This window comes from Pseudorasbora parva, chromosome 10 (genome assembly GCF_024679245.1).
Source record: "Pseudorasbora parva isolate DD20220531a chromosome 10, ASM2467924v1, whole genome shotgun sequence".
Lineage (NCBI taxonomy): Eukaryota > Metazoa > Chordata > Actinopteri > Cypriniformes > Gobionidae > Pseudorasbora > Pseudorasbora parva.
In genome coordinates, this window is record NC_090181.1 from 27657029 (window position 1) to 27945386 (window position 288358).

Sequence of the window (288358 nt, forward strand, 5' to 3'; positions counted from 1 at the left end):
ATAGATAGATAGATAGATAGATAGATAGATAGATAGAAAGGCAAGCAGACAGACAGACAGACAGACAGACAGATAGACAGATAGATAGATAGATAGATAGATAGATAGATAGATAGATAGATAGATAGATAGATAGATATATAGATATATAGATATATAGATAGATAGATAGATAGATAGATAGATAGATAGATAGTTGGATGGATGGATGGATGGATGGATGGATGGATGGATGGATGGATGGATGGATGGTTGGACGAACGGACGGACGGACGGACGGACGGACGGATAGATAGATAGATAGATAGATAGATAGATAGATAGATAGATAGATAGATAGATAGATAGATAGATAGATAGATAGATAGATAGATAGATAGATAGATAGATAGATAGATAGATAGATAGATAGATAGATAGATAGATAGATAGAAAGGCAAGCAGACAGACAGACAGACAGACAGATAGATAGATAGATAGATAGATAGATAGATAGATAGATAGATAGATAGATAGATAGATAGATAGATAGATAGATAGATAGATAGATAGATAGATAGATAGATAGATAGATAGATAGATAGATAGATAGATAGATAGATAGATAGATAGATAGATAGATAGATAGATAGATAACTTACCAGATGGTTTTAAGGCAATTTGAGACTGGAGTAAAAACTGTGGGCCAGTTGGTGTCTCTCTTACATCATCAGTCTCTGCGTTTGTGGGATTTTGCCTGAATCAGTGCGTTGCACAGCTCAGTGACTACACCCTGTGTCTTCTGCTGAGAGAAAGCCTGTGAACGCCCTTTCTCAACCACAGTTTAGACATAAACAATTCTTTAAATTTACACAACACAATGACACCATTGTAGGCTTAAACATGCTCATATCGTGAAAGGCCTGGAAATAAATAAACATTTAAAAGAATGAATAAAAACACACAATATCATGCTGTCCAAGCAAGATAAGACTGTACTGTTCATTTAGCACACATTTAACAATAGCTGCCACTTTATGTTTCATTTCAAAAGCAAGATTGTAAAAGACATTAACCCCCTGCATGAGAGTGATACATGGGCTATGATATGAAGAGTGAAATATCAGATAAAAAATCTGCGCAGAAGTTCAGTAAAGCCTCAGGGGTAGTCTTACTGGATCATGGACTGGAGTCATTACTCTGAGATAAAACATCTGTGAGATTCAATGAACAGCAGGCAGAGTTATTATCATCATTGACATTGAGAGGGACACACTGCCTCAAATATTCACATTAGTGTTAACAGATATACATCCATGTTATATTATATTGGGGCCCTTGATTCTGAATATGATTGTTACATCCTTGACAACAAGCATTTCAGTGAACAATGCTATATTATATGGGCCTATTTTATCTGTTACGTGGAGCTTAATGGTAAAACATATATAGCTCTGGAAATAGTTCAGACACCGCTTAACATTGATTTCTCAAATTATTTTCAGAGCTGTATATAATTTATATGAATGTTTTAATGTATTTATAAACCACTATCAAATCAAACAGCAATGACATGAAAACCAAGAGAAACAATTGTGCATGGACAAACAAATTAGAAGGCTTTTCAGTCCACAAATCACCAACATTCACCATGGATTTCATGTCACTCCAACTGTAACCATGGTATTGTGGCAAAAACAGTCAGATGTTTTTTTTCTATCACTTCAAAGCCCTAAATATTATCCGATTTAAATCTTTTTTAACGTGATGACCAAAAACTATTTGTTCATCCTTCAAAAATTGTCCCCATTTGTAAAACTATACGTTTTAAGATGTAGGAAAACTAACTTGTGGCACTTTTCCACTGTTTGGTACGACTCAGCTTGCTTTGGCTCAGTTTGCTTTTCCACTGCAGTTAGTACCACTTCAAAGTGGGTGGAATTATAGAATAATTGCTATAATTGCGCCAACTCTACTGCTGTGATATTACTGTAAACTCAAGCACGTGACACAAACAAACGCACAACACAAGAGCAAAGGAGCCTATTGAATCATTCAGGATCACCCCACTCTCTCTCGCTGGATCCGCTCCTTGGCTACCAACGAGAGGAACGTCTTCACTTTGTCTACTGACTATGATTCAACCGTTGCTTTTTTCAAGCAAGTCTTTTAAAAACCACGCAGTGCCATGCAGTGAAAAAGCACCAAAAAGTGAGCCATACCGAGCCGTACCGCTGTGGAAAAGTAGCCTGGCCACAACATTTGAGGTAGGGAAGTTTGTTCAGCACTTGATCCATTGTGGAGCCACTATGGTCGAACCAGAGCTGTTTGGACCAATTAAACCGTCCTTCGGATGAGACGTTAAACCGAGGTCCTGACTCTCTGTGGTCGTTAAAAATCCCAGGATGTTCTTCGATAAAGAGTAGGGGTGTAACCCCGGCATCCTGGCCAAATTTGCCCATTGGCCTCTGTCCATCATGGCCTCCTAATCTTCCCCCTATCCTGATTGGCTTAATCACTCGGTCTCCTCTCCACCAATCAGCTGGTGTGTGGTGAGCGTTCTGGCGCAATATGGCTGCCGTCGCATCATCCAAGTGGATGCTGCACATTGGTGGTGGTTGAGGAGATTCCCCCTTCTATGTAAAGCGCTTTGAGTGCCTAGAAAAGCGCAATATAAATGTAATGAATGATTATAATTATTATTATTGGACCAATTAAATCGTCAGGGCGGGCTTTATACGATAATGGACAGATAACGCAACGTAATCATCCACGTCACCAAAGAGCGCTGGTGTTGAATTCGTTCTAATCTTAAACTGAGAACTTGTTCATGTATGCATTCACCTTTACTATTTATCTAAAAAATGATGGTCGTGTTGGTGAGTACATGTATCCTTAAATTCTTTTTACAACACCAGCAAAGATTGTTTGTTTACACTCATTGTCTTCTTCTACTTCTTCCAGTGTGCATGCAGATCTGTTGTTCTGTTGACAACTATGCGTAGCTCATCACTTGCCTTACTGATTTGTTGTAGGTCTCTCCAAATGAGTGCAGAGGCATTTTCTTTCCTGGTTCGGTTGAAAAACGCCCCATAATCACAGCCCAATGGAGCAGTATCAGACTCCTATTCTGACTAATCTGAGTATGAGGCTAGTGTAAAAGCACCATTGGTGGCAAACAAAAATGTAGACGCACCCTAGCGGCAGAAAAACTCATTTGCAGCAAGTGTCGTCTAGCAACTCTCCATAGACTTGTGAGATGGAAAAAACAAATTCTGGTCAGGCCAATTACATTGTGTAAAGAGTCGGTGGGCGGGCTTAACATAATGAAGGCAGGGTTGCGGAAGTTTTTCCTTCCGCGTGCGACTTGTAAACTAAGAACCTGGTGAACGGCGTTCTTTCAAATCAGCGTTGGGCGCGACTCTGGAAGACTTGTTAAGCTTTTTTTTGAGAAAAGAACAAAGAACGGCACTGAAGTCATTCTTAAAAAGGGAAGATGTGTTCGGAGTTTTGCCAACCGAATACGCAGAAAGTTAAATCATGTTAACTAGCCATGCTTCACGTTACGGTTGCTCTGGTTGGTTGTAGCGGTGCAGAGGGAATCTGAAAAGACAGCAGTTTATCCCACCCCTCGGATTGAGCCCTGTCAATGGTAAGTTCCCAGACCCAACATCCTGATGCGTGTCTAGCTGGTCAGGCTAGCAAACAAACACTTTTATTTATTTTTTATTTATTTTTTACCATTATAGCCAGTAGATGGCAGCAAAAGGAGCACTTATTGGCTTAGGCATTATGAAATCATTATAAAACATCAAACCATCAAGAAATACATTTTTGTCAAAGTTTGGCACTTTGAAGAACTCATGAAAAACAAACTTTTCTTCAAAACTGCGACTGAATTATACCGAAAGCAAGCAAACAGCGCTCCTATTCAAATCACTGAATCTGTTGTCAGTTCAGTACGAGATTATAGAAGAACAATATAATTGTGCACATTACTGTTGTAAATATAAGTAAATTGTATCTCAAACAGTATGGTGGCCCAATATCACACAATAAGATGTTAAATATCTAAATATTTGACTTTATGTTTGTAAAATAATGAATCAAACCTGTTTAAAAAAGAAGAAAGAAAGAAAGAAAGAAAGAAAGAAAGAAAGAAAGAAAGAAAGAAAGAAAGAAAGAAAGAAAGAAAGAAAGAAAGAAAGAAAGAAAGAAAGAAAGAAAACATTTTATAGGAATCATATCCAATGTATATAGAGAATTGTTATATGCTACCCAGAAGCTGTCAAACCAGCATTCTGCAAATCAGTTTTATACAAATGCTCTCTTATGTTCTTATTTTTCAGAATACTATCTTGACTCTTCCCTTCTGGGCAGACTATGATTTTTTTTTTAGCTCCACCAAGAAATCTTTGCCAGAAACATCATACACAAGCCCTTTATCTCCTCTCTCCCTTCTTTTCTACACAAGCCGCTCTGTGTTTAATTAAGAAAAAAGAAACAATAAGGGAAAGAAGTGTAGGAAAGCATTTGCCCCAAGCCTCTAAGAGCTCTAAATGCTCGTGTCTCCCCCCCACTTCATCTTCTTGCTGCATTGACTTTTCACACACTGATCCTGGACTGTGGTTTATATAACGGTTTGGGTAGAATGTCACTCAAGGAGATTGGTGTCAACGCTGATAACGTACCAAAGTGATCGGAGACCGAGATCTCGCCACCTAATTATGGAGCCTCTTGCCCGACGTGCATCTGGAAGGGAGCGATAAGAGAAATGCAGCTGATGGGAATAAAGCGTTTCTGAGGAGGGGGGTTGCAGAGGCAGGCAGGGGTACCACAGCGTTCTGAGCTCCCTCTATATCTCTCTCCGCCTGCTTAGATTCATGTTTGCTACTGGCTCCAAAAGCATTGGAGTTGGAAAGTGAGTGGGAGAGCAAAAAGGAGGGAAGGAGAGAAAGGGAAACCGAGTAAAGGTAGCCATTTTCTTAAGCCACGTCGCAGTGCAGATGAGGAGATCCAAATGGTGTGTGTTTATATGAACAACTTCAGGTTTATCACCTGTCAAACTCATCAAAGCGGCAGTGGTGTACTGGGATGCTGAGGTCGTCCTTCAACATGCTCATCTCATGTCGGGTACATCTGATGCAATAGACAGCTTTCAAGTCACACTCTTATGCCTGCTAGACTGTGCGATTTCAGTAATCCTATAAGACAAATCACACAGTAACACTTTAGAATTCTGTTCTGTCATTAGTGTATAACAACACAGGGGGAAAAAAAATAACACACTATTTACATTCTAGTAACTATTAATTAACACAAAACCATGATTAATGAATTAGTAAATATATAGTGCTCAGTTGAATGAGGTTCACTATAGCTAATCAGAAACTTTTTTTCATACCTCCCAGAGGACTACTAAGAACTATATACAAGTTCGTAATGTGAATACTGCATAATGTATATTTCATTTTAAAGTGAAGATCACGGTAACCCACTAGTAAGGACTCAAGTATTACCAAATTCTTCAAAAGAAATTAATAATTATTTGGACCAGTTTTAGTGAAAAATCTGATCTAGTGTTTACTAAAGGCATTGTAAGCTGCAGTGTGTAGCAGCAAATATAGCAGCAAAGCTTAAATCATTTAAATCAACCATTTAATTAAAATCTCCAATTGGGAGCAATTATTTTATATATATTTTTATTATATATTTTTAGGAACACCATATCAATACTGTGTTTGACCCCCTTTCTTCTTCGGAACTGCCTTAATTCTACGTGGCATTGATTCAACAAGGTGCTGAAAGCATTCTTTAGAAATTTTGGCCCATATTGATAGGATATAATCTTGCATTTGATGGAGATTTGTGGGATGCACATCCAGGGCATGAAGCTCCTGTTCCACCACATCCCAAATATGCTCTATTGGGTTGAGATCTGGTGACTGTGGGGAGCATTTTAGTACAGTGAACTCATTGTCATGTTTAAGAAACCTGTTTGAGATGATTTAACCTTTGTGACATGGTGCATTATCCTGCTGGAAGTAGCCATCAGAGGATGGGTACATGGTGGTCATAAAGGGATGGACATGCTCAGAAACAATGCTCAGGTAAGGCGTGGCATTTAAACAATGCCCAATCGGCATTAAGGGGCCTAAAGTGTGCCAAGAAAACATCCCCCACACCATTACACCACCACCACCAGCCTGCACAGTGGTAACAAGGCATGATGGATCCACGTTCTAATTCGGTTTACGCCAAATTCTGACTCTAAAATCTGAATGTCTCAAAAGACCAGGCAACATTTTTCCAGTCTTCAACTGTCCAATTTTGGTGAGATTGTGCAAATTGTAGCATATTTTTCCTATTTGTAGTGAAGATTAATGGTACCAGGTGGAGTCTTCTGCTGTTGTAGCACATCCGCCTCAAGGTTGTGAGTTGTGGCTTTACAAATACTTTGCTGCATACCTCAGTTGTAACGAATGGTTATTTCAGTCAAAGTTGCTCTTCTATCTTGCTCTTCAGCTTGAATCAGTCGGCCCATTCTCCTCTGACCTCTAGCATCAGCAAGGGATTTTCGCCCACAGGACTGCCGCATACTGGATGTTTTTTCTCTTTTCACATCATTTTTTGTAAACCCTAGAAATGGTTGTGTGTGAGTAAATCCCAGTAACTGAGCAGATTGTGAAATACTCAGAACGGCCCGTCTGGCACCAACAACCATGCCACGCTCAACATTGCTTAAATCACCTTTAATTCCCATTCTAACATTCAGTTTGGAGTTCAGGAGATTGTCTTGACCAGGACCACACCCCTAAATGCATTGAAGCAACTGCCATGTGATTGGTTGATTATATAATTGCATTAATTAGAAATTTACATGGCGATTTTTTATCACTGACATTTTTTTTGTTGGTTTAACATAAAAAAAAGTAAGTAACCTGGTTGCCTTAAAATTTTGAATTTATTGAAATTAAAACTTGGAGTTGATACAATGTAAATTTGTTTAATACATAGAAACTCAAATATTATTGTATCAGAACCACATAAAAAAAAAGATAAATCATGACAATAGCACAATTTGGCATGTTTCACTGCGTCATCAACAATAAAACACACACAATTTACCCAATATGCTTACAAAATCTTTTAATAATATTTTAATAAAGGTTGTTCAATCTCAAAAAATGTTCATTGTATTAAGTCAAATTTTTAATTTCAATGAACTCAAAATTTTAAGGCAACCAGGTGTCACATGTCTATCTGTCTGTTACCACCGCCATCCCTCACTAGTTTAGTTTATCCCTGTTATGTTAATTAGTCATTATCTGTATCACCTGTCCCCCTCATTATCTTCCTCATCAGTGTGTGTATTTAGTTCCTCTGTGTTCACTCTGTCTTTGTCCGTCGTCAGTACACCCGTCTCTGTACCGGTCCTGATTTAAGTCTATGTTACCAGTGGTTAAGTTCCATTAAAGCGTTGTTTACTTAAGTGATCTTTCTCGTCCTTCTTCATCTTCTTCTGCGTGCATTATCATCACCACTGGGGCCTGACAGAACGACGGACCAAAAAAACTCAAGTAAACAAGATCTAGGTTCGTGTTTGTGGGAGTTTATTTTTTGTTTTCGTGTTCAGTGTTTTGTTTTCTGCTTTTTCCCTTCATGCACCATGGACCATCCAGCGGTCAGGCTCATGTGCCTTGAGCAGGGAGAAAGGTCCCTTGAGAAACATTTAGAACTCTTCTTGGATCTCGCCCATCAGACCACCTTCCCGGACTACTGCCTGTGCTCGTTCCTGTTAGTGGGTCTAACCACTGCCACACGGGCACAGTTGTCCGGGAAGGGTCCTCGAGGGAGCTTTTCATCGTATGTGGAGTGGGTGCTGGCATCCTGCAACTCACCGGTCACCATCGTGGATGCCGCCAGCCCCACTCCTGATCAAGGACCCATCCCAGTACCACCTCACGACGAGGAATGGTAGGACGCGCCCACCGCAGACGGAGAGAAGACCTCGGCAGCGAAGCCTGAGGGGAACCCGTCTGACCTGGTGTGCGAGCCGACTGACCCGTCCATCGCCGAGGGAGTCCTCGTGGAGTTCGAGAGAATGGAGTCGAGCCCCGCCCACCCTCCCGCCACTGAGAGTGAGTTCTGGATCAGCTTGGATAGTTTGCTTTCCTGTGGAGAGAACAATTTCCTGTGCCCCCTCATCGCATCGAAACCTTCGTCATCAGTCTTGTTAACCCCACACATCCTCCCTCTCCCACCACCTCTCCAAACTGCCAGCTACTGCCAGAGTCCCGTGACCACCATCTGTTATCTTCAGTCTCCTCCTCAGTCTTCTACCACTCCTACAGTCATCATCTCCTCCCATCAGTCCCTCACCTTCACCTCTGCCTCCTCTCAGTGGTGCGGTCAACCCTCAGATCTGCTGGGTGTCATCGATCCCTGGAAGGTTGAAGCCCGTGGCTCCACCTCCAGCCTCCGGGGGTTCTGCTCCACCTTGACCCGTCATCCTGGCTCCTACGCCCTCACTCCTTCCTCCCTCGGCTCCAGCAAGGACCATCGGCCATTCAGCATCGCAGGGCTCCATCAGTATGTCGGCTCCACCTGGGTCAGACGTCACCATGCCTCCGCCACAGACTTGCGAGCCGGTCGCTGCTCTCAGGCACTCCACCCCTTCAGCCTCGGCAAGCTCCGCCTTCCCTCAGGCTTCACCTCCGCCCTCGGTCGCTCCCGCTCCACCTCTGGCCTCCGGATCCCTTCTTCCACCTCGGGGGGTCGTCGTGGAGACTCCGTCGCGGCTGCCGAGGTCTTCAGTCTCGCTCCAACCCATCGGCCTTCCGTCTAAGCGGTGGGCTTCATCCTCGTCATCGCCCTCGGTCGTCCCCAAGGTGACGTCGGACGTCACGCCACCTTGGCTCCTCCCTCCTGTGACGCCGCCTTGGGGTATCCTCCTAGCTGGGACCTGGATCCTCATCGGGATGTCCCTGCTCGAGGCCATCCCATGGCTCCTCCCACCTCCCACTTCTTCCTGTACTCTGTTTCTTTGTCGTATTCTCTGTCACATGTCTGTCTGTTCACAGGTCCTGTGTCCGTGCCCTCCTCCGGGGCCCCCGCCCTCCCTCCTCAGACGTTCCCGTTATTGGCGCGAGGACGCACTTTTTTGGAAGGGGCGTACTGTCACATGTCTATCTGTCTGTTGCCAGATTATTAGCCCTGTTATGTTAATAAGTCATTATCTGTATCACCTGTCCCCCTCGTTCTCTTCCTCATCAGTGTGTGTATGTAGTTCCTCTGTGTTCACTCTCATCGTCAAAACACCCTTCTCTGTTCCGGTCCTGATTTAAGTCTATGTTACCAGTGGTGAAGTTCCATTAAAGTGTTGTTTACTAAAATTATCTTCCTCATCCTTCTTCATCTTCTTCTGCGTGCATTATCATCAACACTGGGGCCTGACACCAGGTAACTTATTTTCTAAATAATTTTTTACAGTGTAATAATCCTTTAGGTGAATGTATACTAGCACAAGTCCAATCACTTGGAAAAGTAATAGCACACTACTTCTTTAGCTGCACAATTTGAGGTATGATTCATGTATGGCAGCATATTCACCTTAATGCTTTGGATTAGGGGGTTGTTTAAATTCCTAATCTAATATGAGCAATTGTGATTTGGCAAGTGCCACTAATAATTAAGCCTATATAGAGGATGGCTGTTGATTTATGTTGTGTGAAGTTACACATTGCTGTTACATAAATATGCAGATAGGCTGTTCCATGCGATGATGTTGAATGCCAGAAACGTGTCATATGGATGATGAGTATTCAGAACACGTGGAAAACCCCCGTTATCAGCCCCCTCACTGCTTCTCTCTGGGATAACACACATGACACCAGAAAAAAAGCGCTACATTACAAACCACGTTCCGAAACCTATTACACCAAACGGAGAATTCACTGAACTGAATAGGCAGAAATGAAGGATCGTCAACAGTCGAGCTCATCCATTTGGATTCTCCTCTCTCCCAATCTCCAGGTCCTTCTTTTCTTGTAACAGGAAGGAAAAGCTGGAATAGCATTAGCCAGCACAACATTGGAGCTCCTGCTGAACTACTGGAAGTGTTTTGGATTCCCCAATACATACTTTCCAGCTTTCATTTCCTCTGGCTTTCCTGTTTGCTTTAGAACATTTGGAAGGGAACTTCTCTCTTCCTGGCCCCCTTTATCAGATGATGACACACGGGCCTTTGGAAAAACAAATGCAAATGAGCCTCTGGACAGCAACAACAACAAAAAAAATTCAGTTTTTTTTTTGTTAAATTACAAGATTGCAGTATTTTTTAATCAAAATTGCAGACAAGGAAAAAAATACATCATTAAAAAAAATCCTTCAAAGTAACGTGTTTGCGTGAGGTTTATCCTTAAAACAAAGGACAAATAATTTCATAAAATAAGTAAAGAATTTAATGAGCCTTTTCTAGTCGGCTGAATCTTATTTTCAGGACATTTAGAAATATTAGCCTATTATTTATTTAAAAAATTGATTAGATTTTACCCCCCCCCCCCCCCCCCCCCCCAGTTGCATAAATAATGTTTAACCTTTATGAAATGGTGTTTACAGAAAACAATTAACACATATTATGCGGTGGAATATGTTTAGGACTAATTTTGATTGGAAATGCCAACTGCAAAACTGTGTGTAAAATATGTGTAGCAAATCCCAGATCTTGAAAGTATCTCATCTCATTTAAGTTGCAATTCTTTAACAGCGTTCACTGACTTTAAGATTCTGAAGCATATATGTGAAGCCTAAGCATGTTTTGATTAAACTGGTTGTTCTCAGGGAAAGCTCAGACGTCCCAACTCCTTAGATTTTCCTTCAAATGTCCTTTAGGGGTGCTAAAAGACCTCAGCAGAGACAAAAGTGGCAAAATCAGTGCAGTTAGCAAGCATGGCAATGTATATATATATATATATATATATATATATATATATATATATATATATATATATATATATATATATATATATATATATATATATATATATATATATATATATATATATATATATATATATATATATATATGTATATACACACACACACAAAACTATTTCACGCTCAAAATTGCTTAAAACACCTTTCTTTCCCATTCTGACATTCAGATTGGAGTTCAGGAGATCGTCTTGACCAGGACCACAGGTTGATTAGATCATTGCAATAATGAGAAATTGAACAGGTGTTCCATATATATATTGCCATGCTTAGATTTTTTTGCACCCTCAGATTTCAGATTTTCAAATAGTTGTATCTTGTACTATAACAAAATACATCAGGGAAGCTTATTTATGTATAAATCTCAATTTAGCTCAAATTGACCCTTATGACTTGTGGTCCAGGGTCTCTCACGCACGCGCGCGCACGCACGCACGCACGCACACACACACACACACACACACACACACACACATATAATGAAAGGTGTATAATAAGAATAAATGTATTTTGCAAATGCAACCTCAAAACATAAAGAAACGGCAAAAGAGAGGATTTGAGGATTTCACACTTTTTAACTCTTTTTTTCCTCCCACATCATCTACAGTAAAAGTCTTATTAAAACGAATGGAGCAAAAAAACAGTACTGCATAAAATGATCTGTCAAATTTATTCAAGTAACCGTGAAAATGCGTTTCGTATGATAATATCTAAATTATTTGGTTTTATTTAAGTGCAAAATATTATTCAGCATGACTCAACCAAAGAAAACATTTTGTAAGCTAAACATTTTTTTTCTCTTCATAATAGATGCATATTTTTCACACATAACATATAGTTTCTATCACCAGACCTATAGAAACCGTTTCTTCTTTATTTTAGAGCCTTTTATCAAAAGAGCTGTTCCGTGTTATGACCTAAATAATGTGAAAGGTAACATAGTCACATCAAAGCCAACACTGCCATCCACGCTGCATTCAGTGAGCATCTATAATGTTCCTGGCGCACTACATTACTCTCTGCATCTAACCTGGACCCAATTACAGGGGCCCTGGAACAATTTCACAGAGCTTGTGTGGCTACTCAGCAGATAGAGTTGCCATGGGAGCCAGTGTGATTGAAAAAGTAAAAATACAGGCTGCCAAAAGGGAAAGAGAGAGAGACAGAGACAGAAAACATAAAGAGCATTTTGCTCTCAACAACATGTACGATATTAGATAAAATGTAAACAATTGACACAGACATCTGGAATTCATAAGAACTTAAAGTCCCCCTGTAGTCAATCATTTTATCCCTTAAAACTCATCTTTGAGTGCTTCACCCTTACGTCATTGCGCAACGAAACACAAGTCTATAGAATGATAAGCACGTGCAATTCAGTAACCCCGCCCACCAACTCATCGGATCATGCTAGCCAACAGCAATAAACATGTCGAAGAAGATAGCAAGATATTGTGGAAGAACACAGTCATAAGTTTCCTTCGGATCCTAATATTAGGAATGTGTGATACATTTATTTTTAATGAAGTTCCAGCTCACATGGGGAAGACAATGTACGCGTTTTCACTTCATTTCACTGCGGAATCGTTTCTAAACAAGTCTCAGGTGCTGGATTTGCAGACACAATGTTGTGCCTTCTATATTGAATCCAACAGGAATAGTGCAACAAACTTATGTCGTTTTTTATATGCAATAGTTGTCCCGGGGCTATGTGTTTTCCAAATGGGCTACCAAAATGTACGCCCGTCTGCAGGCAAATGAATTTTGAAATATTGTGAAATAATATTTCTTTCTTGATCTGGGTGCAAGCAGGCCAGTTCATGACACCTTTAAAAATAATGGTTCTTGGCATCAATGGTTCCATGAAGAACCTTCAACATCTATAGAATCTTTCCATTGCACAAACGGTTCTTTAAAACTTACATTTTTAAGAGTGTACTTACGCCATAGTACTTTTATGGTACATTTCAAAAAGTCATGGTAGTGTCATGGTACTTTTTTGCAAGTGACATTAATCTATGATACTGAGTGATTATCATATTCTGAAAGAAATATTAGCATGTATTAACATATTTATATTCTGTACTATAGTACTAAAAGATACTGAGGAATATTAAATGAAAATTCGGACTTGAATCTGAGCAAACTTAAATTTTGAGGTTGGTTAAGGTCACTGTGCTTGAACATTGATAGAATGTAGTACATTTGATTAAGGGGAGCTTTGATGTTAATGGATACCTTTACACTGAGAGCAACAGCAGGAAAGTACACACACACACACACACACACACACACACACACACACACACACACACACACACACACACACACACACACACACACACACACACACCTCATGCCTCACCGCTAACCACAACATCGAAATATGTGACCAGTAAACAAACAGCATATAAAACAGCAGCAAGCTGTAAGACCCCAGCCCCTCAAAATCATTGCCCCATCCACATTGCCATGACAACGGGTGCAGGCCGATTAAAAACAATGTCTGCGCAAATAACATAATGGGCCATAATCAACACACCGGGAAGCCAGGGGCTCTGCCTGCTGAAAGCGCACATCACCATAACAACAGCAGCTGGTACTCCTCAGAGTGTCTGAACATTTGCTCACCTAATCTGTGATTTTGTGACAGAAAGAGGAAGAGATATGAAAAGAGAGGGACAGTGCGAGAAAGGCAGTAATTTGACTGCTGACCTGAAAAAGGTCTACTGTAATCACAACCATTGCGGAAATTAGAAAAAAAAAAAAAAAAAAAAAAAAAACCTTCTCTCAGAAAATTGTGAATATGTACACAATGAAAAAATATTAACAAACAAAAACAAAACAAAAAAAACTGCCAGCTGTGGTTGCCAGATATTCACCATAAAAATACTGATACAATGTTTCCAGTTTTACAGGAGGCCTGCGTACAACTAACCATAACCAAATATTTAATTTAAGAGATATAATGTTAATATTCCTGTCAGACACAGACGAGGACACAGATGGATTAGTGCAAGTGCAAAGTTTATTTTCAGAGGTTACGGACACAGGTGATACTTAGGATGGTGGCGACACTCAGACAAAGGACAATGAAGGTGAAGACAATGACGATGGTGATGACGATGACGATGACGATGAAGATGGTTACAGGTGAGGGCTTCGATGAGGGACAAGGCAGGCGAGGTAGGATCGGTGCAAGACCAGACCATGAGTGTGAAGGTGAGGAGTGCTTATGTAGTGGTGACTGGTGATGGTGCCCAGGTGTTCAGAATTCGGTGATGGTGAACGAGTGGGCGTGGCAGTGACTGATGGTTGTGAGGGCGTGACAATTCCTGCTTTAACTACCAAACATTTTGCCTTTTTATACCACCTCAATAATACAGGTGGCACAATAGAAAGCCACATGATGAATCAAAGTTCATCATAAGCAGCCTGTTCATAAAATATGGTCAATACTCGTATACAGATGGCACACAGGGTCATACATACAGATAAAACACCATCATCATAACACATGACACAAAAATAATATATATAAAAAATGTATAACACAAGATTTAACACAAAGCACAACACAAATAATAATACAAAATAATTAAACGATTATGTGTAATGAGGGACTTATTATTAAATATGTGGTAATTCATAGGTTTTACTTGCAAAAACTATGAATGTGACAGAATTTTGCAGTGAATTTACATATAATGTGATGTTAAACCATTTACATTTTTTCACAGTATGTAGTGTACCTTACAGTTGTTACGAGTATTCTGTGTTTGACACGTGTTTCAGTTCAGTGTCCTGTGTTTCAGGTAGTTTCTATGGTTTCTTGTTGATTTTACAATCATGTGCACCTGTTTTTCATTTTGTTGATTGGTTTGTTTGTGTATTTAAGCTCTGTGTTTCGTTCAGTATTTTGTATCAGAGTATTTTATTTTTGAGGTTGTGCTTAGTAAAATAAATGCTGCAATTAGAGCCAGGCCTTAAAAAAAGAAAATCTTACAAGTTGCAACCACTGCTGACAGAATAACAGACCTTATATGACTCTAATCTTCCTCCTCTCGCAGGGGGACCCATCCCTTGAGAGATACACAAAGGAAATGTTAGACATTTTACATCTTGTACACTATAATGAAGATAGCCTCAATAACGAGACGAGAGTGTGCCTGCCTGGAGCCAGGCCTCAATGGAGCTTCTAAGGGTGCGTTCACACTTGTCATGTTCGGTTCAATTAAAACGAACTCTGGTGCAATTGCTGGGTTAGTGCGGTTCATTTGAACATATGTGAATGCTGAGATTGTTTGGTGTATCCAAAATGAGTAATGTTAATGTTAGAGGGCAAACGTGAAGCAACGAGGAGGTAACTGCCTCATCAATATTTGGTCCGACGAGCATGTTTCGAAAATGCTAGAAAAAACGCACAAAAAGCATGCCTGGTTCTTCTCATCAAATGACCTGTGTTGCCCGTTAGTTGGTACAGACGACGGAACTGTCTCTTTTGCAGCAGATCTTTGTTCCTACAACAGTGGAAATCCTGCTGCTGTTTTGAATGTGTTGAACAATTTATGAGCTCTTCATGAGTTTTCAGCTGGTAAAAATAATGCCATATGAACACATAACATGATCGCGTTTAATCCAGCACACAGCATTGTTTTGAATGTTCGTAAGCAAGCTTATATGTCATCTAAGCCGACCAATCAGGTTGTGACCATCTCCCTATGCCTTTGGTTCGGTAACTTTAGGTTTGCTAATAAAAATGCCAGTGTGAACGCTAAGCGGACCAGGACTATATGTTTTGTTTTTGTTTTTTGGTCCGGACCAAACAAACCGAACTACAAGAGTGAACCCCTAAGAGTTTGTGCTGTGTCCTGTTACACTGTGGACCCCCAACCCCTTTAACGGTGAGATGGAGGAGGATCACAACACAACTGTCCATGCCACAAACTTTGTGCTACCTGCCACTACATGGTTAATGCGGAAAAATGCAGATGATCGGCACCTGCTTTTCTCGGGAAGTATGGAATCTACTGCCAGAACGAACTTTGTTCTTGTTCTTGCCACCTCGAGAAAACGAACAAATTTCTTTGCTCTTGCAGAGTATGTTCCAAGCTTAACTCCTCCCTGGGTTCTGCCATTGTCGGCTCCTCCCTGGCTCCTCATGTTGTCTGCTCCACCCTGGCTCCAGTCATCCCTTATGCCTGCTCTGTATCCCCCACTTAAGGCTTCATACGCCCTTCTCTGTTGGAGTATAATTTTTATGTTCATTGTTAATAAGGTACAAGTTAGCACTTGATAGGGGGATCTTTTAAGTGTATTCTGTGTTTATTTCTGTTTTAGGGGGTTAGATTTTTTTTCAGTTCAGTTTCATGTGTCTCAGATTATATGGTTTCTCTTTTACTATTATGTGCACTTGTTATTCATTTCGTCTGTTCTCGTTTGATATTGTTGGTTGTTCTGTTCCTGTTTATATAGTCCAGAGTTTTCTGAGTGTTTGGTTATTTTTGAGTTGGTGTTTATTAAAAAGCATACTGTTAAAAAAACTTTAAAAATCTACAGTAAAAAGATGTATTTGGTTAACTGTTGACAGCAGGGGTTGCAAGAAATATGTGTGTGTGTGTGTGTGTGGGGGGGGGGGGGGGGTGTCAGAATCAAACTAGCACCCTTGTGAGCACAACTACTAAAATGTTGACAGATAAACCATTGCACCACATCAACGCAATATCTTTACAGGGGATAGTTTTACAAAACAACTCTATAAGATACTCTAGTCTAGGCTGTGATTTATGCATTAGCAAACAAAACAGTATTTATGGCCTCTCCTGCCTCAGCACTGAAGAGTTTGGGTATACACTTTGACATTATCAATGTGTTGCTCGGGAAGGCAGGAAATAAAAAAGAAATACACGTCTCCTAGCTACAGCCATCAGCGTCGCTCATGAGAGAACACAAGCGCGGAGCTCACCGAGTTACTCTGGCACGACGGGAGAAGAGTTTGTGTGATGAGACAGAGCCGTACTCATCTGTCATAGCCCTCACAACTAAGGCGAAAGAAAAAACAAGAAAAAACAAAAGAAACAAATTCACAGAATGCACAGGCCATTGAATAGAGTGACCTTTGAAAGGCTTAAATTGCGTTGGAAAGTATAGCACTCAGTGACATTTCAAACACTCGGTTGAGTATGAAGTGTCTGAAAGCTTAAACTACAAAGTAGAGCTATATACTACAGTAGCTGAACAAAGAGAGATAGGCATTTAAAAAAAGGAGAGTTGAGAGAAATAGGTTGGAAAAAGTAAGATACATATGGTCGCACAATGCATTCATCTAAAATAAACGATGAATTATTAAGAAATGAAGAAAAGTGTGATTATACAGTATATTTAATCTCAAAATATATCTAATATATTAAATATTTAAAATGTGTGTGTGTGTGTTTATATATATAAGTGCTGTCAACTAATTAATCTTGATTAATCGCATCCAAAATAAAAGTTTATGTTACCATAATATGTGTGTGTATTGGGTATAAAAATACACATATGCATCTTTATATTTAAAATATTTATATTTATGTATAATTTCCTGTCCTTCGGATGAGACGTTAAACCGAGGTCCTGACTCTCCGTGGTCATTAAAAATCCCAGGATGTCCTTCGGAAAAAGAGTAGGGGTGTAACCCCGGCATTCTGGCCAAATTTGCCCATTGGCCTCTGTCCATCATGGCCTCCTAATAATCCCCATATCCTGATTGGCTTCATCACTCGGTCTCCTCTCCACCAATCAGCTGGCGTGTTGTGGGTGTTCTGGCGCAATATGGCTGCCGTTGCATCATCCAGGTGGGTGCTGCACATTGGTGGTGCTTGAGGAGATTCCCCCCTTCTATGTAAAGCGCTTTGAGTGCCTTGAAAAGCGCTATATAAATCGAACAAATATTATATAACTTTATATTATATATTATATTAGTGTATACATGCAAATATTTCTTAATGTATGTGTGTGTATTCAAATATTCATTATAATTATACACAGTACACACACACACACAGACATTATACGTTATAATATATAAAATGTAATAATAAAAAAATACTATAAAATGCAATATATATATATATATATATATATATATATTGCATTTTATAGTATTTTTTTTATTATTACATTTTATATATTATAATGTAAAAAAGAGGGTGTACAGTCATCGTAATTCAGTCATAATCCTATCCCTAAACTGCAGATAATATAGATCTTACACTGTTGTCTAAAAGTAATTAGAATATGCAAATGCTGCATTATCAATACTAAATGATTTTACAGTTGTGGACTTATAATCGATTAAAACTGTCACTCTTAATATAAAGATGCGTACTTGGAAAATCAGCACACATTTGCACCATATAACTATAGAACATCACACAAATTGACAGAACCATTTCAATTTCATTGCCCTCTTAATTTTGTTAATTTAAGTTTAAATGAATTGTGCATTCAGCATCTAATTATGTTGCTAATGAATAGCTAATAAATACTTAGACTGCACAGCATTTTACTTTGTAAAATGGAACATCTCAAATCCCACTTCCATTTTTGACAGACACTTAGTATTCCGCCGCTGTTGTTCCAGACTATCCACAATGGTGAAATGTTGTCTCTGATCAGCTTATCTCACGGGACTCTAGCAGCTGTTCTGACAAGCTCTGGGTGATCTTTAGACCACAAAGAAAGGGCAAAAGCTAAGCATGGTAATGGTGAGGAAAACCAACACCATCAGACAGTAAAGGTAGACAAGATGACACACTGCAATCAATGAGAAGCTCAGCAACTTCATTCAGATAAAAGCATAAATGAAATCAAGTAAGAAGCACTGGCCTGACTGCTGTGCTCAATGTTTAGGAACAGTGTTGATTTTGGTTAAATGATCATGTTTAGAGGCACTAGGGGGAGTGTTTTGCTAAGGGAATGAGGGTACATGCCTGTTCCCAGAGCCACTGTCCTGCATCTTAATGCGACTGCTGCAGTAATTATTGGTAATGGCAGTGATTATAAAAATGACACAGCAAACGCAATTTTGCCCCAATTTGCAAAGCTAATGTTCTTTAATTAGCTCCCAAAATGAGGGCTTTTGAAGGTAAAACCACATTTTCTCTTTGACTCGAGGATAAATTGTTGTACTCAAGTGCATTTTAGCACCTATAGGTGCACAGATGTGAATGTGATAGTGCCCCCCCCCATCCCCCACCCAATAAAAAGGGCTGTGGTGGTACCAGTGATGCTATCAGACAGTAATAATACCATAGCATTATGGATACAGAACATAACCTTCCATAGAACTGCATGCCGTTTCACTGTAAAATCGAATTAGACTTACTTAAAAAAAAGCATGAAAACCGATTGCCTTAAAAAACATGTAAAGTGAAATAGGAATAGTCATAACAAATGCTTATAGTTCACTTACACAAGAGTTCTGCTAACAGAACTGTAGAGAGAGAGTACTTTATCTTTTACTTAGATTTACTCTTGACTTATATAGCCATTGTTGTGTTTTGCATGCTGTCTGCGTGTAACTCAAGCAAGATATTGTTACACATATAGTGGGATTATATCAACTCAATTAAAAGTTTCACAGGTGTTTATGACGTAAGTGTTAGCACTAAAATTGTAAACGAACATTATACGAAATAAAGGAAATATTAATTTGAAAAGGTGGCCTTAATTTCTGACTAAATAATTAACTTTAGTTAATTATTCAGTCAGAAGTTAGGTCAACTTTTAAAAGCAACCTATTTATTTCTTCTCCTTTGAAACCAAATAACTGATTTCTTTTAGCATCACTGCATCAATAGGAAGAGAGTTATAACAATATGAACGTTCCAAGTGTCCAACCAAAGGAACACTGGTCACCATAATGTTTTTGCTTGACAAAATGCCCCTCAAACCAATCAATTAATCTTAGCTTGGGTTTTCTGAGTAAGCGAGGAATAGTATTTGAAAAGTACAGATTACTAGATTTTTACAATTAAGACATTATAGCTGCACTATGTAACTTTTCCGTCCGCTAGAGGGCGCCTATTCAAAACAAAGGCTTAGTTTGATGACGCCAAGTTTGAGCACAGTGTCTTGGGACATGTGGTCTTCACCCAGCCGGATCTCACGAAAATGAGTATAAATAGTAAGAGTGTGCAATGTCGTGGAATGTAAACGCCAAAACTCATTTTGGCGTGTCTATGCCACACTGTTTTTCGCGTGCATATGATATGCCCTTTATGGCGTATTATACAAACGAACCCCCCACCCCACTACCCTAAACCTACCCAAGAGCGTGTCATATACACGCCATAAAGTGCATATCATATGCACGCGAAAAACAGCTTATCATATGCACGCCAAAATGAGTTTTGGCGTATATATTCCACGACATTGCACACTCGTACTATTTATACGCATTTACATGTGATCGGGTTGCTTCACCTCACAGCCGCTGGAAAAGAATCGGGATAGGACTCAGGCAGAAATCATGTTCATGGATGTGATTATTAAAGTTACTGTAGTATGAAGCAGAGCAGGACAGAGTGTTGAGGGAGCTGAGCAAGGCCGCTGAAGAGATTGTTAATAACATGAAAGCAACACACGCCTTGCGAGCAACGGGACTTTTATTATGCCACAGTTGCCGGCACCATTTCCGCTTTTCTGGTCATGAATATGAGGTAACACAGCTCTGTTTATCATATTAGATACATTTGAGTGTGTTTAAAATTATATTATGACATTATTTTGTGCGTTGCACACTGCAGTAAGAGTAAAGTGTTTCTGCCAAATAAAACTGAGGTGAAGCAACTGACAGGCGACTCCCACACATGTCCCAGTTCATTGGTTAAAATAGCAATTTTCTCACAATTTACAAATAGTTGGAAACATTTGAGATATTGTAAGAACTCAACTGAACCAAATCTATAACACTGGCCTAATGTTTTTTTAATATTTTACTCAATTTTTTTTAACTTAGTGCACTTTTTTTTTTTTTTTTTTACATTTACCATGGTGGTAGTATAGTATTCTTGATTATTCAATATTATTAGCTTCTGAAAACATCACTGTACTCACTGCAAAATAAATTAATTAATGTTTTAAAATGTCTTATTTATCTACATGAAATAATAAATGTACAGATACCAAATCAATTTGTCACAAGTTCAAGTTCTTAAAAGTATTACCCTAACAAAACCTCAAATACCCCCAAGTACAGCAAAGAAAAAAGAAAGAAATCTAACAATTATTCAGAACAGCATACATAAATGAAAAAATGTGTAGCTTAACTGTTTGTAGAGCCTAGTATGCAACTGTTTAAATATGGTGGATTTTTTTTTTGCAGGTATATGTCTGTGCAGTAAATATACTGTATCATAATTATATAAAAGTATTATAATATTATATAACATTTAAATATATTTTTCTACGTTTTATTAAAAACACTTTATTTTATTATATTACAATAATTAGATAAAGTATTGGCTACATTTATATTTTATTTTATTTTTACTGCACATACCTATAAAATAAATCTACCACACTCAAACAATTGCAGGCAATACAGCTAGCCTACTGAATTTACTTGCAGGAATTTACTTCAAGCTTTATATTTCTGTCATAGTTCACCTTGTAAAATAAACACTCCAAGAAAATCTTGATAAAAGGTTTCATGCAAATGGACTACATAGTAATCTAATACGATGCTCCATCTCCCTCGGTGACGGATGTGTGACTGACTTTGCTGTAAATTTTGTTGTGTGGAGTCAATGCACAACTCGATCGTTCTCTCTGCTGATTTAAGACAGAGCCGTAGAGGGCCGAGCAGGTCTCGCACTCTTGCACCTGCCGCCGGTTCCTGCCAGTGACTGGTAATGACAGAGTAATGGGAGGGACGCGGGAAAACGGGAGGGCAACAGGGCAGAAACACGGTGCCAGCAGGAAGAGCAGATAAAGTGGCAGCAATAAAAATTATATGACTACATTCATCATCCTGACAGCATATAATTTTATCTGAGAGGGCAGGGCCTTTCTGCTTGCTTTGAAATGGATGTGGTAGGCCTACCTAGAACCTGTCTGGCGTGCGTGGCGGTGCTAGAAGAGGAGAGCCTGCTCATCTTCACTCGCTGATAGCTCTATACGTGATGCTTCTCCGGGGGCCTGTGGGTGTTTAATAGCATTTTACATAATGCTATGTTGAATGACCTTTCGACTTCTGTAGGAAACTTGAGAATTTCACTTTTTGGGCACTTATAGAACAGGCAGCTAATTCTTTATCGAGCAAATGAATAATTCGGTTTTTAGACAAATGATTTGAAATGCATTCTCATTTGATGTAATTATACAGGAACTTGCGTGAACCCAAAAAATAGGATAATCACCACCATTACGCAATTGGTGGAACCGTCTCAGCGGAATGTTCTTGCGTAAGTGACAATTGCTTTGGTTAATGGAGAGGTGTTTGTGTGGCTTTCTTAAAGGGCCGGCAGAAAGGCCTTTCGCAAAAACCAATTACCTCTTCTTTCTATACAGCCTCCCACAGTCACACAATAAGCAAAAACAGGAGGTAATTAATCCAGCACTGTACTCGCAAGACAGCCTCGGCGTTTCCAGAAGGACAGCTGGATTAATAATAAAGGAATTGTTGCTTTACAAAGCCCTGAAAAGCACATGCAGGGAAATACACCACACTGTAAAAAGCATTTAGGTCTCCAATTGAAAATTTTCAAGTGACTGATCACATCTACATTTGTCAGTTGGCCGAATTGAATTTCTGTGAATTAAATGGCATCAATTGCCCCCCCCCCCTTTTTTTTACAGTGCAGGAATTGTAAACACTGATTAAACCGTTTTTTAGGGATTAAACCGTATTAAACAAGCTATAATGTTTTTACTTGCAAAGTGACCATGGGTCTAAAGTCACAATAGGCCTAATATCGGTTCTCACCAGGGCTTCATTTATTTGATCAAAAATACAGTAAAAACAGTCATATTGCAAAATATTATCAAATCACCTTTTTATATTTTTTAAAATATATTTTCCTGTGATGGAAAAGCAAAATGTTCAGTTGCATTACTCCAGTCCTAAATGTCACATATCCATCCAGTTATCAAGTGTTGAAAACAGCTGTGCTATTTAATATTACTTTTGTGGAAACGTGATACATTCTGGATTTTTTGTTCAACAGAAAGTAAAAGCATTTATTTAAAATTAAAATATTTTGTTTCATTATAAATTACTTCACATCTGATCAATTGAATGTGTCCTTGATGAAGCATTAATTATAATTTTTTAGAGTGAAACTTTGGGAGAATTTTTATTCATATAGTAATTTTTCTATATGGACCAAACTACCATGGAATGTTTTTTTGTTGTTGTTGTCTGGAATATGGACTGTGATGATACCATGGTATTGATTTATTTATTTTACTTTTTGAAGTACCATGTACAAACCCGATTCCAAAAAAGTTGGGACACTGTACAAATTGTAAATAAAAACAGAATGCAATGATGTGGAAATTTCAAATTTCAATATTTTATTCAGAATAAAACATAGATGACATATCAAATGTTTAAACTGAGAACATTTATAATTTTAAGTGAAAAATATGTTGATTTTAAATTTCACTGCATCAACACATCTAAAAAAAAGTTGGGACAAGCCATGTTTACCTCTGTGTGGCATCCTCTCTTCTTTTTATAACAGTCTGCAAACATCTGGGGACTGAGGAGACAAGTTGCTCAAGTTTAGGTATAGCAATGCTGTCCCATTCTTGTAGGCTTTCTAGTTGCTCCACTGTCTTAGGTCTTCTTTGTCGCATATTCCTCTTTGTGATGTGCAAAATGTTTTCTATGGGTGAAAGATCTGGACTGCAGGCTGGCCATTTCAGTACCCGGTTCCTCCTTCTATGCAGCCATGATGTTACAGTATGTGGTCAGACATTGTCATGTCGGAAAATGCAAAGTATTCCCTGAAAGAGACAATATCTGGATGGGAACATATGTTGCTCTAAAACTTGGATATACCTTTCAGCATTGGTGGTGCCTTTCCAGATTTGTAAGCTGCCCATGCCACACACATCATGCAACCCCATACCATCAGAGATGCAGGCTTCTGAACTGAGTGCTGATAACAATTTGAGTTGTCCTTGTCCTCTTTAGTTATGATGACACATGGTGTCCTAGTTTTCCACATTTTCTGTAATGTGAATATACCCGTTAATGGGACGACATTCTTGAACTGCCGTCTCCACAGAGAGCGGACACAGCCGCAGACTTTGAGCAATGGTGCGGAGCGAGCGGGAAAACACAGAACGGATTAGCGGAATTAGTGGATTTTTAGCGGAACCGAGCGCTTTTATGGGAATCCTCTGAGGGTGAGGGAGGGAAAGGGGCAAGAGGAGCACCTTAGCCGATGAGGGCAAAGGGACAGTGGCTCTTGCCACTGGGCCACCCCCCTGTGCACGGCCGGATGATAGAATGCACTGTAGATGATGATAACTTCAAACTCTTTGCAATTTTTCTCTAAACTTCTTTCAGATATTGCTTCAGTATTTTTCGCCGCAGCATTGGGGGAATTGGTGATCCTCTGCCCATCTTGACTTCTGAGAGTCACTGCTACTCTGAGAAGCTTTTTTATACCCAATCATGTTGCCAATTACCTGTCCCAATTTTTATGGAATGTGTAGCTCCCATTAAATCCAAAATGAGCCAACATTTGGAATGACATTTCAAAATGTCTCACTTTCAACATCTGATGTTATCTATTCTATTGTGTGAATAAAATATAAGTTTATGAGATTTGTAAATTATTGCATTCTTTTTTATTCACAATTTGTACAGTGTCCTAATTTTTTTTTTTGAATCGGGTTTGTTAATACTATGGTACATGAATATGAACATTCGGTATGGTAACCAGTATTGTTTTTTTTTGGTTGAAATTATACTGTGGTAAAATCACATTTATTTGGACAAGTAGCAAATACCATATTATTCTTACCATTCTTAAGTGTTCATGCTTTAGGGTACATTTGAGGTAAAGTGCATACCACAGTAGCCTATATCAAAGTACCGCAGTATTACCGTGTTTTTCATTCATATAACCCACCACAGCCTCTGGATGTGGCAAACCAGGTGACATCTCACATCAACTCAAACTACCATGACAACAAAAGACAGACCGGTAAACGCTGTCGAGCATTTATGTTTTTACAGCATGTAAAATACCAGAAACGTTAATCTTACAAATCTCACATGCAGACATGAACTTTTGATAATGTTTCACGAGAGGCAGACGCACTGTCAGAAGTGTTTATTCACCATGGTAACGCAGGACCCCAGAGTTTTCAGTCACAATGGCAATGTCAACCTGGGTCCCTTGGGGAACATGTCATAGGCAATCTCACACTGGCTTTGACATGTCGTGACACCGCTTGACCAGATTAAAAAGATTATACGCCGTCTCCCTGGTTTTCCTCTGAAGGTCAGGTCTGTTTAGTGTTACAGCCCTGGGTGAGCAAACATGGCAATCGGCCTTAAATCAACAGACCTGTGCCTGGCAAATTGTCACGACTCACAACAGACTGGACTGAATGTCACTGCTGTTCTACAGACTGAGAAGCATTGTGTGTGAAGTTGGTCATGACAGGGTAAAATGAAGGACTACGCTTTAAGCCGAGCTGACTTGATGTGGCACATAAGCAGTCGCGTATTTCTAACACCTGCTCTGGAACGAAGAGTCATTATCTTGTAAGAAATCACAATAATGCATGTATTTATTTACAGTCATACGTACAATTTTTAATACCGGGTGCATCTTAAATAAATAAAACATCAATCCATCAACAAAAAAAAAAGACATGTTAAGTGTCAACCTCATAGCCTGATTTGGTTTTCCTCTTCTTATTTTTTTGAGTTTCTTCCTCTGAATCCTCACAGCTTGATGAATGTGACGCCTGTGTACTCGGGAAGTCTTGACCGGAACCGAGTACTTGTCGAACGGTCACATTAACCCGAGACGTCTGCAAGTACCAGGAGCAAACCTCCCAATCCTCCGCTGATACGCTTTGGATGATGTCATCATCCTGCGCCTCTGCTTCTTGTCTCTGGGCCAGGCAGGGTGGCAGCACATTTTCAGCAGGGGCGGGGACAATGCAGGGTACTGCGTGATAGAGTAGGCGGCTGGGTCCTGACATCACCATTATGTCTCCGCTGTGCATGAACATGGCTGTGGGACGGTCTTCTCTTTTAGTCCCGCCCAACAGGAAAACGGAAGTCTGTCCAAAACTAACATCAAAGGACAAGCATGTTAATTAATGCATTTTTATGCTGTTTGGATAGAATGCTACATGCACTTTGTTTTTTCTGAAATACCCAAGTAATATTGGACACCAACAATGTTTACATGTGCACTACTAATAAGATGTTATGATAAGATATACATGACTTGAGCAAACCTATTAGTCCCAATTACATTAAAGTTGTATTCTGATTATTTGCCAAGCATTGTTGTTATTTTTACCTCCATTTTTTGAGTTAATACAATTAACATTTTTTGAGATTCGACAACCTTTATTAAAATATTAATAAAAGATTTTGTAAGCATATTGGGTAATTGTGTGTGTTTTATTTCTGATGACGCAGTAAAACATGCCAAATAATGCTATTTTCATGATTTATCAAATTTCTTATGTGGTTCAGATACAAAAATATTTTGAGTTTCTATTTATTAAACAAATGTACTTCATTGTATCAACTAAAATTTTTAATTTCAATAAACTCAAAATTTTAAGGCAACCAGGTTACTTACTTTTTTAAGATAAACCAACAAAAACCAGCTATTTTTTTTACAGCTCTGGATCTGGGCTTTCTTTGCGTATTTCCTCACACTAGATCTGGTAATCATGTAACAATTGTAAATAATTGTAAATAAATAAATAAATAACTATGCTCAAGTCTCAAGTGAAATTGTTTTAACACATCTGAAATTACTGAATTTGAATAAAGTCTTTGAGACACAATTTTTCAAAGACTCATCAATGTTATTTTATTTTCAAAATATTGCAAATCGCATTCTAATCGCAATACAAATGCCTTACAACAGGAGCAAATGCGATCAGAGCTTCATTTTGTCTGTTCGACCGTCAATCCGAGATGTTTTATTGTTTCTGTGATGCTATTAGGTTTTCCAAATTTTGCAAAAATGTTGGAGTGGCGGTGGACACCAGCTTACATTTACATTTAATCATTTAGCATACGCTTTTATCCAAAGCAACTTACAAAAAAGGGGAGAGCAATAGAAGCAACGAAACAAACAAGGCCAACAACCTGTAAGAGCTGTAAGAAGTCTCAGTTAATTAGCACAGTACATAAACAATTTTTTTTTTTTTTTGACAAACAAACAAAATTTAATGGATAGTTAAGTGCTATTCTTTATTAGTCAGGTGCAATTGGAAAAGATGTGTCTTAAGATGTTTTTTTTAAAATGGCTACAGACTCGGCAGCACGAATTGAGATCGGCAGGTCATTCCACCAGGTGGGAACGGTCCAGGAAAATGTCTGTGAGAGTGATTTCATGCGTCTTTTTTTGATGGAACCACGAGGCGTCGCTCACTCGCAGAACGTAAGCTTCTGGAGGGTGTGTAAGTCTGAACAAGCGAGTTTAGGTATATTGGTGCAGAGCCAGTGGCTGTTTTGTAGGCGAGAACTAGTGCCTTGAATTTGATGCGAGCAGCCATTGCCAACCAGTGCAGTCTGATGAAGAGAGGCGTGACATGCACTCTCTTTGGCTCATTAAAGACCACTCTCGCCGCTGCAATCATATGGCTATTATCATATTTCTTTTACAACAACGACAAATGTCATCAGAGACCATTGCAACACTTTCCTCGAAACACAAACAGAGAATTGCTGTTTGAAATCTCCTTCATCGCTCTGATTGGTTCTAGATCAATCCAATTGCGCCCGGAGGCATTTGAGCGACATCCATTGGTGATGCCCCTTTGGAAATTATTTGTCTATGAAGCTTTGCCAGACCATAACTCAGTTACTACTGAGAATGGTCTGGTTTTAACCAGGCTACCACATATCCCAAGCATAGCACAAACAAACTCACATACATTAGGTGTATTAAATTACTAAAAACATCTTCCATCTGGGGTATTCGACCATGAATATACTGCATTATATTAATCTCACGCAACATGAACTAAATCTTAATCACATAATGACGCTGCTTGTAAACGTAGTCACTGACAACATCTGTATCTCCAATCAAAATCAGAATGATCGTATTTAGCAAATAAACGCACATGAACAAAACCATCATGTCATAATGACCATATTTTCTGGGAATTTCCACACAAACAGTAAACATAAAGGTTACAAATTTTAAGCTGCTCTTCTAGATGTTCACAATATAAACTAGATTTGTTGTTATTTGATTTAAAACTATTAATTTAAATGTATTTGACGACTAATATCAATTTATTTCTGTCATGATTCTTTATTTGGTCAAATTTGTGATTTTGATAAATGTGAATGTGTAATTACTATTTAATTAAAAGGTTAGTTCACCCAAAAATCCATTGCAAGGCCTCTATTGGCATTAACATTTCCACTGACCCACTCACAAGACCCATAAAAGGTACTAAAGACTTTGTTACAAAGTCCATCTCACTACAGTGGCTGTAAAATAATTTTACGAAGTGACGAGAATTGAGTAGTGTGAGTAATTAATGAAATAATTTTCATTTTTGGGTGAACTAACCCTTTAATACCCATTATGAGTCAATAGGCTTCCATGACTAAACTTAATTCCCCACTTAATACATACACTACCATTCAAAAGTTTGGGGTTTGTAAGATTTAGTAATGTTTTTGAAAAAAGTCTCTTATGCTCACTACGGCTGCATTTTCCTAAATCAAAAATACAAGAAAAAACTTAATACTGTGAAATATTTCATATTTAAAATAAAATGTTCTTCTGTTTCTAAGATTTTTAGTTTTAATATTTTTTAAAAGCAATTTATTCTGTGAATTTTCACAGTCTTCAGTGTCAAATGAACCTTTAGAAATTATTCTAATATGCTGATTTGGTGCTTAAGTAACATTTCTTATTATCAATTTTAAAACAGCTGCTTAATATTTGTTTTGGAAACCATGATCCATTTTCTTCAAAATTTTTAGAAAAAGTGAATTAGAACAGCATTTATTTAAACAGAAATCTTTTGTAAGATTATAAATGTCACTTTTGATCAAATTAACGGTGCACTATGTAACATTTTTTCAGTAAAATATCCAAATACCATCAGGCCAATGTTATACATTTTGTTCAGTTGATTTCTTACAATATCCCAAATGTTTCCAACGATTTGTAAATCGTGAGAAAATTTCTATTTTAACCAAGGACCCAGGACGTCTGAGGGAGTCGCCTGTCAGTTGCGTTATATCTGTGTTACCCTCGGTTTCCGGTTTTATTTTGCAGAAATGCTTTACTCTTACTGCAATGTGCAACAAATGTCACAGCAGCAGCTGAGCAAACGCACAGAGTAACATCATAACATCATTTTAAAAATGTATCTAATATGATAAACAGAGCTGCGTTACTTTAGCCTGGATGCCAGCTGAATTTAGCCCCGCCCACAACATTTTTAGGTCAGGAAGCTCGGTCTAGACTTGATCCGTGGAGGAGTTATTATGCCCGAACAGAAACTGTTCGGATCAGTCACATTGTCAGGGCGATGATTGACAAATTATCACCAGAAACAAAATCAGCCACGTCATCAGAGCGTTTGGGTTGAATTAGTTAACAACAATGATGGCTGTTGTTGAAGAACTGAGATGTGTAGATTCCGCCATCGCATCTGTTATAGAAGATATCGACAGCGCATTCATTTTAAAAGAGGAACAGAGGACCGCGATCAAGGCATTTGTCGATGGGAAAGATGACTTTAGCATCTGTAGCTCTGTAGTCTGTTGCTCTGATTGGTTGTAGGTCTATCCAATTGAGGTCTTTCCTGTGTCAGTTGAAATACACCCCCATAATCAAAGCCAAATGGAGCAGTATCAGACTTATATTCTGACTAGAATTGGGTATTACCACGGTCTACGTCAGGCTAGTGTTACCTCATACTCATGCCCGGAAAAGCAGAAATGGCACCGGCAACTGTGGCATAATAAAAGTCCAACTGCTCGCAAGGCGTGTATTGCGTTCAACTTATTAACAATCTCTTCAGCGGCCTTGCTCGGCTCCCTTAACACTCTGTCTTGCTCTGCTTCCTACTACAGTAACTTTAATAATCACATGATCCATAAACATGATTTCTGCCCGAGTCCTATCCCGATTCTTTTCCACCAGCTGTGAGGTGAAGATCACATGTCCCAAGATTTTGAGCTCAAACTTGGCGTCATCAAACTAAGCCTTTTTTTAAATAGGCGCCCTCTAGCGGACGGAAAGATGAGATAAAAATAAAACGTAGGGCAGCATTAATGAGTATATAATTGAGTTAATAAATATTCCTCACCTGTAAGACAATAAAGGTCGGGTATGGTCGAGCTCTGATTCGTCAACATGGATTCCAAGCGACGAATCAGATCGGTAGTAGTTGAGAATGCCCGCCTCTGCGTTGAAACCATGAAAGCCACAGGCTGCTGCCACTTTGTGAGAAAGCGAGTGAAGTTCCTTGGGGAAGGGAGTGTAGTGTTCTGGGGAGTAAGTCTGCGGAATAAAAGTATGTCAATAGTATGGCACCTTACATGCCTCATCATAGTGCAACAGACTAAAATGCCTCTAGTTATAAGAGTTATAAGTCAGCAGGCAGTCATTTAGCAAATGCTTTTATTCAAAGCGACATCTCTTCAATGATGACGTGTATAGCAAACCCCAATTATGTAGCGATCCAATCTATTCTCCATGGACAAAATCAAGTCCCGTCCAACATTTTTTCTTGTTCGAGAAGCCGTAAGCTGCTTCACGCGGATATTTGTCACTATAGGAAGAAAAGTCTATAACAACAACTTTCATGCCGCCATTATCAATGATTGACGTAACTGATAAAAGAGCATTAGCAGTGTTCTTCCTGCTCTGTAACTTTCAGTGGGTCATTGTCAGCAGTTATACATGAAAGTGTAATCAATGGACAATCATATGAGCACAGCCTCTCCAAAGAGCTGAATTAGCTCTGATCCAAGCAGAGTGAACGCCTCAGCCTTCAGTTCTACTTAAAGGGAGGTGGAAAGAGTCTCTGCTTAAAATTCACTGATTACTGTCAGACATTTGGCGGTGTCAAACTACCATCAGAGCTAATGAATCCGGTGTGCACCTCCTGACTGATTTAATAGGACAGAAGACTAAACACTTTTATGTAATTAGCATATATACGAGACAGGCAGACATCAGGTCTGTACAATTAGAGATGAAATGTCCTGAAAGGAGCAAATAATGATAATAAGATCCTGGACAATGTTTTTTCCCTCCCACTCCAGGAAAAAAACTATGCCACAATAGATATTTATTTCTGCTAAAAACACAAAATTATTATATTATAAATATAAATATATTATAAAATCAATCAAATAATAATACATTTCAGTATAAGTACATACTGGTAATGTTTAGACTCTTATATTTAAGACTCTTATGCTCGCCAAGGCAGCATTTATTTGGTAAAAATAAATAAAAAGCACATCAAAAGTACAATAGAGATTGACTGTAGTACCTTGGAGTTCCAATCATAGTGGTAACCAAGAGTCACCCAGCGCAGTTTTTCTAGCAGAGTTTTGGGTTCTCTTTTTCCACTGCCTTTCCTCCTGCAATAATACACAGAGCAATTTAGATAAGGAAGAGCATGAGATGGATCAGGTACGGAGCAGTAGCACAAACCATTTACACAATAAAAGGGGTCTAACAAACCGCAATACCTCAAATCTACCATCTAGTCACAGTAAAATGAACAGCACAGACCTAGCCACAAGGAAAGTGTCTATGGGGATATTTTGCTCAGTATATATATATATATATATATATATATATATATATATATATATATATATATATATATATATATATATATATATATATATATATATATATAAAACAAAATAATATACAATAAAAATAATAATACTAAATTGACTTACTGAATAACACCTATGCTTCTTTCCCAGATGTTTTCAGTCTCCACAGATGACATATGCATATCCAGGTTACACACATTGGGCTTTTGTGGATAGATCTTCAGACATTGCTTTACCCAGTACTGCTGAGAACCGGGCAGGAACGGGTTGGATATAAAGATAAAACCTACATCCCAACAGTGACAATAGTTAATTTAATCTCATTAAAACTGAACAGGAAGAAATGGAAGATTCCCATAACATCAGCATGTTAAGGAGCAAGATTTAATATGTTTTATACAGTGTTCTGTGTTATTAATAAGCTAAAATGTATTAGAATTCTGAAAACATTTATCCATCAAAGTGGCGGTAAAAAAATAAATACAAAAATCTGTATCGTGCAATACATTTTGCAATGCGATTTTGACAATAACGTCTTACATTAAATAATTTTTTTAATATAAGCTTCTGTCAATATATCAAACCAATAAAATCCTTTACATTCTGGAGAGAACACAGTATTTGAAACTGTCTAAACCATACCTGGGTATCCATGCAAACCAAAAGCTTTCCAGTCTTTTACTGGCCGGAGGCCAGCTTTAGAAACATCTTCATCACTTATAGGAGTGGCGTTAAGTTCACATGTAAAAACCTAGCAAATGAGACAATTTTTATTACTAGAAGAACAAAACGAAATAAATAAAATACAATGGCACAGCAATACTATGACAAATAGCTGCATGTTCGGTAAACATGCAATATTATACAAACTAATTGTAGTTGTAGTTTAATAAACAAAGTTAAATTCATAGCCAAGTTAAGTTTAATAAACCATAAATCATACAAATGTTCTTATAAAAGGTTGATAGTAATACAAATTATAATAATAAGCACAATTTAGGAAAGATGTACAATAATAAACAAATACAGCAATGTTCCTGAAGTCTGAAAAGTCTTCTGAATAATCTTTTCAAAATAAGGTTCTGTTTAATAAACATTTTTCATAGTCAGACAAAGTAATAAATATAGTTTATAAATATTCGAATAACTGATTAATAATAATACACCGTCTAGGAAAATCGTATAGGCCTGGTTTCATACTCAGGGTTTAGATGATAATCTTAGTTCAAATAGGAGATTGAAGTGTATTTTTTTAATTTATTTTTTACTCGTGTTAGAAAAAAAAACATTACTGGCTTGCATTTTGAGACAAAAAAAAAAAAACGGCACTGACATATTCAAAAATGTCCGTGCAAGTTGTTTTCAGTTAAAACAGCACAAACATGCACTTTAGCCTGGACTGCTGCATTCACGTGCTCTCTGAATTATGGTACATACGTAAAAAAAATTGCACATGAAAGCCCTCCCATTCCAAAATTTTAGTGGGATGAGCTCGTAATCACGATTTGGAATGATCAAATTTCCGATAGCACGTGAAGGCGGCATATGCTTAAACCTCGTCTGTAAAACCGGGGATTAACGTTTATGTTAATGAATACGCAATATTCATTAAGTCTGAATGTCTCACCTTGTCATTACAAGGTTTGGAAAAATTAATGACCTCACTGAAGTCTGGAGGAGGACTTCTCCTCTTGTAAAACTTGAACAGTTTTCTAAAAGCATCTTCTCCATGCTCCACTATGGAGGCTGCCATCTTTGCCGTCACCATGTGACCTTTCTACGTCTGACGCCAACGATACAAAACTTCGCTTTTATTTTTTATTTTTTTACTACATAATGTAAAAAAAACAAAAAACAATTATGAACATTAAGGTATCGAAATGCGATATTTTACCTGTATAAATTGTATAGTTTAAGGTAATAAGTATTTTTTTCTTCAAGTCACGTGGTCAGGGTCACCGTAGCTCCATTCGGCAAGGACGAAACATGGCAGCGACGGCAGTGACAGCAGCTGGCAAGAAGGTGTTTGAAGTATTTGTTTCAAAAGTGCCATGGACCATCGCAACGAGTGAGTAAAGGAAGATACATCATATTTGTAAATAATACGCGTATGAATGGATGAAATCAGTCATTATCAATAACTCATCATAAGCATCTCTAATAGTATGCAAGTATATATGTAGATAACGTTAACTGTCTAATGTATGTTGCTGTTCTGTTTTCAGAAGAGATTAAAGAATACTTTGGGCAGTTTGGCCAAGTGAAGAAGTGTCTCCTACCATTTGTGAGTAATGTAAATAAGCTTTAGTCTTTCATATTAATGCCCGTCGTGCTGAGATTGAGACACCAGTTTTCTCTTGTTTGCAGGATAAAGAGACAGGTTTTCATCGGGGGTTTTGCTGGATAGGGTTCACTACAGAGGAAGGACTGCAGAATGCATTACAAAAGGATCCTCATTTAATTGAAGGAGCAAAGGTGAGTATCCACACAATGCTACCGATCAGATTGTGCTACCAGCATTATATTCGTGTGGTTTGAGGCTTTATTAACATCAATACCTACTCAATTTAATACCATTAAAATTATGGAAATATTTTAAAAATAAATATATTATTGATGTGCATATGCACAGTAAACCCTGCTAAATGTTGTAGTTTTAACATATGCATCAAGTAAATATATTATTGATGTGCATATGCACAGTAACCCCTGCTAAATGTTGTAGTTTTAATATGCATCAAGTACATTTAAAAATATATATATTATTATTTTAATTTTTTTTATGTAGCTCCAGGTGCAAAAAAACAGAAAGCCATTTTCTGGAAGGAGATTGAACAAAGAAGCAGAGACATCTGAAGAGGTCTGATTTCACATATCAAGACTTGTGTCTTCAGTAAAAGAGAACCCTTTATTTATTGTGGATGTGTCCTCACTTGGCATACTGGTTTTCAAGCCAAACTTTAATGAGTTTTGATCATTGTTGTATTGACTGCTTGTCTATTGTTTTTTTTTTTTCTTATGGAACGTTCAATGAAATTTAAAGAAATGTGAGTCAAATAAAATTGGATATTTTAAAGTCTTTTGCTGTGTTGGCTACAGATTACTATATTATTATTTACTGTGTACTATTTAGTATTGTTTTTATGTGTCTATTAAAATTTTGAATTGGTATATATATATGGAAATCCTTGATTTGGTATTGTTGGAAACAGTTGTGCTGCTTATTATTTTTTTGGACCCCTGTGATACTTTTTAACTTTTTTCAGAACAACTATATATTAGAATTATTTCTGAAGGATCATGTGACTGAAGACTGGAGTGGCTGCTTTAAATTCAGCATTGCATCACAAAAATAAATTATATTAATAAGTATATTAATTAATAAGTATATTAAAATAGAAAACCATTCTTTTATATTGTAATAATATTTCACAATATTACAGTTTTTTTCCTTTTTTTGTGTTTTTTTTTTGTTGTTGTTGCATTTTGATCAAATAAATGCTGCCTTGGTGAGCATAATAGCGTAATAATAGTAATGTTTCCAAACTTTTGACTGGTACTTTATATAACTAGAAAATATATTAAAATTACAGATGCTTGCCCAAAATTGACTTAATGCTTTATTACTTTTACATGTAACAGTTGAGTAATAACTTGAGAGTTTTATGTATAACTTGGGTTATGCAGATGCATGAATCATTTTATCAGTGTGGTTAATTTATTTAGAGGTTAATCAAGGCTGCATCTAAGATGACTCTGCCAATGTTACGGTCACATTATCTGTCCGAGCTCATGTCATGTTAAATCTGGTCACGCTCCATCACTACCTTGTCCTCTTCACCTCAAACAAAAAGTATAACGTGTTTATGGAATACATTTTAAAATAGATCTCTTGACTTGGGTTCTCTGTAAGAGGAATGTGGTTGGAATGATTTTTATTGCTGTGGACATCTGCTCAATCATCGTTTATTAGAGAAAAAAATGATTGTGGTTATTATTACATTTTGTAATGTTGTGGCACTTTTCCGAAAATGTTAAAATTAAGTTTCAATTACGAGAATGTATTTGTGTAAGAAATTAAACTGTTTTGGCTTGCATTAAAATGGCTTAAATGGATCAATAGCTTAAAATATTTATGTTCATTTAATTTTCAAACCAAAAAAGTGGGTCTTTTTCTCTAAACTACAATGACCATGATGCTGTGCGCCATGCACGTCAACGGAGACGCCAGAGTTTAGAGGTCACAAAGCGACACCGGTTAGTAGATGACAGCGTGAGTCAATGAAGGTAAATACATCAGCTGTATTATGATTCTCTAAAAGATCTTATCAAAAGAGTCATTCATCGCAGTTTTTAACATCATGTGATAAAACGCTGTCGGTTATTAAGTTATATTCTCTTTGTGTGTTTGTTATGCAAGCGCTTGTATAACACAAACACTATTTGTGATCAGCTGACCGCGTCTTTCAGTAACGTTACAACGACTGATGTTATGAATGAAACTGGATTACTTATGCTTTAATATGCTTTTGCTTAAACTGTATTGCTGTAGTGTTTCATTTACCTCATTTATAAATCTGATGATGATATATAACGCTATTTGGTTTCTGATGATACATAACGCTATTTGTGTAAACCAGGGCTGCGTTTTCCAAAAGCATCATGATGAGCCCAAGTTGATCTTGAAGAATATATGACGTCACATCGTAAAAGTCACGCCCCCAAAGTTTATTAGAATTGTATTACAAATTACAAGTTGACAAGTTTATTATCAGAATTAAAGTAAACAATCAAACTATGTTTATTATTATGTGTTATTTCTGAAATTATATTAGCATCCCATTGATTATATGTTTGTTTTATTTACAAACTCTATGGGAAGGCACACATGAAACATTGTGATTATGAAATATCAGTTATTCCAATCAGAATCTAATACTGATTTGAGTGTAATTAACTATTTGTTTTTAAATCTACGGATGTTTTGAGTATGCCAGGTTTACCACAGGGACAACTGCTTAATGCTGATAGATAATGTTTCTCTTTTTTGCAGTTCCTCACATGGCTGTTCGGCTACTGAAAGTATCATCTGTTGCCACTGCAGTGTTCGCATCATCAGGATTTTACCTGTACAGCAAAAATGTGGACTTCAATGATCTCAGCATTGTCAGATTTGGGAGGGCAGCTGCAACGGTAAATATTTTTTCATCATTAAATACTTTTAATTGAATAAAGGGTTAGTTCACCCAAAAAGGAAAATTCTGTCATTAATTACTCACCCTCATGCTGTTCCCAACCCGTAAGACCTTCGTTCATCTTCGGAACACAAGTTAAGATATTTTTGATGAAATCCAAAAGCTCTATGACCCCACATAGACTGCAGCATAATCACCACTTTCACCCCCCTCCCCCCCACCATCTCGTCATCCCAAAAAAGAAAAAGACAAATTAAAAAAAGATTCTTCTCTTCTGTTCCAGTTTTTGAATTCTATTCACACTGTAAATACAGTGTAGTGCTTCCAGGTTCAATGTCAGAACCATAGACTAAAAAAATATGGACGTAGTGTCCGTGACGTCACCCATAGGATTCCGATAAGCAGGGCCGGCCCTGACCAATTTGCTGCCCTAGGCAAGATTTTACTTGGTGCCCCTTGTAACAAGGTTTTTATATTTTGGTTGTGTTTATATATATATATATATATATATATATATATATATATATATATATATATATATATATATATATATATATATATATATATATATATATATATATATAGTAAAGGCTGATGATAGCTAAACTATGAAAAAATAGCACCTACACTACAGCCTAAACACAAATAGCAAGAGTAATTGCATCTGAAATGTTTTGATTGTGAAGTTTAACATCAGTTCAGTGGTATATATATATATATATATATATATATATATATATATATATATATATATATATATATATATATATATATATATATATATATATATATATATATATATATACATACATACATACATACATACATACATACAATGTTTTGATTGTGAAGTTTAACATCAGTTCAGTGGTATATATATATATATATATATATATATATATATATATATATATATATATATATATATACATACATACATACATACATACATACAATGTTTTGATTGTGAAGTTTAACATCAGTTCAGTGGTATATATATATATATATATATATATATATATATATATATATATATATATATATATATATATATATATACATACATACATACATACATACATACATACATACATACATACATACATACATACATACATACATACATACATACATACATACATACATACATACATACATACATACATACATACATACATACATACATACATACATATATATATATATATATATATATATATATATATATATATATATATATATATATATACACATATATATATATACATATATATATATATATATGTATATACATATATATATATATACATATATATATATATATATATATGTATATATATATATATATATATATATATATATATATATATATATATATATATATATATATATATATATGTATATATCGTTATTTATTATTGTGCCAAAACTGTAAGCACAGCTAAAAGAAAGACGGAACTGTACAAATCGGTTTATTTCAGGAGCCTTTTACACTTTCACAAATCTTACACACAGAAAAATAGGGTGTCAAAATTGTACCTTTAGGGGTACAACAGCTTGCCGCTGGGGCAGTACCCTTAAAAGAACAACGTTGTACCATTTTTACCACAACAAGGTTCATAGTAGTACCTCGATGGGCAGGGGAGATTGATGCAGCGGTCTGGGAAGAATCGGGGCACTTAGTTGCGTTTTTTTTGGTAATATTTTGAATTAATATTAATAAAAAAGTAGCAGTAATAAAACCGGAAAATTCACTAATTTTGGCCCCCCTATGGATGAGTGGCGCCTCTAGCATTTGCCTATTTTGCCTATGCCGTTCTGAAGCTTAAAGTAGGGTCTAGCTGGGTGTTGCCATCTTGCGAGTGAGTCATCACGTGTCACTCCCGGATAACAGAAAATGGGCAAAAAGGCGGGATATGGGCGGAGCTTAGGTGACACAATGAGTATAGAAGGCGGATAAATGGCTATCCACCTGTCACTCAAAGTAACCACACCCTTAATTATGCAGAACTTTAAGGCTTTATATAACGTAAATGAATGAGTTATAAAAAAATTCACCCCTCTTAAACTTGTCATAAAGGGCAAAATTAGCCATATACTGTAGACCAAAACCACAATTTGTACCCGGCTGTAAACATTTCCCTAGTGGCCAGTTGAGGAATTGCAGTTTACATTACTTCCGTATTGGTTTCAAGAGAGATCGCGGAAGGTTGCCGCTTGGTCAGAACCATAGACCGTAAAAAAATATGGACGATTCGACATCATCCGTTTCTGCTTGCCAGATTTGAAGCTTTCAGGCGGCCTGCACGGCGCTGACATCTTGGGACCGAGTCTGCGCAGTAGCGATTTCGGGACCGGAGTTGCGCAGTAGAGAGCAGGAAGTACAGTCACGATATCAAAAGCCCGCCCACACACTATCGCAGATGCAGAACAATTAATTATGTTGGTGTGAAATAAACAGTTATGGAAATGTACAAATTAAAGCTAAAGCTCTAATCTGCCACCAAAAATTCCAGAAAAGGTCTGTTAGTGCCTCAGTGACAACTTCACTCAGAGAAGACGTCGATCTCAGCTTTCAATCATGACGTCACACTCCCGTTTTCCAGAGGTGGACAAAGTACACAACTCTATTACTTGAGTAAAAGTAAAAGTACTACTGGTCAAATATTACTCCGTTACAAGTGAAAGTTGTAAAAGCAGATTTTTACTCAAGTAAAAGTACAGAAGTATTTGTTTTCAAAAGTACTTATGTATCAAAGTAAATTTCCTTTTTTATGCCAATGAATTATTTTATTATTGTTGTATAAATGCACACTGTCATCATGGTTTAAGCCATTCAGTGATGCTCCGTCTGACGTACTAGCATACGACTAACTTAAACTCATTTAAATACTTGTATATAAGTTACAAAGCTCTTTACAAAGCTGCTGTCACTTTAAGGCCGAATGCACGGATCCAAAACACTGATACATTTCTGATATTCTCCCAACTTTACTCTTCTCTTTCTCCCAGATGTTTATATTTTTAATATTTTATAAGACATGCACCAAGTGTATGCCAGCAAAACTAATCTTGATTTTTTTTAAAACTGAAATATACTTTCAAAGTATGGCTATGGGTGCACACACTTGTGCCTAAGAACCATCTTCTTCCATTTTGCTATGAACTGATCAGTGTTCAAAAAAAGTTGGGAAAATGTATATGACCCTATAAGAGTGATTCCTGACAGACTGTCTGAAACAACAACACCAAAAAACCTTTTAAAGATGGAAAAAATCATCCACCGACTTTCAGAGCTGCTACAGAAAAGACTTTCGACCTAGATAGAAATGTGGTGGAGTAAAAAGTACGATATTTGTCTTTCAAATGTATTGAAGTAAAAGTCAAAAGTTTCCAGAAAAAATAATACTCCAGTAAAGTACATATACTCAAAAAGTGTACTTAAGTACAGTACTCAAGTAAATGTACTTAGTTACTGTCCACCTCTGCCGTTTTTATAGCATCAATAACTAACTAAAACTAAACTTATTTTAAAAACGAACACTTAAAATGAAATCATCGTGATGATAACTGCCTTCAATGACATAAACTAACTTTGGGGAAAAAATATACTGGGACCGGTCACCCGGGGGTGATCGAGGCGCGAAAGCTTCAGTATCTGAGAGGGAGACTGCAGGCTTGGTCAGAACCAAGCGTCTCTCTATCACAGTTTCTCTTGAAGCCAATACGGAAATAATGTAAACTGCAATTCCTCAACTGGCCACTAGGGACAGGCTCCAGAAGGGAGAAGAATCTAAATGAGCCCCATGTTAAAATGCCCATCTTTACAGCAGAAAAAAAACAAAAACAAACATGTTTACAGCCTGGAACAAATTGTGGTTTTGGTCTATATAACAAATTTTGCCATTCATGACAACTGTGGGTTTAATCGAACTTCTTTCAGACAAATAAAATTCAGATTTATATTTAAAAACTTTTCCAAGCTTTATAATGGCAGTGACTTGTTGGTTCATTTTTTAAAGTCTATAAAAGTCCATCTATCCGTCATATAACTGCTCCACACGGCTCCGGAGGATTAATAAAGGCCTTCTGAAGCGAAGCTGTGCGTTTGTGTAAGAAAAATAACCATATTTAAAACTTTATTGACTAAAATAACTATCTCCTGGCTGTCAGCGGTACGCAAGGTGACTTATGATAAATGTCTTTACTTCCTTTCTATGCCTTGAAAGTGTTTATGGCATTGCAGTCTATGTGGGGTCAGAAAGCTCTCGGATTTCATCAAAAATATCTTAATTTGTGTTCAGAAGATGAACGAAGGTTTTGGAAAGTCATACGGGTGAGTAATTAATGACAGACTTTTCATTTTTGGGTGAACTAACCCTGTCAACTTTACAGTACTACAAACCTAAGGATTGTCTCATTTTAAAGAAGACATTATTGCAGAAGTAAAAGCTGCTTCCAAAATGAAAGTGTTAAAAAGGTAGCTTAAGTCATATGTTTAACCAAGTTGTTCAAAAATTGAAGTTGAAATTAAGTCCTTTTTAAAGTTTTGAAAGTAATAACGCAATGTCCAATTTCAAAACTGCCTATCGACCAAAATGCAGGTGTAAACAGGTTTAATTTACAGGTTTAATTAACAGGTTTAATTTACTGTTCAATATTTATTTTATATTAAATACATTTAAGTGAATTACTAAAAATAATGCAAATACAGAATATTTTAAAGTTATTTTTGTGTCTAGTATGCAGGTTTTATTCACAGTTTTCATATTTCTCTTTGAAATTAATGTTTCCAGACAGCTGTCATCAGTTATGACTACCTCACCACTCTCAGAGATGTACAGTATGGGACAGAGGAGTACTGGGTTGTCAAATCAAAGGTAAAACTTTTTGTCTTGGTGGGGATGGGTTATATCCAGCAATATCTGCTATGTGGACATTTTATTTTATTTTGTGCTTAATTTGATAGGAAAGTGACAGTGTAGTTAGGAAAGTTTAGGTCCATATGAATATGTCCATGTCTGAAGAGGACATTTTTCTTGAATATCCTCATTTCAAAAAAGAAATGTTATGGTACTGTAAATTAATCTTTCTAGAAATGAATGGGCATATCACGTTGTGATTCTGCCTTTAAAATTTGAAAATGCACTAGCTAGTGCTAATTCTATGAACTGCATAACATATTACCAAGAGATCCAGAAAAGTCCTGACCAAACCATTGTTTCATTACAATACACTGTTTAAGGAGCCAATGTGTTGTGTGAGTGTGTGTGCTATATATATATATATATATATATATATATATATATATATATATATATATATATATATATATATATATATATATATATATAAAATGTATGATGAAATGAGCAGTGTGCAATATTCCGCCCACCTGTAATTTTTTTTGTCTTTAGGCTCTATGTTTTTTTGTGACGTCTTTACACATACAAAGCAATTTATACTCTTTTATGCCGTTCATGTAATCTTAAATTACATGTAGTATAATAAGCAATCATATTTTATTAAATGTCATTCAAGCCAACACATTACTCAAATCAATATGACAGCATTGAAGTCAATAACCAACATGCAGTCTCATTATTGATGCATTGATCAAACTTTCAAAACACTGAAATTAAAAACATTTCTTAAACACCCTAAACAGTCTGGCTTGCTGTTTGTAGGATCATAGCTGCAAATGCCAGGCAATAATTCTTGTGCCATTTCCACCCCTGTGTATAAAGGCCATTTGAACAGCTCCATCAGGTACAGTTAAACAGCTGGTGCAGGGAAAGGTTGCAGTCTCTCACCTGTGTGTGTGAGTCTGAGCGCTGATGGCAGTCACTGGAGGGAAGCGCTGAACCCTGAAGAGCAGGGTCTGAGCCAGATGAACTCTCTGCCAGGCCTGGGTACAGAGGATAGGGTGCCGTTCTCCTTCCCCCTCGGGGCCCGCAGTCAAGCCTGGCTACACATGCTGATTGGAATTAATGCAGGCCCCTGATTTAATATAGAGGAGAGATCTGGCTTCTAATTATTCTCTCACTAGGCGATTCAGCTCACTGGTCGAGGGTTGTTTCGGATCATTCTTGCTTAGATTTTACTCATTTAATGTTTTTCTGCATTGTGGACAGTTGAACAAATTAACAGGTTTTAAAATCTTTTAAATTATGTGCACCTAAAAAGCATTGGTAATTCTGTTGTTCTGCACATTTACCACAGTATTTTAGATATGCACCATGGTATATTTTGGAGAACTATGCAAATAATATAGTAAGTAAATATGCTAATCATTTAGTATTATAGTATTTATTCAAATTAGATTTTTAACATTGGACATCACTGTAACAGAATGATCACTTTTGAGTATGCATTTTACTAGTCAAAAACAACAAACTTGGAAACAACATTGGAGTTTCAAAATCGTCATCTTTGAATTTAATTCTGCAGGATGCCCGGGAGAAGTGTGTGTCGCGTTCTTTAACAGTCCGTCTGGAAACAAAGGCATGGAAGAAAGCCGTCGAGTTTGTCTGTGATGATAAGCACTTATCAGGATCAGCTGAATCTTGAATATGTGAAGGTCATGGCATAGACTCTTTAAAAGATATCCAAGAGTTTTACACGGCGGTCTGTTATTGTAGGGACATCGACTTTGTATCTTCATGCCCCTAAACGTGATGCTGAACATAAGACAAACTTTGATTGGTTGCTTTACCTACCAGTCCAGACCTTCTGCTGTGGCTACGTGAGACTAGCATTTTACAACATGATGAGGTTTTGTAGTATGTTCGTTTTGAGTGATACAAATTATGAATTGAGTAATTGAAACAAAATAATTTGAAATGATTCAAACATTTCTGACCTTTTTTCCCCGCTCTGCTTTTTATTATATATGACAAAATGCACAATAAACAAATGGTATTTTTTTGTTAGCACACCATTTGATAGCACAATCATGCTGCATGCAACTGAATTATCAGTGTCTCAGTGTTTAGCTGATCAAGGTCCTGGCTAGTGCATTTTCATGATTCAAATTCTGGGCAACTAGAAAGCAGAATGAGATAAACTCACCACATTTGCACATTATCATATTTCAGCTCTAAATTTTGAGAAGGAGGGTTGGCATTGGATGATTTGGAGAAGGACGAGCATGTCTCATTACTCCATGAGAACAGTGCAAGGGATCATGGGGGAGCTCCCAGGTGCTGCGGCTCTGTAATGGGCCACTGCGTGTGACTCATGTAATGAGGGACGTTCCACGCAGTTAACCATGCTCCTGCTCTCCGCAGACCAGACCACCTGCTCTTTGTGCCTCCCATCACAGCAATTAAATGACTACTCACTTTTGTGTGATGTAACGATTATTACTAGACAGTTTTTGTGCTTTTATAATAATCATGTCAACATAAATGCGCCTCTGGAGACAGCACTTTTTTCTTTCTTGGAAATAAATGAATACTTTATTCAGCAAGGATGCATTAAAGGGTTACTTCAGCGATTAGCATATGGGTTTGTATCAGTAGAAACCCTGGAGTATATTCAAATAAATGTGCTTTCCCCCCTCATAGCCCCCTGAGACAAGAGATTTATGCATTTTATTTATGGAAAAATTCCTCCTATGATGCAAATTGACGATATTTGCATCGTAGAAGGAATGTTTGGTCAAAGGCTAAAGACTACAGCCAGCAGAGGGAGCCATTTCTGCATGTTTTGAAGCCGCGCATGGGGGATGGAGATCACACTCAGAGCTCAGCTCGCAGCTACAGGCACTCATTTAAACGGAGCTATGGTGAGCAATGTAAGTCTTTTAACTTCTCAAATTAATTTCTATGAAAGTTAAGCTTGCAAAGGCATGAACTGAAACGCGCCAGACTGAACTCGCGTTGTGGATGTATGCCGCGAGTGTAGTCGCGATTACCTCAGCTCTCATCACGAGAGCTCATTCAGCTCATTTATCTCACTCCTGCAGTTAGTGCTCAGTGCTGTGATACTCGCGCGGTGACTCACTCATTATATTGAACAGACACGTTCAGTTTTTAATTGTAGTGTCTTCTCCAACTCAGTCACAGTAATCAAGTTGGTGGCTTTGTGAATGGCCTCACAGGGCAGCGAAGCATTCTGGGAATTGTAGTCTTTCATCCCCATGAGACAATTTTTTTTTCCACTTTTCCTTCCGTGGAAAAGTGTTGAAAGTGCCTTCTCGGAGTTTAAGATGCGTACATGACGTCTGATGAGCGTAACTGGTAGCAAGCCTTTTGAACTGCAGAGGCATTTTACAAACTTTTTCCATAATTTGAATACGGAAGGCGATCGGCCGAAGCAATACTTTATAAACTTTTAAATATGGATATTTTTCTTACAAAAACACATTAAATCACTTCCAAAGACATTTATTAACCTTCCGGAGCCCTGTGGAGTATGTTATTTGATGGGCAGATGCATTTTTATGGACTTCAAAAACAGAGCAACAATCCCTGACATTATAAAGCTTGGATTAGCCAGGACTTTTTTAATGTAACTGATTTTATTAGTCTGTATGAAGATCATCATATACACCTAGGATGCCTAGGGTGAGTAAATCATGGGCTAATTTACATGGGCCAATTTACTATCCCTTTAAGGTGACATAGTTACATAGTACTTCATTACTTGAGTATTTTTTGAGCATTATTTGAGTATTTTACTCAAATAAGTACTATAGAATGTATAGTAATCTCATGAAACTAATATTAGTAAAAGTACATGTACTTACTGTAGAGTTATGGTTAGTTTTGGATTAGTTATTTGTAATGATGCAAATTTTGTATTTATGTTATTAATAGAGTAAGTATGTAGTAAATATATAACTTTGTCACCGTAAAATAAAGTGCTACCGAATATTTTTCTTTAAAATAAATGTTGTTTATTTGAACTTTCTATTAAAAGTGATAGTTCTCTCAAAAATGAGTCATTTACTCATGCTCAAGTTGTCGCAAACCTGTAAGCATTTCTTTCTTCTGCTGAACATAAAAGAAGATATGTAGAAGAAGATCAAGTACCAACCAGTTGATGGGCCCCATTGACTTCAATAGTATTTTTTCCCCTTCGTACCATGGAAGTCTATTTTTATATTGTAATACTGAGGATGCTACTTGCGTTATATGTTGGGAAAAGTGAGGGGATTGTGAAAAATGGGGTTAAAAATATGGCCTTTGTGGCATCAGTTGAGAATGTACGTCATTTCAGAGATTGAGGAGAATGTTACATTTTGATCAAGTTTGATTCCATGTTGTCCTGTTATATAGTTCATTAAACAGAGTAGATCTTTGAACTGATAAGTTGAACAGATCATTGACGTACATTCAAATATGATACATTTTTTTATACTGTTCTGATTATACCAGGGCTGGCAATTGAAAAGCCTATGACTAGCTGACAACAATCAGTTTGCAGATGTTTTGACCATTGAGTCACATCTTGCTGTTTCCCCCCGTTCTTTTTTCACATCATCAGCTGTTGTCATCTGCACTAAATTTCCCAATTCTTGAAATACAATTTAGATTTATATGCAGTGTGAGATATGGATTTGATGATCCTCTGCTTCTTCAGTCATAGAATCTTCGCAGTTGGATATTGCATGATAATTTTGCATGCATTGCCCCCTGTTTCTCCCACTGCGCCGGCACATAATTAGCAGTCAAAGGTGGCACAATTGACTACTTAGAAAGTATTCCTTGGAAGTGTGAAATCACTAGGTTCACAGTTGGTATTTCTTAAATAGATGCTTTTAGCCCTTTTAACCAACAGCTGATGTCTTCTGATAATGTATTCTATGAATAGCAAGGAAAAAAATTTTTTCCTGCAATGTCAGTGCTGCTCCAATGAAAAGAGCCCAGCAGTGAGAGCCAGATGAGAGAGAGATTACGTCTGTTATCTGCCCCTGGAAAGACCACCTGAGAACATCGGTGACACCCAAACTCAAGACTGCAGTGCCTTGCCTGATGAGTAACAATTTACACACACACACACACACACACACACACACACACACACACACACACACACACACACACACACACACACACACACACACACACACACACACACACACACACACACACACACACACACACACACACACACACACACACACACACACACACACACACACACACACACTCTTAAGCGACAGGAACAGAAAAAGTTTAAGGAGAAAATGCTTTTATTGCAATACTCTTTCTTTATTTTACTTAAAAGACTTGAAAACCCTTACTTAAACTTAAAACTTTACCTAAAAAACCCTTGTACACAGTATATTGTATAATATAAAATAAATATAATAAAGATTTACAGTGGCAGCTCAGAGATAGCATTTAAGTAAATTGAATGAATAAATGTAGACTTAAATTAAAAACTACATAGTCTTCAATATACAACATTTATTAAAAGGTCTTTTTTTTTATTAACATCATTTTAGAGGTGAACTGTCCCTTTAAGGACAAGCGGTTCACTGATGCAAAACCAAAAAAACGCAATTCACAAATTCACCATATATATATATATATATATATATATATATATATATATATATATATATATATATATATATATAATTCGTTGCAGATATTTATATGTCCTTTCTTTTTGAAGCAGAGGAACCTGAGTGGGTACTTGTGAATGGTTCATTAAAGCTTAATTTAAAACTAATTAAAGTTGCATTTGTTCATTAGTTTCAGTTGACAAATGTTTTAAATAATGGACATAAATTTAGTCAGTAAATATTATTATGCATAACTCCATGCTGATAAGAACACAGAGGGGATGCATTATTTCGTAATTTTGCAGATCTCAGAAAAGACAACATTCTATTTCTTAATTTCTAAATTAAATATGTATATAATCCAACAATTACTACTATTTATAGTGATTATTCACAGGTTTTAATTATAATTAGTAAGTGAATTTTAGTTTTTTAATTATTAATATGTAGACTATTAAATTTGTAGTTTTAAACCACTACCAATGGCAGTTAAAGTACCACAAAAAAATAAAGGTGAATCTGGAAACTAGAGCCAGCTCCTCCTCCTCCTCCTCCTCCTCCTCCTCCTCCCCTCCTAGTCTCTCAAAAACTATCATGTAGAAACTGCAGGATATCGCAGCGAGACAAGCTGCTCACTGGCCTGCTTTGATTACGGCACATGGACGCCTGCAGTTTTAGACGACAACACCGGTGGCACGCAGAGCTGTAGCGATGCTGAATAATGCATGCACTCAAAGTTGGAGGGCAGGTGTACCAGGCACTGCTGCTGTCAGGCGGGCATCGGAGCACAAACGGATGTAATCTGTTTTCCCTAGCGCTGAGAGGCACTGCTGTAAAATGCACTTTTTCTACCCACTGCTCAGAAAATAGTCTTGCCGTATGATATCTTACCCTGTGTGGGGTCTTCGTTGAGGAGAGGATCTGTGTCTTATCGTGGTTGACCGATTACCCGATGTGAATCATTGCGTGAATATCACAGAGATAGTGTCGAAAAGTGTCAGAATCAGCACTGTAAATGAATGGTTCTCATCTGGTGGGTCGTGATACGTTTTGGGATAAAACTATAAAATATAACATACAATCATGCGTATCTAATATTTAGACATTAACTTTTAATCAATGTTTCTTTTTTATTTAAATTTTGTTGAATTTTTTATGTAAATGGTGATATGAACAAGGCTTGTTAAAAAAGAGCACCTAAAATTGCATTATTTATTTGCTTTTACTTCTTTCCCCCTTATATTTTAACCAAAATTAAAAATGCATTTTGGGTAGATTCACATGAGGTAACTTTTTAATTCAATACTTTCTGCACTAAAAATGGCTTTATGATGATGATGATGATGATAATAATAATAATACATTTTATGTATTGTATTGTTGTATTATTATTATCAAATGTATTATTATTATTATCAAAAAGCCATTTTTTAGTGTAGAAATTTGGTTGACCTTGATGTTTGAGGCAAGTGGTTACACAACATGTATTTCTTCATTTAAAACATATATATAACAGTTGGTGCACTCCGATTACTTATAAATGGGATTAAGTGAAATGCCCAATTTGGCGAAAAAGCCCTGGCTTCTAAATTAAAGAGCCAATCGTTGATTAGTAAAGTCACGTATCACTGCAGCTGCCATTAGAAGCTCCGGTTGCTATAGAAACAGGCTGTATTCTGAGACATGCGTTTAGGACTGCGTCATTATAGACTAAAAAAATATGGATGTAGTGTCTGTGACATCACTCATAGGATTCTGAAGAGTGGTTCTGAAGTGTAAAGTAGGGTCGAGCTGGCTGTTGTCATTTTAGCAGTGCATCATCGCGGGTCAATCCCGGATAACAGAAAATGGGCAAAGAGGTGGGACGTGGGCGGAGCTTAGGTGACGCGATGACTAACAGATAGCAGACAAACGGCAATCCAACTGTCACTCAAAGTGACCACACCCTTAATTATGCAGAACAAGGCTTTATATAATGTTAACGAATGAGTTATACAAAAATTCACCCCTCTCATTTGAAGGGCAAAATTAGCCGTTTACCAAAACCACAATTTGTACCAGGCTGTAAGCATGTTTTTTTCTGCTGTAAATTTGGGCATTTTAACATGGAGCTCAATGAGATTCTGCTCCCTTCTGGACTGGAGCCTGTCCCTAGCGGCCAGTCGATGAATTGCAGTTTGTCACTCCGTATTGGCTTCAAGAGAGACCGCAGGATGTTGCTGCTTGTACTGCGCATTAGCTTTGTCCAGGCTGAGAAATGTAGTTTTTTTGTCATGATTTGAGCGTTTAGAAAAAACATTTATGAGACTGTAACGCAGTTAGTAGCTGGGAAGGAAGGAGGCGGGAACCGGCGGACGTTCAACATTTATTAATTCAAAAGAAATAAACAAAACGAAAGTAAAACCGCGGACAGCCCCTCACGGACGACTGCCCGCAAACACACACAATAAAACGTGGGCAGCCCCTCATGGACGACTGCCCACAAACACACAAACAAAACATAACCTAAACTCCAGGCCTGGTCCTCTCTCCTCTTCCGCAGCCCTTGCTCCTCCTTATATGCTCCCGTCACATGGCCGCGAGACGAGACCGGTGTGCCACGCAGCTGGCACTCGTGAACATTAATCACCGGCCCGCTCTCGCGGTCCCTCGCCCCGCTGCCTGTCACACCACAGAGACAGTTGTCAGAAATTTATTTGGTGATTTTGAATATGAAATTTTGGATATTAAATCACAAGTTTGGTGAACAGTTTTGGAGACTTTGATGTTTTCCTCATGCACTTGCATACCTGAGATGCGTTTCAAAAATGGTCGCCGAGTAAAATTACTTGTCTTAAAGGGACTTTGGTTGACCTTAAAGGACAACTCTGGTGAAAAAATGAACCTGGGGTAATTAACAGATGGTTACCAAGTAGATTGTTCTCTGGGATGCGTTTTCTTGAAAATCGAATGTAAATAGTTGTATCTCTAAAAACAGTTTAGCTTATAACGCTTGTCTATGGGGCACAGAGTAAGTTAAATTAAATCGCTAGTTAATACCACTAACAAGGCTCAAAATAGCCTCACACTAACCGTGCGTTCACACCGCCGCCGGCGAGAGCATCAAAATTCGCTCTTGCCGCCCTGACAACGACGCTGTAGAAAGCTCCGTGGACGTGCTGTCGCTCTGACGTAGACCGAATGTTTTTTCTTTTTTTAAACTGTATTTAAAGAGGCCGCAAATCAAACAAGCATGTTGATGGATATACTAACCACAAGTAGGGTATAAATTAACTTCATGAAATCGTTTAAATGTGAAAGTAAGAATTAATTGCATACCCGCTGAACAACGAGCGTTCTAGCGCCTGTAAAATAGTGTTGCGCGACTTCTTAACAAATTACACATCACTATGAATGATCTTGTCATAAATGATAGGGAAACCCGCACAGCAATGATCAACCTCTCCTACAATTTGCTTGGAAACTAATGTGGTCGGAACCAAAGTTTACAGGCCTGCGTTATCTGGATTTCTCTCAAGCGGAGCACTTCTACATTCTGACTGGTTGCCGCCTGTTGCCGCCGAACCGCGTCATAGCTCATTACCATAAAGTTGAGCTGATTTCAACTCTCCTCGACGCCCAAATCGTCCAAGACGTGCCGCGCCGCTCTCGCCGGAGCTCGCCGCCCGGCTCCCATTGAAAATGAATGACTTCCGGCCAGCTTGCCGCTCTCGCCGCCGGGGGTGTGAACGCACAGTAACACGGCAGCATAATGAGGGTCCCTACATGCAAACCGAAGCAATGAGAACTTTGTGTACAGACAGTTTAATAAGAAGATACTTCATAAAGACAGTACATTACGCGTATACAGACAGGAGCCATCTTGGAAAACAGTCTTGAGGAGTTGAGCCACAAACGCTGTGCTAAGTGAGCTGGTCGATAGGAATTAGGTTTGTGAAATCTTTTATTTAATTTATTTATTTTCTGTTGCGTTCAATGCTTTTTTTTCTGAAAACAACAGACCATATGAGATTCCAAGTCACAGTTATCACTTAACACAGCGTTCGCGACTCGGCTTGTCGAGACTTTTTTTCCCCAAGATGGCTCCTGTCTGTATACTGTCTGTATACGTCTTTATAAAGTGTCTTCTTATTAAACTGTTTGTACACTTACAAAGTTCTCAATGCTTCAGTTTGCATGTAGGGACCCTCATTATGTTACCGTGTTAGTGTGGGGCTATTTTGAGCCTTTTTAGTGGTATTAACTAGCGATTTAATTTGACTTACTCTATGCCCCCTAGACAAGCGTCTTTTGCTATCTTTTTAGAGATAAAACTCTTTACATTAGATTTTCATGAAAACGCATCCCAGAGAACGATTTACTCGGTAACCATGTGTTAATTACCTATAGGTTCATTTTTCACCGGAGTTGTTTTTTAACAATGGCCACTACGCCACAAAATCCTACCGACAGAGACACCTTTCTGCAGCCACCACACTACAAACACTGTGTGTAGGCAGGGCGATGGATACAGGTAGGCTGGATGAAGCACTACAGTAAGTGGCAGAGCGGAACACACCATCTCTGTGCACTAGTGAATCACAGAAACCTAATTGCTGTTGAAGTCCATTTTTGTAAGTAATATTTATACAAGGAGACAAACCAAAACATACAAACAGCCCCTACAAACATCATGACAGAAACTCTTTTAAATATTCAAAAATTGAACAGTCAACATTTAATTTCAACATTTACTCTCCTGATTGGCCAAATGCAAAGCATGCTGGGAACTAAAAATCCTCCACCCAGTTTCAGTAAAAGCAATGAAAATCATTAATGTAATCCCAAAACAAATGTATTAAGTAAACTTTGATGTGAAATATATTTAAGTGGATTAAGCACAAGTAAATTAAGTTGTATATTAAAATGTATAGCAATTGTTTTGCTTTAGTTCATTTTAAGCAGCTAAAATATTTTTTTTTTACAACGTGCTATCGCCATTGTGCCACTCCAGAGCTTGTGCATACAGATCATTGATATATGTTTGTGGTTTTAATTGAAAAGAAATTACCTAGTTGTTCACTGACCTTCAGCCTGCTTTAATGATACCTGAGGCTATTTTCATATTCAAAATCATATTTTTGCTATTTTTCATTTATTTAAGAAAGACTTTTATATATACTATGTTTGTAGGTTAATTTTACGTTGTTGTTGGAATGTTGCTGTGTTTTTGCATTTTTGGCTTTTACAATTTGTTTATGTGTGTATAAGTGTGATTCTTTGCTGAGGTCTCAAAGTCCTTGACACCCGTCACAGGAATTTGCACAGCAGATTAGACTTTAGCGAGGGCTTATTCCACACGACTTCCTCCAGAGAAGCCTAAACGTCCTCCTCATGACCCTCCTTCTGAAGCAGAGCGCTATCGGGTCTGAGACTGATTAGAGGGTTAGAACAGCTATAGCTCATAGAGGCAGAGAGGACATTGGTGGAGATTTTCTCTTATTGTCATCATGTTATCTTTGCTAAAAACTACATTGATAAGGTCATTGCAACGGTTTGTTTTCAAACCCGATCTCCAGCTGACCCCGGGGGTCCAGTTAGTCACAAAAAGCAGGTGGTCTGCTTTGGGTTGGCGGTCTGACCACAGTAACACCAGATTGATGTAGCGACGCCGTAGCCAAGACTTCCTGATTCTGGTGAGCAGCATGAAAGCGGATTGACAGTAATCTGATTGTGGGAAAAATGGAATTTGGATTTGAGTTTGGCTTGGCTCATACTTTCAAGGCAAAACACTGTTTATGTGAGAAGGCAGTCTTTCCCCACTTCCCTTCTTTTTATTTTCACTCTAGAACCGTTCTCTTCCTCCTTGTCTAAATGATTAATCTGTTCCTCGCACAGGTTGTTGTTCCGAGTAAGTCAGCATCTTGGCTTGTAGCATTGGAGAGAAAATCAAGCCTGAAGTGTTTGTTGGCAGAAACCTTAACAAAATCAGAAACAGCCACTCTAACAGAATGTGGTGGAGGTGCTGTAATAATAATGCTTTTTCTTCTCCTGAAGGAGAGAATTGTTGACTGTGAGTCCATAAATGTTATTCTTTGCACTTCACTCTAACATTTAAAAAAAAATGCAATGTTTGTATAGACCCGCAACCTCATTTATGTGGTCACCTGTAGTGCCACGTTGTAGCCCAAAAGTCTGTCCGCCACCAGCCGCACTGCCATGTTAATTGCGATGATGTAATAGATCACAGGCATTTAGGAAAGCACCTATCATACGGGAGCTGGTAATGAAATGCTGGCTGTATCACTGGATGATTAATGTGCAGGTGCTCGCTGAAGGTCATCTCAGATTTTCGCCTTCGGATTATCATTAGCTCAGGCGTGCTCTTAGACGTCTAATTCATCATCGTTTTTTTTTTTTAGGTTGCACTAATACTGTATTTTCATCGCAGACAGAAAGATGGGCTGCAACGGACATGCAAATGAAGTTAGCATAAAATTGATTTTGTGAACACCGTTGCTCTTGATTTTCTCTATGATTTAGCTTGAAATTGTGGCGTGCAGTTCCATCGACTTGGTTAGTTGTCATTAAAGGACGCTTGAGTACAGGAAGACCCCTTTCGGTGCTTGACGCATTAAAGGCATTTTCTTCCATTTGTTGAAAACAACCTCATCGGGTGGTAATAACAAGGGGTTGTGGGCAGGTAATTATAAACAGTTTCAGAAAGTATCTTGCAAAGTGCAACAGGTGGCATTCATCATCTCTAGATCTGAACTAATGGAATTACTTGTGGGAAATAGAGAGAAAATGAAAGACGCAGAAGTGGATTGCACACATGGAGGAATAATGCTGTGCTCATCAGTTCATAGATTTGCTGCAGCCTGGAAAACTGAACATATGGATGAGCCATATATTAATTTCCCTAGCTCTGAGTGAAAACCCCAGGTTGCTGCTGCCTTTTTAGGAACTTTTGCCCATACAAAAAATTTAGAAGGACTACTAAGTTTGGAAACTGATGATTGGAATAGATGTAAAGCAGTGTTTCTCGTGCATGACACTAGCCGTGTCCCTATCCAAATATTCATTGTGCGCTGGTAAAAACTGGATATTCTTGAGAGAAAATACCGGATTACACATTTAAATGTAAGAATGTAAGTATTGGGTACTCAAATATCTAATGAAAATTATAAAAAAAACTTGAGAGCAGTTCAAACGTTGACTTGTATCTTACTGAGATTATAGATTTTTATAGACTGCAGGTTGTGTGAACCCTGTTTTGTTTTCAGACAGTTGAATATAACTTTCAAAAAAGTCCAGTACAAACTTCACTGCCACTCGTCAATGGCAACTTTCACAGTTGCTATAGGCGACGAGCAATCCTCTGTATGCTAGACCGTCCCATTTAACAACGCTCGGTTCGACCTTCACAGACTTTAAAGGAGTTTTCAGTTTCACTGACCTACGTCTCGTGTTGTCCCGATTCAGTATCTGCCAGAGATGTTCATTCTATTTAGGATCAGTGTATGTTTTTAGCCTGACCTCATCATACTCAATTCTAGTGAGAATATGAGTCTGATACTGCTTGTTTCAACCGAACCAGGAAAGATCTCAATTTGATAGAACTACAACCAATCAGAGCAACGGAGCGGCGCATAACGTTAATTGTCAAATGTCAACAGAACTCAACTGCACTGTGTTGCCAAGTCTGCAGTTTTCAAGCGGGTTGAAGCAACCTCAATAATGTGATATATAGACCCAGGAGTGCGAATTTTAGTGGACAACCATTGCCAAAATAATACCCATTTTACCTCCCAAACGCCATTTCTTTTTTTCCGGAGAACCCACCCTGAAAAGCTATTGGGCTTGTTTTGGGCTAGTAGTTGGCAGGTTTTGTTGTAAAAACTTGGCATCCCTGTCTGCACGCACGCTGGAATAAGTAATATTAGAACAAAAAGATGAGTGTAAACGATCTTTGCCGGTGTTGTAAAAAATAGAATTTAGGGATACACAGAGTACTTACCAACACGAGCATCATTTCTGAGAGAAATAGTGAAGGAGAATGAATTATGAACAAGTTCTCAGTTTAAGATCAGAAATTCAACCCAAGCCCCTTTGATGACATGGAGGATTACTTTACTGTTTATCATCTGTCCATCATCGTCTAAAGTCTGCCCTGACAATTTCATTGGTCTGAACAGTTTCTGTTCGGGCATAATCACTCCTCTATGGATAAAGTCCAGACCGAACTGCCCGAGCTCAAATGCGGGGCTGAGTTCGGCTGGCATCCAGGCTAGTATGTTTTATTAACAGTTAAATATTATAGAAAAATAATTTAGATGTAGATAATTATAGATAGATAGTCAGACAGACAGATAGATAGATAGATAGATAGACAGACAGACAGACAGACAGACAGACAGACAGATAGACAGACAGACAGACAGACAGACAGACAGACAGACAGACAGACAGACAGACAGACAGACAGACAGACAGACAGACAGATAGATAGATAGATAGATAGATAGATAGATAGATAGACAGATAGATAGATAGATAGACTCGATAGAATACATATAGACTAGATAGAATATATAGACAGATACTCTATAGTAATAAAGGTTTTATATTTTATATACATTTTATATTTTACCATTGTTTATCACCACATTATTTGCAGTGCTTTGTTAGACTGTGTATTCTATTATAAAACACATATTGTTTTTTGTGTGTGTGTGTGTGTGTGTGTGTGTGTGTTTTCTATTATACATATAAAAAATAAAATTACTTACTGACCAACTGGATAAAAAAAAAAAAAAAAAAAAAAAAAAAAAAATATATATATATATATATATATATATATATATATATATATATATATATATATATATATATATATATATATATATATATATATATATATATATATATTTTATCTAGTTGGTCAGTAATTTTTTTACCTTGAATTCATATAGAGCAAATTAATGGGGAAACATACTTAAACAGTGTTTCTGCGGTCTTAAAAAAGTCTTTAAAATGTCTTAATTCACTATTGGACAAATAATTATTAATGTCATGACATGATGTTGCATTGATTGCAATTTTTAAAATATTTGTCCTGTTTTCCAATACAAGTATTTAAACATCTTTAAATCAAGATACATTTACTTAAGGTGCAAATGTAAAATGAAATCTTGAAAACTGAACAAAAACAAGAACAAATAGATTAATCTGTCAGTTATGAAAACCTCCCTTTCAGTTAAGTTAATTTTTCTCAGCCTGCTGGCAGATATTTGTTCTTGTTATAATCATGAAATCACTTCATTTTGATCAGTTTCACATAAAACAAAAGACATAAATAAATAAAACATATGTTGTGTCATTTTGCTTCTCCAGTAAATGTATCTTGATTTAAGAATCTCTAGACATTTTTTTCACTGGAAAACAAGACAAAAAGAACATCACACCAATGTGATCAGGAGGTACAGTACAAATGAAGAGGAAAATGAACTAAACTTGTCCCTCTCTTGGCTGTGCAGAGTCTAATGTCAAAGAAAAGGATTGGTTGGAGGAAAGAAAATAATATGTGAAGGAAACCTTTGGTGTGGTGGAATGCTGGCTAGTTCAGAAGATCAAACGTTTTCAAATTGTGTAACAGTGCTAGGCTAGAATCAAAGCCATGTCATTTGAAATGTAAATTAACCTGTGCATTACAAGTTCCCGTTTGCTTTAAAACACAGTGTATTCGGCGAACAGAATGTTTTCCTGAAGCTTAAAACCTATAAGCTAATAAAAGCACTTAGCTCGGCACATATACAGTATGCATGTGTGTTAACACACCTCATGTTTCCAAGAGATAATTGTTCTGCTAACTCTGCTGACTGAGATAGAACAGGACACGGCAGACAGGAAAACATAAAGGCTAATGCGACGCTTATCGTGGTGCGATTATGCAATCCTAAACACTTTCCCAGTCTGAGGGACTGCTGCTAAGGGAATTGAGTCTCCTTAGCTATTAGCATATCATTAAAGGGAATGTGAGCAGCTGATTTGGAAATTAAATGTAGCTTACTTAGCCCTAATGAATAATGCATATCAGATCATCATGGACATGCTGACAAGTGCAGGCGTTATAGGAGGAGACATGGGAGGGGTTGCAATGTCAGAGAGGACGGACTAAAGGAACTGAATGAAAGGCTTGGTTAACTGTTCCATTCCGCTTTTACGACCACATCTTTAGACTGCTGAAACCGGAGAGAAGCTAATCATTTCAACAGCTTTATGATTTGGAAAGTTGATTTTTAAGAGCGTAGCAGTTGGAGGGTGGTGTAGCAGAATGGTAACCAAATGTTTGCTGGTTTGAACCCTACTTGTAATGAGGCCCTACAATTTTTTGTTCTTTGCCAATTGTATTTTTTATTTTTTATAACAATAATAGTACTCTATATGAAATGTTTTATTTCTTTCCAGAAGTGCCATTTTTGAGCTTGTTTTAGATTTAATACAAATGTATTTTCTAAAACGGTGGAAATAAAATAATGCGTAACTTTAACAATGATCTTTTAAAATGTAATCAATTCCTTTTTATTTTTGCTAAACAAAGTGCTGCACAACAGAGGTTTACTTTTTTAAATAAAACTGACAAAACATTGTGATTATATAATGCTTATAGAATGTTTTAAGTTTTAACCCTTGTGCGTCAACTAAAAAAAGTCACTCTGAGGTCCATAGAGGATAAAAATGTCTGTGCCATAAAAATGTTAAGCTTGGGAGCTCAGACTTAACTTTGGTCTATTATAAAGAAGATCCTTGGCAGTAAAAACATGTGCCAAAATGTGCCAAAAAGTTAGCCTAGAAATCTAGACGCACCCTAGCGGCAGCAAATTTAATCTGCCCTCGAGTGTCGTCTAGCAACTCTCAATACCCTTCTGAGCTGTATTTCCCTAACTCTTGCCGGGCCAATCACATCGTGTATAGAGTCAGTGGGCGGGGCCATAATGACGACGGCTGAGTTGCGTTTGCGTGCTTCTAGTAAACACAGAAACTGGCGAACGGCGGTCTTTCGAATCAGCTCTGACCGCGAGAATCTGGAAGACTTGGAGTTAAGCTTTCCTTGAGAAAAGGACAAAGAACGGCACTGAAGTCATTCTTAAAAAGGGAAGATGTGTTCGGAGTTTAGCCGACCGGATACGGTGAATGTTTAATCTATCAACAAGCTCTGTTTCACCTTCGTTGCTCTGGTTGGTGTAGCGCTATCCTATCGTGTGCAGAGGGAGTTTGAAAGACAACCGTTTATCCCGCTCCTCGGATTGAGCCCTGTCTCCAGTGAGTTTCCAGACCAAACATCTTGATGTGGGTCTGGCTTGTCAGGCTACCAAAAAGTATGCATTTGGCATTAACACAGGCAAAATGATTAAAACAAAACAAAACACAACACAAATACAGAAACAGACAGAAATGTCCATAAGATGCACAGGGTTTTATAAACTATTATTGTTGCATTCTGTTGTACAGTAGTCATGAATGTTCTCCCTAAATTTACATTTAATTTTGTGGGTTGTAGTGAAGAAGACCTTTGAGTTTTTTGTGTGTATCTGGCAGTAGTTTTATCAAATGAAATGGTGAAAGTAAACTCTTAAAGCAGTTCCCGTGGAGTATTGCAGTGAGATGGCAGACGCTGAAAACACCACGAGCATCACGCATGCTTGAGGATGTAGTAGACAAAACTGCAGCTCTTATTCACACAGAGACACGCAGAACATATAGAACATATTTCAATAGCATTCTTTTTGCGGTTTAATATTCACAGGAAGGTCATATCTTGATTTCATTACGTTAATACAGCTTTGCTTTTGATTTATTCATTCAACATTTGCCAAATTCCATAGCCTGGATGAACTCAGCCCCGCATTTGAGCTTGGGCAGTTCAGTCTGGACTTGATCCATGGAGGATTGATTATGCCTGAACAGAAACTGTTTGGACCAATGAAATTGTCAGGGCGGGCTTTAGACGATGATGGACAGATGATAAACAGTAAAGTAATCGTCCATGTCATCAAAGGCGCTTGGTTGAATTTGTTCTAAATCTAAACGGAGAACTTGTTCGTATGTACTCACCTTCACTATTTCTGTTAGAAACTCTTTTTTTTACAACACCGGCAAAGATTGTTTACAATCATCTTTTTCTTCATCTCATCTCATCCTCATCTTTTCTGGTTCTCCAGAAAAAATGGCATTTGGGAGGTAAAATGTGTGTTATTTTGGCAATGGTTGTCTACTAAAATTCGCACTCCTGGGTCTATATATCACATAATTGAGGTTGCTTCAACCCGCTGGAAAACCGCAGACTTGGCAACACAGTGCAGTTGCGTTCTGTTGACATTTGACAACTAACGTTATGCGCCGCTCCGTTGCTCTGATTGGTTGTAGGTCTATCCATTTGAGGTCTTTCCTGGTTCGGTTTAAACACGCCCCATAATCACAGCCCAATGGAGCAGTTTCAGACTCATATTCTGACTAGAATTGACTATGACCACATCAGGCTAAAAATTCCATGCTGTTCCATGTTAAACAGTTAATTTAATTTTTATGACTGACTGTGATTCCGGAAATCATAGACCCACCTTAAGCCTTAATCATTGTTTTCTTGAGTAAGGCACTTAATCCTATAGGTTGCAGGAGGAATGTGACTTTGGATAAAGGTGTTTGCTAAATGGCTTCATTACTTGGAGTTTTTCCTAGATATCTTGCACTTGTGAATAGTAAATCTGATATTTCTATATTTTCCCCCCAATGTCACTCAACTCTAAGTGGACCAAATCACACAGCCAACTGAAATGGCTTCATCAAAGATGACAAAGTGGGGGAAAATACAAAACAACAGCCAGAAAGCCAGATGTACGCTGGGAAAAGTAGAATCAGTTGTAATGGGGCACCAAATGTGCTGTCAATAAAAGGGAGTGCACACCAGATGGACACTCATGCGGAAATAGCTGCACTTTAAGTAAGACTGAGTCAAAGTGCTATGAGTTTTATTCATTTTTAAATATTTGCTCTAAATTTTGCATCAGAGCCTCACATATTTTGTCCGTTTATCTCCCCCAGGCTACCACATGACTAAGTAATTAGCAGAACAGTATAACACTTGCAAATGAATGCCTTCTATTTTAATTCTTCCTTTCAAAACATCCCAGTTCCAGTGAAATCAGAACAAATATATTTCACCTTACCCTGTTGTATTCAGCCATGGGCTAAGAGCTCGTTCAGTTTTACGTAGGTCGTGTTTTATCCCAGCAGTCTCCACCTTACCTGTTAGTTGTAAACAACATTATCTAAATCTGTTCTGAGAAGGTTGTGTGAGTTGTGTTTTTGCCACACAGAACTGGTGCTACAACTACAGGACAGAAAGTTTTGTACTCTTTAATCTCTATATATTGGATGTTGAGCATGATGTCTTGTTCTAATGAAAGAATTTGGGTATTCCTCTGGCTGTTTTGCCTGGAGGTTTTCATTTTTATGCACAAAAAAGTTACCTGGTTGCCTTAATTTTCTTAATAGTTCATTGAAATTCAAAATGTGAGTTAATTCAATGAACATTTTTGAGAATATTTATTCAAATATTATTAAACGATTTTGTGGTAATTGTGTGTGTTTTATTTGTGATGACGCAGTGAGACATGCCAAATTGTGCTATTTTCATGATTTATCAAATTTTTTATGTGGTTCAGATACAATAATATTTTGAGTTTCTATTAATTAAACATATTTCCTTCATATATCAACTCCAATTTTTCATTTCAATAAACTCAAAATGTTAAGGCAACCAGATTACTTACTTTAAAAAAAAAAAAAATTAAACCAACAATATTGTTTTACATTGTGGGGTCTATCTCTTGGGTCAGGTCTATTACAGGGGTGTAACTAAAAGTAGCAGTGAAACTTATCGTTATTTCTCAGCATTTCTTAATAATATTTCTCAGCATTTCTTAATAATGCTTACAATATAGTCTAGATGTTTTAAAAAAAAGTTTAGCTTTACCAATCCAGTAATGACATACATTTAGCATTGTGACATTACAAAATGCACTTACACTTAATTTTTTTGCATTCACATTCCACAACTCTATTTCTAGCACTTTCAAAAACCACAATGGGTGCTGTAGATGGAGGCAATCACACACGGAGCCAAATAAATGAACAAAAGAAATGAATGAATTGAAAAGCTTAAGGAAATAAATTGATTTTTAAGGCCCCCTGGAATGTACCTATTGTGGGAGATGTTTTAAAGATAATGGACGGTTGTTCCAAAGTCTAGGAGCTGCAACCAAAAACTCTATCACCTTAACGTTTCAGATGAGAAACAGCTGATCACTTGAGCGAAGTGACCTTGAAGGTTGATGCAAACTATAGATTGTAAAAATAGATGGGCAGCGCATCTCGGCTTCCTTCTTAATTAATCCAAAATATACCAGAACTGGTTGTTAGCCATTTAGAGCCCACTTGAAACCAAAGTCTGCACATTAGTGATCCTGAGGTGGTATAAATGTCTACGTATAACTACCTAAAATGACAAAATGTCTTTGGAATTGAAATTTTTAGGTTTGGCTCACATCCCATTCGAATACATTGAGAGACTTATACTGCTGCCAGACACCAGGGGGCGATCAAAATGCTTTGGTGTCGCTTTTCAGGAAGTGTCTGGCACAATTGATTTGTACTGTTGGAAGTTAGTTCCCATGGTTCATGTAATTAAGCAATTCACTGGTCAAAAGACGATTCGCCAGTTCATTTAAGCTCTCTATAATTTTTTTTTAATAATTAGTTAAAGCTGCACTATGTCATTTTTCAGTCCGCTAGAAGGCGCCTATTAAAAAAAAAAGGAATTAGTTTGATGATGCCAAGTTTGAGCTCAGAATCATGGGACAAGTGGTCTTTACCTCACAGCCGGTGGAAAAGAATCAGTATATGACTCTGGCAGAAATCATGTTCATGGATGCGGTTATTAAAGTTACTGTAGTATGAAGCAGAGCAGGACAGATTTTTGAGGGAGCTGAGCAAGGCCGCCGGAGCGATCGTTGCGCAACACACAGCTCGCGAGCATTGGGACTTTTATTATGACGGGACACAATTGCGGGCGCCATTTCTGCTTTTCTGGTCATGAGTATGACGTAACGCAGCTCTGTTTCTCATATTAGATACATTTAAGTGTGTTTAAAATGATGTTATGATGTTACTCTGTGCGTTCGCTCAGCGGCTGTTGTGACACTTGTTCACACTGCTATGAGTAAAGCGTTTCTGCCAAATATAACCGGAAACTGAGGGTAACACAGATATGACGCAACTGACAGGCGACTCCCTCAGACATGCCGGTTCCTTGGTTAAAATAGCCATTTTCCCACAATTTACAAATAGTCGGAAACATTTGTAATTTGTAAGAACTCAACTGAACAAAATATATAACACTGGCCAAGTGGTTTTTGGATATTTTACTGCAAAAATCCTATACACCTTTAAATGATGCTGTTCAACTAATGCCTTCATGCTATCTCATCTCTTACACTACATAGTATACATCTTGTACTGCTTGCAAATAATAGTCTTAAACATGAGAAAGAATAGTGGAAAGATCATGGATCGTGATCCAGCCTGAATTTTTTTTATCTCCCACTGTAATATTGTTTTGCCATATCACCCACCCCTAAGTCTCATCTGATTATTTGTAAGACATTGTCCTCTTATACAGCATCAGTGTTTTTTTGTTTGTTTATGTAGTGTTTTAAATCTTACTTTTTTCGACACAATGTAATTACATTTTTTAAATTTTATTTACTGTTACCAAACTGCCAGATAAACATACTAACTGCATCATTTAAATAGTGTCATCTGATTTTTATGTTTACATTTCCATTGACCTTTATGCATTTGACTTATGAAAGAAATTTACATTGCATGATATGAGTGTTTATCATTTCGTGTATTCCTTGGGAATCAAACCCATGACCTTGGCATTAGTGCCTTGCTGTACTGTATATATAATTTATATTCGTTCTGAACACATTTTTTCTTTCTTTCTGATTTCACTGAAACTGGGATGTTGAAGAGATTAAAATAGAAGACATTAATTTGCAAGTGTTCAAGTCTTCTCATTACTTAGTCATGATGTAGCCTAGACGAAAACAAGCACAAAATCGGGGCATATAGATGAGTGATACATTTTGCATTTCACTAAAATAAATTTACAGTTCAGTTTAACAAGTCAGTGCTTGCCAAACACAAGGTGCTTCTTTTTTTTCCTTTTTTCCTTTTTTTTACTTTTACACACATAAAAAATGTCTTTATAGCATTGATTGTCAACTCTGTTACTGTCAATCTGTACTGTCAACATTGTTTACTCTACCCTAAAGTTCGACGCGAACAGAATTGACCATTTTAAACTTTTTAGCCAAAAACTCCAATTGCTAGCATAAATGCTAAGACAACGCAGCACTAATGAAATCATGATTAATATACTTTTAAACAACCCACTGTGTGATCAGTGATAACTTCAGTTTTTTTTATATTGCAGTAACAAGTTTGACGTTTTACAAAATAACTTTTTATATTAAAATAGTTTCTCAGAGAGAGCACACATGGTATTTCAGATCTTAACTGTGAGGGAAGGTGACATCATTTCCTGTATCATACATAATTGTGCAAAATAATTTCACCAATTTAAGGTGAAAGTGTGTACGGTAACAGAATTGATGATTTATAGACACATTTTTATAAGAAAAGTTATTTTTAAACAATTTAATGTTGTAAAATTAGGTTTTTATAAATATTACCTATACTAAAAGTAAAATAAAACAATTTTGATTATACAATAGAGGATGGGAAAAAAACTGACTAATTTGGACAACAAGAAATCACTTTTTTACAGAAAATACTACACTGTAAAAAATATTAAACTTAAAAAAGTAAGTAACCTGGTTGCCTTCAAATTTTGAGTTTATTGAAATAAAAAATTTGAGTTGATACAATGAAGGAATTTTGTTTAATAAATAAAACTCAAAACTATTGTATATGAACCACATAAACAATGTGATAAATCTTGAAAATAGCACCATTTGGCATGTTTCACTGCATCTTCAAAAATAAAACACACACAATTACCCAATATGCTTACACAATCTTTTAATAATATTTGAATAAAGGTTGTCAATTCTCAAAAATGTTCATTGTATTATCTCAAATTTTTAATTTTCAATTAACTCAACATTTTAAGGCAATAGAGGTAACTTATTTTTGATTTTTTTTTTTTTTTTAATACAGTGTATATTGCTATGGCCTATAACATCTTGAGACCCATGTCAATGAGTAACAGATTATTGAAATATTAACTATTTTAAAAAAGCTGAAAAAAATGACTAGACACCAAAATGTATGCATGCAGTTATAGAATCACCCCTCTTAGTGTGTTCAATGTTTTTGTTGGTAGCTTGTAGTGTAGATAAATATACATTTAGATGATTAGTTGCTTCAAAGTAGCTTCCCCAACACTGACCATATCAGCTTTGTCTAACCCAAACATTGACTTCAGATGGGTTTTACTGGTCAGGAACTCTCCCTGGGGCGATGGTTTAACTGCGTGGAACGATCTGCCTAGATTACCATTATGGGCACATGGTAACAAATTGGTGTCCTTGTACTTTGTGACAAGCATGAGATTCAGGCAGATGATGTGTTCAATAGCGCTACAAATGATCTAGCCGAGTATCAGATAATATGGGAGCTGATGGCTGCTGCCGGGGGGAGAGCGGTGCATTACATTACGACTGCGCCGCCATCAGATGCTGATTCACTGTCAGGAAATGGTGGAGAGCGTGCCAAAAGTCACACAGATGTTGCATTGTACTCATCTTTTCAAAATGAAGCCAACAAGCAGGCGGCAAGAGAATGTGTCCATGGATTGAGGACAAACAGTGTTGATTTTAGGAGTTTCTCAGCTGTGCTATTAAGGACGAAGGAATTGTAAACATATTTAAGGCGGTATTCATATCGTCTGATACACGCTACATCTGGAATGCGTCGTGCAGATGCGTCCGCTGAAGATACGGGGAACAGTGGGTTCTTAAATGCATACGCCATTCCAAAAAGATTAGCCTACTTTATGTAGTAGCTTTGAAGATGTTTTAATTATTAAACAGATATGCTAGATTGGCTATTAAATTCTAGAATATATTTGGGTCCTTAACATTAATTCAAATTCGATTGATTTTGCAGTATTTTAGAGAGTATGTATATAGCTCTGGAAAAAAACGAGACCACTTAATATTGATTCCTTGTATATATATATATATATATATATATATATATATATATATATATATATATATTTTTTTTTTTTTTTTTTTTTGATCATTTATGTGGTTCAGAAAACAATATTTTGAGCCAAACTCCTTCATTCATTATTTTAAACCAAACTCCTTCATTGTTGTAACTAAAACTTTTAATTTCAGTGAACTCAAAATTTTAAGGCAACCATGGTTATTTACTTTTGTAAGTTAAACCAACATTATTATTATTATTATTATTATTATTATTATTATTATTATTATTATTATTATTATTATTATTATTATTATTATTATTATTATTATTATTTTCGTTTTTTTCCTTTTTCTTTTTTACCATCAGGGCCTGTTTAATTGCAATGATTTTCTTCTCAAATGTATGCATCAGTTTTGGGTTTTTGTTATAAGTCTGAACAATTTGTTGAGAAACTAACCAGTTCTAGCCAGTTCTTAGACCTGCAGCTGAAGAGTCAACCTTGTTTCTCCTTTAAATTATGTAGTGCAAGACTTGTTGTATAATCCTGTATTGCATAACAGCACATTGCTGGATGGCTTTTAGTGTATAATGTTTGCTATTGCATGTTATGAATGCATAGAGAGCAGAATTATGGAGTATGGATGCATTGACATTGAAAGAAAATGATGATTACTGTAGCTAATTATCTTTAGACTACCTTGTTATTTGATTTGTATATTTGATGTGGGTTATAAATAGCTTATCTAGCCTTTGTTTAGAATTAATTACCTTAAGCCTTTTTTGGATATTTAGTCAGGGAGGCTCTTAAAATATATATATTTTTTGTTGTATAATTTGGGTTGTAATTAACTTTGCATGCACTAGATGGCAGCACTGGCTAAAGGCCCTCTGCTGTCTCATTGGCGTGTGAAGTTTGTCTTTGCTATGCAAGTATGTTGAAAGTATGAAAAGAACAAACACTTCTGAGGGGCATGTAAATGTAAATATGGGTATACATAACTTAAGTCCTTCAAGGCTTTCTCACAGTGGCATTCTGGGTTTAAAAAAAAAAAAAAAGTTGGAATCCCTCTGAGAATATGATGGGAGAAATTGAGGCGTTTAACATTTTCATTCAATCACGGCTAGAGTCTGTAGGAATGCTGACAGCCCCAATTCAAGCAGCCCACATAAATACTTAATTTTTCTGTCATGTTCACTATGCTGTCAGTCTAAGCTTGAGGTTTGGCAGCTGCTGTGGAAACACCACTGTTGCAGAAAAACTGGAGTCATCCTATTATAAAAGATAAAAATACTTAAATATCATAATTTAATATCAAATGGTTTTTATTTCCTTCCATATACTGAATAAACAGCAAAAAACAAAAAAACAAAATCATTCATTGATATTTACTCTGGTCATTTCCCCAATTCCTTTCCTGTGTCTTTTTTGCGTTTTACTACGTTTAACTACATTGAGTGTGTCTCAGGACCTTTTATAAGGGGTTGGTGATGTTGACCATATAGTTATAGTTGTTAGAAAGAGTAGGCACCATATTTAATTTAGTGTGAATGAAAATGAGGCTGTGGGATAGAAATATAGTCTGTTCAATGTCAAATTATTGTGGTGATTATTCATCGTCAAAATGAAATGTTCACATATCATTTTGACATATTATTCATGTTATAAGTTGTACACGAAAACATTCTTCTTACACTGTACACTGTTTGGGTATAAATAGTTTTATGAATGATTTATACACATCCTGTTCATTTTTAAGTAAATGGACCTCTATAAATAGATTGTATATTGGTCCAACCTCATTTTTGTTTGTCATTTTTAACAGAAACAGCATTTTTTTCATTTATGGGTGGAATTATGGTGATGTTTAATCAATGTCTGGATAATCACAAAATATATTCCTGATTCTTCGTTTATTAGCTGCTGTAGCACGGAAACCCTTTGAGGTGTACAGGGGAAAATAACAATTTTATAGGTTTTTAACTTTTTACCTTTTTTTTTTTTTAATCTAATTCGAAGTGTTATTTTAGTATTATTTATATACTATTATGTTTTAATTTTTATATTTTCAGTTTACATTTTATTTAAGTGTAATTTTTTCAGTAACTTTAATTTCATTTTCAGTTTTATTTATTTATATTTGGTAAATTTAGTGCTTCAGCTTAAACTTCAATCAATTTCTCTTTTTTGTATAGCTTACGTTTTTCATCTAATATAAATAATGATATTTAATTTCAGGTTTATTTAAAAAAAAACTATTAATTAAAAACATGTTCATTAATTGATAACAACCCAGATTCTGAGTTTGTATTTTGAAGAATGGCCACAATTTCGCCTTCTCACAGATTGCTTACAGTGATGTTTAACATTTTTAATTTTAATAACAGTGATGTTTAAAAACTTTTGTGTTTAAAAGTAACACAAACCCTACCCCTAAAAACCTACCCATCACAGGAAACATTCTGCATTTTGCCATTTTCAAAAAACATCACATAGTATGATTTATAAGTCGCTTTCCTCATGGGGCAAAAAAATGTCCGCACAAAGATGGCAATATCCGAAATCCTTGTCCTTGTGGGGACATTTTTTGGCATTTTGTCTCCATAACAGCCCATGTTGTTTCTCCCACCACACACACACACACACACACACACACACACACACACACACACACACACACACACACACACACACACACACACACACACACACACACACACACACACACACACACACACACACACACACACACACACACACACACACACACACACACATGTTGGTCTATGTGGTTTACAGGGACTCTCCATAGGCGCAATGGTTTTTATACTGTACAAACCGTATTTTCTATCCCCTTACACTGCCCCTGCCCCTAAACCTACCCATCACAGGAAACATTCTGCATTTTTACTTTCTCAAAAAAACATCATTTAGTATGTTTTTAAGGCCGTTTGAATTATGAGGACATTTGATATGTCCTCATAAACCACATTTATAGTGTAATACCAGTGTAATACCTATGTAGTTATACAAATTTGTGTCCTCATAAACCACATAAACAGGCTCACACACACACACACACACACACACACACACACACACACACACACACACACACACACACACACACACACACACACACACACACACACACACACACACACACACACACAACACACAACACACACACACAACACACACACACACACACACACACACACACAATAATTGAATATATTTTTGTGATTATTAGATGGAATTAGACATTTGGAATTATCCCCTAAAGCCTTCTTTTCCTTCTTTTTTGGGGGTTGGTAAAATGGCTTCTACACTGATGTCTGTTTATTGTCTGATGGTCTTTTTTTGCTCCAAACACTCTGGAAGCTGTCATCTGACTGTCGTCTTGTCATTTCAGTGAACAATGTCCAGAATTGTGACTAGCACATTTATACATCATACTATATTCTGATTCCTATAAATGATTCAGTGTGGCATTTCCTTAATGTCATTGTTAACTCTGTGAAATGTTAGCAGGTTTGTGACAAAGATTAGATTGAGGGTTGGTGTGTTTGTGTGTGTAAGGCGTAGAGAAGTGTGGTGTTAAATTTCAAGGTCTGGTGGGTATTCATTTCATAGAGATGACAGACTCCTGGTGAACCCCACAGATGCTCAGTGCCCTGATATCTGCTGCTTCTTGCTTCAGCGGCCCCCCTCAAGATACCCAGCTCTACCCCAAACTCTCTCACTCTTATCACCTGCCACTGTCCTGGGTTTTGGAGATCCTCAAGCCAGTTCATTGCTCTAGAGCGTGAGCTGAAGATCCTGTCCTGTAGGGGTGTGAAGTGTTGGCAGAAGCATTGAACATATGGGTGAATCTCACAAAAGCGTGTCCATGTCAGAATTCACCCCTAAATCAAAAGAAAGAGAGAGAGAGAGAGAAAAACTATGCTACCTTTCTAAAGCTTGTAAGATTTTTTTGTGTTTTTGAAAGAAGTCTTTTGCTCACCAAGGCTGCATTTATCAACAATACAGTAAAAAAGTTATATTGTGAATTTTAAATAATAGTTATTTGATTTTCAAGTGTCATTTATTCCTGTGATGGCAGCTGGAATTTCAGCATTACTCTAGTCTTCAGTGTCATATGATCCTTCAGAATTCATATGCTGATTTGATGCTCAAGAAACATTTTCATCAAATATGTTGAAAACAGAAAGCAAAACTGTTTATATATATTTTCAGTCTCCACGGATGACATATGCATATTCAGGTTACACACATTGGGCTTTTGTGGAAAGATCTTCAGACATTGCTTTACCCAGTACTGCTAATGTTCAGACATATTATTATTTTTTATTAGTTGCACTATGGAACTGAGAAAAATCGATAAGACTTTAAAGTAAGGTCTCATTTGTTAACATTGGTTAATGTATTAACTAACGTGAACTAACCAATGCATTTGTTACAGTATTTATTAATCTTTGTTAATGTTAGTTAATAAATGTAGAATTGTTCATTGTTTGTTCAGGTTAGTTCACAGTGCATTAACTAATGTTAACAAATACAACTCTTGATTTTAATAGTGTATTAGTAAATATTGAAATGAACATTAACAAAGATTAATAAACAATGAAGTTTTGTTCATTATTAGTTCATGTTAACTAATGCAGTTAACTAATGAAACCTTATTGTAAAGTGTTACCGAAAAATCTTAGCAGTCATTTTCATAGGTTACATAGTAGCTTATATCTTTTTGATGACCCTGCAAATATTAATAAATCTAATAATAATACATTTTATTTATAACACACTTTATTTTAAACAAAGTGCTACAGATTTAAAACAATAAAAATCAAAAAATCAAATTAAAGCTGAAACAAAAATCGTTAACAAATCGACCAAAAGCTCTTCTAAAAAGGTGGGTTTTAAGACCACGTTTAAAAGCGTCTACTGTCTGTGTAAAAAAAAAATGTGGTTGGTTTAACTTAAAAAAGTAAGTAACCTGGTTGCCTTAAAAGATTGAGTTTATTGAAATTAAAAATGTGAGTTGATACAATGAAAGAAATTGGTTTTATTAAATAGAAACTCAAAATATTATTGTATCTGAACCACATAAAAAAATTGATAAATCATAAAAAAGCACAATTTGGCATGTCTCACTGTCTTCACAAATAAGGTTAAATAAAGGTTGTCCATTCTAAAAATTGTTCATTGTATTAACTCAAATTATAAATTTCAATGAACTCAAAATTTTAAGGCAAACGTAACTTTTTTTTTTTTTACAGTGTGAGATCCGCAAGTACCCAGTCTAATGTTCACAGAATGTTGATCTTTTTATTATTATTATTATTATTTTTAAATACATAATACAATAAAGTCTTGTCAAATGAAATGCGACATCTACTCTTATTTTTCTTTGAATTGCTTTAGCACTGAATGCCAGTAACCCTTTGAACTGGAAGCTGCTCCCTTACAGCATGTCAGGGAGGAGGAAGAGGTGACGGGCATCTCTGTGTGACTGTGCCTGGGGCCTGTTGTATGGGCTCTTGGCAGGGAGTCCTCACCGCACAGAGGGTGATCTCATTTTCATAATGGGCTTTGTTGCTTGCTTGTCGTTATTAACATTGGCGCTGCTCTCGGGGGGTCTTGGAGAGGCATCCAGTCACAGACCAGCCTCTCCTGCTTTACATTTGACACCCATTATAACTTTGTTTTGATTAGAACTAAGTGGACAATCTGTGTAAAAATCGCAAATCGCTTTGCAGTTGTATTTATGCGGATGTATTCAAAAAAATGCAGTTGGTAAACACATTATGCGCTTGTTTAGCAACAAACCGCACTCAGATCGCAGGTGGTGTGCATTTCTCGTGATTCAACTGTTAACCAATCATTAAAAGTCTGTCATTTTTGTATGATACTATTTTCATAATATTTATCATGTTCATTTGTGATTGCTCTGTTTGCTTGATCACATTGACTAGCAAAAACCAATGGTGCGAGTTTAAGGCGGGACTATTTGCTTGACCAATGGCAGGTGGTTTGAAAACATTGGTTTTGAAATCACTTTTGGTGATGCTAGTCGCGCAGAAATTACACACTTCACCTTTAACTGCCAGTTTAGAGCGATGCGGAGAGTAACTGCTCATGCACACTAATAATTACAGTAGCATAATAATTTTGTTGCCAAAGGTGATTGGTCGAGTCTAAACTACTCTGATATCCTGCATTTTAGTCATTTGGCTCAATGTTGTTTTCTGTTTAGCAGTTTTGACCAATAATTTCCCACTCTATGAAAAAAATCGGACAATTCAAACAACCTCAAATCACCACCAACATGTTTTGAGCTTTTAGCTATATACGAGAGCTTTTTGGGTAACCCGGCTCTTATGGACATCTGATGAATAAAATGTATGCGGCGCCGTTTCAACTATGGGGTATAACACTTCAGTTTGTGTTTGAAAATGAGCCAGATTTTTGTTTTGTTGACACTTTGGCCATTTTAAGAGTAATTTAGCAGTGCCTCTTTGCCTAACATGGTTAGTACCAAATTGCTAAAAGGAAATCAAATTCGTAATAGCATCAAATAGTGGGAAAGTACGACCAAAATCACAAAATAGCAGCCGTTTTGTCATGAATTGCTTCTATGAAAGCAACAGAAGTGTCTCCTGGACAAGAAGTTTTGATGTATAAAACATCCTTTCTGTTAGTGCATTTTGTTCCATTGTGTTCTTGTATATGTCCGGAGTGACAAATAAACTTGAAGCGTGAGAGGTAACGATAAGCCTGCATAGCAATTTAGTTTTCTAGGTGGATAATGATATCGGGTCATTTAGATCTGTATCACAATTTGGATGTCGTACACCATCAATAGTTCTGCCTGAGAATTTTATTGCAGTCCTAATGGACGTTTAGATGCTTTGTCATGTGATCTGGCCCTTCTGGACATGTTTGGAGTGTGTGGCTGAGGATGTTTCACTGCACAAATCTGCTTTAGACTACTGAAGCATGGTGGGGCTGTACATGAAAATTATACGTGGCTGAAAGCTAAATTGCCTTATGCTTTATCCTGCTCTCTCTCTCTGTTCCTCATCTACTCCTTACATTAGACAATCGGTTGCTATATGTGCTCCTCTGTAAATCACATAATATAGGCGATTTTCTTGAAGCTCCATGGTTTACGGTGTAGCATATGTCTGTATGCTGCCAGTCACTGTGAACGATAGAAAAGTCTGGTCTGCACATCCATCTACACTCTTGGAATTTATTATCTCAAAGCTTTTAAAAAAGGCATATAATTAGCTGCAATGGAGGGAGAAAGCACTCATTGTAGTTACTGGCTTTTAGCTTCGCTCTGCATTAATTTATGGCGGTCTCTTGTGATTGTGAAAAAGCAGAAGTCCTTTAAAGGTCCATTACTGTTTCTTGGCGGCAGGCGTTCAGCACTGACCAGTAGAAGCATGGATGGCTAAATGCTTATTTGGAACCGTCTGCATTTTTTGCTTCAATTTGTTGCTTTTGAGCACTTGTGGAAAGATTTTGAGTGTTGCAAGCACACACAAATGTTCATTATACTTGAAATCAGTTTTTATTGTTTAAAGTGTAATACACACCAACTGAATAAGATTACCAACAGTGCTCTGCACTTACATTTTTTTTCAAAAGACGTTAATTAATTGCAAATTAAATGTTTCCCAAATGTACTTACAACCTACTGTTCAACAGTTAATGATCATTAAGATTTTTCTTGGAAGACTTTAATGATTTTACTCAGCACAGCTGCATTATATTGTGGATGCTTGTTTCCGCCACATAATAAAAAAAATAAAAAAAGGTATTTGCAACTTTTTATCTCACAATTCTGACTTTTTTTCCTCTCATAATTGTATTTATATTTATATCTTTATTTTTATGCTAGATTATATAAAGTCATATAAACTTGCATTTGCAAGAAAAAAAGTCCGAATTGTGAGCTTATATCTGAGTTTATATCTGCAATTCTGAATTTATAACTCGCAATTGCGATTAAATCTGTGAGATGTAAACACTATTGTGAGATAAAAAGTTGCAATTATCTTTTAAAATTATTTATTCTGTGGCAGAAACAAACTTCCATATTATATTGATCAACAGTAAAATATTTATTTTGTAAATTTGACAATTTCTTTTTAAATATATGCACATAAAACGTTTTTTTTTTTTTTTTTTTTTTTTTTTTTTAAAGATTTATGCATTTCAATTAATAGTAAAAATGAACTGAATAATCCTTACATATTTTAATTGAATTATTTATTTTGAATTGTTCAGTTAAAATATATTTTTTATTTTTTTGGCTTTCAGGCTTTACTTTTGAACTTTTCTTTCATCAAAATACAATGAATTTTTTTTTTCTTTTTTGCCATATAATATAAAATGCGAGTCAACCATGTGCTACCTAACCTTGCATGCAATCATAACATAAATTAAACTAAATACTACATGGGATGTTTTTTACTCTTTTCAACATAACGATAATAACAAAATATTTGTTGACCACATTATCATATACGTTTATGAAGGATCATTCATGTGGCAATGGAGTAATAATGCAGAAAATTCAGCTTTGTCATCACAGGATAAATTACATAAATATTATAATAAGCGTCTAACATTAATTATTTCTCATATAAATCACACACAGTGCTGGGAGTTGAAAATGACTGCTATTGTATGTTGTTATTTCATTGATAAAACAGTACAACATAAAAAAAATGTTCTTTTAAAAATAAGTTGACGAAGAAGCATCTTGTTTTAGGGGTGTAATTGTTTACACTGTCTAGACTAGTGTGAACTTAAAATCTAATATAAATTATTAGCGAGAAGTTTTATTTGAGAACTTTGTTGATGCTTATTAACAGATTCTCAACCTTTGACACAAAGTTATGCCGGAAACTTGAAAAGATCATGTAGTATTTAGTTTAATTCATGTTATGATTGCATGCAAGGTTGACTTGCATTTTATATTATATGGCAAAAAACATATGATCCTAAACCTAGTTTCATGGAAAAGGTTTCTCACAATTGCTGGACACTAGAATTCTCTAAGTTGTTCTTTAGCAGATGCTTTTTAGTATGTTTATGCTATGTTTATTAAAGAGTCCGCCTGGAGAGGCCTTGGGTTAAGTGGATTGCTCAAGGGCCCAATGAAGATAATTCACGAATAGCCCCTTGTGGGATTCAAACCTTATAGTCACTCTGTTTCCTGTAATTTTCTGCTTTATATTCCGCTATACTTGGGTGAGACTGATTTGTCCAAGACTCATTTACTGTGTTTCAGTGCTTGCAGTATCTGCATCTCTGGAGTGTCTTAGGTTTTAAATGGGAAGAACATGCTGCTGATTAACACAGACCGGCATTATCAGGAGAAAAGAAATTGTATTTCAGCTTGGATGTCATATTTAGCAACCTTAGCACCTCTGGTGAATATACGGATGATTATACCCTTAGGCTGACAGCTAAAATAGACCAATGTTTACTCAGATATAAAAAAAACATTTATTATAATTAGATACAGTCCATGTTCATTTTTCTTTGTTTAGATACTTTAAATAATACCAAATACCAAAAAGTCCAAACTAACCTTTTTTATTATATGTTTTTCTTTTTTTATATTCTTTTCTTTTCTTTTTTATTATTTATTTTTCTTTCTTTTTTATTATTTTATTGCATTTTTCTATATTTGTATATTAATTCATTAATTAATTTAATTATTATTCCTGTTTGTTCAGTGGCCACTGACTTACATACTGGGAAAGATACTGGGCCAGTTTAAACGTCAAATTACAAATGAAAATTTCCATTAACCCCATGTAATTGTGAGTTATTTCTGTAATCGCATGACCATCATCTCGCTTGAAGATGGGTTTACCTGCTGTTGGAATTAAACTATATCTAGCATTTGATAAAAAGATGGCGTCTTGGCTCTCCTCCGAGCAGTGGACTGGAGATTCGAAGAGATACGAAATGGTGTGCCACCTCTTCAGAAAAGAGAACAGTAAATCAGTCGCTGCTTGGGCTCCACCAGTGCATGAAATGGCTGCAGTAATGAATTCGCGGCCAGCACATTAGCATGCTTTAGCCTCTGTCTTGATTCTTCTATTGAGTTCTCTCTTTTGATAATCGCCTCTCTCATATTCTAAAATGCAAATTGCATTCTTATCACAGCAAAGCTAGTAATAAATAGACATGGTTCTAAATGAAGTGTTACAGCTCCAGCACTAAAATTTGTGTTAAAAGTGATTGTCTGGTATATTCATGCCTGGGTTTTGTGACTTTCTTTCATAATTGTATAGCTCATTTAAAGTGATGATCAATTGAGAAATCAACTTTCCCTTGAGCTTTTGATATATAAAAGGTCATGGTAATATAAGATTATCTTGTAAGTTTCAGAGCTGAAGACTTCCTTTTTAGTCAAAAAAAGGCTTTTATAGACACCAGGCCCAGAAAACGATGGTGTGCTTCATCCTTATGTCATCATGCGACGACACCGCCTGTAGCCCCGCCCACTGACTCAGTGAGCTGATCGAATCACTAGCCAGCAGCAGTAAACATGTGGAAGAAGAGAGCAAGAATTGTGGAAGAACACAGTCGCTGCATAAGCGTCCTTCGGATCATAATATTAGGAATGTGTGAGATTAACTTGATTACAGCTCACGTGGGGAAAACCGTACGTGTGTTCACAATCGCTTCATTTCACTGCGGAATCGTTTGTAAACAAGTCTCAAGTGCTGGATTTGCAGACACAATGTTGTGCCTTCTATATTGGATCCGATAGGAATAGTGCAACAAACGTATGTGAGTAAAACATGTGTGTGTGTGTGTGTGTGCGCGCCATGTGAGATTGTGCGGGCCATGTAATACAGAAATAATATTCCAATCACTTGTGGGTGGATGAGAAATAAATCATTATGTTTGCTTGATAAAGATGAGCCTTGTGGTCGAGAGAAACTTTGTAGTTGCCGCTTTCAAAATAATCTCTCCCTTGTGAACTGACAGGGGCTAGATATGACAGCTGAGCTGAAGCTCATTAAATATGCAAATCTTATCCAATCCTAGCCGTGGGCGTTTACTTCCAAGTCTCCAGTGTGGCACACCCATCAAAACCCAGCGTTCAGAAGACAGCCTCAAAACCAGTGTAGAAAATAGCCTATTACTTATTAGTTATGATGTTTTTGAATGTAAAAACCACACAAATGTCATTAGTTGACAATTGATTAGTTGACAAGTTGATTAATTTGTGATGTTTGTTTGCGATTCAAACCCTCTTCTGTTTGTTGCATTTCTGACATCAAATCGCATGAGTTGCTGTTTGTTTGACCAATAGTAGATTTATTTTCTGTAGACCTTTGTCATTACTTGTGCATTCATTATTTTTGCAGTTTCAGCTGATGATTCATTTGACACAATTTACAACCTTCATTTTTAAGGAATATAAGTAAGTCATATTAAAATAAGTAATATTTTTTTAACCATCATATAAAACAGTCCCCCTTATGTGAGTGCAGTTTGTCAATGGACTGATTCAAATTCAGATTTCATCAACTTTTAACTTACTTTTACATTCATATTTTTTTTAGTGATTGCCTTATTTCTTACTCTTTTATTTTAGTCCTATTTAGGTTACAATGGGGTTAATGGCACACCTTAAGAAAAATGTCTATATGATTGTTTTTACCATTGATGGAGCAACAGATTTTGTGTGAAAATAACTCATAAAAGTGGTTTATTTTGTTCTGTCACTTCGGTCTAGTTTATTCTTGGTTTTGTGACAGAGCCCAGACACACTCCTGTATTTTTCTTGTCTTTGTGTGAGTTTACGGTCTCAAGTGTGCTCGAGCCAGTTGCTCTTGTCTGCGTGTCTTGTTTCATGTTAAGAGCATGGTGTTCGGATCCCGGTACTCATGTTAAGGTTTCGTGTCGGGGTTCGGACATTCACGCTCCCTGTTATCTAACCCTGTCCACCTTGTTTTCCTGATTATTGGTTAATGTGCCCGACCTTAACTTGTTACCTTCTTTTGTTTGGTCTGATCACCTTTAAATAAGCTAAATCAACGACCACTCCAGCATCAAGTTTTACAGCTTCTATAGGAAGGGGAATGGAAGCTAAAATGACAGAAAGTACATTGCTTTGGCTCACGGAGCATTCAGTAATGAAGTGTGGGATTGCATAATTCAACCCCTATTGCTTCAGATGTAATCTGGGATGTCTGCTTTTATTAATTGAACGTAATGCAGCTGCTGCTAATGGCACATTATTCTTGAGGGCTATGGTATGAACATTCCGCTATCAGATTCTGATGTCTCTTTTAAGTTTCTTATTTCAATTGTTTTTTTGCATGCTTTTGATTTTATGTATATAAATCATTACTGATTAAAATGTATATGTATTACACATTGTATTATGTTATAATAATATGAATTATTAGATACAATATACTTTCCATGAAAAAAAAAAAAAAAGATCTGACATAATGCACATGATACTTTAAATCAAAAACATTTATATTATGGGGGTAAAATGTAACCTGGATATCCTTAAACAATCACTTTTTCTGAAGGTTCACATTCCTTAGGGGCACGGTATATATATATATATATATATATATATATATATGGCCTATAAATAAATATGCAAATATGCATATCTATAAGTTGCACTATGTTTTTGATTTAAAGTGTCATGTGCATTATGTCAGATCTTTTTTTTTCATGGAAAGTTGTGTATATTGTATCTAATAATTTATATTAATATAACATAATACAATGTGTAATAAATATACATTTTAATCAGTAATGATTTATAAATCTAATGAATCATAATTAATATCATAGGAATGTAAAGGGGAAATTTTATATAAATGCTATAATGCAAGCATGCCCCAGAAATGGTTCAAAAGTAGACTTTAAATGTTCTAGTCAAACTATTAAATTATCAGGTAACAAAAATGTTACATTTAGTAAAACTTAGGGATGTCAAACGATAAATTTTTTATCGCGATTAATCGCATGATTGTCATGAGTTAACTCGCGATTAATCCCAATTTAATCGCAGATTTTTATTTGTTGTAAATGTATCTTAAATTAAGTTTGAATTAAGTTTTTAATACTCTAATCATCATGGGTATATGGACAAATATGCATGCTTTATGCAAATGTATGTTTATTATTAGTGAAACCATATAATACTTATTCAATAATAATCAATAAAACAGCATGAAGACTAGATATGTATCAAAGGTCATAGATGTTTATCAAAGAACTTGTTCATATCTCTTAAGCCTAAGCTTAAAATTCAGAATAAGCAGGGATTTCTCTCATTTTAAGAATAAATAAAGGTAGTATTACTGGCAGTTTAGTTCAGAACAGGGCACAGTTCATATGAAAAACTGGTCATGTGAAAGCTGTAATTCGGACTTGTGAGCACACCAGTACCACACCATGCCCGGAGGAGGTCCATATTCTACGAGTAGGAATATAGTGTGGCCCCTTTAAGAGATGCACGTTCCCTATTGAACCTATTTTTTTAACCAGTTGACTACATTTTTTTGAGTTTTGCAACTCTGGTTCAGGTAATTCAGGTTTACAGTGCAAGTGTTGACATTTAATTTATTATACATTTATACATAACTACATGTACTACTTACTAGGTTAGGGTTAGGGGTAACATTTTTTAAGTCATTGTTACAGAGTAATTATGCATTTAAGTGCTGAGAAATAATAATTAAAGGGTTAGTTCACCCAAAAATGATATTTATGTCATTAATGTCGTTCCACACCCGTAAGACCTCCGTTCATCTTCGGAACACAGTTTAAGATATTTTAGATTTAGTCCGAGAGTGTATCTAAGTGTATGCACACTATACTGTCCATGTCCAGAAAGGGAATAAAAACATCATCAAAGTAGTCCATATGTTACATCAGTTAGTTAGTTAGTTAGAATCTCAAAGCATCAAAAATAATTTTTTGTCCAAAAATAACAAAAACTACGACTTTATTCAGCATTGTCTTCTCTTCCTCGTTTGTTTTCAAACCTCAAATAAAGATTCAAACGGTTATGAATCAGCGTATTGATTCACTATTTGGATTGCGTGTCAAACTGCTGAAATCACGTGACATTGGCGATCCGAATCGTGAATCGATTCACTGATTCATAATCGTTTGAATCTTTATTTGAGGATTGAAAAGACAATGCTGAATAAAGTCGTAGTTTTTGTGTTTTTTTTTCGACAAAAATGTATTTTCGATGCTTCAAGAGATTCTAACTAACTAACTGATGTCACATATGGACTACTTTGATGATGTTTTTATTCCCTTTCTGGACATGGACAGTAAAGTGTGCATACACTACATACACTCATGTACTAAATATAAAATATCTTAAACTGTGTTCCGAAGATGAATGGAGGTATTACGGGTGTGGAACGACATTAGGGTGAACATTTATGGGTGAACTAACCCGTTAACTACATGCTTACCATAGAGGTAGGATTAGGGTTTGGTTGAGGGTTAGTTGCCTTTATTTATGCATAATTTACTGTTCTTACTATAGTAAGTACATGTAACAAGAACACTAAAATAAAGTGTTACCGTGGTTGGTTTAGGCATGTAATTTATACATAATTTATTACTATAGTAACTGCATATAACGAGAGCACTAAAATAAAGGGTTTCTCTGTTTCCCTCTGATAGTAGTATATATTTTGCGCACAAAAGTTGGACAAACTGTGTTTTTAATGTTTATGTGCATGTCACCAGCCTAATAAACGAAACCCTCTGCCAGCACTCCAGGTGATTCGTTTTCATTTCAGACGTTGCCCTTTAACCTCATCTCAACCTTTTAATCAGGGCTAATCTTTCTTCTGGTGGATTTGGGCAAATAGGCCAGTTAACATCATGACTAAGGAATCACTGTCTGGAATAACAGCAAGCTCGTTTTTAGTCTATTGAAAACCCACCAGGCGGAAACAGACTCCATTCAAAAGTTACAAAGGGGCTTCACAGCATGGCCGTAAATTTGGTAGTGCGTGTCTTCCCGTCTTCAATACCTAAAGTTAAGAGACTATTGAATAATACCTGCCAGTATTTCCAGCACTTCCACTGAGACCGAACAGAGGCAGTCAACATGTGATGGTGTTAAACAACACGCCGTACGAAGCAGATGTGTAAATCGTAAAGGGAAAAGTAATCCATGAAGGTTTTGTTTGTTTTAGGTCTGTCACGAATGAGATATGTTTCCATTTGTTCGATGGCATCACCACTAAAGGGCTAAGTGCATCTCTGTTCTACTCAGGCAATTCATTACTGTATGTTAATTTGTTGCTAGCGCCAGGAGCTAGCCAAACAGACCCCACAGCCCTCCATCTGGCCAAGCAATTTCAAACTGAGATGGGCGGTAGTAGGTGCTGCTCGAAGAGGTGGGGGAAAGATGAATAAGAGGGGCTTTTTAATGGTCTAGTGTGCATTTATTGACTGCTGGGAATTTTCTGAGATTGGGCAGCCGCTAAATTGCCCGCTCCCTCAGAGTTATTCATGAAGTCACAATGTAAAGCAATAATTGCCTGGCAATAGTAGATGCAATTTCTATAAACGCATGTCGCTCCACTTTGCTTACAAAAGGAGCGACTGGCTAAGCCGCCGTGTAATGATGGAAGTGCACAGAGCATCTTTTCACCTCAAACGAAAGTGATCACAGCAATACGAGCCGCCATTTTGCGGCTTTCCTTCACGCAAAGGTGTATAGACCTTTTAGATACATGAAATCCCTTTATTAAATAAATAAGGAAGAGAGAAACGGGTAGACAGACCATTATTATCACTTATTATCTACCTTTTATGAAGCCGTTTTTGCGGTCTCCAGGCTTAAAGCTGTCTGGAGGTCTGATTCTTTGGTTACTTGATCAATAGGGCTGTGATACATGACTCCAGCATTTTAGAGGTCATTGATTTGCACTTTTACACCCAAAACATGTTCGTTATATGAGAAAAAAGTCAATGAGCCTCACTTAAAATGAGTGGTCCAGCAAACTGTAACACCACACCAGTCCGCTCTCTCTAAGGTGGCATTACATGACAGGATCGGGATGTTTTTATTTACTTTTTATGTAGTTCTCTAAAGAAGCTATCTGCTAGTGCTCAAATATCTTGATGTAAAGAGCTACATCAAGTTGTCTTATTTCTTCTCTCATATTGATTTGCATTGAGCCTAACGTGTACAATTTTATTTGTGAAGCATTTTTAGGTGACACTAGCATCATTGAATGGAAAAAAAAATTTACTTTTAAACCCAAACACTCTCCCTGTGTTTTCAGTTCAGTTAGCAAGCTATCAAATTGGCGCACTAGCTTTACATAGTGCTAAGAAAAACTCTACAAGAAGATATTGTCATAAGATATTTGAAGTGTAAATACTGTCTACAAGGGTGAATGTTTTACGCTAAGCTAGATCTTTTTAGAAAATACTTTCTCTGCACCCCACAGGTTGGGTCAATGAATTGCCGCTATCTCTTCTCAGTGTCTCTGGAACTATAGTTATTGATGGATTTGTGAGCTAATTTGTATTTATTATTATAATTTTTTATGGAATAGATGCCTTTCTAATGGCAAGACTTTTGAATAAAAAATAATAATAATAATAAAAAGAGTAAAATAAATTCTCTAGATTCATCTGCCACTTCTATTCTATATTTTTAATATTAAAAAAATGGCATTATAATTTCAGTTCAGTGACAGAGTGTACATAAAGAGAATTTTATAGAACCTGATACCAAGAAACATCGTTCTGTCTATAATTAGAGTGTCTGGAATATTTATGCCAGTGTTTGTTTTACACTAATAGCCTTTAGATTGTTTGTAGTGCGTGTTGTCTTATTTTCCATGCATGGGGTACTTTATTTATGCATTTTATGCATTTATTTGTGTGTTTGTATATTCATTTATTTATGCTGGGCAATCAACTTTGTACCATAAAATGTGATTAGATTTTCAGTATTTTAAATTGCATCTTAAACTGTTGGTTTTCATACATGCATTTACTTATTTATTCTTGATACCGAAAATCAATTTGACCTGGCACTTTTGCCGTATTGATGCACTGAGGTTAACAGTTTGTCTTAGCATGTCAAGTTTGTGACAGTATTGCTAATTCATGTTTTCTTTGATGTAAGACTGATCATTATTCTTTGGTGTTTTGTGCACAGTGAGAGCAGGAACAGCATAAGAGGAACCTCTGCTGCCTCCCCATTAGTCCGCTGGCAATAACATGCTCTGATGATGGTCCTACAAAGCATTTTTCAAAGGCCATCTAATGGCTTCTGCCTGCTGCTGAAATATGTCATTAATGTCTGTGGCAATTACGAGAGTTGTCAGAGCTCCGGCTTTGTGCCGCTCTGTCCACGGATGAAAGGGTTGCGGGAAGAGAGAGAGAGAGAGAGAGAGAGAGAGAGGTATGGAGGGAGGGGAAGGGCTTTTGGGGAGGAGGAGGAGGAAGAGAACAGTAGAGGAGGTGATGGGGAGGTAGTGGGAATTGCTCTACTTGGGTATTAATTGCGCAGGGCCTCGTTGCCTCCACAGAGCAGCGATGACAGACTGTACACGCCAAAAGTGCTGCAAAAGGGAATGCTGATGTTTCACTTATAGGGATATTCAGAACAACCAGTTTTCAAAATGTGCTATTCATGTATAAACTGGTTTGTTTCGGTTAGATGCATTTCTTGAGGGCATTTCTTGGCAATCTATTAATTTATTCTGTCTGCCTGTCATCCTTTTAACCTATTCTGTCTGTCTGTCTGTCTGTCTGTCTTTCATCCTTGTAATCTATTCTGTCTGTCTGTGTCTGTCTGTCAGTCTGTTGTCCTTATAATCTATTCTGTTTGTCTGTCATCCTTTAAACCCATCCGTCTGTCTTTCATCCTTTTAACCTATTCTGTCTGTCTGTCTGTCTTTCATCCTTGTAATCTATTCTGTCTGTCTGTGTCTGTCTGTCAGTCTGTTGTCCTTATAATCTATTCTGTCTGTCTGTCATCCTTTAAACCAGGGCTATTCAAATCTTACCCTGGAGGGCCAATGCACTGCAGAGTTTAGCTCCAACCCTGATCAAACACACTCACCTGTGATTTTCTAATGATCCTGAAGACATTGATTAGCATTTTCAGGTGTGTTTGATCAGGGTTGGAGCTAAACTCTGCACCGCATTGGCCCTCCAGGGTAAGATTTGAATAGCCCTGCTTTAAACCCATCCTGTCTGTCTTTCATCCTTTTAATCTATTCTGTCTGTCTGTCTGTCTCTCTCATCCTTTCAATTAATGCCGTCTGTCTGTCATTCTTTTAATCTATTCTCTGTCTGTCATCCTTTTAATTCCATCGGTCTGTCTGTCTGTCTGTCATCCTTTTAATAAATTCTGTCTGTAGTCCTTTTAATCAATCCTGTCTGTCAGTCATCCTTTTAATCTATTCAGTCTGTCTGTCTGTGTTTCATCCTTCTAATCTTTTCCATCTGTCTTTCTGTCTGTCTGTTTCATCCTTTTAATCTTTTCCATCTGTCTGTCTGTCTGTCTGTTTCACATCCTTTTAATCTATTATGCCTGTCTGTCTGTCTGCCTGTCTGTCTGTCATCCTTTTAATATATCCTGTCTGTCGTTAATCTATTCTGTCTGTCTGTCTGTTATTTTTTTTAATCTATTCTGTCTGTCTGTCATCCTTTTAATATATCCTGTCTGTCGTTAATCTATTCTGTCTGTCTGTTATTTTTTTTAATCTATTCTGTTTGTCTGTCATCCTTTTAATATATCCTGTCTGTCGTTAATCTATTCTGTCTGTCTGTTATTTTTTTAATCTATTCTGTCTGTCTGTTATTTTTTTAATCTATTCTGTCTGTCTGTCATCCTTTTAATCATTTCTGTGTGTCTGTCATCCTTTTAATATATTCTTTCTATCTGTATGTCTGTCATCACTAATATATTCTGTCTATCTTTCTATCTGTCATCCTTTTAATCTATTATTTTTGTCTGTCATCCTTTTTATCTATTCTGTCTTTCATTCTTTTAATCTATTATGTCTGTCATAATTTTTACGCATTCTGTCTGTCTGTCTGTCTGTCTGTCTGTCTGTCTGTCTGTCTGTCTTTCATCCTTTTAATCTATTGTGCCTGCCTGTTTGTCTGTCTTTCATCCTTTTAATATATTCTATCTATCTATCTATCTATCTATCTATCTATCTATCTATCTATCTATCTATCTATCTATCTATCTATCTATCTATCTATCTATCTATCTATCTATCTATCTATCTATCTATCTATCTATCTATCTATCTATCTATCTATCTATCTATCTATCTATCTATCTATCTATCTATCTATCTATCTATCTATCTATCTGTCTGTCTGTCTGTCTGTCTGTCTGTCTGTCTGTCTGTCTGTCTGTCTGTCTGTCATCACTTTAATATATTCTGTCTATCTTTCTGTCTGTCTTTCATCCTTTTAATCTATTCTGTCTGTCAACTGTTGTATCTATTATAATTTTTTATTTATCTATTTGTTCTGTCTGTCAGTGGTAACAAAAAAGATGTAAACTAAATGGAGTTTAAAAAAATCGAATTATCTGAAATAGTTAGGAACGGGTGTGGTTTAAACAGGCTCAGTTTAAGTTGGAGTCCTGTCAACTGTAGCGTTTGTAATTTACACTTTCTTCTGCGTATTCTCATTTCTATAGCCCTAAAGGTTGATATCTCCGCACTGCATGACCAGCACATTTCAACAAAGGAATGTTTTGTAGACTTGGTGAGGTATTTTAAGTCTGGCAGAGCTCATAGCAAAAGCTTTGTTCATCCATCCTTCCATGTGTGTGGGATCTTTTCATCTAGAGCTCTCTTTCTCCTGCTTGCCCACATAAAGTCTGAGCTTTCTGCTGAGTTCGCCTGCCTTTTTACACTCTGAACATGTGGAGGGCTTCTCCTGTGCCTCCCTGTGCTGCTCTGAGGACTTGATTGGCTGTCACACTTGTGTTTGCTGAACAACTCCTGTAACAAAAGACTCTTCAGCATTGCCTTGATGGAAGACGTGATTGACGTCTCATCAGATACGACGAGCGCTCTTGTGTTATTTCACTCTCGGCTGGCTCACGGTAAATTGCTGCAGTAAAAGTTGCACTTTTTATGAATATAGTTAGAAAAGAAATGGGTCTGGAGTTCCCTTTCTGTGCTTCTTTGAAAGTTAGCACGTGTTTATGGATAGATTTTAATACATTTTCCTTTCTTAAAAGCTGAGGATAGGCCATCTGCATGCCACGGAGTAGGTCGTCGCATGAATGGCGATGCGAATCAGCAAATCCCAGAGTGGCTTTCCCTTCACACCATGTTAAAAGCCGCCACATTCCTCCAGGCTGCCTCTAATGGACTGGCCATGCAAATGCAGTAGCTGCGGGTGGCTGGGAGAAACGTGGAGTTGGAAGAGTGAAAGAAATGGAGGAAGTCTGACTGCCTGCCAATAGCGTCTTCCATTGCCAGGACTGTAAGATGGCAGGTGGCACAGATTTCTCTCCCTGGGGGATTAGCCAGAGAAAAATAAAAAAGGGTAGAGCTTCTTCTTATCCTTTTTTTTCTCGTGCCGCCGTCCCTCCACTTTGGTTTATTGGTTCCACAGATCCCGTACAGAAGGTGTTGAAGATGAGCAGGCAGAGATCATGACTGTTATTACTGCCTTCTTCGTCTCTTATTAGCCCTGCCTTTCTCCTCGACACATCCTCACCATCAAAAGCATGTTTGGGCTCTGGGCTGGGAAGGCGAGAACCACATGTTTAGTATCCGCCGAAATAAAGTGTCTTCTCATCACCCTCGTAATTATCTCCGAGCTGTCACATCCTATTGGCTTCTCTGGGCACGGAAAATGGGGTTTTGTGCACGCCGCAAAGCCGGACGGCCTAGGCTGCCGTCGGTGGTGGCGGCGCTGAGCTCGAACAGTACAGCGGAAAATGCCCATAGGACAACCTTCAAATCTCCCATCCACTGCATGGGAGGATTAACAGCAAATCCTGCCTGACAGAAGTGTGTTTACTCTCCCCTCGACATCCTGTCAGAAATATCAGCTCGATCCAAAGTTTTTTGGACCGGAGGGGGTGTTAAGCACTCGAGAAATAAGGAAAACACACAAACACACACACAGAGGTTAAATTAATATATTAGAGGTTGGGGGACCCTAAACTCTGGTGGTGATTGTGGTGCCAAGGCAAGATACAGTATGACTCCCCTCCATCCACATAAAAAGTGTAATCCTTAAAACATAAAAAAAAACAACCAAAAACAAATGGAATGCTTGCATATACAAAAAAGGGTATTTTTTGGTCTAGCGGTATGATTTTTGGTTTTAACGTGAATTGTCTATGACTGTAAACAACCTTTAATAAACCAAGCTAAATTATATGGGGGTTTGGTTGTATTTTATTTGATGAAATGTATTTCAGGGCTGTCAGTGTTAAGTATAAAGCTGCTCTGATATATATAGTCAAACCAAAAAGGCAAAAAAACACCAAATATAATTTTGTACTTGTGGGTATAGGTGAGGATAGCAAAATAAAGGAAACTGTGACATATTATACCCAAACATTCTTCATACAGTAGAGTACCAATAAAATGTATACAAATTTTGGGCCAAAATTATTCACACAGTTTGACCTGACTATGTTTTGCTAAAGTGTTTTGTCTTTATTTGCTATTGTGACCTTTTACACCACAAACTGAACAAAATGAAGCATTGCTTGGTCATTGGTTGACCTAAATTGGTATTATCTAATTGTGTACTTGTTTGCTTGTTATCCATAACATATCTTTCTATCAAAGTTAGCATTATCAAGATGAATTTGTTCTGACACTCTCTGACACTTCTTGTTATTACCATTTTCTAAACTATAGCTAATAAACTGATAATGTGAGAAAATGTTGGTGTCTTAATAAATTTTGGTTTGACTGTATATAACACACACACACACACACACACACACACACACACACACACACACACACACACACACACACACACACACACACACACACACACACACACACACACACACACACACACACACACACACACACACACACACACACACACACACACACACACACACACACACACACACACACACACACACACACACACACACACACCCCTACCCATCACAGGAAACATTCTGCATTTTTACTTTAAAAAATAAAAAAATTCATCCTATATGATTTCTAAGCATTTTCAAAAGTGGGGACATGGCCAATGTCCTCATATTTCACCCTCTCCTTGTAATACCAGTGTCATACCCATGTCATTATACACATTTGTCTCCTCATATGTCACAAAAACATGCCCACACACACACACACACACACACACACACACACACACACACACACACACACACACACACACACACACACACACACACACACACACACAGACAGACAGACTGCCTACTGTGATAAATTCAGCGAATGAATTTGCGCATGGAGACAAGTCTGTGTGCTGGATAAAACAGAAACTGGGCTGTATCATACAGGAAATTCTTCTTCTAAAATTTGTATCAACTTTTTGAATTGAGGTGCTAAACGCTGTTCGGTTTACTGTGGCTCAGTTTAATCCTTGCACACACATGCTGACATACATAAATATAGACTCCCCACCCGGTATAATTAGGTGCATGTGGACTTTGTCTTTTGAGGGATGATTCGAATCGGATCGACCAGCCTCATATGCGGCCCCATTTGGAGCACAAAAGACTGTCTTTTGTCAGGGTGAGAGGGTTAAGAGAGCTCATTTCACGGCAGTTTATTTGCTCAGGTCCCAAAGGGACGTCCCTCCAAGAGTACTATCAACTCTACCAGCTGGTATTGGGATGGGACAGCACAAAGACCCCCCGTAAAACTGACGTCCCATTTAAACAGCATTTAAGACAAATGAGATGACGGGGAGGGAACATAAGTGGGTTTTTTTTTTTTTTTTTTGCTGGTAGCAGTGATGCAGGCAACTTATCAAAATGAGGTTCTTTTATGTTGTCCATTTTTAATGTTGTCCTTGTTAATTCAAAGTAAATGAATATGCTAATTAATAGTGTTTTGCTTCTAGTTTTTTTTAAAAATTGCTTTTAGTTAACACTTCAAAATAACTTACAATTAAGCTGTAACTAGCAGGAAAAAAAAATGTTGTATTCACTATGATAATTCCATAATATCTTGTTATTATGTAAATACCTTGTTTTTTATTATGGTGCTCATACAGTGCCATTGTATATATTAAACTGTAAATATATATATATATATATATATATATATATATATATATATATATATATATATATATATATATATATATATATATATATACATACATACATACATACATACATACATACATACATACATACATACGTGACACTGAAAACTGGATCGTGTCATCACAGGAGCCAATTCAATTTTAGAATTTACAAACTTACACACAACATAAAATATTACTGTCTGATCAAAAATGTTTAAAACTGACTCATATTATGAGATATACATATTTTGTGTTTTTGAACATAAGGCTACTTTTATTTGGTTACATTTTTGATCAGACAGTATTATTTTATGTTGTGTGTAAGTTTGTAAATTCTAAAATTGAATTGGTTCCTGTGATGAGACATGATCCAGTTTTCAGTGATCCTTCAGAAATGATTTTAATATAATGATATTATGATGCTCAAGAAACACAGTTATGCTGCTTAATATTGTTGTGGATTTTGTCAGGATTCTTTGATTTAATGGTAAGATCAAAAGAACAGGATTTATTTGAAATGGAAATCTTTTGTAACATTACAAATATCTTTATTGTCTCTTTTGATCAGTTTAGTACATCCTTGCCAAAAATATAGATTTCTTAAAAAAAAAAAAAAAAAAAAATATATATATATATATATATATATATATATATATATTGCTCTTCCCGAACTTTTGAACAGTAGGCTAGTTGTACAAATGAGAATTATGAGAGCTTCTAAATTAAAACAGCTCTAATAATTTCAACATTTGTTCATATGTCTTGTTTTCTTTAGGTTCACATGCGTTCAGCAGAGAGGCTCCGTGACTTGTGTTGTATGAACCGAGGCACCTTCATTAAAGTAGGACAGCACCTGGGAGCCCTGGACTACCTCCTGCCTGAGGAGTACACCAGCACACTGAAGGTCCTGCACAGCAGAGCGCCTCAGAGCAGCATGGAGGAGATCAGGCAGGTCATACGAGAAGACCTGGGGAAAGAGGTTTGTTTTTCTGTCTCTGAGAAAGTATGTGCATCAAATGTGCATATTCAGGAGATATGATACTTAAATATTTGTATTTAAATATATCAACCAATTATATATATATATATATTTTTTCATTTATTATTGGTTGATATATTTAATCACTTCACAATATAATACAAATCTATAAATCCCACTGAATGAAATCAAGACCGACCATAGATTTTGATTTTTTCCCCCCAATAATTCATATATATCATACACAAACACACACAAGAAAGATAGGTAATCTCAGGTTTTACCATCCTTATGGGGACATTTGGTCCCCACAATGTAATATAAACAAGGACATACACACATTTTTTTATTTTATTTATATTTTGATAAATAATGGGTGAAAAAACCAAGGGCTAAAAAAAGTAGATATTTTATTTATTCAGTTTTTTCATGTTGTCTTTAATGATGGAAATCACATACTCTCAGTCATCATTGCAGGCTGCTCTTTGTGAGAGACAGGAGCTGTTATTCAATAATTGTCTCGGTCATTTTGGGTCGGCAGGGTTAATGTCACGTGAGAGAGGCTGACGTTTCTCTCGTCCTTTCCTGTCAGCACTTTTGTGCCTTTTGTCAGAGCAGTCTTCCTGCAAGAGCTCCGTCTCAGGAATGTTTTGACAGGCATTTAAATTTTGGTGGAGATAATTGTTCCGCTCTGAAGATGACCTGCTCAAATCATTTATCAGCTCGGGTCCCCAATGTTTTGTGTTCATATCCGGCTGTTTTCTCACATTACACAGGAACAAGGCCATTCAAACAATGTGGCTTGTTGAGGAGAGGCTTTTGTTACTTCGTTTAGAAGGATCAACTGTATGATTTAACCTGAGGTGTGATAAATCAGTGAAAAATCTTACATTAAAGGAGCTACAGAGTAGAGGTTTGGTTGTAATAGTCTCTTATTGACCATTAAGCAACAAACTAGCAGTCACGTTTGAGAGTTTTTCTTCAGAAAATGTAAAAATCTAATCTTTTGAATGCATTCTGACACTATGGCAATCGCAAATCCAGTTGCTGTTCAGTGTTTCAGGGACAGCCAAGGTCACATAACTTGGGCAGTTTTGGTGAAATGACCTTGAACGAGAAAGACAATTCAAACCTGTAATCACTCAGCCGGATTCTGAGCAGGTAACCGTTAAAGTGCGGCCCTCCCTCGTCTGACCTTGAGAGGGCTACGCTTGTTCACAACGCGTCTGGGGTGATGACTGCATCTTTACAGTTTTATTATTGTAATTATTAGCTCTAATAGATCAGTCTGACTTCTTGCTTCACTGCCTTCCCGCCTCCCATCTCTCTCTCTCTCTCTCTCTCTCTCTCTCTCTCTCTCTCTCTCTCTCTCTCTCTCTCTCTCTCTCTCTCTCTCTCTCTCTCTCTCTCTCTCTCTCTCTCTCTCTCTCTCTCTCTCTCTCTCTCTCTCTCTCTCAAGCTCCATCCCTCCCTGCTTTATGAAAAACGCACTGGCTGAAACATTACGTAATTCCAGCCAGGTCGCGACTAGCTTGCAGAGGTTTAGGGTGTGTAAGTGTGTGTGTGTGTGTTGTGAAGAAGCATTTGAGACACCGCTGCTGTGTGTGTCGGGAACTGGAGATGGACCCGTCACGGCTCGTTGGGCTCAGCGCGGCGGGAGAATAATCCCTCTGCCTCTGTTTCACAATAAAAGTCCCCCCCCTCCCCAATTGTCTGGCTTTCTCCTTTCGTCTCTCGCTCGCTCCATTATCGTCTCTGTGTGCGAGTGTGTGGATATGTAGATTAGGTGAGGCTTGCACTCCTAATGTTGCGTAAGAAAAATGCATCTCTGTATGCTCTGTGTCAGGTCAGCGCAAACCTTTTTAATGAACATCATTCATCTGGCTTTAGCAGAGATGTTTCCCTGAGGAGAAAAGGGTAGTAGTGTTGCTCTCAAGGAAATTTGAGTGAGAAAATAATAAACAACAGCACAAAATGAAACCCTAAATGCTATGAGTAAACAAATTAGATATTGTTGAGGTGGATCCTATTTTTTCAGTAAGTGGGCATGCGCATAAATTAGAAACACGTTCACTAAATAAATTAGAAGTTTGACTGAAAGGGTTTTTTCACCCAAAAATGAAAATTAGCCCATGATTTACTCACCCTCAAGTCATCCTAGGTGTATATGGCATTCTTCTTTCAGACGAATGAAATCGTCTTCAGTTATATTAAAGGGGTGATTAATTGAGAAATCAGCTTCCCTTTGAGCCTTTGATATATAAAAGTTCATTATGATATAAGAATATCCTGTAAGTTTCCGAGCTCAAAACGTCCTTGTTAGTCAAAGAAAAGCATTTATAGCCACCAGGCCCAGAAAATGAGAGCTCTCAAATATACATCGATCAATGACGTAATAGAAGGGGGAAACGCCGCCTCAACAGATAATTATCAGTTGCCCACCAACTCGTGGAGCTAAACGGATCGCGAGCAAGATATTACGCTGTGTCTGGTTGTGGAAGAACACAGTCCCTGCTTTCTTCGGATCCTAATATTAGGATTGAGTGGACTTTTGTTTGCTTTATTTCACTGCGGAATCGTTTGTAAATAAAAAAAACAAGTCAAGACTGGATTTGCAGACATATTGAGATTAAAACACAATGCTGTGTCTTCTATATTGGATCTGACAGGAATGGTGCAACACACTTATGTGAGTAAAACATGTTTTTCTATATGCGATTGTATTGCATTGTTACAGATCATATTGATTATGTGTACGTGTCTAACAGAACATACCTTAGCACACTGTCACAGGCTGGAGAATCCTTTATTTGTTGGTTCATTGCGATTCAGGATCAGATCGGACATGTATGGGTCTGTGCTCACAAAGCTGAACATCCCGGAGCTATGTGTTTTCCAGACGGGTTACCAAAATATAAACCCGTCAGCAGACTGGTGAATCTTATAGTGAAATAACATTCCTTTCTTGATCTATATTGTTCACTCTCTTGACTTGATATTTGAAGGGCGTGCATGTGTGTGTGTGTGGTTCACGCTTATATCCACCAATCGGGCTGGCCAAGTAATAACAAAATGTATATATTCCAATCAACCGCGGGATAAATCATTGTGATTGTTTGATAAAGATGTTTCGCAAGCCCTGTGAGAGAATCATTCCTGTTGCCACTTTCAAAACATCCTCCATGTGGACTGACACCCCATTTACATGCATTATAAGAGCACCAGCAGTAAAAATCTTAATTTGTGTTCTACTGAAGAAACAAACAAACCTACATCTTGGATGCCCTGGGGGTAAGCAGATACACATCAAATTGTAATTTTTGGGTGAACTATCCCTTTAAGAGACCAACACAGTTTTCAATTAAAAATTGAAAACGTTTTATACGGTTTGGTTGTTTTACACGACAACAGCATTTTAGGGGCCTGAAAATGCAAACTTAAGTGCAAGTTAATTAAAACGGTATCATTATTGTGCCTGTGTAAACTGTGAAAACATGACTAAAAATGGTGACATCATGTCCATGTGTTAAGAGTTCAGTATAATGTTCCTTTACAAAGTGACTTCGCCAACTACTGGCCTGGAATGCATAACACAGAATAATTTTCACAGGATACAGAATACATTTCTGTGTCTTTCTTCTTTCTTAATTTTTTTACTCCAGTTTCTCAAGAAGTGCATGACAATGGGAAAGTTTTTTAGGTATTAATATTCATTTATTGAAACCTTGTAAGTACTCTTGAGTAGTCTTTTTATATAGTTTTTTAGCATATTTAATATGACTTCGTGTTAAGGACTTAGTGCTATTAAAATATTTTATACATTTATAAACATATTTTATAATACTTATTACTGTATATTTATTCCCTGTGAATAGCGTAAGATAAATCTGGTTCATATGCCTTAAACTTAAAAACAGCAGAATTTCAAATTTCAAAAATTAGGAATTATGAATATATATTTGTACAAGTTTGCATCAGACTAAAGAAAAACAAATCCAGAAAGGAACTTTGCCTCCTCATTTCATAAGTCTTCCTCGTGCCACTGGGCTGTAGTATCCGGTGTACTGTGCCGTGACTGGTTGGCAGTAGCCGTCAGACAGAGTCTCTGCCAGGGCTCTTAGCGAGAGTCTCCTGCACCATGAGGTAAATTACAGCATCCCAGAACTCCCCCACCTCCCTTCATATTTATTTATGAGGCCTGGCATGGTCTCACACAAAATCAAAAAGCTGTTACGGGCGGCTCTGGATCCATTTAGATAAGGAATTATTGATATCACAAAGGTGTGGGGAGGAAGAAAGACACTGGTTTTGGTTTCCTCTCAGCTTGCCTTCACGCGCACTCTTTAATTCACTGTTCTTTAAGCCTGTGAGCAACTGAAATATTATTCCATGAGGTTCTTTTCAGTTAATAGAGCCAATCCTCTGGTTTATGCACTTTTGGCTTAGTGGAAAACCACTGAGTTTAATTTTTATTTTATTTTATACAGTACACACATTTAATAAAATGTGAGGTATATATACAATTTTGTTTTGTTTGGTTTTATTACAATTACATATTTATATGTATCTATTATATTTATCCATTATTAAAATTGTTTAAAAGTAACAATATATTCCCTGTCCCGTAATAGCTAGGCTATATATACTATCTTAACCTTGTTAATATACAGTATAATACCTCTCTACACACAACAAAAGAGCAGCTTTTATCCTTTTGCATTGCATGGCTTTCTAGAACCCTCGAGGAACGTTGTGTGCTGGGAATAGCATTAACCTCCAGCACAGTGTAAGGGAGGGTTGGGTAGAGGGACTGAAAAAAAGACGAGGCACTTAGTAGTTCAATTATGCAAATATTTATCAAAAGTAATTATCACGTTCGGTTGAAAAATTGAGCTAATTACTCAACACTACCTAGTTTTGAGCCCCCAATGGGGGGGGAGACACACATGACAACTTGTGCAAGGACTCTGAACCATGAGCCTTCGGGGCTGTTTGTTAACAAATAGTAGTATGTACTGCGATGGTTGTGAACATTAATAATAATAGTAAGGTTTACATTTTAAAAAAATGTAAATGATGTAGAACTCTCCACCTTGATTCTAAAGTGTTGTGGAAAGGGCAAATAGTACACCTAACTATCATGTACTCGCCACAAAACAATGAAATTACTCTATACAATATTTTTTCAATACATTTTGCTTTGACAAGGTGTTTTGAACTCCTGAAACTCCAATCGAACATTGGTTTGGCCTGATTCAGCTCAAAATACTACCCCCCTCCCCCCAGATCATTTATTTTACCTTTTCAAATTTGCCCCTATTTGAGTGTGAGCAGAAACATACTGTTTTTGTGTGTCCCCCTTTAAATGCAAATACACTACCACTCCCTCTCCCTTTCTAGCGGCTCCTTTACACAAGCTTCAGATACAACATCAACAAAACAAATCTCGCTCAGCCTAAATGTCAGAAATAACCAGTTGTTGAGTGCAGCCTTGCATGTTTTGAACCAGAGTTGGACACAGATGAGGGACTCAAGAAGAGGCTGCAACTTTTAGACTGCACCTGGACATTTCTGAATGGTTAGTGGATACATTTATGTTACGCTAGTTGTTGTGGACTTGCGTTGATTCAACTCATCGACTACCATGTACTGTCATCTTAATCTATACATTTTAGGTGCTCGCATCCATCGTCCAACTATACAATGTATAATAAATGTGCGTTTATGAATTACGCTGACAAATATTAATTAAAAGACAAAGCTTGATTCTCTGTGAAATACAGTCAGAGATTATGGTAACTTTAGCCATATTAGCCGTACATAATTTCTTGAAGGCTTATTCAGAAAGATATGCGCAAACATTCCCAAAATATGAGGTGTCATCCTCACTTGTTTCTGGATATGATGTTGCACATTTCCTTTAAAAGTGAAATTCAAACACGGTGTCCTCAGTGGCTCAGATGCTGGGAGTCTGTGGAGACTTGATCGGTGGTACAGCCAACAACAGAAAATTTGTAATGTTTTTTTTGGCACAGACACTGTAATACTCTAACATTTGATATAGTGAGTAAACAGAAATGGCGGTCTCTGTGCTTCTCACTCCAGGGTGTGTCTATGCAAGGGCAGATCATCAATAGTCATGGGCGGGATTTCCCGACTCTTACTTAGGAGTAGGGGGGAATCTATCTGGAACAGCGTGTTATGTGCAAGATTGATAATGATTGATGGGGATTATTAAAAACGTATTGGGTGGGTTTTTACCATTATAGCCTGGTTGTTTACACACAAAGTATTTTAAAATCAGTATTTTTGTGGAAGAAGATTGTTGTAGTTAGAAGTTTTTTTTCTTTTCTTTTTTTTTCTTTTTTTTTTTAATATAACTAAAATGCCACCAAAAGTAAGATTGTATTCACAAATTATTTAAATGTACCAAATATAAAAAAAAACCCCACTAACTTAAAAATAAAAACCCCACTAACTTTAAAATAAAATTAAAAAAAGATGTAAATAAATCAAATAGCAATAAGCAGAAATGAACAGGAGTTCTGTGTGTATGTTTAGCCCCGTTTCCACCAAAATTACCCGGAACATTTTGTACCAGGAACTTTTTTACAGGAACTTTTCTCCCCCCCCAGACCTGCAGCTGTCTGCGTTTCCACCGCGATAAAGTTCCGTGAAGAATAGGCAAATTAGTCTGGTGATGTAGGACTGCCCGCGACTGCTCCTCCAAGTCAGTGACGGACAGTAATTTTTGTGTGTACCGATTGAAAGATTTAGTGGACTGTTTACATGAGACGTTATCTAAACCGATCGTGTTTACATGTGATGACTTTCAATCGCAATCATTTTGTCACATGCAGTTTGTCTGCCACATCAAAAATGTCAACGCTGTTTTCTCCAGCAGCTGGAATGTGTTAACTGTAGCTATAGCAACTCTTAACGGCCACCAGGACTAATACAGTATTATATAATAAGCTATTTATTTGTTGTAAAGTGTAATAATCATCTCAGAAAAAAAAATTAAAAAAATCTGTCAGCCACAGTTAAAGTAAAAACTGCCTAGCGCAATATACGCTGTGTCATTATTCCAACATTATCTTCATAACTTACGAAATAAAAAGTTTAGCCCTCAGAAAAATAAGCTTTCCTCTCTTGTCAACATGAGTGCGGCGCGTGCTGTCACGTCATGTAACATAAAAACATAAAAATATAGACTAATAACGAGTATGGAAGAGATTCAAGCTGTGCTGCTTTTGCTGGTTATGTATAGGTTTACTAAGAGGTAATTAACAACGACAGAAAAGAGCACTAATATGCAGTTTGAGCAGCATGCAGCATATTCAGAAAGCTTGTAAAGCTAGATTTAAAATGACAATGTATATTATTATCAGCTATTACGGACATTGCACGTGAGATGGCTGAGAAGAACGCGCGCCATCAGACAGAGAGCAACAAGACTGATATTTACTGAACGTAGACCGAACCTCGCAAAAGACTTAAAAATGCCGGTTGAAATAAAATACTGCGTGAGCTCAACCAATCAGCATGTTCAGCGCCCAAGTCCCGCCCTCGAAAGTTCCTGAACTTTGAAAAAGTACTACCTCACGAGCAGTGCCATTTGGAGGGGGAAATATTTACCCGGAACTTCATTTAGACCCTGGTTCCTGCAGTCTAAACACACCAAGTACCACCCCAAAGTTCCTGGTTCCTGGGTAAAGTTCCTGTGGTGGAAACGGGGCTTTTGTGTGTGTGTGTGTGTGTGCATGTGTGTGCGTGTTAGGTCTTCATATCTGCATTTGTGGCTTACTTGTTTTTGCCAAATTCTGTACAAATTGTGTCTGTTGCAGACAAATATGTTTTTTTTTGTTGTTGTTTGCGAGTGAGCATGTTTGTTCCACATTGCATTTGTGCTCTAGTAACAGACCTTAATTTGTGTGAAAATTTTCAGATTTATGCCGGATTCATTGATTTTATTGAAAAATAATCTTTCCCATTCATCTTGATATAAAGGTGCACTGCTACACGTTACTTATTCATTACTTTTGTGGTAATGTCTAAAGTTCTACCATGGACTCTAAGATTTTTTGTGGAAAAAAAGGCCTTGGTTACCTTGTTTCAAGCCTGCAGGAAGACTCATTAGTTCTCATTAATATTCAACGAGCTAAGCTGCTTGAATCTGATTGGCTAACAGCTAGCCAATGACTATCAGCATCCTTTTCCCAGTGCAACAATTAAAGGAACTTTGTTTAATATAATCTGGAAAATCTTCTGAAATTTTCTTCAGGAATACATACATAGATGATGTTCAGCCATCCTTGCTGGATACGAAAACTGTCACTGAGCTAGACGAATTCTGTGGGTGTGGTCTCGACTGGGCTAGCTCATGAATAGTAATGAGCTCAGGCTTGTAAATGGCCTGATTTCACCACTTCTTTCTTTTCAGTAGCTAAAGCTGACAGAGGAGGTAGCAGTTCATTTTCATTTTCACTTTCACAACATAACAAACCCACATGGACCTAAAAAAAAAAAAAAAAAACACTAGTAAAAATGGTTTTGTGTGGCAGGGCACCTTTAATGCAATTAATTCATCTGTGCACATAATTAAAAAAAAAAAAAAAAATCATGACATCTTCCCCGGTGCAAGGGCAAGACGACCTGTCACTCAAATTTTGTTTGAGAAGCAGTTTCCCTCAAATATATGTCACAATAGGAAAGTTGAAACTATCAGGATTTCATCGTCAATGGTTATTAATAGTGACTCTTATCTTTGCAAATTATGTTAATTAATACTACCATTTTTATGATTTATCATCCTCATCTTATTTCAAACTGTAAAATAGGTACTGATGGATTTCCTTGATGGATGGTAAGGTCTTAAAGATGCTGAAAGTGCTTCCATTCGCTGGTTAACCCAAGAAAGGCCCTGCCACTCATTAACCAAAATAGACTCAATTAACCTTTTGTGAGACAGTGGGGGCTGTACAAGAGAGGTTGGACGCATCTATCTACCACACCACTCCAGGCCTCTACTCTGGCAAAGACGGGACGGATCGATCTGAGGTCTCCTCTAGCTTTCTTTCATTTGCTAGAGAAATGCTCTTTAAGCTGTCATTGATATAAAAACACCTCACCTTCATAAATATCCTCTCACCCTCGCAGGTTCATGTTGAATCCAGAGATAGGATCTCTCTGTAAGACCCTTCCACAATATTTAGTGTCACTGTTTGGTCACATCATCACTTTTTCCTGCACCGGAGCATGCAATATAATCTCTAATCGACACGTAGCTTCTTGTCAAATCCCTCCTCAGTTGAGCAATCGTGCCATCTGAGCTACGAGATGAAGTTCTTAACCGCTCTGTCAGCCTGGTATAAATAGATCCCATCTCTGCTCTCCCATTTTTTTTTCCTCCTCACCTAATATTCGTTTGGAAACTTCCTGAACCATTAGCTCGGCTATGCCCTTGAGGAGGACAGAATTTTGTTTAAAAGTACAATTATATACATAAGTATATATATATATATATATATATATATATATATATATATATATATATATATATATATATATATATATATATATATATATATATATATATATATATATATATATATATATAATACATATACACACACAGTGGGTAAGGAAAGTATTCAGACCCCCTTCAATTTTTCACTTTGTTATATTGCAGCCATTTGCTAAAATGTCAAGAATTGATTAAAATTTTATTAAAAATAATAAAATGTATTATTTAGCAGATTTATTAAAAAAGAAAAACTGAAATATCACATGGTCCTTAGTATTCAGACCCTTTGCTCAGTATTTAGTAGAAGCACCCTTTTGATCGAATACAGAGTCTTTTTTGGGAAAGATGCAATAAGTTTTCCACTTATGGATTTAGGGATCTTCTGCCTTTCCTCTTTGCAGATCGTCTCTAATTCTGTCAGGTTGGATGGTAAACGTTGGTGGACAGCCATTTTCAGGTCTCTCCAGAGATGCTCAATTGGGTTTAAGTCAGGAATCTGGCTGGACCAATCAAGAACAGTCACAGAGTTGTTGTGAAGCCACTCCTTCATTACTTGTTGGAAGGGAACCCTTCGGCCCAGTCTGAGGTCTTGAGCACTCTGGAGAAGGTTTTCGTCCAGGATATTCCTGTACTTGGCCTCATTTATCTTTCCCTCGATTGCAACCAGTTGTCCTGTCCCTGCCGCTGAAAAACACCCCCACAGCATGATGACGCTGCCACCACCAGGCTTCACTGTTGAGACTGTTTTGCACAGGTTATATTTTTCTCCACACATACCGCTTAGAATTATGGCCAAAAAGTTCAATCTTGGTCTCATCAGACCAGACAATAATATTTCTCAGCATCTTGGAGTCCTTCAGGTGTGGTTTATTTATTTATTTTTTTTAATAGCAAACTTTCATGTGTCTTGCACTAAGGAGAGGCTTCCACTCTGCCATAAAGCCCCAACTGGTGGAGGGCTGCAGTGATGGTTGACTCTACAACTTTCTCCCATCTCCCGACTGCATCTCTGGAGCTCAGCCACAGTGATCTTTGGGTTTTTCTTTACGTCTCTCACCAAGACTCTTCTCCCCCGATAGCTCAGTTTGGCCGGGCAGCCAGCTCTAGGAAGGCTTCTGGTCGTCCCAAACGTCTTCCATTTAAGGATTATGGAGGCCACTGTGCTCTTAGGAACCTTGAGTGCAGCTGAAAATGTTTTGTTACCTTGGGCAGGTCTGTGCCTTGCCACCCATCTGTCTCTGAGCTCTTCAGGAAGTTCCTTTGACCTCATGATTCTCATTTGCTCTGACATGCACTGTGAGCTGTAAAGTCTTATATAGACAGTAGCTGTGTCCCAAAGTGAAGGGTGCGCACTTCGAAGGCCATACACTTCGAAGGCCAGGCCAGGCCACGCCTTCAAAGTGCATGAAGCTGCACGAAGGGCGAACCGAGGAACAGGGTTGCCAGGTCTGAATAACAAAACCCCTCCAATTGTTATTCAAAAGTATCGGAATCACAGCCAGAATGGGCCAAAATATCCCAAAATGCTGTATATAATGTCTCTCTCTCTCTCTCTCTCTAATAATATAATGTCTCTCTCTCTCTCTCTCTCTCTCTCTCTCTCTCTCTCTCTCTCTCTCTATATATATATATATATATATATATATATATATATATATATATAATTTATTTATTTATTTATTTATTGATTTATTTATTTATTTTTTGAGCTTTTTATTGTTTTATTGGGTTTTGACATGCTTCAAAGCCTGTGACCGGACCATAGCATGTAAATCTAGCCTCTTAAATATTGTCAAATTGCAAATATTAGTTAACAGTTTATTTATTATGTTAAATGTAACTGTTACAATATATTTTAAACATTTAGCCTATATATATGTCCAAGTTTTTTTTTAAGTTGGCCTACTTATTTTTATTCAACTCATCATCTCAGATGCATTGTCAACTTTTTATGACATGCCAGCCGTCTGCCGATTCAGCCTCGCAAAGCTGCGGACAGTGGAAATATGCCCTGCTCATCCCAGAAGATGATGTCCCGCTCAGGCCTTACCAGAGTCTCTATTGTGCATTATTCCCCATCCCGGTCCAGCTCCAGCTTCTCCCGCTCAGCGCAATGAAAGTGTAGAAAAGTGTTTTCTTCTGGTTTGGCTGATAATTAAAATTTCTGTTGTTTTTGATGTTAAACTTAAGTTATATTATTGGTCTATAAATAGGCTATAGTTGTAAAAAGGGTAAGCTAATGTATAGACCAATTTATTTTCATTTACACATTTTAAATTACATGACAAGAAAATATATGTATAAACATATATAAATGTGTTTAATGTAGCTACAAATTATAACGTGCATTACAAAAATAAACAATGTAGGCTACAGAACAACCACTTCTCTTTAATTTAGCCTACGTTTGAAGCTAACGAAAATGAACAATAGACAGTAGTTTTTTTGTTTCTTTACAAATAACTTGCATAAAAAATTATAATAAACTAATACTATAGCCTAGACATTTAAATTGTTCTGTGTCGGCCACACATTCAGCCTTAGGGGGATCGATCTTTCGGTGACCGTCGTCAGTGAACATTCATTCATTCATATAAAAAACTTTATTTTAGCATCTAAGTCAGCAGTTTTCGTTTCTTTAAATTTTTTCTTATAATTCTGAGTGACAGATGTCACATTTGATTTAGCCTATTGTTCTGTGATATTTGTTTTAGCTACGTTGTTGACAGTAGGCTACTATGCTGTAAGAAAAATACATGATTGCATGGACAATTCCTATCCCCAATGTCTCTCTTTCTGTAAGGGAAATTTAAAAGATAGATTCTGGAAACAAAATCTAAATTTAGCTGGATCAGTCGCGTCGGGAATAAAATAATTTATAGCGGGTGAGCACAGAGTGAATTTTACGCGCGAGCGGAATGGTGCTGTGCGGAATAGCGGGAGCGGGACGAAAATACAGCCCCGCGCAGATTTCATTTTGAAGGCTATTTAAAGAAAGTGTATTAAAAAAAGAAGAAGAAAGAAACAGCGAAAAGGGTGATAATGGACTGATTCATCTTGAGAGAATGGTTGCGCAATAAATAGCATTTAAAAATAGGGAAATTAAAGTTCATCTTGGTTGCTCAGGGCAGGGAACTGGGAACTGTGCGAATGCACACAGCGTTTTATTTACTTCAAGCGCTTGCGCTGTTGTGTTCAATAGTAGGCTACACTTGAGTTACCGACCGCTATAACGTCTTTAACTGGGAAATCTGATCGAGTGCCGCGGGAATGCGGACGAGTCAAATCCTGTAGTCACCAGTGTGCTATGATTTCTGGGATAGGGAAGGCTGTGAAGTTGTGGGAAGGTTCCATCTGCTGTACCCTTCCTTTGCCTGAGAACCGAAGGGCGCATTTTGAAGTCGCTCATGAATTGCGGCAGCCTTCGTCGCACCGCTGTGACGCAATCGCACTTCAGATGTGGCCTTCAAAGGTGAATCTCTCACTTTTGGACAGCCTTTGTAGTGCAGCTTTGACGAAATCACACTTCAAATGCGGCCTTCAGAGGGTGCAGCCTTCACATTGGGACAGCCTTCGTAGTGCCGCTATGACGTAATCGCACTTCAAATGCGGCCTTCGAAGTGCGCACACTTCACCTTGGGACACAGCTAGTGTGTGGCTTTCCTAAAGTTCAATCAGTATAATCAAACACAGCTGGACTCAAATGAAGGTGTAGAACCATCTCAAGGATGATCAGAAGAAATGAACAGTACCTGAGGTAAATATATGAGTGTCACAGCAAAGGGTCTAAATACTTAGGACCATTGCTGAGTCCCAATTCGCCTACTTATACTATGTCCTAAAAGTATGTACTCTTTTTGTGATGAAAAAGCACATACTTTTGAGTGTGTAGCAGAAAAGTATGCAAGCTTCGGGACATACTTCTTTGTCATCTTTAACGGACTCTGTCGCTTAGTTATGTGTATCCCGTCACCGAATAAACTGCTCTGTCAATCATTACACAGTTAAAATCCTCCACATTCAGTTTCATTTCCTACCATATCAGAGAGAAATGTAGCCGCACATTGATCTGCCATTTGTTTGCAGTTTAAATATAATGATGCATTTAAGAGTTAATGGCCAAACTTATCATTACAAAAGTTCACAATGCTGCTGCAGGTGAAATATAATGTGGACAACACTGAATAAATATATTTTTGTCAGGTTAAATACTGATAGTTGGTCACTCAAACCCATTTATCTTAACCTCTCTACTTAACTGTTGGACCCGCAGATCCGTCATGTTTGTAGTTTAGTAAGGCTTTTTATCCACGTTTGTAGTTCCAATTGAATCCTTGTCCAACTTGCAATGGATTGTGGCAAATATCAGCCGTTAGCGTGCATATCGATTAGCACTTCGAATTCTGACCGGAAATAGTAAACCATCCGGGTATCTTTGGAATACTCTTTTCAACATACTATGATTTGGGACATACTAATTCTATTTTCGAGTACTATTTAGTATGGATAGTATGCAAATTGGGACACAGGGCATGTGATATTTCAGACCCTCCGGGTACCACTCATATCCACTACAAATAGGAAAAGAGGCTACAATTTGCATAAGCTCACCAAAATTAGACAGTTGAAGACTGGAACAATGTTGCCTGGTCTGATGAGTATCGATTTCTGTTGAGACATTCAGATGGTAGCGTCAGAATTTGTTCACTAGGCTGAGCTGCTGTCAATTGAAGACCTGGTCACATCTCATATACAGACGCATGTGATTTTGCTTTCACTTTAGACATAACCAACTGTATTTATATGTTAACCTTGTTTGTATTTGACGATATTAGCGCAGTAAGACTGTCGAGTAATCACGTGTTTGACAGACGTTTAGTGCGCGTGCTCAATGCAAAACTGTTTAACATGTTTAACCGGCAAGGCTTTAAAACGTGGGTAAACAAAACCTAACTTTAGTGCATATGATTGGATATTTGCTCATATCAGCATAAAGCCTAGAAATCTAGACGCACCCTAGTGGCAGCAAATCTAATCTGCTGCGAGTGTCGTCTAGCAATTCTCAATACAGTTCTGAGCTGTAAAAAAAAAAAAAACTATGGTCAGGCCAATCACATCGTGTATAGAGTCGGTGGGCGGGGCTTAACATTGTGACGGCAGAGTTGCGTTTGCGTGCTACTAGTAAACACAGAAGCTGGCGAACGGCGGTCTTTCGAATCAGCTTTGACCGCGACTCTGGAAGACTTGGAGTTAAACTGTTCTCTGAGACAAGAACAAAGAACGGCACTGAAGTCATTCTTAAGAAGGGAAGATGTGTTCAGAGTTTAGCCGACCGGATACGGTGAATGTTTAATCTGTCAACGAGCTCTGTTTCACCTTTGTGGCTCTGGTTGGTTGTAGCGCTATCCTATCGCGTGCAGAGGGAGTTTGAAAGACAACCGTTTATCCCGCCCCTCGGATTGAGCCCTGTCTATGGTGAGTTTCCAGACCAAACATCTTGATGTGGGTCTGGCTTGTCAGGCTAATCAGCGTGTAGACTCACAGGCATACTCAAAAAGAGACGAAAATAAATATTTCAAACAGAGAGAAATGGAAATAATTAATTAAATGCAACCCCCCCCCCCAAAAAAAAAACAATTCATATATATATATATATATATATATATATATATATATATATATATATATATATATATATATATATATATATATATATATATATATATATATTAAGGATATACAGTGATAATATACATTAATGTTGAAAGAAATTCTGCTGCTTAATGTTTTTGAGCAGATCCCTCAGAAGGGGGTTAATCGTATTGGAGAGTTCTTGTGTATAGGATGGGAATCCTGTCCAGCTAGAGTCCATCATGTAACCTCATTCATCTTCAGCCAGGTTCTGAGTCTCTGATCTACCCGTTGAAATGTGAGCTCTCTGGCTTGCAGGTTCGCGGGTGTCCCTTGGAGAATAGACTGGCCTCTTGGGGCAGGGATCCATTACAGGAGACCATTAAACAACAGATGGCAGTCGAGTCCCTACCTAGGATTGGCCTGTGAGTGTGTGCGATGGAATCGGTGTTGTGGAAAGGGGTGGATCCCTTGGAAAGCGCCATCGCTGCTGCCTCATTCTCAATGACACGACGGCCAGCCGAGCATGTAAATGTGCATCGTTTCCTCTAATGATGTGCTGGATGTGAGGCATCATACGGGGCGTGTCTCAGCAGCCCACCGCTCACATCCTGCCAAACGAAACGCTCGCTGGGACGGCAGCTGGGATTAATCATCCTGCCCCGATTCTTTCTTTCTTTCTTTCTTTCTTTCTTTCTTTCTTTCTTTCTTTCTTTCTTTCTTTCTTTCTTTCTTTCTTTCTTTCTTTCTTTCTTTCTTCCTTCCTTCTTCTTTTAGTCCTTCCTTCATTTCTTCTTTTAGCCTTCCTTCCTTCCTTCCTTCCTTCCTTCCTTCCTTCCTTCCTTCCTTCCTTCCTTCCTTCCTTCCTTCCTTCCTTCCTTCCTTCCTTCCTTCCTTCCTTCCTTCCTTCCTTCCTTCCTTCCTTCCTTCCTTCCTTCCTTCCTTCCTTCCTTCCTTCCTTCCTTCCTTCTTTCTTTTTGTTTGTTAGTTTGTGCTTTCTTTCATTGTTTGGCCTTTCTTTCGTTATTCATTTTTGAATTCTTTCTTCTTAGTTTTTTTCTTAGTTCTTACATTATTTGATCTTTTATTTTTTTGTTTTTTCCTTTCTTTCCTCCCTCCTTCCTTCAGTTTTTCTATCCTTTGTTTGTTCATTCCTTTTTTCTTTCTTTGTTCTCTTTTGTTTGTTCCTTCTTTCTTGTGTTCATTCTTACATTTGTCCTTCTTTTTTTCTCATTTTTCATACTTTCATACATTGTACGTACATTGTTTGTTCCCTTCCTCCCTTCATTTATTTTTCTATCCTCTGCTCATTCTTTCATTCCTAAGTTCAGATCTTTCTTTTTTCTTTTGATCATTTGGTTATTTTTCTTTTGTTCGCTAGGTTTGGTTTTTCAAAAATGACATCATTACATGAACAATTAATTATTAATTATAGTGCTTGTCTACTTTTAAATCCCTAATAAGGTTTCCTCAGTTTTAAGTGCATTACGGTTAATGCAGTTTTTGGGTTGTTTTTTTCCAAACTGAGAGTTGAGTCACGATTTGATCCATAAGCACTTTGAAGCCACAGGATGTTGAAAAACATTATTCTTAGATAGGGTCTGAGAAAAGAGCATGTGGTCTTTTTTGGCATTGGTTAATGGTAGTAAAGAAGCATGTGGGTGGCTGGACATCTTTGGCGTTGGTGATTTGTTGGACCCTGTAAATTTCCAGACTCAGCCCTCTCTGCTTCAGTGGTTTACCACCCTCGCAGAATGCAGGCTGTCCCAGTGCTTCCTGTATCCATATGGGCTGTTCCCTACAATCACGTTACTCACGGCCATTCCATGCCAAACCTTTTACTCCAGCACCAACATTCTGGCCCAAGACCAAGCTTTGTTGTCTAAAAATAATGATAAACAAAGCACTCAGTTATGTTTGTTTGTTGTTGTATTTTATGTATTTTCTATGTGTTGATGATTTGTTCTAGCCTGACAAGCCAGACCCACATCAATATGTTTGGTCTGGAAACTCACCATTGACAGGGCTCAATCCGAGGGGCGGGATAAACGGTTGTCTTTCAAACTCCCTCTGCACGCGATAGGATAACGCTACAACCAACCAGAGCAACGAAGGTTAAACAGAGCTCGTTGATAGATTAAACTTTCGCCGTATCTGGTCGACAAAACTCCGAACATATCTTACGAATTATTTCAGTGCCGTTCTTTGTTCTTGTCTCAGAGAAAAGCTTAACTCCAAGTCTTCCAGAGTCGCCATCAAAGCTGATTCGAAAGACCGCCGTTCGCCAGTCTCTGTGTTTATTAGTAACACGCAAGCGCAACTCTGCCGTCATTATGTTAAGGCCCGCCCACCAACTCTATACACAATGTGATTGGCCTGACCAGAGTTCGTTTTTTACAGCTCAGAAGTGTATTGAGAATTACTAAGATACTCGCGGCAGATTAGATTTGCTGCCACTAGGGTGCATCTAGATTTCTAGGCTAGATTTTTTTCATGTATTTCCCCCATTGCCAAATCGTAGTGTTGGTAATGTTGTATATTGTTGCATACAGCAAGATGCTGTCTATTTAACATCTTTGTATTATTTTGCAGTACCTAGTCTCCTTCAATTTGGACTTGTGTTTGTTTCAATTTGTTTCTTGTGTTGTACCACTATACTGTAGATGTAGCAGACATGCTGCTTAGTCACTTAATGTGTTGGAAACACTGCATCCATCCAGGTAATATTGTACATACACTGTAAAAAAGAAAAAGAAAAAAAGTTGCTGCCTTATTTTTATTTTTTTAAAGTAAAATCAGCTTGGATGTTTAAGTTATTTGAACATAAATTACATTAAACTGACTTAAAAACATTAGTTGAATTTTGCGTAACATACAAAAAGTTGAAAATTGCTTAACTTATTTTGATGAGCTAAAGCAATGTAAAAACATATATTGTCATAACTTATTGATCGTATAATTTATTACAGTGTAGATGTGCCCTTTAATTATAAAGTGAACAGCCAAGTTTTCATGGATGCTGCAAGATTTGTTTCAAGTCAGTCATAAAAAATGAGAAACGAAACGGAACTGTAGCATTTGTGGTGGCATATGTGGTCCTACAGTGTGAATCTGGAGTGTGCCGTAGAAATGACTCGACAATCTGTCCACTCGGCTCTGAAGAGAAGACCCCACTGCACTGCTCTGTGGTGCATCTCTAAGACGGTTCCTCACTCTCTGTGAAAACAAACACAGAAACTACTTTTTCAGACTTTAATTTTTTGCAGTTTGTTTATGAGTAAATAGAACACAATTTATACTTTAAAATTGTATAGTACCAGCAACTGACTTTATTTGTCCTTTTTTGTACTTATAGTGCCCCTATGCAATTTTTTAAAGGCTTCTAATTTATTTTTGGAGGTCTCCAACAGGTTTACATTTATCAAAGGTAAAAAAAAATAAAAAAAAGTTTAATTTTCGCATAATATACATTGCACATCCCCACATTTTTCAATGATTCTTACACGACTTGATGGATGAATCAGTCTCTCTAAATCCTTCTTTTCCGTGAGCCTTATCTCTGATTGGCCAGATGGCCAAGTCTGTTGGTCTACTGCGTACATGCAGCGAGTGTTTCGGAAGCTAAATTGCTAATACCATAACTGAACTTTAGCTCAGTCCGGACTGAGGCTTCCTGAAGCTCAGTGATTGTACGCACTGTAAAGACAATAACAATGACATAGATTTTACCATACCAATCCGAGTGCAATGATGAAACATTGGAAAAACGTATTCAACCCGAATCTCCATCGCAAGGATGACTTGAGCAGGACATTTGTCATTGATACGCTACTCATTTTGTGCTACATTATAAGACGTTGCAACTCTAATTCCTCACCATCAGCATTAACTCTTTCCCCGCCAAACACGGAATTTTCCATTATTTGTGAGAAACCGCTTCAAGGCCAAACAGGGAATTTTCCAGGTTTCTGTGTTTTCACTGCCGGACGCTAGGGGGCGCTATTTTTCATCTTCTGATCAAATCACAAGCGATCAAGTTGCAGTAAAACAAGCAATCGCATGTAATCATATGCATATGTAAAATAACATTATCATCATCATTAAACAGCATATGAATCAAAACTATCTAATGTTAGTGAATGAAATGTGGACCCAGGATGAGCTACAGGACTGTGAACATTAGGAGTGTTGATGGACTTGATCTTCTCCATCTGTGTTTGATCATCGCTCTGAATCTGATCTGGAAAAGGTCTTTCAAAAAAAAAAAAAAAAACGTGATTTTCTCAGCTTTTTGTTAAAATTATTATTATTTTTTTTTTTATGAAACTTACCCATATTCTTATTCTTACCCATGTACTTACCATAAGTGTTGATAAAAAAAAGAATGCATGAAGCTAGAATAAAACTCTTTTTTTTTTTTTGGTTTAAAAGAAGAGGGTCAGTTCTTAAATTTGATATCTTTGTTTAGATATTCATTAAACTAAATATTCTATGGGCTATTACATTTTTGTGAACATTTTATGAAAAACCCTGGCGGTAGCTGGCTTTAAAAAAAATAATAATAATAATTTTAAAAAAAACACTGGCGGGGAAAGAGTTAAAAAGTGTATGTCCGTCAACAAACCAATGTGTATATTTCTAATTTATTACAGGGCACATGCAGGAACTGTATCAATAATCTGGTGCATACGTTAGCCGATCACTAACGTGAATTGGGGACTCATTTCCACACGGTCATTAAGCCATAACCAAATTTTCAGTAAGCTAAAACATTAAAGATGGTGCTGAAAGTTGTGGTTGGTGGTCAGTTTGTGGGTAAATATGAAAGTTTTTGACCAACAGTTTCCACTTCTGGTGTTATTTTATTTTCTAGTAGGAAATTAAATCAATATTTGTTTAGTTACCACCAAAGCTCTCTCTATTTTGCTGTAGTTCATTAAATTGTTACGCTGCCTCAGAAGTCTGTCCGAAATCAGTTTTGTGAGGTACTTTTGTGCGCAAACACTGCCTACAAAGTCTTTGCCTGATAAGGCAGCAAGGCAACAAGCCAACTGCTTCAGTTTTCAGAAAGTAGCCGTTGTTTGTCTGACTGCACACTCAAAACGGTCTTGCCACCCACCAGTTGAGAAACACTGAGCTAATCTTATTTCAATTGCTCTTTTTCATATCACAAAACTGTCTTTGGCTGCTAACATATATAAAAATGAAATATTAAAATAACACATCAATCATAATGAAAGAGAGAGTGAAAAACTGAAGCAAAGACTATCTCTTGTTGCTTCTGATAGGGCACCAAAAAGATGGGAAAATAGTTTTTTTTTAAAGAAAAGATGATAAAAATGAATAAAGCAGTGGTGCGTTAGTTCAAAAGCTGATAAATACCCTCTGGGTTTCTCCTCTAGCACGATAAGAGATTAAAATATTACCATAAACACTGCATTATCTCACTCACCAGAGTTTCTCTCCCATACGCCCCACAGCAGAATGTTATCTCTCCATCTCCTCAGCATGAATATCTGCTCCATTAGCAAGCCATTCATCCACCCAACACACTGCTCTGAATAGGACCATAACACTGCTAAAAGTGATTGCATATCTTTTTCTTGTGAGACTGGTCTGATGCCAAACCAGTCGACTGTTGAAAGTTGTCCCCTATTACTTTTTCTTTTGCATTAGCTTCAATGACTGTAATGGTACACGTGCAAGAGTGTTTTAAAGGCTTTTGTCTGTCTGCAAACCTCAGTTATATTAAGTGGAATCATGTCGTCTTTTATTGTAAATGCATTTCATGAGAGCGCCGCAATGCATTTTACGAAACGGAAAAATAATGCAGGAAAGTAGTTTAATTTTTTTACAGGTCTCTTTTATATAATGTGTGATTGCTGAGGAGAATTCACATTTGTGAACACTTGATTTGCCGCCTAAACATCAAACGTCGCTTTTACAAGCAGAACCATTAAAAACATTAAAATATATACCTAAGACCTAACTTTAACATTGTTGAATTGTGTTATATCTGTGTTAGTTATCTTGTTTTAATTTAACATTTGTATTTATTTGATTTAACTTTAATTAACTTTATTATAATTATATAAATAATACTATAATATTAATAATATTATATTTAATATATATTTTTGTTTTATTTGATTATGTAGTAGTTTGATTGTGATGAACCACTTCTTTAGATTTTTTTATTTATTTCTAAAGCAAATTAACCTTTCATATTCTTTGAGGAATATTCATGAAAATTATGCACTCACTACACTGTAAAAAAATATTGCTGGTTTTTGTTGGTTTAACTTAAAAAAGTAAGTAACCTGGTTGCCTTAAAATTTTGAGTTTATTGAGATTAAAAATTTGAGTTGATACAATGAAGCAAATTTGTTTAATAAATAGAAACTCAAAATATTATTGTATCTGAACCACATAAAAATGTGATAAATCATGAGAATAGCACTATTTGGCATGTTTCACTGCATCATCACAAATAAAACACACACAATTACCCAATATGCTTACAAAATCTTTTAATAATATTTTAATAAAGGTTGTCGAATCTCCAAAAATGTTCATTGTATTAACTCAAAATTTTAATTTCAATGAACTCAAAATTTGAAGGCAACCAGGTAACTTTTTTTCTAAATAATTTTTTACAGTGTAAAAATTAAAATGATGTACTTGCCCTCATTTTGTTTTATTTTTATTTTAGTAAATACTAACATAGATTTTATTCCGTTTCTCACTACAATCTGTCAGATCACTTGGAATAGTTGTATTGTATTAGTTGTATAGATATATCATCTACTATGCTATTTTACGGTATGACTTTTATGCTTGCATAATGCTATTGCTTCCTTTTTGAAGCAGGAAATCTCCAGTAACCATTCATTGCAAATACAATACAATTGAAAATATCTCCCTTTGTACTCTAAAAAGATTTATGCAGATTAGAATGACATAAGGTTCATTAAATGATTACAAAATGCACATCTTTGGGTGAAATATTCCTTTTTAACACATATGACCAGTATTTTCATTGTCTTACCAGATCAATCAACCAACAGTTAGAGTGAAAGAACGGTGAGATAGATGATTAGGCCTATGTGTTTGAAATTTCACACATAATCTACCATTTCCAAAGTTTGCTTCAAATCAACACTCTGAAATAGGACAAATGGAAGGCAGGTGACATGGAAAAAGGTCAGTTATGTGAGGCACTCGTCAATGAGAGTGAATAAAGCTTCAAGAGAAGTTGATTTATTTAGTATTGTGAAAAGATAATATTTAATCTCCAAAGCACTAATCTGGACTTTTTTTTGCCGCTCTGCCTCTGATTATAAGCGTCCCAGCTGTGCCTACTTCCCTATTCATTGAGCAGAATTTTGTAGCTTGTTTTACAGCTTCTTTCGGTGTAATTAACATCCTAAACAATCACAACATTCTATGGCTTGGCTGTCATTTCCAAGCGTTCTGTGTTTAGGTCAAAGGCATCTTCTCATTTCCCTGCAAAAGGGTTCTGCCTCCTCAAAAGCTCTGAATTTTTGCTGTAGGCTTGCTACTCTGATCTGTTTCTCAGGGAAGGCTGAATTTTCTGGCACAATGTTCAGATCTGAAGTAGACTGAAAAGAGGTTATGCACTTAACTGCACAAGTAATGACTAATTACGCCACTTTTCATACATGCTTGTGTGGAACCATTCAATAGCTGCATGCTGACATGCAATTTCTTGATTTTTCACATTTTAAAACTGAAATATCTTACTCTAAGTCATCCAATGTTTCAATGTATCCATGAAATACTTTAGCACTCCCTAGGTGATTTGTGAAAAGCACTTTGAGACATTAACAAAACAGCCCTTTGTCAGATTGCAGGTGGATAAGCTGGGATGCTCTCTTACTGATAGTATACTGCCACCCTATTTTTGAGAATTTACAGAAAATGACATACCCAAATAAAAATTTCTGCAGGTCTTAAACCCTATGGTCTATATTCATAAATCTGGTCTTATTTTAAACTAGACACTTGAAATTTTGTTCCCCAAGAGTCATAATAACTCATAATAACATAATTACTTAAAACAGAGTAAAACATAATAACTTAAAACGGAGTAAAACAGGGAAAAATGTACATGTAGGCCTAAGTTACTTTTTTCTCTTTTTTAAAATTCCTTCCTTTTTTTGAGACTTTAACATTTAGGACCTGAAAATAACCTAAATATAAAACTGAATGTCTGACCATGATGTGATTCAAATTTGAGGATGATTCTCTTAAAAATGTAACTTCTGTAAGCTTTTATTGCAAGAAAAGACTAGGCGTCCTTTCAAAAAGGCCATTTATATCGGAGCATTTGTAATTGTAAAGAGTAGTGTTTCATTAAAAAAAATCTGCAATAAGCAGCTTTATCATGATTATAATGACTAATTATAATGAATTTACTAAAAACTAAATCAAATATTTACAGCACAAAGTGTAAAAAACTAATTGCCGATAAAAAAGTGTGCGCAATCTGGCAAGCAGGCACGCCGGTGTCATGGAAACTAAGCACGAGTAGTATTCACCAATAATGCTTACAAACGCTGCACAAGATAATACCTTTTGATTGGTTACAACGTCCATCAATCCAAGCATTGGCATGGCATTGGCTAGGCATTGATTGGAATTATCCAACAAAAACCATGGACGCTTTGATTGACACCCGTGAGCCAGTAATGAGTCTTCAGAAAGTGTGTGATTGAAGGAGAGAGACCTGGGGAGGTTTAACTTAAGAAGAAGAGTCCGAAGTACAGGGAAGATCGCAGAATTATGATAAGAATCAATATTTCATTGAAAATGGACATATCGCAAAACGCTCTTGCAAACAAAGTTCTATTTTTTTTTTTTTTTTTTTTTCCCCTATTATTTTGGATTAAAAAAGTGGGATGCGTTTTGAAGAGTAGACTCTTACACTGACGTGTGCTGTTGTTTCTTGGATTCGTTCATCTGATCAGTACAATAGAGGGAATGCACGTGACGTCACCGTCAGCTGGAGCGACTGCGATTACACCCTACTGAGTGGCAAAACGACTGAGAGGCAGCATTGGTTTACAGCGTGAATGCAGCGAAAACACACAAAACCAGGCCCGGCGCCAGAGGGGGGGTAGGAGAGGCTTGTCCACGGACCCAATGGACACCGCTGTTCAGAGCTTCAGACGGACTTGATAATAGCGTGTAATTTAAACCACTGCCACCTGCTGCTTCTGCTTTTAGAGGAAAAAGCTGTCCATAACTGCTTGTGTAGGATCTATAATCCTCCGTAAGAATTCGTAATAATACCATATTATTAGCGACAAGGAGCTAGCAAAAGATCCAGTGTGTATCTGTATTTGCACTCGTCAAATGATTACATTTCCAGCGTGTTTTCGCTTCGGTGAGTAATGTAGCCAATCACAGACTTGTTTGTAGATTTCTATAACGCAGTTGGCCAATCACAGTTGTTGCATTTGGAATTTGGTATTTGTCCAGGTGCTGAGTTCAGTTAACACGCTGCCCATAACTGCTCTGTAAGTGCAGATGTGAAAATAAGAGATTCATTTTATACCAGCTTCACTGATTAATATAGCGGAACTTTGTGCGATTGTGTTTATTGAATGAGTGACAGCTTTTAGTGATTATAAATTGATCGCTTTGTGTGCTGTCTAGGCAATATAATAATAATATTTGTTTTTATTAATAGGTCTATAATATATTCAAAATTTGAATAAAACTTTTGTTTTCTACACAGCCACATACACACTTCAATACACTGACCCATCCAAATATACAAGCGGGATTCACTCGAAAAATGTGATGACTGATCAGTTATAGATATTCATGTCGAAATCAGGCTCATAAAAATATCAGGAAAACACGATTCCTGGCTGCATGTCATTATCCAGGGATCACTGAATCTTTGGTAAGTTGTAAGGACCACTATATCGAGCCCAACCTTTAGTTTAAACTGATAATCGTTTGCTCTCCTCACGTTTTCCTCTATTAACTTCAGTCATGCTGCAGCTCTTCTGCCACCCAGCCCGGCTGAGGGGGCGTGTTCCGGCGGGATATTGACGTCGATGCATACTCTCTATAGGAGATGAAATTTGAGTAGCCGACTGTGTTTATTATGCTAATGTTTAAATAGCTAGTTCTTCAGAATTTCATTTAACCCTTTCCCCTCTGGTGTATTTATTGCAAAAACAAGTTCAGAACATGAATCTTGAGCGTTTTAGCTTTCAAATAATGCATAGTTTGTGATAGTTGATTGAATATTTTGTATAAAACAAAAGTAAACAAACGTAAAACATGTCCACTTCTGTCAAGTTTATAATGACTTACCGTTAGGTCATTAGAGTCCTATCTTATAGTTTTAGATGATATGGAATATTTTGGAATATTGTCATATGGTATATTTTGTATTGCTTTATGTCATTTTGTAGTCCGACCACCCCTGAAAATGTTAAAATTGTTTCGGAACTACACGAGGGTTAGTAAATGATAATGAAATTTTCATTTTTGCGGGAACCTTTTATCCCTGCCTTTTAACCTGCCTATCCCTTTTAAGAAGTGTATGCCTGAAAACATGCCTACATGCATGTTTTCAATTAACATAAATGGGTGGGTCTCAAACCCTAGTTCAGTAATAAGGGCACTGATTAGGGAGTCGGCCATTTTAAGAGCTGATTTCATCGCAGTTTGCTCCTAAAAAGTCCCACAATACTCCACATAACCCAGGGTGCATCGATGATCACTATGTACCCTTAACAGAAGTTCTGAAGCGCGTAACTTAAATCACGTGGGCCAACTCACAACACTTAACTAATTTAATGTCAGGTGATAGATGTTTTTTTATTTTATTTTATTTTTTATAGAAACTATTATTAATCTTCAGCATAAACACATCATTGGACAGGTAATGAACACAATCTAGCTAACATTTATAATTTATTTTCAGCTGAAAAGTTGCACGAATATGTATCATGCAAAGTATTTAAGTATTTATCATAATGTACTTTAAATATCAAGTAACATCAGAAAGATATCAGCTCCGTTTTGTTATAAAAATAATTTTGTTCAATGAGAATGAGGTTGTCACGTCGCTGGAAATAGAGTCATGAGTGTCTCAATAGTGAGCCAGGGTCCTTTACTGTCCTTACCAGTGCCTGAATTTGTGTACCCGATATACTGATTCATGAGCTAGGGAACTGATTACTTGTCACTTTAATACTGGTACTAATACTATATCAGGTCTATGATACTAATCATACTGTTGCACAAAGGGATATTTCCTGTAGGGCAGTACAAATTAAAGTAATAAAATATATATAAATATTATATAAAATTGTATTTAAAAAAATTCATGATTGTTGTGCTAGTCAACCATTGTGGTTCCCATTGATATGGATGAAGATTTAAACCCCCTGTCCTTTACAGTCCCTGACAAAAGTCTTGTCGCTTATCTATTTTGTAGAAATACCTGATATTAACCTGACTTTTAATTAATCAATTGGTGTTAGAAATAGCTCATATGAAAAGCTAAAACCCTCCCAAATGATGTTTAATGCACCGAAATAAATAATTTTCACAGAAGAAATATTTATCATTTAATCAAGACAGAAAGGTCAAATTTTGGCAAGACAAAAGTTTTGTCGCCTATACAGAAATTGAACATATTTACTGCAAATACAAAAATATGTCAGCAAATTAAGTTGTGGTGCTGTGAGATCCAAATGTAATATCTTGTATGACTTCCATGAGCTTGAAGGACTGCATCCATGCGGTTTGGCAAGGTTGCATATAATTTATTGATGAAGTCATCAGGAATAGCTAAGAAAGCAGTCTTGCATGCCTCCCAGAGTTCATCAATATTCTTTGGTTTCGTCTTCCATGCGTCCTCTTTCATCCTACCCCAAATATGCTCAATGATGTTCATGTCTGGTGACTGGGCTGGCCAATCCTGGAGCATCTTGATCTTCTTCGCCTTGAGGGACTTTGATGTGGAGATGGAAGTATGCGATGGAGCACCGTCCTGCTGCAGAATTTGGCCTCTTTTATGGTTGGGAATATAAGAGGTAGCCAAGATTTCTTGGTATTTTAGACTATTGATGTTCCCTTCCATCCTGCAGATCTCGCACACCCCCATACTGGATGTAACCCCAGACCATGATTTTTCCGCCACCAAACTTCACTGTTTTCCGGGTGAATCTCGGATCCATTCAGGCTTCAGTAGGTCTCCTGCAATATTTGCGGCGACTGTGGTGTAATTCAACTGAAGATTCATCTGAAAATCCACCTTCTGCCACTTTTCCAGCGTCCATCCTTTTAGCAGGCTGTGGGCCTTGGCAAATGCCACGCTGTTTTTCAATTGTATTTTGTTTAGTGCTGGCTTCTGGGCACTGATTCAACCATGGAGGCCATTTCGAGGCAGAATCCTACAAACTGTTCTGGTTGACACAGGGACTTCAGGTGACCAGGTCTCGTGGAGCTCTGCTGCAGTGGAAAATGGGCTGACCTTGGATTTTCGAGCCAACAAACGGTCCTCTCGAGCAGTTGTCTTGCGGGGTCTGTCTGACCTGGGCTTGTCAAAAACGTCTCTAGTCTCTTCAAATCTTTTTTTTATCCTCTGTACTTGACACTGAGACACATTGAAGGTGTCTGCTACAACAGCAGTGGATCTGGTCTTCAGCCTCTTGATAATCAAAACTTTAGTCTCAGGGTGAATCTTAGGCATGTTTGCAGAGGTCTAGTGGCAGTTGATGTGAAGGTCTAGTGTACTGGGGTTCTTTTTATACACACTTGAGACCTAATTGATCCAATATTAGTCACAGGGGAAGCTCATATGACAAGGTGACAGCACTTATGTCTTTGCAAAAATTTACTCAATGGGCTTTACCAAGCTGTGAATATTAGAATACTTTTTGACAATTTTGTTTTTCACTGAAACATTATTTAAAAAGTTGTTGGGATTAAAATTAAATTAAAATAAAAAATATATTTCAGCGGCACTTTAGGTGAATTTGTACACAAGTGACAAGACTTTTGTCAGGGACTGTAGTTAATCATTGAAATTGCATATATGTTTCAGATGTGGCTAGTTTCTGTGGCGTGTTAGTGTTTGGCTCTTAAGGGGAAAAAATGATTACAACATGTTTTAATTATACCTCAGAGACGCAGGGGGAAATTTGAGCTCACCACAGCCATTATAGTGTCAGCAGAGGCAGCAGTATGGCGCTCATCATCACAAAGAGTATGTTGCTTGTGGTTATACATATGCAATTGTGTAAGAAACCTTCTTATTATTCCTGCCAAACGTCTTCAAAATAACTGTGTACAACTTGAAAGCGGGCAGATGAGAAACATCCTCCAGAACACACAGCTGAACATGAAGCTCTTTGAATTGTAAATGAGGTCGCTGTACCATGTGGCTCCATACTGTTCTATACAAAGTTTATTGGTGGTGGGCGTTTTGGTTGATGTCGATTGAGGTGAACAATGACGTGGTTATTAGCATTTCATGTCTGGACTTTTAGCGCAGCAGTGGCTACTTTCATGGAAATATAGGTTGTCAGAGCTAATAATGCTTGTCTGTCTTGCCTGAATTTAAACTTTTGTTTCGGTTTTATTTATACTCAATTCAATAAATAAGAACAAGTGTTTCATGGCATCCATAACCTGCTTATTTTATTACTTTTCTGTAATACCACCTCAGTTATCTCTTACTCTGATAGTTGCACTGTAAAGACCCTGTTCAAAAGCTTAGATTTTGTTCCTTGTTATATATATATAGGCAAGTAGAGCCTTGGATAAAACAACTATATGTCATGAATCATATCGTTTCCATCAGTGCTACATATTGTATTATTTTTATATCATGATGTATCGTTTAACAATATATCGTTACACCACTAATATATATATAACATATGCACAAACATATGTGTGCCCCTCCCTTTGCAGCTATAACAGCTTCAACTCTTCTGGGAAGGCTTTCCACAAGGTGTGTGTTTATGGGAATTTTTTCCATTCTTCTAGAAACACATTTGTGAGGTCATGCACTGATGTTAGACGAGAAGGCCTGGCTCGCAGTCTCCGCTCTAATTCATCCTGAAGGTGTTCTATCAGGTTGAGGTCAGGACTCTGTGCAGGCCAGTCAAGTTCCTCTAGTCTACACCTAACTCACTCATCCATGATGGGCCTTGCTTTGTGCACTGGTTGTGCAGTCATGTTGAAATAGGAAGGGGCCATCTCTAAACTGTTCCCACAAAGTTGGGAGCCTGATATTGTCCAAAATGTCTTAGTATGCTGAAGTATTAAGAGTTCCGTTCACTGGAACTAAGGGGCCAACCCCAACCCCTGAAAATCAACACCACACCGTAGACCCCCTCCACCAATCTTTACACTTAGCAAAATGCAGTCAGGTAAGTACCGTTCTCCTGGCAACCGCCAATACAAACTGTTAAGTTAGATGTGATTAAGCGTGATTCATCGATTTGACAGCACTAATATATAACAATAAGCATGGTAAAGGCCATTGTTAATAATCTCATGACTTTTTTTTTGTTGTTGTGCAAATTAAAGGTACTATCTTAGTTGACTGTTTTTATTTGCTCTTTTTAGTTGTAGCACTAATGGAATTGCTCATAAAGAGCAGGGGGTTCTAACCTGTGCCATTTCCTGATTTCATATATGTTCTACCCCTAATAATTCAGCATTTAGTAATCTATTCACTACAGTCTATGTCAATAAAAAAGCTGTAAAAAGCCTAAAAATGTTGGTGTCCGAAAATTGGGTCCTAGTACTGTTCCTACAGAGTAGCAAAAAATGAACAGCAAAACCAAGCGGCATTCCACCTCCACACCAATTCAAATTAGCCAGTTGCCCCAGGGCTAGAGATCTGAGTTAATTTGCTTTTTAAACCTCCCAGATGAAACATTTCCCTCTTAAACGCTCCTTGTAAAAACGTCAGCGTTCATCACAGCGGCCCCTCGGGCTGCCGAACCGCACAGCCCTCACGATTGTTTTTTGAAACAGAGACCTGACTCTATAGCTGCCCAAAATTTTAGCATCCTCATTCTTCGGGACATGCTCGAGTGTTATAATTGCTTGCGTCATGCAATTTCCACTGCCTGCAACCTTTCCAAGTCATGATGTTTTTACTCCAAGTTCTTTGAGAGAAGCTAGTGATCTAATGGCCGCAAGGAGTCTGGACTGTCATAGCTGCACCAGTAGGGTAATGTATGTCATGACATATGAGGTTAGTGATTGGAAGCCTGTGGGAGCGTCACTTTTCCCAGTGCGGGTATGTGAGTGAGCTTCCCGAGGGGTTGCGGTGTCGTTTTAGAGCCGGTGTGTGAATGAGAGGCCTGTCAGACGTTACGAGCGGAGTTTCAGCCCGCAGCCGAGAGATTCACAAGCTTGCAGACTGCCAGAAAAAATGAGTAACACCTTCCTTGGGGAGTTTCCGGAGTCTATAGAGAGTTTGGCAAATTAGCTGTTGCGATCATTCACAACGATATGTTTTATTCACTGCGCCTCACATAGAAATTGAAACTGGTACCTTAGAAAAGAGTCTTAAGAAGTGTGTAAAAAGAGAGTCTTTTGTGCAGTCACTCTGGCGAGACCTTGTTTTCAAGATGGTCTTTTATCATGAGCAATTATTGCACAATTAGTTGAACCACGGTTAACACCAGACCAGACATAATAAATTCTCTCCCGTGTCTCTGCCTTCCTTTTTTTACTCTTTGCTCTAGGGGCTTTAACTGCTGTGGCCCCTCTTAAGGAAAGCTCTTAGAAGAAGCACTTGAAGATGCTCTTCACCTGTCCCTGAGACTTAAGAGGGAGAGATAAAGATAAAGGATGTATGAGAATGAGACTCTGATGGTGACAAGCCAAACAAGACCCTGGTGACACATTGCCTATGAGAGTTTGTTTTAGGCTTGGAATCTCATCAAAGCTGGTGATTGTGATTTCATTCAGTATTCGATGGTCTCAATTAGTAATCAATATATCGACATAACCAGTATTGTTAATAATTGTTATTTTTTTATTCCTAAAGCTTTAGATAATTTTATCAATTTGAGGCTTGTTACTACGAAAGACAAGCGCTTGCCAGATTTGACCAGTTATACTTGACCATTTCCCATGTGTCCATGGCTTCTTGGCTCTTACTCTTTGTGAAATCTGCTATTTTATCACAACTCAAGTGGCTGCAGAAATCTGAGCCAATGGAAGTGTGTTTTAAAGCTTTGAAGGTGGACCACTGGGAGACTGTCTGAGTGCTGAGTGTGTGCTGGTGGTTTGGGACACACTGTGAGGTTTCACTCGTGTAAAATGCTCGGGTATTGTCCGTGCCCCCCACGGTTTCTCTTGCTTGACCCCGGGGATCTCAAGAAAAGGGTTGCATCTTTAGGTCTGCCTGTGTGGGAACATTCTCTGATTTTAGGACAGAAAATGGCGTACACATTTCCAGCTGCCCTGTCTCCAGCAGAGCTCAGCATGGGAGAGAGATCCTCTGCCTTTGTTGCTTCCTCTATAATTTCACAAGAGCACAGGTGATGGCAAGGAAAGAATTTAAGTGGTTTGTCACTCTTTATTTGTGGCGGAGGGGAGGGGGAAAAAGAGAAGGTGACAAACGTGAGAAGCTGGCTTTGCTTCTTTAGGATAAGGGAGTACACCAGAGCACAAATTCAGTCCTGAGTTGAGTTGACAATCTTGAGTGCATCTCTCTTAAATATAAAGTCACAGAGTTAAAGGGTTACTTCACCACTTTTTCATATTAAACTATGTTATTCCCTTAACTAAAACGAGTTGATACATACCTCTCTCGTCTCAGTGCGTGCACTTAATCTCTCTGATGCGCGGTGATGATCTGATAGCATTTAGCTTAGCCCACTAATCCCAGTTCATTCACTATGGTACCAAACAGAGATCAAGTTAGAAGTATCAAACACCTCCATCTTTTTCCTATTTAAATACAGTTACACGAATAGTTGAACGATCAAGAATGGTGACAAAATAAAACGTGGTACTTCTCTAATCGGATTAAAAAGGAAAACTATAATGTATGGCGGATTAGCACTTCTGAGAGTACTTCGGCTCGGCGCAGTAAAAAGTCCCGGCCGAAACATCTTTCCTCACACCTCCCCCTCACTCTCTCATTTCTGTCAATAGGGAGATGTGAGGGAAGATGTTTCGGCCGGGACTTTTTACTGCGCCGAGCCGAAGTACTCTCAGTAGTGCTATTCCGCCATACATTATAGTTCTCCTCCACGTTTTATGTTGTCACCATACTTGATCGTTCAACTACTCGTGTAACTGTATTTAAATAGGGGAAACGTGGAAGTGTTTGGTACTTCTAACTTGATCTCTGTTTGGTTCCATAGTGAATGAACTGGGCTTAGGGAGCTAAGCTAAATGCTATCAGATCGTCACCGCGTGTCAGAGAGATTAAGTGCACGCACTGAGACGAGAGAGGTATATATCAACTCGTTTAAGTTAAGGGAATAACATAGTTTAATATGAAAAGGCAGTGAAGTATCCCTTTAATAGGTTAATTATTTCCTGGACAGGTTATAATGACACTTAAAGGAAGAGGAATGAATCCCTGGAACTAGGCTGTATAAGGTATTGGGAGCATTGTATTATGGCAATTTTGTGATTTTTAGCAGGTAATATTTATTTTTTTAAATGAAGATAACTGTATATAAACAATTCAGACTCAGTATGAGACCATTCTCTTATTTAAATAGAACTGAAAATGACCAGAAGACCCCATTTCCAAAAGAATCTGTGGATCAGTAAAAACATATTTTTCAGAAACATAATATGATGATCATTTGATGTATATAACTGTATATTACTTTTGGCATTTTATGTTGGTGAACAAGTTTTTGTATTTGTGTAATTAAGATACGATTGCCATTCGCAGGAGGATGAATAATGACGGCCCGCAAAGAAAGAATTTCTCTGAAAGAATAATGGAAAACTCAGTTTACTATAAAAATGTTAATGGGCTTTGCTGCAAAACAAAACTATTGGATTTATCTGCAGTAAACACTGTGAGTTACACAGTTATGTATTTTAGTACAGCAAGCCCAGGCTTCTCTTCTTTTGATTCAGTGCAGGTTACCAGTATGTGTCGAGCCACTATATAATGTGTTATCTTTGAGCCATCTGAGATGTCTGAGGTATTTATATTATTGAAACACACACACACACACACACACACACACACACACACACACACACACACACACACACACACACACACACACACACACACACACACACACACACACACACACGTTGGTCTATGTGGTTTACAGGGACTCTCCATAGGCGTAATGGTTTTTATACTGTACAAACCGTATTTTCTATCCCCTTACACTGCCCCTGCCCCTAAACCTACCCATCACAGGAAACATTCTGCATTTTTACTTTCTCAAAAAAACATCATTTAGTATGTTTTTAAGGCCATTTGAATTATGAGGACATTTGATATGTCCTCATAAACCACCTTTATAGTGTAATACCAGTGTAATACCCATGTAGTTATACAAATTTGTGTCCTCATAAACCACATAAACAGGCACACACACACACACACACACACACACACACACACACACACACACACACACACTTATAAACCCCTTATATTTATTATTAAGATTTAGATGGCGATCAGCTTACACTTTAGGAAATGTTCATGCATGAATCTGCTTAATTCTGAAAGTTTCACACATTAGTCGATTGATCACTTTGGTTATGCTATTAGTTTCAGTGGGGTTGGTGAGTGTAGTTTATCAAAAGCTAAAACGAAATTTAAGCTAATGCGAACAACATATTTTGAGCAAGAACACCCTTGACACTTGAAGCCCGTTTCTAGCATCTGTAAAACTGCATGCTACCATCTTAAAAATATATTTAAATTACGGCACATGCTTACAATTATGTACATTTAAGTTGCACCAAAACATTGCTGGGCTAGAAGTAAGAATCAATTACGTCAGGTGCTGGGGGCGGGGTCAGCAAGATGAACACAAACTTGAGATCCACCATTTTTTAAATAGCAGCTAATGGAGCTAATAGCTGCTCGTTTGTAATCACCGTCTATATTTACGGCGAACTGCATTAATGCGTTGGATTCGCTGTGTTTTGATGCTGATGATTTACGATGTCGTAAAGCCATGTGTAATGCAATGTTCGCCATTGTTGATGGAAGGCTTGTTCGGTGCTGTGCAGCCCGATCGCCGTATGACATCAAAGTAACAGCGAGACATTAATCCTTATGCTTTTGAATCGCTCACGCGGTATTTTGATATCATATGCGGATCGGTCAGCGCAGCGCAGATGCATCTAGAACATGCCTGGTGTGTTTGTGTTTCCCGCTGCCTTGCTAGTGTTGCTGAGAAAGATGAGACGTGTACAGTGACGCAAGTCCTAGCTCTATTGTGGCTCTCAGCATGTGGAAAGCCAAACAGTTCTTAGAAGGCTCCTCAGTCGAACCAACTACAAACTGGCACTAGCACTGGCTCTGAACTAGCACCCGGTACATTCTGGTGGAAAAGGGGTATTACAGAACTTAAAGGATCTGCTGCTAACATCTTGATGCCTGACACCACTTCACACCTTCACGGGTCTAGTGGAGTCCATGCCTCGACGAGTAAGGGCTGTTTAGACAGCAAATGGGGACCAAAACAATATTAGCGTTGTGGTTATAAAGTTTTGCCTGATCAATGTATATTCGATGTCCTAATGTTATGCCTGATCGTCAGCAGCTTACCGTATTCAACTTACAAAAAAAAAAAAAACTAAATCGTTCGACATATGACGTCAGACGTTTCTTAAGCGTTTTGAACAGCAAGAGGCGTTACACTTTATGCGCAAGTTGAGTACAAAAGGCAGTCTGGCGGAAGCTAAATATGAATATTAAATTTTTCACTTCAGAAGGCCTTTATTAAGCCCCCGGAGCTGTGCAACTTACTTTTATAATGGATGGATACACTTTTTTGAGCTTCAAATTCTGGGCTGCCATTATAATGCTTGGAAGAGCTAGGACATTTTTGAATATAACTCTGATAGCATTCATCTAAAAGTAGAATGTCATATATACACCCAGGATGGCTTTAGTGTGAGTAAATGATTTTCTTTTTTAATGTAAACTATTCCTTTCATGTTACTGAGTTGCCATTCGATCATGGTTCTGTATATATTTCTATTAAATATATTTTATTTTTATTTATTATTTTATTTTAAAAATATATATTATTATTTTTTGTTATTTTATTTTTATTTGATCAGTTCTGCACATCTATATTCGTCAACAGTTAAATAAATGACACAGATTCATTGGTCAGTCAGTGGGCAGGCTTTAGTTGTTTTGAGGGGCCGCTCTCACCGGCATCAGCTCTGTTTGTGTATCTCCTCTGCGGCAGTCTCGGCTGACTGTGATTACAGTGAGGCACAATAATGGCTCCGGCTGCTCAGCGGGAGGTCAGAGGTCACACTGTGCTATCAGGCCATCGCAGGCACTGGCCGATCTGTGCTCCCAGTCATCTGTGGCTTTAGATAAGCTCCCACGAAAAAAGAGACAAAACTCTGATTATCTGATCATTTCAGAAAGGACAAACTGGGTCAACTGCGTGAACGCTCCAGCAGAAACAAAATGACAAAAATGAGAAAGGACAGTGAGGCGAAATGGTACGAAATACAAATGCCAGACCTGTGCTTTGCATGCTATGCGGGACACATCGAAACGCAACTCCAGAGGGAATTAGCACACAATTGAGGTTTGACATGGCGGCTTCTGTAGCGAAGGCTTGTGTAGGACTGTGGGGTGAGCGTATTGCAAATGACAAGAGACAGGCTAGTCTAATGACTACAGCTCTCTAGGGATTCCTTCTTGACCTCTTCTATAGCTAATTGCTTCCATTATTCTTGTCTCCCAGTGAATGGAGCTGGGGGGAGGGGCCTAACCTAGCCCATCCCCTGCACGCTTTGAATGACAGATGAGAAAGATGTGACTCAGCGGGCGCCCAAAGGGTGATGCAAAATCTTGCTGGGCTCTTGCCTCATAGAGTGATGGTTACACCTGTCATTTTATAAAGCAAAATGTATAATCTCAATGTAGATGCATGCATACTGTAGATACAAATCAGCTTTTTTTTGTTATAGGTAAAAATCTGCTATATTTGTGTCAAAAGTTCTATATGTCATATTATACACAGAAAAAAATAATCTGCATGGTTACAGTGTAATGTGAGCTTTTCCAGTGATTTGGTTGCATAACGCAAGCAGTGGCAAGTGCTAGTCGTGTGGGAGAGATGCCTCAGGAGAGCCGGAAGGTTCCTCTGAGCAACTAGCCATGGCCAGGTTCGCATTAGCCTAATCAGACAGGTTGTCTGTGTACGTCAGAGAATGAGTCCATCTCTGACGAAAAACATAGAGTCTGGACTCGACCATGTCCAGCATCTGCTCAGTCTGTTGTTGTTAGAAGGGGCTGTACATGTAAATGCCAAGTATCTTGCATGGCATCCTTAAACTGATTTGTGACAGCTTTTGCGGTAGCTTTATATACTGCACTCAAGTAAGCTCCAATCAGATTTCGATCTGATTGAGAACTTTTTGGAGTCAGACACAGGTTTTCATCAATCTGCAAGGAAACAAAGTCCATTATAGGGGTCCGGTCTGCTACTGAGAGCATTTTCAAGGAAGGACCAGTCAAAGTTTTCTTGGTTTGTGACTTTAAAGGGGTGGTTGATTTCACTTTTTTAACTTTAGTAGTGTGTAATGTTGCTTTTTGAGTATAAACAACATCTGCAACGTTATGATTAGGGATGCGTATCGGCTCCAATCCGCCATTATTTGCCAGATCGGGTATCGATCCAAATTCGGTACTGTCTATATAATATTATGTGTTATTTGTAAGCCCAAGTGCCCCCCAAAAGGCACAAAAACATTATAAAGCATCATCAGCGATCCGTGCACTACATTATAAGTGTTCTGAAGCCATTCCTTAGTTTAATGTGAGTACAGATGAATATTTAAGTCATTAAATTCAAGTTCACATCAATGCACGCTTCCCTCCGCTCCGGCTGTCAGTCACTCACACACACAGTCAAGACGATGAAACTCTCTCCAAGATTGTTCATGGTTTCTGTTATTATGCTTGATCTGTAGATAACGCTCTATGGTTTCTCATAAAATGACTTTATCTTGCTGCCGCTTATTGCTGTAAATCGTGTTACTTTCTACCAGGTGTCTGTTAGATCACAACACTGGATTAGAGATTGTATTGTTCTTCACACACAGTAACTGAAATGTTAAACTGTTAAAGATGTCCTAGAATGAGTTGAAACTATATTTTAAAGGTGCCCTAGAATGATTTGAAACAATATGTTAAATTGTTCTCTGATATCTACATAGAGGGTATGTGGCTTATTTAAGGGCAAAAACTGTCCAGATACAGTTTTACAGGTCCATTTACAACCCTATAAATTGTCCCTAGGATGTAATGCTCTGTTTTTGCCTTATTTGGAAGAGTCATGAATATTAACTTAAATTGATTGGCTTATTTCAGGCACTCACAGCAGTTCAGCTGTTCAGCGAAGCGGCGCCTGAGTCCTGACAGAACACAGACCGACTGAATGACGCTTTAAGCAGAACATCTCAAATGGAGATTGTTAAAATGCAGCTTACTTGTTTATTGGTGTTTTTAGATCATCCGTGCACGAGAGAGAGCTCGCGTTCGTGTGGTTGCCCGATTTCAGTGATTTAAATCCCCCAAACAGAGCTTTTCTGTGAAAAGAACATGTATACTATCTGGTGTTTTATCTAAACATGTCCAATCTGGCAACCATATGTACATGAGCCCTCTCTCGTGCGCGGATGATCTGAAAACACCAATAAACAAGTAAGCTGAATTTCTTCAATCTCCATTTGAGATGTTCTGCTTAAAGTGTCATTCAGCCTACATTTTAGACTTGTCTTTTTTCGTCAACGATATTGCATGTTTATATAACATTAGTCACAATGTAGGCTAATGTTATGCAGTGACTGTGATGTAGCCAAATCTGAAATACAAATAGGCAAAAACATCATACACTCTCAAAAAAAAAGGTACACTGCTGTCACTGGGGCGGTACCCTAAGGTACAAAACTGAAAAGGTACTAATATGTACCTTTAAAGTACTACTATGTACCTTTAAGGTACTTATATGTACCATTTAGGGGTGAGTAAGGTACAAAGATGTACCTTTTCACTTTTGTACCTTGGGGTATACCGCCCCAGTGACAGCACTGTACCTTTTTATCTGAGAGTGTAGGAAACACCATACTTCAGGTCTCAAAAATATAAAAATATAACTTATATTTTAACAAAAGGAATAGCCTTGTCAAATGACTTTCGTTTTAACTTATATGGTGGAAAAGGTGACGTTTGCTAGAAGGGTCGAGTGAACGATCTGTAGGTTTTGGCTAGGTCATACTCCCTGAAAAGATACTATTTATTTATCTCTAGCCTTGTACTACTGAGGTAACTTAGTAAAATATATTATACAAATACATTTATTTCAAGGCTTTAGCCAAATACCGGACTGTCACCATTCTCCATCAAAGTCACTCAAAGAACCAATGGGCTATTTTTGACCCAACATTTTTTTAACCATACACCCAGAGGGTCATTTTTGGTCCACTGTTTTTATTAACTAGCTCAGAGTCGCTAATGTATCCAAAAACAATATAAAACATACTTCTAGGCATTCTGCAAGCTAATACTAAATAGATAAACAAAAAATACACAATTTTAACAACCGCTGGTTTGCTGAAAAGACGATTTTGTTTGGGTAGGTTTCCAGCTCAACAAAACAGCATGTGGTCAGCCATATTGTAACTACCACTCTGGCACTTGTGAGTTCAATATTCATCCATATGGTGTCTCTATGCAGGGGACAGAATTGGCACTCTGGGCTTTTAAAGTTAAATTTGAACAAAAAAAAAAAAAATGTGTTTGTTCATTTTGGGTATAGCAGCAATTAACAGCGGCAAATTTGACCCCATGGGTTCTCAAGGTTAAGGGTTAAAATTGTCCAGATATGGTTTACAGGTCCATTTATATCCCCAGATTGTCCCTAGGATGTAATGGTCTGTTTTTGCCTTATTTGGAAAGTTCATGAATAATAAAGTGGAGATCGGCTCTGATTGGCTGTTTAACTGCGTGGTTCAGTTCAGTGATAGAAACACATCTACTGTATACTGTCAATCATGGAGAGATTTTGCATCCAAATGTTTGATCCTGTTTTTGACGAAGAAACAGATTTTGAGGAACAAAATTGTTTTTGGGATTGGAAATGGATGTTTTTGAGCGGTATATTTAGTCTTTATTTTCAGCAAGACCTGCAAAACGTAACGTCAGTACTATAACTTCAGCCTACATGTGAACTAGCATATAACATTAACTTTACACATTTACTCAAATCGTCAGCAGTCACAACTTTGTTTTTAGCATTTTAAAAACATTTTAATCATTCTAATGCGTCATCGTTTGATTTTACAATGATAGCTTCTTTAATTTGAATCATAAACTCTAAACAGCGAACTGGGTAACATTAGTGAACAAATATGTTGTTTGTACAGTAGCCTGGAGTTAAAAAAAAAAAAAAATTGACGATACCTTGTCAAATTACTACTGTTTCAACTTAAGTGGTAGAGATGACGTTAGCTAGAAGGATCGAGTGAGCGATCTGTAAGTAAATAAACTAACATAGTTAGCTAATGAGTAATGTTTTGTTGATGAAAATAGCCTATAGGCTAAATTATAATTCTATCCGAAAAAGGGATTGCCATATGTATCTACGGTTGTATTTTGTAGATTTGTATGACAACACGGCAGGATATTTGACATTTGTCATACTGATATATATTACTTGGAGTTTTCTATTGTTACTTTACGAGCATTGGATCTAAGTTAGACTACACAGGGGATATTATCGTTAATTTTGTCTCACTTAGAAACTTAGAGTTTAATCAGAAATTGTTTAGACAGTCAATAAGTGGATAAAATCACTACTTAATGCTCATGGGGATATAGTTTGAATTGCAGCTTCTCCAGTATCAGACGCTGAGTGAAGCCTGCTATTGTCCAGGTTAGAAAAACTGTCCGTGGTGAAATGGGCCGAGCAAACGAACAACTTTAAATTGTTGCGGTATTCGGTTATAGATAAACATGCCTGTTGACAGTTTTGTTCAGTGGGAAGGCTATGAAAAGTCCCACGTCCCCTGCACAGCCTGGAACATAACATATATTTCCATGATCTGCCATTTTCGCTATCCTCGTGTGACACATGCGCTACCGTATACAAACATTGGGGCGTACATATTAATGATCCCCAGCGATTGCGTCACAGATGGCATTATGTCGAGAATCGCCTGTTTTTCTGTGGTGTTTTTCACAAACAAGATTTACATATGAAGGAGGAAATAATGGTGTTTGAGACTCACTGTATGTGATGTCCATGTACTGAACTCTTGTTATTTAACTATGCCATGGCCCAGGGTTAATTACATTTTTCATTCTAGGGCACCTTTAAAAGAAACGGCTTATAAGAATACTGCATAGATAAACACTATGCGTCGCTATATCTTGTTTTGAACTTCTCAATGCGGACAGAGCGTCCGTATTGACTCCATGTTGCTTCAAGCGCATCATCCTGCGCACGGGTTGCGCATACGCTCTTTGTGCCGTATAATACTTTTTTTCTATATAATACTTTTGCGCTATGAAAGCCTTATTAATATCCTTTCTTGTTCTGCTCTATCTATAATAGGTTGCTGCCTCATTAAAATATGTGCTATACATTTAAAATAAATGTAATTTGTAAAATGTAACTTAGTATACAGTTTAGGCCCTATTTCTATAAATATATTATATAATAAATACTTGTTTTTCATGAATATATTTTGCTTAACATTTTACCAGATTTACAGCTACACTGATTCACTTTTGGAGTTTCCTTTATTTTCCTCCACTAAATGTTTCGATTTTATACAATTATTGTGCACTCGTGATTTTGTAACTTTTGCTGCTGAATTATCCATTCATCTATTTTATTCACCATCTATAGTAGTATTTTTGTCATAGATTGTGATTTTATATAGTTTTTTATTTGTTGTTTTTCTTTATAATGAATTCTGTATTTAGTTGATTGTGTTCAACTCAAAAAAGAGTGATTATCAGTTCAACACACTAAGGTTTTTATATCGGATTGGATCGGTTCTGAAAAAATGGTATTGGTGCATCCCTAGTTATGATGCTCAAAGTTTAAAGCAAAGGAATATATTTTCTTTTAAAGAAATCACTTTTTAAGGACTCCAACAAACAGCTGGTAGGGACTACAACAAGGTTATTCACGGCTTGGTGACATCACTAAACCTAACATTTACATAAACCCTGCCCTAGAATGTCATAAAAACAAGATGACAAAATAAGTTATAACCATAATTAAATTAAACTATACATGTTCTTTCTCCATGCAGCATATATTCTCTGGCTCTGTGCATCTTACAACAGTTTCCACACGAGTGATTTATAGATTATCATGACAGAATATGCTAATCAATGACTTGAAGATAGTTCAACTTCACATCAGCTATATAAATTCATCAATTAACCATTCAGAAACTTCCTGTTGCATTCTACATGTTGTCACTTCTTATTTTGAGTCTCTCCAATGTTGTCTGTCAATTGCTGACCGACCTGCTGTGCTGTTATTTGAATGGGCTGTCTATTATTGTGGTAGCAGCTATTTTAGATAAATCGGACTACTGACAGCTAATAAAAACAAAACAAATCTTGTTTTCATATTTTACATGATGTTCAGACATTCTTATTGTATAACTGTGGCTTTCTTTGTCAAAACCTGCAAAACCTATAGTTCTAAGGACCTTTAACATCCATGGATCCTTTCCATTGAAAAAAAGGTTATTCATAGTAGAAAAGCTTTCTTTAGATTTTTAAAATGTGTGTCACAATAAGAAAAATGTTTTTTCTGAAAGGTTCTTTCAGAGGGACCCACAATGGTTCTTCTACATTTTTAAGATGTGGTGTGTATGGAAATTATACTAGATATATAGTTTAATGGCAAATTGTGTTAGCTTGACAAAAACTTGAAGTTTGAAGGTTTTACCCTAGATGACATAGCCAGACCCTATTGTACCTCATCAGACATCCAAGTTATCACATAATAAAAAAATAACAAATATATATTTTTAGCATGTTTTGTATGCTCCTATGTTTTACTATGTTGGTAGGCATTGCTAGAATGTTTTATCATGCTCTAGCATGTTTTAGCAGCTTGTTGGGTGTTGCTAATATGTTTCTAACATGTTATAATATTTGAACATGTTGCTATGTGTTGGTAGCATGTTTTTGCATTGCAGCTTGTTAAAGGGGTGGTTCCGTGTTTTTTTTCTAGGCTTGATTGTGTTTATGGGGCACAGTATAACATGTCTTAATACTTATTTTTTTAAAACGCAGTATTTTTCTTATATTTGACCTTTATTCCACACCGCTGTCTCCACTGTCCTTTGAACGGCTCATTTGCTTCCTGCTTCTATGAAGCCCATCCCTCTGAAAAACGCAATGGTCTTAGATTGGTTAGATGGCCAAATGTAGTTTCCTGTATTTTTATTGTCTGAAGTGCCAAGCACAGGTTGTCGGGAAATGCCACGGCCCGTTAACATTATGGGCAGAAGTCACATCTGCGGTGACTAGCAAGGGTTTATGATGCTACCAACCCAGGAAGAAGCTCGTTGTAGTCCAAACCGGCCATTTTTGTAGGCAATAAACTGCCATAACTTGAAAAGACAATATCTCCGTTTGCATTGAACTTTCAGCGCTGTAACTTTCCAGATACTGTTTATGCTCAAGCAGCAACATTACACACTAACTAAAGTTAAAAAAGTGAAATCGCTTGCAACCACCCCTTTAAGTCAGAACAGCCTAAATATATTTAATGTTGCTTGAATAAGCCAGAGGAGTCATGCAATGAGAATGTTTTCACCCATGAATGGAAGTCAAGGGACTTCGGGCCTGTTTGCAGGTTTGGTACGGGACATCCATTACAAAATATATAGAAACCAGTATATATGCGGTCTCAGAAGAATAATAATTTGCTTAAATAGTACATCAGTATGTTGGCTTTGTCAAGCACAATACTTTGTGATTAATTTACAATTTAAGGACATAGGCCAGGAGGTCCTCTCAAGCTAAAGTGTACTAATTTCTGCTCAGGATATGGAGAGTCTCTGTATTTCATAATTTATAGTGTTGTAAACTCTGCCAGGAACTGGCAAAATCTGAATCGTGACAAAGAAGCTCTATTTTTATCTTGTTGTGTCACTAAATTAGTTTCACATTCAGAGAAGCAGAACTCGGTATGTGCTATTCACAGCTCCTTTATGGTTTATGTTGTTTTGCGTGCTTCTCATACTTACTATCCTGGGTGCTGTCCAGACTTCAACAGGCTGGATCAGAACCATTTGCAGGGCAAATTTCTGGATGAATGCATAAGGTGAGAAATGTTTGTTTCTCAACGGTTCTTCACCTGAGACGGCAAACCCTGGCATCACGCCTCTCTCTCTGGAGAGAGAGTCCGCCCCATGCCGCTCAGCTGACACAGATGGCAGAAACCCAACCTGGACAATGATAAAATCCACTCACTTAGTCATCAGACATTTCAGAGCTTTTCATTCCATTTTCTTTATTCCGTTCTTGGAATTTGGCTGGCGCCAAATTGGAGCTGCCAGTTTTGGAAACATTGTGAACAAACAAAATCTTTAATGCATGAACTTGCCATTATACAGCTCACATAGTTTTAGATTTTACAGCAGCAGATGAGTTTCATAAGCTGTTAGTTCATGACACGACCTGACTAGTGTGATTTTGTTAGCATATCACTGAGCAGCAGCAGCAGCACCCCCCCCCCCCCCCCCCAAAAAAAAAAGAGACACACACAAAACTAGGTAAATATGTATAATTTAGCAGTATAGGTTATATATATATATATACAGTCCCTGACAAAAGTCTTGTCGCTTATCTATTTTCTAGAAATACCTGATATTAACCTGACTTTTAATTAATTAATTGGTGTTAGAAATAGCTCATATGAAAAGCTAAAACCCTCCCAAATGATGTTTAATGCACTGAAATAAATATTGTTCACAGAAAAAATATTTATCATTTAATCAAGACAGAAAGGTCAAATTTTGGCAAGACAAAAGTTTTGTCGCCTATACAGAAATTGAACAAATTTACTGCAAATACAAAAATATGTCAGCAAATTAAGTTGTGGTGCTGTGAGATCCAAATTTAATATCTTGTATGACTTCCATGAGCTTGAAGGACTGCATCCATGCAGTTTGGCGAGGATTCATACAATTTATTGATGAAGTCATCAGGAATAACTGAGAAAGCAGTCCTGCATGCCTCCCAGAGTTCATCAATATTCTTTGGTTTCGTCTTCCATGCGTCCTCTTTCATCTTACCCCACATATGCTCAATGATGTTCATGTCTGGTGACTGGGCTGGCCAATCCTGGAGCATCTTGATCTTCTTCGCCTTGAGGAACTTTGATGTGGAGATGGAAGTATGCGATGGAGCACCGTCCTGCTGCAGAATTTGGCCTCTTTTATGGTAGGGAATATAAGAGGTAGCTAAGATTTATTGGTATTTTAGACTATTGATGTTGCCTTCCACCCTGCAGATCTCTCGCACACCCCCATACTGGATGTAACCCCAGACCATGATTTTTCCGCCACCAAACTTCACTGTTTTCTGGGTGAATCTTGGATCCATTCTGGCTCCAGTAGGTCTCCTGCAATATTTACGGCGACTGTGGTGTAATTCAACAGAAGATTCATCTGAAAAATCCACCTTCTGCCACTTTTCCAGCGTCCATCCTTTTAGCAGGCTGTGGGCCTTGGCAAATGCCACACGGTTTTTCAATTGTATTTTGTTTAGTGCTGGCTTCTGGGCACTGATTCGACCATGGAGGCCATTTCGAGACAGAATCCGACAAACTGTTCTGGTTCACACAGGGACTTCAGGTGACCAGGTCTCGTGGAGCTCTGCTGCAGTGGAAAATGGGCTGGCCTTGGATTTTCGAGCCAACAAACGGTCCTCTCGAGGAGTTGTCTTGCGGGGTCTGCCTGACCTGGGCTTGTCAAAAATGTCTCCAATCTCTTCAAATCTTTTTTTTTTATCCTCTGTACTTGACGCTGAGACACATTGAAGGTGTCTGCCACATCAGCAGTGGATCTGGTCTTCAGCCTCTTGATAATCAAAACTTTAGTCTCTGGGTGAATCTTAGGCATGTTTGCAGAGGTCTAGTGGCAGTTGATGTGAAGGTCTAGCGTACTGGGGTTCTTTTTATACACACTTGAGACCTAATTGATCCATTATTAGTCACAGGTGAAGCTCATATGACAAGGTGACAACACTTATGTCTTTGCAAAAATTGACTCAATGGGCTTTACCAAGCTGTGAATATTAGAATACTTTTTGAAAGTTTAGTTTTTCACTGAAACATTATCACAAAAGCTGGTGGGATTAAAATGAGCCATTTCTTGTAAAAAAAAAAAAAATCTTGATTAGAAATATATTTCAGCGGCACTTTAGGTCAATTTGTACACAAGCGACAAGACTTTTGTCAGGGACTGTATATATAAATATATATATATATATATATATATATATATATATATATATATATATATATATATATATATATATATATATATATATATATATATATATATATATATATATATATATATATATATATATATATATATATATATATATATATATATATTATTGATTTCTCTAGTCTCTGCCCTCATCCTGGATTTTAAAAAAATCGCCATGCTCATCATATATGACTGTGGGTTTGCCCTATACATTGAGTATTCATGCAGATATTGGGCACTGATGTATTGCAGTAGTGCAATTTTACCTCCTACAGTTTGAGCACCAGGAGCCTACGATTCTCAAGATGCACACTTCATGCAGACTCAAAATTTGTGCCTTGCCATTGGATTCAGTATTTGACACTTGGCAGCTTTGAAAAGAACAACCGAATTTGAGTTGACCTTCATCTGGCACACTCTCGTTCGTTTTCGGGAGAGGTTGCCTGGTGACGTTAATTGTATGAAATGCTGGGATTTCTCTGCACTCAATGTTGAAAGGTATGCCATCCCTCATTTTTTAAACACACATTCATCATTTTTGTCTCTCCGGGAGCAGTGAAACGCATTTGGAAAAGTGTTGTTTTGGAGTAGAACAGCTTGATATTCCTTTTGGAGCATTTATTTATGGTTAACTCCTCTTGTGCACACACCAACGAGAAATTTGTCACTTCCTCTTGGCATTCCCTTCCACTGCCCCTGTTGTGTCTGTGTTGAATATTCATTGCAGTTGGCATCGCAGGAAAAAAGTGGCATACTGATCAGTCATGCTATTTTTCACCAACCACATTTACAAGATGCCCTGCTTACACCCTGCTCAACATAATTTCCCCTGCTGTTATAACTGAACTGGCAATTAAATGATTTGTTCCTTGCTGAATATCATATTTCTTTGTAGTCAGTATTTACTTGTAGTATAGCACATTTCGTGGCAAATGATGCAAAGAGAACCAACACGTTTGAAGAGGCTGGGAATGTTATTAAGATAATTTTATTGCACTTTAAGTATATAATCTTGTTTTTATTGATTTGTGTGGTAAAGGATTTTGGCTGGTAACCAAAAAGTTGTTCTGGGCACTGGTTTTCTTTGGTTACTATTACATAATATTGAATATATAGATAGAATATGTAGAATTGGATATGTATTATATATTCAATTAATAATTACTTATGCATGATTTCTTTTTTATTTATTTAATTTAATTGTAATATTCTAAAATAAGGCTAAACATACAGTACACGTACAATTCCCTCTCCTAATAGCTCCTAATTTCACCCCAGAGTGTACTTTAAAGCTACACTATGTAACTTTTCCGTCCGCTAGAGGGTGCCTATTCAAAACAAAGGCGTAGTTTGATGTCGCCAAATTTCAGCTCAGCTTGTTGGACATGTGGTCTTCACCTCACAGCCGGTGGAAAAGAATTGAGATAGGACTCGGGTAAAAATCAAGTTTCATGAATGTGATTATTAATGTTACTGTAGTATGAAGCAGAGCAGGACCGAGTGTTGAGGGAGCTGAGCAAGGCAGGACTTTTATTATGACGGGACGGTAACGCAGCTCTGTTTATCATATTAGATACATTTAAGTGTGTTTAAAATGATGTTATGACGTTAATATGACGCAATTGTCAGGCGACTACCTCAGACGTCCCGGCTCCTTGGTTAAAATAGCAATTTTCTCAGATTTTACAAATAGCTGGAAACATTTGGGATATTGTAAGAACTCTGGCCAAGCGTTTTTTGGATATTTTACTGCTAAAATCCTACAAAGTACACTTTTAAGTTTTGATAAAAGTACCATTTAAATGACTCCCTGCTTGTTTTTCATTGTCAGAACACCTACAGCATTACAATATGATACTGTCCTTGCCTCTTTCCAGTTTTCTAACCTTTAAACAAAATTTCCTCTTCAGCTCAGCGATCTTTTCATCCAGTTTGACGAGAACCCTCACGGGGCCGCCTCCCTCGCTCAGGTCCACAAAGCGGTACTTCCAGACGGGAGGACGGTGGCAGTGAAAGTACAACATCCCAAGGTCCAGCGGCAAAGCTCCAAGGACATTGTTGTGATGGAGGTAATTACAGAGGGAGCAGGGTTGCCGATGGCCGGCTTCTGATGCCTAATTCACACGCTCTGTCATTGTCACACGCCCATGTATAGCTCGATTCGTCTAGGGGCCTATTCACCTCCCATTAGTGTTTAAAAAATAGAATCCATCATTCAGCCTACAGGTTTATTCATTCATTTATTGCAAATAGCCATTTGTCCATGCACCTACAATTTCATTTTGTATCACATATAATTACTCAATTATGGCCAAGTCTTACTCAGAGTTTTGGTTTAGAGTTCTGGTAAGACCTTCGTTTAAGAACATAAATGAAGATATTTTTGATGAAATCCGAGAGCTCTCTGACCCCTCAATAGACAGATATTTAATTACCACTTTTAAGGCCCAGAAAGGTAGGAAAGACATTGATGAAATAGTCCATGTGACTCCAGTGGTTCAGCCTTAATATTATGAAGCGACAAGAATACTTTTTGTGCTCAAAAACAAAGACAAAAATACATTTATTCTATAATGTATTCATGTCTGTGTCAGCCCACTACGCTGTTGATGTAGTAAATACAGTGCAGCGCTTCCAAGTTATGTCAGAGCTATGCCAGAACGCCGGCTTACCATTGGCCAAAGCTGTTCATGTGAGCATCCCGACACATGCTTGTGATGCTGACACAAACTGCTCAGGAGACTGACACAGATGAGAAGAAATTGTTGACAAAGTTGTTTCTTTGTGCACAAAAAGTATTCTCGTCGCTTCATAAAATTAAGGTTGAGTCACTGGAGTCACATGGACTTTTTATTGATGTCTTTCTTGGCCTTGAAAGCTTTTATTAAATAGCTGTCTACGGAGGGGTCAGAGAGCTCTCGCATTTCATCAAAAACATCTTAATTTGTGTTCTGAAGATGAACGAAGGTTTTAAAAGTTTGGAACGACATGAGGGTTAGTAATTAATGACATAATTACAATTTTTGGGTGAACTAACCCTTTAAAGGAACATTCTGACTTTTCGGGACTTTAGCTTATTCACTGTATCCCACAGTTAGATAAGTCCATACATAATATTCTCATCTCCGTGTGTGCCATAACACTGTCTGACGCACCCACCGCTAGCTAAGCTTAGCACAAAGACTGCAGGTAAACGGCTCCAGCTAGCCTACTGCTCAATAACTGGCAAAATAAGGCCAACATTTCCCTATTTACATGTTGTAAAATGTGTAGTTATATTGTGTACTAAGACCAACGGAAAAGGAAAAGTACCGATATGTCTAGGAACTACATTCTAATTCCTGCGTAACAATTCAGGAACTTTGCTGCCGTACCATGGGTGCAGCGGCACAATGATATTAAGCAGCGCCTGAAAATAGTCCCCAGCAAGCTCTCTGTGCAAGCAGGTTGTCACATTGGTTATGTTGATGAAAGTCAGCCTATTTTCAGGGGCAGCATAATATCATTGCGCCTGCTGCACCCATTGTAAGGCAGCAATGCCTGTTGGATATGGACTTATCTAACTCTGGGGGAAACGGTGAATAAGTCCCAAAAAGTCAGCGTGTTCCTTTAAAACTAGTCTCACAAGTTTAACATCAATTTATTTTCTTTAAGACTGTTCATAACTTTTTCAAATTAGTTAGATAAAAACATGCCCCATGACTAGTGGGTCATACTAGATCTTAGGACACTGTCTTAATATAATGGCTATGTTTATGAAATGGGCTTCAGTTTAATGTCTTCTACAGTTGTGCAAGTTTTCATATTCCTTCCAGAAATTTTAAGATATTTAGCACTTTTTTTGTCAAATGAAATGAAATAATAAAATAAATGAAATAATGAAATTAAATGAAGTGAAATAAAATAAAAATCTTGATCAGACCATGCAAAGTATAACTGTGTGTATCTGTGTCTTTCTTCAGGTTCTCCTTCAGGTTGTCCACTGGTTGTTTCCAGACTTTGCTTTTATGTGGTTGGTGGAAGAGGCCAAGAAAAACCTGCCTCTGGAGCTGGACTTCCTCAATGAGGGACGAAATGCTGAGAAAATAGCAGACATGCTCAGGCAGTTCAACTTTTTGAAGGTTTGTGAAAGATTCTCTGAATGTGGCATTAGGAAAACCAATAAAAACATATTTTTTATTTGCCAGCGGCTATTTGCATTATGTGTAAATACCAATAAATGCTATTTACACTTTTGACAGATACATACGATTTGCACTTAAGTATTGTTGTACATAAACAGGATGCAATAATAACATAGAGTGTAAATTATTATATTTATTAAAATTATTAAATGGATGCCGCCCTAAATGGGACAATTAAAGCCCTCCCTACACCTAACCCTACCCAATAAATGCTTTTATTATTATTAAACATTTCGTTAGGCACTTTATTTCCACAATTACAACATTTCTTAATTTTTATTGAAGGTAAATGTCTTTCTGATGTGATATGTGATGTGAAAATGGAGAAGATCGAAGGCAAAAGGCAGATTCGAAACCTAGAACCTTGAGCCGTCTGCTTTACTGACTACGCCACTGACATTGAAATATACGCATCTTTGTTTAATCTTGTTTGGCCCAACCAGGCATTGTTAGCAACTAGATTTGGATTTGGCAGATTTGGCAGCAATTGGATTTTAAATCTGAGATCTTAATGTCTTTAATGACTTCAGGTTTTAAAATAAATGATGGTGACTAGGGTTGGGTATCGTTTGGGTTTTTTTGGATTCCGGTGCCAAACCGGTACTTTTAAAACAGTACCGTTGCCTAAACGGTGCCTGAACCGATACTTAAAAAAAAAAGAGTCACAAAACGAAAATGGCTTTTCTTTAAATTTAACAAGATATTACAAGTTAAAGTATTCTTAAATATATATATATATAGATACAAAACACAATTTACTTAAATTTACAGTAAAAGCTAAGCCACCTAACCCAACAACAATAGGCCTAACACTAAATAACAGCACTAATAACAGCAAAGTAGTCTGTAGTCTTGGCCTGCTACAAACCAGCTTCAGTTCAGCATTATTTTGCATTAATATGACCATATTCTCAGGCTAAATATTTTAGAACGTGTCACCCTATTGTTTCCATGGCAACGCGTCTTGTTTCTCACATGACACAGCTGCAGCAAAAGCGCTGTATGACAGCTCAGCTGTATCGGTTTGAGTTTTTTTCTTTTTTATTCAACATTTTCACAAACTTATTACCTATGTCATGAGCTATCTTATATTCTGATTTTCAAATACCGGTAGGTGTAAGTAAATGTGTTTTGACATAATGATCATTAGTTGATTTATAATGCGCGATGGGTGCTGTCATGTTAGTTTGCGCCTCAGAGAATCAGATCTGTCGGATTTACATCACGTAAATTCATCTTTGTCTCACGAAATACATGAAAGTAAGTGACCGCTGAAGTCAGAGAAAAATAGAGTAAACTATATAGTAACTTATATAATGCGTGTCTGATATGAATAAAACAGTCAAAGTATAACTATCAGAAAGGAGTTATTGCCACTTCCATAGACATCAGCGTACTTTTGCTGCTACTTATGTGCATTTAAATGTCTGAAACCTAAAATAAACATGATATGGTTGAAAACACTGAATCGTTGTAATATGTGTCGAGCGCTGAGCGTGTGTGTCTCTGGCTCAGCACAAACTAAAGCTCGAAAGCACGTTTGATGGCACCGAAATGAGGAACCGAAATCTGTGTTCTGATTCGGTCCGGTACATACCGGATATATCGGTACCGGTGCTATACTGGCACTGGGTTTCGTACCCAACCCTAATGATGACTCTGCAGCCAGGTTCACATGTTCATAAGTAGTAAAAATACTTCCTTGAGGTGACCAATTTTTTTTTAAATATATTTTGCCTTAAGAGTAATGTGCCCTTCAAGGCTGCACGAATGCCATAAAAAAATGAATGGGAAAAAAATTGCATTTCAGCAGCACTACAAAACAAAAAGATCACACTTTTTTGACATTTTAACATCTTATTCTGAGAATTTTGTCAACTCTCAAGTGAAGCAAGTCACATTACAAGTCCTACCTAAACGCCATAATAGCTTTAACTTGCACTTTTTCACACTGTCTCGGCTAGACGCTATGTATCAGAGTACCCTCATATTTCTCACCTACAAAAAAACCTCCTAATGCTTTACCTAACTTTGCAAGGTAAATAATCTGTCATAACAACTGCCAAATGCTTCCAGGCAAGTCCCCTTTTCATTTTTAATGAATAACAAAGAGACCTGGCTGCCCCTGCGGGGTAATGAGAATTGCCTGGGTTTACACCCGCAGATTTGTGCCTCTAATGCACACTATTAGCTCTGTCAAAACGTTTGACAACGGAGCACAAGCCGCCATGTCAGGAATAAATCCCTAGCTCTCCGCATCAGCCTTTCGCCCTGTAAAACAAGCATGATTATACAGCAGCGGCGGTGTGGCAGAGTCGTAAGCAGTTCAGAGCGTGTGGCTGTACCACAAGGCTGAAAAATGGCTCTGTTTATATGGTGGTAACGGAGGGATTTTTTATAGTTGGTGTTCGTTTGATAAAGAGAACGGAGAGGAACCAGCCTGAGAGAGTGTAGCCGGTGGTGGTGGCAAAAGCCAGGCCTTAGTATCAGGTAGAGGGAAATTATCAAAGAAAAAAAGTCTGTAAATCTTCCTCATTATGTGGAGAAAGTTTTTTAATTAGTGAGACGAGTTGTTAGAGCGATGCACTAGATAAGCAGTGATGTTCAGGAACAGGAAGCTTTCGTATGGAAGAGGAAGGTCATCTGAAGCATCAAGAAAGCCTGCTGCTTTGAGCTTTATGTGCAGATTATAGCTAATTTTGAGCATCTGGCATTATCCGTCATGGAGAATCTTATTGCTGGAGCCCATTTTCTCTGTCACTGTCAGGAAGTACAGATAGCGACTCTCAGCAGGGTGCAAATTGGCGATTTCGGTGTGGCTACTTATACTGCTCGCTCATAGTGCACTGTCTATAACTGTATTACTGGTGCTTGATATAAGTCAAGTGTCACTACAACTCTCGTTTATACTTATATTACTGAATTTGACCAAATATCTGACATTATGTATTCAATTTGAGTTCATAATGTGTCCAGTTGAACACAAAATAGAAACCACATAGCAATGCTCTAAAAACACTAACAACTACAAAGTAATGCTCAAAAAACCTCAACTCCCTATCAATCGCATAGCAGCACTCTGAAGGCCAATTCACACTACAGAAACAGATGCCGACCAAGTGGACAATCACCAGAAAACAGTCTGTCACTTCTCAGACATTCCATGACCCAACAAATGCCTACTGAACATGTTCAAATGGTTAAAACGAGAGCCAACCAACGCCAAAAGAGGTAACACACTGATCCAACAGAACCCTATGAAGTGCCTGCATTGACAGATGTCGATAACAGTTGTGAATTGGCCTTAAAACCACTCAAAACACCCTTGCAAGTGCATTAGTAGCAATGCTTTAAAACCATTTAGAACTCCTAGCAACCGTATTGCAATGCTCTAAAAAACACTTGTGATGGTGCACACGGCAAATTTTTGAGCATGTTGCCCGGCAATATTACTGAGTGATGTTACTTTGGCACTTTTCCATTGAGAATGGGCAACAAATGTTTATCTGGATACTTTAGATCAGTCGTGGGCCCTGCATCTCACCTTGTTGCTCATTGCCCAGCAACATTGCTCAAAAAAGTTACCCAATGTATCATCACCTTTACGGTGCGTCCAAAATCGCGTAATGTCTTTGTAGGTCCTACATTTAGCAGGTACTATATTTGAACTTGAATTGACCGTTACAAATAAATGTTATATATTCTATGTAGTATTAAAATTGGTATTATGAATGAAATTTGGACATATTGCATCCGCCATGTTGTTACTGTCACGTGACCTACCAGTGTTAGTTGCGTCGCTTCACTGCCATTCACAAATCCTCTCCAGTAGCCTCATGGGATAGTAAAATGTCCATCGAGTTTGCACTTCAAAATCTCGGCGGAAGTAGTAGGTCATCTTTTCGCGTACTGTATTTGGACATACTACCCTCTTGGCATACTGTTTTTCCCATACAAAATAGTGAAGTATTTGATTTCAGATGCAGCATTAGAACACCCCAGGAACCACATAAAAAAACAGCTGAGAAGCTTTCCTTTCTTTTGTTTTCTTACAGATCCCAAAGATTCACTGGGATCTTTCCACAAAGCGCATTCTAACCATGGACTTCGCAGAGGGCGGTCAGGTCAATGACCGGGAGTACATGAGGAAACACGGCATCAATGTCAACGAGGTAAGAGAAGACACCCTTATCTCTTCGTAACTCCTAAAACAGAGCATCGGTTCTTCAGAGACACTCTGAGCTGCAGTGCAACAAACGGCACTTGTCACAACTCAAGATCGCTTAATCAGTAATTTCTCTATGCTGATGTTAATTTGAGCATGGAAAAGTGTTCCGGAATGCTAATGAAGCAGTCACGTTTCCTGCGACGTTTGATGCCATGGGTTCTGGAAGCTTTGAAGACGTTTCTCTTTGCCCCGTTCCGAGAGGCTCTGACACCGCAGAAATGGAGGCTGCTTGGTTTGATGAATTATGCCTCTCAAATTTCATTTCATTTTTCTAGCCCTTAGCAGATGAGCACTAAATTAAATCAGGCTCTTTTTCATATTTATATCTCAGACTGTTTTTCCGTTGCGGCTGCAATTTATTCTACTCCGCCGCTTTTGTCAGCACAAGGACTCGCCACGAGATCGAGCGCCTTTTTAATTTCGCACTTTCGTTAAGGTGACTCGTGTCTCACGGTGAATGTGGTTACACACAATGGCTTCGGTTAGAATGGAGGCCCTACAGAGTGAGCTAATCTGTAGTTATGCGGGGCCGGGGGATGACAGAGAGATGAATAAACTGAGGGAGGCGACTCTTGTGAGGCCCGGAGGATAACAGAGAAACGGATGCTAATGGACTATTGATCGATGGGCCAGCGTCTGTTCACACAAGGATGTTTTACGTCACCATTGCCACTGCATTATCATTTTCTTGTTATTTGATGATGGTTGAATAGGGTAATCATTTTGTTAGCTTGCTGCAGTTTTTAAAAAATAATGAATTGATGAAAAGAAGATGAGTGAACTTCACTCATTCAAATCACAAAGTTTGCAGTGCTCTCCTCTAGGGGTGGGCGTTATTATACAAAAATCATATGTAATGGTATAAAGTTTATATCACATCGGTATTAAAATATACACACAAAACTAACCAAATTTAAGCTGACACATGACAGCACTCAGGCCAAAGCAAATTAGCAAAAGACACTTCTGCATCATAGATAGTGAACATCAATCATGGCATTTACAGCAAATGTGCATAATAGTCGCTGAGTTGGTACATTTAAACATTGACTAGTAGTTCTGCATTCTACTGTTTTCTCAAATAAAGCTTAACAAACATAAAACAGTGGCATAACTTGGCGGAAATTGTCATAAACTTGGTGATAACCTCCACCCATTTAGAGGGTCAATATGATTGGTCAGTTTTGCTGTCATTTGAAATTAGTCTTGGTGTGCTATTGCTTGGCCCTCTGTAGTTTTTATTTATTTATTTTTTGCAGTATTTACATGGGTTGTAACAATGCAGCAACCTCCCGTTGTCTCTCTTAAAGCCAATACGGAAGTGACTTAAACAGCAGTTCATTGACTGGCTACTAGGGAAAGGCTTCAGAAGCGAGCAAAATCTCACTGAGCCTCATGTTAAAATGCCCAACTTTACAGCAGAAAAAAAAAGCATGTATACAGCCTGGTAAAAATTCTAGTTTTGGTCTAAATGGCTAATTTTGCCCTTTATGACAACTGTGTTTTTTTTTATAACGCATTTGTTTACATTATATAAAGCCTTAAAGTTCTGCATAATTAAGGGCGTGGTCACTTTGAGTGACAGGTGGATTGCTGTTTATCCTCTGTCTGTTAGTCATCGCGTCACCTAAGCTCTGCCCATGTACCGACATCATGGACACTACATCCATATTTTTTCTACAGTCTATGGTTGTAACTAGTGGCAAGTAATTGCTCGATACTGCATGTGTCAAATGCCTGTGTACGTGGACAGGTCGTAAAAAACGCTTAAAAAAACAAAGTATACTTTCGTCTTAAATGGAGAAAATGATCGTCTACACAAAACAAAACAAACAGAATAAGCAGATTTTAAGGGTTTATTTCCTCAATTTATGAATTCCAAACTCCAGAACTGATGACTTTTACAATAGTTGAGCTCTTTCTATCTATCTATCTATCTATCTATCTATCTATCTATCTATCTATCTATCTATCTATCTATCTATCTATCTATCTATCTATCTATCTATCTATCTATCTATCTATCTATCTATCTATCTATCTATCTATCTATCTATCTATCTATCTATCTATCTATCTATCTATCTATCTATCTATCTATCTATCTATCTATCTATATATATTTTTATATATATATAAAATATATGGTATTTGGTATTATGGTAAATGGACTGCATTTATATAGCGCTTTTATCCAAAGCGCTTTACATTTTTGCCTCGCATTCACCCATTCATACACCGACGGCGACATCAGCCATGTAAGGCGCCATCCAGCTCGTCGGGAGCAGCTGGGGCTAGGTGTCTTGCTCATGGATACTTCGACACTTGGTCAGGTGGAACCGGGGATTGAACCACCAACCTTCTGGTTTGTAGACAACCTACAAGAACCACTGAGCCACTGCCGCCCCATTGGCAATATATATTCTGGTCCTCAATCTGATTGGGTAAGAGGCTTTTCCTGCCGTGCGATATTCCCCAGTATCGTTTCACCATTCACCATATCGTTTCACTCACTCCGCTTGAATTCCTTACAGAGAGTTTCATGGTGCACGAGCAAATCATCATAGATTTTACACATACTACTGTTACTCTATCCCGGAATGTAGTTTTAAGAGTTTTTAGGTGAGAATGCAGTTTTTAATTTTATTTAGACCTCAGATATCAGCTGTGCTGTTGTACAGCAATATACCGCACTGCTTGTGTGATATTGTTCATATATGTATGTTCATTCTCTCCCTCTTTCTGATATTTTTTTTTCTTTTTTCTCCATATGATGAAAGTCCATTATAGTCCAATATTATTCAAAATATCTTCATGTTCCACAAAAGAAAGAAAGTCATGCAGGTTTGTAACAAAGTAATGGTGAGTAAATGATGACAAAATCAAAATGCGGGGGATTTATAACTATCACTGATAATAACCGTTCTTTACTTTAGGTCGTTTGAATTACATAAGCAGTCCTAGTGGTAGTCTTGCTTACAGTAGTCTCCTCAAAACATTTTCTATATGCTCCATCCTGTTCACCCAAATATCAGATCTTGTTCATTTCACAATTTTAGTTTTCACAAACTTTCACAAACAGCAACCTTCATCATATTCCCAGATTTCATGCATCGCTCTTCCACGGACGAGAGGGAAATATGGAAAGCGGCAGTGAGATAGATGAAGAGATGTTTAGAAGCGCAGAGTGAGAAAAAGACTGCAGCCGCTGAAAGCCGCGCGGACGCGCCGGCTTTTGTTAAATGACTAAATGGGATCATTTTAGCACCTGCTTTGTTTGTGTCACTCTGTCATTATATTTCCTCCGACCTGTTTTGTCTGTCTGAATTAATATGCACATTTGCTGCCAGTTTGTTTTGCAAAGCTCGCTGAGGCTTTAAACGGCAACCTTTCCTTATCGTTGTACACCCAGGCGTCAGTGAGCCTGACAGACGGGTAAACACAGCCTGAAACCGGTCTCATAAGCCACCGAGCCATGCTTAAAGGGCACGCACACCTTTGAAAGACGGAGGAGGGAACGGTCGGCGGGTGGATGGCACATCAAGCATTTATCACACCCCCCTCTCGCTCGCACTTGCACGTACACACGAGTGCACATAACATTTATTTTCCTTTACGCGGTGTCACACACAACCACTGCTTGGATTTCTTCTGCCAAGCAGTTTTTCTTTTTCTTTGCAGATAGCGCGACGGGTTATGGGCGGCACTGATTAACTGATGTTCCCTGGCACAGTGTGGCAAATGAGGGTGCGTTTTAAAAGAAAATGTCGTACAAATTTTATGCAGAGCTTGAAAATGCAATCAAAGGGCTCGGTTCATCAGACTCATTTGGAGTGGAGCAATTTAGCGAACGCTTCCGCTTATATTTCCCCTCTCTCGCTTTAATGTGTCGCCGTGCGTGCGTGTACGCGTCTGCTTGCGAGTGCGTCTGAACGCTTTAAAGAGGGTTTTAGAGGTTTGGGGGAATGAAAGCGATCGTGGTATTAGCTAGTGTGCCACGTGGCCGCTCAATGGGGCTTTGCTAAAGAGACGCTCTCCATTGGAACAGGTTGAAAAGGCAGTACAGCCTGCTTGCTTAAAAAGACACTTTATTTTGAAATTGCAGAGCTGTGGGGGGTTAGCAGTGCCGGTGGGAAACAGAGCTGGAGGCTGCGAGAGGAAATGAGTCTGCTCTCTGGAAGGGCATCGGAGCAGCGGGACCTGAAGACTATGGAGAGCATATTTTTGGTGCCTTAAACTGCACCCACAGTCATGGTTTTGCATGAAAAGCAAACTGAGTGCTTTAAATTCAGGGAAACAGAGCAGAAATGAAATATGTTTCAAAATACAAAGTAGACCCCCAAAAGACACTTAAGCCACTCAACTTCTTCACCATACTTCGAAATATAGTGACATGTCTTTACTGTGTGTATATACATATATATATATATATATATATATATATATATATATATATATATATATATATATATATATATACTGTATATATTTTTCATATATACTTTTCATAACTTTTAAGATTTTTGGGTTAAACTATCCAAAAAAACACTAGAACAATGTTATATATTTTGTTGACTTGTGTACTTACACTATCCCAAATGTTTCCAAGAATGTTTAAATCCAGAGAAATAAGCAATTTTAACCAGGACACGGAATGTGTCCCTGCGTGCGTCAATGACATCAAACCTGCACACAAAAACTATTCTCGTCGCTTCATAAAATGATTGTAGAGCCACTGTAGTGAGATGGGCTTTGTAACGACGTCTTTAGTGCCTTTATGGGTCTTTAAAGAGGAAATGACATTGGTGTCAATGAAGGCCTTTCTGAGCCATTGGATTTCAACAAAAATATCTTCATTTGTGTTCCGAAGATGAACGGAGGTCTTACGGGTGTCGAAAGACATTAGGGTAAGTAATTCATGACAGAATTTTCATTTTTGGGTGAACTAACCCTTTAAAGACCGTTGGATTAAATAAAATAAATGGTGTAATGTGGTCAAGACATGCCTGGAAGTACTTTAGCACTATGTGATTATCTTGGAATGTTTGACAACCAATCAGAAATGAGCATTCAACAGCCCTGTTGTTGTAATTATACATTTATTATATTTTTACTGTAAGTAGGCTTTATATGGATGCTATCCTTTCATTATTTGCCAGTTTGTTTATCACTGAATCCATTCGAATAATAACTGGACACATGCTAAGTTTATAAGTGCTATTAAATTTCAGTTTGTTCGTTGGAAATCCTGGCAAATAGGGGAAGACCCTTTGGGAAATTAACTGTGTGAAATTCCAATCAGTGTTAGATTTCATAGTGTCATTGGATTTTGTGGCTCCCAAAGCTATGTTGACAAATGTTAGAATGATAAATTGTGGTGCTGTGCGGAGCTGTATGTGCATATGGACAACAAATGTACATTTTGTGTGGTGGTAAACTGATTGTAAATGGCTGATTGGAGGGGGTGAAAATACAGTTAAATTAGTTTTTGCTTTTTTTGCTTATAGTGAAGATGTAATATTTAAGCCAACCTAGTTTGCTGGTTTCCCAATCTGGCCAGGCTGGTGTTTTTCTGGTTTAGCTGGCTGGTCTCCAAGCCTTATTGTTATGTCAATATGAAACACTGTCTGAAAATGATAGAAAATGACTTAAGTAATTGCGTCCACCATGGTAACTTAGTGCTGCAGCCTCTTTAGCTTACCGTAAAGAGGTCAAGATCAGTCATCCTTTCTCCCTGGAGACCCTCACTTCCCCTCAATCTTTCAATCATCGCGTAAATGCCCTATTGCACTGTCCCTTCCCCTTTCGCTCTATTTCTTTCTTGCATATAGAGGTCATTGGTTCGTAATTTCAGTCAGAGGCTACAGTTTTACACTCTTTTCATGCGACAGAATTGAGTACTTGATAGTTGACACACATAATATAGAGAACACTGAGACTAATCTGTGAATCTGTACATTCTGTTTTCTCTCTCAGAGTTTGAGAGTACATTTATATAATCACTGCATGCATAATGTTCCTCCCAGAAGCGGCCAGAATAAGTGATAATGATAAAAGTCAACGCTATATTAGCCAGCATCACAGACGATCCTGCCCTCCGTAACCTCGACCGTTCCTCCTGCAGTACTCATTAGCTGCCGGTCAGCCTTTACAATGCTCACAAAAGTAAATAAAGCAAACAGAGTAGCCAAGCGCTTTATCAGGGCCGAATACTGGCTCTGGCATTAGCCAATGATGATGAGAGTTATTAGACAGCTGATGAGATAGATACAGAACATAATAAATGATGGAGTCTACCTCTGAAAATGGATAGAATTATTAACTGGCTCTGGCATCTGCGAGCTTCTGTGTGGGAGCTGGCGTGTAAGTAATCAAAAGATTGATGATGGCTGGAATGGACTTTTCTCTCTGTGTTCTGCCAACGTGCACGGAATGTCGGAACATTTTATTATTTTCTTTACTATCCAGATCTAGTAAAGTGCAAAGACGCTGTAAATTAGCTTGAGCAAAGGTAATCTCAGAATGCCTTGCAACAAGCTCAGCGCAAAAAAGAGAGAATATATCCAAGTAAAATCAAGAGAAATGTTAGATATCTTTATTCAAAAACTAAAATGCTACTAATCGTATGTATGTATGTATTATTTTATTGCAATTAACAATACATAAATAATTATTTATATTTCAATCAAAATATTTATTTATTTTTATTAAATTAATAATAAAGAAAGAAAATATATTATATTTATGATTTATTTATTATTTAATTTGAAAATCAATGGACCGAACCTAAAAGATAAAAATCTGCATTTTTAAATAAAAACCCATTAGCCAAGGCCATTTTTTTCTTTCTTTTTTTTAGAGGCTAGCATATTTGTCTTTTTTGTATTTTTAAATGGCAACAGCATGATGAGGCATTGAGGCATTTTTCACCGGTCACTGAGAGTTGAATAATGTTCAACTTGAGATAAAATGCCACACTCATCACAATCACTTTTTACCCAGCCGTCCAATTACAGAGAAGGGGCGGGACAATTACCACACCGACCAACAGTCACATTCTTCTTGTACAACAATAACAAACTATAGCAACAATCACATCTATTCATTCAAAACATCTACGTTACATTGTGTCAACATTTTTATATTCAGAAACAAACTATTAGCGAAATAAGCTGTAAAAAAATATTTTAAAAATAAGTTACCTGGTTGCCCTAAGATTTTGAGTTACTTGAAATGAAAAATTTGAGTTAATACAGTGAACTTTTTTGAGAATCGACAACCTTTATTCAAATATTATTCAAATATTTTGTGAGAATATTGGGTAATTGTGTTATTTATTTGTGTTGACGGAGTGACAGAGTATTTTCATGATTTATCACATTTTGGTAGCACTTTAGTATGTGGAGCACATATTCACTATTAACTACAACTTTTGCCTCAATAAACTCCTAATTTACTGCTTATTAATATCTAATAAGGTAGTTTTTGTAGCATTTACATTTAGGTATTGGGTAGGATTAAGGGTTGTAGAATAAGGTAATGCAGAATAAGGCATTAATATGTGCATTAATAAGTCTAATAAACAGCCAATATCCTAGTAATATACATGGTAATAAGCAACTAGTTAATAGTTAATAACTGAACCATAAAATAAAAGGTTATCCAAATGTTATATGTGGTTAAGATACGATAATATTTTAAGTTTCTATTTATTAAACCAATTTCCTTCATTGTATCATCTCAAGTTTTTAATTTCATTAAATGCACAATTTTAAGGCAACTAGGTTTCTTACTTTTTTAAGTTAAACCAACAATATTTTTTCACAGTGTAACAGTTCTGCGGACATTCCGTATCATATATTAAGGTCCTAGTTTAAAGATCTGAGTGCATGGCGCAGGTGCACTTAGGGTGTGTCCAAAAAGGGTTGTACCTAGTCTCTTAATGAGTATTAGGTGTGTTTTTGGTGTAACGTATACTGACTGTCTCCTCTCCACCAATCAGCTGGTGTGTAGTGGGCGTTCTGGTGCAATATGTCTGCCGTCGCATCATCCAGGTGGATGCTTCACATGGTGGTTGAGGATATCCCCCCTTCCATGTAAAGCACTTTGATTACCCAGAAAAGCGAATAACGTGCTTCTAGCTTTTTTTACTGTCTATGGCTTCTAGTAAACTCAGAAGCTGGCGAACGGCGGCGGTCTTTCGAATCAGCTTTGACCGCAACTCTGGAAGACTTGGAGTTAAGCTTTTCTCTGAGAAAAGAACAAAGAACAGCACTGAAGTCATTCTTAAGAAGGGAAGATGTGTTCGGAGTTTTGCCGACCGGATACGGCGAATGTTTAATCTATCAACGAGCTCTGCTTCACCTTCGTTGCTCTGGTTGGTTGTAGCGCGCAGAGGGAGTGTGAAAGACAACCGTTTATCCCGCCCCTCGGAATGAGCCCTGTCAATGGTGAGTTTCCAGACCAAACATCTTGATGTGGGTCTGGCTTGTCAGGCTAGATAGGTCCCATAGTGTCTCAACTGGAGAAAAAAAAACATTGCGCTACCAAAGCATTCTCAAGATATTGTAAACTAGCATTATGTCTGTCTATTTAGGGTGTTTCTCAATCGGAAGGCTGCATCCTAGTAAGGTTCCATATCTTAGCTGCCACTTCATCAAGCTCAATGGAATGTCGTCTCAGTTTGAAGGATCCTTGAAAGGCAGCCTTCGTTTTACATCCCTCATTCAGCTACGCACTTACTAGATCACTGAGGAGGACTCTAGTCTATACAAGCCTCCGAAGGACTGAACTAGGAAAGACACAGCCTCACTAGGATGCAATCTTCTGTTTGAGAAGCGCATGGAGTGTTTAAATCCCATTGGGCCAAACCTTGTGGGTCAAGCAATGTGAGGAATTATCTATATTATCAGCAGTGATTCCTACATCACAGTGAATTGAGCGCTCTTTAAATAGACACATGAGCCTTTGGGCTGCTTTGAGTGCCCTCCTCTACTCTACGAGGTCTCTGGAGGGCCCTGGATCTGTTACAGCATCCATGCTGCTCTGAGAAAGACTGAGTGTGGAGGGGGAATCAACCCTGATGCTATGTTTGCCTAAATACTTACTTAGTGTTTTCCTCTCTCAGAACAAAATCAGATGAAATTGGAAAAGAATTACAATATTTATAATGTTTTCTGTTTTTATTTTAATTTTGACCTTTTTAAAATGGATAAATGAAAGATGACAGGAAATGATGAGAAGAGGAGGGAACGGGATGGAGTGAGCCATGGTTTTGACATTTTGGGCATGTTGTTTGTCAGTGAATTATGGGTTAATATCATGTATAATAATTGTACATACTATCCATGGACACTGCACAACACTACACATTTTTTGAAAGAAGTCTCTTATGCTCACAAAGGCAGAAGTAAATCACTAATATTGTGAAATATTATTACTATTTAAAATAGGGATGCACCAAAATTAAAAAAAATATAATATAAGAATAATTTTTAAGTATTTATTCTTTTAAATATGTATATATCAAGATTATTTTTTGTAATAATATTGTAATATAATTGTATTAATATTGAACTTTTTAATTATATTTTATCATTTTATTCCAAAATAAAACAACATAACCACAATTTTATCGAAAGTAAGACTAAATATTAAATATCAATTTATATGTTTCCTCTTGTTTCCTCCAACAATTTTCGACGTCTGAAATTTCGGTGCATCCTAATTTAAAATAAATATTTTCTATTTGAATATGTTTTAAAATATGTTTTATTCATGTGATAGCAAAGCTGAATTTCTTCAGTCTTCAGTGTCATATGATCCTTCAGAAATCATTCTAATATGCTGATTTGCTGGTCAAGAAACTTTTTTTTTTTTTTGTGATGAACACAGTTGTGCTGCGTAATATTTTTGTGTGAACTGATACATCTTTTTGCAATATTCTTTAATGAATAGAAAGTTATAAAAGAACACCATTTATTTTAAATATAAATAGTTTATTTGCAATTGATTTGACTTCTGAGGCCGTGTAACCGTTTAATGATCTATACAGCAAAAGAGAGCAAGAACTAAGCAAATATTGAATTACTACATTAGTAATTTCTCACTAGAAATTACATCAAAAGTGGAAAATGTTGGTAAAAAAAACTCACATTTACACACCAGCAAACGCGACTTTCGGACACCAACCTTTTTTTGTCACAGAATGGAATGCACATGATTGTGGGATTCAAAGGCAGCGAAGGATACATCAACTCGATCAGATGAATGTCTATCAGGAGACAGAAAGTGAAGCTAACGTTAGATTCGGACGTGCCTTGATGCCTTCCTACCTTGGAAATGTATCCTCCGGAGGCAGCATTTTCCAGGATTCGGACGCAGCCAATGTCTTTGCTGATTAAAAATCTAAAAATGATTATGAATTACTTTCTTTTAAAAGAAAGTTAGCATTATATGTTGCTATATGCATAATGCTATATGTTGGCATAATGCTATATGTTGGCATTATGCTGGTTACGGCCCACCCTGTTCTCTATATAGTGGTCTTATACATAAAAATGAAAAAAAAATTGTTGATGGGGCAAGCAGTATAATCTAACTTAGCAAAAAGAAACTTCTTGAAGAGGTGTGTTTCACTGAGTCATATAAACTTCATTCACACAAGTGCGCTTTCCTCCATGATCTGACTGGGCCTGGCAGAGTGTGTGCATGTGTTGATATTATTTATGTGATTATTATGAAGTATGTAATGAGGAGGTGAAGACGCGCAGCTGTCACAGAGCAGAGCCAGCGCTGGAGTGAAGGCGCTTGTCAAGTGTTGCTCCATTTCAGCGCCTATTAAAAGCCTCAAACTCTGAATTATATTCCACAGGAAGTTGAGTCTCCTTAGAGAGACGCTGTTGTGAGGCGCTCTGAAATGATTCCATTTGTCTCAAAGAGCCATTGCCACCATAATAATAAGGTGTGAAATACTGTAATCCACATGTTCTGAATCAAACCAAATCTTTGACTGTTTGGAACCACTTGATGTTTGTTTGTTTTTTTTTTGTTTGTTTTTTTATCTCTTAGGGTTTTAGATTTACTGATAGATCAGTTTGAGCTTTCTGTGCTCCTTCAAGTGATGTAGTGGGTTTTATATCGAAAGATACAGGTGAAGGCCCTGTGGTTTTAAGGAAGATCCCTTGTCTGACTTGAAGAAGGTTATTAGAAGGTTTTAGACTAGAAGGTTTTTTGCTGTAGTAATTTGGTGTAGACACGTTTATGACACATTTGACGTCATGTTGACATGAATTTAACTGATTGTAGGATCGTGTTTGTTAGAATTCAAGTGACGGGCGGCCGCTGGAGTACGATTACATCAGCTATTTTTCTAAACCTTTTTCAGAAACATATGGCTTATCCAATCATGTTATTAACATGTAACTTTTTAAAGTCTTGGTAACACTTTGCAATAAGGTTTTGTTTTTTAAAGCTGCTGTCTGTAACTTTTTTGGTGTTTACAAAGGCTTACAAAAATGTATAACGAGAATGTACAACATGAATCTGTTTTCCAAACTGTGTTTTTATACCCTGAATCATTGTGGTACATTTATGATAAGTGTTTATATTGGGGCTATTTCAGTCTTGTAGGAACTGCTGCGGAGGAGCACGGCCCCTGCATGACTCGCCACACTGTAAAAAAAATTGGTTGTTTTTTGTTGGTTTAACTTAAAAAAGTAAGTAACCTGGTTGCCTTAATTTTGAGTTTATTGAAATTAAAAATTTGAGTTGATACAATGAAGGAAATTTGTTTAATAAATAGAAACTCAAAATATTTTTGTGTCTGAGCCACATAAAAAATTTGATAAATCATGAAAATAGCACTATTTGGCATGTTTCACTGCGTCGTCAGAAATAAAACTCACAATTACCCAATAGGCTTACAAAATCTTTTAATAATATTTGAATAAAGGTTGTCGGATCTCAAAAAAATATGTTCATTGTATTAACTCAAAATTTTAATTTCAATGAACTCAAAATTGTAAGGCAACCAGGTAACCTTTTTTCTAAATATTTTTTTACAGTGTATAGACATATAAACAGAGAGAAGTAGCTCCGGCTGTAATGTTCTTCCGCAAGACACATGCAGTTCTGTTTATTAACCGCTGGAGCGCAAAAAGTTACGGACAGCAGCTTTAAATCCTTAGCTCACATGAACTAGTGAGCAATACTTGCACAGCATTTATTAATCTTGATATGAATTTCAACCATTTCTTTATGTTGGATTGAATTTCTGTGAATGAAATTGCAGCAATTAACAGAATTTCAATTCAGCCAACTGAAACATTTATCAATTCACAGAATTTGTATTCGTCCAACTGAAAAATTTAGATTTTGTTTTTTGTTTTTTACATTGTAGAAAAAAATAAACACACAAAAAAGCTGTTTGGGTGCCGATGCCAGACTTATTCATTTGTAATTTAATAATCTTTTGGTCTGCATCAAGTTCCAAATTAAATGCATTAATCGGGCAGTTACAGGGGGAAAAAACTACCTAATTATAGGCTACAATGTTATATTATTTAAATATTTTACTATAAAAAAACTATATATATATATTTCAATTATTAATACATTTTTATTCATAAACACGTTCATTCTTTTATTGTTTTGTTATTATTTATAATTTATTTAATTTTGAATTTGATAGATGCAAACCAAAAGATAAGATTATTTAACACAATTCTGTTGTTATTCGCTCTCCCTCATGTGTTTCCGAACCTGCATCACTTTATTTCTTTAGCGGAAAACACAAAATTCCACAAATATTTCAAATGACTTAAAATATTCAAATGTTTTTGTTCCTACAATGAAAGTCAGTTCATACAATAAAAAGCCAGAACAGGTGAAAAATTTGCTTTATTGACTTTCATTGTATGGACCAAATCACCTTTTTTTTTCCAGAATCTCCTATCTTTTGTATAATAGATATATAATAAAACAATGAAACATGAGGTTAAGTAAATGATGGCTCATTTTTGGTGAACCATCCCTTTAACATTGACATTAAACACCACTTGTTTACCAGCCACCTCACAAAAAAGACCGCGAAGTTGCTCTGCCATCTTTCAGCGTCCGCTTGACATCGTCCAATCGAACCTGATGGCTGTGACACTGAAGTGTGACAGTGAAGAAACCAAACCAGCGGCCGCCTCCTGCTGCAACACACCCGCGCTCTCTCTTCACTGCCGCCCGTTCAACCCACCAGATAACAAATAGAAAAGACGTAATTAATTACCATAATTGAAAGATGGCGTCCCTTCGAGATCAATTGTTTGCGGTGCTGGTGGCTTTTTCTCCCAGTGGTCACTGATTAATGGGATGTAGGACTGTAAATGGCCTCTCAGTAATGCTCCATGTTGTTATGCATTAGCAGCTTGTAATGGAGGACTTTCTTTTTTTCCAGCTCTGCCGCACTCTGCCTGTCAGATCGCTCGTCCTCTTTAAGGTGACTGTGAGTCGTGTTTCTACACGCCGACAGTGCTCGGCGCTGACAGTACAAAAAGCCTGCGCTGGCTTATCCTCCCGTTGAAAGGGACTTGTGGATAATGATACAGTGTATAATTGATATTATGAACACAGGCCTGTTTTTTTTTTTCCTTCATTTTTTCACCTCCTTTTGCAGAAGGCGTTGTCAAGGTGCCGGAACGAGCCGTTCCCTGGCTGCGTTCATGTGTGCGTCGCGGTTGTCAGTATTTAGGTCAAACAGAGGCGTCCTAACAGGAAATCCCGACTGACAAGCGCAGTGGAGGTGAGATATTAAAGAAGACAGCTTGTCTTAGAGTGGATGACATGCTTGCAGATTGAAACAAACACTCCTTTCAGTACCTGACGCTCAGCCTGGGTCTTTAACTGAGCCCTGGAACTACACTTTAACCACCGTAGTCACACATAATGTTCAATCATCCCGGACCAGTCATAAATGGTGCCTACGCATTTACCTAGGTTTTTCAAAACGTCTAACCCAACTATTAAACTTGAATGTGTCCCAAGCCGACCCAAGTCATTTCTAGAGACCTGGTGCATTTTGTTTTTCTTCCTTTTGATTTTTTATTTGGACCAGTAAGAAGCCATCCAGAACACCTTAGCTGCTACCTAGCAATGCACAATATATTGGTACATAGTGTTTGACATTGGGCATATTTAAATTATCTTAAAATAATTCTAATAAGTCTAACTGGTTCTGATGAAGATGATGGAAAGGTCCAAAAAGGTTTCTACAAACAAAAAGGTTCTTTAATAAAATAAACTCAGATAACCCAAGGCAACGTATCAGAGTGTCTAAACACAAACAACACCAGACAGCAACTGAATGAAAAAGAGGAACTTAAATGCAGGGTGATTAAACACAAATGATGAGCAGGTATGTGTGCGTGTGTGTGCGTGCGTGCGTGCGTGCGTGCGTGCGTGCTTTATAAACGTCTATACTGTCATCTGATTAATTTAATGCATCCCTGCTAAATAAATGTATTAATTTCTTTAAGTTCTTTCTCCCAAAAAATACATAAAATATATATTTTTTACGGACCCAAAAGGTATGCAATGGTAGTGCAATGTCACAAAAGCTTTTTGTTGAGTCTTGGTGAGCAGAAGAGACTTCTTTAAAAACATTAAAAAATCTTACCGTTCTAAAACTTTTGACCGGTAGTGTATATACAGTACAGGCCAAAAGTTTGGACACATTACTATTTGTAATGTTTTTGAAAGAAGTTTCTTCTGTTCATCAAGCCTGCATTTATTTGATCAAAAATACAGATTTTTTTTTAATATTGTGATATATTATTACAATTTAAAATAATTGGTTTTCAATTTATTATACTTTAAATTATAATTTATTTCTGTGAGGCAAAGCTGTATTTTCAGGATCAAATAAAAGCAGGCTTGATGAGCAGAAGAAACTTCTTTCAAAAACATTACAATTAGTAATGTGTCCAAACTTTTGGCCTGTATTGTATATATAATGGAATGTTTTTAATTTTAGATAAATTAGTATATCTCAATATTTATTAATATATTTACATGAGTTATTTTAGCACCCCATAGATTATTTCCATATAAATCCTAAAACTTCTGTTCTGAGAGGTCTGTCAGTTTAAGGAATACATAGGTTTTAGAGTGGCTGGTTACCTGCTGGTTTTATAAGCATTAGTCATAGACATTTGTGTTTGTTGTGTCGCAGGGTTGTGGAAATTAAAGATTGACGACGCCATAGGGCTGGAACTTCTTATCTCCCTCGCAGATCTGTCAATTCAGCCGCACATGTGCCAGCCGCTGAGAGCGGCTCATTAGATTTAGTGCTGCGTTCTGTTAAAAGCCTTTCTCTTTGTCTCTTTGCCCTGTATTGATCAGTGCAGGGCCAAGATTACAACAGGAAGGTTTAAATAAATCAGCTTTTTTAGAGTTAAATCCAATGACATTCGCTTTATATTGTCTCCGTAAATAAGCAGATGTAATCGGGTCTGTTGCCCAGGACGGCGTATGTGAGTGATACGGATTTATCTGGGTTTTTTGGGACAAAGGTGAATAGTTGGTTTGTCATCATTTGGGGTTTCCAGTTTTTGATACCCTATGCTTTGATCCAAACTTGGTGGATAAAATAAAGTCCCATCCTACATTTTTACTCATTGACTAACTTGTTTGTCTATAAAATGGGTTGCGAACAGCATTTCACATTGACTTTATTTTTAGCATATCATAGGAAAATTGTTTTAAAAAAGCTTTCGTTTTGTGAATTATCAGTAGCACTTCTACATTTTTCGAGATACTGAAAGAGAGAACGTATATCAGGCGTTTTACTATCTCTTTCATCGTTCTGCTGTGCCACAATGGCATGATATTCACTCGTCCAGTAGAAGAGCTCCATATGGAGAGTTTTTATTCTGTGTCAAGAGCCCCAGTAGGAGTAATTGCATCGTCCCTTCTGAAAAAATTCAATCTACTGCGACACGACAAGCCAGCTGTGTTCAGCTAATGCTCAGGTAGACATCATCCGCTCAGGCCGTCCTCACAGGTAATAACACGTGCGCACGTACGTTCACAAAGGCACCTTTCTCTGTCGTCTCCGTCTTTCTGTCCCCAAAGAGAGCTTCTCTGGCAGGTGATTTCTTTGTGTCCTGTGACACGGACCACATCCTCAAACGAGTTGAAAAGGAAGACGGGATTCGTCTCACATTTCCAGTGTTAGCTATTTTTAGCATACTGTTGAAAGGAGCTGTCCCATCCCTGAACCCCCCTATGCAACGTAGCATGCGAGAGACGTGTGAAGACGGCATCCTTCTAAAGGACAGACTCCAGCATGAAAGGAATCCTGTGCTGAGTCATTCTGACTAGGTGCCCGCATGTACGTGTGATCGGTGCGCTAGCCCCCCCTTCTCACTGAAACTTCAAACGCGCGTCAGACACGCATTCATTTGGTGCATGTACGTGTTGGCCGCTGGCAGGAATGCCCCCCTCCTTTTTTCCCTCAGCTTCTTTGGTATGCAGTGCTGGTGAAGTTGTCAGAGCAGCCTGGACCCTCGTCATCCCCCTGTGGATGGCACGTTCTGATGCTGCCAGGGAAATGGACTCATCAGTTTGGTGAAATGGGACAGAAAATATGATTTATTCTCTGCATGCACGGAGAGGGATCCTGGGAAGTCGGCAGAGAGAGGCATGGAGAGAGAAGGGATTGGAGGATAGACAGGACCTTTAGTTGCAATGTTGCAAGCTAATTTTGCACTTCATTGACTCGTTTTTTTAATCAATGCCAAATATTTGTTGTTGTGATGGCCTCCCTCCAGTGCTTTGAGTTAGCAGAGCCAGGTGACCTTTTACGACTCCCAATTTTCCAGCTATTTCCTCAAAATACAATATTGATCATTTTGCGTTTCCTTTGTGAAATATTTAATTCATTTTTGTACTGTTTTTCAAAGTGAAAATTAGTGCTGTCAAATTGATTCATTGCAGTTAATCACATCTACAGAACTTAATCACAAATACAGAAACTACAGCCGAAACCACAATCTTAGAACATACAGCCAAATCCAAAACCACAGAAACTTGAGTAAATACACAATCACAGAAACTACAACTGAATCCACAACCACAGAAACTACAACTGAATCCACAACCACAGAAACTAAAACTGATTCCACGACCACAGAAACTACAACTGAATCCACAACCACAGAAACTACAACTGAATCCACAACCACAAAAACTAAAACTGATTCCACGACCACAGAAACTACAACTGAATCCACAACCACAGAAACTAAAACTGATTCCACGACCACAGAAACTACAACTGAATCCACAACCACAGAAACTACAACTGAATCCACAACCACAGAAACTACAACTGAATCCACAACCACAGAAACTACAACTGAATCCACAACCACAGAAACTACAACTGAATCCACAGCCACAGAAACTACAACTGAATCCACAGCCACAGAAACTACAACTGAATCAAAAACCACCGAAATTAAGCCAAAACCCATCACTGAACTACAGTCGAGACCACAACTTAAAAAAAAACATAGAAACTACAGCCAAAACCACAAACACATAATCTACAACTGAATACACAAACATAAAAACTACTACTGAATCCACAACCAAAGACACTTCAACTGAATCCACAACCACAGAAACTACAACTGAATCCACAACCACAGAAACTAAAACTGATTCCATGACCACAGAAACTACAACTGAATCCACAACCACAGAAACTACAACTGAATCCACAACCACAGAAACTACAACTGAATCCACAACCACAGAAACTACAACTGAATCCACAACCACAGAAACTACAACTGAATCCACAACCACAGAAACTACAACTGAATCCACAACCACAGAAACTACAACTGAATCCACAGCCACAGAAACTACAACTGAATCAAAAACCACCGAAATTAAGCCAAAACCCCATCACTGAACTACAGTCGAGACCACAACTTAAAAAAAAAACATAGAAACTACAGCCAAAACCACAAACACATAATCTACAACTGAATACACAAACATAAAAACTACTACTGAATCCACAACCAAAGACACTTCAACTGAATCCACAACCACAGAAACTACAACTGAATCCACAAAAGCTGAAATGACAGCCAAAACCACAACCACATAATCTACAGCCGAATCCACAAACATAGAAACTACAGATGAAATCACAACCACAGAAACTACAACTAAATCCACAACAGCAGAAACCACAGCTGAAACCACAACCACAGAATCTACAGCTGAAACCACAACTACAGAAACCATAGAAACTACAGCCAAATCCAAAACCACAGAATCTGCAGCCAAAACCACAACTACAGAAACCATAGAAACTGCATCCGAAACCACAACTACAGTAATCAAGAAACTACAGCCGAATCCACAACCACAGAATTTACTGAAACCATAGAAACTACAGCTGTATCCAGAGAATCTACAGCTGAAATTACAAACACAGAAACCATAGAAACTGCATCCGAAACCAAAACTACAGTAATCATAGAAACTACTGCCAAAACCACAACCATATAATCTACAGCAAAACCACAACTACTGAAACAATAGAAACTACAGCCAAAACCACGACTACAGAAACCATAGAAACTGCATCCAATACCACAACTACAGTAATCAAAGAATCTACAGCCAAATCCACAACCACATAATCTACAGCCAAAACCACAACTACTGAAACCATAGAAACTACAGCCAAAACCACAATGAAAGAAACCATAGAAACTGCATCCGAAACCACAACTACAGTAATCATACAAACTACAGCCGAATCCACAACTACAGAAACAATAGAAACTGCATCCGAAACCACAACTACAGAAACCATATAAACTACAGCCAAATCCACAACCACATAATCTACAGCCAAAACCACAACTACAGAAAGCATAGAAACTACAGCCAAATCCACAACTTCAGAAACCATAGAAACTGCATCCGAATCCACAACTACAGTAATCATAGAAACTACAGCCGAATCCACAACCACATAATCTACAGCCAAAACCACAACGAAAGAAACCATAGAAACTATCTGAAACCAAAACTACAGCCAAAACCACAACTACAGGAACCATAGAAACTGTATTCGAAACGGAAATTACAGCCGAATCCACAACCACAGAATCTACAGCTGAAACCACAACTAACCAACTTCAGAACCAACAACAACACCTCTCTTTTTTTTTCAAAAGGCACATGTTTTTTGGCCCATGCTGTTGAAAACAGCTTTGTTTAATGAGTTTTTGCCTTTTTCATTGTTTAGCCTTTAAGTAGCAGCGTTGTGAAATATTACATGTTTTTGATATTGCACTTATACAATCAGATAAGGGCACCAAGAAATGACCTATAAAACTATTCACTTCACCTTTAAATAGCCTTACCCGCTTTCTCTTTTCCTGCGTCAAGTTCACTTTGGTCCACACAACTCCTTTTAATCTGCCTTTTGCATACCCTTCGCATGGTGCCCTGCCTGGGGATATTCGTCTGCGTCTTCCCTCCAAGGGCACTGTTGATGAGCTTTTCATCCGCCGCATCCTAAAGTGTTTATTAGCATACTAAAACTCCTCTTGCTGTCTATGCATGCCCAATCAGGCCTTCAGGGGCCCTCCGCCATCCTGGGATGCATTGCTTTTAGTATAGTGATTATTATTTTGAGCTTTGGGTAACTTACGGATTTGACTGCATGACCTTTCTGCATAGTTTGCACAGTCAATATTTATATTTTTTACACCAAGTAGGAGAGCTAATCTGTTGATTTAGAAGTTGGGTGAATTTAAGGGGGGAAAAATTGTTTCACTTTCTGTTAAACAAAAATAAAGGAGAAAACATATTAAAGGTCCCATTCTTCGCATGTTTTCGAAGCTTTGATTATGTTTACAGTGTGCAATATAACATGAGTTCATGTTTTGTGTGTAAAAAAAACAGTATTTTTCACACAATTTACTTATCTGTACAGCGCTGTTTCCTCTGTCCTAAAAACGGCCTGATGATTTCCTTGTTCTATGAAGTCCCTCCTTCAGAAACACGTAACGAGTTCTGATTGGGCCAGCGTTTCCCGTGTTGTGATTGGACACCAGCTTAGCGCACTTTGCCCAGAAAGGTCCCGCCTCTTACCATAACGGGGAGATGCCAGCGCTGAATGTGCTCTCTTCTCCACGTGGGAGAGCAACAGTGGGCGGAGGGTTAGTCAACAAATGGTTCTAGTGATGTCATTACATCCCTGCACTTCCTGCTGTAGTCCAAACCGGCCGTTCGCTGTAGGCTTTGAAAGGGAACTTCGGTTAAATAAAATATCGTGCTTGGCATTGAACTTTATAATTTTACAGGTATTATTTATGCTCTAACAGCAACATTACACACCAACTAAAGTTTGGAAGATGGAATCGTGAAGATCAGGAACTTTAATACAATTTATTGCACAACACATTCATGTTAAGTTATGTTTTTTGCAACTTTTTAATGTCACCAGTATTGACTGACACATGTCCGTCCTCATAAGAGCCTTTGGTTGTGTTTGGTCATTCATAAACCTCACATCCTGCTTACATTTTGAATGACATAATGGATTTAGATCACCACTTTTGCAAGCTACACAATCTCAAAAAGCAATTTGTGATGAATCACAAAAATTCACAAGGGTTTTATAATCTCCCAGACTTCATGCATATATTTGTGCATTCAATTACGTGCATGCTCATCTGGGTATAATCAGTTTACCATGCAACAGAATATACATCAGCTCACAACTACAAAAAAAAAAAAAAAAAAAAAAAAAAAAAAAACTGTGCATCAACACACTCCAAAGATTTTTTTTTTCACCTCTTAGATTTCAAAAGTAGCTAGATTTGCATTTCCAGAAGGAAATTCCAGTGCTTGCAAGGCAGCAAAAAAGTGCTGTCCTGTAAACACGCTAAAAAAATATAAATGAAAAACTAAACAATTAAGCTAAATGATTCAAATTAATTTCAATTATTGGGGTAAACAGTACATGGACACCAGCCTGGGGATTATGAATAGATGCTTGATTTATTCTCTGTGCTTCAGACTGACAGTTCCTCAACCTACTTCACACTGGCTCTGTGCATTATAACACAGCTGAGGGGAGATGCTTATCGCAACTTATCTTCAAAGAGCGAGAGTGGGTGGAATAATTGCATCGGGGGTTGTTTTATAATAAATACTTTCTCATCTGTTGGTGCCACAGCATCTTCGGGAAAACGTTTTACGTAATCTTAAATGGGCTCCTCATTTGTTCTGCCCCCAGACCCTGCATAGCAATGGACATTATGCTATATGTTGTTTTTCTGTCTCGTATTATTATTAATATTATTTTGTTAATTTTGCTTGTCTTTTTTTAAATATCTCTTTTCATTTAGCCAATGGTTTGTACTTTGTACTTAATTGTGTTTGTTTTTTTGGTCAGGTTTTTAAAAAATCTTTTTTAATATAACACAATGTTTGGAGCACATTGGCTAATCACAAGGCATTGGCTTAATTAAAAAAAAAAAATGTGTAGATCTTAACAGTACATATTAATGTATCTTGTTGTTGTTTTTTTTCTCTCTATTGCACAGATTATAAAGTCAATGGATGTAAAAAATATGACATTTTTGATTCCGATTACTAAAATCTTAAAGTAATTTATACAAATATTACAGATATAGTTAACACTATGCAACAAAGCCCTGTTTGGTCAGTCATTTGTTCAAAAAGTCGGAGCAGTTCTTCAGGCAACATTGTGCAATATAGGATTTGATTAAATCAAATTATAATTTAAATATTTGCGAGAACACTTAATTATAGTCACTTAGACATTCTACTAACTAAAAGTATATTGTCTACAGTTCATTGACATAGTTGCAAAGTTACTTATAGTTATTAGAATGACTTAATTGGAATATTGAAATAAAGTGTAACATCTTTGCTTTTTTTTAACCAGTTCTTACTACTATACAGTATACAGGAGCTAGACCTCCAGTGAATGTGTATGCATTGTTAACCTTTCTTTTTGTATCGCTCTCTTTTCACTTCCCCTTTCTTTCTCTTTCCTTTTCCTCAGATCTCCCAGAACCTTGGAAAGATATACAGTGAGATGATATTCGTCAACGGATTCGTGCACTGCGATCCTCACCCTGGCAACGTGCTGGTGCGAAAGTGTCCTGAAAGCAATAAGACGGAAATTGTGTTACTCGATCACGGCCTGTATCAGGTAAGACATCGGCCGAGGCCGCCACAGACTCGACAGAGAAGCAAATTCATCACATATTACACCCCATTATTCACCCGCTGGCTCCCAGGTCAGCTGCGCACTCAAGCCTGTATGTGCTGCGGCAGACTAAAAGCATTTCATTTAAGTGGCCCTGAAGCGACAGTGTTTTTTAGGAACTGCGCATTTCCACCTCCCTCTTATTACAAGCAGATGCAAACACACCGATACACACACTCCTTCAGTTCAACAAAGTTCTGTATTGCCAGAAGATATGGCGTCTCTAAATAAATCCGGTGGAGATAATGTGGTGATAAACATGATGAAGCCGTCCTAGCAGTGACATTTGCTTGCTTTCTTAGTCTAAAAGGCTAATTCATGTCATGTTAAGTTTGTTGAAAGCCATGGGTTGTGTCTATGTTGAGTAATTAGAGTGGGAAAATGCAGCAGTCCTAGTGGTATTCTAGTGAATTCTGTTTGTCTCAGTGAGGGATGTGCTGGCCTTTAATTTGACCCGAAGCCGTTAATGAGGCCCACAAGATTTCATATTAGCAACTATCAAGTAATCTCTTTCTGACAACATAATGAAACACAAGTTTCTATTTAGTCAACTGTCTAAGACTCTTTAGGTTGAGCACAGTCTTTGGATTATTAGTTAATTGGTGATCAGAAAAAATATTGGGAAGAAATATACTTTTATCCAGCAAGGATGCATTTGATTGATCAAAAAATACTCTTTTTATAATGCTACAAAATATTTGTATTTTAAATAAATGCAGTTTTTTGGTCATTCTATCCATCAAAGAATCCTAAAAAAAATGTATCCACTCTTACATTAAGCAGCCCAACTGTTTTTTACAGCATTAGTAAATAATTGTAATTGAGCAGCAAATCATCATAATTACAATGATTTCTGAAGGATCATTTGATGGTGAAGACTGAAGTAATAATGCTGAAAATTAAGCTTTGCCTTCAAAGGAATAAATTACATTTGAAAATATATTAGTCCCCCTATAGTCAATAATTGTATCCCTTAAAACTCATCTATGGTCACCAAAAGGATATATTTAACAATGTTCCTGTGAAACTTTTTTCCCTCCATTCCTTAATATAGGGTGAATGTAACTACAACCTTGTTTCATTTTAAACACAGAGAACCATGCATATGCAAATTAGCCCCGCCTCCACTCACTCACACCAGCTCAGAGATCTACTCGGTCTACATTTACTTAAGTTACTGTAGTAAATGCTTGCACAATGGCATCACTTTTTACAATGTCAGACTCATAACGGTAATTAATATGATTAACATTGTGCTTGACTACGCTATCAAACAGCTAATAATGTGTTGCTAGTTACACAAACCATATTCCAATTTGCCTTCTCAGTCTTCCCTCTAAAAATCAACATCCTTAGAAAGACTTTCAACATCCTAGAATGTCATGGAGAAAGGCATATGGTTCATCATCATAACATCATAATATACATCATACACATAATTCACCCTCTATATTGCTAAAAGTACCCATTTTTTCATATTAACAGAAAGATATATCGGGATAACTTGGCTTCTCTTAAGATTCCCCAGCTTCGCATAGTAATGATGATATGCTAAAGCCCACCCGCCCAATTGCATGTTGACGTGATTGGTTACAAGGTAGTTTATGACGAAGAAACACCAGCGATTTCAAAATGCATTTTTGAGAATGTCTTTTAGTTCACTGCAGTTTTAAGGAGAAGATAAAATAAGCACCAATGGTGTTGACATGAATAGGCATATGGTTTGTCTGAAAGCATATTAAAGACACCACATAGACATAAACAACAATAAAAACTTGATTTTCACCACAGGGGGTCTTTAAAATAGAAAACAGTTATGTTTAATGGTAATACTATTTCACAATATTACTGTTTTTACTGTATTTTTGATCAAATAATGCAAATTTAGTGAGCATTAGAGACTTCTTAAAGAGGGTAAACATCCCGACCAGCCTGGCAGGGACATCTTTCTGGGTTAAAGAAAACAGTTTCAGAACATTTATTAGTTTTACTATTGCGTTTGGTGGCTTTAGTAGTGTAGAATTGACATACTTTTACGTTTAAGCTTCTATTTTGTTTGTTTAAATACCTCAAACACTAACAGAATTTATGTTTCTGTACAAGGTGCTGAACCAGGATTTCAGGCTGGACTACTGCAGGCTGTGGCAGAGTTTAATAAAGGGAGACTTGAAAGGCATAGAGCGTTACAGTAGGCGTCTGGGCACAGGGGAGCTCTACCCTCTGTTCGCTTGTGTCCTCACCGCCCGCTCATGGACATCAGTTAACGCTGGCATCAGCCAGACACCTGTCACTCAATCTGAGGTAATAATCGCTAAGTATAACTGATGCCTTTTATTTTGCATAGTACAAGGATATTGGGTCTAGTAGGTGTTTTTATCAAAGTTTGGACACACCTACTTTATCCTTTAATATCCCATCTAATTCATCCATCCGTTTTTGGGTATGATCCATGCATACGCTGTAAAACGTGGCATTGTTATGAGAGAATTATTTCTAACTGATTTAACCTATACAAAATAGTTTTTTTGTGGTATAAATTGATGTATATTGCTGGTTAAGTGATAGTAAATAATATTAAAATGTTTTTATTTAGATGTGACAGTTTCTCAGTTTAGATCCATTTATACAAAGATATAGCCTGACAAGCCAGACCCACATCAAGATGTTTGGTCTGGAAACTCACCATAGACAGGGCTCAATCCGAGGGGCGGGATAAACGGTTGTCTTTCAAACTCCCTCTGCACGCGATAGGATAGCGCTACACCAACCAGAGCAACGAAGGTGAAACAGAGCTTGTTGATAGATTAAACATTCGCCGTATCCGGTCGGCTAAACTCCGAACACATCTTCCCTTTTTAAGAATGACTTCAGTGCCGTTCTTTGTTCTTTTCTCAGAGAAAAGCTTAACTCCAAGTCTTCCAGAGTTACGGTCAGAGCTGATTCGAAAGACCGCCGCCGTTCGCCAGTTTCTGTGTTTTCTAGAAGCACGCAAACGCAACTCGGCCGTCGTCATTATGGCCCCGCCCACCGACTCTATACACGATGTGATTGGCCCGTCCAGATTGTGAGGAATACAGCTCAGAAGGGTATTGAGAGTTCCTAGACGACACTTGCGGGCAGATTGAATTTGCTGCCGCTAGGGTGCATCTAGATTTATAGGCTAACACACAGATACACACTAAAAAAAAACATTAAGTAAAATTTACTTAATTGATTAAGTTTTTGCACGCATATTTTTAAAGTAAATTTCAAGTATGGAATTAAGTAAACACAACTTAACTAAGTTAAGTAAAATTAACAAAGAAAATAAGTAATTTTAACTGCCAGTAAAAGGTTGAGTAATTTATACTTAGTTGAAGTTTCCTTTGCATTACTTTTTACTTTAAAAAAACAATGCTGATTTAAACCACACTTTTAAAATGTATGCTTTACTTACATTTACAATACAATACACAGTGATGGTAACATTCGATGGATCGTTTTTGGATATGAATGTGTAATTTTTAGTATAAATTAACTCAAAATGTCAAAATGATAAGTTACTAAACCTAACAACAAAAGCAATTATGTAAAAACAGCGAAAAATCTACTTTATTAATTATTCAAGGCCCAGTGCATGATGGGAACACCAGCATCAGAAAAGTTTACGCTTTAATATTTACACTTTAATTTCAACAATCTTAGAGTACTAATATAGAATTTACTTTTCTTTTCTTGTTTTCATTCTGGCTTGAAATAACTCCCCACAGCATCATTTTTATTAATGCAATTTATATTTGATTTGAAGCACTTAAACTTCAAATGGTTCAAAACGTAAATGCAGTCAAGTGTCTAAACTTTTGACTGGTATTTTATTTTTTACAGGTACAAATGCAAACAGTTGCTACATTTGCTTGATGTAGTGGTAAAGTAGCAATAACCTGGGAGCAATAACCTCTCTTTCTGAAGGCAATATAAAAAACAGAAAACAAACAGGGTAAACAAAGGTTGTGAAAACTGAAGTTAATGCCTTACAGTTGTTAGTGACCACAATAACACCTGTGGACCACATGACAGAGCACAATGCTCACCTGTCCTCTCATTAAACATTCGTAACTGACCAGGTGGCTGTCCTGGTGGCCCCATGGCCGGAGGAGTGCTGTGTGGCCACGGTAGAGGGTTTCTGGAGGCCAGGTCTGGCCGGAGCTAGCCTCTGTGGGGGATGTTAGGCCATCTGGAGGGTGTCAAGGACATTTATTTATACTTTTATTACATAACCTTTTACAGGACGTAAAAGAGTTTGGGCCATACAAGCATATTATAACAGAGCATCTGAGTCTTTGCTAACACAATTTGTTACCAGCATATTAAAACATATTATTATGATAGCTTAAATTGTTTGTGATATTTAAAGAATAACATTAACAAACTATTAACATGTTACATAAAGCTTTGTGTCACTTAAAGTCCCTTTATTTTTAATATATTTAATAAGTATTTTTTATTTTATTTCTAAAGCTCCTTTCTAGACCAAATGTCTCAAAATGTATTACATCCAAAATAAATATAGCAATAATAATTTGTTTTATTCATACTAATACTTATAATAAATATTTTTATATAGTTATTGCATACTCTAATAAACCTGAACAATTAAAGCTATCATATTATTAATATAAAAAGAATAATATTAACAACTTACATTTGAATAAGGCTTTATGCGTTATATAAAACATAGTTCCCTTTCAGTCGGTCACTACGACGTACGTCAGACCGACGAATTGGGATCACTTCTGGGCGCACCTATCAACTTTGAGATATAGAAAACGGGCCAATGAACATTGGCGTGCGTGCTTTGCATATCGTATCCCGCTCCCCGCTGCGTGGGTATAAAGTGGAAGCGATCGCCATGCACTGTTGCCATTCACTTCGGAGCCGAACGGCATTGATGAAGCATCTGACTCCCTTCCTAAACAGAGAGAGAGAGAGAGAGAGAGAGAGAGAGAGAGAGAGAAAGCGTGTGCCGGGGGAAATCGCTCTTGTGTTGGCCAGACGGCACAAGACAGCACGACCGCAATCTCACTGCTGCTGAGAGAGCTGCTGTTTTAACAGCAAAACTGAGAAACTGAGCAAATTGCACTACACATACACACGCACACACACACAACACACAGTTGGTTCGGTGGGCGTGTTCCTTTTCTGGTGAGAGCAGAAACAGGCTGCACTACAAACCTGTCATTCTGCCACGGTCGATCCCTGGGTGCTTCAGCACTAAAAGAGCAGATTTCCTCACAAAAATATCTACATGGGTGACGTGCCGTCTTTTTCAAGATGTCTTTCCACCTGTGCGTTTCTGGATGCGGTCGTTCCCTGTCGCTTGCTGATGGTCACAAGTGCTGTATCAAGGATGGCTGAGGTGACCTGAGGATTACGGTTAGGGCAAACCTATCGACTGATCCTCTGCGGGACCCTAATCCCTCACATGCGCCGCAACCGGTGGTGCTTTTGGAGGATTCCGTCGGCCCCTCTCATGGGCGTCCGATGGTGTCCTTTGGGGCACCCGTGGACGAGCAGATGTCGATCGCTGCATCGGAGGGGGAGTTTCAGTCCTCAGGGGATGAAGATTCGGCTGTACTGCCTCCCTCTGGGAGAGTGGCAACGGTCGAGTCGGACCTGGAGTTGATGCTTTCCGGGGCCGCCGAAAAGGTCGGGCTTGAGTTGAATCCTCCACCATGTCCCGAACCTTCTAGGTTGGACGATTGGTTTCTCGGGGCGGGCCGCGCTGGTTCTCAGCGTCCCGCCCCGGTGCCTTTCTTCACGGAGGTGCATAAAGGGGCTGGAAAGCACCGTTTAGCGCCCGCGCGTGACCTGGTGGCTCCTCCCTCCTCACTACCCTTGACGGCCAGGGGATATGAGGGTCACCCGCCGGTGGCGCGGGCCATCGCGATGCAACGGTGTCCGGCGACCGCTTCCAACTGGCGCGGGGACCCAAAGCTCCCATCCAGGGTCCTTTAGATTCTCTTCTGGTCTGACCGTGAAGGCCTACAGGTCCTGTGGCCAGGCCGCGTCCGCCTTGCATGCCATGGCGTTGCTCAGGTGCACCAAGCACAGGAACTCATGGACATGCATGAGGGTAGTCCTGGCCCTCGGGACGGCGACGGACCTCGCCCTCGGGGCGACGAAAACTACCGGCCGTACTATTGGCCAGGCAATGTCCACCTTGGTGGTCCAGTAACGGCATCTCTGGCTCGACCTGGCCGATATGAGGGAGACCGATAAGACCCAGTTCCTGGACTCCCCTATTTCGTCGGCTGGGTTGTTCGGCGACGTGGTCAAGAGCTTTGCCCAGCAGTTCTCCGCCACCCAGAAGCAGACGGAGGCCATCCGGCATATCCTGCCCCGGCGGTCACCCCTCAGCGAAAGCAGGTTAGTGTTGCCACGCACACGCAGACCCCGCCGCGGGCTGCCACCACGCCATCCGGGTCAGGTCCCTGCATGCCGCTGCACTGCCCCGCTGCGGGTACGTCTGTGGTACCATTGGTTCTGCTGGTTCGGTCGCTGGGGGCCGGGCTAGCGCTCCCCAGCCCGTCCGGCTGGCTCATCCGTACCATCAGACAGAGGGGCATTCACTACACCTGTGTCGAAGGAGGGTGCCCCGGTACTTCAGACGGAGATCGCTGTTCTACTGGCGAAGGACGCGATCGAGCCGGTCCCTCCAGCCCGATCTTGGATCTGCAGTTCTTGAACCGGTCCCTTCACAGGCTACCGTTCAGAATGCTAATGCAGAAACACATCTTCAGGTGCATCCGTCCCCAAGATTGGTTTGCAGTGATCGACCTGAAGGACGCGCACTTTCATGTCTGGATTCTCCCTCGACACAGAGCTTTGCGTTCGACAAACGAGCATATCAGTACAAGGTCCTACCCTTCGGGCTGTCCCTGTCACCCCGTGTCTTCACGAAAGTCGTGGAGGCGGCCATTGCTCCCATGAGAGAGCGGGGTGTTCGCATCCTCAACTACCTCGATGAATGACTGATTCTTGCCCAGTCGCAGGACCAGTTGTGCGAACACAGGGACATGGTGCTCAGGCACCTCAGCCAGTTGGGGCTTTGGGTCAACTGGGAGAAGAGCAAACTCTGCCCCATGCAGAGGATGTCTTTTCTCGGTATGGAGCTGGATTTGGTCGCCCTGACAGCGCGCCTCACTGAGGTGCGCGTCCAGTTGGTGCCACGTACAACGGGCTTGCAGTTTCGGGTCTGTGGACGGGGCCTCAACTGTAATGGCACTAGGGTTGGGCATCGAGAACCGGTTCTAACTTGGAACCGTTTAAAAAATAACGATTCCATTGGAATCGTTTATAAAATTTATTTTCGGTTCCGATCTTCGGTTCCAAGCGCGCAAGTTTTGGTTTCCATGGCCACCTGATTTCCGGTGCTTGCGCGCCCGCTTGTTCTTTTAGTCATGGAAGCCCGGTAAGCGGCTCTGAAGTGTGGATTTATTTCACTTTTAAAAGCCTGGGTCGGCACAGTGCAACTAGTGTTGTCAAAAATATCGATACTGAAATATCTGAAAAGATACGATATCCTGCTCAGCCTACACAATCGATCCCAGCTGCTCTCCTCTCCTCTCCTCTCTGACCGACAGCGAGTTGACGCGCAGCCGCATATTCTCATTCAGCCGGTTAACCTCTGAACACGACGGACGCGCGTTCTGCTGGACTTTTCCTTACGACAGCGTGTTAGTGTTAGTGTGTGTGATCGGTCTGAATTTCGCACGGGATTGCACATAATTCTACGAATCCCCGCAGATTTCAAGCTCACATCTGAAGCGCACACACACACATAGCCTACCGTAATAAAGCCGCCCCTGACATACAAGTGCAAATATTCGCTTCTTTTTACAGCTTATTATTGGTCAAATACACTCAAACAAATTGTCAGTGCACATTTTGAACAGTATGTAAACACAGTCTTAAACAATTCAGGAAGAAATGAAGAATGAGTAACAGGAACAGTGTTCAGGATCCATTAGTGTGGCAGTTCTTAAAGGGACAGCAGTCATTTGTTATTCAAAGTCAAACTACAAAAAGACAAACGATCACACTGCTCTTGACTGATCAACGTGTCTAACTTTAATGGTTTTATATGAAACTATTTAATTTTTTGCAAAAACATTATCCAATGTTATTTTAAATTTATTTAGCCACTTTGCATTTTTTTATTCAGTTTCTTACCTGAATGTTAGACCTACCTGAAAAAATAAAGCAGTCTATTTCATTTATATCTTTTATTCTATTGTATTTATTTGTGCTATTTTTTTGTAATATGTATCTTTGTTTATTCAATTTACCATTCAAAATCAAGCTTACTTGTGCTGTGTGTAAACTATTGCAACACAATTACCCCGTTGTAAAAAATACATTGAGTTAACAAATATTTGTGAGATAATTTTAATAGTAATTGATCAATGTTTATATATGAGAAAAAGCTTAAAAGCTTTATCATATAAAGTGATCTCTTCAGAAGAAATGTTTGATTGCCTAGACTTTCAAAAGACAGACAAAAAAAAAATTATATAAAAAATATCTAAATGACAGTATATGCAGCGTTTTCCCCCCGTTGTATTGAAAATAGCATTGAATATCGATGTGACATGTTTTGACTCCACCCCTCAAAGAATCGGAATCGAGAATCGAAAAGAACCGGAATCGAAAGTAAGAATCGGAATCGGAATCAGAATCGTTCAAATCAAAACGATGCCCAACCCTAAATGGCACATCAACTGCCTGGAGTTGTTAGCAGTTCGTCTTGTCCTGAGCCGCTTCAAGACGCCGCTCCAGGGCAAGCATGTTCTGGTCCGTACGGACAGCACTTCGGCCGTAGTGTACATCAAGAAACAGGGTGGTCTATGCTCCCCGTCGCATGTCACAACTCGCCCGCCACCTCCTGTTATGGAGTCAAAAGTATCTGAGGTCACTTCGTGCCACTCACATTCCGGGCCTGCTCAATCGTGCGGCTGACGAGCTCTCACGACAGCCAGTGCTTCCGGGAGAGTGGAGACTCCATCCCCAGGTGTTTTTTAACTGATTTGGAATCGCTTCGGGGCCGCACAGGTTGACCTGTTTGCCGCCCCGGACACGGTCCATTGCCAGTTGTTTTATTCCCTGACTGAGGGGACCCTCGGCACGGATGCTCTGGCGCACGGCTGGCCCCGGGGCCTACGCAAATATGGGTTTCCCCCAGTGAGCATTCTTGCACAGACATTGTGCAAGGTCAGGGAGGACGAGGAGCAGGTCCTATTGGTAGCACTGTATTGGCCCAACAGGACGTGGTTCCCGGAACTAGTGCTCCTTGCGACAGCACCTCCTTGGCCCATTCCTCTGAGGAAAGACCTCCTGACTCAAAGACGGGGCACCCTCTGGCAGCCGCGTCCGGACCTCTGCAAACTCCATGTTTGGTCCCTGGACGGGACGTGGAGGTTCTAGGTGATCTACCACAGGCCCACAGCCATCATTTCCGCTAGAGCGCCCTCTATGAGGCACCTCTATGAGTTGAAGTGGAACCTGTTTGTCGATTGGTGCTCTTCTCATCGAGAAGACCCCCGAAGATGTTCGGTCGGGGCCGTGCTTTCCTTTCTGCAAGATGGGTTGGAGAGAAGGCTGTCTCCCTCCACCCGCAAGGTGTATGTGGCCTCAATCGCTGCCAATCACGAGCTAGTAGAAGGTAAGTCCTTGGGGAAGCACGACCTGATCGGCAGGTTCCTGAGTGGCGCGAGGAGATTAAATCTGCCTCGCCCCCCTCTATACCCTCTTGGGACCTGTCTCTTGTGCTGAGTTCACTGCAGAGAACTCCCTTTGAGCCTTTGCAGTCAGTAGAGTTAAAAATCCTGTCTCTAAAGACGGTACTTCTGACTGCATTGGCCTCTATCAAGAGAGTAGGGGACCCGCAGGCATTTTCGGTCGACGAATCGTGCCTGGAATTCGGGCCACTGCCCACGGCCAGTCCATACATGTAATTTCCACATGGCATCCCCCTTCGGGGTAGTGTGGCTTCCGCAGCGGCCCCCTGGGCACGCTTTCCCAGCGTTATCCAATAGTCCGCTGAATGGGTCTTGTGGGATGGCAGTGTGACTCTCCCTGCAGGAATTTCCCCGCCCATACAGACGGGGTCCGAGGGACTCCGGCAGGGCGCTGGAAGTGGTAGTAACTGTGGCGTTTTCATAGGGATCCCAATTCGTCGGTCCAATGTACGTCGTAGTGACCGACTGAAAGGGAACATCTCGGTTACGTATGGTAACCCTCATTCCCTGAAAGAGGGAACGGAGACGTACAACCCGTCACCACAGTTGCTGTACCATCACTTCAAGCCGAGCCACTAGTTCGGCTCCTCAGTGAAAAACAACAGTGCGTGGTGATCGCTTCCGCTTTATACCCGCGCAGCGGGTGGGGTGCAATATGCAAAGCAAGCACGCCAATGTTCATTGGCCCGTTTTCTATATCTCGAAGCTGATAGGGGCTCCCAGAAGTGATCCCAATTCGTCGGTCCGACGTACGTCTCCGTTCCCTCCTTCAGGGAACGAGGGTTTCTATACGTAACCGAGATGTTATTTTGAATATATTTAATGCATTTATTTGTTTATTCTATTACTTTTAAGCACTTTTAAGTACAAACACAAAAAAGTTGAGACACTGTACAAATTGTGAATAAAAACAGAATGCAATGATGTGGTAGTTATAAATTTCAATATTTTATTTATAATACAATATAGATGACATATCAAATGTTTAAACTGAGAAAATATATAATTTTAAGGGACAAATAAGTGGATTTTATATTTCATGGCATCAACACATCTCAAAAGTTGGGACAAGGTCATGTTTACCTCTGTGTGGCATCCACTCTTCTTTTTATAACAATCTGCACACGTCTGGGGACTGAGGAGACAATTTGCTCAAGTTTAGGAATAGGAATGTTGCCCCATTCTTGTCTAATACAGGCTTCTAGTTACTCAACTGTCTTAGGTCTTCTTTGTTGCAACTTCCTTTTTATGATGCGCCAAATGTTTTCTGTGGGTGAAAGATCTGGACTGCAGGCTGGCCATTTAAATATCCAGGTCCTCCTTCTACACAGCCATGATGCTGTAATTGATGCATTATGTGGTCTGGCATTGTCATGTTGGAAAATGCAAAGTCTTCCCTGAAAGAGAAGACGTCTGGATGGGACGATGTTGTTCTAGAACTTGGATATACCTTTCAGCATTTATGGTGCCTTTCCAGATGTCTAAGCTGTCCATGCCACACACACTCATGCAACCTCATACCATCAAAGATGCAGGCTTCTGAACTGAGCACTGACAACAGCTTGGGTTGTCCTTGTCCTCTTTAGTCCGGATGACATGGCATCCCAGTTTTCCAAAAACAACTTAAAATTTTGATTTGTCTGACCACAAAACAGTTTTACACTTTGCTACAGTCTAGGGCTGTGACGATGGCAGTTTTTTACCAACGCGGTGGTCTAGGGCTGTGTCAGTGAACATGTAACACGCACCCCCATGGTGTTAGAGCTCCAGCGCAGTGGTTCAGTAGCACCGGCGGTGGTCAGCCAAACAAATTTTTTTGGTATGCGAATGCTGTTTTACGTGAATATTGACAGTAAAGCACAACGCTTTTTTTACTAAATAAATACTAAGTTTGCAATTAAATGTTACCTCACAGCCATAGAAACATAACATTCATGCCGAACAAAATACTTAATTTACGCCTCTCAAGATTTGGGAAAATAAATAAGAGATTCCATGTCCAGAAGAGTAAAATGCAATAAGCCTTTTGCAATAAAAATGCTATAAAAAAAAATCAGGTGACCAGATCGCAAAATGCAAAGCTTAAATTTGACTCACCTCACAATGTCTACAAGGTTCTTTTTTGACCTATAGAGTTTTAGGCTGCAAGGGCAAATGGCACGATGGATTGTGTTCACCGACAATGTTTTCTGGAAGTATTCCTGAGCCCATTTTGTGATTTTCATTATAATAACATTCCTGTATGTGATGCAGTGCCCAAAGATCACGGGCATCCAGTATGGTTTTCCGGCCTTGACCCTTACCCACAGAGATTGTTCCAGAATCTCTGAATCTTTGGATGATATTATGCACTCTAGATGATGATAATTTCAAACTCTTTGCAATCTTTTTCTGAGAAACTGCTTTCTGATATTGCTCCACTATTTTTCGCCACAGCATTGGATGAATTGGTGATCCTCTGCCCATCTTGACTTCTTAGAGTCACTGCCACTCTGAGAGGCTTTTTTTTTATACCCAATCATGTTGTCAGTTGACCTAATAAGTTCCAAATTGGTCCCCCAGCTGTTCCTTATATGTACATTTAATTTTTTCCGGCCTCTTATTGCTACCTGTCCCAACTTTTTTGGAATGTATAGCGCTCATGAAATCCAAAATAAGACAATATTTGGCATGTCATTTGTAAATGTCTCACTTTCAACATTTGATATGTTATCTATATTATATTGTGAATAAAATGTAAGTTTATGAGATTCGTAAATTATTGCATTCCTTTTTTAATCACAATTTGTTCAGTGTCCCAACTTTTTTGGAATCGGGTTTGTGTATATACAATAATATTATTTTTATAGTTCTAAATATTAGTAATACATTATTTATACTTAGTAATAAATAGCTACCTGATTAACATTCAAATTGTATTTATTACAATTTTTACAAGTTTAAATCATTATACATGAAAAAACATAAAACTTAAATTGTGTATTATACTAATACTGAATACTATCCCTTGTTCTGACATCATAATATGCTTAGATAACTTTAAGTAAGCCATTTGAAATTAATTTATATGAATACGTTTATGAAGCTGGATTTATTTCTCAAACAGGATACAGTAACAGCGTTTGACTGTCAGATGTACTTGACTATTAGCTGATTTGCTGCTTGCTTGTTTCCTGATCCTCATCATTTTCAGGAGTGTTCCACTTAGTCATGTCAGCATGTGGCATTTGAGTGCACTTTCCTGCAGGTGGCTTTTCTTTGTAGATGAATTACCCCAAAGCCTTTGCCAGGATAATTATGGCCCGGTCCGTGGCCACTCGTGTTGGGTGTGCTTTTTTAGCGGGGTGTAGTACCTCTTCCCTTCTCTTTACCCCTCTAAAAGTGTCTGATTCTCCAAGCTTTGCAAAAGTCTCAGCAGCCATTTCTCCCACCAAAATCATCAAATTACCAGGATGTTTTGAAGTAGTCTGGTCTGCCATATTTACAGTCAGCTATAAAGGCGGATTTCATATGTACAGCTGTGGCATTTGCAGAAAGGGAGGCTGTCTCATCTGCATAAGAAAGGAGAGATAAGGACATATTGTATTGCCAGCACAGAATAATGGGCGTTAAAAACTACAACAACAGAGCTTCATGCTTTATGGTCCTGGAGAGAAGAAAAATAATTATTGAGTTATATATATAGTTGCATATACTTTATGCAAGAGTTTTGTTGATAATTCAGGTAGTGAAATCACATTACAGCAGAACCACAACCATTTGTCGTGCGCATTATTGATTATGACATAACTACATTTACACTATCATTAAAAAGTTTTTATTTTATATTTTAAAGAAATGTATACTTTTACTCAGGTGGGATGCATTACATTTATCAAAAATCTTTTCTTTCGTTTTTTGTCACAATGCAAAAGTCAATTTCGGTAACACTTTACAATATGCTCTCATTTGTTAACATTTGTTAATGCATTAACTAACATGAAATAACAAGCAATATGTTCTTACTAAAATTATTAAGCTTTTTATGTCAGTGAATAAAAATGTTAATGTTTGTTCACAGTGGATTAAACTACGGAGCTCTACACATGACATGCAGGAAAAAAGTAGTAGTCTAAATCGTGTGTACGATTTTTAATTCGAGGGAACAAATAAATAAATTGTGTGGATTAGAAGTTGATTTGTTCTTACTTTCAAAAACGGTATTTTACTGTAAAATTACACAAAATGTAAGGACAGACTTGAAGGTTTGGTTACACTTTATTGTACGGTGTCATTGTTACAGTGTAATTATATATTTAAATACTGAGTAATTTCAACTAACTACATATACTTACTTTAGGGTTAGGATAGGATTAGGGTATGGTTTAGGGTTAGTTGCATGTAATTATGCATAATTTATTGTCTGTGGTAAGTACATGAAACATGTAACAAGGACACTGTGTTATCAAAGGTTTTTACTCTTGCATTTTTAGGCTTTTATTCTTTAATATATATATATATATATATATATATATATATATATATATATATATATATATATATATATATATATATATATATATATATATATATATATATATATATGATTATTATTTTTTTATTATTTTTTTTACAGTGTAAGATTAATAAATGTTGTAGAATTATTTGTCATTGTTATTTAGTTCATGTTGTTTCAATAATGTTAACAAATGAAGCCTTATTGTAAGGTTTTACCACTATTTCAAATAAATGCTGCTCTTTTAAACTTTTTATTAAACAAAGAATCCTGGGGGAACAAAATGTATCACTGTTTCCAAAAAAAGAAGAAGGAAGAACTGCTATTTTTGCTATATTTTTGATCAAATAAATGCAGCCTTGGTGAGCTTAAGAGACTTCTTTCAAATATATTAAGAAATCTAACAGACCCAAAAGTACTTTACACAGTGTAAATGTATTTGTTTGGTAGACCTAAGCGATTTTTGTTAGCTTTCCAAACTTCAAACCCCAACCATGTTAGTGCCATGCAAAAAATTGAGCTACCGGAATGCTGATTTAGTAGTATAAGCATTTGCAACGTTTTTGACGTTGTTCTATTTTTCCTTTTTTCTTTTTAATTACCCTTTTTAATCAATTAACTCTGCCGCGCTAACGAATGGACTCTATTTCCCAGCATGCACCACAGCATGAATAAATCATTCAACTTACTCCCTCATTGTTTAGTGTATTTTCACTGCTGTTGTTCCATATGAGTTATATGTCATGTGGTGGCAACTTAGCATGCCCTTCTTTTCTTAATGATGTGTTTTCAAGTGTTACCGTTGCTGTTTTGTGTGTGGAATGTTATGGAGTATAACAGGTTTAAAGCTATGCTCAAAAACATATTTGTAGTAGTGGTTTATTGAATCTTGGGTAGCAGTCTGCATGGCTCACCTCACAGGTCAGAGTGAACAGATGCAAACACACACCTCACACCTGGCTCATCTAACCCCGCACTCCATTACCATCCACTGACTGCATCTGGACTGCTTCCAGAAGGTTATTTACAAAGAAAACATGTCTTCGTATTTTGTAAATTTTCTTGAAAAAAAAGAAAAAAGAAAGAAAAGTAAAAATTATTTAACACTTTACAGTAAGGTTCCATTAGTTAACATTGCTTAATTTATTAAAGGGTTAGTTCACCCAAAAATCCATTCATCTTCGGAAAGCAGTTTAAGATATTTTATATTTAGTCCGAGAGTGTATGGAAGTGTATGCACACTATGCTGTCCATGTCCAGAAATGGTATAAAAAACATCATCAAAGTAGTCCATATGTGACATCAGTTAGTTAATTAGAATATTGAATATACATTTTGGTCGGATCGCGTGTCAAACTACCAAACTGCTGAAATCATGTGACATTGGCGATCCGAATCATGAATTGATTCACTGATTCATAACCGCTTGAATCTTTATTTGAGGTTTGAAAACAAACACGGAAGAGAAGACAATGCTGAATAAAGTTTTTGTGATTTTTGGACCAAAATGTATTTTCAATGCTTCAAGAGATTCTAATTAACTAACTGATGTCACATATGGACTACTTTGATTGTGTTTTTATTCCCTTTCTGGACATGGACAGTATAGTGTGCCGACACTTAGATATGCTGTCGGACTAAATATAAAATATCTTAAATTGTGTTCGGAAGATGAAGAACAGAGGTCTTACGGGTGTGGTACGACATTAGGGTGAGCCATTAATGACATTTATTTCTTGGGTGAACAAACCCAGTTACAATGCTCAGCTCAATATATTTGTTACAGTAACTGTTTATTCATTTTTGTTAATGTTATTATTATTAAAGGGGTCATGACATGACATTTTATTTTTTATTTTAACATATCTCTCAGGGTTCACTTATAATGCTAGTAAAGTAAAAAAAAACACAAAAAAATTCATGATGATTCTGATGATGATTTGTTTTTAAAGGGCGGCTTCTTTAAGGCTTGCCAGTAATCGGTCACTGATAAACAGTTATGATTGGCTTACGTCATTGCAGAGGAAAATAGTATCAACGCCCATGTTGCTATTGCACGCGAGTACGTTTTTTTACCAACAGTATACCATATAAAACCATCATTTGCAGACAAAGCATTAGGGAATAATTTACTTACAGTTTATTATGCAGCTGCTGTCAGATCCAATACAGTTGGCTGCTTCATCTTTCAACAAAATTTTCTTTACAAACTCTCCATTATACTGTGCCTCATTTATAAAAAACAAAATGCTTCGAACAACCAGGCCACTGTTTTATCTGAGCACATGGTCTGAAGCGCATGACGCAAGTGCACTTTGGACTCAAATTCCACTTTTGCTAGTTTAAAAACGGAAAAAAAATGAAAAAACGGTTGGCAAACCAGACGCATGGTCCAAAAGGGTTATCCCTAGTCTTTTAATGAGTCATGGGTGTGTTTTGGGAGTAACGTAAAATAAACCAATCAGAGTCACATCTCCCATTCCCTTTAATTGGCCTGTTGCGGTAGAACCTTGGCGAATTTGCTATTTTAGAGAGGATTAGAGAGGAATCCTTATTATTTTTAATATTTAAAAATGTTTGTGTGCTGCTGTGCATCCCTGTGTGTGTAATAAGCAGAATGTACGCGCGTTGTGTACACACCCATAGGTGCATATTACTAACGTCCCCTTTAAATAACACAAAAAACAATGCGGTATTGACTTTAGACCAGGTTTTTGTTGGTCAATAGCGCGTTCGTTTTCAGTTGCTTTAAAATAGCAATGCACCAACAACGCTCCTAAACACACCTTGTTTTCAAACCATGGGTGAACAGATGGGAGCGAGCGCATTTGCTATTTAAACAGAGTGACACTGGACATGTTTATATCCATCCATCAATCAATCAACTTTATTTATATAGCGCTTTTACAGTGACAAGTTTTGTGTTATACCAAGAAGCTAATTTTATATGAGACGTGTAATTGCATTGACGTGTAAATGTAAAATAGCTGTTTGATAATTACTTTCTTTGTTTGTTTTTGCAGTGTAGATTGAGGAAGTCTTTCTTAAATATGCTAATTTAGTAGACGAGTTTAAAAAAAATCTGTAATGATCTATTGTACAAGATGAATCATGCTTGGCTCCAAGACCTCATGGCGTCACTAGCCCATGTGCTTTTTTTGAGTTGTATTTTCTGCCATATTTTGTTTCATTTTTCAAGTTTTAATTTATTGAGCTATTGTCCTAGCTCAGATTTTCAGCCAGGTATTAATTTGAATAATCTGTCTATGTGCACATTTAATAGATCAGATTAGTCTTAACTACTCTAACTCTAGTCTTAACTATTTTAGACACACCAGAGATTCTGTTGGGCTTTCAGAATTCTTTGTTTAACTCTTATTGAATGCATGGACAGTATGTACTTTCCGGAAAAGGAAAAGTAACCTTCTTCTGAAGAGGGATTGAGAGTCTTTCACTTCTGACTGCAGAGACTGCAGAGCTGGACAGACAGAAAGTCAGTATGCTGGTTAAGTTTAGAGTTATTAGAGTTGTTTACTGGTGAATTTATGAGCAGAAAAACAAGACTTCAACTATCCAACAGCAGATGCTTTTTTGTGAGACAGAAGGGACTCTAATGGAACTGAATGACTTTACATCTTAGCATAGAATAGAATATTTGTTGTGAGTGCTTGCACAGATTTTAAATGTCGGAAAGGTGGTGTGTTATCATTTTTGGCTGGATGGATATTTTTGCACCCTACAAATGTCTAGAGAGGCTGAGCATGCAAGATACAAAAATAAATGTTGTAATATTAGACTCAATTGTTTTAAAGTGCTGCTCATTTGAACCTATTTGATTTCTTGCTCTAGATATGTGCATGGCCACAGTTACCCATTTTTTCAAGAGGCTAGGTGTCAGCGTTTTCAGAATTTTAATTTGGTATTTGTTTGTTGATGTTGAGTTGTTGTTTTGACAGCATGAGCAGAACAGATTTTATTTTCTTAGGAGGATAATATATGGTGTTGTGTGTTTGCACTTATTTTGTTGTACCGGTGGAGACCGTATTTTTGTGAAGACAAATTCAGGAAAAAACATTTTAAGGTGCGTTCACACCAACAATGAGAGCTTGTATGAACCACTTTTATAAAATTGTCATGTTGCTTTTGCATCTTTATTGAAGTTTGAATGCTTATAGCAATTTTCATTTTTTGGGTCACTTATTGAGTTAACTTAACATTGGAAGTCACAAAGAGATCCTCACATGTTTGTGTTTGTGTGTGAGCTGGTGTTTAGGTAACAGTGTTTTGTGCTCTCTTATTGTGTGATTGATATCACAGGTGCCCTCCAGACCGTCTGAAGGGCTCCCAGTATCTAATAAACACTGTATCCAGTGCAGTGTGTTACCTATTCACAGCCAGCCTGCTTTGTACAGGACTATCAATATTAATGCAGTCGTCTCTACAGAAACCAGCGGAAGCATCAGAGAATCCTCTCTGTCATTCTGAGCACCTGAACACTGAATAGAGATGCACTTGCATTAAATCTCCAATCAGCATTCAGCTTTTATACATGGTCATTAAACACTGAATGCATTATGAATTTCTTTTTCTTTTTCTTGTTTACGACTCCAGCTTGTTGTTGATCAGTTAATCAAATTCATTGCTTTGATGCACATAGTTTATGAGTGTTTATGCACTACCGGTCAAAAGTTTTAGAACGGTAAGATTTTTAAAATGTTTTTAAAGAAGTTTCTAGATGACATATCAAATGTTTAAACTGAGAAAATTTATAATTTTAATGGAAAAATAAGTTGATTTAAAATTTCATGTCATCAGAGCGTTTCAAAAAGTTGGGACAAGGCTATGTTTACCACTGTGTGGCATCCTCTTTTCTTTATAACAGTCTGCAAACGTCTGGGGACGGAAGGGACAAGTTGCTCAAGTTTCGGAATATGAATGTTGTCCCATTCTTGTCTAATACAGGCTTCTAGTTGCTCAACTGTCTTAGGTGTTTGTCACATCTTCCTCTTTATGATGCGCAAAATGTTTTCTATGGGTGAAAGATCTGGACTGCAGGCTGGCTATTTCAGTACCTGGATCCTTCTACATAGCTATGTTGTGGTAATTGATGCAGTATGTGGTCTGGCATTGTCATGTTGGAAAATGCAAAGTATTCCCTGAAAGAGAAGACGTCTGGATGGGAGCATATGTTGTTCTAGAACTTGGATATACCTTTCAGCATTGGTGGTGCCTTTCCAGATGTGTAAGCTGTCCATGCCACACACACTCATGCAACCCCATATCATCAGAGATGCAGGCTTCTGAACTGAGCGCTGGTAACAACTTGGGTTTTCCTTGTCCTCTTTAGTCCGGATGATATGTCATCCCAGTTTTCCCCCAAAAAATTCAAATTTGTATTTGTCTGACCAAAGAACAGTTTTCCACTTTGCACAGTCCATTTTAAATGAGCCTTGGCCCAGAGCAAATGCCTGCGCTTCTGGTTCATGTTTAGATATGGCTTCTTTTTTGACCTGTAGAGTTTTACCCGGCAACGGCGAATTGCACAGTGGATTGTGTTCACCGAAAATGTTTTCTGTAAGTATTCATGAGCCCATGTTGAGATTTCCATTACAGTAGCATTCCTGTATGTGATGCAGTGCCATCTAAGGGCCCGAAGCTCACGAGCATCCAAAATGGTTTTCCTACTTTGACCCTTACCCACAGAGATTGTTCCAGAATCTCTGAATCTTTGGATGATATTATGCACTGTAGATGATGATAACTTCAAACTCTTTGCAATCTTTCTCTGAGAAACTGCTTTCTGATATTGCTCCACTATTTTTCACCGCAGCATTTGGTGAATTGGTGATCCTCTGCCCATCTTGACTTCTTAGAGTCACTGCCACTCTGAGAGGCTTTTTTTATACCCAATCATGTTGCCAATTGACCTAATAAGTTCCAAATTGGTCCTCCAGCTGTTCCTTTCCCGCCTCTTATTTCTACCTGTTCTAACTTTTTTGGAATGTGTAGCGCTCACAAAATCCAAAATGAGCCAGTATTTGGCATGGCATTTCAAAATGTCTTACTTTCAACATTTGATATGTTATCTATATTCTATTGTGATTAAAATATAAGTTAATGAGATTTGTAAATTACTGCATTCCTTTTTTATTTACAATTTGTACAGTGTCCCAACTTTTTTGGAGGTTTGTGTGTGTGTATGTATATATATATATATATATATATATATATATATATATATATATATATATATATATATATATATATATATATATATATATATATATATATATATACCTGTGTATATGTATATATATATATATACCTGTGTATATGTATATATATATATGTATATACACCTGTGTTGGCAAAGCTGAACTTTCGCCATCATTATTACCCTAGTCTTCAGAACCTACCAAAACCCAATTCAAATCAATTTATATTTCAGTACATAACTGGTTGGCTTCTTTTCATTATTTTGGATAGCTCATTCATTAAAAAAAACTTCTTAATTTTGTAAATAAAATATGTACACAATTTATATTTTTATACACTAATTTTAAGCATTTAAGCATAAGTCTTACATGGAAAAACCTAAATTTAGTCAAGTGTGTCTTGGCCGTTTGTGTACCAACAAAATTAGATCAATATCAAAAAACACCACTTCTGTTGTTCAGCTTTGTTGTATGCCTCTTGACAACAACGTTCATTCCGACAGTCCATGTGAAAAGAAAACACACACACACACACACACACACACACACACACACACACACACACACACACACACACACACACACACACACACACACACACACACACACACACACACACACACACACACACACACACACACAAAACTCAACCAGAGCTACAAGTTTTCTGTATTTGAAGTGCAGTAAAGGCAAAACCACTCAAACATTTTGATAAACACACACCATTAGTGTTGCAAGTGAAGTGGAGTGCTGGTCAATATGGGCCTGCCCCCTCATTAGAGAGCGTGCGCTCCTCATCTGCCAGACCTCCACAGATAAAAGGCTGCTCTCTCTCTTTCTCTCCATCAGCTACTCACAGATCTGCCTCAGCAATTACCTGCTACCCAGCACTCCCACAGCCCACAGAAACCACAGCCTTATTAACCCTCTGTACAACTAGAGACATTTTGTATTCCAGCATGTTCTACAATAAGCTGTTATCCATTCACTGTCTTAATGTGATCCTTATTTATATGTTTTTGAAAAAAGTCTCATGATGACCAAGACTGCATTTATTTGATAAAAAGTACAGTAAAAATGTGAAATATTATTACAAATTAAGTTGTCACCTATATTTATGTAGCAACAAATAGTGTATGATATGAGGCAGCATTACAGATCAGAAGTTAGATTGGGATCGGAACATTCAAAGTATTTAATCCAGTTCCATCTGGTTGAAGATATAGGATTCATCATGCCAGTATGGAGACGGGTTTGTTGAGGATCTGTGCCACTCGCTGTTGTGTCTGAGGCCATCACAGGGGAAAGTCTAGTTGACACAATCTCTGCTGACACTTCAGGGATGCTTTGTGGTGATGTTCAGGCGCGGGTCCTCCATCTGATCTGGATATGGCCCAGATTTGGCTGACTAAACCTAAACCTTGGGATAAATAGTGACTAATATTAGCATAGATGCCATTCTCCTTATGATGTAACAAGTACATTGGTTTTTATACGAAGTGTTCCCAGGTCTGGCTGACCTAGTTTATGCAGCCTAACCATCATTTAACTGATTTGAATAATAGAAATGGATAATGTGTTATATGTGTGCTAGGTTAAAGAGAAGTGTTTTAGTTTATTATTTAAACTGACAGAGTATTTCTGCTTCCCGGTCTGCCTCCTATGTCTGCTCATCTCATACAGTTGATTTTGATATTCTAGGTATTATCAGCTGGCCAGAAAGCTCACTCAATTACTGGGGAGCTAAACCATTTAGTGCTTTTTAAATAATTAGCAATTTTAAAATGTAATGTTTAATAGGGAGCCAATGCCAAGTTGACAGAACCAGGCTAATATGATCGTACTTCCTGGTTCTAGTAAAGACTCAAGCTGCTGCGTTTTGGACCAGTTGGAGTTTATTTTTAAGTGTGCAGGTCAACCACCCAGTAGAGCATTACAATAATCTAGGTGTCGTAGTTTAGATATATTTTTAAGATGGAAGAATGCATTTTTACAGATGCTATGTGGCTTTCAAATTAAAGATTGGTATCAAAGAGTAGCTCGACAAGCCAGACCCACATAAAGATGTCTGGTCTGGAAACTCACCATTGACAGGGATCAACGGGCAGGATAAACGGTTGTCTTACAAACTCCCTCTGCACGCGATTGGATAGCACTAGAAACCAGCCAGAGCAACGTGAAGCAGAGCTCGTTGATAGATTAAACATTCGCTCCGTCCGTTTTTTTGTTGGGAGTCGAAAGGCCTTTCCTATATGCAATAATGCTTTCTTTCCATGAAATGTGGAATACTAGTTTTGTTTTAAAATAACTTTTTCGATTTGAATATAAATTTCAAAATATAATTTATTCCTGTGATGGCAAAGCTTAATTTTAATAATAATCAGTCCAGTTTTCAGTATTACATGATCCCTCAGAAATAATTCTAATAGGCTGATTTGGTGCTAAAGAGACATTTATTATCAATGTTGTAAACAGTTCATTATTGTTACATAAGCAAACTAACGTTTTAAAGAAAATTTAACAGCAACCAAGAGAAGGTTAAAACCTTCTCAGTCCCAGCACTCAGTACACAAAATAAAATTTAAATATAGTTTTATTTACAATGAATGAGTGATAACATAAATACATTGCCAAAACAAACTAAACACAATCCCAACATAAACACAAGGGAAGCATGTTCAAGAACGGGTGTGACCAAAACAACAAACAAAAGATCACTAACTAGTGGTATGGAATCTAATTAACCTCCACAGAATAAATACAAATAAACAACAACACTCTTACCTTACTTTCCTACTAACAAAAACAGGAGAGAATAAAAAAAAGAGAAATCTCTCTCTCTGGTCCTCTCTTCTGTTCTGCTTAAATACTGGCTCCTCCTGACAGTGATGAGGAGCAGCTGGTAGGTCCCTTCACCTAGATTAGGACAGGGACAAGCACAGGAAATAGAGCAGAACACACGTCAAAAAACTACAATTGCCAGCAGGCCGTTGGTAGGCCTGTCACGATAACAAATTTTGCTGGACGATAAATTGGCCAAGAAATTATTGCGATAAACGATAATATTGTCGTTCTAAGACCATTTTCATCTAAAATAATGATAAGGGTATAAAAATGCAGGTACACCTTTTCAAAGATCAATGAACTTTAATTTCTAAAGACTATTTAACACTAAAAATGGAAAACAATAAATGAACAAAACAACCAAAAACAATCAAAGCATGGACTCTGTCTGTTAAAAAAAATGCATTTAAATAAGTACCAAAAACAATAAATAAAATGCATGAAAACTGCAACGGATGATTGTGTTTTAGGAGCATATTAGGGGCAGCACATTTCACAAAACCCACGGTTCGGTTCGTATCACGGTTTGAGGGTCACGGTTTTCCGTTCTGTATACTTCAGCATATGATATATTAATTATCCACAATTTAGGATACAGTATTATTATTATTTTTTTGTTATATCATAGCCTAATCTTGCACAAACTGAACTTGACCATCTCTGAGGAAATTAATATTTTGATACAGCAAGAGAGAAGACATTGACATGCTTTACATTTATTTGGCAAAAAAAAGGAGAATGTCTATTGCTATCTCTACAGGAACTTATGTGCCTTTTTATCACACAAAGTTTAAACTGAAGAATGAACTTGTGTTTATCAAACTTCAGTGTAGCTTTAAGCCTTGTTTATACACGACGCGTCCGCTCGAGTGCGAGGCTGCTCGTGGCAAAAATGACGTCAACGCGGAGTGCGCGAGACCCCATTTCGCTTGCCGTCGTGCACAAATTTCGTAACATTGCGTGGGGCTCCGCAACCGAAGAACCATGAGTTCCAGACGAAGAGAATGACGTCTCATCACGCCGCACCCGGTCTGCGCGTCGAGTATAAACACCTCCCCAAACGGACGAGGTGCATGCAGTCAACGAGAGAGACGAGGAAAACAAAATAGCATGCAAATGGCAATTATCGCAGCCTGAAAAATTATCGAGTTCATTTTTTTTATCGTGTGATTAATTGATTTATCGACTATCGCGACAGGCCTAGCCGTTGGATCCATTGGCAATAAAACAGTACATCAATGATTGACACATACACCATAATTATAAAACATACACATTCGTCCTGGAACGTAACAATCATACATCATACATTACATAGACATCTGTCTATCTATATTTGTTTATAAAATATTTTCCAATATAATTAAATTGCTGTAAACTAAATATAACTGATATAGAATAACCAATACTTTTAATATTTCATTCATTATTTCGTAAACTCTTGGGATCAGTTCCATATATCATACCGACATGCACATTTTTTTTTTTTTTATGTCATACTTTTCATATTATTTTTACTTGTTGCAGTCTAATTACATGCCTGATTAGACAGAACATAATCATCTTTGGAACGACAGCCAAATGAACTGGAGTTTCTCTCAGGGATGTCAGAATGACTTGGCTACAAAATATACTCTAAATCCTAATCTTGCAATCCACCGAACGGAACTGTATTCCATTTTGTTTGTTTTTCCGTGAAACAGGAACAAACATCAAGAACATTAGTGCCGAAATTGAAATGAATGCAATTTACATTCATTGTGCTGTAGAAATGCTCGCTTTGTGGATGAATTGAGAGCTGCAATCAGTCCATGGAGAAAGACGGCGGGGGAGAGGGAGAAAGAGAGAGCTAGAGACATAGCCTGTCAATAGATCATAGATATGGGCACAAAAGTGTCAAATAACAGGAACATCAAGGAGGACTGACAGCTCAGAAAAACCGGGAGCGAAGGAGTTAACTTAAAAAAATGAACAAGACGTCAAGATTTTAGAATATCAATACTATTCACAATACAAGCATCGATAGACTTTTATATAGATGCTTATGATGGTAAGTGAGGCATTTGTCTTTATGTAAACATAAAGTTTATTGTGTGAATGTGGTCGGATGGCCTACGGTTTTGCTTAGCAAGGTGAAACAAAGAAAATCTCCTTTGAATCGATCTTCTCCGGCAAATGAAGAGAGGCCTCCTCTGCAAACACTTCTGTCTTCAGAGGTTTCTCCTCTGTCCTAATCAGAGTTTTTTTTTTTTGTTGTTGTTGGCTTTGGGTCTGTTATCTGAAATTGGGTTTATGCTGAAATGGAAAAGTAACTACTGAGCTTTGAACCAAAGAATGCTAAGTGAAAACAAAGATCCAGAGGGCATCTGGGGCTGTAAATTTGAGTGCACTACCTGTTTATCTTGTCTGCCTGGCTTTACACTGCTTTCCTGTCTGTATCAGTCTAATGTTAGTTTATTATTATCATCACATATTTTGATTTTAAATTTGGATTATGACTATTATTTGTATTTTTCATTAACAATAATAATAATAATAATAATAATAATTTAACATCACTATCCATTTTTTAAATTAAAGAAACTAATTGTATTCATTACTTCTTATTCTTTTCTTTCTAGTCATTTTGCAGAATGAGAGATGAGTTCCGTGTGATGGAAAATGTGTCTGACAAAGCTGACCCTCTCAGATGTTGCTGAGAACATGGAACTGAACATAATAGCTTTGACCTTTATACTTTTCATAAATGATACAAAAGCTTAAATGCAAGTTCCTAAAGTGCTGCATTGTTCATATAGTATGTGTATTTCTGGCACTCTTCATCTTAAAACGGACTGTTTGTCTAACTGACTTTTCAGTTCTTGAAGACAGAGAAAAGTGCCAATTTCTTTGAATGCGAAACCATGTGATTTCCTTGAAGTCTGCAGGCTGGAGTGTGTGACTGAGGCTCAGGAGATCAGTTGAGTTCTGGGGCCGAATTAACAAAGCATTTTATCCTAGCAAAGTAAAAGTACTTGTTTAATAGTTTCTCTTAAAACCTATTTACAAAGGTGCTGAGAGCAACATTTACTTAGGAAAAGAGAGAAATCTTAAGTTAAGAGTAAGGGCGGGGTTGACCTTGCTGCTATGGATGATGTCATCACGCGTACTAACTATAGTCGCAGTGATTGGCAGATAGGGGAAGAGTCTCTGTCAGTGATAGACATATTGTAGAGTGAGGGATCATGTTGTCATATTCAGATAAAGATTTTAAAATAAAAATGTTACCGTATTTAAATAAGGATTTTTTTTAAAAAGTGTCACGAATTAAACAAGTATATGTTATTTTTTTAGCTAATTGTCAGCCTCTCCAGAGAGAGATTTCAGAATTCAAGTGACAAATTATGTTTTATAAACAAAGTTCGAGGGGAGCACTATAATTAGCTCAAGAGGAGACGTATAGTCAAGTATACTTCAAGACAAGTCACCTTTATGTATATAGGGCTTTTTACAACATATTGTTTCAAAGCTACAATTTAATAATGCAACAAATTTTGTTTTTAGGCTGTACAGCCTCTCTGGAGAGAACAGTGATGTCATCGTCCAGCTAAGCTCAATTCTCATACAAGGGTGTCAGTGCAGGCAGATCAGCAATATAGTTGAATATTAAGGGGTGTTCTGCAGCAATTCAGAGAACCGTTGGGTTTTATATACACAGCCGCCTTGCCTACTTCCCTCAATGGTTTTCTGCATCTCTCCGGCACCCCGACGACTCACTCTCAGCCCAGCCATGGATTCGGGAGAGTACTCTGGGTTTGAGCTAAATTCTGAGCTTGGAGTCCTCGATTCCCTTGGACAACATGCCAAATATAGGCTTATTTTACACTTCATTTTACAAATCCGATCATTTGTAAGTGTAATCAGGCATTATTTTCGTAATAAATATTATTTTTACCATTTTTGTCTTTTTGCTATGCCCTGTGCTATGATAGGACAGTGAGTAGACAAGAAGCGAAGTGGAAGAGAGAAAGAGCAGAAAGGTATTATAACAGCCATTATAATTGTTTAGTGATTCGATCTTAGTGACTTAGGAGTCCTCTTGACTCCTAACATTCACAGATTTAGGAGCTAGTTTTAGCACTAAAATGCTTTGTGAAATACTCTTTGATAAAAAATGTATTTTTCCTGAGTCCTGCAATTAGGACTGACATTATTTTTAAGAGTTTCTCCTAAATATGGTAAGTTATGAGCTACTTTTAGCCTTAATAGGTTTTGTGAATACGGCCCCAGATTTGGAAGGTCAGGTGTTTTTACATGCATACAATCAAAAGACTTTTTTGATTGTTTACATTTTTAATAAATAAGAATTTTGAATTTGTATTGATGTAAAACACTTATTTCATTCATACATTAAAGTATGTTTTTAAATGGAAAAATAATAAGAAACATACTGTATTCAATGTAATGTATATATTATAATTTATAAATACAATTATTGATATACTGCGTCAGAGCATTTCCAAAACTGCAGCTCTTGTGGTGTGTTCCTTCACTGTCAGAAAAAAGGTACATTTCTGTCACTGGGGCGGTACCCTAAGGTACAACACTGAAAAGGTACTAATATGTACCTTTAAGGTTCTACTATGTACCATTTGGGGGTGAGTAAGGTACAAAGATGTACCTTTTCACTTTTGTACCTTAGGGTACCGCCCCAGTGACAGCACTGTACCTTTTTTTCTGAGAGTGTTGCTGCAGTGGTCAGTATCTATCAAAGGTGTTCCAAGAAAGGAACAATGGTGAAGCAGCATCAGGGTTATGTGTGGCCAAGCTGATCAAACAGATGAGCTACTGTAGCTCTAATTGCTCATGAAGTTATTGTTGGTTCTAATAGAAAGTTAGAACCAACAAAAAAGTGTTCTGAAAGTTGTCAGAACATGCATCGCGTCGCAGTTCGTTGTCAGGGTGCCCATACTGATCCCTGTCCACCACAGAAAGCATCAACAGTGGAAACATGAGCATCAGAACTGGACCATGGAGCAGTGGAAGAAGGTGGCCTGGTCTGAGGAATCACATTTTCTTTTACATTACATGTGGATGGCCGTGCGCGTGTGTTTCGATTACCTGGGGAACACATGGCACCGGGATGCACTATGGGAAAAAGGCAAGCTGGCAGAGGCAGAGTGATGCTTTGGTTCAATGTTCTGCTGCAAACATCTTGGTGCCAGATACCACAGCACACCTTCAGGGGTCTAGTGGCGTCCATGCATCGATGATCAGAGCTGTTTTGGCAGCAAAAGTGCAATATTAGGATCTACAAGCTATCTGTATTTGATCTGTATTTTGGCTCAGAGAAAAATGAAGCATTTTTTTTTTTTTTTATAAAATGTAGTCTGTATTTATCTAAAAAAAAAAAAGAATATTTGTAATTATATATTTTTTTATTTTATAAAAATAAAATAAAAATATGTAGTATAGGATGGCAGCATATACAGTATTAGTATTTTTTTCTTTACCAATAAACACAAGGCTATGGCTCTGCCTTTTTAGTACAGAATGTATTTTTTTTATTTTTTATTTTGTCTTTTTTTGAATTGGTAGTCAGTTAAACTCCTGTTGGCAAGAGCGTCTCCTTATTACCCCCCTGCTCAGTTAGCAAAGAGCCCTGAAAGGCCTGTATATAAGTAATGAATTGGTTTAGGAGGCAGCCAGAATATCCTCCCTCCTGTGTAATTGCTTTTGTGTTTGTCCCAGGGGAGAGCTTTTTTGGGGCTGTTCATAGCGCTGTCCTTGCTGATCAGCCCCATGTCTCATAATGTCTGCCCCGGGGCTGCATACAGTTTAGGGAGAGACTGTTCGGCCTGTCCGCCATACATACCGCTAACATGTCCATCCCTCATGTGGTCAGCTGTTTTTGCCTGTCCATCAGAGAGGAGCAGAGATATAGTATGTAAACAGTAGGTTCAGTTTTGAAAGTCTGTATTCCTATTGCTTCACACTGTCAGTTTCACCTAGCTGGCTATAAGAGAAAGAGCGAGGGGGAAATAATGCAAACTTGAGTGTGCTTGTTTTAGTCTAGGCCTCTATTTCTGAAGTATCCTTCAGTACCCAAAGTTGAGCCTCAGGCTTTGTGACAGGGGCACACACTCAGCTAAAAGAAAGAACTTAAGCTGTCCTCTGAATGGCTCTGGCCTTTTTATTTGGCGGACAGCTGTGGAAAGTTGGGTTGTCCTGGTGTGGCTTACTGTCAGAAGGCTGAGCTCTAAATAGTCCGCCGTCTAGTGAGCTTGTTAAGCAGTTAAATCAATTTCTGATGTGTAAAGAATTTAATAGTTACTGTCCTAACCTCCCATCATGCACACAGTCCCATAAATCACGATGACTACTAACCCAGCTGAAAATATTAACAGCCACAGCTCTCATAAACATGCATAAAAAGCACTGTGTTTGTGTACATTCTCGGTGGATGAATAAAGACATGACATTTTAATTCCGTTTACAGTAGATGTTTCTCCTTGCGTCTGTGCAGTCGGGTGGTCGCAGTAAAATCTAATCATAACCGAGACATTTCTCATAGTGCTTTGTATTAACACTTGAAATGTCTTGTGTGTATTGTCTTATTGTGGAACCAATTTACTTCAAGGTTTGTTGGTTTAGCCTCAAGTTAGCTTTTGTTTTGCTATTCTTCCGAAAAGAGAACCGTGTCTGTTTGCACTTATTATGAAATTTGTAACATGGTGCATTATCCTGCTGGAAGTAGCCATCAGAGGATGGGTACATGGTTGTCATAAAGGGATGGACATGGTCAGAAACAATGCTCAGGTAGGCTGTGGCATTTAAACGATGCCCCATTGGCACTAAGGGGCCTAAAATGTGCCAAGAATGCATCCCCCACTCCATTACACCACCACCACCACAAGCCTGCACAGCAGTAACAAGGCATGATGGAATCATGTTCTCATTTTGTTTACACCAAATTCTGACTCTACCATCTAAATGTCTCAACAGAAATCGAGACTCATCAGACCAGGCAACATTTTTCCAGTCTTCAACTGTCCAAATTTGGTGACAAATTGTAAAAAATTGTAAGCCTCTTTTTCCTGTTTGTAGTGGAGATGAGTGGTACCCGGTTGGGTCTTCTGCTGTTGTAGCCCATCCGCCTCAAGGTTGTGCGTGTTGTGGCTTCACAAATGCTTTGCTGCATACCTCGGTTGTAACGAGTGGTTATTTCAGTCAAAGTTGCTCTTCTATCAGCTTGAATCAGTCGGCCCATTCTCCTCTGACCTCTAGCATCAACAAGGCATTTTCGCACACAGGACTGCCGCATACTGGATGTTTTTCCCTTTTCACACCATTCTTTGTAAACCCTAGAAATGTTTGTGCGTGAAAATCCCAGTAACTGAGCAGATTGTGAAATACTCAGACCGGCCCGTCTGGCACCAACAACCATGCCACACTCAAAATTGCTTAAATAACCTTTCTTTTCCATTCTGACATTCAGTTTCGGGTTCAGGAGATTGTCTTGACCAGGACCACACCCCTAAATGCATTGAAACAACTGCCATCTGATTGGTTGATTAGATAATTGCATTAATGAGAAATTGAACAGGTGTTCCTAATAATCATTTAGGTGAGTGTACATTACTATATAATAAATACCTGAAATGTAGGATAGCAAGTGATTGTCATTATTACTTTTGCATACTTTTTCTATACATTTCACAAGTTATGGCGATTTCGTTCGCCACAAGTAGCACCGCTACTAGCTTAAGTAAGGGATAATCCACGGCTAGCCATGCATTAAAGGATTTTAATGCTCGGCATAGAGGCGAAGAACCGCCCGACGCGAAGCGGAGGGTGGTGGCCTCATAGGTTTGATGTTTAATATGAATAAATCGCGCTCATAAACGGCCGTCAATGGCATTCTCAAGTGAAACGAGTTGAGGCTTGGACCCAGAAACGGTGTTCCTTACGTCACGACTTAACAAGCTGATGGTTACCAGTGTTTATAGTGGCGGATTAATTTCGAACTGTAATCAAACTGACTGGAACTACCTGTGCATTAAACGGTTTTACTGCACACCTTCCAGCCAATCAGAATCGAGTATTAAAACAGACCATGGTATAACTACATTTATAGCTTGTCAGTAACTCAGTTACTTTTAAAACATTGTAGCTTTTTTCCAGTAGCTAACTACATTATATAGCAAGTAGCGGAGTAGCGCAACCAAAAGCTACATTCCGTTTTTGGGTTCTGAATCTGACGACCGACGAGAACGAGCGGAGCTGAGCGGTGTGACGAAGCTCAGCTTGCAGACGCGCTTCACTCATATGAGCTGCTCAGCGGTACAACAACATTGTAAATAAACCAAAGCTCAGCAGGCTACTTGCCTCACAGACATGAGATATATCATGTGTAGGCTATAGAAAGCTTGAAATGTACACTTTTAAACGAAACCATTCGAAATGAAAATAAATTTGCAAGCAAAGCACCTGCACCATTCACGCGAGCAGCTCATGATATTCACATCGGTTCCGTTCATACTGCTGTGCTCCATCACTGCATGTGCTGTGAGTTTAACCTGCATTTTAGACTAATCCTTACTAGGGTGACCACCCATCCCACTTTGCATGTACCGTAGGCTTCACCATTTTCACCCCTTGTCCCGCACGTCGCATATTGAGAAAATGTCCCACATTTCCATCAGTCTGTTAGTTTTTAATTATCATATTAGTAAATGCATCTATTCAGAAACTACTGGATAATTCAGTAAATTGGTTATATTGTTAACATATAATATAAATGAATATATAAAACTGTCAATGAACTAATTTCATGTTGATTTATATTTTATTTGTTCATTACTTATTTTGTTGATTTTTTTAGTTGGACTTGGTACGAACTCCTTTGGGCTCAGTGATGCTGAATTTAAATTACATGTAAAATAAAGACATGTTATGTTACATTGTGATAAAATGGTGTTTTCTGGTAAGGATTAAAGAACAAAATATTTTTATCAGCTGAAAGGCAGAATACAAATGTTTTTTTTTTTTAAATTAACTTAGACATTATATAACAGTTTCAGGTTATATTTTAGTGTTGGTAACATTTCTCACATTGTCCCACACAAACTTACTAATTGTCCCACATTTGGTTTGTTTGACGGTGGTAAACCTAATCCTGACTCCTGAATATTTAATTTAAGTTGCATAAATTTTATTCTTGCACTGATGTTACATTTTTAGCCATGTTGCACTTTGACAGTTAGTTTGAGATATAGGCTATATTCGATTTTTGTGTTTATTGTATCAATTATTCAAATTATTCTGACAGTTTTTGCCTTTGAAATGACTGGGGGGAAAAAGTGTCCCAAATCATATTTGGGAAACCCCAAATAGTATAACAATATTCATTAATTATTCAAAGTTATTTGTCATTGTAAAAAAAAAAAGAATGTAGTTTCAATGTAGCTAGCTACTTTTTAATCGTAACTTGTAGTGTAGCTACCTACTTTTTCAAAATGGTAGCTTGAATGTAACTTAACTACTTTAGCTTACAAGTAGCTTGTAAAGCTACAGTTTCAGAGTAGCTTCTCCAACACTGTTAAAAACTAGTTCAGAAATTCTGCACTACAACATATTACTGAATAAAGTTCTCCAAAAGTATTCACTTTTCAGCATTCTCTGAAAAAGTTCATAGCATTCTATTGTTTTGAAGTCTTTTGTGCTTGTTTCTTGTGCTTATTTGTGCCGCATATAGGTCTTTACTCAGATCAGAAGGTTGTTTCCCCAACGGACCTTCGTTGGCTTGATCAGATTGACCCATTTCCTCAGTGCCTTGATACAGAAAGCTGCAGAGCTGAGAGCACTAAGCAGTTAATCCTTTTATGTAGTGATTTTGACTCCTCACGGGGATGAATTGGAATGTGTATTTGAAGCACTCGTGAATATGCAGAAGGACGGCCGCATTGTTATTGTAACATCCTCTTCCTTATTTCCTCCTGGGGCAAGCTGTGAATTTTTCTTCATTAAGTATTCGACTGAGGGACAGACTATCAATCTCTGTGCTCCTGCATGCTGACTGATTTGATGGTTAGTGACTCCGTTGGCCGGTTAGTTATGTGCAGTCCTGGGCCGTCTCTGGCTGCTCAACAAGATCCCCAGAGGGAGGGCCGCTAGGACATGACCATATTCTCAACTTCTGCAGCTCTGAGCAGGCAGAGATAGAGCGAGCAGTGGCTAATCAGGACTGTCTCTGTCTCCAGCTGTCTGAGCTGGTAGCACGACACAGTTGACCTGTCTCTGATTTTGTCCAAATCACGTCCACACAGAGCGATTGACCCTTTTATTCAGCGCACCACTTCCACCCAAGAGTCATCAGGGGACAATGGCGCATGAACGGAGCAGCGGGGCGACTTACCTCATGATTACCCCTCATCTTTAAAGTGAAAAGATGCCTTGTAGTTGAACTTTACAGTGCCGACTAACTTCAAAAGGAGGCGGAAGCAGAGAGACGGGGCCCGGCTGCTGAAAGCAGAATGCAGAATCGACCTTGAATATACTATAATATCTAATATTTCATCAGCTTTAAATTGCTTTTGGTTTTGCTTTTTTGACTAAAAATAGCTTGAAGTCAATCTGTCTATCCACCTGTCCTAATTATTTAATTTATTTATTTGTTGGTATTGTTTGTTTTATATATGGTGATTTTTAAATATAATATTCTATAAAAAATCTGCATTCTGGGCTTTACATAAAAATGAGGAAAGACTATCTCTTAGTAGGTTTTTCAATCTAGACACAGGGACCGCTGGAACAGGCAGGAATAGTCACTCTTGGACTATAACCAGCTGTGCAGCACCAAAGGAATTACTGAAGTGAGCCAATCAAGTAAGTCTTTCCTTAAAGAGAACGTGTGCACATGGCGGAGCACATGTGTCTCCGTCTTATTGTTGCCGCAAGTGGTGGGATATTTATGCAGAGATTGTGGGGGCATATGGGTTGGATGTTGGAGCAGTAGCTTTAGGTCATAGACCAAGTGTTCAGTGTCCTATTTTAATCCGAACCCCTCACTTTTGCTGGCTGCTGCTGTCGGCGCCTGTAAATCCCACCCAAGCGATAGCAAACTTAAATCCACTTAATTTAGCACCTAATCCGCCCCTCCTCCGTCGAAATTTTAGAGATTGAGATTTAAGGATTAGCAGATAAATGGACAGGAAAATGGAGCTTGCACATGTTTTTCAAGCTCAAGTCATAGCACAGCAATCAGTTATTAAAATACCATTGCTGCTGGAATGCACCGTATGAGCAGACTTTATATCCTGCCAAGAAGCCGAGGTGATTTCTGAGAACTCTCTTTTGGCAAACTGTCCTTGCATTGACTTTCTGTTTTATAACATAGAACATGTTTGGGATTTCTTTTTTACACCCTGACCTGCTTTGCTGCTTACTTTAGACGATTGCCTATAGGTGATGAAAATCCTTTCAGATGTTTTGACCAATGGCTTTGTACTTTGTCACTCATTTGGATTTGCTTGAAAAGGATTTAACCTTCACATCAGGCTTTTGCATTTCCGAAAGAGGCTAAATTCGACGGAAACTTGTTTCTGCCAATGAATAAAAAAGGTTATTTCAACTTTTTATCTCACAATTTTGACCTTTTTTTCCACAGCTGATATCTTGCAAGCTGATATCTCACAATTAAGAATTAGTTTATTGCAATTCTGAGTTTATATTTGTATATATTGTATATATGTGGAAAAGTCAGAATTCCAAGTTACTCGTAAATGTGAGAAATTTACTCCCCCCCATCTAGATATAAGTCTCTCACTTCCGATAAAACAAATTTTCAGATTTTGATGACATCATCGCAGACTTCACCTTCTCGTCAAATCTTCTGTCCAATCAAAATGCTCTCTAGAATCTAAAGCCCGCCCCCTACACTGCTGAAGCTGCGACTGAAATCGGTCAGTTTACACACATTTACTAATTTCTACATGGTGAAAGGCACATAGCACACGATTCTGCGTAAATATGCTTTCATTTGAGGCAAATGAAGTCTGGTTTTACATTAGTTTCATGCACCGAAGCAGCGCACCCACACCAACGGCTCTGGTCTAAAGTTAGACTACAGACACGAGAGCGCAGCGCGGATCATATGCGTAAGTCGGCGCAGACAACAAAACATATCGGATTAATTTGAATTCTGCCCAGAATGTTGCATTTCAAAGCGATATGGAGGAGATTATGATGATAAACGGTTAGAGGAAACTGGCTTTACCAAACAGAAAGGCTCTAGTCAAACTGTATATTAACAAAATGCTATTGGCTGTTTCAAAAAAGGGGAGGAGCTGCTAACAGCTGGAGCCGTTTAAGGGGAAATTACATCAACACATTGAATAATCAAGGCACTTCAGTCGGCCTTTAAGGCTTGTGAGACTTAAAGCATTGTAGTTTTTGTTTAAATGTGTAGTAAATAAATAAATGTCATCAGATTTTGTTTTAGTATCTTTAATAAAGGGATGCCCCGATCAGGTTTTTTTGCCCTCGAGTCAGAATCCGAGTATCTACCGATACTGAATCCTGATCCGATACTTCTATAATACATTAAAAAAGAAACAAGAAGAGCAAAAAAACAGATCCAGGATGTTCCTTATTTTTAATTTAATTCACCTTATTTTAACATTCAACAAATCTGTCAACAAACAGAGCACTTCCATAAGCATAAGAAATCCAGGGGTCTAACTCTGTGCCCACGCATAACTATAGATGTGTTTAAAAATAATGAGAATATATATATATATATACACATATATATCTAATATATATCTAATATATATATATAGGTAAGTCCTGATCATGAGGTAACGTCCGATTCCGATCGAGTCTGAAACCACGTGATCGAGCCCGATTTCCTATCATGTGATCGGATTTGGACATCTTTAAATTAAAGATGGAATAAAGATACGTTTTGCATGATTTTTTAAAAATGTATTTATTTTTGAAATTACCTAATTTAACAATGGAATTTTCAATATAAAAGAGAAAACTGAAATTGATGAATTTTTCATGATTTTCATCCCTAATAGTCTCTGATATTTTATATAAATGTGGACGGCCATGTGTTAATGTGCCCATGGTTTGGAATGACTCCGTTTTCAGCTTCTTTCAGTGGCCTGAGTGTATTTATGTGTTATTTATCTTTTTCGTTCTGTTCTTCTGGGTCTGTTTTCTCATCTTGCTGGTTCATATATTGTATGGTCACTGCTCCTTTATTCCAGAGACATGTGTTTGGCATTGATACTGCTCTACACCTGTCCTGGCTGTTGCAGCAGCTTGTTGTGGGCCCTGGGCTGCTGGGGGTCTTCATGGGTCTCTGCAGGCCCCAGACATGTCTCTTGGCTCCTGGCCCTCTCAGAATAGATTAGCTTTGGGGTAAAATAGAGCCAGACACAACCAGGTTGATGCCAACCATGGAAGCCATGTGATGCCATCATAAGCCTTAATAGATTATTATTATATCTTGGCATTATGATCTAATTGTGATCATTGAACGATTTTACACTCAGGTAGTTGGTCTCTTCTCCTCTAAAATAATCTTCTGAGTATGTGTGCACCATGTAAAGTTGGGTTATTTGAGGACAGGACACAGGGTGTCTTAAATGTTCAGCAGAACCCACCTGCTGTCACATCCACTTTGCCTGTTCTTCACACCACAGCCCTGCAAAGCCGAGAGCAGAAAATACTTCAGTGCCATCACAGCCCAGATGTAGTGTAACCCTATCATTTTGGGTCATAGAGACTTTAAACATGTTTCGAAAGAACATTATCCGAAACAACCCATGGTTTACTCAATGGCACATCTTGTGGGCTTTCAACCTGCAACCATTTAGTGACAGTAACAGATATTTAACCACTAGAGTGCTGATTCATACAATACAGTACACTGAAACAAACATTTGTGTACAAACCCTTTTCACTTGAATATTGCCAGTAAATTTCTCAAATAATTACAAAGAAATGGCAAGTAAAGGCTTATTCACACTGATAGAGTCCACTAACAGACATTTATCATATTACAGTCAAATGCTGATTCAACATTTTTAATCTGCAAAAGAATGTGCTTGTGTGTGACACCAACACAGCTAACACTGATCCGACAAAACACATTTCACTGGATGGCGTCTTTCAGTGCAGAGTGAATTAGCCTTAAAGGGTTCCTATTATGCTTTTTCACTTTTTCAACTTTAGTTAGTGTGTAATGTTGCTGTTTGAGCATAAAAAAAAGATCTGCAAGGTTACAAAGCTCAAAGTCCACTCCAAAGGGAGATATTTTATTTAACAGAATCCACTTTCCAAGAACTGCAATGAAAGACTCTTTTTGACCACAACACATTTTTCCCAGGATCTTATGAAGTCACACGAAATACGCAAAAAAGGAGACTAGGCTTGGTTGATCTGCGTTGTCGCTATGTCAGAGACACTGTTTTTTCCATCCTGTTTCCAAAACATATTTGTTTGACCTTCCTAAGGCTGTCGAATTTAGAGTGGTTTAAATTTATTTTCAACACAGTTCCACATGTTCCATTATAACCCCAACATTTATCTGTGTGCTGCACATTTTACGGAGGACAGCTTCCAGAATCTAAGAGAGTATAAAGCTATGCTCAAAAGCTTTTACTGAAATGGGGCAATTCCCACTTTGTTGGGACAATTTTTTTGTTAGAATCACAACTTGCAAGTATGTCTTGGTATTTGTAGTTGCTCTTTCTGTTAACAGTTCAAATTATAATTTTTATGCTGTTGCTACCCTGTAAACAAAGGGCAAAGCTTTTCCTCCAGTAGCCTTCTAACTAACATTACAGTATTGATTTAGTGTTTACTGTAGCTACTGTAAGCTCTTGCTTTTGAAAGGCTGTCCCTTAGGAAATGTTTTTTTGATCGATTACCAATTTATTGATTATCATAGTTTTCCAACAGGTATCATGATTAAATGGTGTAAGGGAGAGCAGGGCACAACCTAACACTTTTTGACTGTCTCAGTTTGTGTGAATCCACTTGGGGTTCAGAGTGTTTATTTTTTCCCACATTAATTTCCCACTTGTCTAGTACAATTATGTGGTTTTGTTTCGTTAATACAGTGTATACTTTTCCCCCCGAAAGAATGGAAGTGAAATGTGACAACATGCCCCATAGGTGGTACATTGTAACGTGATGGGCACAGTGTAACCAAATGAAAGCTTAAAATGTTACCTGATACAATAAAAAAAAAAAACTAAGCTAAAATATTTGGTCAATTAAATACAATTATTGTTTCTCAATAGAATTCATAAAAAAATTATAGAATATACCAGCATAGTTCTAATAGGGGCACATTGTAATGCAGTCCCAACTGAAGCAACTGGGATTTATACCGCGGCTCGTGTTTTCTGATGGTTAGATCAGCCTTAAAGAACTTTCTCAACTGTTAAATGACAGATCAAATATTAAAATAATGTCAGATTGTTCTCATGTTAAATAAACACAAAAAAAAGATAATAAAAATGTACTTAAGAAATGTACTTTTGCTATGGTTAAAGCTGCTGTCCATAATTTTTTGCTTTCAAAATTTAAAAAAAAATATATATATAATGAGAATGTACAACATGAATCCATTTTCCAAACTGTGTTTTTGTTCACACCAGAGGCGAATGAAGCATTTATAATAAGTGTTTATATTGGGACTATTTCAGACCGGTCTGGTAGGAACTGCTTTAGAGAAGCACAGTCCCTGCGTGACTTGCCATAGACATAAACAGAGAGAAGTAGCTCCTGCTACAATGATCTTCTGCAAGACGCATTATAGCCGAGTACAAAAAGTTACAGACTGCAGCTTTAAATAAATGTTGTAATACTTCCAAAAAAATTTTTAATTTCGTTTTAAGTTTTTCTCTATACAGTGTTGATATGTAGCCTGACAAGCCAGACCCACATCAAGATGTTTGGTCTGGAAACTCACCATTGACAGGGCTTAATCTGAGGGGCGGGATAAACGGTTGTCTTTTAAACTCCCTCTGCACGCGATAGGATAGCGCTACAACCAACCAGAGCAACGAAGGTGAAACAGAGCTAGTTAAAAGATTAAACTTTCGCCGTATCTGGTCGGCAAAACTCAGAACACATCTTCCCTTCTTAAGAATGACTTCAGTGCCGTTCTTTGTTCTTCGAAAGACCGCCATTCGCCAGTTTCTGTGTTTACTAGTAGCATGCAAGCGTAACTCGGCCGTCATTATGTTAAGCCCCGCCCACCGACTCTATACATGATGTGTTTGGCCCGCCCAGAGTTTGACATTTACAGCTCAGAAGTGTATTGAGAGTTGCTAGACAACAAGCGCGGCAGAGAGCATCTAGATTTCTAGGCTAGTTCATATGGCAACTAGTAAATACACTAAGTTTCGTCATGCTGGCATGCGTGGCAAGTTTTAATCCATGTGTGTTATTATTAACCTTGCGTTTGGTTGTGCCCCGCTCTCCCCTATACTAGCGATGTGATGGTAAGGAAATGTTGCCACCGGTTAATCGATATGTGTGACAACACTGGTAATATCGTTATCACCGGCAGGAGCTTTTAAATCGCTAATTCCAAAGTTTCTCGGGCCACTCAGGCATATATAACGATGAAGAGCAAAGCGAGCGTTTTCAATGAATTCCGATGGAAATCGAGCTTTCATTTGAATAAACTGAAAATGTGCTAATGGACATGCACCGTGAATCAATGACGTTTGCCCATGCGCATTTTACTTTGGTTTAGAATTAGCGTCAGTTCGGGGGCAGGTTGCTTGAATGGTGGCTTCATTAGCCTATTATTCTTATTGAAAAACACTGACATAAATGACAGTACACCCCATAAACAAAATCAAGAATTTATAAAAAGCCATAATTGGACCCCTTTACCACCTTTAAAAAACACCTTTAGTTTTTATTTTAAAGGTGCACTATGCTACTTTTCGTCCACTGGAGGGCACCTATTCTAAACGGCTCGCGAGTACCGGGACTTTTATTAAGACGGGACGGGACATAGTCGCCGGGCGCCCGCTCTTCCGCTTTTTCCGGTCAGGTAAAAACAGCTATTTTTATCATATCAGATACATTTAAGGGGCCAAAGGCTTCGGACATCCGTCCTCTCTCTTGCCTGAACTGAAATGAAGTAGTGGGCTGTACTTTCCACACGATTGACATCAGGTTCAAGTACGCCAGGTTGGCTGGTGGTTATGTTGCCCGCATACTGCCTCCCATGGCCGAGACTGGTATTACGATACCTGACAGGCCGGGGCTAGTAATGCTACTGCTAATTAAGGTTGATATCTCTGCAGCACTATAACTTGACATTTTTTATGACATCATCGCCCTTATTTCTTCTCATTCTTTTGATGCGTGTCAGTCATTTTTTGGATATTTTTACCTCAATTTTTACACATGGCACCTTTAAGTAGAAACATTGAAATAGTATTTCTTGTACAATGAGCTCCAATCTTTGTTTAATTTAATGCAATTTTTGCTAATAGATTTTTACATATGCTCTTGACATGATAGTGAGGTACTGATCATTTATATCAGTCTGCCTTTTAATGTAAGCTGCACTTTACATTGTGGGTCAATCTTCGAATGCAGTTATACAGCTCCTTGTGCTCTCCTACAACATTGTAACTACAGGCTTATGTAAGGACTTATTGACGATTTAATTGCCTTAATCAAGGTTTGTGATTGTTAATTCTAATCACTTGGTCTGCTGGTCAGTGGAATTAATAGCTGCTGATGCAAATTGCCACTCTTGTCAAACTTTAGTTGATGAACTAGACCCCAGATTTTGAGGTCGGTAAGGTTTAAATAAATATTTTTGGGTCACATATAACAATTTAAAAATAACCATTTTCTATTTTAATATCGTTTACATACAATGTATTCCTCTGATGGCTGAATTTTCAGCCTTACTCCTGTCTTCAGTGTCACATGATCCTTCATAAATCATTCTAATATGTTGATTTGCTGCATTCTTCAGGAAATGCTAATGCATATTATATTTTTATTTTTTTAATTCAAGGAATTAAAAGGGTTATCAACAGCCTCCTGTATCTTTAGTTGTTGATGTCAAAGGCTGTATGTCCTATCACAACCATATATTAATAAGGAAAGAAAAGTAAACAAAAAATGCATTGTAATAAGGTAAAGTGCAGTGTAGTGCTTAGTCAGAAAACAGCACAGGTCGAAAGATCTGTTTACAGTCTGAACTTGAATGTGGCTACTGTTGACATCTTCTGGAATCTTATTTTCCCAGTCAGGCAGGGGGAGGAAGGGAGGTCTTCATGCCTGATTACTAATAAAAAAAATTCCGGGAGTATCAACTCAGGGGGCTGATATTGCCGAAGTGACGGAGCCAAAATAGCTAATCTTCACAGTCGCAGTTTCAAGCACTTAGTTTCTCAGTTGTCTGTGAAATAAGCTACTCCATTTCTCTGCACCCCCCCTCTCTCTCTCGTACACACACACACACACACACACACACACACACACACACACACTTTCCTGCACTCTGTCCCTAATAGTGTATATTGTTTACTTATTTAGGTGGGTATGTCCTTAGGAAAAAATCTCTTAAGGTAGTTCACTTAAAAGTATAGCTAATGCAAAAAAAAAAAAAATTTCTGTTATTATTTATTTAAATGTAATAACAAACCCAAATGACTAACTGACTTCTATGAAACGTTTTTTGAAGAATATGTCCACTCTTTTCAACATGAGTGTAACTCTTATGAATGAATAGAACTCTTAATGTAGTGAAAACTTCTAACGGATTGGCTTTGTTTTTCATCCCTCTCAGGATGTGGAGATCAGAACAAATGCAGCACTGTATCTCCCTCAGATCAGTGAGCTTCTGAACAGGGTTCCCCGACAGATGCTGCTGCTTCTGAAAACCAACGACCTGCTGAGAGGCATTGAGACAATCCTGCAGACCAGAGCCAGTTCCAGCTCCTTTATCAATATGTCCCGCTGTTGTACCCGTGCCATTGCCAGGTAAAAGCCACAGCAAAGCAGTTGCCTTTTCATTTCTCTTACACATATACACATAGTTTAATATATATATACAGTCTTGTTCAAAATAATAGCAGTACAATGTGACTAACCAGAATAATCAAGGTTTTTAGTATATTTTTTATTGCTACGTGGCAAACAAGTTACCAGTAGGTTCAGTAGATTCTCAGAAAACAAACAAGACCCAGCATTCATGATATGCACGCTCTTAAGGCTGTGCAATTGGGCAATTAGTTGAAAGGGGTGTGTTCAAAAAAATAGCAGTGTCTACCTTTGACTGTACAAACTCAAAACTATTTTGTACAAACATTTTTTTTTTTTTCTGGGATTTAGCAATCCTGTGAATCACTAAACTAATATTTAGTTGTATGACTACAGTTTTTTAAAACTGCTTGACATCTGTGTGGCATGGAGTCAACCAACTTGTGGCACCTCTCAGCTGTTATTCCACTCCATGATTCTTTAACAACATTCCACAATTCATTCACATTTCTTGGTTTTGCTTCAGAAACAGCATTTTTGATATCACCCCACAAGTTCTCAATTGGATTAAGGTCTGGAGATTGGGCTGGCCACTCCATAACATTAATTTTGTTGGTTTGGAACCAAGACTTTGCCCGTTTACTAGTGTGTTTTGGGTCATTGTCTTGTTGAAACAACCGTTTCAAGGGCATGTCCTCTTCAGCATAGGGCAACATGACCTCTTCAAGTATTTTAACATATGCAAACTGCTCCATGATCCCTGGTATGCGATAAATAGGCCCAACACCATAGTAGGAGAAACATGCCCATATCATGATGCTTGCACCTCCATGCTTCACTGTCTTCACTGTGTACTGTGGCTTGAATTCAGAGTTTGGGGGTAGTCTCACAAACTGGCTGTGGCCCTTGGACCCATAAAGAACAATTTTACTCTCATCAGTCCACAAAATGTTCCTCCATTTCTCTTTAGGCCAGTTGATGTGTTCTTTGGCAAATTGTAACCTCTTCTGCACATGCCTTTTTTTTTAACAGAGGGACTTTGCGGGGGATTCTTGAAAATAGATTAGCTTCACACAGACGTCTTCTAACTGTCACAGTACTTACAGGTAACTCCAGACTGTCTTTGATCATCCTGGAGGTGATCATTGGCTGAGCCTTTGCCATTCTGGTTATTCTTCTATCCATTTTGATGGTTGTCTTCCATTTTCTTCCACGTCTCTCTGGTTTTGCTCTCCATTTTAAGGCATTGGAGATCATTTTAGCTGAACAGCCTATCATTTTTTGCACCTCTTTATAGGTTTTCCCCTCTCTAATCAACTTTTTAATCAAAGTACGCTGTTCTTCTGAACAATGTCTTGAACGACCCATTTTCCTCAGCTTTCAAATGCATGTTCAACAAGTGTTGGCTTCATCCTTAAATAGGGGCCACCTGATTCACACCTGTTTCTTCACAAAATTGATGACCTCAGTGATTGAATGCCACACTGCTATTTTTTTTAACACACCCCTTTCAACTAATTGCCCAATTGCACAGCCTTAAGAGCGTGCATATCATGAATGCTGGGTCTTGTTTGTTTTCTGACAATCTACTGAACCTACTGGTAACTTGTTTGCCACGTAGCAATAAAAAAATTACTAAAAACCTTGATTATTCTGGTTAGTCAGATTGTACTGCTATTATTTTGAACAAGACTGTATATATATATATATATATATATATATATATATATATATATATATATATATATATATATATATATATATATATATATCCATTCAAAGTTTTGGAATCAGTAATTTGATTTATGTTGTTGTTGTTATTGCATTTATTCAGCAGGAATGCATGAAACTAATCAGAAGTGACAGTAAAGAATTAATCAAAGAATCCTGGAAAAAAAAATTCACAAAAAGTAGCACAACTGCTTTCAACATTTTATGTGTTTTTTTATAATGTAAATAAGCATATTTTACAATGATTTCAGAAGGATCATGTGACACTGAAGACTGGAGTAATGATGCAAAAAAAAATGTAAATTAAAGCTGCGAGCAGCGATGACGGGCCCAAGCCGGGGGTACCGCCACCCCGGTGGCATCAGCTTAACTGTGCACAGCAGGCAATAGGCATTTAATATGGGAAAAAATAAAAGGACTATGTCAAAGTCATTTGAATTCACCTCATTAACTGCAGAAACTGTGCTGCTATGACCAGGAACCACAACAGTCACATCTATGAGATCAATTACATTTTATTCACTAATTTTATGTCAGATGATGTCAAATGTCAATTTCAAAATGAGGGCAGAACACTGTCCAAATGCTGAAGTTGTATTATCCTTACACTTCTCTTTGTGTTTTTGACCTACCGTAGCTTCTGTTTGTTCACCAGTCTTATGCAGTAAAAAGCATGCATGTTTTTATTTTAATATGTGTGGCATTCAATATTTTTAAAAATATAAATAAATAAATAAATAAATAAATCTAAATCACAGAAACCACAAAAATGATTTTAATATCAGTGTCAGGTAAGAGTAATATACATGCACAATTTTGTAAGTCCAGAAGGCCTGTATATTTTTTAAAGATATGTTATATATTGTGTGGTTTTTTTAACTTATTTTTCACATCAAAGTGATAGCTATTTGTGATAGTCTATGATATAAAAGCGTTAAATTATGACAATCAAGAGACAAGGTGACACACACACACACACACACACACACACACACACACACACGCACACGCACACGCATACACACACACAGAGTGAGAGAGACCCCCCCCACCACACACACACACACTCACGCACACGCACACACACACACACAGAGTGAGCCTGAGAGAGTGGGGGGGGGGGGGGACAGACAGAAAGAGAGAGGCATAGTCTGATTCCGATTGAACAAGATTTGAAACAAAAAATTAAATTTACATTCTCAAAAGAACTCATTCTGTGTGATTTATAAGCTTTTGTACCCATTGGGACCTCAATTTAGGTCCCTACAGTGACACGAGTCCCCATGAGTCTGTGTGCATTCAGGTTGAAGTCCCCACCAGGCTAGAAAAACATGAATATTGAACAAGATTTTAAACAAAAAATAATAATAAAATCTAAATGGTCGGAGAAAATTATTTGAAAAAGAAACTCAAATGTGTTTTTTTTATGTTAGTATTTTAGTTTTAAGAATTAATCTTCAAATACAAAATGTTAAAGAAAACCAATATATTGATAAAAAAAAATACAAAAAGTACATTCATTTTACATTTTTATTCTTTCTGAGTTTGGTGACTATAGATAAAACTAGCCAAGTGTTTTATTTTTATACATTTTTCTCAAAGACTTATCCAGCCGTGTTCATAAATAAGGCTATATAAACTAATTATATAAAAAATATTGTCAATGCCTGTCAAATCTTCAGTGTCCTTTGTTTCATGTTGACCGAGTTGACTTTAGTATTTATCTAACGGTCTTTTTATATTTGTATTTTCACAATTACGAAACTAATTTTATAAAACGATATTGTCAATGCTCTACAAATTAACTGGTTCCATACTTATATATATATATATATTTATCCTTTAATGCTGGCCAAAGCACACAGCAATAAAAGAGCTAATCTTTTCCTCATCAAAATGCAACTGGCACCCATCCCCCATCAGACACACACACACACACACACACACACACACACACATACACACACACACACACACACACACACACACACACACACACACACACACACACACACACACACACACACACACACACAGTCAGAGTCACATGTCTGGTCTCTGGTGTGCTATCTTTCTGGGGACTCACCATAGACTTAATGGTTTTTATACTGTACAAACCATATATTCTGTCCTCCTACACTGCTCCTACCCCTAAACCTACCCATCACACAAAACTTTCTGCATTTTCACATTTTCAAAAGAACTCATTCTGTCTGATTTATAAGCTTTTGTACCCATTGGGAAGTCCCCATGAGTCTGTGTGCATTCAGGTTTAAGTCCCCACCAGGCTAGAAAACCATTGTCACACACACACACAGAGGCAAGGTTTTTTGCTTGAAAACTTATACAATATTGCCCTCTACTGGTCATTTAAGTGAGAGCATAAGTGTTGAAAAACAACAAAAAAAAACAACAGTGTGATATATAGAATAACCAGCAGGTGGGAGTATAGCCTTATTTATGAACCAGGCACGTGTGTCCCTATTTTGTGTTTTTTAGTCTTCTGCTAAGGGAACACCATTTGAGATATCCAATAGCCGTTCGCATTTAAGCATCTTCTGTATATTTACTTCATGTTGTCCGAGTTTGGAGGAGATTGAATGAATCGTTTTTGAGGAGAAGGTAAAAACTCAGAGCTCGCTTTCGACTTCTTGTTATCTTCCAACCAAATTATCTGACTTCCTGTTGGTCACAGCTAATGACTGTAAATTAGAAAGTTGTCCGGCTCAAAATGTACAATATATATACCGAGTTTGGTGAATGTAGATAAAACTAACCCCCCGCTTTGGACAAAAGATGGCGCTACTGAGCCCCTCTACCACGCCCGTTTCTGAATCTTTGCTTGCATCTTCTGGACAGCATGTCTGATGTGTGTGTTGAGTTTCATGCAATTTCAAGCATTTGAAGAGTCTCAAAAACACCAAAAAAGATTATTAGACTTTGACACGTTGCCATGACAACAGTTTTTCTAGAATCAGGAATCCATTCATATGTCTATATCTGCTATGTTTTGACATAATACTGATGAAGTTTGAAGTACATCGGGTGAAAATAAGATGGGGATTTAAAGCAATTTTGAAAGTGACACACTTCCTGCAGCCAGTTGGTGGCGCTATAACTTTGTCTCACAAAAGTCATATCCATGTGATCGGCCTCTTACAACGAACACACAGCTGAAGTTTCATCAAAATGAATTAATGTATGCAAAAGTTATAACACACTTCCTGTTTCCTTTTTCTCGCCATAAATTTGTCTCTTCGCCACGGCCAAACCGTTTGAGATATCAAAAAGTTGCTCGCAATTTAGCATCCTCAGTGTCTTGACTTCATGCTGACCGAGTTTGGTGCTGATCGGGTCAATCGTCTAGGAGGAGTATCGCAAATTCCAGAGCGTGCGTTTTCCGAACAACCCATAATAGCTCACTTCCTGTTGGGCTGACGCATAACTTAGAGCACAAAAGTTGTTCGGCCCGATGAGCTCTATATGTGTACCGAGTTTCATATATGTCCGTGGAAGTTGGTTTGATTTATAGACCACGTTTTCAGACCCCACTTTAGGGGGCGCTGTCGAGCCCCCCTGCCACGCCCGGGTCCCAGCCTCAGCCCGGCCCTGATGGCCGCGCATTCTGATGCGTGTGCAAAGTTTCAAGAGTTTTCGAGCATGGGAAGGGCCCCAAAAATGCCCAAATAGTCGCGTAAAAAAATAATAAATAATAATAACAAAAAAGAATTAAAGCTGCGAGCAGCGATGACGGGCCCAAGCCGGTGGCACCTCCACCCCGGTGGCATCAGCTTAACTGTGCACAGCAGGCCAATAGGCATTTAATATGGGGAAATAAATAAAGGGACTATGTCAAAGTCATTTGAATTCACCTCATTAACTGCAGCAACTGGTGCTGCTATGACCAGGAACCACAACAGTCACATCTATGAGATCAATTACATTTTATTCATTAATTTTATGTCAGGTGATGTCAAATGTCAATTTCAAAATGAGTGCAGAATACTGTCCAAATGCTGAAGTTGTATTATCCTTACACTTCTCTTAAAAATAAATTAAGCCAAATCACAGAGACCGCAACAATGATTTTAATATCAGTGTCAGGTAAGAGTAATATGCATGCATATAATTTATGGAAGTTTATTATAAACAGCCACTTTTATAAGATCATGTGAAATTAACTTTTTTTATCCATTTGAATTTTATCAATAAATAATTAGTTTAAAGAGGTGTCATACGTGATCTTTGCAAACACAGCACATGACCTTCTTTAAAGCCCATGTTATAGAAAACAATTAAAAGTATTAGGATATCACTTTCAATTATGTGCAAATATATTTTTTGCAGCTCAAAATTTTGTAAGTTCAGAAGACCAGTATTTAATTAAAGATATAATATATGTTTTTGTTTTTTACTTATTTTTCACAATAAAGTGATAGATATTTGTGATAGCCTATGATATGAAAGGGTTAAATTATGAAAAAAAACAAGAGACAAGGTGAGACACACACAGAGTGAGAGAGACCCCCTCCACACACACACACACACACACACACACACACACACACACACACACACATAAGCCCCGTTTCCACCAAAATTACCCGGAACAATTTGTACCAGGAACTTTTTTACAGGAACTTTTCTCCCCCCCGACCTGCAGCTGTCTGCGTTTCGACCGCGATAAAGTTCCGAGAAGATTAGGCAAATTAGTCCGGTGATGTAGGACTGCGCGCGACTGCTCCTCCAAATCAGTGAAGGACATGTAATCATTTGTGTGTGTAACGTTACCGATTGAAAGATTTAGTGAACTGTTTACATGAGACGTTATCTAAACCGATCTGGTGTTTACATGTGATGACTTTCAATCGCAATCATTTTGTCACATGCAGTTTGTCTGCCGCACCAAAAATGTCAACGCTGTTTTCTCCAGCAGCTGGAGTGTTAACTGTAGCCATAGCAACTCACCAGGACTAATACAGTATTATTTATAGCTATTTGTTGTAAAGTGTAATAATCATCTCAGAAAAAAAAAATCTTCTGTCAGGCGCAGTTAAAGTAAAAACTGCCTGGGGCAATATACGCTGTGTCATTACTCCAACATTATATTCATAACTTATGAAATAAAAAGTTTACCCCTCAGAAAAATGTACTTTCCTCTCTTGTCAACATAAGCGCGGCGCGCGCCGTCACGTCATGTAAGGACACACACTTAAAAGTAATCGGTCAGGTCGTTTACATGGTGAAAAAAAATTAATAACGAGTATGGAAGAGATTCAAGCTGTGCTGCTTTTGCTGGTTATGTATAGGTTTACTAAAGAGGTAATTAACAACGACAGAAAATAGCACTAATATGCAGATTCAGCAGCATGCAGCTGCAGCATATTCAGAAAGCTTGTAAAGCTAGATTTAAAATGACAATGTATATTATTATCAGCTATTACGGACATTGCACGTGAGATGGCTGAGACGACCGCGCGCCACCAGACAGAGAGCAAAGACTGATATTTACTGAACGCAGAACGAACCTCGCAAAAGACTTTTAAAAATGCCGGTTGAACTGCGTGAGCTCAACCAATCAGCATGTTCAGCGCCCAAGTCCCGCCCTCGAAAGTTCCTGAACTTTGAAAAAGTACTACCTCGCGAGCAGGGCCGTTTGGAGGGGGAAATATTTACCCGGAACTTCAATTTTACCCTGGTTCCTGCGGTCTAAACACACGAAGTACCACCCAAAGTTCCTAGTTCCTGGGTAAAGTTCCTGTGGTGGAAACGGGGCTATAGAGATCCTAAGAGAGGGAGAGGGAGGGGGAAGGGGAATGACAGACACAAAATCTAAACAGTGAGCGAACATTGTTTTTATTTCACTGTCTGAAAACGGTTTTGCAATAACAACAATAGTTTTATCTTCAAAACAGTGTTCCCTAGGACATATCCAACCTGGTTACTAAATAAGGCTACACTTCCACCTTCTGGTTATTCTATATACCGGTAGCTCATTGGTTATCATTTTTGTCCTTAAACATTAATCTTCTCATTTTTAAGTTACACACACCAATTACTTTTTGTTGAAAAAGACAATTAAATGTGTTTTTTCCTTTGTTAGTAATTTTTTTTATTTATATTTATATGTTTTATTAATAATTATTTGTATTAACACAATTATTTAACTAATTATATAAAACAATATTGTCAATGCCCTACAAATAAACTGGTTTTATACATTTTTTTTTTATTCAAACCCAGAATAATATGTTTAATCCTTTAATGCAGGCCAAAGCACAGCATTGAGAGGTAATCTTTTTAGACAGAAGATTGGCTCACACACACACACACACACACACACACACACACACACACACACACACACACACACACACTTACACACACACACACTTACACACACACACACACACACACACACACACACACACACACACACACACACACACACACACACACACTCATGTCTGGTTCACTATCTTTCTGGGGACTCATAGACGTAATGGTTTTTATGCTGTACAAACCATATATTCTGTCCTCCTGCCCCTACCCCTAAACCTACCCATTTCACAAAACTTTCTGCATTTTTACATTTTCAAAAGAACTCATTCTGTATGATTTATAAGCTTTTGTACCCATTGGGACCTCAATTTAGGCCCCTACAGTGACGTGTCCCCATGAGTCTGTGTGCATTCAGGTTGAAGTCCCCACCAGGCTAGAACAACACACACACACACACACACACACACACACACACACACACACACACACACACACACACACACACACAGTAGTAATGCTGAAGTATGCTGCAGGCAACTCAAATCAGCTCAGCCCATCCCCCCATCCACAACACCCCCCTTCACCCCCCCACCCCTCTCACACACACACACACACACACACACACACACACACACACACACACACACACACACACACACTCATGTCTAGTTCACTATCTTTCTGGGGACTCATAGACGTAATGGTTTTTATGCTGTACAAACCATATATTCTGTCCTCCTACACTGCTCCTACCCCTAAACCTACCCATCACACAACTTTCTGCATTTTCACATTTTCAAAATAACTCATTCTGTCTGATTTATAAGCTTTTGTACCCATTGGGACGTCCCCATGAGTCTGTGTGCATTCAGGTTGAAGTCCCCACCAGGTTAGAAAACCATTCACACACACACACACAGAGGTAAGGTTTTTTGCTTGAAAACTTATACAATATTGCCCTCTTCTGGACATTTAAGGGAGAGCATGTGTTGAGAAAAAAAAAAAAAAAAAAAACACAGTGTGATATAGAGAATAACCAGCAGGTGGGAGTATAGCCTTATTTATGAACCAGGCACTTGTGTTCTTATTTTGTGTTTTTTAGGCTTTTGCTACGGGACCACCGTTTGAGATATCCAATAACCGTTCGCATTTTAGCATCTTCTGTATATTTACTTCATGTTGTCCGAGTTTGGAGGAGATTGAATGAAACGCTTTTGAGGAGAGGGTAAAAACTCAGAGCTCGCTTTGCCACTTCTTGTTATCTTCCAACAAAATTATCTGACTTCCTGTTGGTCAGAGCTAATGACTGTAAATTAGAAAGTTGTCCGGCTCGAAAAGTACAATATATATCCCGAGTTTGGTGACTGCAGATAAAACTAACCCCCCCATTTTGGACAAGTGACACACTTCCTGCTGCCAGTTGGTGGCGCTATAACTTTGACTCACAAAAGTCATATCCATGTGATCAGCCTCTTACAACGAACACACAGCTGAAGTTTCATCAAAATGAATTAATGTATGCAAAAGTTATAACACACTTCCTGTTTCCCTTTTCTCGCCATAAATTCGTCTCTTCGCCACGGCCAAACCGTTTGAGATATCAGAAAGTCGCTCGCAATTTGGCATCCTCAGTGTCTTGACTTCATGCTGACCGAGTTTGGTGCTGATCGGGTGAATCGTCTAGGAGGAGTACCGCAAATTCCAGAGCATGCGTTTTCCGAACAACCCATAATAGCTCACTTCCTGTTGGGCTGACGCATAACTTAGAGCACGAAAGTTGTTCGGCCCGATGAGCTCTATATGTGTACCGAGTTTCATATATGTACGTGAAAGTGTGTTTGATTTATAGACCACGTTTTCAGACCCCACTTTAGGGGGCGCCGTAGAGCCCCCCTGCCACGCCCGGGTACCAGCCTCAGCCCGGCCCTGATGGCCGCGCATTCTGATGCGTGTGCAAAGTTTCAAGAGTTTTCGAGCATGGGAAGCGCCTCGAAAATGCCCAAATAGTCGGGTTAAAATAATAATAATAATAATAATAATCCTTAGAAGAACAATAGGGCTCTGCGCCCTTTCAGGGCTTGGGCCCTAAAAATAATCCTTAGAAGAACAATAGGGCTCTGCGCCCTTTCAGGGCTTGGGCCCTAATTACATTTTTAAATATATTAATATAGATAAAGGTTATTTTATATTACATTTTTATGTAATATAAAATAGAAATTGGTTATTTTAAATTGTAATAATATTTCACAATATTACTGTTTTACTGTATTTTGATCAAATAAATGCAGCCTTTAAAAAAAAAAAAAAAAAAAAAAAAAAAAAAAAACATTAACTTACACTAACAGTGCTACACTGAAAACCCTAATAAGTTGATTTAACTCAATTTATTTGAGTAAACTCGTTCCCTCGTTGCGTTTTATAGCAATGTACCATTACGATTTAACCAAACGATCTTGTCTCCTTTTGGCCATTAAAAATCACACAAAAATAACTTTATACCTATATATTTTTATTTACCAAATTTAAGATTGCACACAATGAAAAAGTCTCCATCTTGATTTGAATCAGCAATAAGCAATAGACAAGGCCAAAAGGACAGAACTCCTTGCATGGCCAGTCACATCAAAGCAAGACCAGAGTTCAGCTATTTTAATTAATTACGATTTTGAGTTCATACAACTTGAAGTTTATGTATTTTGTAAGTTGATAAGTTATACTAACTAATATGTTTGAGTTTTTGGACTAAACTAGTAATATTTAGTCAAGATTACTTGATTTGTTTAAAGGATTAGTTCTCTCATTAAAAAATTCTCTCATTAAATACTTACCCTAATGTCGTTCGACACCCATAAGACCTCCGTTCATCTTTGGAACACAAATTAAGATATTTTTGTTGAAATCCGATTGCTCAGACAGGCCACAAAATGCACTAAAGACGTCGTTACAAAGCCCATCTCACTACAGTGGTTCTATTTTATGAAGCGACGAGAATAGTTTTTGTGCGAAAACCCCCCAAAACAAAACGAAATAACGACTTATATAGTGAAGGGCCAATTTCAAAACAAAGTTTCGAACGTTATGAATCAGCATATTGATTCATTATTCGGATCGGCAATGCGACGTGATTTCAGCAGTCTGGCAGTTTGACACGCGATCCGAATCATGAATCAGTACGCTGATTCATAACTGTTCAAAAACGTTGTTGTTTTGAATCGACCCATCACTATATAAATCGTAATTTCATTTTTTTGCACACAAAAACTATTCTCGTCGCTTTATAAAATTATTGTAGAACCACTGTAGTGAGTTGGGCTTTGTAACAACGTCTTTAGTGTCTTTTATGGGACTTGAAAGAGGAAATGACATTGGTATCAATGAAGGCCTGTCTGAGCCATCGGATTTCAACAAAAATATGTTCCGAAGATCTCTTCGGTCTTACGGGTGTCAAACGACATTAGGGTAAGTAATTAAGGAGAACATTTTTATATTTGGGTTAACTAACCCTTTAAGTAAAGACAACATTAGGGTTTACAGCGCAAAGCTGACATTTTGAATAGTATTGAATATAGAATGTATTTATTAAAAATATTTAATTCTATTTAATCAATAATATAAACTTCTTTCGATACTCTTTTAAACAGATATTTTTTTAATTTAATTTTTTTAATTTCTCTTCCTTATTTCCTTTTCTTTTTTTTCAATACAGTAGTATGTTCTTCCACGATCACTGCTGCCTTACTTAAATAGTCACAAGTTTAGAGTTTCAGCACCTGAACAAACCTGTTCCCACACATTAGGAGTTTGCCTGCTGTTAAACGCCTCATTCTCTCTGTTCAGTGGGCTCTCATTGGCTCATCTCTGCATGTCTGCTTTGGAGCTCAAGTCCCTTATGTCATCTCAGTGCTCAAAGACAGTGTCATCTCTCTCACACCAGTAACCCACAGACACTATATCCCACGCACCACAGGAACTCTGGTTCTTTTAAGCGGACTCTGTGGGACCTCACAAAGCAGTTAAATGCGCGCACACACATACACACACATACATATACATATGCACACGACTTAGAAGTCACTCAGTCCAGCCTCCCCCACCCTGAAAAGTAAGTGGGTGAGTGCATACCACTATATTGTACTTTCCACAGCAGTGAGCAGTGATCATATTGATTCATTCTCACAATTCTAATGAAGAACATGATGATTGGAGGAGAAAATCGTTCGGATTTGAAGGAGAACTCCTGACGGTTGTCAGCGGAGAGACGCTCACGTCTGCTCGTAAAGGATTTCGGCACGATACAGAAAGAAAAAAGCACCCAGACATGAAACTCAATGTCGTTTGCCTCAATGCCTTTATATTAAAACCAAATGGCAGCAAAGTGCAGAATGCAGAATCTAAAATCCATTACCAATTGCTGTGCTCACAGACACAGCAGAAAGAGAAAGACAGACCTAGAGAAATAACCGGACCATCACACACTGATTTAGCTTGATGTGGGCAGAAATGTTTGCAGTATCATCTGTTATGGGGAGTTAGGTTTTCATACCACGAGGAGTAGATAAACCAAAAATTAAAATTCTATACTTTATTTAAGCTCAAACCTTTAAGGCTTTCTTTTTTTCATCTGTGGAACACAAAAATAGATATTTTTAAATAGGACCTATTATGCTTTTTACATTTTCAACGTTTAGTGTGTAATGTTGCTTTTGGAGCATGAAAAATGTCTGCAAAGTTACAAAGCACAAGTCCACTCCAAATGGAGTTATTTTCTATATCAGTGCGCACTGTTTCTGAACTCCCTGAAATGTCTTGATTGAAGTTTTCTTCTGGAAATGTAAATGTCACACTATTCCTCATTTAAATAATTCACACAAAAGGCATGCTCAAACTAAAGGGGGCAAGGCCTGGTTGACTTGGGTTAGTAGAGTGTTGAAGCTCATGGTTATGATAAGGGGTGTGACATTTCAAAAACATGCTAAAAGCGGTTGACCAATCACAACACACTGGTCCAGCCAACTAATCATAGAACATTTTGCTTTTTGAAAAAGAGAGCTTCATCGAAAACAGCAACTAAACAGAGCTTTACATACAGACTAGGAAAAGAGGTGCTGCAACAATGTAATATGAACAATAATGTGTGTTTTTAACATTCAGGCATGAACCTATTCTAATAGACCCCAAAAATGTGCAATAACTTGTAATGTAGCCTCTTTAAAGAATTGTTACACAAGACTCATACAACAAAAGTCTCTCTCTAAGGATTTAAAAAATAAATAAAATTAAAAAACTCATTAGTTCAAGAAACATTGAATTAATAAAACTGTTTTGAAGGTAAAAGCTTGCATGCATCTTACCTGTGTCTGCATCCAGAATTCAAAAATTGCAGAGCAAATCAATCAGATATCTTGGAAAACTTGGGACACAGTGCTTCAGTCACATAGACCGTGTTTATGGTGCTTCTATGGTGGAGGTTTTGTCATTTTTGTAGCTATGAACTGTCTATGAAATGAGTCAAACCTTAGTACTTTTGTGTCTCACAAATAAGATTATAAAACGATATGAAGGTGGGTAAATAATGTCAGTTTTTATTTTTGAGTGAACTATTCCTTTACAGAACAGTCTTTGTAGTCTATATAACCCAGTCTCTTTTCATTGAAACAGACACTGTGAAGCGACGTCACAAAGAAATGAGGTTGTTTTTATTAGTCTCCGCATGAAAAGGAAGTAGCATTAGCATTCATTCTGTAGTCTCACACTGTTGAGTATTATTTTCAGCCTCACTGTACAAATGACTAATGCAATTGACGTGATCATGGTTCTGGTGGTGTCCCTAAGCTTTTCAAAATACTTAATGGTGGCGGAAAAAAAATTGAAGGAAAAAATGTCTTTTTTTATATTTCACACTTTTCAAAGTCAGCATGTGCAGCATGCATGAGTTATGGGTAATATTCAGTGAGCCACTGTCCAACAACTTTACTACAGAACACACAATTGCCTCTGCATTGGCCTAGTCCACAGGTTAATCGGTCAGATTTATAAGGTGAGATTGCAGGGATACTCATAATCACTAATATACACTGATCAGGCATAACATTATGACTGATATTGTGTTGCCAAAACAGCCCCGACCCGTCGAGACATGGGCACTTCTATATCCCTGAAGGTGTACTGAGATATCTGGCACGAATATTTTAGCAGTAGATCCTTTAAGTCCTTTAAGTTGCGAGGTGGGGCCTCCATAGATCAGACTTGTTTGTTCAGCACATCCCACAGATGCTCGGTTGGATTGAGATCTGGGTAATTTGGAGGCCAATTCAACACCTCAAACTCCTCGTTGTTGCACTCCTCAAACCATCCCTGAACTATTTTTGCTTTGTGGCTGGGTGTATTATCCTGCTGAAAGAGGCCACAGCCACAAGGGATACTGTTTCCATAAAAGGGTGTACAACATGGCCTGCAACATGCTTAGGTAGGAACATGTCAAAGTAGCATTCACATGGACGGCAGGACCCAAGGTTTCCCAGCAGAACTTTGCATTATACTGCCTCCACCGGCTTACCTTCTTCCCATAGTGCATCCTGGTGCCATGTGTTCCCCAGTTAATCGACGCACACGCGCCCAGCCATCCATGGGCGGTAACAGTGAAATGTGATTCAACGTGATTCAGTAAAAGAAAACGTGATTCATCAGACCAGGCCACCTTCTTCCATTGCTCACATGGCCACTGTTATCGCTTTCGGCGGTGGACGGGTCAGCATGGGCCCCCTGACTGGTCTGCGGCTAAGCAGCCCCATACGCAACAAACTGCGATGCAGCTGTGTATTCTGACACCTTTCTACCAGAACCAGTATTAACTTCTTGAGCAATATGAGTTACAGTAGCTCATCTGTTCGGACCATTTGGGCCAGCTTTTGCTCCCCACGTGCATCAATGAGCCTTGGCCGCCCATGACCCTGTCGCCAGTTCACCACTGTTCCTTCCTTGGAGCACTTTTGATAGATACCGACCACTGCAGACTGTGAACACCCCACAAGAGCTGCAGTTTTGGAGATGCTCTGACCCAGTCGTCTAGCCATCACAATTTGGCCCTTGTCAAACTCACTCAAATCCTCACGCTTGCCCATTTTTTTCTGCTTCTAACACATCAACTTTAAGGAAATATTTTTCACTTGCTGCTAAATATAGTCCACCCACTAACAGATGCCATGTTTAAGAGATAATTTACAAGAGATAATTAAGAGTGTTATTCACTTGGCCTGTCATAATGTTATGCCTGATTGGTGTATATTGCAATGCACAGCATATATAGTTAATTGATTCATTTCATTAAAGCATAATTGTTAGTAGCTATAAGTAATGTGTAAAACATAAATAGTTATGTAAACAACTTAAAGTGAGCTTTAGACATAACCAAGCTATTCATTTAGAACAACAAGGCTACAGGGATAATTGACATCAAGTGTTTTCAACACATGCTGCATCATATTTCATTTGTATTCTTTTTTACTGAATCACCCACACCGGATTATTGCACATCATATGCAGCATGGGATGCATTTTTGTGGCTTTCAAAGATCTACCAGATGAACAGTATATACATAAACGTGTATGCCTTAATGCTTCTGCTTCTTGTGAATGTAGCAGTTTTTTTTTTTTTTTTTTGGTTTCCGGACACAGCCTTCTGTCTGATTGGCTGCATATGCGAGATGTAATGAGAAACGAGGAGGACAAAGGGTGCATGCTGGGTTCACTCTTCCTGTCATTCTCTGTCTGCTTGCAGGGACAGACAGACTGAAAGGCCTCTTGGTGAGCTGGGTTAATAATTCAGCTCCCGCTCAGCTATGACAACATCCTCTATATCTCACTTTGAAATATTCATTATGGATAATTCAAGGGGCAACAAGTTATGCAATATTACAACTGTAAATATTTACACCCAGGATCAAAAATGAACTGTTTTTACAATACTGTTTAAAAATGAGGGCTTAGTTTTTTGAAAGAAAAGAAAAAAACTGCATTATGAATCATAGTTTCACAACAACAACAAAATGCTTTTTTCAACATTGATATTAATAATAAGTAGAGGTGTAGACCTGCTGTGTATGTAGTTAGAAATGGCTCATTCTAAAGAAAAGGTAATACAAACATAACAGTTCATTATGTAAGGTCTTTATACACTACTGAAAACAGTTATGTATATTGAACTTATGTTAATATAGCCTCATAAATTCCACACACTGCACCTTAAATACAGAAATGTATTTTCAATTGTAATATTTTACAATATCACCATGATCAGCTATGGTGACTTTTTTCTAAAACATTAAAAAAAATTACCAACCTCAATATTTTCATACATTTTTCTTTGTTGTTAGTTTTATGTCATTTAAAAAAATAATATATTTTTGTTGTTGTTGTTGTTTAGGCAAAATATTATATGATCAGTTAAATATTTTAGCCAGTTTTCTTGATTCAGCTCTCCTAGAATTGGCAGTTCTGGCAAAAAACCTTTGGACCTGTGTGCCGAGCACGCAACAAGTTACTGTTGCCATTTTGCAAGGTTTTTGGCAAAGTAAGACGAGTGACAATTCGTGACTGACTCCCGGGTTCCCATCAGCCCCTGCTTTCTGTTTTCAGCCTGTATTCTGTTCATGCTGCCGTTGTGCTCCTGTCAGATGGAGCACAGTGTGACACCTCCAGTCTGACACAGCAGCTATGGACTGAAATGTCAAACTTGTCCACCACCACCACCACCACAAAAAAAAAAAAAAGAAGCTTTGTACAGTTTCAATGCTTAGAAATTAGAGCGAATTTCACCATCACCCTTATCATATTTCTCACTCTCCTCATCTGGAATATGTAAGAAATGAATGTGATATCACTTACTGTTTGTCAGTTCAAAGCTGTTCGCTGTGACAATGTGAGATGCGTTCAGGAGAGTGGAGGAGTCATTGTTTTCCCCTCCAAGGACATCCCACTTACTATGGCCTTGACACCATCTCTCTCTCTCTCTCTCTCTCTCTCTCTCTCTCTCTCTCTCTCTCTCTCTCTCTCTCTCTCTCTCTCTCTCTCTCTCTCTCTCTCTCTCTCTCTCTCTCTCTCTCTCTCTCTCACACACACACACACACACACACACACACACACACACACACACACACACACACACACACACACACACACACACACACACACACACACACACACACACACACTCTCTCTCTCTCTCTCTCTCTCTCTCTCTCTCTCTCACACACACACACACACTCTCTCTCTCACTCACACGCACACAGTTAATATTACATGACCTAGTGTGGTTTGTCTAAAGTCCCTCACTTATACCATGAAGCCTGAGCCAACACAGTGTGAATCATTTACAGCCGACTTACTTTAACCAATGTAATATCACCTCTCCTCTTCTGGTTCTTCACCTCACTTGTCTCGTGTCTTTCTTTGTGTCTCTTTGCCTCTCTCTTAGGCACAAGAGGAGTAAAACCAAGTCTCGGAGCAGGCAGCTGCGGATCTCGCTGTCTGAGCATTGGTCTCTGTGCCAGATAGACCTGTATGAACTTGTGTTGTGGCTCCGCAGCTCCACACTGGCCAGATGGGTCTACTACCTCTTCAGCTGCCTGCCGTACCCAAACTGAAAGGCTTGAACCAGGCCATAACGCCTTCTGCAATGAACTCCGCACACTGCCTAGTGCATTATGGGTCGATCATGGACTGTTTTTAATGAAAGCTGGAAGTAAATTAAACAAATGAAAGCCATTGACCACATGGGTTATCGGTCATGTGTTGTGTGTTAGAGCAAATGCTTTGTGCATGTTAACTTTTCTTCATAGTATCCAAATAGTTTTTCACTGTACTGTAAGTTAGTTTGCATTATGCAATATCTCAGACTTGTGAAGTTGCTTCTGGAAGCAGCGTCTCTGCAGATTTTCATGGAATCCTTTATTTTACATTCCTTCAGATTTCCTTCTCCCATTTGGTTGCCAACATCATCTTTCAATATAAAATTTGTTAGGGCATAACATACTTTTTATTTATTTTAGTAAACAGTAAAACTTTATTTTACGTGCTGGATCAATAAATGGAAGTGTTTTTATTGCTTTATTTTTTCATGTTCAGCAGGTTTCGGTTTTATGTCTTGTCTTTTTTTACTGTGCCAAATTTCAGTCACATTAAATGAATTTATCAGTTAATTAAAATAACATGGTGTTCCAAAACCTTGACTTTATTTTTCCATGGAACACAGGTGCAATTTTGAAGAATGTTCACACTGATCATTTGTTACAAACTAAAGTTTATGGTAACCAGGGACTGCCAAACTCCAAAAGAACCACAAAAAAAAGGTATCATAAAAATAATACACATGACTTGTTTACTGTATTCTAATAAGTTTTTTAGTATCATGGATATAATATTATAGTTTATGTTAATTTTTATTTGTATATTTTTCTGATTTATGTTTTTATCTTAATTTTTTGTCTTTTTAAAATTTATTTTTGTTTTATATGTTAAATGACAAAATGAAAACGAGAAATCTTGCATTGGCTTGGTATAAAATAAGGTTAAACTAATCAGCAACTAGCTGAAATAAAATAAGGTTTAGATTAAATTTTATTTTATTTCAGTTAATGTATTCAGTTAATTTTCTATTTCAAGTAATGAATAAATATAACTAGGGCTGTCCTCGACTCAGGATTTAGACAATCGAATCAGAATTGTCGAATCTCTCTTTAGTCGACTGATAGTCGAATCATCTGTGTGTGTGAATAGGTTGGGAGGGGCACGACACTTGTCAGCAAAGGGGAAAACTATTTTTATTTTCCTTTACACACTGCACACAGCAATAACTTTTAATAAAGCGAACAAAACTGCCTGCCAACTGACAGACGAACTGACAATGGCTTTCTTATTTAGGTTTAAATAGACTAAAAGGTAATGTGGTGGATAAACATTAATAAACCGGTTTCTCATAACATGTTAAAGCCGCGATCGAAATACAGAACATCACACAAATATATAAAAGAACATTTTGATAAATAAACCTAAAAAAAATACCTGCCTAGAGAGGAAAAGAACACTTTGAGTGCGTTTAAGCGGGTCAATAACGCGAAGCTCAGCCCCGCGCCTCAGGATCTCACACCGCCACCTGACGCGCACATTATATACACGCGAGCTCAATTTTGAATTGACTGACAAATGAGCTGCACGAAAGCGCTCTGTGGTGCGGCAGGATTTTAAACAACTACCTGAGTGGCCGCGGACAGGCGCTGAATGCTGCCGCAGGTGTGTGTACACTCATTGAACGTGTTCTAATTTTAAAGGCGTGGCGAAGCTCGGTCGCTCAGCTCAGCGCCGCGACACGTCTTTAAAATATTGAGCACCCCCATATTGCCAAAATGGTATGATCCTCGTTTCATAACAACCGCGAAGATTCGACCGTGAGATCAGTGGTCGAATCAGGCTCTGCATATTGATGCATCGAATTTTCGACTATTCGGGGTCACCCCTAAATAACCCTATATATTTTGTTAAACCTTGATTCTAGTCTAGATCTTCTGAACTTAAATGATGGGCCTGTATGAGGAATACCCTACAATTTAAGATGCATTACTGAACATGTTTTGCTTTGCAATATTTACATATTTAAAACATGTTATGTGAAAGGTATGACATTGACAATGATCTCAAATCTGAATATGTGGAAAAGTGAATGAAATATTTAGTGGAGCGTGGGCAGTCTAAATATTTTTTTTAAATTTTGTTCCACCAAAGAAAATATGTCATATGGGTTTGGAATGACATGAGAAAATATTTTTTAAATGACCTACACACACTCACTGATAAGGCTATGACCAGTCACAGGTGAAGAAAATCTCCTAAACATGTCACATATTAATGTCTGGGTAGATTAGATGGTGAGAAAACAATCAGGCCTTTGGAATCAATGTGTTGGATTCTGGAGAAATGGGCAGGAAAAAAGATCTGAGCGACTTTGATGAGGGCAACATTTTTATGGCAAGGTGACTGGGTCAGAGTATCTCTAAAACGGCAAGTTGTGAGTTGCTACTGGTCAGCAGTGGTGAGAATGTACCAACAGGTAAGTGCAAAGAAGGACAAACCATCAACAGGGTGTTCAGTGCTCAAGGCTCATTGATGTATTGAAAGCTATTCCGTCTGGTCCAAGTCAACAGAATATCTAGTGTGGCAAGTCACACAAAAAATTTGAATGATGGTTATGGGAGGAATGTCACAACACAGTGCATCGTACTGCCGCAGACCAATCAGAGTGCCTATGACCCCTGTCCTCCGTGAAAACACCTACAATGGGCATGCGAGCGTTGGAACTGGACTTGGGTGTAGTGGAAGAAGGTCGCCTGGTTTCTTTTACATTGTGGAGGGCTGTGTATGTGTGCACTCATTACCTGGGAAAATTATCGCACCAGGATGCACTGTGGGACGACAAGAAGTCATGGGGGGAGTGGGGTGATCTGGGCATTGATCTGCTGGGAGACCCTGGTTCATTCATGTGCATGTAAATTTGACACGTACCACCTACCTAAACATTGTTGGAGACCAGTTACACACCTTGGAAGTAGCCTCTTTCAGTAGGCACCATGCCACACATTGTTCAGGAATGGTTTGAGGAACATGATGAAGAGTTCGTGGTGTTGTTCTGGCCTCTAAATTCACCAGATCTCAATCCAGTCGAGCATCTGTGGGATTTGCATGGACCAAAAAGTTCAATCCAGTACAAATCCACCTCACTACCTATAAGACTAGTAGGATCTGATGCTAATATCTTGGTGCCGGATACCACATGACACCTTCAGGCATATTAAAAGTATTTTCTGAGTGTAGTGTGTCAAGTACAATCAAGAGCTTATAAATGCATTAATGTTGGAAGCTAGACCTGGATCAGATGTTAAAGAGTACATCACAGCCAGTCATTTCTCAATCCAGAGGGAGTTTTGGTTCAATCACACCCAGTTTTCCCTTCCAGGTTAGCTTTTTTTAGGTCAGACCCCATTGGAAATCCAACAGAAGCAGAGATACACAGCTTACTTCCCAGAGCCAAACCCCTCCATAGTAATGCCCTCAGGCTGGAGAGCAGATTCTGGCTGCCAAGCATCGGATGATGGACACAGTTATCTGCTCAACAAGTCTCTTCCGCAGCACGCTCTGCTCAAGCTGCACGGCTGAAACCAAAATGGTGAATCCCAGCTTCGCCATCCACAATAATGTGTCATTTACTGTGTCCACAGTTAATCCTGTCAGGCACAAACTGCAACTAGGAACCGTGCAAACTTGTAATTATTAATTTATTTGGGTGGAGTGCACTTAAATTACATAAGTGCACTATTACATTTTTTCTGTCCCCTTGATATTAGACTTCTGTTGTGTTATCCTTGTATCTAATACATTGGTGTTTGTCATATTTGTGACTCTGGACCACAAAACCAGTCATAAGTCCCACATGTATATTTGTGGTAATAGCCAACAATACATTGTATTGGTCAAAATGATCGACTTTTCTTTTATGCCAAAAAATCTTTAGGATATTTAGTAAAGATCATGTTCCATGAAGATATTTTGTAAACGTCCTACTGTAAGTATATCACAAATGAATTATTAGTAGTAATATGCAATTGACTTCATTTGGACAACTTTACAGGAGATTTTCTCAGTATTTAGATTTCTTAGCACTGGAACAATTATTGTCCTATCCTAACAAACCATACATGAATGGGAAGCTTATTTATTCAGCTTTCAGATGGTAAATAAATCTCAAAAAAGAAAACGTGTGTTATCTGTGAGTAACTTTTTCATCTGTAGTTTCGTTGACAAAATGAACTATATTTCTGAGATCGGATGCTGTTATCATCTTTTGTTTCTAACACAAGAAACTGCAATCATGTACTGTTGTCTCAATCCCTCCTCCTCTGCTTGTTCTTTCCTTCTCCTGATGAGTCAGAATTGGAAAATCTCTCACCATCTCTTGTTGCTGAGTCAGAAATGGACAATGGCTGCTTTTTCCTTATCACTTTCTTTCCATCTCTTAATTAGACTCGACCTCTGTAGGCAAACCCAGAGCCAACGTTAAGCCTGTGTCTGCCCAGAATAAAAAATCCATCCATCTTGATCAAAAAGCTGAGGCTGGAACTGCCAAATGTAATCACTCTGGTAATAGGTCTGAAGCCTCCAGTGGGTACAAAAAGATGCCTAGCATTGCTGTAAGGTGACCGGAGAAGAAGTTCAGCTTCAGGTGTGTGACTTTAGTTCACATTAAGTAAGGTTTGCCAATGTATACTGTAACATGCAAACACTGTATTTAATTCACCACTGTACTTAGCTTTTCTGTCAATAATGAATACCAATATATAATAATGATGGTTCTTGATTAGTAACCTATTGCAATGCACTAAATTCGAACACAAATGTTAAAAAAAAAAGATACGTTTTAGTCTGTTCCTAAAACTAAAACCACAAAAATGTTCATTTTAACAAAATAAACGTTAACTGAATTAAAATGAAATTTCAAAAAAACGTACTTTATTTTATTTATACTTTATTTAAGCTAGTTTCAGAGGCAACATTTCTCCTTTTCATTTAGTTTACAATGTTGTACTAAAATATGTAAAACTTTAATCAAAAAACTTTAGATGTATATTTTTTTAAAGCTACACTGTGTAACGTTTTTAGCTTATTCTTAGCTAAAAACACTTAGTTCTTTCAAAAATATCATACATATCACCATGTTGCCCCTCCATCTTGAAAGTACATTAGCCAAAGAGGGACATACCCACTGATTCAAGCTTCGCCTTTCGCGTTTTAACACTCGATTGCACCGTGTCGAATGTGAAGAGGGGGATTGCCATGTTAATCTTGGACTAAATCGGCCACTGTAGGAGTTAAAACGAAATCGGAATTGAGAGGAACTGAAACTAATATTCGATGGATGGTCATATACATTTCACCGCTAGATGAGGGAAAATATCACATAGTGTAGCTTTAAAAGTAAAGAAAAAAGAAAAAAAATACTAAAATTAAATTAATACTAAAATTAAAAACAAACTAGTTTTAAATAATAATAAAAAACTAATATCTGACTGATACTAAAATAATACTTTCAATTCAAAACTATTGTACAGCTTGTGCACATGAATTATAATTTAAACACAAAACATGCTTAAAAAAGGAATGGTGGTCTATGTAATTTGTAGTTATTATATTATCAGCGGATTTGTTGCTGGGGTTTAGTCAGGAGAAGAAATAAGGCATAGGAAGTAAATTAAATGTCACAATCAATTGCCCCACATAGTAGAATGTAATCTCTTTACTTCCCTACAGATGAATGAAGTGGTAGTACACCACTGTACCCGATGTTGCTTTTATCTACTGCAAATATAGAGATTTTTGTGGAATAAATTTTCCATATGTTGTTGAATATGCATTCATGCCACAATATAAGCTTACACTTTCAAAAAATGTATTACCATGATTATTTGGTCATTGTACTAAGAAAAAATATCCACATTTAAAACCTTAAAAACTAAAATAACTTCTGGCAGATGGTCTATGCAAGTCAATTTATGGCAAAAGAGTAACCCCTGAAACGATGTATGACGCAGGACGTAGTGTAGCGTAACCTTTGACACCTCTCATGGTTCAAAAAACTGCAGCTGGACAAGAAACTCAAGCTCCTCTTATATCGAAATCCTCCAACATTTCTCTTTAAAACTTTACTCTTCTAATTTGTGGCCGGTATTTTGTTTTGCTCTATCCTCTGTCCTTCAGCTGAGACCTTAAACCGAGGTCCCGACTTGCTGTGGTCATTAAAAACCCCAGGATGTCCTTTGGAAAGAGAGTAGGGGTGTAACCCTGGCATCCTGGCCAAATTTGCCCATTGGCCAATTTTCATCATGGCCTCCTAATAATCCCCATATACTGATTGGCTTTTTCACTCTGTCTCCTCTCCACTAATCAGCTGGTGTATGGTGGTGGTTCTGGCGCAATATGGCTTCCGTCACATCATCTAGGTGGATGCTGCACATTGGTGGTGCTTGAGGAGATCCCCCTCCTTGTACATGTAAAAGCATTTTGAGTACTTATAAAAGATCTTTATAAATGTAACAAAGGCATCAGGTCAGGGGTTACCCTTTCGCTGTAAATCGATGCATTATTTTTGCGTTATTTATAGGACATTTTTTTAAATATAACTCTGATTGTATTCGTCTGAAAGCAGAATGTCATATACACCTAGGATGGCTCAGCCGGATCTCACGAAAAATGCGTATAAATAGTACGAGTGTGCAATGTCGTGGAATGTATTGGCGTGCATATGATACGCACTTTATGAAGTATTATACATATGAATCCCCTACCCCACTACCCTAAACCTACCCAAAAGAGCGTGTCATATATACGCTATAAAGTGCGTATCATATGCACGCGAAAAACAGCGTATCATATGCAAGCCAAAATTAGTTTTGGCGTATACATTCCACGACATTGCACACTCATACTATTTATATGCATTTATGTGTGATCGGGTTGGATGGCTTGAGGGTAATTTTCATGTTTGGGTAAACTATCCCTTTATCCTGCCTAAATCCAGTCTTGGATTAGAGGATGGATCAGGGTAAATGTCTGATCATCCATATCTGGCACCTTTTGCTTCCTTTCACAATTGTCATAAATAAGTTCAGGCTGTATTATCAGGAGTTAAAGCTATTTTCCTTTTCAGTTCATTCAACAATTTGGAGAGGGACATCTTGTGTCTGAGTGTTGAGTTTACATGTGAAAATCACTTTTAAACCCATCTGCGTCATAGGAAAAGGAAAGCACACTTGCATGGCCGGTATTCCTGACATTTTTAGGTTGGGCTGAGACATTGGGCTGTTTAAGCATGGCTATAGATTTAAGAGGCACAGCAGCCATGAAAGACATTTTAATCTGCTAATGGAAAATCACATTACATTTTTCCCTCCAATTTGGCTCTTCTGTAGTGCAATATTATAGATTCTGGATTGCAGCGCAGGCTTGGATGGAGCCACTTTTCTTCTGGCTGTCCGCATGGTAAATCTCAGCATTTGAGATGGAGATTACTGCTCTCCCAAAGAATAATTTCCCCCTGGGATTATCTTTATTTGCTCTTATGCAGCCTTAACTTTTCTCATCGCAACATATTATTCCATCAGGTAAGGTTGGTGTATTACCCGAGGGGATCCAGAGTCCCTCTGAATGTGTCAGACGTCTGATATCTTTGTATGGATTCTCAATAAAAGTCTGGGAAGAAGATATTCATGTAACCCTGCCAGTCACAATGCTCCAGCTAAAGAAAACTAACTTATAAGACCATTTCTTGCAGGTGTCACTCTTCCGATCCATCTCCACATATTTTTGTAGTGTATATTGTTAGGAATGTTAATGTCACATGTCCATCTTGTCTTTGAGTGAGCACATGGCTTGTATTTGTCATTGCTGGCCATGTGCATGTGTTTGTCATGTAGCACATGGCTTGTCATGTGTTCTTTGTGCCATGTGCTCTCATGTCTATTGTCTGAAGCCTACCCTTGTTTCCTCATTAATTTGCCCCACCTGTTCTCCATCATTACCTGCCTTGTTTGTTCCCTTTTTGTCTGGTTTGTGTTTGCTGGATCGTTGTTTCTGTTCCTGTTCCTGTCATTTGCTTCCTGTTTGCTTCATGTTCCTGCTCCTTGAGTTTGGTTAAGGTCATGTTTTGTTTTCCCCCTCATGTGTAGTTTTGTTTGTTTTTGTTTTATTTTATTATTAATAAACAACTATCCTTGCTTTGCCTGTGGTGCTCAGGCACCTTGCTCTGTCTATGCCATAGAAGTGTCTTGCCCTGATGTCTCCAGTCCCTGTCCAGTGTCAGCTCCGGCCCATGACCAGTGTCCAGAAAGGGCTCCGTCTCCTGCCATGAGTCCAGAAAGGACTCCGTCTCCTGCTACAAGCCCAGAGAGAACTCCGCCTTCTGTCCGTATTCCAGAGAGGACTCCTTCTCCTGTCCCGAGTCCAGAGAGGACTTTGCCTTCTGTCCGTATTCTAGAGAGGACTTCGCCTCCTGTCCTGAGTCAAGAAATGACTCCCCCTCCTGTCTGTATTCCAGAGAGAACTGTCTCCTGTTCCGAGTCCATTGAAGACTCTACCTCTCCCAAGTCCAGGGAGGACTCTGCCTTCTGTCCTGAGTCCAAAGAGGACTGGACTCAGAACAGGAGGCAGAGTCCTCTCTGGACTCGGCACTGGAGACTGAAGTCCTACCCTGGCCTCCTGAACTGTGTGCATCGCCCTTGCCTCCTGAACAGTGTGCGCAGACCTGGCTTCCAGACCTGGTTTCCGTCCTTCCAGTCCCTCAGCCAGGACACCAGGTCTGCACGGACCTCTGCAAGGAATGGTGAACAGCCAGCACCACCCTGGGGTCATCCTGAACTGCCAGCATCGTCCATACAGATTTGTAAAGCTGAATCTGTATTTATTTATTTAAAATGTGGTATAACTTTACAAATCAAATATAGAAACCAACCCTGGTTTGGGTTCAAACATACAACATATTGGTTACCAGACCCTGAGCACTGTTCATACAGACACACCTTACTTTATTTTTTGCATTATTATTAAAAAAAATGTCCCATGTGAACATGATAAGAGGGCTATTGTTACATCATCTCAGGCATAAGGCATCACCAATGTCTGGATATAGTTAATGGAAGGCAGGAAAAATAGATGAAGAGAAGGGATACAAAAAAAGAGAGAGGAAAGTAGTGTGCATGACCAAAGAACAATAAATCCAGTAGGCATGTATGCTGCTCCTTTGCGTTCTCTGGCTGCAGTGGGAAATGAGTTCATTTAATACTGTGAAATTCCATTAGAAGAGAACATGGTGATTTTGTACAGCAAGCACACAGTTTGCAGGCCCTTTTAGACACTCATAATTTCCCCATAAAACCAACTCTGATGAAATGGCCAAAACATATTTATTCAGAGATTAAATCTCTGTAATCGCAAAAAGTGGCTTTACGGTTGCTTTGGAAACAGACCAGAAGTGAATGACCTTATTGCTTGTGTAGTACATATTCACCCTGTTTAAATGTGGAAACCACTTTTCAGTTGACAGTGAAACAAATATTAGGGCTGTGAAAACAATATTAGAAGTTCAGCACCTTTCTGACACTATTAAATATGATATTGTGAAAGTTCAAAAATGCAGGGCATTTGTGATTATTATCCATTTTATGCTTTATTCCACTGCTACAGTGGCTGGTGTGGCTTGTCATCTGTGGGAGGGCTACCATTTCAGCTCAAACTTAATAAACACCCAAAAAGTATTTCGACACTTAAGCCACATTTTCAAAATTATGATTGTAATTGCATATAGATTTTCAAATGAAACATGATCAAGTGCACTCTTTAAGTATGCTTGTTTCAAATGATTATTGCTATATCAATAGAGAATACAGTGTGTGTGTGTGTTTGTGTGTGTGTGTGTGTGTGTGTGTGTGTGTGTGTGTGTGTGTGTGTGTGCGTATGTGTGTGTACAGTGATGAAAATAAGTATTTAAACACCCTGCTATTTTGGAATTTCTCCCACTTAGAAATAATGGAGGGGTCTGAAATTGTATGCATGTCCTCTGTGAGAGACACAATAATAAAAAATTATAATAATAAAAAATTATAATAAAAAAAAAAAATCCAGAAATCACAATGTATGATTTTTACACTATTTATTTGTATGATACAGCTGCAAATAAGTATTTGAACACCTGAGAAAAATTGCCTTTGTTTGCAATTACAGATGTCAAATGTTTCCTGTAGTTTTTCACCAGGTTTGCACACACTGCAGGAGGGATTCTGGCCCACTCCTCCACACAGATCTCCTCTAGATCAGTCAGGTTTCTGGCCTGTCGCTGAGAAACACAGAGTTTGAGTTCCCTCCAAAGATTCTCTATTTGGTTGAGGTCTGGAGACTAGCTAGGCCATGCCAGAACCTTAAAAATGCTTCTTACAGAGCCACTCCTTGGTTATCCTGGCTGTGTGCTTCGGGTCATTGTCATGTCGGAAGACCCAGCCTCGACCCTCGAATGCTCTAACTGAGAGAAGGAGGTTGTTCCCCAAAATCTCGCAATACATGGCCTCGGTCATGCTCTCCTTTAATACAGTGCAGTCGCCCTGTCCCATGTGCAGAAACACACCCCAAAGCATGATGCTACCGCCCCCATGCTTCACAGTAGGGATGGTGTTCTTGGGATGGTACTCATCATTCTTCCTCCTCCAAACACGTTTAGTGGAATTATGATCAAAAAGTTCTATGTTGGTCTCATCTGACCACATGACTTTCTCCCATGACTCCTCGGGATCATCCAAATGGTCATTGGCAAACTTAAGACGGGCCTGGACATGTGCTGGTTTAAGCAGGGGAACCTTCCGTGCCATGTATGATTTCAAACCATGACGTCTTGAGTGTATTACCAACAGTAACCTTGGAAACGATGGTCCCAGCTCTTTTCAGGTCATTGACCAGCTCCTCCCGTGTAGTTCTGGGCTGATTTCTCACCTTTCTTAGGATCATTGAGACCCCACAAAGTGAGATCTTGCATGGAGCCCCAGTCCGAGGGAGATTGACAGTCATGTTTAGCTTCGTCCATTTTCTTAATGATTGCTACTTCAGTGGACCTTTTTTCACCAAGCTGCTTGGCCATTTCCCCGTAGCCCTTTCCAGACTTGTGGAGGTGTAAAATTTTGTCTCTAGTGCCTTTGGACAACTCTTTGGTCTTGGCCATGTTAGTAGTCGGATTCTTACTGATTGTATGGGGTGAACAGGTGTCTTTATGCAGTGAACAAACTCAAACAGTTGCATCTAATTTAGGATAATAAATGGAATGGAGGTGGACATTTTAAAGGCAGACTAACGGGTCTTTGAGGGTCAGAATTCTAGCTGATAGACAGGTGTTCAAATACATATTTGCAGCTGTATCATAGAGAAAAACAGTTAAAAAAATTATATATTGTGATTTCTGGAATTTTTTTAGATTATGTCTCTCACAATGCACCTACGATGACAATTTCAGACCCCTCCATGATTTGCAAGTGGGAGAACTTGCAAAATAGCAGGGTGTTCAAATACTTATTTTCCTCACTGTATATATATATATATATATATATATATATATATATATATATATATATATATATATATATATATATATATATATATATATATATATATATATATATATATGTATATATACAATGCAGTAGCAGTAGATCTTTTAACACATCCCACAGATGCTCAATTGGATTGAATTTGGTGGCCAATTCAACACCTCAAACTCATTGCTGTGCTCCTCAACCATCCCGGAACCATTTCACTGCCTCGGCCGGCTTGCCTTCTTCCTGTAGTGCATCCTGGTGCCATGTGTTCCCCAGGTAAGCGAGACACACATTCAGTCATCCTCATGATGTAAAACAAAACGTGATTCATCAGACCAGGCCACTGTCTTCCATTCCGTGATCCAGTTCTGATGCTCACGTGACCACTGTTGGTGCTTTCAGTGGTGGACAGGGGTTAGCATAAGCCCTCTGACTGGTCTGCGGCTATGCAGCCCCATACGCAACAAACTGTGATGCACTGTATTCTGACACCTTTTTCCCAGAACCAGTATTAAATTCTTGAGCAATCTGAGCAACAGTAGCTTGTCTGTTTGCTCAGAACACACAAACCAGCCTTCGCTCCCCACGTACATCAATGAGACTTGGTCGCCCATGACCCTATCACTGGTTCACCACTGTTCCTTCCTTGGACCACTTTTGATAAATACTGACCACTGACGGTCAGGAACATCCCAGAAGAGCTGCAGTTTTGGAGATGCTCTTACCCAGTTGTCTAGCCATCACAATTAGGCCCTTATCAAACTGGGCCAAAAATGTTCCCAACAATTTGTCATGTTTCATTGCGTTATCAAAAAATAAAACAATTGACTCCAAGAACAACTATGAAAACTGCTTACAAATTCTTCACTTTTGGCCACAACTGCATGCAATGACATTCACATGGCCACAGTATCCTGTATCTATTACAATAACATTCATATAGCAATAACTGACAACAAATTGTCAAAAGAATATGAGTGCCACAACGTGACAATGTTTAGCAGGTACTGGTCTCATCAGGCCTCTTCTCATCCCTCCATTGATCGTCTGGTGTAATTAAAGAAGAGCTTGCTTATGCAAAGCCCCTTAAATGAAGCACACAATCATTAATTAGGCTTAGATGAAACACATTGTCTGTGAGTTGCTCTTGAGATTTGTCCACCGATAACAAAAGTGCAGTTAGTCTTGAGGCAAGTCAGACCACTCTTAGTTAACTGCCACTCTGCCTCGGAAGGATCAATACTAATCTTACTGATTCAGGCTAAGCTCAGACCGTTTCAATAAACAGGCAGCGAAGAATTGTGCCCTGCTTCAAAAACATGCCAATGTTTTCTTATGTAAGAGAATTTGTGCTCTCTTGAGGGAAAAGCACTTTTCCACTGGTTTAGCCATTGGAAATATAATTTGAATTCATCTCTAGAGATGAACACTGTTTTTATGAGAAAGCTTAGAGATCACTTAGAAAAATGGAGAGCCTGGTTTGGGTTTGCTGGCTGAAGAATTAAGATCTAAAGTCTAGTCATTTTAATTCAAACTGAAATGATTTAGAGATAAGCCACAATGGCATTCAGAATCAATACCTACACTCTTAGAAGAAAAGGTTCTATATAGAACCTTAAAAGTTTGAAAATCTGCGCTACGCATTTGGAACCTCTATAAGGTTCTATATATAACCCTTTTTAAGTGCCAAAAGGGCAGATAGAACCTTTTCTTCTGAGAGTGTACAGCCTCAGCCTTTATGGACTAAAGAATAGTGCTGTGCTACAAAGAACCTTTTGTGCCATGGAAAGTTTCCCTGGATATTAAAGTTTCTTCATGGAACCATACACCCTGCCAAAGAATCATTAAGAACCTTTATTAGGGGCCAAGCACCGAAGGTGCGGAGGCACCTATTGAAACCGTTGTCGCACTTTCTTCTTCCGCCATGGAGGTCTATGGCAGCCCATAGAACCGATTGCGGGAAAGTTGTAAAGATTTGACATTCTGATAGAGGGCAGTCCCAACATTAAATACACCAATTTTGGTGTCTCCAACTCAATCCCTCTAGCGCCACCACCTGTCCAAAGTTGCACTCATGTTTATGCTAATAACTTTTGAACCTTAAGGGCTAGAAACAAAATTCTTGTTTCCTCAGATTTCTGAGCTCCTGCCAATCCGAAAGCACCCTATGACGTCATTTCCGACATTATATGTTTCCCGCCATTTTGAATTTCCCCAAAATCCTACTTTTGCGAACTCGTCCTAGACTGTTCGTCCGATTTGCATGAAAATTGAACCAGATCATCTTCAGCCAGTGTCGACAAAAAGTTATGGAATTCAAGTTGATTCGTCAAATCTTTTCCGTTAAACGCGCAAACAAATTTTACGTAGCGCTTGCGAAAACAGACGTATGGCTGTATCTCCGCAACGCTTTATCGTATTCAGACCAAACTTGGTACATGTTGGCACAAGCATGTCTTGAGGCAACCTGCTGCGTTTCGGCGCAGCGCCACCTACTGGCCCGGAGATAGGAAAAATGGCTATTTTTGCTTTTTTTTGCTGAACCGTTTGCCCAAAAATCACAAAAGTGGTCTCGTCAGATTCGAGACGTCATGCCGAGTCGACTGATGTCCAATTTTACCATGTCGGCCATTTTGGCTGTCGGCCATCTTGAATTATGTGCCAAAATGCTGTATTTTATGAACGCATGAACGGATTGTTACGAAACTCGGCATGGGTCATCACCACGATGCCCTGAAGTAGCCTGAGAAGTTTCGAAACAGCGCCACCTAGTTGAGATTTTTTTTAAAAAGTGCTTATAACTTTGGGTGTGGTTGACTTATTTTCACGGGACTCATCTCCTTAGACTCCTGAATCGTTGCCGAGTCCAACGATACCACACTTGCCAGGTTTCTGCGTATGGTTTGTGCACCGTTGTAATTTAGCGCTTTAAGAAAATTAGCCGATATCTTCGAAACCACTGGTCCGATCGAGACGAAACCAGCGTCAGAAGTTCGGAAACATAGGTCGCTAGGCACAATCGTGAGGCCAAATCTCAAAATTTTGATAGTAAGGGGTAGTAAAATCCAATCAAAGTCAGGCGTCAGGCTGAAACCCTATTGGAACTGTTCATTTCCCCATGATGCATCATTTTCCAGCTAAAACTGCTCGGGCAGACCAAACCGTAAGTCGTAGAGACTTGAAACTTTCAGGGCTGGTAGTACTCACAACCACTGCAGACGTCACCGAAGCCCGCCCCGATCGGCCTGACGGGGGCGCTACAGCGATCAAAAGTACGAAACGGCGACCAAAAGTACGAAACGGCTCATAACTCCTCAACCGTAAGGCTTAGCCTCGAGTGTCTTATATTGCTGGAATCCTTGGCTCGAGACGGACAAAATGCATATCTCGGATTTGCTCGCCCTTCAGGCGCCAATTTGGAGATATTTTAGGTTTTTTGTAAAACCTACTTTTGCAAATTACTCCCAGCTTATTTGACTGATCGGAACCAAACCACTGCAGAAATGTTCTCTGGAGAGAGACTATCAATAATTATTAAAAAAAAAAAACATTTTGATTTATGGTTGCTAAGGGGAGCCAAAATGTTTGATGTGACAGGGACCTTATTTAATAAAATGGCTATAACTTGTGAACAGAACGAGATATTTCCACCAAACTAAGGTCACGTGTGAGTGAGATCAGTCTGAGATTACATGAAAAAAATCGCAACGATTGATCACTTGGTGGCGCTATAACAGGGGAAAAACTCATGAAACTGGCAATATACGCACCCAAACATTAGTCAGATGAAAATGGGCATTCATTGTCTTTATCCTTGGTGCCATGATAGTCTATGAGGACAATGGCGTATCACAAACAAAGCATACTTCATTGGCGCAATGCCCTGAAGGAGCCTGAGAATTTTCAAGCCAGTGTTTTTCACAGTATTCACCTCATTAGACTCCTGAATCCTTGCCGAGTCCAATAATACCAAACATTCCTGGTTTCACCTTATGGTTTGTAAAAAGGTGTACTTTAGCACCTAAAAAACCTTTGCGAATGTAGGAAACAGTTAGTCCAATTAAAACAAAACCACAATAGGAAATTCTGAATACTTACATAGGTCAATAGCTAAACAATAATGACCAAAACAAAGCCAAAATTTTGGAAGAAAAAAAAAATCCAATCAATGCAGCCCATGCTCTCAAATATATTTTGCTATAACTTTAAAAGAAAATTAGATATTTACAACAAATTTGACATATATTTATGGACCCCTTTGAGGACACCTAAAAAAGCTATGATATTATATTTTTCCTTAGTTAATTTACCCATGAATGCTCTTTCCCATCTATGATCTAAGTTTATTTGTTTATTTGGATTCCCATTAGCCAATACCTAGGCAGTGACTACTCTTCCTGAGGTCCCAAAAAGTAAAAAATACAAAACTACATTGAAGCTGCAAGAGGAATAAAAGGGTCCTCGCAACTGTGCCACCACTACCTTGTGGTTGTAGGAACACAGAGCACGGTGGGCAATATGCATTTAAGTATATAAAAATAGGAGGACTATATCAATCATTTGTATTTACCACACTTCCTGCTACTGGGCTGTACTCTGATCAGAGGGTGGACCTGTGCCAGGACATGACCAATGCATCCCTGAAATGTCTGAAGAGAGTGTGTCAATTAAACTCTGCCCTGTAAATGCAGACTCGAAAAGACATCCTTATAAACCTGTCTCCGGCACGACAACTCTAATCTATCAAATGATCTTACGAATATCTATTTATCTAATATGACTTCTGAACTGTAATGTTGCCAGTTTAAAAGGTAAAAAATAATCATACACTGTTATACGCAAAATAATAATCATACACTGTTTGTTCGTCGGCCAGAGGAGAACTGGCACCCCGACTTAGCCTGGTTTCTCCCAAGATTTTTTTATCTCCATCCTGGCCCTGAAGGAGTTTTGGTTCCTTGCCACCGTTGCATTTGGGTTGGCTTGCTCAGTTGGGGACACCTAAATTTCAACTATATTACTGATCTGCCCGCATTGACACTACATGATAATTGAAATTAGCTGGATAACATCACCAGTTTCAACAGAGCAGTTGTACAAAATCTGTTGCATTATTTTCCTGTTAAAACTGTGAAGCTGCTTTGAAACTGGACTTGTTAAAAGTGCTATATAAATAAAGGCTAGTGGCACTATGAATAACTAAAATTTTGCCGAAACATCAGACTTTGTCAGGATACCACGGACATGTTCAACAAAACTCAAGATCTTTGAAATTTAACATCATTAAGTCTATTAACTATTAGACTGACCAAATATGATGTTGTTTTGGTTCAATCTTAATAAGTAGTTAATCATAATTTACTCTTGCCCACAGGTGACAATATAACTGACTAAATATTGACATGTAGACCAGCCATCAGTGCTCGGGCCCACAACAATAAAATGAAACATACAAATTCCATTAAATGTCCCTTCCTTTTAAAATTCATTTTACTTCTTAAAATATGTAATATCTAATAGTAGTTCATTCTATATTTTCATTCCGATCGAGACGAAACCAGCGCCGGAAGTTCGGAAACATAGGTCGATAGCTATACACTAATTCCCAAATGTCAAAATATTGATAGTAAGGGGTAGTAAAATCCAATCAAAGTCAGGTGTCAGTCATTTTTTACGTGTTTTTTTCATACAACTGTTTATAACTCCAAAACAAAATGAGATGTTTTCACCAAACTCGACACACATATGTATGGGCTCACTCTGAGGACATATAAAAAATGGTGGGATTGTGCCTCTTGGTGGCGCTATAATAGAACCAAACATGAAATTCCCATTGACTTCAATGCAGTATTAGGGTATAAAATGCATATGCTATACTTTACGAATGCATTAGTGTATAATTACAAAACTCAGTATGTGTCTTCCGCTCTATGTCCTGAAGGTACTCAAAAAGTTTTCGGGCAACGCCACCTTGTGGTCAAAAGTTGTAATAAAGTGTACAAAAATGCTAATAACTTTTGATTAAATTAGCCTATTGCAATGAGACTGGTTATAAATCATTCTATGGCTCATGCCGAGAACATAGATACCAATTTTTCCCATATTTGGCAAACCTCTCTCCCCTCTATCTTGTTACTGGTTAAAAACCTACTTTTTCAAACTCATCCTAGACCGTTTCTCCAATTTTCACCAAAATTAAATCGTATCGTCTCCAGACCATGTGAACAAATAATTATGGATTTCGTGTTGATAGACAAAACAGCTGTATCTCTGCAATGCTTTGACATATTGACACCAAACTTTGCATGTGTCATTGTCTCCTCAATCTGACTACACCACATCAGTTTAGTAACAGTGCCACCTATTGGTCGAAAATGATAAACCATTAAATCATTATTATTGACTGTATTTAAAATTGTACTGCTTTTTTGCCTAAAATCAACTTAATAATTCTTTAATGGCTCATTGTTGCAGTTGGTTTGACACTTCCAGCCATGCTGGCATGTCTTGTCTTCTTCTTTGCGCTTGGCCCCGACAATTGCTGCTTGCAGCTATATTTTTTAATGTTATTAAAGGGTCAACCAGAGATTTCCTTCATGTCACTCAAAACTCTAGTGCAACTACACACACGTCTTATGAACTTCTGGTAAGAAACTACTAATATTACGTTTTTATAGTTTTATAACTTCACTGTCATGTGTTCGGGCAGGGATTCAGGATTTGAAATGAGTAAATGATGAGCAAATTTTCATTTGGTTGAACTATCTGCAACTCGTAACTACACACAATGTTACATTATTATTATTATTTTTATTATTATAAAATGTTCATAATCTAATACATTTATCAAAATGTAATACAGTCTTATTATTATTATTATTATTATTATTATTATTATAGCATGAATATTTAAATCTGTTGCATTGCAAAGGTAGTTTAAGACTGGATTTAGATATTTTTAAATGTACTGTATGATAATACTTTGTTGTCTTAAAAGCTATTATAATAAATAAAATATGACATGAGTAAGTTTATAATGTAATACATTTCTTGTAATTTTTTTATTACATTTTGAGCACAAGATTTATTACATTGTAAAACATTATTATTTTATTAAAATAATAATGTAATACTCATTTTACATTATGTGCAGTTATTACATTATGAGTAGCTACACTATCCCTTTAACAGTAGTAAAACTTTTTCCTAGAGCTCAGTTCATATCGTTAGTGTTGATCAGTTTTCCGCTGGGAATTTGGTCATGTGTAGTACATTTAACTACAACCTCTGAGTGTCAGAGGGGGTTTGTAACCTAAACCAGTGTTGTCATTACAGCTGCTTTAATGCACCCTAATGTGTTAATCTAGACGGAAGAGTGTAGTTTTGAGTCACGTCAATATCTCTATGGTAAGGTTCAAATCGAACAATCATTCACACCTCTCTAAAAGCTCTCACTTCACACAAAGCACCATGAATGCTTCAGCCTACATTTACTGTATGTTTGCAAGTCAGTCTCTGGAGAGTCCTTGCCATCATCTCAAATAACTTCAGAGTTGTTGCTGCATTCAGTTATTACAATCATTCATTAATGACTGTAACTTATAATTACAATTATAACAACTAAATGCTCAGATATAGATTAAAGATAAACAAATACTTTTAAAGATTCAAAGGACTGTTTTAAAGGTGCCCTAGAATGAAACATTTAATGAACCTTGCCATAGTGAAATAATCATCTCAAACACCATTGCCTCCTCCTCCTTATCTAAATCTTATGCATGAAAAACACCACGGAAAGATAAGTGATTCTCAACATAATGCCAACTGTGATGCAATCGCTGGGGATCATTAATTATGTATGCATGCAGAACATGTTCAATGTCAGGCGGAAATGATGAAGCCGAATCATCAGGACTGCAGGTAAACAAGCAACACTCGAGGATAGCGAAAACGGCAGCTCTCATGAACACACGTCATGTTCCAGGCTGTGCAGGGGACGTGAGGACTTTTCATACTCTTCCCACAGACAAAAAATGTCAACAGTTTTGGTTGATGTTTATTATAATCGGATACCTCAACAATTTAAACCCTTCGCTAAGCCACGCCCAAAAACCGCCGCAGACCAATCATGGCTTAGCAACCGTAACTAAGTGGAAGGTCTGTCAAGCTTTCGAGCGGGGGAAACATGCAGATGCGAACCTGTGCGTATGGATTTTAATGAATAATTTCAATTTTAATGAAATTATTCTCTAATCAGTTGCATATTATGTCGCTGATATATCCCGCGAATGCATACTGCAGGACCTTTACTGTTAGTAACAACAGTAACTAAGGAGGGCGGGTCTTAGCGAAGGGTCAATTACAACTATATTCCTGCAAGCAGTAAGTAGTGATTTATCCACTTATTGACTGTTTAACCAATTTCTGATTAAATTGAAAGTTTCTTACAGAGACAGCATTGTCTAGATAACGCAAGATGCTATTACAGTAACAATTGGAAACTTTAAGTACCATATATAACCAAAACACTGGATAGTACCAAAACACCCGATAGTATACTGGTTGTGGTTTTGTCGGGGGGAAAGAAGAACGTTTGTGCTTGCGGTTGCTAGATTTCAGTCATTTAAATACCCCAATCAGAGCATTTCTGTGAAAAGAACACGTATACTATCCGGTGTTTTACCTAAACGTGCAATCTGGCAACCATATGCGCGCGTTCCTGACTATATATTAATATTAATATTCCAATATATTCCGATATTCCAAATAAGGCAAAAACAGAGCATTACATCCTAGGGACAATTTATAGGGTTGTTATTGGACTTGTAAAACTGTATCTGGACCATTTTTGCCCTTAAATAAGCCACATACCCTCTATGTAGATATCAGAGAACAATTTAACATATTGTTTCAACTCATTCTAGGGCAGCTGTAAAAGTCTTTGTGGTAACACTCACTATACCCATTTATACTCATTTATAAGGAAGTACTACTATTATATAAATATATTTATAAAGATTTATTAAAGTATTAGTTCACTTTACAATGAAAACTACCCCATAATTTACTCACACTCAAGTCGTCCTATATGACATTCTTCTTTCAGATGAACACCATTGGAGTTGAGCTTCCAAGCTTCATCATAATGGCAGTGAATGGGACTCACGAGTTTGAATCTCCAAAAAGTGCATCCATCCATCATAAATGTACTTCACACGGCTCCAGGGGATTAATAAAGGCCTTCTTAAGCAAATCAGGTTTTTGTATGAAAAACAGCCATATTTAAAAAGTAAAATATTTAGCTTCAGCCAGATCATTTAACTTGAAGAAAGTGTAACGTCTCCCACAGTTCAAAACACGTACGCTGCGTCCTACATCATACATCGCGTCAGTTACGCTTTTTTTGTAAGTTAAAAACGTAAGGCGTATTTTTTCAATGCACATGCTCATAATACATTATACACTGATTAATAAGTCAGTTGTATAGTTCCATGAATGGTAATTTTGATTTGTTAAAATCTATATCTCCTCAGCATATGCATTAAAGCAAACATTATATTTTAAAAATAATGTTGCAGTGTTTTGCAAGTACAGTTGGGCAAAAAAGTATTTAGTCAGCTACCAATTGTGCAAGTTCTCCCACTTAAAAAGAGGAGAGAGGCCTGTAATTTTCATCATAGGTACACTTCAACTAAATCCAGAAAATCATATTGTCTGATTTTTAAAGAAATTATTTGCAAATTATGGTGGAAATAAGTATGTGGTCAATCTCAATAATTTATTATATACCCTTTGTTGGCCCCCCTCACTGTATGTAATGCCCCCCCCCCCCCTCCCCCCAAAAAAAGTTTGTATTAATGATTTAATTTTATTATTTTAATACATAAATTATTGTTCATACGTTACATTTAAAATTAAACAACTTGAAATGTATTTGGCACATCTTCGTGATTTCTTCACATTTGCTTTAGGAAAATTGCATCTTGTGTTTTCAGTACTTAACGCCATCAATGATGCATTTATGGAGGTTAGTAACTGTATTATAACTAACAATAAGTATTTATGGAGGTTAGTAACTGTATTATTGCTAACAATAAGTATTTATAAGAACACTGCTATTGATTACAATTTATTCCCTTATTTGACAAATCACTAAAAAGTCATTGGATATAATAACATTATAGCAATGCTGGTTGCATCTTTATAAATACATTCATAGAACCATATATACGACTGACTCATTAATGAAATTAATGGAAATGCATGACTTGTACGTAATTATAAAAATAATATAAATGTAAACAACTGTTTTATATAATGAGTCTTTGTAAACATATTTATAGAAAAGTAATTCTAAACCAATTCTAAACTAAACTAATAAATAAGTATAAACTGAACTATAATTCATTATGGGCTTCATATAAAGTACCTCATTGGTTTATTTCTACCTATTTTAATATTTTGAGAATTCAAAGTGATTAACAGTAATATATTTATACACCTAAGAATATATACATAAGAATGATTTCAAAGACTCAAAATACTCATCCTCCAGTATCTTGAACATTGTTTTCAATAATTTCTTCCAAAGTACAGAGTGAATGATCCATTGTGCAGTCATCCTTTATAAAAGAGGCAGGAGGGAGATGCATAATCAATATACATATAGACAAAACCAAGCAACGATGAGCGATGGAGGAAGACGAGAGGAAAATGATCCCTCATTGATCTCTGTCTTACTATGCTTTATTGCTCCGGAGCGTCGAGTGAGAATGCAAAGACAATGAACGCAATATTATTTATTTTGAAACTCCGAGAAGTGAAATGTGTCTGCACTTCGTTCCAACAGTTGGACATTGATTAACTCACATCCCTATTTTACCCAGAAGCCCATTATGAGCTAGATTCAGGCACACATCGAACCTGACATTTCATTTAACTCGTCCTACAGTCCCAGCATGCTTTGTTGAAATAATGTTTCTTTTAGTGTGGCAATAGATTTGCTTGTCTTTTTTGTTTACGCTCGCATCCTGCTAGTTTTTTTTGAATGGGAGGCACTGGAGGTACTGACCCTGGAAGCGCCGGGGGTAGAATTTCAGATGCTGGTCAGGTCACATGTAGTTTTCATCAAGTTACAAACTGCTCAAGGTGATATCTTCAGCTTACGAGACCTTCATTGGCCTGCTTAAACAGACATGTTGGTTTCACTGTTCATTTTGTTCTCAGTGTATGTGTACAAACATTTTGTGCTATTTTTGTTTTGGGAGTCCCCAGCAAAAGGTTTACATGCATGCAAGGTCAAAAAAACACTTTCATTGTCTTATTATTTGCATTTACTTTTACCATCCTTAAATATGTTTTTGTTTGATTCGGTAACAAGCTAGTTATATTTATAAGGCAAAGAAATAGGGTCGCATCAATACATGTTTTTTTTCCAATAACATCAGTTATACTGTGATGAAGATGAATTTCGTGTTAGATTCATAACATATACTGTGTTTTGCATGTAAGAGTTTCCATGATGAAAGCATTGTTGATTAGTAGTAGGCATTGTTGATTTTAAACTAACTTAGTTTAAAAAAAATTCCTGGATGCGGTGTAGCCTAGCTTTTACACATGCATTTTGTTATCTACAGTTAAATTTTGCAAAATTCAACACAAGAGCGATCAACTGGAGCTAAGCATATTGCGTATTTATCATCTCTACTAATGGCTAAGTGTATAACATTGTAACTTTATGCTAAGTAATGTTATGTTAGCTATATTAGGCAGCTTCATGTGCAATACATGCTTCATGAAAACATAAACCAAAAAAAAATTATAATCAAAATGAAAGATTACCTGTCCAGCAGAAATACAGCCAGCAAGGAGTCGTTTTTCAGTCCTTTGAGGTCCCCCAATTCTCGCCATTGTTGAAAAGCCACGCCGATATTAACTCGCGTTTGATTTCTTTGTTTTCCAAAGACTTTTTGTCCATTGCCTTTTCTTGTACTCTCTTCCTTTTGTTGCATTGTTTGCCTTCGCTGGCTGCAAAATCCGGCACTGTGAATTTTGAATGCTCTTTCTCTGGCATTTTTTTTTTTTTTTTTTTTTTGCCTAGGTTTCGTGCCTCTTGAACTGCTCGCGCACATGGGCAGATCCCGTAGGAAAAAGCCATGGAAGCGCGAGAGAGTGACAGTCGCTCAAGCCAATCACTTTTTTCGGCCTGAACAAAAATAATGAGCGGTGTTTATTGCAGATTTAAAAGTCAAGAGTCACTCAATTTTTATACTCTCCTCACAAAAGTGTTTTTGATCATTCCTACCCTTACCCATCGGCATATCGGATATAGCATGACGAAGGCAGATAAGGAACCGATGGTTTATTAATGAACTGCGTGAAGGCTGAGCTGTATGTTTGCTGCATAATCCAAGATTATACTGTAATATTCTGCTGCGCTGCTGTCTGCGTTTTAATGTTAAACAAAAAAGACTAAATTAACTTTTGTAACTTTCATAAAGATTCATTTCCGCTACGCGGCGCAGATGGAATCCAGTCATACAAACTTAATTTAATGCATAGTAGAATGCCAAGGAATTTGTCAATGTTTTGATGAATAAATAAAACGTAGGTCAGTAAGTTACACTTAAATTAAATTGCAATATTTACTAGTGTATGTGAATATTAAGCTGCAAAAAGACTGTTATATGAATCCTGCATGTTTCTGTTGTCTCTGATCGAATGGCGCAGTCGACGCGCAGTTTCATTTACCATTTACCACACACACACACACACACACACACACACACACACACACACACACACACACACACACACACACACACACACACACACACACACACACACACACACACACACACACACACACACACACACGCCTCAAAATCCATCATATCATAAACAGCACACACACAGGAAATTGAAGGTCTTCATGGCAACCCGTCAAAATAAAAGTTCAGTTTACCAAGTTTATTGTGACAGGGTTAATGTTGTACAGAAGAGCTAGGTCTCAAAGTAATAATAATAGCCCATTTTTATTTAATGTATTCAGTGAAGAATATGCAGTGTTACTTAATATCAAACCTATACCTAAAAGGCACTGTTTATTTCATATCTTGTTCTGTTGTAGATGTTGGCCTGCTGAATGTTAAATGGATCCAGTCTATGTTCATTAGAAATTATTTGATAATGCAATAAGCTAGTAGGCTATAAGTAAATATATTAAAATTTTTACTTTGCTGATTTGAAACAAATTTCAAATTAGAGGACAAGTGATACATCGATATCGGCCAATAATTGTTTTTAAAAAAATCTGTATCAGTATGGGCTCAAAAAAATCCTATCGGTGTGACATAAGGCTATTGCACTTGCATAACATCATATCAGTTCTTTTGTCTTTGGGTCGTTATATTTCTCACAGATTTATGTTCTGTGAAATCCAACATTTAGTTGATCCTAGTAAGCGCTCATTTTCACAGTTGATGCACACAGTTTACGCATGAGGTGGTTTAGCGGACGGTTTAAGAATGCGACACATCTCCCAAAAATGATACAGAATTCAACCAATCGGATGACAGCTTTGAAACTGTGTTTGTCATTTTGTGTGATTTATACATCAGACATTCAGACAACGGTCCGTGGGTGTAACGTCTGAGGCTGAGACATCACAGATACTATATACTATTACAGCTGAAAAGAGGAAAACTTTGTTTCCAAATTCCCAAAGTAAAGATATGATGTTAATTGTATAAACTTTTGGAAACCCAACCAGTATAATCACAATGAAAGCCTCCAGACTGCAATATTTAACATATAACTACAAAGCATGCAGTGTGTAAATGATATGATTTACACATTAAATCCAGCATAAGCCCCAACACAACCTGCATCATTTTGTAAACACTCAAGGCAGATGCCTCCTTAACCTCACAGCGATTGGCTGCCTCCTGTGTTTTTGGTTTATATTTGCATGCACAATTTCGAGAACTGTCCAACATTTTGATGCTCTCGGCCGCTCTTTCCCGAGCGTGGAGCTCAACTTCCATGGAATGAATTGAAAACACTCGTCAGTGGTTAGGCACATTTCTATCCTCCACATCAGGGTTGCCAGGTTTTCACAACAAAACCCGCCCAATTGCTAAAATAGGTTGTTTTTGACAGGGTTCCCTTAAAAATGTTCATTCCCTGGGCTAAATATCACAATTGGGGTTGCTTCAACACGCGGACATAATAAACAGCGGCAACATTGTTAAAGTAGCCCAATTACATGAAAACCGCAGACTTGGCAAAACTGCTCCACATCGTGCACAGCTAGCCGTGGATCATACTTGTTACATATCCCTGCACATTTTAAGTAATTTATTATTAATTATAAATGTTAGCTAGATTCCTCATTACCTGTTTAGCTATGCATTTTATACAAAAATAATTAACCAATTATTTTTTTCAAAACATCTATCACATCTATGATTATTGAGTTGGCAATTTATGTTTCAATTGTGCTTTAGAACTGTTGAGGGAACACTGAGATCATCTTTGCTCCCTGTTTTTCAGAGTGAATTATGTAACGTTTTAGGGAGCTAACATTTCCATGCACTGGAAGGATTTTGCGATTGAGACAGCCCTTAAATGTCAGACTTCCTGATCAGTGCCCTGACTACTGAACTTTAAGTTATGTGTTAACATCAGAGATTACTAACTGTAAAAAAATATATAAAAAATGTATGTTAGTTATGACAACATATATTTTTACATTGTATTAAAACTCATCAAAACGTTCAGCTTTTGTTAAATAAAAAAAAAATTGTAATTTAAGTTTAAATTACTTACACTCAAGTTGATTATCTTAAAAATTCAAGGCAACTGAGTCAACCTGAACTATACAATATGCAATACAGCATTTATAAATCTTAATGTTAATTTCTGAATTGACTAATTTTTAAGTTGTATCCGTTAATTTTATTTAACGCACTGACAACTAACATGAACAATGAACAATTGCATTTTTATTTCCTAACATAAAGTTAACAAAAAATATATCTCTTTGTAATGCATTGGCTAATGAGACCTTATTGTCTATAACTTCTTTTTATTTTTATTTTTATATTATTATTCAATATAATAAATGCAAAAGTGACATTCCCATAATATTTTAAAGTGGAATGTTTCCATAATGTTTCTCTGAATTTCACATAACCAAGAAAAAAGTTTTAATACATTTATAAAACTGGGCTGCATTTCCCAAAAGCATTGTAAGCCTAAATTGATCGTAGATATCATTGGTGGCAATTGTCCTACGATCAACTTAAGCTTATGGTTTTGGAAAACACAGCCCTGGATGTTTTGAGTGTTCAGAGAACCTTCAGAAATAACTTTTTAAATAACTTAATGGGAACCTTATCAAAACAGTTTTATTAGGAGCCTGCATATCATGCAGCCTCAGAGGAAACTAATCACACTTATAGTATTATATTTATATTTAAATAAATACGTTTTTTTATTGTATTGTAGTGTAATTTCCATTGCACTAAATAAAATAAAAATGTCACCCTGGTTATGAAATGATCCTACAAAATGTGTAAATTCAGAACATATGTAAGCTAATCAGCACTAATGCTGGTGATTTGAATAGGATCCTTTTTAAAAGCAGGTGACTCATCATTGACGCAAAAGTGAATGTAGAAAAATGAATATCATTTTAAACTTCTAAATCTTTCCAATGACATTATGGTGACTTTCATTCATGTGTCATTTGCTGCCCCCATGAAAGCAATGTTTTTTTATGCTCTTGAGTTATTTCTATTGTTGCTGTCTTTTGAAAAATGTGCTGCAATGTATCTCACTTTTCGTCTCTGCTATAGACAACAGCTGCCATCAGGTATTCTTGTTGCATTACTTTGTCATATATTATTGATGTGGATATTCCTGCCCTTAAATGCACAGGTCAAGATGCAGTGACACATTATACCTCTGCTATATCCAAATGTATCCATTAAATAAATATGGAACTATACTTGTGAAAATATCAGAGTTCAGATTTCTGGTTCATTAGAAATGGCAAACTAGATATTATTAATTTGAGCCAATCAGTTATCTTATTAGTATGTATATTTGAATTTAAACAAGCAATATAATTATTTGTATGTCAAAAAGCTGGCAGCTGGATATTTGTGTAGCCTAAATGTGTATGTGTGTGTGACCTCTTCTGCCGTCATGTTTACATGGGAGATAAGGGTTCTCTAGAGAAGGCTAGCCTGTTCTGACAGCTTCAATAGAGCACTGGTTACAATGGGATCCAGTCGTTGTCATTTTTAGGATATCCATTAAACCTACAAATAAAGTGTAAACTGATATTTTGAATAGATTTTGCAGTATGAGTCACTTAAACATATAGATTCTTTGCTAACAATCATATGAAATGTTTGACTGTATGGATTTGTGAATGGTAATGTGGGTAAAGAAAATCAAGGAAAAGCGAGACTACCACCAATCACCACCTCGACTGTTCAAATAACATTTACAACTGAATAATACTGCCCATTGTTGGTTCTGCAGCTGCTGAACTTGAGTCAATAGAAAGAGCTATTTACTCAACCTCTGTATGTCATTTCCTGGCTGCTAATGTGCTTTCATTGTCTTGCTTTGCTAAAATTTTCATAAGCTTTAGGCACTTTTTTTTTTAAGAATGTTTTCTCATATTGTTATGTCCTAAGCAATTAAGACCTCAGTACTGTTTTGAATGCTTTCTCTGCATGTAATTTTTTGTTGTGGAGTATTTTCGTGCTAAACACTTGTGTGATTATAACATGATTGTGCACTTAGCTGCCGGTGGGGTCAATGTGCTCACGACTGTAAGTCAACATCGTGACGCAGTGGACGGGAAAACGTCCCGACCTGCTTTTGTGTGGGCTGCTCTCTGCAGATCCACTCAGCATCGTTTATTTTCTAACGGAGGTCGTGCGCACGGGATGTGCTTTTAAAGCTCTTACAATGGAGTTAAGTTTACCAGGCCAAATGTCATAGTAACATCCTGTTCATTGGCGCATTGTGTGCTACTCTCAAATTTCATGGGATAAAAAAGATGGCAAGAAATCACCCTCGTTGTGAAGTCATGTGCTAGAACTGTGCTTGCATTTTTCGATAAAATTGTGGTCAAGAGTCCTGCAAACATGCCCCTGTCCATGCAAGAATGGGATCAGTATACACAATGGCTTGTGAAATATAAAAAATTCATCTCATCTGAACAATTCATCTGAACAGCATATTCAAATCTTGCAATAAGATGAAGCAGTAGGCTCATCTGAAGCAGAAATGTGGTGTAAGTACAGGCAGCGATGCATTTCATGTGCCATTTCTCTACCCTTGTGGCTCTATACTTCTATTTAAAGCAAGCAGAATCTGCTTGACATAGATATGTTCTTCTTGGCTCGAAAATAAATGGTCATGTTAAGGAATGAGCCAGTGAAGACTTTTAAAGATGGCAGTGTAATCACAGTAATTAGAGTGGAGGTGGGAAGACGGAGCACTCAGGGACCAAGATGAAAGATCCACCGCTGCTATAGAACAACGTGAAACTGCATTATGCTCACTTATTGTTTACAGATTTGCAATGAAAGAACAATTCAAAATCATCTTATCCATTTCCAAGAAATGCATTTGACTGAAGGTTAAAACTCAAGCAAGACTTTGAGGAGAGAGTGAGTTGGAGGAGGAATTTTTAGAGACTGGCAGACAGGCGGAGGATAGGGGGAGGAACTCAGATAACGGATACAGAGAGTCAGAAGTATCTAGAGTGAGATAATCTCTATAGAATCAGCTCTGGGAAATGTAATGGAAGTTGGACCGGTCTAAGGACAGGACGTGTCTATCGTAATGCACTTATGATGTCAGGGCGAGTAATGAGCCACCCGACATCAAGGAAATGAGGCTTTGATAATGTCTGCATTCCCGGAACCCTGACAATGCCCACACTTCTTTGGAAATAAAAAAAGACTTGGAAAAGAACTTCCCGCAAATTATAGATTTTGGTTTAATCTATATGAAAGAGTGTTTGCAGAGGACAAATACTTCCTGTGCTTCAAGAAAATCCAATGTTTTTTGTTCCACGGAGGGTGACAAAGGTGGGTTTTTGTGACACACTATTCTAAATTTACCTATAAGAATTTTGAGATATTGCCAAAAGTTTTGGGATGCCGGCCTTTACTTTGCACATGAACTTTAATGACATCACATTCTTAATCTGTAGAGTTATGGAGTTGGCCCACCCTTTGCAGCTATAACAGCTTGAACTCTTCTGGGAAGGCTTTCCACAAGGTTTAGGTGTGTGTTTATGGGGATTTTTGACCATTCTTCTAGAAGCGCATTTGTGAGGTCAGGCACTGATGTAGGACGAGAAGGCCTGGCTCGCAGTCTACGTTCTGATTCATCCTGAAGGTGTTCTATCAGGTTGAGGTCAGGACTCTGTGCAGGCCAGTCAAGTTCCTCCACACCAAACTTGCTTTACACCATTGCAACCGACGCTTTCCATTGCACTTGGTGATGTAAGGCTTGGATGCAGCTGCTCAGCCATGGAAACCCATTCCATGAAACTCTCTACACACTGTTCTTGAGCTAATCTGAAGGCCACATGAAGTTTGGAAGCCTCTAGCTACTGACTCTGCAGAAAGTTGGCGACTTCTGCGCACTGTGTGCCTCAGCATGCGCTGACCTTTGATAATGTCTGCATTCCCGGAACCCAGACAATGCCCATACTTCTTCGGAAATTAAAAAAAAAGGCATGGAAAAGAAGTGAAATGAGTTACATTTGGTACAAAATTGGTGAAAGATCAGGAGTTACGGAAGTCGCTCTGTGATTTTACATGGTCTACCACTTCGTGGCTGAGTTGCTGTTGTTCCTAAGTGCTTCCACTTTATTATAATGCACCTAACAGTAGACCGTGGAATATTTATAGTAAGGAAATATGGCAGCCTATCATAGTACCATGCTTGAATTCACTGAGCTACAGAGAGCAACCCATTCTTTCACAAATGTTTGTAGAGGCATCTGCATGCCTGGCTGTTTGATTTTATACACCTGTGGCCATGGAAGTTTTTGGAACACATGAATTAAATGATTTGGAGGGGTCTCCCAATACTTCTAGCAATATATTGTATATTTATACTGAAAACTACACTGCAAATGTGTTGCATTATGTGGTGGAGGGAAACAAGGGTGTTAGCACTAGCAGGGTTTGCGGGAGTGAAATTTTGAAGTCAGGAAAGGTTTAATTTTGTGTTTATGTATGTGTATTATAAAATTGGAGTAAGAAGTCATTATTTAGATTTTTTTTCGCACAAAAACTATTCTCATTGCTTCAGCCACTATAGTGAGATGGACTTTGTAGCGACGTCTGTAGTGCCTTTTATGGGTCTTGTGCTGGGTCAGTGGAAATATACTGAATGCCAATGGAGGCCTTTCTGAAGCCTTTCTCAGCCATCAGCTTTCAACAAAAATATCTTCATTTGTGTTCCGAAGATGAACGAAGCTGTTACGGGTGTCCAACGACATGAGGGTGAGTAATTAATGAAATAATATTCATTTTTGGGTGAACTGACCCTTTAAACTGTGTTCAGGAGATGAACGAAGGTCTTACGGGTGTGGAACGACATTAGGGTGAGTATTTAAGGACATCAATTCAATTTTTGGTTGAACTAACCCTTTAACTCCCGGATATGATGTCAAGGATTTGCTAAAGGCCCCATTTACACTGCATGGTTCAAGTGACCCAATTCCGATTTTTTCCTCTCATGTGGCACAGATCAGATATGACATGTGAACATGTAAGCAGTAAAAAAACACATGAATTCCAATATCCTCAGATCGGATTCAGGCCTCACATATGTGGTAATAAATCTGATATGATTCGGATGCGTACATTAGCGTCTGCCATGTAAGCGGTCAAATCAGACATTAGCGCTTGAAAAGCGCTATATAAATAGAACACATTATTATTATTATTATTATTATTATTATTATTATTATTATTATTATTATTATTATTATTATTCCCCAGTAAATGCGAGTCGTACGTCATAAAAAAAAAAAGGACGGAGGCGAATGACATCAACTCAGGTAGACACAAACTGCGATCCAGTGTTGCCAAGTCCGCAGTTTTCATGCGGAATTGGGCTACTTTAACACAGTTTTGAGTTGCAATTGGGTGGGTTTTGTTTTGAAAACCTGGCAAGCCCGTCAAGGGCTCTCCTCTTTTTCTCCGCCTTAAAAGAGAAATGTTTTGCCGGCCTTTAAAGATGTGTGGAACAGTGCAGACAGCAAAACATTGTGCAATCATTTAATCTGCGTCCATTGAATATCACGCTGTTTTACTTCCTTTTACCGGTAAAGAACGTCTTGGGCTGTTTTCCCAGTGTACAGTGTAAATGCAAATATCGGATACGGGTCGCTTTTGAAAAGATGATGTAAGCGGGTCGTCAAAAAAAATCGGATATAGTCACCAAATCGGAATTGTGCATCAAGACCTGCAGTGTAAATGCAGCCTAAGAAAAGATAGAAGGTCCCATTATTGTCACGCCCTCACAGCCATCAGACGCTGCAACGCCCTCTCGTTCACCATCACCTGCAATTCTAAACACCTGGGCACCATCACCAGCAACACTACATAAGCACTCCTCACCTTCACACTTACTGTCTGGTCTTGCACCGATCCACCTGTGACTACCTGTCCTTCCTAGAAGCCCTCACCTGTAACCATCTTCTTCATCATCATCATCATCATCATCTTCACCATCATCGTCCTTCGTCTGAGTGTCACCACCCATCTAAGTATCACCTGTGTCCGTAACCTCTAATAATAAACTTTGCACTTGCACTAATCCATCTGTGTCCTCGTCTGTCTCTGACAATTATGGTCCAGTTAGAAGGATAAAAAAAAAAGTTTCATGCCCTGTGTCATTTACATTTCACCAGGTTAAAATTTAACAGCTCAAGCTTTACGCTTGATTTATTTGTAACACATTAGCCTTGAATTATGATGTGAATCACCACGCTTGATTGTGCACTATTTTGGATAGGCTATTGCTTGCAAATGTCTTGTCATTATAGGTCTAGCTGTATGACATATCATAAACAGAGCGTTCCTTACCACATGCTGCTATACATGTCATCCATCTCCAACTAATCATTCTTTTTGTTTTCTCTCTTCTGATGGTTTTCAGTTTCTCTTTCTGCAAATTGTAAAGTTGTATATAGCCCAGCACCCAAACTACTATCAAAACACTCCAACACAATCTGCATTCTCTGTGGAAGATAATGCATTAAAAAAACCTTGACAAATGATACACAACCCCTCCAAATCACATGAGATGCCAAATCGCACGGGACTAATATTATCACAGGACCTCTGTGTTCTGCGAAATATGGTAGGTTATTTGCGGGGGAATTTTTACTTTACAAATTACAGACATGGACATTTCGCACAGGATTAAGATCACGGACAACCTCCGCAACTATTACAAATGACTAGAGGTCACCAGGCAATACTAGTACTAATCCTGTGCAAATAGGGCTATTTGTGGAGACAACAAAGCTGAGATGGCTACACTACATGGTCACTACAGGTTTCCAGTCCACTTCTTAAAAAACAACAGACTGGAGTCATGGAGCAAAATGGTAAAATATGATGAATAATATTTTACCAAGTTTTTTTTTTTTTTTTTTTTTTAAAGAAGTGCACAGGAAATATCCATGGAGGGGCCTCACCATATTCCCTCTAGAGTCAAAAGGAGACTCAGTTTACCTATGTGAGCACATTCCATTCCTAAACAGGCCTCTACACAGGCAAACACAGTAGGAACATGCTTGACCATCAGAAATAATAAAATGGCTATAATTACATTGGTTATACTTGATTAATTTATATTCAGCTTTACAAAACATGCTGTTTGAGCTCCACAGCCTCTAACATGTTGGAGCACAAACATGCAATTAATGATTTAATAATAATTTAAAACAATTAAAACAGAAAAAGTGCACATTCAAAATACAAGGGTAGGCAGCAGTGACTTGTGACTGATTTAATGTCAGCAGGTTTTAGAAGCCAAATAAAGGCGCCATTAGCAGGTCTGCTCCTGTTACACAAAGCATGTTGAGCTCAGTATGCCAGATGGGAACCTTTGGGCTTGTGAAAGCAGGTTTTCACTATTAATTTAGAGCCGGTTACTTATCAAACTATTGGAAGTTATTGTGTTTGTGCATGTGTTAGGAGGCAAAACAGAAAAAAAAATAGTTAGTAAGAATTGCAACAGTGAAGACTTGGGTCTAAAAAATTTGAATAGGTGAGGCTGTGGTTTGAGATAACTAGATTGAGTAAGTTAGGCTATGTGAGACACGTATACTGCACACAGCTTCAGAGTGGAGGGGTTGAGCAGATGCTCACAGAAGGTTGATCACAGTGAGAGAAAGAGAGAGATGTGCGATATGGAGATCATTCTTGATGAATGTGGGAATCTCAGAGGAAATGTCAGTGGATGCTCTAGTGACTCAGTATGTTATCACGCTTTCTTTTTTCTCTAGTTTTCTATCTGTCTCTTTGTTACTCTCTGTCAGATTGTCTCTCCCTACGCTGTATCTCCTTTTTCTTAATGCCATTCTTGCTGTTCTGTCTTGCACAAAGCTGATACACAGTATTAGTTTTTTTTATTTTTAGCTTCACATTCCTTCAAACCTTCTGCACACAGATGCAAATTTCTTAATAAACTAGTGTTGATATAAGGTTTGTGTATATATATATAAATATATATATATATAGTAAAAAGTCTCCAATGGAAACTTTTCTAGTGACTGATCACATCTAAATTTTTCGAATTGAAATTCTGTGAATTGATACAGTTTTCAGTTGGCTGAATTGAAATTGTGTGAATTGATGCAATTTATTTCACAGAAATTCAATTCAGCCAACTGAAAAATGTTGATGTGATCAGTCACTTTTTATTCTTTTTTTTTTGTATATATATATATATATATATATATATATATATATATATATATATATATATATATATATATAGTCCAAATCTTTTAAAAAAAATAACATTTCGATCAATGATTTAATTTGAGAGTGTTTTCATCCAACACATTCTGCTGCTGCTGTAAAAAAGGAATAAAAAAATAATTCTGTCACTTTAGAAGACATATGTATGGGTTAATATGTTTTGTACCTTTCATATGAACAAAATCAGCTTTCTTCAAAATATCTTTGTGCTCTTTGGAATGACATGTGTGGCATTGACATTATGAGTGTGTAAATGATGGTATATTAAAATATTCATTAGAGATCATAAACTCTCCTTTTAAATGATTATTTCTACTGTGCATTCAACCTGAAGGTTGAGATTAAGATTATGGTGTATACAGTTTATTATTATACCGGAAGCCCCAGCTGGAAGCTCTTCACTACTTTATCCGCCTTTATGAAATGGTGGTTTAAGATTTGCTCAGACTAAGACTTAAAATCATGGAGCAGAAACCTGACTTCCTTATGCGCTTTACAAACAGAGGTCTTTCATGGTAAAGCCAGCCATTATGCAGTGACTGAACGTATCCTTTTTTCCCCTTATCATCCTTTTACAACAAAGCTTGTGTTGCTTGTCTGATTTCCTTCTCACACTAAACCTGAAAAAGAGCATGTGTGAGAGAGAAAGATGCCTTGGTTGGTGCCTTCGCTTTACAGAAACCAAGAAAAGAAGAGAAAATACATATCCCAACAAAAAAATACCAGGTTAAAAGTAAACCCTGGAACCAATAACTCCATAGATCAGACATCCAGAGCAAAGTTAAACAGAATACGAAAACAGAGCTGTCAGTCTCTCCCGTGGTGCTCTCTTTTCAGCTTGTGTCATCAGTTACAACACAGGAAGCTCAGGACTGTGAGTGTGTCAGTCAATATGTTGTTTACTTAGTCAATCTAAGTAAATCTGCTCTGAACTCATACCTGCGGGCGTAACATTGATCCACTTGACCCGGACGGCTTCCAGCTTTAATTGAAAAAGAACAGCTGAGACCTTTATGAATTAACTGCAGAAATCAATATCCACAGAATGCCACCCTGTAAACTCTCTCCTTACACGGTGGTGATGGCAGAGCATCTATAGCAGGAAGGTTGTTTGCGGTTCTTAGAGTAAACAGATGGTTTCGTTTGCTGTCTGTGTTGTTGAGGTGAACAGGTGTACTGTAGTGTTTATGTACAAAGAATTGTTAGTGAGTGCAAAGGCTGTCATCTGTTCCTCACTTTTAAAGAGACTATAATTTGCACATTATCAGCTGCCTGACAGCCATATTGAATGACAACAGGTGGCTAACGTCAGATTGTAACACTTCAATATAAATTCTCTGCAGGTAAACGTCGGCCAGCTAGTGACAGCTGTGCTGGTAAACCTCACCCCTCTGATCTCAAGATCTCAAGAGGCGCACTAGCAACTGATGCTATAGACTACTGTCTTTACAGTCCTTGTTAACATGCCAGCCTCCCATGCCGGAGACGGTGGTTCGAGTCCCGCTTCAAGCGGAGCAAGTAGGACTGGAGGGGTAAAAATGGTGCCGTGACATGGATGAAAATGAGGTTTGGGGGGTGAATATAACAGAGGGCCGATAGTGAGACCTGTTCAAGTAAACCTCACTCCCCTGATCTCAAGAGGTGCACTATCAACTGACGTTAGAGACTGTGTTCATTAGCGTCTCTGTTAGCACGCCCACCTCCCATGTCAGAGATGGCAGTTCGAGTCCCAATAGCAGCAGGGTAGGTACGACTAGATCGGGTTTACAATGGTGCCGTGACCCGGATGGAGTGAGGGGGTAAGTGTAACGGAGGCCAGCTACTGAGAGCTGTCTAGGTAAACCTCACTCCCCTGATCTCAAGAGACGCACTATTGACTTACCTATAGACTGTGTTCTATAGTGTCCATGATAGCATGCTCGCCTCCCATTTCAGAGCTGTCGGTTCGATTCGCACAAAGAGCAGGGAGAGTACTAGGACCGGAGGGGTTACAAGGGTGCCAGGACCCAGATGGGAGTGAGTTTTAGGGGGTGAGTGTAATGGTGGCCAGCTAGTGAGAGCTGTGCAGGTAATCCGCACCCCTCTGATCTTAAGAGGAGCACTAGCGACTGATGCTAGAGACTGCTGTCTTTAGAGTCCTTGTTAACATGCCCGCCTCTCATGCCGGAGACACCAGTTCCAGTCCCATTTCAAGTGGATCAAATAGGACTGAAGGGGTTACAATGGTCCCGTGGCCCAGATGGGAGTTAGGTTTGGGGGTGAATGTAACAGAGGGCAGATAGTAAAACCTGTTCAAGTAAACCTCACACCCCTGATCTCAAGAGGTGCACTATCAACTGATGTTAGAGACTGTGTTCATTAGTGTCACTGTTAGCCCGCCCACCTCCCATGTCAGAGACGCCAGTTCGAGTCCCACTTGGAGCAGGGTGCGTAGGACCGAGTCGGGGTTACATAGGTGCCTGGACCCGGATGGGAGTGAGGTTTAAGGGGTGAGTGTTATGGAGGCCAGCTAGTAAGAGCTGTGCCGGTAAACCTCACTCCCCATATCACAAAATGTGCACTAGCGACTGACGCTATAGACCGCGTTCTTTAGTATCCTTGTTAATCCGCCCGCTTCCCATACCAGAACTGCCAGTTCGAATCCCTCTCGGAGCAGGAGAGTAGGACCGAAGGGGTCACACTTGATGTGTGGTAAGTTTTTATTGTAAGCCCTTTTTATATGGACAAGTTAAGGCTGCTGTGTCAAGATGCAACGCTGCATAAAATCAGTATTACTATATGAAGCTGTGTCTTAAATGAAATACAGCATCAGTGCAGCCTTAAATGCTCTGTCATGCAGCAACAACTTTAGATGCCAATTTTGTGTGTGTAGATGTAGTAAATTGTAAGGGGTTTAAGCTGATTGATTGAAATGATTGGACATGTCTTTTCAGTGGATAATTGAGTTATATTATTTTAATTAAAAATTATGAGGTCAAAAAATTCAGTATGATAAATGAAACATGCATGGATGAATCTTTCACAATAAATTCCACCAATTCCACAGATTGGGATTATGGTCTGGGCCTGCTTTATCATCAGTGCGATGTATATCCTTACTTATATAATTATCTTCATATATCTTTGTACAGATGTAGAGTGTCAGGCTGGAGGCTATATCACTGCTCTGTATCTCCTATAGTCCAGAAGATAAAGGCATGTTTATTAAGTTTACATAAGACCAGGAGCACCGGAAGTGAAACCAAAAAACATTATTGATATGCCACCTACCCTGGTTGTGTACTAAGAATAATTGGGAGGATGTGAGAGAGGGAGATGTCAAGCTTTCGGGTGAAGGGACTGTTTGTTAGGATGCTTTGGAAAGCTTGTCTTTGTGTAATGTCTGAAATGTCTTGAAGGGTATAAAGAGAGCCAGTCTGTCGCACAGGGCTTGTAGATGCCTCAAGACCCATTAGTTGTTGGTGAATAATGGAATGGACAGGCACACAAAAGAGTGGAAGCATAACTTTTATTCTCACTGTGTGAATGACACCAACACGTAGTCATCTCACAGGCACTGCATGTGATAAAGTGTTACTAGAAGAATTCCATTATTTCAACATGCTTACCTCTGATATAGCTTCACTGCATCAAATACGTATCATACAGCTTCTGATGATCTTGACTCTGCAGGCTGGAGAGGTCTGATCCATTCAAGACACGCTCAATATTCTGTAAGATCTATGATGGATCATTGGGGCTGCAAATCAATGACATGGTCAACGCCTATCGATTGCAATGTTCGTTTTTTTTTTTGAGTGTAGATTTAACTTGCGTCCAAAGTAGCAAACTATCTGTAAAATATATCTCCACTGAATGCATAAACCCTACTTGTTTCAAAAGCAGTTGTGTTTGCTGTGATACAATTCAGCACCAAGGACAGCACCTTCTCTTAGGCTACTTTTAATACTACTAAAAAACTGTATTTATTGGATCACCCATATCCTCCATATATCCCCCAAATGTTTTAATTTGGTCGCAAAGTGCATTACAGGGGAAACAAATGCACTTTTTGAGAACAGTATGCTACTTGTGAGAGGTTAACAGTACACTTGTGAGAGGGGTTGGGGTCAAATTAGATCAATAGATGTAAAAAAAAGTATAACTATGTTAAACTACTTCAAATATGGACCCATAAGACTACATATATACAAAATATTGAGTAATACAACTAGATAAAACTAGATTTTATTGATTGTTTAGATATTCTTGACACAAATGCCACAGAACCTGGTTCTACTATAAAACTGTTTAGTGTTTTGTATTTAATACTGAAAACTATATACAACACAAAATGCGTTATTTGCGAGTATTGTTGCAAAATAAAATAGACCTGTTATAGGCTGCTTTTTATTTTTACCACATTTATTTCAGTAGACCCCTTTGGGAAGAGGGAATGAATGATCATTAGAAGGTGTGTTTCTAAAGGAGTGTCGTCAAGTCAGCACTGATCTACAGATGTTAGTGTTAGATTATGTCTCAGTGCATGGGCCCATGGGAAGAATCATGAACATGGAGGTGATATCTGTTCACAAAACTTTGTCAGCTTTATTGTGGTGTAATGATTGACCAATAAGAATACATTAGCCAGCATCTCTGTAGCTAGAAATATAAGACAAATAAAATCAAGTCCATCTACAAATGTGCCCAAATGTCTTGGAAGGAGATTTCCTTGACAAATCCAGTTATCCTGGGTTCACATGTATATACATTGGGTGTTATTAACAGATGCGTGCTGAAACAAGAACAACTCGTCCTCTTGTGTTCTAACAAAGGAGAGACCAACCATCTCTGTCTTGACCGCGTGCATGAGTGTATTTTGGGAGCACATATGCAGATTGAGATGTGAACATGCAGAGAAAGACACATGCGTGAGAGCTCAGAGAGCCGTATTGTATAAACAATTTTGTTCACAGTTAGCAAACACAACCATGTCAAAGACATTGCGCGTCCCTTTTCACATCTTAATGTACCTATTGCTTCAAAAAGAAGTTTCCTCTCAGATTTCACTACAGCTTTAAATGGCGCGAGCCTCGCAGTAAGAGGAAGGCGGGGTCGCGCGGCGCGTGTGTGAAAATCTCGTGATTGTCCAACAGTATCTCTGAGCGCGCGGCTCTCTGTAACTGCAAGCGAGCACGAACGAGACAAGTGCACGCGGGTACAACATCCTCACAAGACCGCGAAAAAACGTTATTTAGTGGAGTGGACCACACACAAATAGCCGTTTGGGAATGTAATTTGGATTATTACTGTTGGCTTTGGGATATGTTTGCGAAAACTGAGGTTAGTCTGTGTCTTTTTTTTTTTTGGTACGGAATGATGGAAAGCTCACCTGCACGTTATAAGTTAATCACTTACTTAGTGTATTTACTCTAAGTTGGGTTGTTTTTACATTGTTAATCGCTGCTGCTCTTGAATTTTACTTTTTATTCTGTGAGCGTGGCGCGTTTGACTGAATCGAAATAAAAGACATTCACGTTGTTGAAGCGCGATAAAAAAAAACATTAAAATACATCTTTATTTAGGCCCACAAGAAACAAGCAAAAAAAAAAAAAAAAAAAAAAAAAAAAAAAAGAAGAAAAAAGGTTTTGCCCACGCTGTCAAGCTCTAAAAATACGTTTACGAGGATGTATTGCTTTTTGAGGACTAGTCATCCTCTATATACAGCACAACGTGGAAACTGTAGAACATTTGTCCGACTTGACTGGTTTTCCAGACAAAATCTGAGACACAAAAATTAACGTGTATTTTCTGTTTTTGTCAGCTGCCTGAAATACGATATCAGAGTATACTTATTTTATTCTTATAAGTTAGACAATAGGCCTGTATTCTTGTAGTAATCACAAAAACACAGGCTATATTTTCCTCCGTAATCATGTAACAAACAGTTTCTCGCTTTGGTCTCGGGAGACCTGTGTTTTTCTTAATCTGTAAAAGTAGCTGTAAATAATGAATAAGAGTTCTCAGGTGTCTGTGTAGCCCATATTCAACTGCCACTCAGGATAAACAACACGCATGCCCACTGCAGGTCCAGGATTGTGGATGCACATAGACAAGGGCTGGTCAAAAACATAGGCTCGCATTTCCATTTTTCTTTATTCTTTTTAGAGCATGTATAAAAAGGTGTGTGTGTGTGTGTGTGTGTGTGTGTGTGTGTGTGTGTGTGTGTGTGTGTGTGTGTGTGTGTGTGTATGTATGTATATATATATATATATAATGCTCAGATTTTATTTTGATAAGATTAAATGTAAGATGCACACATGTGGTGTACTTAACCTAATATATTTTTTACTAGTAGCCTATGATGCATTAGTGCACCACTTGAATCTTTATTTTTATTTTAGACACAATGTGGAGGGATATATATATATATATATATATATATATATATATATATATATATATATATATAGAGAGAGAGAGAGAGAGAGAGAGAGAGAGAGAGAGAGAGAGAGAGAGAGAGAGAGAGATGCTATAAAACAATTTTACTTTAAAAAAAAAAAAACATATTAACTCGTTTTGTGATTAAAATATATTTACAAACCTTATAGGTTATTTGCTATAAATAGGATATCTATCTTGATGTCACAATAATCGAAATGTAAATTTTTTGAACGGGTTTTTGGCACGTTTGCACACATAACATGCACATTCAGATTTTTCCCCCTTTTTTCTCGCTTTGAAGTGCTCAAGTGAGTCCAGTGCATTATTAGAATATATTAATTCATTCTCATCAATTTGTAGTGGCTAATTTAGATCTCCTGGAATTTAATAGACTTTGGTAATAATCCCCAATCACACACTCGCGCTCCTACAAGCTAATTTTAAAGGTAGGCTATTCAAGCGTTTCCTTTTTAATTTCTCATTTTTCATCTCTGGGCTACACACGCTGTATCTTTGTGTTGACATATTTAGCAAAATTGTACCAAATTCACACAGGCAGTAGACTATCGTTTGTGTTGAATTCGTCGGGGAAGATTATATTTTCTGAGCGAGCGCGGCCTTGTCACACACACTTTCATCGACGAATCATTTCACAGCTGACAGAAATGATAATGAACACGTATGTTTGATTTAAAATAATGCATCATGTATTTATTCGAGCGTGTTTAATTTCTCCATGAGCCTAAAGTATAATTTCACCCTGTGGTGTTTTGTGACCTCCTTTGTGTGAAATATAATGCAGTGTCCTCTCACACAAAATATGAACACTTTGCGTTGTGTTTATACACACGCACATGTATTTGTGTGACTGATATGCATTATTTTAGCTGATTGAATTGTGCTTTAATAATGTGTATAGAACCCGTGTTTTAAAGCACTATTATGTATAAATTCTGGACCATATTAAACGGGTGAAACGTATATTTTAAAAACGAAATATTGGTGCACAAGGTTTTTCCAATTTTACAGCCTACTCAATATTAACGATTTATATCTTTATATCTATGCTAATTTATATCTATGCTAAACAAATATATAATTTGCAATTAAATTAATATACATCTATTTAAAATATAAGCGATTAGGCTATATTGCACAAAATGGGTAGCCAAAATAAAAATTTAAAAATATGCGTTTCCCTCTTTTTTTAATCGTTTTGTTCTCACGGGTGTGGGTGTATAATCTCCATTTACATATCAAGCCAAGATGATCCTAATGTAACTGAGCTATTTTTCTATAGAGACGAACGAATTAGAATAATTCAGATTGATAATTCTAAACCTGAAAATACACATAGGCCTATGCATATGTAGCTAATATATACACGTTAAATCGAAGATATGTAAAAATCTAAAATATTACTTTTGTCAACTGGATATAAGTAGTGTTTGTCAAGCAACGTTTGTGTTAAATAGCGTTCAGTCGCGTTTTGAAGGTTTTTTTCTTTTCTTATTTTTTTCTTCAAAACGCCTTTTGTCTGTGTCGCAGAGAAGAATATTTCCTATTGGCGTTGTGTAATGCTCAGCCTTTAAAACACTCATCGAATGTGCTCTGCCTTTCGAATACACCGCAGTGTGACGTGATCTTTCTGTCTTGATCAGAGCCGTATATAATGCACACACTCCACACCTTTACCACAGAGAAATTGCTTCATAAATCATATTACTAATCCTCTGGTTGTGATTATGAGGGGTGTTATAGTGAATACTGGCACAAGGATGGTGGTTTTAGGCAAGGTGATGTAATGCCATAAACGGCTGCTGCAGAACCCCTCCTGCTTTAATCTGCTGAAAAGTTGCTGCTCCTCTGCAGTGGGCTGTTTAGGGGGTTGCTGGTGGTACCCGTGCCCACACTGGGTCAAGGGAGGGGGGAGGCTGGATGAGGCCAGATAGGAGCCTCATGCCTCCCTTTCGCCGGCTGGCAGCCCAGGAGGAGAGCACCGGACGCTGATGTCATCATTTTGGCCCAGCTCTACCTCGCCCACACCTCCATTCTACCACGCGGATGCTCGATGGCAACCGTGTCACGTACGGAGCCCAGCTCGCTGAAATATCATGCACCCCCTCCCAAAGCCTCCATGATATCATCGGGGCGCACTGGAGGACATTTTGTCGCAGCTCTTCTGGTGTAATGGTAGAGCGTAATTGAGGCACCTGTGGTAAAACCCAGCTTTGTGTGTCTGATGAATGGTCGGGCCTGCTGTCATTAACATGCCCCCCTTCCACCATTCCACCTCCCTCTCTTACTCACCGACTTTTTAAGCAGCATCCAAATGCAGGGGCTTTATTTTGTGGTGTCGTGTGCCGTTCCCAGTGGAGTGTGTCAATCACATATCAGTGAGGACAATGATGTCCTCAGTTTAGCCTTTTCACCTCTCTCCTCCTCTTTGCAAGCCCTCGCTCGACAAAAAAAGAAACAGAGAAAGCACATGTATATTCCACGGTGTGGGCGCGAGCCAACGTGGAGTATCTGTTACAAGCACGCTGTCTCTCGCTCTTTTTCCCCTCTTCAGCTGCAGCAGGCAGAGCTCTGACGGCATACATTGTGTTTCGGCTCGGCTGAATCGCGTGGGCTGGTAGCACTATTGTCCTGCCGTACCTGCTGCCTACGCCTCTGGCAAGGACACGGGCAATATTAGATGACTATTAGGTTACACCTCGCATGTTGCCATGTAATTGGAGCCTATTCATTTATGCACGTAGGGGACACATGTTAAGAGCAGCTGGAGCTGCGTTTTTGCCTTTACAAAAGTCTTACTAATCTGCGTTGGTTCAAGGCCAAACGTCAGCTCAGCATGGGAAGCTTCTCTCACATTTGTAGGAGAATACAGGGCATTTAGTTTGCTTGTGCTTGAGGATGTTAAAAATCAATGTTTCAATATTAATTTTAATTACTATTCTAATCTGTTAAATAAACATATCCATTGGCTTATATAGTGCATCTAAATATGCAAGGTTCCTTCAAATTACAATTATACATTTGCACATTCATTTTAAATTTTAATGTCATTTTGATGCATTGCAAATTATTATTATTATTTTTTTTTTCAAAATGTAGGACCACACCTTTATTAAATATTTTTAAAACAAAATAATCACACATTTTTAGAACTAGTGTATGTGACTCTGGTGCTAGATATGTAGAGTATGTCATGGGAATGTGTAGACACGCATATTATTGTTTTCATGAATTATGCATCCTGAAAAGAGCCTTTTAATTTTCCACATCATCAGATAAACATGGACTTGCTGCCATTGAATGATAGCTGGAGCTGCCATGTGAATAATGCTGCTAATTTACACACTAGATGACCGATAACAGAAGGATATTTTGGGTGAAATGCTTAAAAAATAGAAACTTTTAATTAGGGTTTTTTAGGAGTAGCATTTAACATAAGTGCAAAATTATTTCTCACTGAAGTGCATCTTTTAAAGATGCTTTTGTGTTTTATGTATTAAAAAAAATCACAAACTAGATAGAATGAGACATTGTGGATTCGTTTGTAATTTGATGCTTTTCTATTTTGACAGCTAGACGGGGCAGAATAACCGTATATGAACTACATTACCCACAAGGCATCATGCAGACTGTGCTGGTTTCCCTAAATACAGAAAGAGTCCGACCTGGAGGACCTGTCTGGATGATTGAGGTCTGAGGAGATATCAGAAGAAAACAACACCTCAACAGACACAAAGAACCTCATCTGCTTGTCTTCTCAAGTCAAACCGTTCCAGGAAACGAAGAAGAAAAACTTTGATTGTCGCCTGACAGAGATTGGATTGTTGTGCAATGTCATTGGCCTTATGACTGTTACTTAAGACTGTTCTCCCTACTAAATCCCTCTCCTCTTTTAGGATATTTTTTGTTTGTCGCTGCGTTGACGATCTCACCTCTTCTCTAGTATCTCTGGGCATACTGTGGGATGTACTTTGGATATACTGACCTTTGAACCAAAGCAAAATCAATGATTTCCTTTTGTTCAGGATAATAACCCCAAATCTCCAGCACTTTTACAATGAATTTCTTCAGATTCACAGTCCAGTTGCAGCTGCTGATCAGTACTGTGCTTGGGCCCTGCTTGGGCCTGGAGTTTACAGGGTCGCAAGGCCAGTGGGCACGATATCTCCGCTGGGACGCCAGCACCAGAAGTGACCTCAGCTTCCAGTTCAAAACAGACGTGTCCACTGCCTTAATCCTGTACTTTGACGATGGCGGCTTCTGTGACTTCCTGCAACTTATGGTGGTCGAAGGGAAGCTCCAGTTGCAGTTCAGCATCGACTGCGCCGAGACCACAGTTGTATCGGACAAGAGAGTCAATGACAGCAGCTGGCATTCTGCCACCCTGAGCAGGTTCAACCTGAGAACTGTGCTGGGTCTAGACGGAGTGAGCAAATCAGGTGAGGTGCGGCCACAGAGGCAGTACATGAAGATCGTTAGTGACCTCTTCCTGGGCGGAGTCCCTCAAGATATTCGCATTTCTGTGCTCACTCTCCCGACAGTGAAGGATCTTCCGCCGTTTAAGGGAATTATCAGGGAACTGAAGTACAGTAGCAAGGAACCTATTCTACTAAGCAGCCAGAGGGTCCGCATGGACATAGAGGGGATCTGCATGGAGAACCCATGTGAGAACGGAGGGATGTGCTCTGTTGTGGATGGGGAACCACTTTGTGATTGTTCTAAGACGGAATATGTTGGCCAATTCTGCAGTGAAGGTAAAATGGTTTATGTTTACTGCTTGATAATACCGCAAATGATTCTACTTGAACTTGTCATTCTTGACTATAACTGCTGTAATGTAAATGTTTCCCACAATCCTCCACTGTTTCATGCTACTGAAGTTTGACTCTAATGTCCAGGTTAATGCCATCTCTTAGCTTGTCTCCTGAAAGCTACCCTGTTCTATCCATTTGCAGTTTTATTTTGTGCTGGGAATTTCTCGATCAGCCTCCTCTGTTCCCCCATCGCTTCATACAGTCATTTGAAAGTGAATGCCATTGAAATGCACTACTAGCAAAGCCTGCGTTTTTACCTCTGTAAAGCACTAAGCTGTTTGTCTCTGGCAAGCGTTTTGTGTGTGTGTGTTAATCGTGCCCAGCTGAGGAGGTGGGGTGTTAGGATGTTAAGGTGCCTTTTCAGATCCCTTGGTTGTTTTTCTGAAGTGGCCATTTTAGTTTCTCTGGGGATTTGAGGAGGCCATTTCACAGCTCTGGGTTTTGTTGTTACACCTCTTCAACAGAGAATGAATCAGAGACAGAGGATAATTGCCTATTTTAAACATGCCAATAGCATGTCTATAGCATCTTTACTTGTCTTCATAGAGAGAGAATTGTATGACCTTGGTTTAATAATTCTTTAAAGAATATATATATATATATATATATATATATATATATATATATATATATATATATATATATATATATATATATATATATATATATATATATATATATATAATATACACAGCTATGGAAAAAAATAAGAGACCACTTAACATATATATATTCTGGTCTGTGGACATTTATTTTGTAAGTATAACTACTGAACTAATTTTACATTATACTGTATCACAGAAGAAAATCACAACTTTTAAGTTCTTCTCCATGAATCCTGATGGTAATGAGTTTTTTTTAGTTTTTTCCCCTTCATATTCCCTTGTTTGTTTTGATTTTTTCCCCATAAGTTTCCTTAAGTTTCTTCATTAAGTTGTAGCAATATGAATTTGATACATTTTTTAAATTTTAATTAGAAAGAAAACAATTGCAGAAATTAATGTCTATATATCCTGTCTTGATTAGGACTAAACTTCCCCCCCCCCCCTTGTGATTGAAGTGTTTAAGATGGGTGATTGATCGGTGATCAGTGCTCTGAGCCCTATGAGTTGTTACCCTCATTGTAGACACAACCTCTCCTGTGATTCTCTCCTTAATTACACAATTACCGAATGTGATTAAAAAGTCAGGATGCTATCTGTGTGTACTCAGGCATTTTATATAGAACCGAATGTGTATGAATATATGCTTGAATAGCCTCTTTCAGAGCACAAGATAGAGAAAATGAAAGGAGTATTGGAGAACACTGGGCACTAGAGTTAGATTTATAGGCTGTAAAGAGTACAGAGTTTTGGGCTTGATTTACAGCCGTTGTTCCTCTCCATCTTGTTTGGCTGACTGGGTCCTGCAGTCCACTGATAGGGGCTAAAGCCAGACGTAAAAGCAGCTTTGATGGCTTTGAATGCTGGGAATCAGTTCAGCCAATCATAAAAGAATAAATAAACCTTTTTTTGGAGGCCATATATAATGGTGCACAGGGGCAGCCTAAACTGCCATGCAGTTTGTAAGACGACAGCTGAACTTTCTCCAAAGGCATCTCTCCAAATCAAAACCTGTATTGTGAAATGACACATTAATGTGTGCCATCAGTGTTTGAAAACAACATTACGAAAACCCACTGAGCAATCTTAATTCCATCTTAATCTTGTGTCTTCAGGCTTTTGAAACATCTGCATGCGGGTAATAAATATCAGGTCAGAGCCATATGGTAAGCTGATCTGAAGTGTTAAGCATTATCCTTACATACGTTTGACTGAATCTAATTGCCATAGCAGCGGCAACAGCAATCTGACACTCCTCTCGATGGCCAGATGGTTAAAATGGCCTCAGAACTGTTTTGCGTTGCCGTGGCGTATGTTCCTCACTCTGTGAAAATCGTGATAGCCACGGTGCTACATAATTTGCAAATGCGCGTAATCTTTTAGCGGATTATAATAATAAACATTTGGCAGCAAAACAAACAGTCAATCTGTCTTCCCGTGTGGATGATACGCTGCAAGGTTTATGTTTAAGCTGGCCACTCTATACAAATCTCCTCGTGTTTTCTTTTTTTTTGTAATAATTTTTTTATGTAAACAAAGCAATATTCAAAAGTGGACCACCTTAGTTACCTTTTTAAGGTTAAAACTAGTGCTGGGTGTAATGCATTACTAAGTAATTAATTACAGTAATTTCATTACTTTTCGCTTTGAAAAGTCTAAAGTATAAGCTCTAGTAACTTCTGATGTAATTGCATCAAATACTCTGTAGATTGTTGAACAATTCTATATAAAACTATAGTGGATTTAACATCAAAATTGAATGTCTAATGTCTAATGTTTTTCATGTAACCTTTCAAGTTCAAGAATAATTTACTGCATGCAGGTTTATATTATTTATTTGAAAGAATTTATATATATATATATATATATATATATATATATATATATATATATATATATATATATATATATATATATATATATATATATAGTTAATTAGCACTTAGCAGATGATAAGACAAGGCATAAAACATTTTCATAAAATGCAAACATTTTTTATTATAGTTAATTTAATATTCTAATATTATTTTAGTTGTTGAGAAACAGTTTGGTTTTATTTATTTGACTCCTTATTGCAGAGATCATTACGATTTGGTGTGATTCCAGATTTAACTAATTAAATCCTCATTCACATGTTGACGGGCCACAACTATACAATCATTTGTCTCACCACCGTTTCTGAAAAACTAGGTCATGGTAGAAGGCTGACGGTGCATGCAGATGATCGTATTTCAGACAGACATCAGAACTTCAGTATAGGTCAATTCAAGAGCTGAACACATCAATCAAGTCACCACGGCACTCACACCCTGAGTGTAACTCAGCATTTCCTGCTCTCCAATCACATCCTCACCAGGTTAATGCATCTCATCAGAGGACTTAATGTCCTGTACCAGCCTTTAACAAGCATGGCAGACAGACACACGCTTACACATTGGAACGTGTCCCAAAAATGAGTGACCATGAAAGACGACATATTGCATTTTCAGTCAGTACAGACATCAACACATACAGGACTAAATCAATGTCTAATGTAGCTATAATTACTCTGCACTAAAAGCATTTAATGGAGGCAGACCCCATCAGGTTCCCCTTAATTTCCTGTATTAGCAGCAGTTTGTGTGCACTGGCAACAGATAAATTGGTTCTTCGGCCTGGCTGTGCCTAGTACTAAAATTATCAACAGTAAAATCTGTAATTCTTTCAAATCGTATTAAAATTAGTCATTGTAATAATCTGGATCTCAGAGTAAGCAAAAAGACAAATATGAATAAATAAAACAGTATTTTAAAATGTTATAGTTATATATCTATTTTATTTTATTTTATTTTTATTAATTGAGCATCCTGCCGTAAGTGCATATTTTTTTGGAAATAGTCAAATTAATGCTTTTAATCACATAACATTTAAAAACATAAATGATACACAACGGCCGGGGTTTAGAAGAGTTTTACCGTGTCCAACAGCACAAAAAAGCACCACTGCTAAAAATATCAAAGCTTAAAAAAAAAATGCTGACCTCACTAATCAAGTAGTTGGATGTTCGGATGATCTGCACCATCCCTAGCCAGAACAGATTAAAAAAATTGTAGATTAGCAGTTTTTCATCAGCATTGCAATGTCCGTTTATCAGTGTTGGATGCCCTTTGGTTTGGGAGATGACCAGAGTGCATTAATGAAATGAGTCAGCCCAGTGCTTCAGTGCTAAAGGCGGCCTGTGACGAGAGAGGGAGAGGGGGAGAGGGAGAGAGAGAGAGAGAGAGAGAGAGAGAGAGAGAGAGAGAGAGAGAGAGAGAGAGAGAGAGAGAGAGAGAGAGAGAGAGAGAGAGAGAGAGAGAGAGAGTCTACAATGAGAGTAAACATGGGCTCTGAGTATGGAACAGTGCTTTAGACAAACATCAGCGTCCCATAAATCCACAACCCTCTCTAAAGGGAACAGGTTCTGTTGCCTGTTTGGATTTATGGCCCAGGCGTGGATGTGGGCTTTGGGAGTGTGTGTAAGACATGGAAGATGAACTAGACCTTTTAGATCTTGTTGTGTCATGGTGTTTCATACTCCATAGATCTGATCTCTTCCCCCCCTTCTTCATTTCCCAGCGAGAAGAGGGGGTGGATGGATGGATGCAAGGGGCATTTAAGGGTTTTCTGTGTACATGCACAGGGCAGATGTCTGCTCAGTGCATGCTGGCAGGTGTGTCAGAGTTTGCATGATAGTTTTCATGCAAAGATAATATGAGTGGGCTCTAATGGCTGCAATGTTTCTCTTCTCTTTTTTTCTGTTTTCCATTTTGTCTTCTTTGCTGCACCACCATCAGAGGCCAACAGCATCCCAGGTGAGATGATAATATCCTTTAAGTTGTATTGAATTGTCTTTTACAGGCTGTGTTCACAAATGAAAAAAAAAATGAAAAAAATGAAAAAACAACAACACTTAAAGACACAATGAAAATGTAGTAGTAACAGACATTTACTTCCATTCTGGAAAAAAGGAGAGGGGAGGAAACATTTATTTTTAAAAACACAAATTTTAAACGAAACTATTTTAAATAGAAAATGATGATAAATAGATTAGCAAATTTAAATGTTCATTTCATGACAACTTTAATCACTACATTAATCATTAAAATCAATATACATTGTCAGCTTTATAATGGAGTGTCTATTTACGCCAAGTGCAAATAGTGCACCTTGTTGGACAAGCACTATTCACAATAGCTCCTCCTAACAAAATGTTCTAAATGTGGAAATAAAGTGCAATAGGGAATGTTTAATAATAATAATAAGAGTATTTATTGAATAGGGTTAGGGGTAGGTGTAGGGAGGGCTTTTATTGTCCCATTAATGTGGCACCATTTAATAATCTAAATATGATAATTTACTTACAGGTCCTTCTCAAAAAAATTGCATATGTGATACAAGTTTATTTTATCACATATTTATTTTATTTTATTTATAATTATTGTCCAGAATTTAATGATACAAATTAAACTTTCATATATTTTAGAGTCATTGCACACCAACTGAAATATTTCAGGTCTTTTATTGGTTTAATACTGATGATTTTGGTATACAGCTCATGAAAACCCAAAATCTCAAAAAATTAGCATATCATGAAAAGTTTCTCTAAACGAGCTATTAACCTAATCATCTGAATCAACTAATTAACTCTAAACACCTGTAAAAGATTGCTGAGGCTTTTAAAAACTCCCAGCCTGGTTCATTACTCAAAACCGCAATCATGGGTAAGACTGCCGACCCCACCCTGTCCAGAAGGCCATCATTGACACCCTCAAGCGAGAGGGTAAGACACAGAAAGACATTTCTGAACGAATAGGCTGTTCCCAGAGTGCTGTATCAAGGCACCTCAGTGGGAAGTCTGTGGGAAGGAAAAAGTGTGGCAAAAAACGCTGTACAACGAGAAGAGGTGACCGGACCCTGAGGAAGATTGTGGAGAAGGACCGATTCCAGACCTTGGGGGACCTGCGGAAGCAGTTGACTGAGTCTGGAGTAGAAACATCCAGCCACCGTGCACAGGCGTGTGCAGGAAATGGGCTACAGGTGCCGCATTCCCCAGGTCAAGCCACTTTGGGCTACAGAGAAGCAGCACTGGACTGTTGCTCAGTGGTCCAAAGCACTTTTTTCGGATGAAAGCAAATTTTGTCATTCGGAAATCAAGGTGCCAAAGTCTGGAGGAAGACTGGGGAGAAGGAAATGGCAAAATGCCTGAAGTCCAGTGTCAAGTACCCACAGTCAGTGATGGTCTGGGGTGCCATGTCAGCTGCTGGTGTTGGTCCACTGTGTTTTATCAAGGGCAGGGTCAATGCAGCTAGCTATCAGGAGATTTTGGAGCACTTCATGCTTCCATCTGCTGAAAAGCTTTATGGAGATGAATATTTCGTTTTTCAGCACGACCTGCACCTGCTCACAGTGCCAAAACCACTGGTAAATGGTTTACTGACCATGGTATTACTGTGCTCAATTGGCCTGCCAACTCTCCTGACCTGAACCCCATAGAGAATCTGTGGGATATTGTGAAGAGAAAGTTGAGAGACGCAAGACCCAACACTCTGGATGAGCTTAAGGCCGCTATCAAAGCATCCTGGGCCTCCATAACACCTCAGCAGTGCCACTGATTGCCTCCATGCCACGCCGCATTGAATATTTCTGCAAAAGGATTCCTGACCAAGTATTGAGTGCATAACTGAACATAATTATTTGAAAGTTGACTTTTTTCGTATTAAAAACACTTTTTTGACATAGGAATTTTGGGTTTTCATGAGCTGTATGCCAAAATCCTAAGTAGTAAAACAATAAAAGACCTGAATATTTCAGTTGGTGTGCAATGAATCTAAAATATATGAAAGTTTAATTTTTATCATTACATTATGAAAAATAATGAACTTTTATCACATATGCTAATTTTTTGAGAAGGACCTGTATATTGCTTCCTTATTATAAACAACTATTAAAATACACATGGTATTTTTATCATGCAGTACTGTTAAATGCAATAAGTTTGAAACCATGTTGTGAAAATAGCAATCCACAACGGTGACAGTATTCACCAAATATTTTATTTATTTATTTCTCAAGATCACTATACAACCTAAAAAAAATTGCTGTCACATGTCAAAACCTTTTTCTTATGCAAAGATGTAGGTCACTGTATGCTCTGATACATACATAAAGATTTTCTTCTCTTTCTGTCACTTGCTCTGTTCCTCAAAGGATTTGCACACATGATGATGGCGGATCAAGGTATGCCACACCCTTTCACAGAGTTATTCACTCTGTTGCAATTTGATTATATACTGCATGCCTGAATTGACTGGATTGCTGTGCATTGAATGAGCTAAACTCTGAACTTTGAATGCATAGATGTGGATTGTGCTTTGACCGTTTCTTCGTATCTCTCCATGCTTTCCTTCTGTGGATACTCTTCATCTCTCTGTTGCCTTTCATCTCCTTTCTCAAGCCAAAGGCAAAGGTACAGAACAGTTTTCTTCCTCAAGTTGTGCTCTCTTGTGTTTACTTTACATCCTTGTTTTTAGTATATTTCTGCTTATAGCTGCTCACCATGAGTGAATTAAACAAGAGTATAATTAAATGAGAGTTAATTGAAGACAAATAGACATTCTGACTGCAGCCTTAATGGTCGGAACTGTAGTGTCTTCCTCCCTGGTGGTCTTATAGCCAATATATATTTGTATCAGCTGCTAAAAATGCTTTAACCTCACAGTTTGATTCAGCGTCATGAGAGTTTATCTTGCTCGAGACCATAACACTTAATATGTCAGTGTTTGTTATGGTTTGGATTTTTCTTGTGGAATTTTGAGAAGTGTGTTTATGTTCAGTCAGGTGCCACAATGACTTCCGCTTTGTGTTTTTTGGAAAGAATGAAAGGAAGAGAAAGGAAAGAACTGTGATATTTCAGTCTGGTTGTGCATGCGTGCTGTCGTGTCATTTCATAGCTGGCTTCTCTTGGGAGGTTTGTATGGGCCTGATTTAGCCATGACTTGCTGCTGGGCTGAGCATCCCTGTGGAACGCTGTTGAAACCCCATGTCATCCCTTCGTCTCACACAATATTTCAGCATGTCTCAGAGTGGCCAAATAACTTCATTCTTCAATTTAAAAAAGACCTGGTTTACACAGATTTGTTTTTTCCTCTTCTTAATAGACTTAATCAGATTATATGTTCCCTATTTTTTGAGTGATTTACTGGATGTTTCTGTCTGCTTTCAGTGTTTTCACAGTAGATATGAGTACATTTAGCTTCAGAGTTGGTTTGTTTTGTTGTAGAAGCATGTATGAAAACCTGAGTATGCTTGTTTAAGGATTAATCAATTGCAGTTGTCAGGTATGAAAACAATATATTCAAGACAAACTTTTAACATTTTGATTGCTTACAGTAGCATTTTTGGGTTTATGTAGATCTAATTGATTTGTCATTAGACACAATGATCAGGATTCACAACCCTATTACAGTTCATGTGGACTTCAGTATAGTTTGCACTGCAGTTGGTATTAAGTAATCAAGTCTAATTTGCAGAAAGGAGCCTTTTTGGATTTCCAAGAGAAATGGAAACAGCACGTTCTCACACTCAACTCGTCATATATTGACTTTTGAGCAGGACCCTTCCTTGTGACTTTTTAACACACGGGGTACCCCTTTAGTGTCATTTTTAGATGCAAAGGGGTACTCCGTTGATTTCAATGAGAAACCTTTGGCGTCATACACAGATGTTTTGGGCATGGGGATGTTATTGTCATGTTGAAATTATAAATTGGGTTATGATTTTGACATTATGAAATATGATTCTTAATTTAATCAGCCAACATAATTTTAATAACATGTATTCATTTTTTTGTTATTTACGCTATTCAGACACGTTTGAACACAACCTAACCCCATCCCTAAACCTACCCATGTGTGTATTATATGATATAAAACGTAGGCAGATATGACTGCAGGCTAATTTGTGTGAAGAAAATCCCCAAAAGGGATCAGCATTTCCTTCTGCCGAAGAAGATCATACACACATTCAAAAATTACCGCCCTAAGAAACGTTACATCAGCTTTGATAGTGAAATTGCATTGCTCCCGTATGCATCATGACCAAATGCGTCATAACGTCAGCTTTGATTGTAAAAATGTCATAGGCTCTCATGTGTCTCGTGATAAAGAGTCAGGTGTATCTTTTGAATGAGATATGACTGAGTGTGTGGGTTCACAGAGTGACGTCATCATCATTTTAGCGATTTAAAAATTAAGGTCAACTCTGTTCTTTACATAAAGATATCTATGACAACAGAAAACTTGGAATGCAACATGATTTTAATCATTTTATAATTTTTATTTGTCAGTTTTTGCAGTAAATACCTGTGACTGTACTCAGAGCCGATCCTGAACTCCCTGGGGCCCTAAGCAAAATTATGCTAAGGGGCCCTCCTCCCTGACCCGTAAGCTATTTAAACCATTTGCCATTGCCATGCAGTTACACCTGACACCTTAGTGCTCCAATACAATCCTTCCTCCTTTGAACAAAACAATCAAAGAATGAGGTTCAAACAAACAATATTTATTAAAGAGTATTTTCTATATAATCTTAAGATAGTACTTGCTGAAGACGGCTTTCCTGTTGGTGAATCAGGCTGTACTGGGTCTGTGCTAGTACTGGCTGAGGCTGGATGTGGATCATCTGGGTCTGTGCTTGTACTGGCAGATGATCCAGCATCTCCTCTACTTACAAACTTAAGCATAGCACCTGCAAATTATTGATACAACAATTTATAAGCAGCATCAGACCCATTAAAAACTGGCTCCCCCAGATTTCCTTTTATACATTTTCAAATATAAAATACTATTTATAGTATGGCTTGGCTCTTGTAATGTTTAACAAACTAGTGATTCAAGAATCAAGAATCTCTGTGAGTGAGGACATCATTATTGATAACAAGAATTCACTTTTGTACAAGTGAACATGTAATCCCTGATATCAAAAAGACTTTGTTACTAGTAAAAATTCCATATCTTGCATCAAGAATTCACAATGTAAACAGTGAACATTTATTTATTGACATTAAAATTGCATAAATTGTGAATAAATAAAAGCTAAAATTGCTTGCCATAACATGCTACTGTGTATGTTAAAGCAAAATTTGATTTATGGTTATTATTTACTGAGGGATGTGCGTCCATATTGACCAGTATGTCCAGCAAATTAATATCAACATTTTAAATTCAACATAGCCTATAAATCAATAGTCAATCAATGTCAAATTGTAAATAAATTGCTTTCCATCTTGCATAATTTGTGCAGTAGTTGTTTTAACTAAACATTGAAAGTATGTAGCCTATGTGCACTTATGATAAGGAGGAGGACCATCATGCCCATATATTGTTCTGTCGGTCTGGTATCCACACAGATATTTCTGCTGGAAAATACACGTTTCGTTTCGTGCACGCGCATATGAACGCATGTTCATGCGCGACGAGGATCTTTTTTACGAGCAGCAGTAAACAAACACCGTTGCCGTTTATAAAAAAAAAAAAACCTTAAATAATTTTAATTTTCAGGCACAAAGACATAGAACACAGCCCTGAAAGCGGCTGGCATTAGCTAGCTAGACAGACCAAGAGATGCATAGCTTGCCTGTCCAGCTTAGCAAGACAGAAGAGATGCACATCAACTTAACTTTAGGGTACTGTTATTTGCTGACATCAAACTTGGAGAGGAGAGAACACAAGTTTACCTGATTGCTGTTCCTGCAATTCACTCTCATTGTGGTTTTTTCCCTCTTTTCATGGCCAGAAGGATAATTCTGCTTAATTTTATCATCAGTGTTTAACATTGATTGACGCGCTTTGACACGAGGGGGAGGCGGGGCCTTGAGTAAATTGCGGGGTCCTACGTTAACGCGTATAGGGCTGTTCGGCTCTGACTGTACTTTTTTTTTTGCCTGTTAATGTTATGTGTTTTATATTGCTGAGAAGTGGGTAGGTTTAGGGTAATAGTGGGGTTAGTTGCTCCAAAATATATAAGTAGCGTATATTTATAAAATCATGTCTACTTTTAAAAATGAAAAGAATTAAATGTGAGTACCCTGCGTGTTGAAAAATTAAAAGTGCTAAAGTGGTAGCCTGTGCGTTAAAAATTGACGCAGAGGGGTCCTGTGTCAATATGTGATGAGTTAGAAGCGAGAAATGTTGATGGGAAAGGTATAGTTTTTTATGTCACCGAAGCCAATTTTACACAGAGATTCTGGGGGAAAAAACACTGATAACTGGTTTATTCAGACTGCCAGTGATTTTCTGGAATCTGTGCTTGCATTCATAAACATCCCCTAGATCCCGTTAAGACATGTGACATCAGAATGTGACGTGTAATGTCTCTGCATAAGTTTGCTTATGATCTCCGATTTCTCTCTCTCCATGCTTTTTCATTTTTTGTCTGATTTGATCAATTCAGGGGCGTGCTTTTTTGTGTACACACAGAAGGCACTCTACAGAAGGCATTTTTTATAGTCTATAGGTGCGTTTACATGGAGCACTGTTATCGGTTTAAGTCCAATCCGAATTCTTATAGATATTTGAATATATTCAAATACATTGCTTGATATTTGATATCCGTTCAATTAGATTTTTCTCAAAAATGACAGCCCTAATGCTTACAGTATAAAGGGTGTGGTCTTCTATTGCATGAATGCTGATATGAACTAAAATGAATCCAGGCATATGCTGCATTTTCACTTGCCAACCTAGTTTCTTCCTTCAACCCAATTTAAGCGCTAAGTCAGAGCCCAGTCAGCAAGAACCTGGCAGACAGACAATACAGTATATATCCAGTGAGGATGCATTAGCACATATTTGCCTGGGTTGCATCAAAAGCAGTTGTACTGAAGCGTTGTCTCCGATACTGTCTCTCCTGCTTCCGCCTTGCATTAAATCCCTCTGCTAGACGGGGGACATTATTACAAATCAGCCTGGCTGTACGCCCAAGTTAAGACGACAAGGGCTTCCATAAGAGCCCATTTGCTTCTCTGTTGTGCCGAACGTTACTATGAAATGTTTATTTATCTGCATTTGTTACCATCGCCGTGTTCCTTTCACCTGTCACCGCCGAGCAAGTTTGTACAGCTTGCGAATCTCGGAATGTTCCTTTTTTTTAATCCTTTCCTCAGAAACCTCTTGCAGTTAAACCTCAGGAAGATTCCTAATTGTAGTGCTTTGTAATATTTGACACTGTTGTGTCTGCAGTAATGTAGAGGACGGAAGTGAGAGGCAGCATCTGTTTTTGGGTAGCCCAGGGCTTGTCGCTTATGTCTGCGTATCTTAGGGCTATCGGACGCCATTCCTCTGCACTCGTCTGAAGTCAATCATATCAGTCAGCACACTGTTCTCCTTTCTGGCACAGGCATATGTCAGAAAACAAGAGAAAGTCAGAGGAGAAAGATGAAGAAGGGTCTCTAGGGACTTCCTGTCTGTCATTGTTCTTTCTTTCCATCTGTTAGTTTATCTGTGATATAATTTCTTCTTTATTTTCCCAGAGGAACATTTTGGTGCTCAGAGGTTGTGCTTTCATAGCTTGGGAAACTTAACAGTGTTCTTATTTATTTCTATTTGAAGACAAATAGAAAATGATCAACTTCAAACTTAGATAATTTGGTCTAAAAAAGACTGATGAGAAATATTTGAGGTAGTAGTAAAAATTTGGCAACACTTTATTTTAGGGTTCAGTTAATAACTATTACCAGCTAACTATTTGTTAGCATATATATTACTATGATATTGGCTGTTTATTAATACTTATAAAGCACATATTAATGCCTTATTCTTCATGACCTTATTCTACATTTCTTAATCCTACCCAATACCTAAACTTAAATACTACAACAACGACCTTACTAACTATTAATAAGCAGTAAATTAGTAGTTTATTGAGGCAAAAGTCATAGTTAATAGTGTATATGGGTTCTCCATACTAAAGTGTTACCAAAAATTTGAGCACAGTTTGGGACATTAAGATCTCTTCTGAAGCCGTAGCGTAGAGGAGATTTTTATGGAGTTCTCTTTTATGTCTCTTTGAAATATTTCAAATGAACACGGATTGCAATTGCATAGCATAGAGTATTTAATGAAGTAGCCTATTTAATGAGTTCAATTTTGTGATGATTTTGTTGAGATTTCACGTGTAACCCCAGAAGAGACAGATGTGAGATTAGGGTCTTTAAATCTCATAAACTGAAGTTTTGCTCAAAGGTTGCTTTTTATTGCTTAGACATATTGTAGTTCTCATTTATGGCTTATTAAACCAGTGTCAAATTTGTTTCAGATGTTTCTCCTTAAATACTTTCAGATGAAGAATAAAAATAAACACATATGAGAGACAGTTGTTGACAAGGGTTGAGTATAAAGCATGTTTACAATGTTGTAAAATGTAAAATTCAATTTAAATAACGAGATAATGTGGTATTTAATTATATATGATGAGTTTCTCATTTCTGAGATTGTGGAGATCGTTCTATGACTCTATAGAGGAGACAGATGTGAGTTCTTTTCTAGAGTAAAGCTATAGCAGAAGTTGCTCTCCAATGAGAAACAATTGAGGTAATTTGGGGTTTTACTTTCCTGTGCATGCCTAATGATAGTATGTTTATGTATTTTACCTGTCTTTGCTTTGAGCTATAGAGATTTTCATTAGCTTTTCAGTAAATGGATATTCTTATTGATATTTCTTTTTTTGTCTATATACTTCTCACACAATGCATTCTGTCTCACCGGTTCCTCTTTATCTTAAATCATTTGCAAAATATTCATTTTAATGAAATTAAACCAATACAAGTCTGCAAATATTGTCTGCTTAGCACAGCGGTCAGATTGGTTACTGTGGCTCTGGTCCAGACCACCCAGAGATTTCTGAAGTCATTCCGCAAGTGTGCGAGTCTTTGATAGATATTAGTTGGTACAGGAGGCAGTAAATGAGTTGACCTTTTCGGATGGCAATGGAGAGTTTGAGCTTTGTTACAGGACAGAGGGGAGTGGAAACACTGTAGCTCACGCTATGCTGATGAACTCGCATGCAAGGTAATGAATTGCAGTGCCATTATGCAAATACTATGCTAATTATCTAATCAGATTTGATTCCATTAAGTATGTACCCAGCTTCCTAACCTTGAGAAGGCAGAGACTGATCAGCTCACTCTTTCTCAGGATTTTCTCCCATTTCATGCTTTTCTTTTTTCTTTATTACCTTTTCCTCTATTTGTTTTGTTTCTTTTTTTCTAAAATTTCATCATTAATGCTCTTTTATGTTTCTATTTCAAGCTAAACTGAACCTTTCCAGTCCAGACCAAACTGAAGCAACATCTCTGACCCCATTTAGAAATTTCAAATGAAGAAATCCATTGTGATTTATCACATTTACACCTTGTTTGCTGTGGTACAAAAGGCTCTGCCGCCCTGTTCCTCTGAGTGGGGTGTTTTCATGACGCAGTTCTCTATTACCACATATCTGAAGGCAGGCCTCCCTGACAGTGAGGTGACACATGGTGTGTGTGAGAGCCAGATAATGAAATCTTTATCACATGTTTGGGAGGCCTGTAATTCCATTTGCTCTACTAATCCTTCGATCACTTTGTCTCTCTGTCACTCACAGAACAAACCTGTCTAACCAGAATTCCCCTTCCATTGATCTACAGTTTATACCCCTTTTTTAAGGGCACACAAACAGCTTTAATTAATATAATTTAGATTTAAAATGGATCCTGATTGTCGTAGGTTAGTGTTGACTTTAAGCAAGTACTGAATGTGTTTTTAGGGGAAAGATAGGCGAAATAAATATTTTAGGAAACATCTCTCATCTGATGTTACTTTCAGAGCCATGTTTTGTATTTCATGTTGTCCATAATTTGTATAGTTTTACAAAAAGAAAAAGAAAAAAAAGTAATTCACTGAAGACTCCTCAGACCTCATAAGTGCAGGAAGAGCTCTTAGGAAAGCCTGATTGAGCCACCTTGCCGGCTGTCTGCTGATCAGAGAGCGATGGCCTCTCTTGTGTAATCAGGACCAACCACACAGGGTGTCCTCTAACAGAATAGCCTCATCACCTCCCCCTCCGTGATTTCCCCCGTCTCCAATCGCTGTAACCGAGACAACAGAACGCCTCATCATCCCCCTCCCCACGGCCCTCTATTTCCAGCTCCCAGGGGCTCTTTTTAGGGTAACACCGAAAAGAACATCAATCACACCCGGTACACACACGTCATACACACAAATAAACAAAAAATGAAGCCTAACCCCCCTCCCCCCTCCCCCAGTCCACCCATCTGAATGTAGTTATGCCCATAATTGCCTCCAATTTCCCTGAGTCACACCTGACATATTAAGCTACTGTACACAACGATTTCCTTTCTGGTCCCCAGAGGGAACAAGTGCCATTTGATTACGGCTAAATGTGTTTATTGTCCTCCCGTCCAACTGGCTTGTGGTGGTCCTTTGTCCATGACAAAACAAGAGAACAAGGCGACCACTCCGATCGTGACAGACCAGCCCGGATGTTGCTCTTTGAACAAAAAACTGTTAATTATTTGTTGAAATGGGTTATCATGACATAATGAAAAGAGTACCAAGAAAACAATCAGATGAACAAGAATGATCTGGGTAAAAAGCTGCTTTTACAAGCTGGCTTTCAGAATAGTGTTTCAAATTTATTATTTCACTTTTGTACTTTTGTACATCTGTTAATACTAATAATAATATAAATAGTTTCATTATTACTTATTTTGTCCTGTTATAAACTAAATCTTAGCATTTTCCTTGTAAAAATAATACTCAGTAAACCACTCTGGGCTGTGTTGACTATTTTAAAGGGGCTCTGAGTACTCCATTTCACACTGTGCTTATAAACATCCCTTTCCCGTGGTAAAATCAATGCAGTGCAC

The 288358-nt window shown here is 38.0% G+C and overlaps 4 protein-coding genes across 30 annotated transcripts in view; 3 read left to right on the forward strand and 1 right to left on the reverse strand.

The window, feature by feature from the left end:
• Nucleotides 1–23648: 23648 nt before the first annotated feature.
• alkbh1 (alkB homolog 1, histone H2A dioxygenase) lies at nucleotides 23649–33782 on the reverse strand. Its single transcript, XM_067454646.1, has 7 exons — nucleotides 33642–33782; nucleotides 32657–32765; nucleotides 32138–32300; nucleotides 31717–31807; nucleotides 30523–30716; nucleotides 25873–26284; nucleotides 23649–23970 (listed from the first exon to the last, which is right to left on the reverse strand). Exons 1-7 carry the CDS (start codon nucleotides 33780–33782, stop codon nucleotides 23935–23937), a joined length of 1146 nt encoding a protein of 381 aa, XP_067310747.1. The 3' UTR covers nucleotides 23649–23934.
• A 166-nt stretch (nucleotides 33783–33948) lies between these two features.
• On the forward strand, nucleotides 33949–35093 carry slirp (SRA stem-loop interacting RNA binding protein). The gene is made up of 4 exons (XM_067455742.1): nucleotides 33949–34082; nucleotides 34240–34298; nucleotides 34382–34489; nucleotides 34803–35093. The coding sequence occupies exons 1-4, from the start codon at nucleotides 34001–34003 to the stop codon at nucleotides 34878–34880; spliced, it is 327 nt and encodes a 108-aa protein (XP_067311843.1). The 5' UTR covers nucleotides 33949–34000; the 3' UTR covers nucleotides 34881–35093.
• Nucleotides 35094–36204: 1111 nt separating this feature from the next.
• Nucleotides 36205–227623, forward strand: adck1 (aarF domain containing kinase 1). The gene is made up of 11 exons (XM_067455740.1): nucleotides 36205–36301; nucleotides 37068–37207; nucleotides 42006–42089; nucleotides 90112–90315; nucleotides 138142–138300; nucleotides 140194–140352; nucleotides 144471–144587; nucleotides 166767–166916; nucleotides 169077–169274; nucleotides 209136–209329; nucleotides 226815–227623. Exons 2-11 carry the CDS (start codon nucleotides 37076–37078, stop codon nucleotides 226981–226983), a joined length of 1566 nt encoding a protein of 521 aa, XP_067311841.1. The 5' UTR covers nucleotides 36205–36301; nucleotides 37068–37075; the 3' UTR covers nucleotides 226984–227623.
• Nucleotides 227624–266685: 39062 nt separating this feature from the next.
• Nucleotides 266686–288358, forward strand: part of nrxn3a (neurexin 3a) — a 383052-nt gene continuing 361379 nt past the window's right edge. For 6 of the 27 annotated variants that reach the window (XM_067455718.1, XM_067455719.1, XM_067455720.1 and 3 more), the window contains exons 1-5: nucleotides 266690–266882; nucleotides 271574–272755; nucleotides 277233–277250; nucleotides 279646–279675; nucleotides 279893–279904. In XM_067455718.1, coding sequence (XP_067311819.1) covers nucleotides 272059–272755; nucleotides 277233–277250; nucleotides 279646–279675; nucleotides 279893–279904 — 757 coding nt within the window. In that variant the 5' untranslated portion in view covers nucleotides 266690–266882; nucleotides 271574–272058. Of the gene's footprint in view, nucleotides 266883–271573; nucleotides 272756–277232; nucleotides 277251–279645; nucleotides 279676–279892; nucleotides 279905–288358 lie in introns of those variants that run through there. The other 21 variants (XM_067455705.1, XM_067455709.1, XM_067455708.1 and 18 more) reach the window with 9 other exon arrangements.

Bases quoted from the DNA above. Each gene is read 5' to 3' on its own strand.
- alkbh1 (XM_067454646.1), bottom strand. From the start codon at position 33,782: ATGGTGACGGCAAAGATGGCAGCCTCCATAGTGGAGCATGGAGAAGAT. The intron at 32,766-33,641 runs GTGAGACATTCA...CTCATTTGCTAG, and splicing joins CCAAACCTTGTAATGACAAG to GTTTTTACATGTGAACTTAA. The intron at 23,971-25,872 runs GTTGACACTTAA...TGTCTCTTTCAG, and splicing joins AAACCAAATCAGGCTATGAG to GGAATACTTTGCATTTTCCG.
- slirp (XM_067455742.1), top strand. From the start codon at position 34,001: ATGGCAGCGACGGCAGTGACAGCAGCTGGCAAGAAGGTGTTTGAAGTA. The intron at 34,299-34,381 runs GTGAGTAATGTA...TCTTGTTTGCAG, and splicing joins AGAAGTGTCTCCTACCATTT to GATAAAGAGACAGGTTTTCA. The intron at 34,490-34,802 runs GTGAGTATCCAC...TTTTTTATGTAG, and splicing joins ATTTAATTGAAGGAGCAAAG to CTCCAGGTGCAAAAAAACAG.
- adck1 (XM_067455740.1), top strand. From the start codon at position 37,076: ATGGCTGTTCGGCTACTGAAAGTATCATCTGTTGCCACTGCAGTGTTC. The intron at 140,353-144,470 runs GTTTGTGAAAGA...GTTTTCTTACAG, and splicing joins GGCAGTTCAACTTTTTGAAG to ATCCCAAAGATTCACTGGGA. The intron at 166,917-169,076 runs GTAAGACATCGG...TTTCTGTACAAG, and splicing joins TCGATCACGGCCTGTATCAG to GTGCTGAACCAGGATTTCAG.